The following is a 288358-nucleotide window of genomic DNA, read 5'->3' on the forward strand; positions in this document are numbered from 1 at the left end:
GTAGTAAACCTAGCATGAAACTGCACCATTTTAGCTGTGAGAGCAATAAACCCAAGCTGAGGTAGCTGTGGGGTAAGTTGATCCATTTGGCCAGGGGTAAGTTGAGCCACCTATCCTATACACTTAATGAATGTATTTTGGCTGTATATGTCCAAATGATTAAATCAAGATTCTGTATGTTTGTGATTACAGTAAGTATGTTCCTATAAACAGGAAAAGTTGTTTATAGTGTGCCAAACTTTACTTTCAAAGAAAAATATCTGGGATTCTTCCCAAGATGCCACGTAATTGCAAAACTCCCCAAATCTCAGTGAGTTGGTGGCTCAGCAGGAAGTCCCTGCAGTTTGTGTTCACCTGTAACCTGGACAGATGAAATATTAAGTAAAGGGGGAGGTAGGAGATGGATGGAAGGAAAGAAGGGGGGGTTGATCAATTTACCCCACTCCACCACTTTTTTCGAACATGCTATATTTTAAAAACAGTTATATTTACACTCATTCTGTTAATTTGTAGGGATGCAAAACATCCTGAAATATATGCAGATGTGTTAGTTGGCAACAAAACTATAATTGTCTTGATGTAGTGATCCTGAATACAAAAAGTGGCTCAACTTACCCCACTCTCCCCTACTCACAACAAGGGTCAGTGATGGGAGGAGGGAGGGAGAGAGAGAAAGAGGGGGAGTGTGTTTGTTGTTGGGTGTTGTGACGGCTGCAGATAGGCAGGATGAAGTGTTGGTGTGTTGGCTGTTTATGTCGCTGTGTGTTATTCTCATGCTCACAGGCCTCATGTCTCCTGACCTACTTCTTCTCCGAGACACTTGGACACACACACAGTTCAAGCTCTTCTCTCTCTCGCTCTCACATGGGGTGTGTGTGTGTGTGTTGTGTGTGTGTGTGTGTTGATTCAGGCTGGCACCGGTGGCTGTGGACGACCATATCGTCCTTTTGCTTTTGCTTTTTTTTGTTTTGTTTTGTTTCCTGTTGTTCACACTCCATTAGCACTGACAGGTTCCTGAGCATGAGACAGGAAGTAGACAGTAAAGGATAAGGATAAACAGTAAGTGGCTGAGTGTGAGGGAGGCACGAAGAGTGAGAGGTAAACTGAGAAAGGAGGGAGGGAGGGGGAGTGGGGTGGGGGGGTGAACCAGTGCTCATCAACTGGCCTCATTTTAAGTCCTCTATACAAATACTGAACCAGGAACAACAGAGAAATGCCTCTTATATGGTAATAAATTAGTAACAATAATGAAATTATATGAGAAATAAAACTTAAAGAGTCACAGGTGGTGTTTTCCACTTTGCAGTTTTTCCTTTTTAACACTATAAAATAAAAGTAGAATAGAAATAATTCAATTTTCTGATGATATTTTATTTGAGTAATAATTTAAATGAGCTCGTAACACAGTATTTATTACATTGCAATTATGGTAAGTGACTAGCCTAGAAATCTAGACGCACCCTAGCGGCAGCAAATATATTTGCTCCGTATAGGTGGGTCTAGAAACGAGCCATAGGAACTTTTTGAGTCTCGAACACCGATCGTGTTCACCAATCACAGCGCTCTATCTGTTTAGAGAGTCGTTGGGCGGGCTTAACGCCATGACGACATATATTTGAATTGGCTTGTCAGGCTAACGTCATCCTGCTCTTTGCTCTGATTGGTCGTAGCGCTACCCTATTGCGTGCAGAGGCAGTTTGAAAGACAGCCTTCATCCCGCCCCCTGGATTCAGCCGAGGTCTACCGGTCGTTGCCAGACTATACATTTTAATGATATAGTCTGGCTTGTCAGGCTAGTAAGTGACATGTTTGAGCCTCAAAACTATACGAATTCATAAAAACAATAACTAAATATTCTTCCTAAGTCTTGTTTAAAGGGATAGTTCAACATTTTTAGCAAATTGGCCTATTGCCATAATCCCTATAGTTTTAGGAGTAGGTTCGTTACCTTTAATTGTCAGTGCAAGCTATTTTTAGAACAGCGGAGCAGAGCCGTGAGCTGCTCAGAGCTACGCTATGGAGGATCATGGGATTTCTCGGTTTCCCTCATCAAACTCATCAAATACACAATCCAACAACGCTCTGGTGGACAAGTTGTGACCTGCACATTCACCACATTATGAGATAATAACAGAACGTTACCAGACAGAGTTGTTTTAGGGGCAAATTCATGCAAAACCGCTGATGCGCGTTGCCTTCAGGGACACTTTTTCAGTAAACAGTCTCTGTATTTACATCGAAAACAACTCTCCTCTGTAGCGTAGCTCTGAGCAGCTCGCGGCTCTGCTCCGCCGTTCTAAAAACGGCTTGCACTGACAATTAAAGGTAACGAACCTACTGCTATGATTATAGGGATTATGGCAATGGGCCAATTTGCCAAAATGTTGAACTATCCCTTGAAGTTTATTTCAGAGCCACACAGGCTGCAGGAAGTCCTAAATGTACAGTACTGTCTGTACACGAGCAACGACGACAGTGTGTGTGTGTGTGTGTGTGTGTGTGTGTGTGTCTCATGTATATTTTATACTTTGATTATACAGTAAGAAAACATGTGAGACAGACGAGATCCATGCAAATTATTCATGCACAAGTACTTAATTTGACAGAAGATAATTGCTGCTCCTGTGTTGAGTTGTGTGCCCCCCCCCCCCCCAGTCCCCCCACCACACCCCCAGCCCCCCCTCCATGTGTGATATTTCGCTCTCAAAGGATGTCGAGACAGTGACCCCCTTTGACTTGTTGCTCCCGTCGCTGCATTATCTCCCCTCTGTCACTTTGCGTTCTTTTCTTTCTTTCTTTTTTTCTGTATGTCTCTTTCCACCGCCGTCCGTCCCTCCTCCCCCCTCCTCCTCCCCCCTCCTCAGCTGGAAGTGGCTGCCCTGGGTTGCAGGCCTCGCAGCAGGCTCCCATGACTGGAAGCTTTAATGCTGCTGCTATTTCAGGCCCTCTGATGTCATGTGAAGGAGGGGCCGGCAAATCATCCCCGGAGCAGTGAGTCAGAGCCAGAGAGAGAGGGAGAGAGGGAGAGAGGGAGGGAGAGAGGAGGGGAGGGGAGGAAGGGGGGAGGCACACAGCATCCAAACAACAGTGGCAGTGCCACACTGTGCTACACCTGGGAGATGGCGAGAGAGAAAACACATAGTAACAACCAACCAGTGGCTTCATATAACCGGTGTAACTGGGTTCATGTGGCCACAGCAACACGAGACCACGGAGCTGCAGAAACTGAAGTAACGGTTTAGATATTATAGTTTACTATAATAACTATAAGTATTGACTCAAATCTGTCAATGCAGTTTTCAAAAGTATTTTTCATGTAAAGTTTTTAGTGATTTTTTTCTACTTTATGTTATTTATAGATTTATTTATTATATAATCTAAAAAAAATTCTTTGAAATATTGTAAGATTTGATTCTATATTTATTATATTTTCCACCTTTTCCACCAAATATACTCAGTAATTTCTGGCATTTTATACAATTTTCTGATATTTGACTTTTTTTTATTATTATTTTTTTTTTTATATCTTCAATATTTTGGGTATATTTACTATGTTTACAATCATTTTTATATTCAGTAGCATATTTATAAGGTTTTTTTTTTTTTAAATTGAAGCATTTCCACCAATTTAATAGTTTTTCTTTGGATGTTTCCATTTTCTTTCATCAGCTTCAAATAGCTTTTGGTAAATTTTGAATTGTTATTCTTTCAGTGCATTTATAAATATATATATATTTTTTTGGACAATTTAGATGTACTTTTGTGACATGTCTCTTTAAGATGTATCATTTAATATATATCATATAGTATATGTACATGCCCACAATCAAAGCTAACTCAAATATCAAGGCTGGTGCTGTTTAAACCTTTGCACATGCTGCATCACATGTAAAGATGAACAGTTTTGCAGGAAGTCATTCTTCATTTCCAGGTATTTCTGTCCGACAAAACAAATGTCTTTGGTCTTTTGCATCAGCCTCCAAAATGAGATCTGGTGTTATTGTCGGTGGCAGAAAAAAAAAAAACAGACACAGGAACTGAAAGAGATGTTGTTTTGCTCCTGTCTCCCCGAGTGATGTCATCCCCCATTCAGACTCTGCCCACACAAAGTCGTGGAAAGTGCTCAGCATCCACTGTCGCCATGGTTACAGCACTGCATCTCCACGACTCCCCCCTCCCAACCCCCCTTATTTGAAAACCACCAGGCTGCCGTGCGGGGGCAGCCATTGGCCGGCCGTGTCGGACTGGCAGAGGCTCGGCCCAACGAGCGGGGAGGAGAGTGATGTCATGGATGGCAGAGATGTGCATCCGAAGGCGGGTGTACGGTCTGGTGGAGAGCTTCGGCTGACGCACCAACTTAACAAGGGAGGCTGTCACATTAGCAGTTATCTGTTTGAAGGGAACAGGTGAGGGCGCACGTCAGGGTCTGAGACGTGGCACAGCTGTCTGCAGCCGCCCGCCACCACCGGTCCACATTATTACTGCTAATATCACAGTTTAACCAGAGGTCTTTTATGGGTGGGGTCAGGGCCGGCCCTAGGATTTTGGTGGCCCTAAACAAGATTTTTGTTTGTGGCCCACTCTAAGCGTAAACACCAAATCACTGGTTAAAACTGTATACAGACATGTTTATGCCCTCTGAGGTTTGAGGCCATTTTCTCGACTTTTACATATTTTATTGAATTGATCTTTTTAAGATACTTAAAAATGTAGATGTAACAATACTCAAGTGTTTTATGTCTAAATATTAGAACCTCCGCTGTAAGCACACTGAGGCCAATTTGTCCTAGAACACTGTAGAAAGAAATAATTTAGGCCAAATGCTGGAAATTTGAGGTCTGCTTTTTGAAAAAAATTCAAATCCCTTGTGAAAACACACCTTCAGTCATGAGAATGAACTGTTTTGGTGCTTGAAATAGGATATGAATACAGTAATTGATAAGTGTAGAAAACAAGTCTAAAATGAAACTTTGTAAGATTGCTTTTTGAGCACAAATGTTGTCATTCTGCCGTTCTATTTTCACCAAATGTCTCAAATGTGAGATAAAAGAAGCTGAATATTGACTTCAAATTACATATAAAGCTCATAGCTGCACGTGCAGACCTCAGGATGTTTAAATGACTTGATGAACCCCGGTACCTTTCTGATCATGTGGCCCCCCACCTAACGGCTGTGGCCCTAAACAACCGCATAAAGTGTTTATGCCAGGGGCTGGCCCTGGGTGGGGTTTGGAAAATATCACAAATAGACTATAAGGACCTAAAAAAAATGTCACATGTGCATAGATTTGATATCAGAATCCAAAATACATTGTAAAACCATTGATACTGCACATGATTTGGTGCAAAAATGAAATATATACACATAAACTTAAACTGCGCCAATCAACACTTGGATTTAAAAGGTATGGACCATGACTCAGCAGTTTCTCTCAGCTCTGCAAAGTTGTATTAAAGTGTATTGTTTTGCGTGTTTAACCCACACAACTTTAATACAACTCATATTAATCCACTGTCTGTACGTATAATGCTGGCTAAGGATTTTCTGAATTGTGTCAACTTAGCTCGGTTCTCAAAAAGCTTTGTTAAAACAAATTTATGGGCCTTAATTTTCTAATACATATTCCCCTCAAAGTTTGTTATCATGGATTTAGTGCTCCTGCATCCGCCCCAAAAAATTTGCATAATCCTAAAAAATATATTACTGTAAGCTTTTAAAACACACCAAATCCAACCTGTCAAATACTTTGGCCATGCAGTGCAACTTAAGGTGCAATTAAATGCAATAAAAATACTACATAATGGCAATAATGAATCTGTTTGTGCTCCTCTTTCTCTGTTCATTGTAAAAAAATCTGACCTATTTGAATCACTGAAAAAAAAAATGTCTGTCTGGATGATGAGTAAGATGTCTGACCATTTTTCCTCTGATGTGGTATGACAATAGAGAGACAATCAAATGACATCCACTGGTGAAGTATATATATGCACAGCAGCAGAGCCAGACATCACTAGGTCTAAGTGGGGAAATTTCCATTTGTCGCTTTCTTTTTTCTAATCTTTTATCCCTCTCCTTTTTTTTTTTTTGGATTTCCATTTACAACTGCAGCAGCCCAATTTTCTCACAGTAATCATGATCCTTTCGTTTGATCTCCTTGCATCTGATGTGTTGGAAAAGGTCTGGTAAATTATGTCAGAAACGTCCACTGCCATTTAGATAATTCTCTGCAGCCTCCGTCACAAAGAAAAGCCAGTAAAATATCATAGTTGGATAAAAAACAGCATTGTTAATTTCAAACCCCTTTTATGTCGTCCCTTGAAAGCCAGCAAATTGCCTGGATCGTCTCTTTTTTTAACATAGCTACAAAGCCAGCAGCTGCCTTTGTTGCTTAGCGACACAGACGAAGCATCAGGACCGATTCTGCTTTCGAGTAAAAGAAATGTTAAAATTTCCCCCCCAAAAAATGGCGCGCTGGAACAAACAGGAGTGCATTTAAAGTTCATTTTCAGAGTAGACGATCGAGGCACCAGTGAGGCCACTTACAATTCAGTCCCATCTCTGCAACAGAGTTTTTTTTTTCCACCAGTGAAATGTGAAGTTGCAAAAAAGAGACTTGGATCAAAGACAAGAAGACAGACTGAAAAATGTCAAAATGGTTTATAAATTTCTGGGATACAATAGAGACAAATAGGCCTTTTTACATCGGTACTTGCTGGTTTGTCACATATTTTATATGACACATAGCCTGTAACACATTTAGAGGTTATAGATCAAAATATATAATATTGTCAGGAACCTGCTACGTAGCGGTGCAACATTATCTATTATCTACAATGGCAGTTAGATTGATTTTCTACATAGAAATGATGCGATATTAAAGCAGAAGTAAGCAGAATGTTTGTGTTAATATAAGTCTTAAATAGTAAACAGCAATCACTTATACAGAGTGTTTGGTCTCAAACACGGGTCTGTCAGTCACTCTGCTCTGCTGTAAGCCGAGGAGAAAACTTTCCTTGTATCCTACAACCTTTATCCAATGAGGAGAGAAAACGGCATAAAGGGGCAGTCCTCTCTGTGTGTGCAGCCAAGGGATGGTGACGTAGGGATGAGGGCGGGGGCTGCTAACTCCATCGGCTGACAGGAAGTTAGCCAAAACGACCGGATCGCTTACTTCTGCTTTAACTTAACACGTAGTTGGGCCCATTTTTGGACCCTCCACAGTTTCATTTGTCATTTTGTCTGTGATCATGCTATAACCTTGGTAGTAGGCTATACAGAGAGGTCACTCTTCACCTTAAAATGCACCATGGGACCTGTTCTCCTGCTTGGGTCCATTGACTCCCATTGAAAAATGCACATTTTTACCTACTAATACTGAAAGTTATAGCGGTTACTTAAATATAACCAAGCCAACTTCACTGGTAGCTAAGACTATCTCGCTAATGCTGTCAGTTATCTTAGCATAGCCAACTTTAATTGAATTGGGAGAATACAACTCAGAAACTGTTTGTTTTTTTTCCTATAGGAGTTGTTACTAACAGCAATGGTTAATAATGGTACTTTCTAAAATTATACATCTGAACTAACTGACAAAGTGTTAGCATGCTAGTAACGTCAGTTTGTGCAATGGTATTTCTGTATGAGCTGATTTTCTGTTCACACCAAGATGGGCTCAGATGTAAAAACGATTGAAAGTCATGTTGAAGGTGGATCAGCAAATAATCAAACAAAACAAAAGTGCCTTTGCTAAAAAAAAAACTAAAAAAAAACAATAGGGCAACACAATTCAGCTTCATACAACTGTTGGTTTTGGAAATTGTGTCGCCGCTTGTTTTTCTACTTTTACCCCTCAACTGTAAAGCTTTATCACAAATATAACCTCATATCAGCAGAATTCAGGTGTTGTGCCATAATCAGATCATGATATGATAGCCTACTGCAGTTGAAAGCGTTTAACTGAACTGCAAACGACTCAGGAGGACCGCTTTTTTTCCACAAGCACATAATCCACAAAAGTGTCTGTATATAGGAGCTTTTCTGATAGGGGGGGGAGAGTTGAGTTTCTGTGGCTCACTTCAGCAACTCTCTCTGGACTGTGTAACATCATGAATGTTTTAGATTAAAAAGCTACAGCTCAGATGTAGCAAAAATAAACCCTTTGCCCTTGGTGCGGTGCAGAGAGAGGAAGGGAGTGTGGAGAGTCACGGATTACCTCCTTTTCCAGGATGGGTGATTCATTTCCTTGTCTTCAAAAGTAACAAGTGATCTCTATTACTTTCGGAACAATTTCAGGGAAATGGTTGCTGCATATAAAATGGAGGAGGGCTGAAATGAAAGCAGACAGACAGCTGATGGTTGTAATTTTAAAGAGGGTGAGATATAAAAAGGCCCTGAACACTTGTGTTGACAGCAGGTCCCCCAGGGGCCGGTGGTAAGACTGAAGGTTGGAGGTTTTGTTTGGCCTCCGGAGGGAACATCTCTATAAAAACCAGGCAGTTTTAGCCAAACTCACAGCTGAGAGAAATGATGTTATTCCCCCGTTTTAACATAATATGTTGACAGTACGGATGAATACGGTGTCTAATCGAAGGCTGTAGACTACTACTGCAAGCAAATGCATCTATCAACAGTCTTTTTATATATCCGCAGATGTAAAAACAGACTTAAAGTAGAGACAACATAATGTATTTATGTCAGGTAAAAACAGATCAATCTTCACTCTTGTGTGTTAGATGGGAAAAACAGACAAATATACCAAATTATGTGCAGTTTCTGACAAGTTTTGTTATAAAATATGAAGTAAAACTGGAAACATAACCCTTAATTTTGCTGTAACTGTGTGTTGCTAAACTGCACTGCTTCTAACTGTGTACATAAATACTGTACTTTTTGCTTTTTAACTCATTCTTGCTTGGGATAGACATGAAAGTGACAAAAATATATATACAAATATATGCAACATCTAATTTTAGGATTGCAATCCTTTCTAATTAATAAAACTAAATACTTTCACCCTAGATAGTAAAGGTTAAAGATAATGTCATATCTACATGTTTTAATCCCTCTGCAGGGGATTCTCCTGAGCCAAAACCAACTGTACAAGTAATTTAGCCTGTTTTCTTTTAATGCTTAAGTGGCAGAAGATAAAAAAAAAGAAGGATTGGGACTCTAAAGCCTCAATTCACCATTGGTGGTGGGATTATTTAAAACATAGTAAACAAAGTCCTGCATCAACACCGGCGGTGAAGCATTAGATACATAAAAGTGAGGTAATGGTTACACTCTGGATTTCTACAACTCTGGGGGAAGAAGATGCTGAGCTCGTACGACGCTGCTGACCGCTGAGTAACTCCACACAGCAAAACACCCACTCTCTTCTTCCCCTACAGGATCTCTGCTCATGTCTATTCTCAATGGCCGACTTCAAAGCGAGGACTGAAAAAAAGAAATATATATATATATAAATATATAAAAAAAGCAGTGAGAACTGGAGTTGGGAGATGATGATGATGGTGATGATGATGTGCACTGATTCACATTAGGATTTTATGCACGTGGAGATTTCTGCTCATTTTTTATTACAGCACTGAAGCAGTGGGGTGATGACTTTATTAGGAGTGTGTCCTCTACTTGGCCTTTTAAAAAAAAAAAAAAAAAAAAAAATATATATATATATATAAGAGATAAAACCGGATCCAAACAGGACCAATGATGATGAGCCTCACATAAAACAACTGTGTACATGATTGCAAACAACTGCTTTCACTGTAAACATCTGTCAGATTCTTCTATCAGAGCCATCAATAGCAAATACTAATAGTCATTTTACTCTGTCGCAAGGAAACAAAATCTGTCCGGCTTCACCTCTAAAAAGCTTGCACATAAACTTGTTCTATCTAGTTTGGTTAATACAAACTCTCCCAACAGTTCATCACATAAATGGCTGCTCCTAAGTTTATCCCTCCCACAAATATAAACCACATCTTTATGGGTCTTCGAGTGAGAGGGGGGAATGGAAAAACAAACTTTTAAAAACAGCATCGGGATACCACAACAAACACACTTATCTTTGGTAATGCACAAAAAAAAAAAAAAGAAAGAAAAGAAAGAAGCTGGCACTTGAAGTTTTAATCCTTCTGGAAAACAGCCAGTCAAGCAGAAGTGCTGTGTGTCTCTGTGTTTAGGGACGAAAAATAAATTAAACTTAAAACTTACAACCAAGAAGCTGCAAAGAGAAGTGGACAAGGGCAAAAAAGCTGCTGCAACAACCAGCGTCATTTATATTTTAAACAAATGACCAGTTGTGCTAATTAAGTCTTAAATCATTTAATGCCTAAATTAGTAATAACTTTTCTGACATTTGATTTTGGTTTTTATAGATTCGGCTCATTAAATTTAGGCATTAAAACATTAATGCTGCATATATCCGTGTTACTTTTCTTCATAACCATCGTTAGCTACAGCATTGAGATTAATTTGGTTAAATAGGAAAAAGTTTAATTTTCCTGTCGAGTCAAATAAACTGTTTCGATACGATCACAAATCAACTGTCAGGGGTGTTGACTTGTTCAGGCCTGATAATTAAAGTGAAGTTTGTGCTTGTTCTCACAGGATTTTTCCATTAAATTGTAAATAGAAACATTTCACTATGAATATTCAGGTGGACAAAGAAAAATCATGTTTCCCTGCTGAACAGCGCACCTCAGGCACAAACCTCAGGCACAAACTGGACAATGAAACTAATTAATGTTTCAAATTAATGAGAAAATTTCTAATAGCCAACACAAAAAATCCATCCAAGACAATCCCATCTGACCTCAGACACCGGAGATTAAAATCAGAATAGAGTCGAGCTACTGATTTGCCAATAAACCAATTAACCAATTAACCTAGCGTTTGTGCTGTTGCACTGTGGGAGGAGGCAGAAGAGAAGACACACAGAAAGGTTGAAGGTTTTAAACCTTAGAGCCACTGTACCACTGTGCCACCATAATAATAAATCATAACTAAACTAACTAAAAATATTGCACATGGTAAAATAACACTTTTGCTTTTGAGATATAAACTCTTGTTTCCAAAACCAAGAAGGAGAAAGTTTTCCAGGTAGCGCCTGTTAAAGGGACAACGAGGAGTTTCTATTCGGTTATAAAAAAGTCTCACGTTAAAGGGATAGTTCACCCTAGAATGATATTTCGCTCATTATCTACTCACCCTCATGTTGACTAAGGGCTGGAAGAATTTCCAGAGTCCACCGTCCCTTCTCTGAGTTACAGGGGGTCTTGGCGTAGCAGTGCATTTCAATGCAACGGTTGCAAAGGGACACCAGAGCTCTTCGTAAAAAAACACACACAAAAAAACATCCAAATACCTCCATGATGCTCGTATGTAATGTCCGTCTTGTGCTGAAGCCCCAAATTGCGTAATTGTCCCGAAAAAAATTAAATAAGTCTATATTTTAAGCTTGTTTGTAGCGGAAGCTTCTCGAAGCTCCTCTTCCTGGTCCGTCCAAATCTCGCGTGATTCGCAGTAACCGCACTGACGCCGGCGCAAATCACGCGAGATTTGGACGGACCAGGAAGAGGAGCTTCGAGAAGCTTCCGCTACAAACAAGCTTAAAATATAGACTTATTTAATTTTTTTCGGGACAATTACGCAATTTGGGGCTTCAGCACAAGACGGACATTACATACGAGCATCATGGAGGTATTTGGATGTTTTTTTGTGTGTGTTTTTTTACGAAGAGCTCCGGTGTCCCTTTGCAACCGTTGCATTGAAATGCACTGCTACGCCGAGACCCCCTGTAACTCAGAGAAGGGACGGTGGACTCTGGAAATTCTTCCAGCCCTTAGTCAACATGAGGGTGAGTAGATAATGAGCGAAATATCATTCTAGGGTGAACTATCCCTTTAATGTGGATGAATCTCCGCTACCCACACTTGTTAATGGGCCCATTTTCGATAAATATATCGTTCTGTCTCTATCGTTATTTTGTTATTATTAGTGGTGGCGGAGATGCTGGTCGAGCCGACCAGCGTTTTTTACTTTCGGTTTCGCAACGAGTCATGAGAATAACGCAGCTGAATCGCTGTTTATGGTCGGAACTACGACGGTATGTGAACCTCTTTGAACCTCTGACTTTAATTCTTGATGAATGAAAACATGAGTCCGTCTTGCTCCGGTCAAAAGAATTTTACGGTGCGCGTGGAGGCTCATAAATGTAGTGTGAAAACGCTTTTCCAAAACTCCTCGTTGTCCCTTTAAAACTGTCACCACTGTGTAATGTGAGGAAGGACGGAGGCACTGGTGTTGCATTCAGGTGCAGTCAGGCAGACGGCCGTCGGCAAACCAACCGGATGTCATTTTACTCGACGAGAGAAGGACGGTAAAACGTGATTCAGGTAAACAATACCATCACCATGACAACATATTGTCACGCCTGTATTGTTTTGCCTCGTGCTGGCGGACCACTTGTTTAGACGCTTGTTTATCCTGTTACATGCAGCGTCTTTTGTCTGTCTGACGTCTGCCCGATTTCACGTGAATGCAACATCAAGAATACGTTCCGATATGCAACCGCACCGCTAGATGGGGGGAATTCCTACACATTATACCTTTAAAATACAGTATTGTGCACATGTTACATCAGAGTTTGGCCCTACTACAAAACAGTTTGTAAGCATCACAAACACAGGATAGATGAGGACAGATGTGCTTGTCTTGAACGCTCGAGTAGGCCTACATTATGTGAGAAACTTACAGTCTAAAGTCACTGTTTACTTGTGACTCCCCTCGTTTCAAATCACCCACCACACACAAAACCACACACCTCAATTATTCATTGACGGAGCAACTTCAGTGTCTGAGTCCATCTCCAGCTGCTGCACTGACATCAGCAGCTCCCTGCACCATGTCTGGTTTTAGCGCTGCGGGTGTGAAGAGGGTAATAACGTAACGCTGTAGGTCGGGAGCTTCAGTTTTGCAGGGCAACCGTCCGTTTTTTCCACTTTCACGGCTTCCACCGCTCCGAGCCGCTTTGGAGGACACTCAGGAGTGTATTCAGAGCACAGCAACTAAATAATGAGGCTGAAGTGGAGAGAAGCATTAAGAGCCGTAACCAAGCATCCAATAAATTATGGGTTATGTGACACGAGGGTGCGATCACCACAGCCATCCTCTCACCAACCGGAGCCACCAGGTTCTCAAAGAGGAAGCTCCCACACAGATTCATGCAATTAAAAAGCCTCGTTTGCAAAAAAAAAACATAAGCTGCAGATTTGTTGATTCAACTTTCAGATGAACAATTTTAGATTTTCTGTTCCGAGTACCAGCTGTTTTTATGTATTTTATTTTAAAGGGGAGTGATGTTTTTTAAAGAGACCCCGAGGAGTTTAGTTTTGGTTATAACAGAGTCTCATATTAATGTGGATGAATCTACGTTACCCACTTGTTAATGGGTCCATTTTCGTTTTGTCTTTATAGTTATTTTGATATTATTATTTAGTGGTTGACTCGCCCAGCATTTCCTACTTTTGGTTTCCTGGACGCTGCTCGGCAGGTCATGGGAATATCGCCGCCGAATCGCCGTTTACGACGGTATCTGATCGTCTTCGAATCTCAGACTTTCGTTCTTGATTAATGAAAACATTCTTGGCAAATGTTTTCGCTTTCGTCCGTCTTGCACCGGTCCAAGGATTTCACCGTGCGTGCGGAGGCTCATGGGAAATGTAGTGTGAAAACACTCCGAAACTCCTCGTTGTCCCTTTAAAAAACATTAAAATTCTCTTGAGAAAATAGCCAGAAATGTTTAATAATTGATCCTTAATTAAAAAGTAAAAAAAAAAGTCTAATGTGGCCTTAAATGAAAAAATCAGAGAAGATAAATAATTAATTAATACAATTCTGAAAAAGTGAAGTCAGAATTAATAAAAGAAAAAAACTTAATTCAAAGATTTAAAAAAGTTTAATGTGAAAAAATCCACTCGGAGAAAAAAGTCAGAATTAAAAAAAGAAAAGAAAAGAAAAGCAAATCGTACCCAGAAACCTAAAATCCAATGAGTTCATGTTTTTCTACTTTCTTTTCCTACATTATTACAAAAAAAAAAAAAAAAAAAAAAAAAAATGTAGCAGACTAAATTTTTTATTCTTGCAGCGACAGGACCAACAGCTTGGACGTGAGTGTTTTTATTTATAGTGACGTGATGCTGGTTCAACACAGACCTGACTATAAATGTAACAATCAATGCAACAATCACAGCCACAGTGAGAAACAACAACAATGGCACAATTTCCCTCATTGAAAGTGGAAAATTGAAAGCACTTTCAGATGATTTTGTCTCACTTTTTTTTCCTCCCCCTTTTCTTTCTTTTTCTTTTTCTTTTCTTTTTTTTTAAAGCTCAGTGACGCTGAATGAAAGATAAGAAAACAAACATCCATCAATGAACTCTTTGTACTGCTGAAACAATCCGACTGCTCAGGGGAAAAAAAAGAAAAAAGAACAATACAGGTTTACATGAGGTGAGGAGAAATCAGAGTGTGTCCTGACGCGAACACCACGCTGGACGATGTGAAGCGACCAATCCTGAGATTAATTTTTCATCCACCTCGACTTGGATAAAATCTATAAGTGGAGCTTCTTGTGAAGTGACGAGCACATCCATTAAAACACCCGGGAGTCGAGCCAGAAGCCGAGGTGCCTCCAGTCCAGGCTGCATGTTCTCATTATTTACCAGAAAATAAAACCTTTTTTTTTTTTTACATCCTAAAGCCTCTCCTCTCTCCTCAGTCAGACTGGTGTTTTTAATCATCTTCACAAATTCTGAAAAACATCGATTAAAAGCGGCCAAAGACCAAAGATATCAATCAGATGGTTTTAGCCCCAAATATTGATCAGACTCTGTCTTGGATGATGGAGATAAGATGAATTACTTCTTATACACTGAGTAGTGTTTTCTCTTAATAATAATAATAATAAGCGCTGAGGTCTTTTACACTGCTGCTTCTTCGCAAACAAAACTTTGCCAATGCACAAAATTGATTATCACACTGTGGAAGAGGAAATGAAATGATATGATCGCAGCGTCTTTGAAGGGGGGAAAAAAAAGTAGCTTTAATTCAAAGTCTCACCAACACTGAAACTACTCAGAGATGATAAACAATATACAGTATATATATATATATATAAAAAAAGGAATAAATCAAAAAAGTGTGAATGAAATTAAAAATGTTTTGCCAGTGAAAGTTCACCGCCGCTACCAGGAGCTGAAGTCTCCGAAGCCGGTCTTGGCTTTGGACTTCTTAGCGGTTGCTGCTCCGCTGGTGGACGGTCCGCTTTCATCTTCAGGCACCGGGCGTTTTCTGAAAGAGGAGAAGGAGGAGAAGGAGGAAGAGGAGGACGGGGAAATATCAACACACTGAGGACTTTGCACAATCAATCCACCATTTCCTTGCAGAGAGGTGTGGGTGACTTGTAGATTGTGAGTTTTCTCTGATCTCCTCTTGTTTTTTTTTCGGAATTACGCCCGCACAACTCTTTTCTCTTGTTTTATGTCTTTGTGTGTGTGTGTGTGTGTGTGTGTATACACAGTAGAGTATCTCAGCCTCTCAGTTTTTCCTTTTCTATTCAACAGAAAACAAAACGCCTCCTTCAAAACAACGTGAATGAATGTACATGAGGTTATTACTTCAGCTGGAGCCTTGCACCCACCTGACTGGATGGAAGCATGACTCCCTTTATAAACCCCTTCTTCAGAAACACGACTGACGACTTTTGTCATTAAATTCAATTAAATTCATACAAAACCGCTGATGCGCGTTGCCTTCAAGGACAGTTTTTCAGCAAGCAGTCTCTGCATTTACCTCTAAAACAACTCTGTCTGGTAACGTTGTGTTATTATCTCATAGCGTGGTGAATGTGCAGGTCACAACTTGTCCACCAGAGCATTTTGGAGTTGTTGGATTGTGTATTTGATGAGTTTGATGAGGGAAACCAAGAAATCACACGAGCCTCCGTAGCGTAGCTCTGAGCAGCTCACGGCTCTGCTCCGCCGTTCTAAAAATAGCTTGCACCGACAATTAGTAATTAGTAAGTAACGAACCTACTGCTAAAACTATAGGGATTATGGCAATGGGCCAATTTGCCAAAATCTTGAACTATCCCTTTAACAGTAAACAGATCAGTGTGCTTTTTGGGGGAAATAGAAACAACGAGCTAAAAGAAACTGGAAAAAATGGAAAAAATAAGCTTGAATCAAGAGTTCAGTGATATTATTATTGTATATTCATCACTGTACAGAGCTCATCTACTTGTACGCAAAACAGACTTTTATCATTTTAACCTAATGATCTGCTTTCAGAAAACTTGTGCGCATTTCACTCTGAGCCGCTGATTGACTTTTAACGACTGTCATTTCAATTTCTCCTTTCAAAATGCTACAGATTCACACATCACGTAAAGTAAATTATTGTTTTTATTTCACTTTTACTGAACTGTTTTCTGCCTCAAAGTTTGACGTGATGGAGCAGCGGAAAAAACGAAACGCAGAAATGAATTCCACCACAAAACCATAAACCACCTTAAAAGCCAAATACGGCTGAATTTTAGTAGTGCAAAAGGAGTCTAATGGTTTAATCTCTTTATGTTTGATATCTGATTGGCCCGACCGTGTTGACTGCACATTATCACCCAGACATAAAGCTGAAACTAAAGAGAAATATTTTGTAATATTAGAAAATCCAAGGCAATGTACATAAACTGAGTTAGAAATATGCTCTGGATAATAAACCTGAATCCTCCCCGCGGGGGGAAAAGGAGGGTAATCTTCTCTGTAATTGGCATTTTTGCACATGATGTCTCTGCTCATTTTTTGTGCTGCTGTGTAATAATGTTTTATCACCCATTCATTACTGTATTGTTTCTTCTCAGGTCGCTGTGTGAAAACATTTAATGCGGTTTGTGTGGAGGCCAGCAAAACTTTCTTTTCTTTCTTTTTTTTTTTTTTTTAAATCCACATTCTGCAAACAAAGCAGAAACAATGTTCTTCAACTTCGGGGTTTTGTGCACATGCAGCTTTTATTTATATATACGTCACAGCGAAGCCCCTGGATGAGTCACTACTACTTTAAAAAGCAGAGGAGAGAGAGAGAAAGAGAGTGCTGTTTGTTGAATGGCAAATGAGGATGTGTGTGTGTGTGTGTGTGTGTGTGTGTTCTTACGCTGGTGCAGGATTGATGTATTTCCCCACGCCCTTTTTGAAGGTCTTGGGCGCCTGATCCTCCTTGGCTTTCTTCAGGGAGACGCTGGCCTGCTGCCGCTCCTCCTCCTGCTTCTGCAGCTCCTTCTCTCGCTCGGCCACAATCTGAAAAAACAAACAAACACACAATTGTCTTTTCTGGAGTGACATTTTCATCGTTTCAATTCATCTCCTCATCGGACACTGGTCAAAATCTTTATTCTGACACTACTGAATTCATTTGATTAAATGAATCAGTCGGCCAGCCAACAGATAATAAATCTGATTAGGCTAAATTCATTGATTTTCCACACAGAAACAATAAATCAGCCTCAGCTGTATCATATATTTGATGATTTGCTGTCTATTTGGAGACACTGAGGTGTCCCATGCAGACATACATGTACAGTAAATAAAAACCATCACACTGTTTGTTGTCTTTGATTTACAGAGGAACTATACAAGTCTGGTTACTTTTCCGCTGTTTTGCTAACCCTCCTCCCGTCATGTGCATTTGTTTACAACAAAGCCGTCGAGAAATCAATCAATAGATAACGTTATATATCATATATGATGTTACACATGTATATTTGTGTAGTCTTATCTGTCATAAACAAGAGATTACGGGTTACGGGGCGCGTTTGAGACGAGAGCTGGGACACCGGGTCGGAGGCTCTGATCTTAACAAGGTTGGTTTTCAGCCAAGAGACGCTAGGTGGAAGACAAGAGAGCCTCCATTCTCCCTGGAACTAGTTACAAGTCATTGATTTAACCATCACAATTACTCCAATGCTGTTTAATTAAGGAAAAAATGTAGCATAGTTAAAGCAGAAGTAAGCAATATATTTGTGTTAATATAAGTCTTAAATAGTTATATCTTCCGACAGCAATCACTTACATAGAGTGTTTGGACTGAAACACGGGTCTGTCAGTCACTCTGCTCTGCTCTGAGCCGAGGAGAAAACTTTTCTCGTATCCTACAGTTTTTATCCAATGAGGAGAGAGAACGGCATGCAGGGCTATGTGTGCAGCCAAGGAACGCCGTGAATGTGGTGACGTAGGGACGAGGACTGTTATGGTGCGTTCAAGGCAGCCCGTAACTCGTGTTTTTCCGACCTGTGAAGTCGTACCAGTTCAATCTGGTACGAGTTCACGGGTCAGAAGTTACGAGTGGCCGTTATAGTGACTTTCACAGGTAAAACAGGTCGGAAAAACACGAGTGGGTTGCCTGGAACGCTACAAAATCGTAAGTTGTAATTTACGGTTTCAAAAGCCTGCCTGGAACGCAGCATTAGCCAAAACGACGGATCGCTTACTTCTGCTTTAAGATAAAAATCCTGCATAGCTCCTCTTTAAAACCGACCAAGTTGTAGGAAGTCTGATCACCACGCTGATCTTGTTCAGTTACAGTGTCGAACAACCGACCAGAGGTTGATTTTGTAACTTTTGACACATTCGGCCACAAAATGTCCTGTCTGTCCTTATTCTAAACATTTGACTTAAACTGTCTTATAATTCCTGTGTGAATTCAAAGCTCGAGATGAATCATGAACAGTTCATCCTTGAGTCCAGGTTTGTTTTTCTCTCAGCAACAGAGACAAAACTGGACGTCATCATCATCGGCAGCAGCAGCGTGGAGGCAAAAAAACAACTCTTTTTTTTTATTATAAACCTATTATTGGAAACAGACAGACACAAACCTGAGCGTCAGCCTCTTCGTATGGGTCCACGAACACACTGGTGCTGAGGATCTTTATCTCCGACTGTGAAACAGAATCAAAGAGAAAACAATCATGATAGAAACTACGGTAAATGATGTGTAAATGATTTAAAATATCAATCAAACTGTATCCAATACAATTTTCTGCTCACGGTTGGAAATATGGAAACAAGACTTGGGTGTGAGTGAAAAATCTTTAAACTACATTTGTTGTTTTGTTGTAATTCAGGATAATGAAATGATCAAACAGACTGAGCTGAGCCCATCATTGTTTTTTTTTTTCCTTCTCTCTCACACAGCCCTGCGTCATTTCTAAATCTGAGCTCCTGATCTTTAAAATGATCCACATAAAGGTCAAAATACTGTCAGGGCTCAACGGCTCTGCCTCGTCCCCTACGTCGCCTTTAATGTTTGTGATGCAGGAACTTAAACTTTCTCCACTGTCGCTCTGTGCAACTTCCTGAATTTCAGATTAAAGATCATGAAAGTTAAATTTGTGGTGGATTATTATTTCTCACTTTTGATTTAATCCCAAATCTTTCCCAGACATGAAAATATCCAAATCATATGCCATTAGCAACCCTTTGAAATAATCAATCATTATTCTTTTTTTTAATTTTCATGGAAAAATAGGAGAAAAAGTGTGTTTTATAGTCGGCCACAATTGTGACCGGTGGGATAATATGTATACTAATTTTACATATACATCATAGCTATCAAATTGCTTATATTCCAGCCCAATTTTAACTGGGCTGTACTACAGAACTTTTTTGTTTTACTGTTACCAGTGCCAGATGCTTGTGTGCTTTATCACATGTTAGTGTGGCTATTTTGCATATCAAAAACATGTAGAACAACTAAAAGCAAAAACAAAGAGACGCCTATCAACATTACCATTGTCACTTTTGTGCAACATTTATGAAATGCATACTCTAACTTTGTTGTTGGATTTACATTTTAGTGCTATATTGCTTTACCATTGTAATGTAAATTTTAAGTGCAATAGTGACTTAGTTCGCTAAACCTAGGGGTCGTCTCAGAATAGAGGTAACCTGCATAACCTCAGTCTTACTTTTGTTCAGGTTCAAATGTAATTTCAAAAGACATAAAAACCAACATAACTACAAAATGCACATTTTAACAAATTTGATGCAAGCTTTTAAAACACTTTTTAAAGAAAATTCATGAATTGCTCATCTTGCCAGCCCTTATTTGTCACTGACTCATGTATGTATGAGACTTCCTTCGTACAACGTCTCTGTAGAAGAGGTGGCTGCTTAAATTAAATCCTGTTTCAGCCAACTGAGGCCTTAAAACGCCCATGAATCCTACCTTTGGTTTGTCTGATTTGGGATCACTCTCCACGTTCTCCATGGCTGTGAGAGCTTCAAATCCACCAACAACCCTGCAAAAACAAAAACAAAAAATAGATAAGTAAAAAATCCTTTAATTAAACCTTTGATAAATTGTCATTTATAAACTATATATCTACACGAGAGCAAAAGAAACATTCCCCATCCGGGTCCCTGGTCGCTTTGATCAACATTTTTACCAAATCCAGAGTCAAATCTCATTAATTATTTTTAATTACTTGCAAGAAAGTAAACACAAATTTCATTAACATTAAGATAAATTAAAATCCAACTGTTTTCCGCTGTGTGATGAGATTAGACACCATTAACCACAGGTGACCGGTGAATAGAGGCAGTAATTCTGATATATGTATTTGTAAATGGAAATCATGATTGGCAACCAATCAATCAGGAAATCTCAACAATAAATTATGGGGTAATTATGAGGTCTGCTGTTAAACTGGTAAACAATGAGCTGAAAGTTGCTATAAAGTTGTTCTTCTCACATCGTACACTGTTAATTAATATAAAATGATAGCACACGGTCACTTTCAGCATTTTTGAGACACAGAGTTGCAACTGAGCTGATTAAAAATCAAATGAACAACTTGAAGTTAACAAGGTTTTCATTGCTTTCCACTGGGGGATCAGAACGAACTCCCCCTATAATGTTTTACTTCTCATATAACGAGCACATCATTTCACAGCTGAGGGACTTTGCAGTTCAGAGAACATGAGTTTTACAGCGTTTGTTTGTTATCAGCACTTTCTGGCCTGGTGGTGTAAACAACAGAGCAGAGAAAACACGGAGTCAGTCAGAGGCCGAGAGGAAACCTGTTAGCAACTCCCCTGCTGCTGCACAGAGGTTTCAGAAGTCGCTCTCACTTTTGCTCTTCAAACTGTAAACTCTTTGTCCAGCTGCTCCTGTGGGGGCCCCTTGTTTCCACGTGGAGAGTTCAAAGCCCCACACACACCCACACAACAACCACACACACCCACACTCAGAGGGAGCTGCTCCACTGTCGCCATCTTGGCTGCTCCTGACTCCGCCCCCGACTCCCAGATCATCCAAAAATGAGTAACAGAGGAGGGGCATGTGATCAAAGCGTTTATTTCTGCTGTTAAAGAGGAACTATGCAGGATTTTTACCTTAACTATGCTACATTTTAACCTCAATCAAACAACTTCACGGTAATTGTGATGGTTAAATAAATGACTTGTAACTTGTTACGAGAGAGATCGGAGACTCTCTGCCTTCCACCTATAGCGTCTCTTGGCTGAAAACCAACTTTGCAAGATCCCAGCTTTGCAAGTGTCCAGCTCTCGTCTCTGTGGCACCGCGACACAAACGCACCCCGCGCCCCGTAATCTTTTGTTTATGGCAGATAAGACTACACACAAATACACACATCATAACATCGTATATGTTATCTGATATATTTCATGCTGACTGTAGAATGGCACGATATCATTGATGAGGACAAGGGAATCAAAGGATCAGGAATTTTTCTAGGTGAGCAGATATTTGATCCTAGAAATGAGGCAGTTTGCATGAGATAACAACTCTTAAGAATATTTGATACTGTTTAAACATGAACAGGACACCACAATGGTTGCAAACTGAAATTAAAAACTGAAATTTGTTGTATCCTGTATCCCATCTGTCTGTTGTTTCCATCGTAAATTATGTAATAAAGTCATAGAGTGGCCTCCATCAATTCAAAATTGCAATTTAAGTTATCAAAAGGTAACACCTTAAGTGGTAAGAAAGAAAGCAGTTTTATCCTGTTATATGTCATTCTAAATGAACATATTTAGATTTTAGACTATTGGCCAGACAAAATACGTCATATTAAGATGTTAATTTTGGCTCTGGGGACAACTTCTTTTTTATATTTAGTGAAATTGTCTTTACTAAATCTTTTATGGGTTGTTCCATTGATCAATATAGGCAATGAAGCAGCTGACAGACTATTTAAAATGTCAAACTGCATGCAACATCAACAAAAAAAACACGCCTGTCTTACATTTAGAAAAGGCCTCCACAGATGAGGTTAAGTGGACTGAAAGCATTAAAAAAAGGTTGGAGCAGAAGCTTTTTAAGTGTGATGACCACATGAAGAATCAGTCAATTGAAAGCAGCCTGAATATTTTTAGACCATGGGCCGGTTTTTATCTTTAGAAGAAGAAGACGACGACGACGACCAGTTAAGATCGGGCATGAGAGACGGAGACAGAGAGAGAGAGAGAGAGAGAGAGAGAGACATCAGTTTAGATGCAGCATCTACTAAATTTTTCACTGCTCTCGGCGAGGACTGAGACTGGAAGTCACAACACTGGTTTGTCTGAAGCTGCACACGAACCACATTCATATAAAAGAATAATACGAGAAGAAAGTGAAAGGGCGAGACGAAGACGAAGAAGTGAAGAAGTCGATTGTGTCTGTCTGTCAGGACTGTGACTAGCTGGGTTTCCATCCAAGTCGTATCGAATTTAAAAGCGGATTTTGTGAAAATGCGCAAAAAGCAAAGCGAATTTATGCCCGTTTCCATTCGTTAGTGTTTTGCGATTAGGAGGAGTGCGCCGTGAGATTACGTCATAAGAGAGCGTGAATGTATCCAACAGTTGACACTCAGCTGACACTCAACATCATGGACAATTTACGTACTTTCCGGACTATAGACGCACCTGTATAAGCCGCACCAGCTACATTTAAAAGAAAATACATATATAGGCCGCACTTGAATATAAGCTGCAGGTTTTCATGTTGTAACATGAGATATTTACACAGAAAGACAGTAGGGAACTGTGACAGTCTGCTCGCTTTTCCGCTGTTTTGGTTACGCTCCTCTCCTCCATGTGCATCTGTTTACATACGAAGCCGGTGAAAAATCAATAAGTTACATAACGATGTTACGGCGTGTGTTTGTGTAGTCTTAACCGTCATAAACAAAAGATTATGGGTTACGGAGCGCGTTTGTGTTGCGGTGCAGAGAGGAGAGCTGGGAGACCGGGGCGTCGTTCTCCATTTGTTTGAACGTCGCTGGGTGAAGTCCAGCAGCACTTCACCCACAAACTCTGCCTCAATTCGCATAATCTGTTTCCATCACAAAAAGTCGCATTTCCTTTAATCGATACGCTGACAAATCCACCCCCTCCAAGCGTATAAACTTTTATGCGCATTTACTGCCTTTATTCGAATTTCTGGCGTTTCCATTCAAGTATTTATTCGCAATTTTTGAAAATGCAAATAAAAAAAGGTGGATGGAAACGCAACTACTGTCACCTTTTCAAAGCCACAGTCTGCCTCGGCCGCTAAATTACACAGCGAAGTCAATTTTAACAGAACAAATGAGCGGAGGTTTACCTTCCAAATACTGTGTGCTTTCTGTCGAGGTAGGTGCACGACCGGAACGTGATGAAGCTGAGGGAGAACAAACAGAAAAACACTGTGAGTGCATTAAAGAAAGAAAAAAAAAAGAAAAGTAAATGAATGTGTGAAAAGTATTAGAACAAGACGTTTAGAAAAGGAAACCTTGGTCTTCATTGTTCTGTTTGCATTATTATATTACTTTTCTGAACCACAGAGAACAACCTTCACAAACCATGATAAACGCATTCACGGATTATTCTCACACAATCCAACAAGCTAAAGGTGCAGCATTCCTGATTTTTCAATTATTTCTAAAGAAAACATTCATATACCTCTGTCTTAAAAGATGATATAAACATGTATGGGAATTAATCTACAGCATTTCTAAATTGTATGCTGTATGTTTCAGCTGCTGTTACTTGTAAATTTCCCCACTGAGGGATGAATAAATTCTTATCTTAAAACACATGTATTACAAAATGTACTAAACCATTGCAAACCCACATTCACGGGTGTTATTTACTATAATAACACCTGTGAATGTGGGTTTGCAATGGTTTACCTATAACACGATGAAGAAGGGTTTTTCCCTGAAGCATTAGTGTCAAAATAAAATACTTGAATTTGGAGTGGGGTCCTGTACTGTCGGATTTATTAATTGTATATAAATCAAAAATATGCCATAATGCTTTTATACAATAACCCTGTTTGTGCATTCAAGACTTGACTTTCTCTCCTGACGGCATTAAATGTTTTTTTTTTTCTTTCTTTCACCTCTGGGACCTCGGCAAAGAAATCGAAAAAAGAAAAAGGGAAAGAGGAAAAACAAAAACAAAACATAATCCTCTGCTGACCGACTGTCTGGAACGGAACGATGGTTCAAAGTTCAGGAAAGAAAAGTAAAACAAATAAAAAATAAAATAAATATAACAACAACTTCTTACAACTGAGACTTGTTGGTGTTTGGGCCGGAGTTGGCCATGCTGAGGATCCCACGGCCGGTGTGAGACAGGTTGGGCCGAAACTCATCCTTGAAAGGTTTTCCCCAAAACGACTCCCCTCCTGTGGTCGGAGAAGGTGAGGGAGGGAGAGAGGGAAAACAGGAGGAGAGAGAGAGAGAAAGTGATTTAATTTCATTACTGTTGCGGTTAATTGAGGTGCCAGTCGTTTCAGTATCAAGGTTTCTCAATCTCATTCCTATTTTTGGTCAGAAAGTGCTTCGTTCCTTCCTCTAATCAGCTGTGAAACTGTGAGTGTGGCACAAACATTGTCGTATTTTTTGCTAAGATTTGCAGCTGAAGACGTGGAGAGCTTGTTTAAACCGTAGACGTGGAGGTGTGGTGCTTCGTAGCTGTGAGATCGCCGGCGGAGACAGTCTTGGTCTGGAAGATTTTCACTTTGCGTCACCACCAGTGGTGCCCACTGCTGCTCCTGTCGCCAAGGCAACCTTGACAACAAGTACGTTTTTTTTTTTTTTTTCCCTACACTTGAGGTTTTTAAGCACCCTTGGTTTTAATCATAATGTCCCAATTCAGGCATCAGATCCTTCAGAGGATGAAGTTTGCAGTGCGTCAGCGACATCAGCCGTTAGTGTCACACTGTAAGAACGAGGCTCCTGTCGCCATGCAACCTCAACAACGTGCTACTTTTTTTCAAAAAACACTTGAGTTTCAAGGCCTGTGGAACTGAGCTGAAACAAATTTACTTAACATTTGTCTCTTTGCCAGTGCAGTTTGTTTTTACTATCACAATGCAATGAATCAGAATGCAGTTCCTCTAATGTCCACTAGAGTGAGTCAATCTTTCGTATTAAGACGTCCAAGTACAAAAAAATAAACAGGTTTACGACTAATTTCACAGGTAGTGAATTCCCTCATTCAACTCGTTTGTTTAAATTATATTATGGCTTAAAGTTTTACCTAATCGAGGACGCTCTTTGCCCATTTTTGTTGTAGCTACGAGTTCGGCAAAGTCATTAACCAACAATATGGCAACATCAGTACGGTCCGTTTCAGAAAACTTATCGGTGACGTCACAGAGATAACGTTACGTTCAGGTTTAGTCTCAAAGTTTACCAGTAGTCTCTGGCTTCATCTCTTATCACAAAGTCAAAGAAAGTCACATTATTTAAAGAGGAACTATGCAAGTCCGGTTGTTTTTCTGCTGTTTTGCTAAACCCTCATCTCGGCCATGTGCATTTGTTTACAACAAGGCTGGTGAGAAATCAATCAATAACATTATATACCATATACAATGTTACGACATGTATATTTGTGTAGTTTAATCTGTCATAAACAAGAGATTACAGGTTACGGGGCGCGTTTGTTTTGCGGTGAGCAGAGACGAGAGCTGGGACACCGGGTCGGGGTCGGCGGCCCTTATTGCGCCTCTTGTCTTGAGGCAAGAGACGCAATAAGTGACACGCACATGGAAGGAAGAGAGTCTTCATTCGCCCTCGTAACAAGTTAAACCATTTATTAAACCATCACAATTACTCCAAAGCTGTTTAATTAAGGTAAAAATGTAGCACAGTTAAGCTGCAAATCCTGCATAGTTCCTTTTTAACGAGCCTTTAGATTGGGACCGTCCAATCGCATCTCTGTGATGCAATCGGTTTTTCAACCGAAGCCTCTGACGGAAGATGAGAAACCTGGATTTGACTCAGCTAATGTCAGTGAGTCACTGGAGGATGGGCTTTTCTCTCCGTCAGTGGGTTCTCACTTGAAGGGGAACAAATGACTCATGACTCCGGCCACATTTCAGGATGATGTATGGCTCAGTTTGATAGACTTGGCACCTTTTTATTATAAACTTATTTTAAAAAATTATGGCTTTTAGTTCTTTCTTCCTTCTTTTTTAAAATTTTTTTTTATTACTTATTCTCCCTCTCAGGCCAAGGACTGTGAAACAACTGTGAATTCAAGTTAAACCATTTCTCTGTCTTACATAAACAGATCTGACACATTATCGAGATGAAACTGAATGACTACCTTCATTAAAGAGGCTCTGCCTGTGAAGTTTTCCCACCACTTTTGGCACTGAAGATGAATGAGTCTTGATGAGCGGGTGGTATAATCTCGTTAGCGCGAAGACAAGGACGCTCTTGTGCTTGCGTAGCTACGTGGGAGATACAGTATAGACTATAGACTTCTCTACTGACTTCATACCTCTTATATAAAACCGTTTCCTCTTGCAAAGTATGTAACAGTTTGTCAAAGTGCAAATCTATACACAACAACACAACACCACTCTGTCTGTCAAGTGGTTGAAATGCATTAAGAAACCACAAATGGTGTAATAAACTGATGAATTTTACTCCCTAGAATTAAACAGGAAGATGTCTTGAGCTTGAGTTAACCTCATTTCAGTCTTCTATCCCCCCAAAAACCCAGAGACAATCCTGCAACACTTTATGAGCCCCTCCACACGGATACGGGTTTCAGTGAATCCGCTTAAGTTCTTTATCGTTTCAGTGTTTTATCCAGACATGAGCATTGTTTTGGGAGGCTGAAAACTGTATTTTTTGGGAAAAAGTGGGTAAATCTCAAAATGCCGCCCCAGCGTTTTCGTGTAGACACCCAAAACAGATCCTTTCTGGAATGATAATGTAACTAACTAACTAACTAACTTTCTAACCTTGTAACCTGAGCCACACCGCTAGACTAAAACAACGGTCACCTACTGTCGTGTTCCCCGCTGTAGACACTGCGGCTGAAACGCGCCTATTAAATAATCATCATCAATCGTCACATTTGCACTGACACGACTCCCAGTCAACATTTAATTGACTTATAATGTCAATAATGAGTTAAAATACAGCTTTTGTCTTTGGTGCGTATGTGTGCCAGCGTTACAGCATTTTGAGTTACTTTAAATGGATCTGTGTGTAAGCAAATGTTTCATGTCTTTTCAAAACGAACAAAAAAACAAAGATGGTTTTGAGGGAAGCTCCGGGGCAGTTCATGCTGCTATACCACTGATAAACAGGTAACACGTCAAGAAGCTGAGGGAAAATGAGCCTTCTGGCTGCTACAAACCGTGACTGGCTCAAATATTTAAAAAAGCTTTACACTGTACAGACGTCTGAGAAAACAAATGTGGTCGACAAGTTTGTTAGGGCTCGAGGAAACAAACTGTTCAATCCCTGAAGGTAAACAAAAACTGTTTCTTCACATGAACACCGAACAGGATAAATGAGAAAAATGTAATGTCAACATTTAAACGTCTTCAACGAGACTGGATTTATGTTGCTGAGCTACAACAGGGAAATCATTATGACACCACTCCACTCCTTCTAGGCAGCAGTTCAGTGTTAATCTGTCATTTAATTGCACCATCTGGGATTTTGGACACTTGCAGGGGGGGTTAAAATTGATAAGACTGAGTTGATAAAGTGTTTAATTTTCAGCTTTTTTCATTGTGGAATATCATAATCCTCTTAGTCCGTACTGTAGTCCTAATGTATTTAGTTTGTATGTATGAAAACAAGCAGCTCTACCACCAGCGCCGTTTATGAGAGACGGGCATGATGATGTGTTTTCATAAGAAGCATAAGACTTGTTTGCCCTTGAACATGGACCCATGTTGCGAGCCTTCAGCTGTGAGTCATTATTTAGACCCGACTTCATCATTAAGAATCATCATGATGAGTATACAGGAATATGCGCCGCGGGGGATTATTGGCTCTCGACGTGGGGGGGAGAGGATCTGTCGCCCCGAGGTGTGTTGCACTGTCCTGCGCTCTGCCAGCTGGTGCACATGCATAAAGCTGTCTGTGTGTACAGATATACTACTGTTACTGTTACTGTATACATACACATTAGTGGTGCAAGGATTAGCTCCAGTGCCATCTGCATTGCAACCATGCATATGCATAAAATGACCAATCCACCAACCACGATTTATGACACCCTCACTTACGATCGTACACTCGTACTACAGGAAACGATATGGTGACATATAAAAACTGGAGTGGGCTGATTTCACATAAACAAACATTTATTTAAAGCAAAAAAAAAGAAAAAGAAAAATGGCAGCAGGTGTTTCCACACTATCCTGAACAAAGGTTGACATTTCCATTCAATATACAACTCTGAATGTCACCGCTACTTCCTGAACACAAACCATCTAAAATCTTTCGACAGTGTTTGACAAAAATTGAAAAACTTGATTTTAGAATTTAGACAATGTGATACATATTTTTTCTTGTATCATATATTATTATTTCATATACCATATAGGTGATGTATTCTACGTGTGTGTGTTTACGCTTGAGTGTACACACGCGTGTTATGAGCCAATCAGCTCCTCCGAGGCTTTCTGCAGCCGTCGGTGACATTTTTGCATAATTTATCAACTTGCTGACATTTTACCTCAGAGAGACAGGATCATAAAAAAGAAAAAAGAGGGAAAAGAGAACGAGGCAGAGGAGGGAGATGATGGAGGAGGAAGAGGGAGGAATTAACTCTCACCAAACAGTTATCGAATAAGTCAAACAGCTGCTGCTGATCTGTATCTAAATGGTACGACTACAAACTTAAACTTAACAGGATGGAAAGGAAAGATGGATGAAAACTTACTCCTCTGACTGACGGTGCACAGCTGTGAGGCTTCTCCACTAATCAACGCAACGGCCAGGTTAATTTTAAAATCCACAACAACAAGAGCATGTGTTTTTTCATTTCTTATCTAGAGAGTGTGTCTGGGATTTCATTAACAAGTCTATGTTTAAAACATTTTTTTATTCCCTTTCTGCTTTTTGGGAGGATTTTTAGCTGAAATGAGGCTCCTCTCTTTTCATGAACGTGGGAGAATTGTTAACGCTACAGTGAGCCGTCGGCGGGAAGTGTCTCCAACCAATTTGTGATGTAAGACGTGAGGGAGGTTCGCTTAAAATGATTCTTGTTGGATTTTCTTTCGAAGTCAAAATTGAGCTTCAGTCATTTATTTTCTACCCATGCATACATACACGATCACCTGTTTGTTAGCTCTCGTCTCTGCACACCGCGACACAAACGCGCTCGGTAACCCGTAATCTTTTGTTTGTGACTAACACACACGTCGTAACATTGTATGTGATTGATTTTTCGTCGGCTTCGTTGTAAACAAATGCACATGGCCGAGAGGAGTGCAAGCGGAAAAGCGACCAGACTTCCCTTTAAAGAGGAACTACGGAAGTCCGGTCGCTTCTCCGCTGTTTTGCTAACCCTCATCTCGGCCATGTGCATTTGTTTATAACGAAGCCGGACGAGAAATCAATCTATAGAGCGGTACATAACGTTACATATCATACACAATGTTACGATGTGTATATTTCTGTAGTCTTATCTGTCTTACAAAGTTGTTTTTCAGCCAAGAGACGCAATAAGTGACACACATGTGGAAGGCGGAGAGCCTCCACTCTCCCTGTAACAAGTTAAAGCAGAAGTAAGCGATCCGGTCGTTTTGGCTAATGCTGCGTTCCAGGCAGGCTTTTGAAACCGTAAATTACAGCTTCAAGTCACAACTTACGACTTTGTAGCGTTCCAGGCAACCCACTCATGTTTTTCCGACCTGTTTTACCTGTGAAAGTCACTATAACGGCCACTCGTAACTTCCGACCCGTGAACTCGTACCAGATCGAACTGGTACGACTTCACAGGTCGGAAAAACACGAGTTACGAGTTTCCTTGAACGCACCATAACAGTCCTCGTCCCTACGTCACCACATTCACGGCGTCCCTTGGCTGCACACACAGCCCTTTATGCCGTTCTCTCTCCTCATTGGATAAAAATTGTAGGATACGAGAAAAGTTTTCTCCTCGGCTCAGAGCAGAGCAGAGGGACTGACAGACCCGTGTTTCAGACCAAACACTCTATGTAAGTGATTGCTGTCGGAAGATATAACTATTTAAGACTTATATTAACACAAATATATCACTTACTTCTGCTTTAAGCCATTTATTAAACCCTTACAATTACTCCAAAGGCTGTTTAATGAAGGTAAAAATGTAGCATAGTTAAGCTACAACTCCTGCATAGTTCCTATTTAACATTCATGGTATACAAACTGCAAGCCAAAACCCACACAGCAGTGTTAGGCTTTGGGGCTGCACAAACCATGTTTAAAAGCCAGCTGAAGGTCTGTTTGTGATTTGAGTGTGTGTGTGTGTGTGTGTGTGTGTGGTGTTCAGGTCCAGGTGATGAGGAGGATTTTTTTTTTTTTTTTTTTACCCACAGGCCAGGAATTCTGCACCTTCATAAATCTGTCATGGTGGATGCATTTTGTGTGTAGTGTTCAGAGACGCCCACGGACACAAAGCACACTTTGTGCTGCGAAAACTCTCACAGCGGCACAGACGGCACGGAGGCAGGAAATTAAATGTATGAGGCCTCGCATTCAATTACACTTAGCTGCCTTTTAAAAACAAGGATATTACACCATACAGTGGCTGATTGGTTACCCCCAACCTCCCCTCCTCCCCCGAGGCCGTACCCCACACCCAGCCTCCCTCCTTCCATATAACCCGTCAGACTTCTGTGTGTGTGTGTGTGTGTGTAAGTGTCTTCTGTTTCAAAGTATATTTAGTAACACTCTTGACTCGCATCTCGAGTTTCAGGCAGTATTTACGCAAAGCTTCCAAAAAGGAGCTATTAATAATTTAACCAGAGATGTGTTATGTAATTCAAAAAGTGGTTTAAGTGCAGTCCTCGTCTTACCTGTGCCGGTGCCAGTGGGGTCCCCTCCTTGAATCTGGAAACAAACAACAGAAGGTTAGGTTAGGTTTCTGGGACATTGGCAGCTTACAATATAATAAAACAGTTGTTCCTTTCTTTGACTTGTAACGTTTCTGCAAAGTGGTCAAACATTTCCCTCTTGTCAAACAGCCAACATGGGGTCATGTTCCCTCTAATCAACGTCAGAGCTCTGCAGGACCCCGGCCTCTATTGTTCACAGTTACTGCTCAACTTTCCTATTATTGTTGCTATAGAAGTTTTACGGCTGTAGGGTTTTTTGATGAGTCTGGTTCCTGTTCTGTTTGTACGGAGCCTTCCTGCTCACATCAGAGGCAGCCAGGCAGGTGATTATTTTTGAAAATATTTTCCATTGTTTGTTTTTAAGTTGTTTGGGCTCCATTGTAGTTGTTATTCTAGTTGAAGCTCCATTTTTTAAAACTCTTTTCCTGTGTTTTTATTTTAAAGGTCCAGTGTGTAAAATAGGGGGGGAAACTGTGACATCTAGCGTTCAGATTCTAGGTTGCAGCGCTCATTTGCTCGCTCGCTTGCACTCACTCCTCCCGTCGGCAAAGTGACGGTGGCCTCAGAGGACAAAAAAAAAACGTATTTACCACGACTGGGACGACTGGGAGTATTTCAGGAACATGGAGCGATGAGGTGAAGATCTAAACCATTTTACGATAAGATGGCGACACTCTCTAAAGTAAGACCCTTGTTATACTGTATGTTTATATAAAAGAATAATTATAAGGCTACGAAACCCAAACAAATTTCATTTTATAGCGATTATACACTTATACAAATATATTCAAGGGTAGTATATTCAGATATTGCCAATAAACCTTGCAAATTATTACACACTGAACCTTTAAGTGTTGAGCCATAAGAAGGTGGATTCATGGTTTTAAGAACCAAATGACATCTCGGTGTAGTTTCACATCTTCTCTCTCAGCTTCTCTCCGGAGCTCAAGTAACAACAGGTTGGTGTCAGCCAATCGGAAGAGAGAAGGAAGGAGGCTCTGAGTCTCTGTCTTCTGATTGGCTGTCTATTTAATGAGTGATCCAATAAATAAAAAAACGGAGTAAAAACACTCAGAGAAACCATATCCTGCAAGTGTTGGATGGTGGGCGGGGCTTTGGGTGACTGCTTTGTTGTGACATCACAAAGTGACAAGAAGTCCTGACGGCTGGTTTTAAGGCTCAGTTTCTGAATACAGGCTGTGTGCATTTCTCTGTGGACTGAGACTTTGATACTTTCACAGTGTTAATAAAGAACCTAGAGCTGCAATACATATTAATCAACAGATAAATGAATATGGGACCTTTAAGTTTACTTTTAAAACTGTGTAAAACAGATAGCCAAAAGTATATATTTCAAAGTCTTCTAAAGCAAACTGTAGCTGGTAAAACTGGGTATGAGGATCTAAAAAAAGTAACTGCAAAAGGTCAAAAATATGTAAACATAAAATTAAACCACCAGCCCTTCAAACTATATTCATAATGAGGACAGTTGACCTTTGCAACGTCCTGATAAACTGCATTAAAGGGGAAAGCGAAGGCCACATTTATTGTCCCCATTAACACTCTGCTTTTAAAGTGTTTGTTGTTATGAAAATATTCACTTCAAGGCCGCCCCTCGTCTCCTTCAGAGCCGCGGAGGATAAGTCGAAGGCCTAAGAGGCGCAGTAATTATGGATAAACAATTCACAGCTTGCTGCTGCGTATGAAAACCAGGGGACAGAATGAAAATAGGTACGAGTCCTCTTGAGACCAGATGTCCACTCAGAGCCACTTTAATTACGGGGAGCGGAAGCTGTGAAATCCACAGACGAGCTTCTGATCAGAGACCCGCGGTTTCAAAATGCTCAGTCTGGGTTGAGAAGCTTCGGCTAGAAAGAGAGAGAGAGAGAGTTTGGGCAAAGACCTCTTCAGAATAATGTTTTCCTTTCCTCTGTGCGTCCCTCGGTTCATGTCACATGGGAATTATGTTATGTTGCCATTGGACGCAATGACGTGCCCCATTTGTTCCTCTGCTGCCATTTGCACCGGTTTGAAAGTGCATGATGTTGGTGATCCCTGCCTTCCTGCTGCGTCGGCAAAATGGCAGCCATTGAAGGTGAGAAGTGTCGTTTTTGAAGGCAGCATCTGGGTTCGTACAGACTCTGCATGACGCCATACTTGCAGCCAAAATAGCGAATCAAATTAAGACGTAATGTACGGGGTTTTCCAAAATGATTTGTCTGCCATTGATTAAATTCCTTTATGTGATCAGACAGTGAAGTGTGGCGACAAAGAGACTGACGAGGGACTGACGACTCAGCTGTCATATGTTTCCCCGTCTGTGTAGCAATAAAACACTCACATGCACTAATTCAATAATGTTTTGGTTTAAAGCTCTTCAGACAGTAGTTATGTTTTCATCAAACTATTTTAAAGCACATTGTGAATTAGCTCTTCAAAAAACCTGAGTGAAAACGCCAAAAATGCGCATCACACTTTTTTTGCGCAAGGAAGGAGGACGTGGAAAATTAGCTGTTTCAATACAGATAAATGTGCTTTAGTGCTATGAAAATGGATAAGCGAACAGGTTACGCATGCATACAAGGACATGGACAACAGAAACGGCTGTTACTATAACTCTTCCAAGACCACAAATCTGGAATATTATTTCTTCAAAAACTCTCCATTATCTTCTCTCTTTTGCCACCAGCTTCCCCGTTTGTTTACCTTTTTATCGTCACACTTATGACGTTATTGCACGTGCTGTAATTTTATCCTGTGGATTGACAGCTGACTTGAGAATTAGTGCATAACTGTATTGGATGGAAACGCGTACAAATGTGAACGTTTACTTTTGCCGCATAAAAATTCGCTCAGGATTTGCGATAGATATCGGATGGAAATATGACTAGTGAGTGACTTCAGCTACAAATGAGAATGTAGCTGGAGTATAAACCCACCTAAATGTAGTTTATCCTGCTTTTTAGTATGAAATGTATTCACTCAGATGTTGATGAAAAAAAAAACCTCAGTCAGGAGAATCTGAGTCAGTTTTGATCTGAAAATGTTAGGAGTTATATTCTGCTGTCTTGACAACAACATGCATGTTTGTTGTGAGCATTCAACCTGTGACATTTCCAGTAATGGTGGTGTCTCTTTTAAGACGGTCCGACCGATTCGCAGAATTACAAAGATTAGATGTTTTTTTTTTACTCTGCGAGGAGCCTTAAAACACTTTTATTACTTCTTTCATATTGCAGCTCTCGGTTTTACTGTTTAACCCAATGTCACCTGTCTAAACTGGGAGCTCACACAACATTTTGTCAAAGTATTGCGCTCACCATGAAGTTCCTGATGGACCTGTGGAAGACGGTGCCGTCGTAGTATCCTTTCTTACACAGGCGGGTGAAATTCTCTCCGGCTTTGGGAACCTGGGAGGAAAGAAAAGAACAGGAAGACGAGACGAGTTTATAAAAGAGACAGACAACCACTTTAAAAACGTGGAGATTATCTTTCTCTCGGTAATTAGTGTAATCGTCCACCAACAGTTCCTCTGTTGGGCTCTCAACAGCCAATTATATCAGCTCATTATTTAAAATCAGTGGTGCCTTCTATTAATTAATAAACAGCACTGAAACCACAACTTTAATACACACCGATCAGGCTTAACACTATGACTAGGGATGGGAATCAACAGAGGCTCTGTGATACAATATTATCACTATACCTGTGCATCGATAAGATATTCAAAATGTTGCAAAAGGCTTTTTTCCAATTGCAAATGATGTCTCCAAATGAAAACTTTGTTGACATCTGTTTTTTCTTATATTATAAAATAAACTTCATGCAAAATATTGTGATACTATCCTATATCTATTTTTTGCCCTCACCCCTAATTACAACCACCTTTTGCTGCACCTGTGTATTCTGACACCTTTCTATCATGAACTTCTTCAGCAGTTTGAGCAACAGTAGCTGGTCTGGTCATTTTTCCTGCTTCTAACACGTCAACGCTGAGGACAACATGTTGACCAGCTGCCTAATCTTTCCCACCAACACCAACAGGTGCCGTGATGAAGTGTTATTCAGTGTTATTCATTTCACCTGTCAGTGCTCATAAAGTTCGGCCTGATCGGTGTACGGGGCGCTGCTGGAATCACTGCTTAATAATTATAATAAATAATAATTATGCATTGGATTTATAGAGCGCATTTCATAAATACCCAAAGCGCTTTACACAAACCGTTATTCATTCATACACGTTCAAACCGGCGGTGGAGGTAATCTATGTCTGCAGCCACAGCTTCCCTGGGGCAGACTGACAGAAAGGTGGCTGCCGTTGGGCGCCAGACTCCGACCACATACCAAACATATTTCATATGCATTCACCCGAGGAAAGGTGAGTGCGGTGTCTTGCCCAAGGACACTACGACGACAGAAACTGGCATGGAGCCGGATTTGAACCGCCAACCCTCTGGTTATTGGCCGACCCGCTCTCGCCACCATCGTTTAATCTTGTGCCATCAATGGCCTGATTGGACTGGAGGAGACCTTTAGATAAACCCAATAAATCATCTTTACCACACTGAAACGTGTTGCTGCTGCTTTATATTTATATACAGGCCTCAACAAATGGACACTTTCATTCTTTGTGCTAATAATAATAATAATAATATGCCTTACAACTACCAACACTGAGTACATACTTTTATTCTATTCTTGTAAATAACTATATTCCTGAAATATTTTGGTACATAACTATATGTTTGCCTTACATATTCTTCTACCTTTTTTACCTTGTATGTTACAAGTGCTACTGTAACAACCAAATTTCCCATGTGTGGGATTAATAAACAGTCTTATGTCTTAAAGGGATAGTTCAACATTTTGGCAAATTGGCCCATTGCCATCATTATCTCATAGCGTGGTGAATGTGCAGGTCACAACTTGTCCACCAGAACGTTTTGGAGTTGTTGGATTGCGTATTTCATGAGTTTGATGAGGGAAACCAAGAAATCCCATGAGCTTCCGTAGCGTAGCTCTGAGCAGCTCACGGCTCTGCTCCGCTGTTCTAAAAAACAGCTTGCACCAACAATTAAAGGTAACGAACCTACTGCTATGACTATAGGGATTATGGCAATGGGCCAGTTTGCCAAAATGTTGAACTATCCCTTTAATATATCACATTGCTTTCTGTTCAGTTCTTATTCTGAGCTCTTGAGACTTGTAACACACTCACACCTGTAGCACCTGGCACATTATTCATAATAAAAAAACAAAAAACAAAACTCCCCAATCATTGTTGAATAAAATCCTCAATCAGATCTCTCCTCGGCGGCGGCGGGCCCCTCGGCGCCGAGGAGAGATGGAGGCACCTTGATAAATTTACCATGATTGTTTTTTTTTTTTCCACCGCTGCTTTCAAACACACCACAGAGAGATAAATTGCTGGGTAAACAAGGCCACTTGATGGCTGGAGGTGTTAATATCACACACATCTCTTCACGCCCGATTAAACCTGCGGGTTTATTCCTCTCTCGTAATTTACAGTAGACGACAAAAAATTAAAAACAGCTGCACGCGCCCGGTGATGAAGAGCCTCGTTAAAGGACATCAATTATAACCCGCCAGCTACAGTAAACGCTCATTTGTAGTTCACCTTCACTAATTCTTGACCTTGCCATTTGACTTCCATCTTATTTGCATACGGTTGCCGACCTGCAGATACAGCAGGTCGGTCACGTTTTGAAAACTTCCAGGCGGACGTGACTGATGGTTGCACGAGGAGGAGGATTTGCATTCGACTGTACACAAAAGATGAGAGTCACGCAACTCTGTGTGACCTGTTGGGAAAGTGTTTGTTATGCACATAAGTCTGAGATGAAGTGGAGTTCAGCTGCAGCCTGAGGCGCTCTCATGTATCTCTATAGCTGCGAGCCAGGCTCAGCTCGAGTGCTGCAGAAAAAAACAAAAAACACACAGACATCTGGGTTTTTCCTGGCTCATAAAAACCATTAGGCATCTTGTAAATCATTATAAAAAACCAACTCAAGGCAGATAATTTTGACTAACGCTCTGAAATGACACGTTTTTTTAAAATTATTATTATTATAATAATCCCTCTCTCTGTAGCCGGAGGCGGAGCTTCGACGCTGACACTGGTCTGGTCCACTGTTATTAACATCAACAGCCGTGAGGAACGCTCCCGTGTGTGTTTGTTTTGGAGGATGTTATGAGTGTCTACACTTGTGTGAGAAACTCCACTTTTTCCCCCCTTTGGCAACAATGGCCGGTGGTTTCCAAGAATCAACAGATGCTTTCGTGAAACAAAAAACAAAAAACTCAACTATTTCTATTCATGGGCCGTTCGCAGTGCGACGGGTTCTTCTCAGCTCCACTGGGCTCGTTTTTTCCTTACGTCTTCGTTTTAGTGTCAGGGTTCAACGCTCTGACTCTTCTCCATCCATTATACTTCCCAGATTTGTAGAATATGATGATTAATGTTAATTAATTAATTGTTAAATAAATGTTAGTAAAATATAAGTGGGATTTATAAGGGGATTTATTAGTCATCACAAAATGTTAGCTAATAAAGTTCTATCTACTTGATTATATAACTCATATGAAGGTATATTCTGGTCAGAAAATGATGTTATTTTTAAAAGTTATTGCTACAGTGAGATAGATTTGTACCACTAAATCTTATAATGTCCATGACATGAATTCCTTCATGTAAAATGGGACAATGCTGGGTCATGTGACCAAAGACATTGGTCAAGATAAGGTCATGAATTAGTGAAGATGAACTACATTCAGGTTTGCCTCCAGAATACCGCCTATCACCACATCTATGAAGTCAAAATGTCTACAATGAATTTGAAGCCTATATGTTGCTTTAATTTACATCTTTAATATGTTGACATACACATAACAATAATTGTTTGATATATTTATATGTTTTTCTCGCAAATTTTAAACAGATGTTTCTCTTCATGCTCTGGAAAAGTGGTTTCATACATTTGAACTGACCGGCTTTGTGATTAACATGTACTTATATGGCAATATTAGGCATATATACTTGACAATTCACATCTATATTGGTGATACAAGCCAGTATATTAAATATGTTCCACTTTCCAAGAGGTTTTTATATATAATTATTTCATGTTTTATTTATTAGTGCATGTATCTCATGTTAATTTGCATATGGAGGCTTTGAATTTAAACATCTGATCTGATGTCTGACAACAAACTATAACTACAGATAGCTAGTACCTGCCTGAATGAAATGCACAACAGGTCGAGACGCAGCAGATGCAGTCGAGTCTTTTCTTGTTGCATTTTTTTTTTGCCACATCACACTTTGATCTTAATCCTTTTGAGACTTTCACGTCAGAGATCTTTATCTGAAACACTGAGCCTTCCTCTTACTGCTGCTGCTGCCGCCCTGTAATGACTGTTAATTTAGCGTGTCTGCATGCAAGCTTTTGTGTGTGTGTGCCTGTGTGTTTCTATGTTTGTCTGTGTTTGTGTGTGTTTGAGCCTGGGAATGTTTAAAATGCAATCCAATTTAGGAACATGCCTAGGTGCCTAAAAATGTCGGTAATCAGTGATGTCAGTGTGGAAACAATGTTTGCTGATGCAAAAAGAAAGAAAAAAAGTCCCAGTTCACATTACTTGCTGCTTACAGGCTCCTCTGTTTTACAAGGTTTTCCCAGCACAGACCAGGGACTTAAACTAAAAATAATTCCACTGATGTGAAAACATAAAAATGTATTTTTAACGGAAACATTTTTAATGTGCCTCCTCTTATAATTACTGTTGCACCCATTTAATGTTTCATTCTTCTCACCTAAATCCACCATTAGAGCATCTGAACAATAACATTTCTATTCTCATTTATCCGTTGCTTTAATTTCTAACTAAACACAAAGCCAAAGAGGTAATTAAAATATTTGGATTTGCCTGTTTCTAAATATAAATCTTAGTCATAACACCGTCATACAGTTTTTACTTTTTTTTTTTTATCCCACTGAGGTGAAGCCCGTTTACTCTGCGCTCTCGACTATAATAAAGCCGGACCTTCCTCCACATTATGTGTGACTAAGGTACAGGCTGTGTCATCTGATCTCCAACATCTGCCCCCTCACATCTCCTCTGCCAAGTCGGGGACAACGAGGGCAGAGAGGCGGGCGGGCGGGCGGGCGGCCTGAGACATCCACAGCCGGGGTGACGAGCAAATGGGCACTTTATATGATGGGAGGAGGAAGAGGAGGAGGAGGAGGAGGAGGAGGAGGAGGAGGAGGAGGAGGAGGAGGAGGAGGGAGGCTCTGGGTTTGTGTGACTGAGAGTGTATGTGACAGTGAAGCGGCGCTCATTAATTCATAAACAGCAGGCCACGAATAGAGCTGCAATCCTGTGTGAAAACCACTGGGGAGGAAGGTGGGGAGGAGGAGGAGGAGGAGGAGGAGGAGGAGGAGGAGGAGGATGTGGGGCACAGAGGGCAGGTTGTCTAACCGCTGCCACTTCCCCTCCTTATTATTCTGATTCGACGGCTCGCGGGCCAATGAAAGCCAAGCACACCGAGCGCCCGGTTACCAGGGCAGAAATGCGTTCCTGGAACTCACGCTGTGTCTCTGGAGCGCCACGTCTAACCTTAAAAACACAACGAAGGCACACACACACACACTCACAAGCACACACACACACACAAGCACATACACAAGAAACACACTTTTTTTGTTGTTTTTTGGAGATGTAAACTTGGCAACGCGAGGGACAGACTCTGCAGATCTTTTTTGTGTTGTTTTGTTTTGGAAGATTCAACCACCTGCTCGGGCGAAGCCTCCAAACATGACGACCGACGTTATCTAACGGAGAAGCTCGGACCAGCAAATTATTCACTCAGCCAAGTCTGAATCACAGCCTCTGGCCTCATTTATAGTTTCTATATTTGTATTAGAGTTACTAATCTCTTGGTGTTTACTTTTTGTGTTTTGTTTTGTTTTTTCGATAATCAGCTCCTCTGTGCTTTCTTCTTCTTCTTACATTTTCCCTGTGTTTTATTCCAACAGAGGATGAATCTGTCATGTTAAACCATATATACTAGAGTGACCAAACATCCTTTTTTACCCGGACATGTCCACTTTTTACATCCTGTCCGTGGCGTCCGGGTAGGTTTTATAAATTCATGAAAATGTCCGGTTTTCAATGTTTTTCATGGGACCATTAAACCTACTTGACTGGCATTTTGCACAGAATACTCTTGGTATTTTGTTGCGTCTCTGACGTAATTCCCGAGAGGCTGCCTCAGTGCCTCTGTATGTGCGGCTCTGCGACGCGCTCATACAGAGGGAGAAGACGTCGGAGCAGCGTTGCCTCTGCTCACAAAATGCCGAAGCGCAAGTGTAGCTTTACCAGTCTGGAAGGTTTTTAGCCATCTATGGTTTTTAATCTGAAATGATATCAAATTCAGCCAAAAGTGCAGCCTGGGGTTGATTTACACTTACTATTCAAAGTGATACAGGCCTAGTACTAAATGTCATATTGGCCTAAAAGTAACAAAATAAACCAATAGACAATGCATTTGCTGTTTCTTTTTGGTTTTAAACAAACTGCAACACCAATGTGAAACAACAACTTTAAAGTACAACCACAACAATTAAGGGTTTTTGTAAATACACAGGATTTCTCAAGGGATCGACAGAAATTACACTGAAAGTTTACTGCTCTTGGGGGCCATGGCGCCCTTGGGCTGGCTCTGTGTCTGTGATCTAGCCTACCTGTTACCCCCCCGGTTGACTGTCCTCTTTTTTGGAAATGAAAATATGGTCACCCTCATATACAGGACTGTCTCTGAAAATTAGAATATTGTGATAAAGTCCTTTATTTTCTGTAATGCAACTAAAAACATGAAAATGTCATACATTCTGGATTCATTACACATCAACTGAAATATTGCAAGCCTTTTATTATTTTAATATTGCTGACTATGGCATACAGCTTAAGAAAACTCAAAAATCCTATCTAAAAAAATTAGAATATTTCCTCAGACCAAGTAAAAAAAAAAGATTTATAACAGCAAAACAAAATCAAACATTTGAAAATGTCAATTAATGCACTCAGTACTTGGTTGGGAATCCTTTTGCACGGATTACTGCATCAATGCGGCGTGGCATGGAGGCCATCAGCCTGTGACATTGCTGAGGTGTTATGGATGCCCAGGATGCTTCAATAGCGGCCTTTAGCTCATTTGCATTATTGGGTCTGGTGTCTTTCAGCTTCTTCTTCACAATACCCCACATATTCTCTATAGGGTTCAGGTCAGGGGAGTTGGCAGGCCAATCGAGGACAGTAATGCCATGGTCAGTACACCCCAATGGTTTGGGGAGCCATGTCAGCTGCTGGTGTTGGTCCGCTGTGTTTCATCAAGTCCAGAGTCAATGCAGCTGTGTACCACGAGATTTTAGAGCACTACATGCTTCCATCTGTTGAAAAGCTCTATGGAGATGATGATTTCATTTTCCAGCATGATCTGGCACCTGCCCACAGTGCCAAAACCACCAGTAACTGGTGTACTGACCATGGCATTACTGTCCTCGATTGGCCTGCCAACTCCCCTGACCTGAACCCTATAGAGAATATGTGGGGTATTGTGAAGAAGAAGCTGAAAGACACCAGACCCAATAATGCAAATGAGCTAAAGGCCGCTATTGAAGCATCCTGGGCATCCATAACACCTCAGCAATGTCACAGGCTGATGGCCTCCATGCCACGCCGCATTGATGCAGTAATCCGTACAAAAGGATTCCCAACCAAGTACTGAGTGCATTAATTGACATTTTCAAATGTTTGATTTTGTTTTGCTGTTATAAATCTTTTTTTTTACTTGGTCTGAGGAAATATTCTAATTTTTTTAGATAGGATTTTTGAGTTTTCTTAAGCTGTATGCCATAATCAGCAATATTAAAATAATAAAAGGCTTGCAATATTTCAGTTGATGTGTAATGAATCCAGAATGTATGACATTTTCATGTTTTTAGTTGCATTACAGAAAATAAAGGACTTTATCACAATATTCTAATTTTCTGAGACAGTCCTGTATACACTCAATATGTGATATGCACATCAACTGTATGGTGACCGTAATGTGTGTAACTGAAGCTCACATTATCATATCAACAGTCACAAACTATTTTATTTTTGTTGCAATTCAGGGATGTGTGGAGATATGTTTCCGATTTCACATGGAGAAGTTTCGGTGTTGGGTATTTTGTGTATGAATGTATGATGTGTATCTGTCAACACAAGAAACCAATAAAGAGTAAAATACAAAAAAAAAAAAAACCCAAAACTAAACAAAACAAAAACCGTCTTGACATAGCCTCTCTTTTGACTGACTTTTGATTTTCCTGAGTGACGCGCAGCCTCCTACCATCGTCTGGTTTATTCGTCACCGGTAAATGAAGAAATTAAATTAGCTCAAGAGAAGGTCAAATTCAAGATAAAGCGCTCCGGTGGAAAAAAAACGAAATAAAAAAACTGGTCTCTTATAACTACAATCGTGTCGCATTCAGCTGAGGGAAGTTACATCACAGCTTGCTTTTAGGTTTGTGTACTTTTAAAGGAATAGTTCACTCAAAATTGAAATTTCACTCATTATCTACTCACCCTCATGTCGACTACTAAGGGCTGGGAGAAGTTTCAGAGTCCTCCGTGGCTTCTCTGAGTTACCGGGGGTCTCGGCGTAGCAGTGCATGTCCATATAACGGTTACAAATGGATACCAACTGTCTTCGTAACAAAAAGACACACCAAAAAACATCCAAATACCTCCATGCTGCTCGTATGTAATGTCCGTCTTGTATTGAAGCCCCGAAATGCGAAATTGTTCCGAAAAAAATTAAATAAGTCTATATTTCAAGCTTGTTTGCAGCGGAAGCTACTCGAAGCTTCTCGAAGCTCCTCTTTCCTGGTCCGTCCAAATCTCGCGAGATTTGCGCCAGCGTCAGTGCGATTACTGACGCCGGCGCAAATCGCGCATGGAGGTATTTGGATGTTTTTTGGTGTGTCTTTTTGTTACGAAGACAGTTGGTATCCATTTGCAACCGTCATATGGACGTGCACTGCTACGCCGAGACCCCCTGTAACTCAGAGAAGCCACGGAGGACTCTGAAACTTCTCCCAGCCCTTAGTCAACATGAGGGGGAGGAGATCATGAGTGCAATTTGAATTTTGGGTGAACTATTCTTTTAAACATTATTGTGACCATATTTGACCACCAGGCTAATGGGTTTATATTGTGTGTGTGTGTGTGTGTGTGTGTGTGTGTGTGTGTGTGTGTGTGTGTGTTACCTTATCACAGTGCAACTCCAGATTTATGTCGCCTTTGTTCGTGTGCAGACGGACGTAGCCTTTCTTCTTCACGTACTGGTAACGCACGGTGTCGTCTGCGATGGCGTCTGTAACGAAGAGAAAACACTAACTCAGTTACTGGGAAGTGGTTTGGTAGATGAGAAACTGTGACTGAGGAAAAAAGAAAGAAAAGAAAACAGACAGACAGACAGACAGACGGAAAGGATGGGGGGAGAGGGGGGGTTTGTTATTTTGAGAAAAACAATCTTAAGATTTTATTGAGTGTTTATGAGTCTCAGCTTGACGCTGCAGCAGGTGAGAAGTGTGACCTTTAAAAACCCTCAGAGCTTCTTCAGCTCATCAGATTTATACAAGAGCTGTAAAACTGCTTTTATAATATCACTGAGAGAGGGAGAGGGAGAGGGAGAGGGAGAGAAAACAACAGGTTGAAAGAAAGAAAAGGACAGAAATGTACAAGAAACATACATACATACAGCGGGGAAAATAAGTATTGAACGCGTCAACATTTTTCTCAGAAAATATATTTCTAATAGAGCTATTGACATGAAATTTTCACCAGATGTTGGCATCAACCCAAGTAATGCATACATACAAAGAAATCCGAACATTAATGTCCATAAATTAAGTTATGTCTAATAAAGTGAAATGACACAGGGAATAAGTATTGAACACATGAAGAAAAGGAGGGGCAAAAAGGTATGGAAAGCCAAGAAAACAGCTGGAGTTTGTCAGTATTTAGAATGTAATCCTGTCTCCTATCAGTGCAAAGTAATATCTGCTGGTTTAGTCCTGATTGATGCCTTTTAAAAAGGTTTCTCACCACCAAGGTGTCAGACAATAAGAATTGCATGGTGGGCAATGGCAAAGAGCTGTCTAAGAGCTGTCTAAAGACCTACACAACCTTACTATTGCAAAACAGGAGTCAAAACAATAATCAGAAGGGTTCCCTAACAGTCCAGGACACTGGTGGAGAGCTTCAGACAGACCTGGGATCAGCAGGTACAGTTGTTTCAGAGAAAACAATAAGTAATGCACTCAACTGCCATGGCTTGCATGGTGTGTGTGCATGGAGGCCATGATGGTTGAGTGCATTACTTATTGTTTTCTCTGAAACAACTGTACCTGCTGATCCCAGGTCTGTCTGAAGCTCTCCACCAGTGTCCTGGACTGTTAGGGAACCCTTCTGATTATTGTTTTGACTCTTCTGTTTGAAATCTTTGGCTGCGTAGGTCTTTAGACAGCTCTTAGACAGCCCTTTGCCATTGCCCACCATGCAATTCTTATTGTCTGACACCTTGGTGGTGAGAAACCTTTTTAAAAGGCATCAATCAGGACTAAACCAGCAGATATTACTTTGTACTGATAGGAGACAGGATTACATTCTAAATACTGACAAACTCCAGCTGTTTTCTTGGCTTTCCATACCTTTTTGCCCCTCATTTTCTTCATGTGTTCAATACTTATTCCCTGTGTCATTTCACTTTATTACACATAACTTAATTTATGGACATTAATGTTCGGATTTCTTTGTATGTATGCATTACTTGGGTTGATGCCAACATCTGGTGAAAATTTCATGTCAATAGCTCTATTAGAAATATATTTTCTGAGAAAAATGTTGACGCGTTCAATACTTATTTTCCCCGCTGTACAAGAAAGTAAGAGAGAAAGAGATAGAAAGACAGGACAGAGAAGTGATAGATAGAAAGAAAGAAGGAAAGAAAGAACAGAGAGATAGATGGATTGATAGATATAAGATAAAAAAAGTGATAAGACAGGCAGACAGAAAAGCATAGATGAAAGAAAGAAGAAAACAAAGAAAGAAAAGGTCAGATTAAAAAAACAGATGACAGATGGATAAAAGATACGGACAGATACAAGAAAGATATATGATAAGAAAGAAAGAAAGAAAGAAAGAAAGAAAGAAAGAAAGAAAGAAAGAAAGAAAGAAAGAAAGAAAGAAAGAAGGAAAGAAAGAAGAGAGATAGATAGACAGACAGACAGAAAAACATAGACAAAAGAAAGAAGAAAACAACAGGTTGAAAGAAAGAAAAGGTCAGATTAAAAGAAACAGATAACAGATGGATAAAAGATACGGACAGATACAAGAAAGATAGATGATAGAAAGAAAGAAAGAAAGAAAGAAAGAAAGAAAGAAAGAAAGAAAGAAAGAAAGAAAGAAAGAAAGAAAGAAAGGAAGGAAGAAAGAAAGAAAGAAAGAAAGAAAGAAGAGAGATAGATAGACAGAAAGACAGAAAAACATAGACAAAAGAAAGAAGAAAACAACAGGTTGAAAGAAAGAAAAGGTCAGATTAAAAGAAAATGACAGATGGATAAAAGATACAGACAGACACAAGAAAGAAAGAAAAGACAGGACAGATACGTAGATGATAGAAAGAAAGTAGATAGATAGATAGATAGATAGATAGAATAGTCACTGAGAGAGAGGGAGAGAGAGAGAGAGAGAGAGAGAGAGAGAGAGAGAGAGAGAAGAAAACAACAGGTTGAAAGAAAGAAAAGGACAGAAATGTACAAGAAACATACATACGTACAAGAAAGTAGGAGAGAAAGAGATAGAAAGACAGGACAGAGAGGTGATAGATAGAAAAAAAGAAGGAAAGAAAGAACCGAGAGATAGATGGATTGATAGATATAAGATATAAAAAGTGATAAGACAGGCAGACAGAAAAGCATAGATGAAAGAAAGAAGAAAACAAACAAAGAAAAGGTCAGATTAAAAAAACAGATGACAGATGGATAAAAGATACGGACAGATACAAGAAAGATATATGATAGAAAGAAAGAAAGAAAGAAAGAAAGAAAGAAAGAAAGAAAGAAGAGATAGATAGACAGACAGAAAAGCATAGATGAAAGAAAGAAGAAAACAACAGGTTGAAAGAAAGAAAAGGTCAGATTAAAAGAAAATGACAGATGGATAAAAGCTACGGACAGATACAAGAAAGAAAAGACAGGACAGATACGTAGATGATAGAAAGAAAGAAAGAAAGAAGAGAGAGTAGATCGATAGATAGATAGATCGATAGATCGATAGATAGATCGATAGATCGATAGATAGATCGATAGATAGATAGATAGATAGATAGATAGATAGATAGATAGATAGATAGATAGATAGATAGATAGATAGATAGATAGATAGATAGATAGATAGATAGATAGATAGATAGATAGATAGGTCCAACTGAGCAGATCAACTCAACTGAACTCGACTCTGTAAACGTCCCCGGATAAATAAAGATTAAAGAAAACAAAGAAGTGGGAGGTGGACGTGTTTCTCTTTCCGCTGGGAATCGACAGATGTTGTTTTATTTGTTTTTTTATTGACTGTGAGGTTGAGTGTGAGACGTTCACTCGCCTGCTTCGTGTGTCGTTGCCGGGGTCATCGCCGTGGACGTGAAGGAGGCGGAGACTCGGCCTGTGGAGTAGTGAGCCTGATGACAGAGAGAGAGAGAGAGGGAGAGAGAAGACACAGGAACAGGAAGTTATAGACAACTGAACCTGATTGACAACCTGCGACTGATAGATGGCACAAACCGATACTGGAGATTATTGATCTTTAAAGGGATAGTTCAACATTTTGGCAAATTGGTCCATTGCCATAATCCCTATATAGTCATAGCAGTAGGTTCGTTACCTTTATTTGTCAGTGCAAGCTATTTTTTAGAAAGGCGGAGCAGAGCCGTGAGCTGCTCAGAGCTACGCTACGGAGGCTCATGGGATTTCTTGGTTTCCCTCATCAAACACATCAAATACACAATCCAACAACTCCAGAACGCTCTGGTGGACAAGTTGTGACCTGCACATTCACCACGCTATGAGATAATAACAGAACGTTACCAGACAGAGTTGTTTTAGAGGTAATGCAGAGACTGCTTGATGAAAAACTGTCCCAGACTTCAACTTCACCTTTATTGTCCCCTAGGGGAAATTCATGTTGCAGAAAGGTAAAAAAAAAAACACAGAACATAGCTGTTCCATACAATCGAAAATAAATAAGTAAGTAAATAAATAAATAGATAAGTAAGTGGGGTGTATCATGACTGTTAAGAATTTGAATTAAGTTGGGTAATGGCTTGTGTTATGAATGAGTTTTTCAGTCTATTTGATTTGGCTTTTGGCAATCTAAATCTCCTGCCAGAGGGAAGGAGCTCAAACTCGGCATGGAGAGGATGGTCAGGGCGGGAACGCGCATCTGTTATTATCTCATAGCGTGGTGAATATGCAGGTCACAACTTGTCCACCAGAGAGTTTTGGAGTTGTTGGATTGTGTATTTGATGAGTTAGATGAGGGAAACCAAGAAATCCCATGAGCCACCGTAGCTAAAAATAGCTTGCACCGACAAAAAAAGGAAACGAACCTACTGCTATGACTTTAGGGATTATGGCAATGGGCCAATTTGCCAAAATGTTGAACTATCCCTTTAAATGCACTGGTAGAAAAAACAACCAATATTAAATTGAACAGAGTGATGAGTGATGATGAGAAATTGATTTTTTTTAAAAACGTAATATTACCATTTTTTTTCATCATTTACTTTATTTCTCTCTTTCTCTTCACTTTATTGATTGTTTTTTGGTGCAGATAAATAAAATGTATGATTATCATAATCATTAATATTGTGTGTCACTTCTCTGTAATGTGACCGAAACTGGCACTGTAATTCATGCGGCCACTGTTTGTTTTTTTTTATTTATGAGTGTTGAAAAGGCAAATTAAGATATTTTTGGAAACAAAACACAGATCTTTTGTTGTGTGAATGTGTGTGTTTTTTTTTAACACGTCTTTAATTGCTCCTTTGACAGTTGATGTGAGTGTTTACTGTGTTTGTTAAATCCTTCAAACACATTTAACAGATCGTTCTGAAGTGGTTTTATGTTGCTATTAATTTTATCAGTGTTGTTTCACAGTCCCACAAAACAAACTAAAGGGGTCCACACTTAACCCTTACTATTCTCCAGAGCTTTTGAACCTCATTTTATGAGCTTCATCAGTGGGTGGAGTTGTGTTATCACCATGAGGTCCCTGAACTAAGCACAAACTAAGCTGTTGTATATGGTGATACATCTACAGTATGTCCATCTTTCATAGCGTTCAATGACCTAACGCTCCGTGGTGCTCAGTGGTCGAATGGTGGTTAGAGACCACGTGTCCCATGTCGGCATATGCCTGAAGCGCTGATCGCCCGTTCGACTCTCGACCGAGGCGATCTTTTTCGATGTTATTCTCCTATGTCTCTCTCAAAACGCAAAAAACACCTTAATAATTTAAAAATCTAATGCTCTTTCAAGTAGAATAAAGAGTCTGTGTTAGCACCAGGTTGAGTCGTTTGATCTATCAGTTGAAGAAAGGAACTTTAATTATATATATATTTTTTTTTTAAAGGGTCAAATGTTGATTTCAACTTCTTAAATATGAGACAATCAAAGGACACACACATCCTACAAACAACTGAAACTAGGTGCAAGCTGGACCACAGTGAGGAGAGAATCAAAAATAGAAAAATAGAGTCTGCACACTAGAATATGCTCCCGAATATTGAATGAATATCAAAGCATGTGAAGGTTTGGGCCTCTAGTGTGCAGACTCTATTTTTCTATTCTAGCTTCTTATAAAATATGAACATTTGCAGATTTTTTTATGACTGGTTTTGAACATGTGACAGGTGAGTTTGTTGGAGATAATAAAAAATAATAATCATTTCCTGCTCTAATTTGTGTATTTTTGTCCGTAAAAAAGGAGACGATGGGCTGAACCTGCCCTTTTGTTTTTTTTCCCTTTTACACTCCAGTCGCAGAACAATCGTCTTCACTTCGCTTCATCCACTCTGCTCTCCTCGTTTTGAACCGGGTGGTACATCAAGTGCAAACAGGCTTAATTAAAGCCTCTGCAGCTCCTGTATGATTAAGAGCACAGCCCCCCTCCCTCCCCTCTACCTCACCTCACCTCCCACCTCACCGCTCCGCTCCGCACCTCAGCTTAGAGAGATTTCCACCATCTCATAATTAAGGTACATTAGAGACGCTTTGAGGCTGTTTAAGCTTAAATTACAGCGGCGCCGTACACCACAAACAGAGCGGCGGAGCTGGAGGAGGAGGAGGTTGGTTGGTTGGTTAGTCAGTTAAAATCAAGAGAACAACAACTACTGAGTGAAGATGAAAAGCGGAGAAAATGAAAGTGGATTTCATGAAAGCTCGACGGCCCTGGTTCGGCTTTCTTCTGCTCTAGTTCTCGTGAAGACGCATGAAAGCACAGACTTTACCTTGTGTGCTCCGTCTGACCTATATTACCCCCCCTCCACCCCTCCACCCCCCCAAACCCCTGTTCGTTCAGACGCTGTCAGAGCGTCACCTCAACTGTGAACTCGAGATAGATGGAGAGATGGAGACTGAGGAGGAGGAGAAGAAGCTCTGGCGTTTAAATGAATAAATAAAATAAAATGAAATAAAATAAAGTATCGAGACCTGAGGTGACACCGACGTTTAGAGTGAGTCAGGCTTCATCCCCATCGCAGGTCGTTTGAGGACGAGCAGCTCAACTCCAACCTTCTCCACCAGGATGCAACATCCTACAGCAAATACACTGTCCGTCCCAAAAAAAAGCCTAATTACTACATGGAGGATAATGTTTCAGCTGGCAACAAGTTATTTAACCCTAACTGATGCAGTCAGGAGCTTCTCATTTCTTAAACAATGACATAAACAAACATCTGTTTCAGAAATTATTGGCATCAAGTAAATAAAACATCTAAGGAGATAGATTACTGAGATGAGACGACTAAAATAGGGTTAAGAACTGTCCAACGCATTATTACAAACTGGAAGGTTAGGGGCGTTGTTTAGCTCAGTTGGTAAAGAGGGCGCCCCTGTATCGATTCCCGGTCCAGTGTGTAATATTTGTCAAGGTTTATTGGCAAAATCTGAATATACTACCAATGAATAAAGTGTATTATCGCTATAAAATAAAATCTGTTTGGTTTTCATAGCCTTATAATTCTTCTTTTATATTATACATATAGCAAGGGTCTTGCTTAGAGAGTGTCGCCATCTTGCGCTGCCATGTTTCTACGGATTGGAAAATCCAGCCAACCAGAGAGCACGTTTCAAGAGTTTCACCATCAATAAACAATAGAATTATAGAATAGAATAGTAATTAATAATTATAGAATTATAATTAACAGATAAATAATATAATCGGAATGCTGGATGTCACTGTTTTCCCCTCACTTAACACACTGGACCTTTAAAGGCAAAAAAGCCCCCCAAAATATATAAAATAAAAAACTGGGAGGATAGTGGGGAACCATCATCTTCAAGGAAGAAATGTGGTCAGGAAAAGAAATCCTGAATGATCGAGATCGACGACCACCTAATAAACATTTGGTGACATCAAATCGTAAAAAAAAACCAAGATTGTTGTGACATTGCAGAAGCTTATCGAAACGATGCCACAGTGAATGCGTGCTGTAATCAAAGCTAAAGGCGGTCCAACGAAATATTAGAGTGTGTGACGTTTTTGTTGTTTTGTACTCCGATAATTACACAAGCATCATTCATGGAAACCACCGACTCTAACATCTGCACTGGTCGTTCAAATCCCTGCACACAACAACAACAACAATCACACCTGTAAACCTCTGCTACACCTTAGATCTCTTGCTCTGCTTCTTCCTGGTGAAAAACACAAACACAGAGCTGGTTTCTGTGCTTCGAGTAACGTCGACCACCTTAATCCTCTTAACAGAAACCATCAGACTGTGCAACACGTTTATGTAATTTGGCAGACTTTTGTGGCAGCAATGGAAGCAGAGAGCGTGTTTCCATAATATCTGTGTTGCCGCCCGCTGCCAGACGCTGTGAAGGACTGATCTTTACCCAGAGATGTGACGTAGGTCTGGTGGTTTGGGATGGATTTTTCAACACACACACACACACTAAAAAAAAACACTCCTTTAACTAGACCAGGGGTGTCATACTCATTTTAGTTCAGGAGCCACATGCAGCGCAATTTGATCTCAAGTGGGCCGGAGCAGTAAAATATCAGCATAATAACCTATAAATAACGAGAACTCTAAATGTTTCCCTTTGTTTTAGTGCAAAGAAGAACAAGTACGTTAATAAGATGTTCACAGTTAATGAAGCAAGCTTTCTCTATGACACAGGAGAGCTAACTCCTCAGGCCTGGACTCTGCTGTCCATTTACATCTCAAGGAGAAAGCCCACTCCTTTGAGGACAGCAATGTCCAAATCCTTGACAGAGAGGACAGATGGTTTGAAAGAGGAGTTAAAGAAGCCATCTATGTAAAAGTAGAGAAACCATCCCTCAACAGGGGAGGTGGCCTCAGACACACCACCTATCTCCAATTTACAATGCTGCCCTTTCATCCCTTCCCAGAAGATTCAACAATCTAGCCTCAAAGAACAACCACTGTTCACAAGTGGCAAGTGACTCCAACGACTGTCGTTATAACAACATAAGGCACTAACAAAGTCGAAACCAACTTTCCATCAAAGACAGTCATTTAAACGACAGTCACTCCAACGACTGTCGTTGGCACTTGGAGCACAAAAGGGAACCAGTGACATCATCACCCTTGTGAACGCCCACACAAGAGGTTAAATAGTCAGTACGTTTACATGACACTTGAAAAAAAACGAATTATTGCCTTAATCCGACTATAACTGGACAACTGAAGTGCATGTAAACACCTTAGTCCGACTGAAATCGGAGTTGAGAACTCCGATTAGGACACCCAGATAATGCGATTGGAATTCGATTTTCTCCGTCATGTATACACCTTAATCAGAGTATAACTGGACAATGCATGTGCGCATGTTCCACAACAGTAGAGACGGCACCAAGTGGAGCAGAGAAGCCGCCCGAACCCGGCAAAGTAAAGAAAAAAACCCAACATCAGCGCAGATTCAATGCATTTCACACAGCGCAACCAGCAAGAGTGTTTTATTAAAAAAAAGAGAGAGAGAGGGAGAGAGAGAGAGGAAAAAGGAAGCCCGTATCCTATTCTCAGCGCGCATCCAGCCCAGACTGACGCGTCTGGTCGGGAACTGCAGTTGAGAATGTATTATTAAGCTTACTAAGTTGTTTATATTCAGTTTTTTACGAGGTGACAGAAAAGTCAACAGGACAGGCGGCGTATTAAACGATGGGTGACGCCGCATGAGGGGGCGGACCCTGTCAGTTATTCGTTTTTTTCAGTTGCATGTATATTGAGACAAGGACAGAAGTCCAACTTGACGCCAAAATCGAATTTTGAGCATAGCTCGATTAAGCTCTGCATGTAAACGTACTGACTGAGTCTCCACACCAGATAGTTGGACCAGTCCCAGCCTGGTCAGATGCTACATGAACTGATGAAGCCTCTTGGATGAGAGGTGAAACGTCTTCCTAGACAAATAACTAAGTCCAGTTGCTTTCGATTTAACCTCCTTTGAAACACAGTTAATGAACTATCCCTCTACAAAACATTATAAACAACCTGAAGTTTCTTGAGAAATCGATGTGCGGTTTCAACAATATTGTACCTCTTCTGTCTTCTATGTTATTTTCAACCCTCTGGCGGGCCGGTTTTGGCCCACGAGCCGCATGTTTGACACCCCTAATCTAGACAAAACAACAAAACTCAATGGAGTAGGAAATGTTTAGAAGCATCAATGACAAACTACAAACAGCCTTTGATACACACAAAAACACAAACACTACAGAACCAACACATCTGTCTACTTTCAGGCCGTATGATACGAGTCACTCACATCCAGGACCAACTTTGTGCCGTCATCCATCAGCTTCATTAATATTTCAGAAAGCTTGAGGCTCGATTATTCATTCATTACCACTTATCTGTGGGCTGATTTATTAACTTTAAGCACATTTAAAGCAGATATCAGCTTCACGGCCGTTTCGGCTAATGCTGCGTTCAAGGCAGGCTTTTGAAACCGTAAGTTACAGCTTCAAGTCACAACTACGACTTGGTAGCGTTCCAGGTAACCCGTAGCTCGTGTTTTTACCATCCTGTTGTCTGTGAAAGTTCCCTATAACGGCCACTCGTAACTTCCGACCCGTGAACTCGTACCAGATCGAACTGGTATGACTTCACAGGAAGGAAAAACACAAAGTACGAGTTTCTTTGAACGCACCATGAGTTAGCAGCCCCCGCCCTTGTCAGGCATCAATTGGTCCTCGTGCTACGTCACCACATTCACGCGCATCCCTTGGCTGCACACACAGCCCTTCATGCCGTTCTCTCTCCTCATTGGATAACACTTGTATCCCACAAGGAAAATTTTCTCCTCGGGTTACAGCAGAGCAGAGTGACGGAGAGACTCGTGTTTAGGCTGAAATACTTCATGTAAGTGATTGCTGACGGAAAATAGGACTATTTAGGACTTATATTAACAAAAACATTCCACTGATATCTGCTTTAACTGTGCTGCTTTCAACTGGTTTAAGCTCTACATGTATGTTATTGGTCGGCCTGTGTATGCAGCACTGATATGGAAAACGATTGGGGCCGTGTGTTAAAATCTTTTTCTTTTTTGCAGTTTATAATTAAAACTACAACTGAACAATTAGATGATGTTTGATATGATATGTTTTTTTTGCATATTGTCCATCCCAATTAAAACCAACAACAACAAAAATCACATGAAGCCTTAATCCACTGTCAAGTAATGGCAAGTAACGGATGAATAAAGTTATTTTGAACTGAATTACACACACGTACATCGTACAACATGAACCTGCTGCTTCTTCAACGAGACCGTTGAACCGTTTCCATCCCTCAGACTCTCTCATGTTTTGGCCTTTGACTCAATCTCATGAACTGGATTTTTTTTTCTTTTTAAATATTTGTTTTTAAATATTAAAAATATGATCTGCACTCCTCTGTAAACACCCTTTGTTGTGTTTCTGAATGTTGTTGAATGTTTTTTTTTGTCTCATTTCCAGCAGCACTGTGAATCTATTAGTGTGCGTTCGGCTCCCTCCTGTGTCCAAAGTAAGAACTGCACTTCTTCAAAACGCTGCAGCAGCAGAACTGACTCAATCACGTTTTAATTAGTTGATTATGATGTAAAATGAATCTTGTTTAAATTCTCAAAGTGGATTTCTCTCATTTAACAGCCAAGATCTCTCTCACTTTTAAAAAACAAGTAAGTAGATATTGAGTATTAAAAAAAAGGAACAATTTCTGAAATCTAAATGTATCTTTGATACTAAGAAAATCCAAAAAGTGCTATACATCTCCTTTTTAAAAAAAAAAATAATGTAAGTAGATCAAGAGATTCATCTTCATGAGAAACTAGAAAAACGACCATGTGACGTGGCTGAAAGCTCCAGTAAACGCCAGTGCAGCTCTATCATTTTCGGGTTTTTTTTCTAACTAAACATTTTAGTTGAAAATGTCCTATTTGAGTTGCCCTGTTCTCGGACGTACTACTTTATTTGACCTTTTGTCGTCCCTTTAATGGGAAGTGGTGATTGCAATCTAACGAAGAATAATGAGAGTTCATGATGAAGTCTATTAGTATTACTGGCACACGCCATCACGTTCTGATCTTCTGCATGAAAATGGTGAATTACTGTGAATTCGTAGCGTTTCAGCGTTATCGTAACAATCTGAACATCTCAGCTCTCATCACTGTGAGCACATGTTTCACATTTTAACTAAAGCTATAATCAGCCTCCTCCTCATCCTCTCTCTCTCTCTCTCTCTCTACTGCTCCACCATTAGAGCATCGTGGTGTTTTTTCCTTACGGCGTTCAGCTTGTCCGTCTTCTTGGCCTCTGGCTCCTTCATGGTGGAGGCCAGGAGCTGATCCCCCTTGTAGTCTTTGTAGAGCTCTGCCAGAGTCTCCCTGGTCTCCATGTTGGTGCTCTTCAGGTGGTACGCCGGGTCCAGCTTGGCCTTTTCCTCTTCTGAACCATGACAGAGGGAAAAGAGAATGAGGAATACAATATAATACAATACAATGAATCTTTATCATGCACCATCATGGTGGAAAATTGCCTTTGGCTCACCATAAAGGATACAAATTTGATCAGAAACACAGTTAACGGAACAGTTCAACATTTTGGCAAATTGGCCTTTTGCCATAATCCCTATAGTCATAGCAGTAGGTTCGTTACCTTTAATTGTCGGTGCAAGCTATTTTTTAGAACGGTGGAGCAGAGCCGTGAGCTGCTCAGAGCTACGCTACGGAGGCTCATGGGATTTCTTGGTTTCCCTCATTAAACTCATCAAATACACAAACCGAGAGTTGTTTTTGAGGTAAATTCAGAGACTGCTTGCTGAAAAACTGCCCCTGAAGGCAACGCGCGTCAGTGGTTTTGCATGAATTTCCCTCTAAAACCACTCTGACTGGTAACGTTCTGTTATTATCTCATAGCGTGGTGAATGTGCAGGTCACAACTTGTCCACCAGAGCGTTTTGGAGTTGTTGGATTGTGTATTTGATGAGCTTGATGAGGGAAACCAAGAAGTCCCATGAGCCTCCGTAGCGTAGCTCTGAGCAGCTCACGGCTCTGCTCCGCTGTTCAAAAAATAGCTTGCACCGAGAAATAAAGGTAACGAACCTACTGCTACGACTATAGGGATTATGGCAATGGGCCAGTTTGCCAAAATGTTGAGCTATCCCTTTAAACAAATAAAATAAATAAACATTGGAAGGAAAAAAAAAGGAAAGAAAGAAAACCGTTAAAGCAAATTACTGTGATGAATTTTCACCCTGATTAAAACAGAACAAAAAGAAAAGACAGCCGATGCCTCACCTGGATCCAGCACCTTCAGGTTGTTTTTTACATGGAAGAAGTTGGAAACATTGAATTTATCCAGGTTTGTGGGGTCCTATAAACACAAAACAGAACAAGTTACACCAGAATGAATAGATACTACTGTCATTTCTCCATAAATAATAATGCACTTTTAAACTTCAGCAAACCAAACACAAAGCAACAACCCACCTGGAGTGTGATGAGGTCCTTTCTGGTGAAGGGCTCATCAGTCAGCAGATCTTTAAAACTCTTGGTCTTAATGTTGAGTTGCTCAACAGCCTGCGAGTGGAAACAGGAATATTTATTTAAGCAAACAAAAACTTGATTTTCATTTTTATCCTTTTCTAATTGATACCCATAAGCTGTAAAAACATTGATTTCTGCTCATTTTCTTAAGCTGGGACGATTTTATATAAAAACACAAGAGACTCTACTTTGTTGAATGTATCTGTAAGAGCCAGATAACAGCCTGTAATTGTTGTTTTGCTGTACACAGCTAATTCAAAGTGATGTAAGGCAGCGAGCTGGTGTGTCCATGTGGGCCGAGTATCTGCACTGTATCACACACTGCAGCCAGAACCGATAACATCTCATCCTCTCCGCTTTCTCTCTCTGTGTAATTTTAGACGCTGGCTCATGATCCAAAAACTATTTGTGTGTGAGGAAGGATCAATGTGGGAGTTCACCTCACCTCGTAAGAATACACATTCCCGGTGACCTTGTTGGCAACGATGTGAGAGTTATTTGTGAAGACGTTGTACAGGACGGGGCAGTGATACTTTCCTGGAACAAAAAAAGACAGAAAAAAAAAGAAAATTCAGAAACAAGCAAAGCAGCAGAGTCACTGTCTGAAACCTTATCTCCCCCAAAAGTCAAGAAGTATCTTGTATAATGTGTAACGCTGCTAAATTATCATCTCTCCCACGTCATCCTCCTCCACTTTGCTTTAATTTGCCCTTAATCTGCCACCACCACCATCGTCCTACCCCCTCCCCATTAAGCCTTAACAAGCTGCTCTCACACTGTGCTGCAGTAACAGGAGTGCGGGCGGCTTTGACCTTTTTATCCATAACTACTTGATTGTTGATTGTGGCGACTGGGAAATCATCTCAGATGACATCATGTAGAACTTTTTGCGATTAAATGACATCCAAACACGTATTTTTTTTTTACCATCGTTGTTCTTGGCGATGTTGAGTTTGATCAGAGACTTTGCCTCCAGTTTCTGTGGGAAAAATAAAAAAAACAGAGGTTTACATTTCAATGATGAAGTGAAATGAATCAAGTGTGTTTGCTATTTAAACAACATTGGTGGTGGACGGGAAAACTGAAAACACACCTTTTTTTTGTCCTACTACCTATAATACTCTGTCCCCCAAACCGTTTTATCCTCCCTATCTATTCTTTTTCTATATTTGATTCTGGCCTCCCTTCTCATGAACCAGTCTGTCATCCACTACTCCCATTCAGCTGGCCTACTCTCCCTACTTTTCCTTTCCATCAGAAGCTGCCTTCAACAGCTCTTGCTAACCATTTCCATGTTTTTGCATATTCTGCGTTATTAACTGTTTCCTTGTCCGTATACAACATCTATTGCACGGTTGTCTTGGTCACGGTCCTGGGTGAAGGATCGTTTCTCCAAATTTCTTCCCTGTTAAAAGGGTTTTCCTGGGAGGTTTTCCTCAGTCAACGACTTGACGTGAGGGTCTAAGGGCAGAGGATGTTGTTATGATGTTGTAGGGCTGTCACTTTTTTTATTCAATATTCGAATATTCGTTCTAACTTGGGGTGAAAAGTTCATATTTGAGCGGTAATTACCTGCTTGGAGTAGCGATAAAGGGTTGGGGTTAGAGATATCTAATTTACACTGTCATATAAAACGTTTGATGAGCTGCTGACATTATATTTTCAGCCCAATAGAATAATCAGTTCATCACCAATTTACATGCCAGTAAATAGATGACCTAGTACCTCTCCTGAGGCGGGATTAGTGCCAAACTTCTTAATCCATGGAACAATGCTCCTAAAACAGAAGGAAGAAACAAAGAGATTTTAAAGGTCAAACCAGGCAGAAACCATCAGAGTCGTCCTCGTGGTTTAAGATGAGCAGATTCCTCTATTTTCCTTCATGGTAAATGCACAAATACACAATGACAACCGACAGTCAAAAGGCCACTTATAGCCAGGCAGACCTCCTTGATTTAAAAAAAAATCTACTTACAGAAGGTCAAAGACGACTCCCTCCTCAGTGCAGACAGGATACTCAAACGGCTGAAGGGACAAGCTGGAACGTTTCAGAGAAAATAACCATGTCAAAATGAGACAAATCAATGTAGATAATCTACAATTACTCTACATTTGTTTTTTCCACATCTACACAATCAGCGATATCATTGTTGTGTGTCCTACATGAATGTGGGACAGCAAAGCCAGAGTGTGTGATAGTAAATCTGCGCAAACCAGCTGTGCATCTCCCCGAGGATACATAAAAACAAATCTCTTTGTACCTGCAGTGGTCGAATGAAAGTCGTCTGAAGTTTGCCTGAGGGATTTCTGAAAAAAAGAAAGAAAATGTTACCAGTGAACTCATCTTAAAAGTAAACATCTGGTTGTAGCTGGATGGAGTTAACACTGGGTTGGTGGATAAAAGACGAGTAAACACCCCACTGCATGGGGATGGAAGCAGGATTGTTTGGATAATTCATGATGTGCACATGTCCTGCAGTCAGTCAAGGAAGTGCAACTAAAAACAAAGATTTCTGAGGAAAAGACGGGAGGGAGGAAGGAAGAAAGGAAGCTGAAGTGTGTGATATTAGAAATTAAACATTACTCTAGGTGCAAGACAAGCTACAACAAGAAGAGTCCCAATAGAAAGAGCAAATGGCAAGTTCTGATATTAGAGAAGATAAGTCAAACTTTATTGATCCCAGGCTGAGGAAGTACTGTGTTACAGCAGCAATATATGCCATATATTTATAACAATATATAACAAAATATACAGTATTTACTTCGTGTAACCCCCCCCCCCCCCCCCCCCCCCCCAAAAAAAAATGTACGTCACAATTTCTGTTTAGTAAATCTTCCCTTTTTTTTTAGTTATATCATTTTAGCACAGCTACGACGTGTGTTTTAAAACCCAATTGATCGATTTAACTGAACGATGGAGAACTATAACAACAGACTCACCTGTTCGTTTCCCTCCATAGAAGTTTGTGTATTCTGTACATGTGATGTACCTGTCAGGCGGATAAAAAAAAAACACAAACACGCATAAATTAGATAAAATAACTAAGCTATGTTGGTTTAAGTTAATTTTTTTTAAAAGTAAGAGCTCGCTACTTCACAGATTAGCATTAGCTTGCTATGCTAACAACAACAATCGCGTTTCGGAGCCGCTGTAAACTGTTCGGGATTATTTTAACACTCACATTTTGTCTTTTTGATGCTGTCGCTTCCCCATTTTGAGTTTTTGTGAAGGTCTGACAGATTATGCCTGGAAAACGAAAAGATTTTCACCAACAGAAGAAACGAGAAACACACACACACACGGTTCACCTCTCCACTTCCTGTTTACGTTCTTATTCGTCGTCCGCGTCAACGGAAGTTACGTTCTACGTGCGGCGCGCGGCTGCCACCTGCTGGCAGAATGATAGAAACGCATTTATCGCCACAGCGGTCCTATGTACAGGTATCCAGAAACATTAAAGCTAGAATGATTGATTTAATGATCAGTTGATTGACAGAATATTGATTGTAAACACATTTAAAGACTGCTTTGTCATTTTAGTAATCTTTATTCACATGTAGCATCTTCTTAAACATGAATGTTTGCCACAGTTCTCAGTTTACTAGAGACCATATTGTTCACATTTCATTTCCAGCCAAAATCCCCAAAACTATGGAACTGCCCCATTCACCATCCGAGGCTCCTTCCCTTTGAATATTATAAATATTCTGGAGCTCTCATCATTTTTACAGCTTACATCTTCTCTCAAACATCGTAATATGACCGCTGGAAATTCTTAAAACAAATTCCAGGCTTGTCTGATCCTGTCCGATCTTTGATGGTTTTGTCTTTGGTCATGTGTAGGCCGATTGGTTTGCTTTTTAATGCCCAAACCTGGCCTTTTCTCTTTCATCCACTTCTACACTGCATTTAGTTTATTTAGGAAAGCACAAGCTAACCGGACAAACTTGACAAAAACAAAACATTGCAGAATAAATTAATCTACAATAGGTTTTATTTTATCTTGGCATTTGATTTATTTAGGGTATTCTTACAATTATGGCTAATCATTTACTTCTTCTAACAAGAGAAGCGAGCAAACAAAAAAACTGGTAGAGGCATGACGCCTGTCCAGGTGGTTAGTATTGTGTAGTAACGGTAGCAGAAGGTAGGTACATTCAGTTTGCCTGTTGCACACACGTCCTCTGAAGCAAGGACAAATTATTTTACAGGTTCTACTGACCCTCTTTCCCCCCCAAAAAATAAACAAAGGATATGAAAATAAAAAGGTGTAGAGGGTGGATCCATCACAAGAAAGATTTCAACTTTAATCGAATCTCATTCTGGATAAAGGATGCTGTGGAGTGATGGTGTTTGTATAGAAAAGTATCGTAACAGCGCAGCAACAGCGACACTGCCTGCATACCTGAGTTACAACTTGCTTTCATTTCACACACACCACTCGTAGCACTTCAGCAGCTTATGAAGGGAACACACCAGGTCCGAAGAACAGAGTCGCACTTTACACAGAAGAACTTCACGTTGCACAATGAACAACTCAACAACAGGTGAAAGTTCTCATCCTTGGCACTTTATCTGTCAGGCAGAACCAAACTTTGACATTGAAGAAACAAAGGCCGAGTTATCAGCCCGACACTTAGCTGTTACTGACAAACATACATTTTTTTTTCAACGATGACAAAAAAACAAAAAAGTCGAACAGGAAGGAAGTACAGCACATATTCACAAAAAAACAACAGGGTTGAAGAGCCAGACGTTCGCCAGTCCAGTAAGTGAATCGTAGCTGATTTGCATGAAAAGTGCAGTAATATGTAGAATTTTTCTTACAGAGCAAAAAAAAAAAAAAAAAAAAAAAAACCCCAAAAGGTTCACAATGTTGTTCCCTTCAAGAACAACTGAAGTCCATATAAATGGTAAACTTGTGGCCGGCTTTCACTCGGTACCGTCCTGTAAATAAAATGAGTGTTTTCTCCAGTTTTAATAAAACAGTCTATGAGTGTTCGGGTGGAAAAACACAAATAAATCACCGCAAATCCATCATGGACACGGTGTCATTGGTGATAGTGACGTGTCCCGCGTGCTGAGGAGGGAGACACAGATTGGACATGTTAGAGTCTGTCCAATCCAATCCAATCCAATACATTCACAGAGGAAATAAAACACTGGATAATGCATGCAAATGTTTCACGTTACATTCTAGTTTTATCCAGAGTCAACATGGCTTTGACCATCAAAGGTCATCCTTGAGTCCAAGTGGACATTTGTGCAAAATTTGAAGCTATTCTCTTGAGTATGGCACAAAGGAGAGTTCATGTTCACAAGAAACAAAGCTTTGTTTTGTGAGGTCTTTGTGCCTTTTATCAATTTTGGCAAATTAGCCCATTGCCATAGTCATAGCAGTAGGTTCATTACCCTTAATTGTCGGTGCAAGCTATTTTTAGAACGGCAGAGCAGAGCCTTGAGCTGCTCAGAGCTACACTACGGAGGCTAATGGGATTTCTTGGTTTCCCTCATCAAACTCATCAAATACACAATCCAACAACTCCAAAACGCTCTGGTGGACAAGTTGCGACCTGCACATTCACCACGCTATGAGATAATAACAGAACGCTATGAGAGGGAGTTGTTTTAGAGATAAGTACAGAGACTGCTTGATGAAAAACTGTCCCTGAAGGCAACGTGCATCAGCGGTTTTGCATGAATTTACATCTAAAACAACTCTGTCTGGTAACGTTCTGTTATTATCTCATATCGTGGTGAATGTGCAGGTCACAACTTGTCCACCAGAGCGTTTTGGAGTTGTTGAATTGTGTATTTGATTCTGAGTCTGATGAGGGAAACCAAGAAATCGCATGAGCCTCCGTAGCGTAGCTCTGAGCAGCTCGCGGCTCTGCTCCACCGTTCTAAAAACAGCTTGCACCGACAATTAAAGGTAACGAACCTACTGCTATGACTATAGGGATTATGGCAATGGGCCAGTTTGCCAAAATGTTGAACTATCCCTTTAAGACAAACATACAGTACATAAAGTATATTTCAGTAGCACACAGAGGAGCATGCTGGCTCACAATAGACAGGTACTCACTGTAAATAGAGGAGGGTCTTTGCTGTGAGGGTGAAAGCCTTTCTGTTTACATGTGGAGATCTCGTCTGTTCCTCGGTCCGTCAACCTGAAGTAGCCGATTCTGGGACAAACACAGTAACACGACGTCACACCTCAGCACACACAAACATGAATACGGTATTACACTAACAAATATTTGTTAGGCAAAACACCGTGATGTAAACTGATTCCAGTCATGAGGAGGAAACGAGAAATTGTATAAATGTTCGTAATGACCGGCGGACACCAACAGGTTTGTGACTCACTCATTGAACTTAGGTGAGCAGACGATAGCAATGGCCTCCGGCAGCATGATCTGATAGGAGCAGTGCGTGTGGAGGTCGACGCTGGACAGGAAGGCCGTCTGTGTGGGGTGAGTCTGGAAAGAAAAAAGCCAAATGTTCAGTAAGTTTCAATTTACCGTATGAAAAATAATTTAAAAAAGGGTCAAAAGTTTATCACGACTCAGCATGACACCTCAGTGTTTGTCAAATTTCTGTCTGTAGTACGATTTACTGACACTGTGCACTGGTGTTAGGCCAAAAATATGTGTACAAATGAAACTAAGCACTTGTAATAATCAAAAGTGTAAAATTTAAATAAAAATCTGTAACGAAACACACCTTATGGTCACCAGGGCTTGGCAGAGCTAATACCGGATGACTGTTTGCATATTCACCATTATGGAATTTTATTATAACAATAGTAAAAAAAAAAGCACAATTTGTGAAATTCAATTTTGAAGTAGCTGCTCTGGAATCAACATACAGTATCTATATATACATCTAATAGACTGTATCTCCTCCCATTTCATTTTAGAGGAGTTTTTTAAAAGAATCTGAAGGAATTTTTACTCTCCACAGGAACCTAATTATCCATCCCTACTCACTCTCTAACTATATTTTCTTTGTCTTTCTTCTGCTTTCACACATATTTTTTGCTGTTAGCTGCTTCAAGTACCCTAACTCCTGTTGTTATTGATTTCTTGTCTTTTACTTTGTTGTGTTGTTGTCTGCTTGTCTTTTGTTTTGTATTATAGAGCTTTGTACAAGTTCGTCAGGACTTTGTTCCCTCGCTTTTTTTTGTGCTAAACAAATAAACCTAAACCAAACCAATATCTATAACTATTCTAAATCTAAATAGTTATTCATATTTATACACATGAATAATATATTAATATTAAGGTCTTAATGATGATTTAAATCAGATTGCTGAGCCCTGTGTGGTCACAGACACACAGATTCATATTTAAAACAGAACCTATCATGTTCCTCAATCACATTATACTTTAAAATGTTCCTCTAGTCAAATCTCACTGGAGCAGCAGCAGCAGACAGAACATCTTCACTTGTCAGCTCAGTAAAACCACGTGTTAATTACATTTACGGGATTCTGTCTGGTTTACGCTCAGAGGTGGAGCAGGATTTTCTCGTTCCTGTGCGGCACAGCGGTGCAGTCGCCGCTCGTAGCGTTTACTCACATGTATCCAGCCCAGGGTGATGAGATCAAACTGGTCCTGTATGAGGAAGAGCTCCTCCTCGTTCTCCGTGTCACAGTAGTCTGGGCCGCCACTCTGCTTTGGTACGATGACGTGGGTCACGGTGAACGCGTTTCTGGTCTGGAACAAACACAACACAAAAAATAAAAAATAAAAATAAAATAAAAAAGGGCCGCTGCTGTTACGCTGTTGCTTTAAATTATGCAGAAAGAGCCACCATCTGCCAAGAAAGCTACCCAAGGACTCTAGGAGCTAAATTAACGGAGCACTGACTGGTTCCTGCCGTGGGTGGAAAAAAAGAAAAGCCAAGTCATGCTCCTTAAAAAAAAAAAAGTGAAAAGAGCTTTAAGTTAAGCCTAGCAGCACAAATGAGCCTGGTACATTTCAAACAAAAGCAACAGCAGATCTGGGACAGGGAGAGAAGAGTCAGGTTGTCAGAGAGGTCAGCTGATGTCTCCACATCTACTGATCCACATTCCTTAGATATTCATAGCCTCATAAATATGAATCACTGACAACACCCTAAAGCAGCAAGTCGCATTTCCAGAGCTTCTTTCGTTAACCGTCAGCTGATCGAAAGCAGTAACACAAATTTGTAGTTTGACTAATAATTTACGTGGTTAACCTCATTTTTGTGATTCTACTAACAGATCTACTCAGAGAGAGATGAGAGAGAGAGGGAGGAGGGGGTTTACAGTGCTGATGGTTCAACAGAGACTCTCAGTCTTACCAGTTTGCCACACAGGATGCCACAAGTCTCCACGGCTCGGCTTGTGTTGGCCTCGGCCAACCGCAGGAAGCTCCGGCACAGCTCAGCGGGAACAAACAACTGCCGAAGGGCGTCCACCATCGTATCTGCGCAAACCATGAAGAGGGATGGACAGAAGCTGAGTGGAAAAGTTTGATTCTTGTGATTTTGCCCCGAAACACGGCATGGTGCAAAAAAAAAAAATGAAGTAGGTCAGGGGGGGAAAGAAATCAGCTCAGAGGAATAAACACTTTAAAGCAGGAGCGGGGGCAGTATTTAAATCCTCTGAGGGCCGGCCCCCCTCGTCATGTCACAGACAGATTAACTTACTGTTGTTCTGCTGTGAAGGAAACAATTAAATCCAATAATTTTTTATTAATAATAAAAGAGAAAAAGAGAAAGAATAAAACAAACAAAATAAACCCAAATCAGGGAAGGAAAGAAAAAGAATGATTAAATGATACCCCTCCAGTCCTCCCTGCTCAAGGTCTTGGCCCCTGGGGGCAAACTGGGGGTCTAAAACAATATTACTTCCTATCTTTACTTACGAGACTATTTTACTTTTTCTTGTCACTCATCTGTCTCTTTCCCCTCTTTCGCCTCATCCTCTCATTCTCTCTGCACTCTCTCTGTAATCTCACAAGTCATTCACACATGTGCATGCACACACATACACGCCCACGCACATTCACACTCTCACAAGAAAAAACCTTAACCTACCTTTTATTCTTTATTTTTGTATTCTATTTTTATTCATTTCTTCATTATATATTTTCTATTATCATTATTATTATCATATATATATCTTTTTGTCTTGTTTTGTTCTTGTCTCCTCTCTGTTTGCCTATTTGAAGTCTTGTTTGTATGATGCTGTTATTTGTTAGTCACCCACATTGCACCCCTGTAAGTATTTGTTTGTATGTCTTTACACTATATGGCACAATTAAAGGTGCCATATGTAAAAATGTGGCCAAAAACGGTTACTGCAGTCAAATTCAAAACACAGCGATCTCGTTTTTTCTCCCAGTCGTAGCGGCAGCTCAGTGGACCAGACCGGAGGCTGAAATGCCACTGACGCCGCCGTGACTGGGAGAGAGGGCTACGTGGCGCAACATGCCAACACGTAAATTCAAAACATAAACATTTGCAGTCTGCAAAAAAGATTTTGAATGCGAATACTCTGGCTGTACTATTGTTGTTGGTGAGTTCATCATGTTATATGAACATTATTCCTGAGTCTCTGTGACATATTAGGAGGATTTTACGGCCAGTTGCTTTAGATTTCTTACATATTGTAACTTTAAATAAAAAAAAAAACGTACTGTTGTTCCCCGGGCTGACCAGAGTGCCGGGCTTGAGCGAGCGGTCGAAGCTGGGCGGGCCGGAGGCAGGTGTGCCGATGGTGGTGGGTGGGTTGTTGTACTGGTGGTTGGTGGACGGGTCGCCCGGGCTGAGTGGGTGGGTGGGGGAGACCAGCGGGGGGCCCTGGATGCCGGGGAGGAGGGGCGTGTCGGGGGAAGGCGCGGTGGGCGTGGCGAACTCGAGGAGCACGCGCTGGCGCTCCTTCTCCAGCTCCTGGCGGCGGATCATCTCCTCGAAGGCACTGAACTGCTCCTGCTCCCGCTGCCGCCGCTGCATCTCCGCCACGCGCTCCCGCTCGGCGTCCAGCGCTCGCTGCCTGGACTGCTCCTGCGCCGTGGCTGCGTCCTCGGCTTTCTGGAGGCACAAACACATCGCACACGCAAGTCTGAGTCCGAGTCATGAGTAAGATATTTTCACTAGGTGGGAAGATTTGTGTGGTATTCCTAGAGTTTTTTTTTTTTTATAGTTTTTTCTTTAAAGTTGAAACATACCAACTTTACCAACAGACTTCAGTTTGCATGAGGTAAACGCTACTTTCCAGGTATTTTGTGTTATTATTGAGACTGACGTGGATGTTGAATGATTTGTATTAATTTCAGGCACCTCCACGTGACATGCATGCACATATAATAAGACACATGAGCTCTGTTAAAATGTTGCCCGTGCTCACATTTGACTACCAAGCTCAGTATCAGCTCCTTGTTTATCTTAGGTCATGGACCATCACACGTTTCGGCTTTTTACAAGATAATAAAACCTTTCATGATGAAAAAGAATCTCAATAACCCACTGTCTAGGTAGAAGCCGGAAGAAAAAAAACATGGATACCTGAAGGAAGTTTGGCATATTGTGGCTCATAGCTGAATACGAAAAATAAATGCAGCAGTAAATTATGTTTATTTTGGAGGAGAGGAGACGCCGCAGATGAGTGCACACATATAATGTTATAGCCTTGATAACAGTTAAACATTATTTCCGTCACATACGAGGACCGCAATTTCACACCATACAACAATCACAGCTCATCGCAGCTTAATATAAACGTATTTCATATAGGCTACTGCAATAATACACAAAAATATGCATTTCAAACCTCAACAAATAACTTAAAATGTCTTAATTCTAACCGTTTAAGACGAGGGCTGCCATGTTTTGATGTTGTCGTGACGTCAAGTCGGAAAGTCGGAGCTCTGATAGGATACCCGAGTTTCCGACCTGTAATTTCCGAGTTCGATGCCGTTCAATTCATTTTTTTTACAACTCGGAGCTCGTTTTTTTCCGACTACCGAGTTGTCTTGAACGCAGCATGAGTCCCGGCTGGTGGTCTCTCTCTGTTTTTCTCATCTATTGTTCTTCTGATCAGGAAAGACATTCGGCGATAAACTGTGTGACATGAGATTGGCTTCAGGTCGCTGTCGACAACAGCAGTTCTGTTGTGCAATAATTCATGTGAGCTGTGAGTTGAGATGAATACGTTTCATTCACTGTAATAAACAATGTGACTATTCAAGGTCAGTGTTATTGTTTTGCCTCCATTTAGCCTGATAATGAATGACTGGGCCCTGTTATTACCACCATGGTATGCAGGTCCTGTGGCGCTGGTTAATGTTTCACTTACACTATAGACAACACACTGTGAAATCAATGTACAATGACGCTGGGCTGTACATGTGTACTACATATACAGTAGTTATTAGGTGGGTTTACACGGACACTTTTTACTCTTTCTGATTGAATTCATTCCAAAAGAGTCTTTCAGGTTAACTGTTTACATGTGATATGATGTAATCCAGGGGTCTCAACATGAACACATTTCGGGACCTCTGACTTGTATCATCAGAACAGACATGTACTGTGATTTTCAGCCTCCTTTCATATTTAATAGAGGAGGGAGGGACAATACCTGACAGTAATATTTTCAGCTATCAGGATGATAGAGGCTAAAAACATACTATTTTCAAGAGGACTGGAAAACACTTTTTGTTTTACGAATGTAAAGAATGAAAGAATAAATGTTACAAAACATGCGTAGCTCTCGGTCATTTTCATTTTGTAAAAGTAGCTCTCAGAGGGTTGGAGACCCCTGATCTGATACCGATCAGGTGTTCACATGTGCCAATGCAATTATTCAGAACGGAGGTTTTACAGCCGTCTGACACATGCGCGCTTAAACGGGCCATAAAATTATATAGAAATGACTTGGGTCATTTTTTCTCTTTTTTGAGCCAATGCTAGTGAGCTGCATCGAGTCTGGGCTTCAACTCTCGCTGGTCAAAGATGGAGATCTGTGGTCTGATCAGCACACTAGTTGTCATTGTTTTGACACTTTCATTCAAGCATTTTCAAGTAAAGGAACGTCACTACGTATTCATGCCCAGTTTCACCGTTTACATGATATTATTTTACTTTTGATCGGTTTGGGAAAAAGTTTTCCACCCCTATGAAACCAAATTGACTTATTTATTCTGATTGAGCTGTTTATTTGGAGCATTTTCATTCGGTTTGGACGTGTAAACCAATTGTAGCTAAAAATATTTGTCTCCATGTAAACCCAGCTATTGTTTCCTTGTTCAAGAAAGTGACCTTTGGTGGAGCTGTGAGAAATTTTACCTTTTTGACAAGATACTGTGCATGTTCCTGCTCGAATCTCCTCAGAAGAGCTTTTTTCAGAACCTCAGCTTGAGGAAACGCAACGTCCTTTAGTTTCTGAGGGGAAAATAGAAAAATGGAGATAAATGTTGAGCTTGAACATGTTTGTTAAAAACAAATTCAAACCTGGACCAGTGTTCAAACTAACATACCTTTAGTGTGTCTTTCTTCTCGGGGATGTTAGCGGTCTTGTAATCCCGGTGCTTGGGAAGCTTTTCTATAAAGAGTCTTTGTGAAAAGAGAATTTCTTGTTATTTACAGATGAATGTTTCTACACTTTCCTTGAGCATCTTTACTGTTGTGAACATTTCATCTGAACTTGACACGACTAATTTAATGTGTGCAGTCTGAGGGACAAAGTCACACTAACTACGTAAATACACTTACGTGATGTATTTATTGTACAGGACGAAGGCGTGCTCGATGTTGCCCTCATCCGTGTAGACGTTAGCCATGCGGATCATCTCCATGCCCGAGCGGAAGTAGCGGCGCGGAGGCACGTCCTCGTTCACCTCCACCGTGCTTCCCTTCTTGGTCAACGCACGCACTCGCTCCTCCGGCTGCAGACTGACGTCATTGTGATCAGCCATTGTTACAGCTCCACCTGCAACACTGGGGACGAGACAGGCCACATATTTGCATATTTACCACTGCTGTCGGTGCTGTGTGGACAAACCAGAAGAAAACTATGAACACGCACACTATATCATTTCGGCACGTTGGTTTGTTCCTTACTTAAAACAAGTAGACTGATCTTTACAACCTCATTTTGAAGACAATTTAAAATGTGCTGCTTTAACTGTGATACTTTTGGATTCAATTCAAAAGTGAAGCTGTATCTTAAACCCTCAGCCAAAACAGTTTCTTTAATTTGTTTATTCTTGCGTGATTTGGGTAAACTGGCCCTTTGAGCTCCAGTACCAGTCAGTAAACTTACTAGTTGTTTTAGAGTCAACTTCAAACATATTGGTTCCTTTGCAATACTGTCTCAAACTCACATTGTGGCTCCATAAGGACTGAATATGAGCAGATACTCCAACAAAAATTCAATTAAATAGCCACAGAAAGTCTCAAAAATACGACAAACTCTAAGGTGGCAGGTAAGACAGAGCAGGAATTCAGTTTATTTTCTGCAAAAAAAAATGTATTAGGCTACTTTTATTATTATTACATTTCTAGAAATATAAAAAATCATATAAATACAGTTTTGAATATACTTCAAACTTATTACGGGTGTTTGAGCATAACTTGATATCCCGTATAAACTAGAACAAGAAGTCAGTGCCTTTCTCCTCCCGCTCTGTATCGAGGCCACGGCTCAGTCTGAGTCTCGCTGGCTGCTCAGTATATTTAGAAGAGGAGCAATGACTCTGCTGGGAGGCTCCGTGACTTTGGGGTTTTCTTCTCTGTATTGATCAAATGAAGTCAAATAAAACGCCTCATCAGCATGCTGACTTGACTAACAGTCAGATGGCTCGCATTGATTCAACCATGACGGCTTCTTGGCACATCCCATATGAAACACAGAGTGTTGAGAGAGTCACAAGCACAGACAGAGGAGTGGCACTGATAAAAGAAACAGGAGAGGTGAATAACACACTTGACGCTAAGATGCTATTTTTAAACTTCACTTGAATCTTTTAAGAAAAGTTCTAATTTAATGTGTTGAACCATTAGTCAAGCCTACAAAATAACCACAGACTGGACTGTGTTATGCTGTTACAACATGAACATGGTAACAGAAGAGTAGATTAAGTTCTACATGTCATACCAAACATGAGAGTATGTTTATAAAATATGATGCATGATGACTATAGACTCAAATACCTGAAGAAAACCTTATTATTGTGGTTAAGAACGGCCAGAACTCAACCAAAACGCTGCATAAACATAAATATATCAATAACAATCCAGTTTATACTTATGTAACACTCAAAAAGAAAAGAATATGTGCAGTCTGTTTCATTTTTAATTTGTGCTTTTGCTTTATAGCATCCAAAGCGTACACAACAGTAAACATTATTTCCACATGTAATATAATCTATATTCTATCAAAGCTCAATTGAAACACACTGTATAGTTTACACACTCCTCCGCTTTTCATCATACAGTATGTAGCCTACACTTGATCCCAAAACCTTTTTTTTTTTTTTTTAATATTGCCTCAAAACCTTCTCCAATACAGATGACATGAGACCAAACATCTGGATTTCTGGACCAGATGAACCCAGAGAGGCTGTAATTTCACATTAGTGGAACCAGCATTTAACTTAGTGAGTGTAGGTACAGTGATGATGTGGTATGAATGGGAATTAAAAGTTTTGTTGTGATTTAACTCAATTAAGTAGGAAAGGGATATTTACAAATTTGAGGATGTATGTCTTTTTTTTTTTTTGATTTGACACGTCTGAATAGAGTTGTTTTAGAGCTAAACCTGGTTTGGTTGGGAAATCACAGCAGCCAAACTGAAAACTATTATGTGTGTTTCTATAGCTACATCTCTTATCCATATTGAGTTGACAGATAAAGGTGAAATACAATACGTGGTGTCAGAAATGCCTTAAAAACCAACCAAACCTTTTCTAAGATATTGACTCTGAAACCTTCTCCAATGCTGGTAAACATGAGACCAGGTCAAAGATCTGGATTTGTTTAATCAGGACCAGATAAACCCAGAGAGTCTGTAGTTTCAGATTAGTAGAACTATTAATTAACTTATTGGTGAGTCTATGTAGTGACAAATAGAAAGTAAGGGGGAAAAAAAGGATTTTTACAAATTTGAGGCTGTGTTTTCTTGTCTGGATTTGACAAGTCTGAGAACCTGATCTGGACTGGTCTGGTTGGGAAATCACAGCAGCCAAACTGAAAGCTATTGTTTGTTTATCAGTAGCTACATTTCCTATCCATATTTAGATGAGAGATAAAAGGTGAAACACTATACACGGTGTCAGAAATGCCTTAAAAACCAACCACACCTCTTCTAAGATACTGCCCCAGAAACCTTCACCAATGCTGATGAACATGAGACCAGGTCAAACATCTGGACCAGATAAACCCAGAGAGGCTGTAGTCTGTAGGTAATAGTGATGTGGTCTGAATAGGAATTATAAGTTTTTATGTGATTGAAAAAAGGTTGTTGGTTTTTTTTTTTCTTTTACAAATTTGAGGCTGTTTTTTCTTGCCCAGATTTGACAAGTCTGACAACCTACTCTGGACTGGTCTGGTTGGGAAATCACAGCAGCCAAACTGAAAGCTATTGTTTGTTTATCGATAGCTAAATTTCTTATCCATATTAAGCTGAGAGATAAAAGGTGAAAACAACGATACGTGGTGTCAGAAATGACTTGAAAACCAACCAGCCTTCGGGCTAACTGTCACTCCAGTGGTAATAATAACACATAACTTAACAACACACATACGACCTGTCAAACTGTGGCCCCTTTTACAGCTCAAACATTTACTGACACTGCGTTAATTTCACCTCATATAAATAACCTCCGTGTTCACTGATGTACTCTGTGTAAAAGTATAAAGATAAATGTGTACTTGCGGCTCCATGGTGATCTCCTAAACGCCTCACTGTTTACTGTGTGTACATCGTGGAGCTAGCAGCGCTAACTCGGCTAACTTAGCATGTAGCTAATGCTAACAGTTTGAAACGGTTAAAGTAAAAGCTGATTGATCGGAAGAGGAAGTTTATGGTCTCCATCCTTACCCGATCGAGCCGTGAACCCCCCGGGGACCACCAGGGGTCTACATACAGACCAGACCAGACCAAAAAAACCAGATCAAAAACACAAGTCCCAGGGCTGCTGGACCCGGACCGGACTGGACCGTCTCAGCGTCCAACGGACTGATCTCTCTCTGGTCTCTCTCTACACTTCCGCAGTCACAACAACTTCCGCCCTGATGACGAGTCACGCCCGCCTACGTTCCTTATCGATGAAGTTTTACGGCCATTATTAAAAACCAAACACACACACACACATATTAAATTAGATTAAATTCCATCTTTGTTTTTGTTGTTTTCTTTTTCATTTTTTTTGTGTGTGTGGAGGGTGGGTGTCTTTTTCATAAACTGGCGAGACTTTTATCATAGCTATAGATCCAGAGAAACAGAGTTGCGATGATATCATAGATCATCTGTAAGTCAGGTATGATGATGACGGAGAGAAATAGCAAATCATGACGTGATTTCCAGGAATAAAAATCACTATGCTTCGATTACATTGTAATCGTGTGGCTCGTTGGTCTAGGGGTATGATTCTCGCTTTGGGTGCGAGAGGTCCCGGGTTCAAATCCCGGACGAGCCCATTATTTATTCTCTGACATCTGACAATAATAACATAAGAGAACGAGCAATAGAGAAAAGAAGTATTAGTGTCACATCATAGGCTACTATCTGTTATCAGTAAAAGGGCTACTTTCTATCTAATGATCTATTCTAGGGCTCTTGAAATTGCTATTCCAGGCCTGCAAAAGAAACACTACCAGTAGGCTATAGAATGGGAATGGTATGCTATCTATCTTTATTGTGACAAATCTTACTAACTTCACATTATTCAGAAATTAAATTTAGTGTTATAAAATGTTGATTATTGTTCTTGTAAATGTGGTGAATTGCAAATATTGGGTCCCATGACATGGGAATACAACCTGACCTCAAAACTAATAGGCCTAGGCCTACATGTTGTTTGTAACTGTCAAATACAATTTTTCGATATTCAGTTAATCATCCTTCCTCATATTTACTAAAGCAACAAAGGTTTTGATTTGAAAATTAATAAATAAATAACTTAAACAATTCCATTGATCATTTTTGGTGCAGTTTCTCAGCACCACCTAGTGGAAAAAATACTAATGACAATTTCATTTCAGTCACTTCTCCACCCAGTGAAACTGAAAACGGTTGAGCAGAGCCAATCAGAGCAGAGACGGGACTTCACACTACAGATTTAGATCTTTACTGAACAACACAGACTCTGTGGATTGTAATTTCCATGTGGACATCGGCAAGATTATTTGTATAGCCCCCCCCCCCCCCTTTTTTTTAAAGCAGTTTAGCACAATGAGCTTTACACAGCATCATAACCATAATGTCACGTGTGTCACCATGTGCTTTTGCGTACCTGACAGTGGCTAAAAATAAAAAAAACGAGGACAGTGCTGCTGAGCCGTCAGAGGAGTGTTCTGCGGTTCCTCTCTCTGGTGTTTGGCTGCAGTTTGTATGAAAATAGTTCAAAAACTGTCACCCTTGGTGCCCTTCTGTTAAAGAATGAAAAACCCACAGTATCCTCATTGAAGCCCATGGGGTGGCCCAACATAGATACATACATGAAGGCACGGACACACATACACACACACAAACAGAGCGGCCAGACCCTAACCTTTTATACAGTCTATGGGCCAGACACACATCCACATGCACTCACAGATACTCTGTTGACATCACCCACTGTAGAGAGTGCCATGTCCCCATGAGGCACTAATGAAACTGAAAACAGTTGAGCAGAGTCCAGAGGCATCACATTACAGGTTTGGACGATGACTGAACGATGACTGAACTTTCCAACAAAAATGAAGATGGCTAAAGTCATACCAATATATAAAGCCGGAGACAAGCATGTACTCTCTAACTATAGACCTGTTTCACTGCTGTCTCAGTTTTCGAAAATATTAGAAAAAATTTTTCATACAAGACTAGATGCATTTATAACAAAACACAAAGTGTTGTATGAACAACAATATGGCTTTAGAACAAACAGGACAACTTCACTGGCACTGATAGAATTTGTAGAAAAAATCACGGAGGCAATAGAAAATAAAAACTATGCAGTAGGGGTATTCCTGGACTTGAAAAAAGCATTTGATACCGTGGACCATGAGTTATTAATAAAAAAACTACAAAGATACGGTGTCAGAGGGATAGCACTATCTTGGCTATCCAGCTATCTAACAAACAGGTATCAGTATGTTGAAGTACATAACTCTAAATCACAAATGTTGAGGGTTACCTGTGGAGTACCCCAGGGCTCAGTGTTGGGACCATTGCTGTTCATACTATACATTAACAATATATGTGAAGTATCAAAAATCCTGAAAACTATTCTATTTGCAGACGATACGAATTTGCTGTGCTGTGGAGACAACTTAGAACAACTCTTGGATACAGTGGAAAAGGAATTGAGTGGGATGAAAACTTGGTTTGATGAAAACAAATTAACATTGAATTTAAGTAAAACGAAATTTATAATCTTTGGGAACCGAACCATCAACACAGAGAAGAAAATTATGATACATGATGTAGAAATCGAAAGAGTATCCGAAATTAAATTCTTAGGTGTACTAATAGATAACAAACTAAGTTGGAAACCACACATTAATTATATCAAAGCCAAAGTATCCAAATCAATTGCAATACTAAACAAAGCCAAAGATCTATTAAATCAAGCCTCCTTATATACATTGTACTGTTCCTTTATTCTTCCATACATCACCTACTGTGTGGAAGTGTGGGGGAACACTTATAAAACCAATATAGAACCAATCTTTTTGCTCCAAAAAAGAGCAATAAGAATTGTTAATAAAACCCCCTTTAGGGAATCTACAAATCCACTTTTCATCAAACTTAAAACCTTAAAATTCCACGATCTGGTTGATCTTAAAACTATCCAAATCATGTATAAAGTAATAAAACAACAACTACCTAGCAGTATCCAAGGGTTGTTCCAGTTGAGGGAAAGTATGCATAACCTGAGAGGAAAATGTATATTTAAAAAACCACCAGTAAGGACCAACATGAAACGCCACTGTGTCACAACAAAAGGAGTTAATTTGTGGAATAACTGCAGCAACGACCTGAAAATGTGTAACAACTTAAATGAACTAAAGAGACTATTTAGAAACAAAACCCTGAGTTCCTATGCGGTGGACTAACGTTTTGTTTTATTTTATTGTTTTTCAATTTTAGGGACGGGACTAATTATCCTGAATACATATATTACTATGATTGTTTTATGCATGTATATGTGTTTATGTATGTGTGCGTATGTATATGTATGTGTATATATATGTGTGTATGTGTATGTGTGCATGTGAGTGTGTATATGTATGTATATGTATATGTATATGTACAACTTATTATTGTCATTATTATTTTTGATTAACAGTATATAAATAGAGGGGGTAGGACCAGAAAAGTTTTTTAACTTCTTCTTACCCCTTTTGAACATGGCAGGCAATTTTCTTTTAGAGATGATGATTGCCAATATACACTTATCTGATTTTATTTTTTATTTTTGTTATTTGGTTTGTTTTTGTTTTTATTAGCCTATGACATGTTCAATAAAGAATCGAAATGAAATGAAAACACAGACTCAGTGGATTGTACAGAGAGAGTCGAAGGGAATAAACTTTGGTGAGTCTTGTTGCTTTGAAGAAATCTGAAAATCTGAAAAAATGGCTGAGAAAATCGCTCTTGTTGAAAGTTACCTGATTTGCCACGTGTGTTCAGAGACTTTCAGAGATCCTGTGTCTCTGAGCTGCGGCCACAGCTTCTGTTCAAGCTGCCTGCAGCAATTCTGGAGACAAGCTAAAAACAAAAACTGTCCCATTTGTAAAAGGAAATCTTCAAAAGAGGATCCAGGGGTGAATTTTACACTGAAGGATCTGGCTGATTCCTTTGCTGGGAGACAGAAAACTGGATCAGAGACTGAAGAAGCAGTCAGTGACCTGAAGCAGCAGCTGAAATCTGATCTAGAGTCTCTGCAGGACAAGAAGACCAAATGCGAGGAAGTGGAAAAAACCTACAATGAAATGATTGAACACTCCAAGAAGCAGCTGTCGTCCACAGAGAGGCAGATCAGAGCAGAGTTCAACAAGCTCCACCAGCTCCTGAGAGAGGAAGAGGAGTCCAGACTGGCAGCTCTGAGGGAGGAAGAGGAGCAGAAGGGGAAGACTATGAGCAGAGAGATGAAGATGATTGAGGAGCAGATCTCCTCTCTGTCAGACAGTATCTGTGCTGTTGAAGAAGAGCTGCAGAAACACAAGGTGGCGTTCCTCAGCAGTTATAAAGCCACTCAGACCAGAGCCAGAGCCCAGTGCTCACTGTCAGATCCACAGCTGCTCTCAGGAGCTCTGATAGATGAGGCCAAACACCTGGGCAACCTGTCCTTCAGAGTCTGGGAGAAGATCAAGGAGAAGGTCCACTTCACTCCTGTCATCCTGGACCCAAACACTGCAGATCCCTACCTCTACTTGTCTGATGATCTGACCAGTGTGAGATGTGGAGACACAAAGCAGCAGCTTCCTGACAATCCAGAGAGAAACACTAATTATACCCACATATTGGGCTCTGAGAGCTTCAGCTCAGGGAAACACAGCTGGGAGGTGGAGGTGGGAGATCATCCTGGCTGGGATGTGGGTTTGGCTAAAGAGTCAGTTGACAGGAAGGGAAAGATATTTGTTTCACCAGAATATGGAATCTGGTGCATGACGCATCGCAGTGGAGAATACACCAATGGCGTTGGTAAGACTGTGACAGTGAAGAAGAGTCTCCAGAGGATCAGAGTCCAGCTGGACTATGACGGGGGGAAGGTGTCCTTTTACGACCTTGAAGACATGACTCACATCTGCACTTACAGAGACACTTTCACTGAGAAACTCTTCCCTTATTTCAGTGTTGGACCGTCTGGTGATGCTGAAACCTCTGATATCAAAATATCAAAATGTGTCCCTCTGAGATCAGTCTGTGACGTTCAGGGACGTTAATCATGATGGTTTGAGGTTTATTAAACTCTAAACTCATCATCACACTTTACAGCCAACCTGCTTCTACACCTGCTCACCTGTCGTTTTGTCTTTAAAACACATTTTATTTGATGTTGAGGGTCACTGAAATATTTATCTCACTGATTTTGGGCTCTGAATCATCCAGAACTGTGTTAATGTACAAAACTGAAACAACTCAACAACCGAATGAGATCAGGTGATGATTTTGTTTTTATTTACCAACAGTGTAATATTCACTGTAATGACTCTATCATATAGCTACTTTTTTTTCTTTAACTTCTATCATCATCTGTTTAAGTTTGTAAGGTTTATCTTTCACCATTATTGATTATTGGGTCACATACTGATTTTATTCTGTCTATACTAGAAATTAATAATGTGAAGTGTTTTTTATATTCATTTCTTGGTGTCATGGAAACTTAGTGCCTTATTGTCCCCAAACCGGTGTTTCTACATGAAAATCATTCATTTCTAGTTTTGCTTTATTTTGCCTGAGTGCAGTTGTAAATACATATAAACTATATAAAACAATTATGTAACAAATGTTTACACAACTTGGATCAATCAGTGATTAAAACTTAAATTTTCTCTCAGTTTAAGTCTCCTCTGTCTTAGTAGCTACAGCTGTTAACTACATTTCTTCTTTCCCTGTTGTTTTAAAGCAGAAGTAAGCGATCCGATCGTTTTGGCTAATTTCTTGTCAGCCGATGGAGTTAGCAGTCCCCGCCCTCGTCATGGATCTATTGGTCCTCGTCCCTACGTCACCACATTCACGCGCGTCCCTTGGCTGCACACACAGCCCTTCATGCCGTTCTCTCTCCTCATTGGATAAAGGTTCTAGGATACAAGGAAAGTTTTCTCCTCGGCTCAGAGCAGAGCAGAGTGACTGAGAGACCCCTGTTTTGGACCAAACTCTTTATATAAGTGATTGCTGTTGGAAGATATAACTATTTAAGAGTGTTTTCACACATGTTTAGTGCGCACCAAATTTTAAAATGATACATTGTTTAATTTTTCAGTTAGTGCGGTTGCTTTCACACCTGCTTTTTGTCACTCGGGACCAAACTTGGAGAGCGTCATGTCTCCATGACTACCGGTTGAAATCTGGACGCGCTGATTGATAAAACTTTCATGATGGAGACTCCAGTAGGGCCGGTTGTTAGTAGCTCTGGTCATTTATTTCTATATTGTTTGTATGTATCTAAACTCTGTTTGGTACTTCCGGCTGGTTTCCGGTTGCGTTCACCCAGCTCAGTCCCGTTAGTTCCCAGTTAAACGTTAAACACGGCCGGACATCTGCTGCTCGGTAATCAGCTGCTCCGCGGACCCGAGGGACGGACCCGCCGACCTGTCCGGTGTCTGAGTGGACTCAGCGGACACGCACCGACCGGCTGCCCCGCTGCTGCTGCTTCGTTTGTGGTCAGAGATGCGTAGGACCGGAGCACCGGGCGGTCTCCCCACTGCGTTAACCCGTTGTCAACGACTACGGGAGCCCTTTTACCTCAAACTTGTTGAGTTCGCCTGGCAGTTGGGTCGCACCAGAGTGCGGTTGTTTTCACACATCAACTAGTGCGCACCAGAGTTCGGCTGAAGCCGAACCGAGACCACCTCCTGAGGCCGCACTAGTTTTGGTGCGCATTAAAAGTGAGATGTGCTTTCACACTGACCCAAACGGGACCAAATGTAGTGCGCACTAACACTGCAGGTGTGAAAACACCCTTGTATTAACACAAACATTCCGCTTACTTCTGCTTTAAGACTCAGCTGTTAACTCAGTCAGTTGGATGCACATGAAAATAGCAGTTGTGCAGATGCTGATAATGATATCTGAAGATCACTGGATACCACAAGCTGTCTGCCAGGGCTCATAATCCAGTGATAATGCCATTGTTATTATAATACTGACTGGTCTTAAAGGAGTAAAAATTTAATTTTTTTTTTAATATACCTGCTTGAACAGTTTTAATTGTCATTTGACTGTATTACATGTTACCTCAGCTGTCTTACTTATGTAGCCCGGGAATTAGAAGCACACAGGACACACTTACTGGGGTTCTTGTAGCCTTCTTATTTATTTCACATCAGTTGCAAAAAGGGTTATTTGACTGAATTTCTAAACTCAAAGTCATTCGTTCTCATCTGAGACTTTAGAGAGAACCGAAACCAAAAGCATAAAAAGAAACAAAATAGCACAGGGGACCAAATAGAATAGGGGACAAAATACGGCAGTGGGCTATGAAGGTCTACAGAAACAACAAAATACACACGTCATTAAAATCATGACACGGTCATATCAACTCGAAAATGTGCATTCAAAATATTACCACAGTCACTTACACGCCACGCAGCGTGGAACACGGGAGCTGGAGCTTCCTGAAGCTAGTCGTTAGCCCCGGTCGACAGCTGGCATGCTACCCTCTGAAATAAATCACCAATATCTCTAAATGAGACTATACTACTGTCACATTCTGTTACGGCGTCTCTTACAATGTGTGCGTATTTTACCTACCAATTGAACAGAACAACAGTCTCCTCTGTTCGCCGAGACATTTCAGGCACTTGTGGCTCACATTCAGCAGAAAAGACAACAATAACCCACAATGCACCTGGCGGCTAAACCAAAATGCGTCCAACTGAACCCAAAGCAGCTCAATGCTGCCACATTGTGACCACTTATTTAACTCATTTACATTTTGTTTACATTTACATTTGAAATATGACATTTAAAAGAAAGAACAAAAGAAAACAAAAACACATTATAGTACATTGGAATACATTCACCCAAGTGGGAAATTACACTTATTATCAATTTACCACCTGGCTACACTTATTATAAGGATAAAGTGAGACACACATAAACTGCCCCACCTATATGATTGAATAATTAATGGGAGTTGTGTACGAGCATAAATAGGCTAAAACCAGTGGCGGCTGGTGACTGAAAAAACTGCGGAGGACGGGAGGAACACCAGTCCATGGCGTCTTGTTATTTGATACTTGTTGACTACTTATCCCTACTGACTAATATTCAATGTAAATGGGCTTTATGCACAGCTCCACTACTTCCTGAAATAAGACAGCTCTTTACTGTAATTCCTGTTTTTTTTTTATTGGACCAATTGATTAATCCAGGTGTGCCTGACCATTGTTGTGAGGTCAAACCTGGATTAATCAGTTGGTCCAATAATGTAAAACAGGAAATAAAGGAGCTGGCTTATTTCAGGAAGTAGTGGAGCTGTGCATAAAGCAATAGTTTACAAGATTTCTTAAGAACAACCTAATTTTATTAAATCTTGCTGTTTTCAGATTAACCATACAGGCCTAATGAAAAAGTCAGAGCATTTATCAAGGATGTGGGATGTAACAAAAAAGCAGGCCAGTGTTAAAGGGATAGTTCAACATTTTTCAAAACACTCTGGTGGGCAAGTTGTGACCTGCACATTCACCACGCTATGAGATAATAACAGAACGTTACAAAACTGAGCTGTTTTCGAGAGACTGCTTCCTGACAAACTGTCCCTGAAGACAACGCGCATCAGCGGTTTTGCATGAATTTACCTCTAAAACAACTCTGTCTCGTAACGTTGTGTTATTATCTCATAGCGTGGTGAATGTGCAGGTCACAACTTGTCCACCAGAGCGTTTTGGAGTTGTTGGATTGTTTATTTGATGAGTTTGATGAGGGAAACCAAGAAATCCCATTAGCCTCCATATAGCTCTGAGCAGCTCCCTGCTCTTCTCCGCCGTTCTAAAAATAGCTTGCACCGACAATTAAAGGTAACAAACCTACTGCTATGACTAGGGATTATGGCAATGGGCCAATTTGCCAAAATGTTGAACTATCCCTTTAACACCTGTAAATGTCACAATGGGAATTGTGGGAACACCCTCTGATTTAAAAATCAAACAAACATAAAACCATGAAATCTGGATTTATTACTGTAATAACAAAGCAAAGTGGCCCACTCAATTTACATTGTCATGACCTGAAGGGTCACAACAAAAATGGAGACAGACAACACCATGTAAATGTTCAAATCAGTACTTTATTAAACCAAATTGAACCAAATTAAGCCTTTATGGAGTGTGGAGGATCAGTGGAATCAGTAATGTAAGGTGTGCATGAGTGAAGAGTACATGTGTGCAGGTGTTGATTGTGTGAAGAGAAGAGGTCTGGTCATGTCACAATAATGATAGCTAGTGTGTTGGTGTGCAAGCTTGTGAGTGTGTATGTGTGTGGGTGTTAGTGTATGTGTGTTGGTATGTCTCTATGTCACTGTGTGTATTTGCCGGGGGGGCATTTCGGGGCTTCAATACAAGACGGACATTATATACGAGCAGCATGGAGGTATTTGGATGTTTTCTGGTGTGTCTTTTTGTTACGAAGACAGTTGGTATCCATTTGCAACCGTTATATGGACATGCACTGCTACGCCGAGACCCCCTGTAACTCAGAGAAGCCACGGAGGACTCTGAAACTTCTCCTAGCCCTTAGTCGACATGAGGGTGAGTAGATAATGAGTGAAATTTGAATTTTGGGTGAACTATCCCTTTAAAACAAACCTCATGGGATGTGTCCATAACTGAATTAATGTTAATAAATATATACAGTAATAGATATAAGAAAAGACACAAGTATTTTGTGTAAATAGAAGCTTTTATTTCTGATACTCTCAGTTTATTTTACTTGTAATACATCTGTGCTTTTAAACAGGAAATATGTCAACAGCTCTTCTACCGCTGCTGTATCCTACTGTATAGCTCACTATTTATTCATAGGCTAACATTGAATGAATCCATACAGGTGTGATACCAAGAGGAATAGGTGTTGTTGTCACATGGGTAAGTTGTCTCAACCAGAGGGGGCAACTAAAAAGTGGACTACGGCCCAATTCCAATCCGACCCCTCACGGACTCACTGACTTAGAGGCGCGTTCACGGGAAGTCCGTGAGTGTGTTAGGGCTGTTCCGTTGTCAGATCATCAAGTCAGTGAGTCAGTGAATGAGCCCTTACTGCCCCCTTACCGTAAGTCAGCACCGATGCTGACTTTGGTAGGGGAATTACCCACAGTTCATAGCGTTGTGAAGTCAAACCATAACACATGGGATGCCGTCGGAACGCAAGTGTTAAAAAAAAAAAGAAATTAACACAAGTAGTCAGAGAGAGCTCCGCCGCTCTCTTTATTGTTAATGGACAGGAGCCAAAAAAAAAGGAATAAATAAAAAGAAAAGAAGAAGTTTACTGTCAGTGTTAACGTGCAGTTTGTGATTATTGATGATGATTTGATCAGATCTGATCCAGGAACATTTTGTTTTGAGTCCGCCTCCCTCGCACACCTTGTGCGTATTGAAAGTACAGTAAATTTATCGGTCCAAGGGCGGAGTTAAAAACATTTTGTTGTCAAGGTAACGTGTCGTGAGAGTGGGTAAGTGCTGTTCCATTCATGTTTACAGCATCTGGACCCTCACAGACTCTCACACTCTGTCACTTAGAGCTGACGTCACTTTAGTCAGTGAGGGTTCAGGGCTTGAGTCTTTAGGGAACGGATTGGAATTGGGGGTACTAGTTTTCTTCCTTTACATGTCAGGGGTCATATCCTGTCTGAGAAGACAATAACGCATTGTAAGCTGTGATGAGCACCTAGTTATCAGCTTCATATATTTTAAAATAAGCTTCTTTCAGATAAAAATCCTAACAGTGATGCATGTGGACTTCATACCTCAGCTATTGTTCTAGGCTATTTTAAGATAACTTTAAGCTAGAGCTTAACATCACATCCTGGTTCACACAAACCTCACTATCAGAGCTTCATACTCAAGCGGTCACAAAGAGAGCTCAGACCATCACAGAAGACCCTACCCTTCATTCATCCCCACAGCCATACATTCCCTACAAAAACTGAACAATTCAAGAGCACCACTTTCTAGTGACTTTATAGTGACTTTCACCGGTAAAACAGGTCGGAGAAACGTTGCGGGTTGCCTGGAACGCTACAAAGTCATAAGTTGTGACTTGAAGCTGTAATTTACGGTTTCAAAAGCCTGCCTGGAACGCAGCATTAGCCAAAACGACCGGATCGCTTACTTCTGCTTTAATATTTAGAGGAACACCAAAGATGATTTCCTGTGATAAACAGTTTTTCTAATCTAAGAGAACAAGAAGGAGGAGCCAGTGCAACCAAACTATAAGTATTAAACAAATCTGATGTCTGTTAAAGTGTCAAAGTGGACGGAGTAGAGGAGAGAAACTGAAGTCTGAGGGAGGTAAGTGTTAATACAACGTTGTTGTTGTTATTATTATTATTATTATAGTTCTTCACAGACACTGAGAGAAAAGGAGGAAACAACAGGAAGTGATGAGTAGGGAGGCACTTCACTTCATGTACAAATACACAGACTGTATAAACTAACGTGGCCTAAGGCTGACATGATTATTGATTTTTAACCTGTCTGTCGATGGACTGAGAGAGAGAGGCCGGGCAAAGCTAAACATAGACACTGTGGTGTATACCACAATGCAATATAACTGATACTGATAAACACATGAAAAGGCCTATGATTACAAAATTAGCCTAAATCTTGCATGTTTTTTTTCATGATTGTAAATGTATTTTGTTTGTTTAAAAATTAATTTATTAATTTCGATTTATTCCATTCATGGTTTACATACTTGTACGTTACGTTACATGATGTAGTACACATGGTGTAGTAATCACCATAAATGAAAAGGAACAGGATGAAGAAAAACGTATAGTACCTGCCCCTTTCTATAGTTATAATTGGCTTAATATCAACACCAATACAGTATTATACACTATACTATCACTGAATTACTAAGCCTGGCTGTTTGCTTGGTCTGGAGCAGGCTAGCTGCAGAGAATACAGTAAATCACCATTAGTCCAGTCATTTTACGAAAAAAAAAAAGGTTGAACAAATTGCAACAGAAGCAAACTCAACTCAATATGTCCTGAGTGAGGGGAAAAAAGCCCTGAAGAATCCCATTAGGGGAAAGTTTTGAAAAAGACCAAAATATAGCCCATTCTTATTTTTCTCACGTGAATAGGTTAAAATTTCTAACCTTAAGATATCTCCTTGAAAATTACTGAGTTGATTACTTACATTAAGACAAACAAAAATGTATTGCAATTTTTTTTGAAAATCTTTGTAAACGGAACAAACATTGCATAATCTAATTACGTATGGCTATTTGTGTGCAAAGGGTCAATAGGTGAACCTGGCTACCAGTACAATTGAAGGTTGGAGCGTGGGCGGGCGGGTGCGAGTGCGACACCTACTGGCTGGAAGGAATTCAACTTGTAGCTTACACCTTTAAAAAAAAAAGAAAATAATTCTCTATCAAGCTGCATTTCCTGCAGCTTTTTCTTTTTACACTGAGTCTTTGCATCTGCCAGGACTGCTTCTTCGGATGTCTGACAGATTGTCCAAATAATAATATGTAACCCTTGAGGTCGGCTCCCTCTGGCCTGGATCAGAGTAGGCCCTCGGTCTACCTAATAAGTCTCTGCGTTGTGTATTTTTATTCCTTGGCTGCGGTGGAAGACGGAGGGAATAACCAGGCAGGGAGAAAGGATCTGGGTTGCTCGGTCTTTATCACAGGGCTTCACCTTAGCACAAAACATCAGGTTGTCACATTTACAAAACAAGAACATATCCCACAACAATAAAACCTCCAGCATAATCCCTTCCAGTAACCAGTATAACCAGCAGGTAACAGGTGTGTGCCAGGGTGATTGAAAGAGTATGTGTGGTTGTAACTGAGCGAGTGAGTGAGACTCTGTGTGTGTGTGTGTGTGTGTGTGTATGCAAAGAACCAACACATTTCTCCAGCATAATAAACTTAACAAACCCCCCAGAAGTCTCTTGCACCCATAACAGAATCCCCACATTAATATGACTCCTAACATTCATATTTGTCAAACCAATCACCTGTATAGTGACAAACAATAACTTATTTTTCCATCTCTAGTGGAGAGATGTAGCTCTAGCTGCTTACCTTAGCACAAAACATCAGGTTGTGACCTAAAATGGCCACAACCAACAAAGAAGAAGGCCACTGACAGTACTAGAGCAAAACAACAAGGGGGCGCCTCCTGGAGGCTCCTTGGATAAGTTCACCTCCTTACACCCACCCCCTCTTTCAGTGATGGCGTCCCAGCCATTTCATACAACCCCCCCAAACACCCCAATGACAACCAGACACAACGTGTTCCTGATATGAGGTGTGAAGTGCAACATATGTGCAATGTGTCATGTTCAGTCTTTACCAGCCCCCATCTTCTTTTCTCTGGCCTCCTGCCACAGTCTGCGTCCTATTTCTATCTTTTGCTGATCCGAGACCGGTTTCACCAGTACTGAATGGTATGACAACTTCTTGGGAGGGCGTCTAACTCTGGGCGGGTTTCTCCTGCCTTGCACATGTGGCAAGGTGAAGAGGGCCCGGGCGGGGATTGAACCCACACCTCCCGGGTAAGAGTCACGCGCACTTGCCAGTCACCCAAAGGGACATCCCCTTGGCCAAGTAGCCAGGGCACATGATCAATTGGAGGCATAGTGACAGGAACCTCAACTGTCACATCTCTCCCCCTCTTTTCACAAGCACGTCCTCGTGCTTCCGCGCAGGCTGCCACACATTAGGAATCCATGGACCCACCCCTAGTGCTACATGGATCCTGCCAACAACGCCAGAATGTGGCAAGGTGAAGAGGGCCCGGGCGGGGATTGAACCCACACCTCCCGGGCAAGAGTCACGCGCGCTTGCCAGTCACCCAAAGGGACATCCCCTTGGCCAAGTAGCCAGGGCACATGATCAATTGGAGGCATAGTGACAGGAACCTCAACTGTCACACACAGGCTCTTTGGGAGCCACCTTCCGGCTTCCGGTCCCCCTTGGCTCAGTTCCAATCCCTGAAGTCTGTCCCAGACACTCGTCCTCCCCCTCGTCCTCCAGTTCGCTTTGATTCCCTCCCGTATACCTCTCCTTCGGCTGAGTTTCACTTGCAGTGTTCCCATGGTCCACCAACCGAACATCTTCCATAGCTTCTGTATCACTGCAATCAGCGCCGGCCTCAGTGTCGGGCTCCCTTATCATACACACCTCCTGCTGTGGCTCCAGGGGGAGGAACATGCACTGGGTGAGCAGATTTTGGTGGACCACTCTCTCCCTGTCTCCCTCTTCAGTCCGGACCACGTACACAGGTATGTCAGGCTGTTTCTTTATGACAATGTAGGGCTGGCGTTCCCACCTATCTCCAAGCTTCTGTCTGCCTTCCACATGACAGATCTTAACAAGCACCCTGTCCCCAGGCTTGAAGTCTCGAGTCTTCGCCTTGCGGTCATATTGTTTCTTCTGCTGCTCTTTTGCGTGCCTGGACATCTGGTTGGCCTTTTCATAAGCATTACTCAGGCATTGCTGAAGGGCTTGACCGTATTCACTGTACTCACATGGTTCTACACTCTCTGGCAGCCCTAAGACAAGGTCAATGGGCAGCCTAGGATGTCTACCATACATTAAAAAGTATGGTGTGTATCCCGTTGAGTCATGGCGCGTACAGTTATAGGCATGCGTCATGGCGTCCACATGTTCGTGCCAGCAGGACTTCTCTTGTGGATCCAGTGTACCCAACATATCCATCAGGGTCCTATTAAATCTCTCGGTGGTTCCATTCCCCTGAGGATGATATGGGCTTGTGTGGGACTTTGTGATTCCAGTGATCTTGCACAACTCCTTCACTACAGCGCTCTCAAAGTTGCGACCTTGATCCGCGTGAAGCTTGGCTGGAAACCCAAAACGGCAGAGGAAGTTCCTCCACAACACCTTCGCCACTGTACGAGCCTTCTGATCCCTGGTCGGGTAAGCTTGTGCAAAACGAGAGAAGTGATCGGTTACAACCAACACATTCTCAATCCCGCCTCTGGACCTCTCCAATGTCAGAAAATCTATACAGACCAGTTCCATTGGTGCGCTTGTGTGGATACTGACCAGGGGGGCTCTAAGACCTGCTGTGGGAGTCTTCCGGAGACAGCACCTCTCACAATGTTCACACCATGCTTTGATATCATGGAACATCCTGGGCCAGTAGAAGCGCTCCCTCATCAGTGTGAATGTGCGGTCTAGGCCTAGATGTCCTGAATCATCATGGAGGGCTGTCTTGGCGAAGCTACGTAGCTTCTCGGGCAGCACCAGCTGTTCAACTGACCCTCTTTGTCCATCTTTAATTTTGCGGTAGAGGATACCGTCCTTGACCACCAACCTCTTCCATTCCTTCAGGAGAACATGCACCTGTGCCCCGCCCTTCACACCGTCTCCTCTCTTTGGTTTGGTGTTAAGGGACCGATGGTGCAAAACCGGTCCAACCACAGGGTCATCTCTTTGGTCAATCGTAACCTGCTGCTTTGTCATTGCAGGCAGCAAGTCTGTTCCGATGCCATCATATGACTCAGGTTGCGGATCAGGATTGCATGGTTGTGGAGGACAATCTGTCTCAACCCCTGCCGTGTTTTCCTCTGCCTCATCCAACCTTGGAGACCTCCTCCTGGGCTTTACTCGCTGTGGGCAAGTCTGAAGGGCTTGTGCGACTTCCTGACTGGATAGTCTGGACAGAGCGTCGGCGTTGGCATTGCATTTCCCTTGACGGTATTGGATGTCAAAGTCAAGCATTGACAGGTGGGACACCCAGCGCTGACCCGTTGCATCCAGTTTTGCCGTCGTCATCACATATTTCAGTGGATTGTTATCCGTCATGACAGAGAATTTGTGCCCATACAGGTGATCATAAAACTTCTCCGTTGCCGCCCACTTGAGAGCTAAAAACTCCATCTTGTGCGCAGGATAACGTGTTTCCGATGGATGCAACCCTCTGCTGGCATACGCGATAACACGCTCCTTCCCATCTTGGATTTGAGCAAGAACTGCCCCAAGTCCTTCACCGGATGCATCGGTCTGCAACAAGAAGGGTAGATTGTAGTCTGGATAGGCCAGGACTGGGGCTGTGGTAAGTTTCTGCTTCAAACCTTGGAATGCAGCCTCGCATTCTTCCGTCCAAAGAAAGTGGGGTGGTGGGACCCAGGGTGCCTTGACCCCCCGTTTCTTCTTTCTCGGGTCGCCTGAGGTGAGACGATATAGAGGCGCAACAAGCTTGGCATAGCCCCCCACAAACCGCCGGTAGTATCCTGTGAAGCCCAGGAACTGCTGTACTTCTTTGCGGTTAGTGGGGTGTTTCCAGTCCATCACAGTGCTTATCTTCTCCGGGTCAGTCCTGATACCCTCAGCCGACACCAGGTGCCCGAGGTACTGAACTTCTTCCTTCATCAAATGGCACTTGGAGGGCTTCAGCTTCAGCCCGTGTTCACGTAGCCGATTGAACACCACTTGAAGCCTCTCCAGGTGTTCCTCAAAGGTCTTCGAGAAGACGATGATGTCGTCAAGGTAGATGAGGAGGTTGATGTAGTTTAAGTCACCAAAACAGCAGGTCATCAATCTCTGAAAGGTTGATGGGGCGTTTTGCAGCCCAAACGGCATCCTGTTAGCCTCATATAGCCCCATGGGCGTGCTGAAAGCTGTTTTGGGCTTATCCTGCTCTGCTACTTCTACCTGCCAGTACCCAGAGGTGAGGTTGAGGGTAGAAAAGTACTTGGACTGCCCCAATGCTTCCAGTGCATCCTCTATCCTTGGCAACGGAAAGGCATCCCTCGTGCTGCACGCGTTCAGCTTCCTATAGTCCACGCATATTCTCAGAGACCCATCCTTCTTCCTTACCACCACCATCTGGGAAGCATAAGGGCTCTTGCTTGGGCGAATTACACCCGCCTCTTCCATCTCTGTGAGAGTCTTCTTGACCCCCTCCCACTGGGCGGGTGGTATTTTGCGGTAGGGGAGTCGGAATGGCTTTGGATCTACCAGGGGTATTTCATGCTGGACGGTAGTTGTGTGTCCGTAGTCCAAGGAATGCTTGGAGAAGACATCACTGTTCTTCTCCACCAGCTCTTTGAGCCTAGAATGCTGCCCTTCATCATCCATGGCTGCTCCACTCAAATCCACACAACATGCTATGGGGACTTTGCTACCACCCACCCCTTGTTCATGCATTTTACACACACCAGGCACCTCCATCTCAGTGTTGTGACTCCTTTCCTGGTCTCCCTTCCCAGTTTGCAGTACCTCCTGAACCAAAAAAGCATCTGCCAGGTGAGTGTTGGATCTAATAACAACAGTTTGTTCAGACAAGTTCATCACTCGGACAGGAACATACTGCTTTGTTACATTAGCCAGGACCCTGCCAACCACTAGGCCCACTGGAAGCTTCAGAGAGGGCTTGGCTTCAACCAGGGCAGTATATGCCTTTTTCTTAGGTCCCTTCATTACCTTGCACATCACTACAGTCTCTCTGCCCGCAGGGACCAATCTTTTCTCTCCATAATACAGAACAGGGCTTACTCTGCCTTCTGGACCACCAGGTGCCGTCTTGTCCATCTCAAGTAGTGCAGCATGCCATTCTGGATGACTATCTTTGATGCGTTGGAGGAACTGGAGACCGTAAGTGTCCTGAAGGTGTTGTCTGGAGGCTCGTATTACATTTGTCCCCACCAGTAAAGGCACCATGGACCTGTACTCTGTTTCCGGAACAACAAAGGCTGGTACACTGGCGTATTCCTTGCCCAGAACCTTCAGTCTGACGAGTAGCACACCCTGGTGAGGGACATCCTGACCGCCCGCCCCTTCGACTGGAATATTGGAAGGCTGAAGCTTCTGCTGGCACAATTCAGGGTGCTTATGCCAAAACTCATAGGTAATGCTGGTTATTTGTGAGCCAGAGTCAATTAAAGCCCTACACATTTTCCCATTGACCTCAACATCCCCTTCATTCCTGGGGCCCACGAGGGGTGTTCCTTCTGCTCCTTGCTCTTCCGCTTGGGGACCTAATTTCCTGCCCATGGTTGCCCCCTCTACCATAGGCCTCAAGCATTTAAAGAATGTCCGGTCTGTGCTGCACTCGCCTCCTGAGAAACAGCACAGGGTTGCTGGGGGTTGGTGTTCGCTTGGTTGGGCAGTACAGTTCTGCATACTCTGGCCACATGTCCGGCCCGCCCACATCGATAGCACACGAACGTGGCAGGTTCACTGTCACTCCTTGCTACAGACGGCAGCTGGATTGATGCAGAGGTATGTAGGGAAGCTAATGTTGATTCCATCTGTGCAAGCCTTTTGACCTGTTCCTCTTGATTCAGAGCTAGCTTCTGTACCAGTGTGGTCAATACAGACAGCTCAGAGGAGGGCTTCGCTGCATCAGTCGTCTCCCTTGCTGTCCCTTGCTGTTCCCTGTTAGCTACATGAACCTGGGTGAATGGTTTCTTTAATCTCTGTTGAGGCTGAAACCTCTTCACTTCCCTTGCTAGGTTTCTTAGTTCCTCTTGAAGTTCACAAAAACTCATGAGCCTAGGTTTCAAGGGAGCAATCCTAAGGTACACTCCTTCATCATTTAACCCCCTCAGGAACTGACGCGTAAGTTTGGCATCACGGTCTGGGAATGGTTGGCCTCCAAGCTGGGACTCCTCCACCGAACGGAGGGTGGCCTCTAGCGCGATAGCGTAGGAACAAGCTGTTTCATCGGGCCGCTGGCTCCTCTCATAAAAGTCAGCCAGGGGATCCAGTGACCTTTGCAAGTCTCCATATTCAGCTCTCAGTTCATCAAATGCTCTCTCCGGTTGCTGTTCCTGGAGAGGGAGATTTAGAACCAGCCTCCTGGCCTCACCACTCAGATGGCGCACGATCGTTGCAAAGCAGAGATGTGCAGGCAGCCCTCCAGCATCCAGAAGATACTGCATATCACGTATCCAGTCTTCAATGAGGATTCTACAATCAGGGCCTCCACTGAAGATTTGCACATTCCTCACTTGATGCGTCTGTGTGAACCCGACAGGTGCAGGCTGACTAGGGCTGTATCTTGCATGTCCTATGGTGGGAAACACAGCGGGGGGCACATTCTGGTAAGTGGGCATAGATGTCGACATTGCTGGAACTGGGCCTGGCAACAGGGGATTTTGTGACTTAAACATGGCTGCTTGGGAGGCGTACCAGTCAGTGGGCAAGACAGTATTATCCATCACAATCGTAGGCATCTGCGTGGTGGATTGAAATTGTGGCTCTGACGTCTGCAAATTTCCGTGGGGGTGTGTCAGAACGGGTGGGTAGGGACTGTTTGCTTGAAGTGCATACATATTGTGAGCTTGAGGGACATACACACTGTCAGGGGGTAGGTGTGGGTGGGATAGTGGGGCATGCCTGACATCCCGTCCCAGGGGGCGACTACTTGGGACTGGCAAGCTGGCAGCAGCACCATGCACTATGGCTGTGGGGTCTGGCATTATGATTGAGGCAGTGTCATAAATGCCGGTTACAGGGGTATATGTGGAGACTGGTGGGGTTGGCACAGAGGTAGGAGGTTCCTGCTGAATCACTTGGGCGGGCCCTGTTGGTGTGAGGAACTCTGAAGCATGCATTACATCAGGGAGGTGATGAGTCAGGCGTGGTGGAACGTACCTGGCGGTCTGTGCTAGTGGTATGGGTGTTGGGGCATGAATAATGGCTGTACGATCTGGTGTTACAGTAGTGGGGGCTTGGATATGAGGTGGGTGATGTTGCTCCATCGCCGTTGGAGCCTTAATCAAACCTGCGACATCATATGTGCTATATATTGGGCTGAGTATGGGGGGTCCCGGGGTTGGGGGAGACTGAACACTGGATGCGGGGGCGCGTCCAGCAGGGGGAAACACTGTAGGGCCAAAACTGGGGGTGGTAGATGCAGGTTGCATGGTGGCTTGGCTTGGTGGTTCATAGGGCGGTGCAGTATTTATCTGGTGGGGCTGCCCCTGTGTCGTCTTGGGCCTGACAACCCGTTGGGGGTCCATGTGATGTTTGATATCAACTACACAATGAGGTGACCACCCACCTGAGGCTTGGACATTACGAGCTTGGTCCATGGTGCCAGCACTTTGATTTAAAGTCTGTCTCACAGCGGAGTTCATTTCAGTTGGTGCTCGACGAGGGGTATCTTCCTGAGGACTTTGCATTGTCAGAATTCAAAAGTGCTGTGTCCAGATAGCTTAGGTGCATGTAACTGGGGGAATAATGTGTGCATGTATGATGGTGAAGTTGGGGGGTGAATGTTTGATGGTGATAAATGCAGCAAATATGGACAGTGATGTACAGTGATATAGATTTTTTTTTTTTTTTTTTTCACTTATCAATAATAATTAGCTGAGTCCCCATATGTTAGTAAACAACATCAAAGCAATTTCAACGAAACAAAATTCAAAGGATATGTTTACAGACACAGTAATGTTTTCTTTCTTTCCTTTGTGGCATCCGCAGATCCGGGTCACGGCACCAGTTGTAACCCTTGAGGTCGGCTCCCTCTGGCCTGGATCAGAGTAGGCCCTCGGTCTACCTAATAAGTCTCTGCGTTGTGTATTTTTATTCCTTGGCTGTGGTGGAAGACGGAGGGAATAACCAGGCAGGGAGACAGGATCTGGGTTGCTCGGTCTTTATCACAGGGCTTCACCTTAGCACAAAACATCAGGTTGTCACATTTACAAAACAAGAACATATCCCACAACAATAAAACCTCCAGCATAATCCCTTCCAGTAACCAGTATAACCAGCAGGTAACAGGTGTGTGCCAGGGTGATTGAAAGAGTATGTGTGGTTGTAACTGAGCGAGTGAGTGAGACTCTGTGTGTGTGTGTGTGTGTGTGTGTGTGTATGCAAAGAACCAACACATTTCTCCAGCATAATAAACTTAACAAACCCCCCAGAAGTCTCTTGCACCCATAACAGAATCCCCACATTAATATGACTCCTAACATTCATATTTGTCAAACCAATCACCTGTATAGTGACAAACAATAACTTATTTTTCCATCTCTAGTGGAGAGATGTAGCTCTAGCTGCTTACCTTAGCACAAAACATCAGGTTGTGACCTAAAATGGCCACAACCAACGAAGAAGAAGGCCACTGACAGTACTAGAGCAAAACAACAAGGGGGCGCCTCCTGGAGGCTCCTTGGATAAGTTCACCTCCTTACAAATATACAAATAATTTATACACCTTGTATATTGAAGCACTTACCAGACAAAATGTTCTTATATTTAATCTTCAGCTGTTGCAAAATGAAGTAAAATAACCACCTTAATGTGGATTTTCTACTATTTCTTTCAACTTTTCTGAAAGAATATTCTTCATAATAATAATGTTAAGGAAGGAAAATAGCCCCAAATCTCAAAAATGATCAGTGCATGAAAAAACTGCGTTTTTGTCTGTAGTGTCTCGCCTTACATAAACTGGTCTACATTTATTTTAGGCCACAAGCTTGTTTCTCAGCATAATGCTGAGAAACAAGCATGAAAACATAACAAAGCACTGACAAATAAGACTGAACTCATCACACAAGCCAGCTTAATCCTGGACAACGCTGTACCACTGGTCCTGCTGCATACCTGACACGGTGCAGTACACCTGGCCAACGTAGAGCTTTGCCTTTCGGGTTAACTCCTTCACCACGACGGACCGATACAATGACTGCATTACTGCGGCCGCTGCACCGATCCGGCTGTCAATCTTGTGTTCCATCCTTTCCTCACTCGTGAACAAGACCCCAAGATACTTAAACTCCTCCACCTGAGGCAGGAACTCTCCCCCGACCTGGAGGGGGCAAGCCCCCCTTTTTCCGGTCGAGAATCATGGCCTCGGACTTGGAGGTGCTGATACCCCATAGTCCCGGAGCATCTCCCACAGAATGCTTTCTCCAAGTCCAGCACATGTGGACTGGTTGGGCAAACTCCCACAAACCCTCGAGCACCCTGTGGAGGGTATAGAGCTGGTCCAGTGTTCCACGACCAGGACGAAAACCGCATTGTTCCTCCTGAATCCGAGGTTCGACTATCGGTCCAGTACCCTGGAATAGACTTTCCCGGGGAGGCTGAGGAGTGTGATCCCCCAATAGTTGGAACACACCCCTCGGTCCCCCTTTTTGAAGAGAGGGACCACCACCCTGGTCTGCCAGTCCAGAGGCACTGTCCCCAACTGCCACGCGATGTTGCAGAGGCATCAGCCAAGACAGTCCCACAACATCCAGAGACTCAGGGCGCTTTCACACCTAATAGTCCGGACCAAGGTCCGGACTTAATTTTTTTTTTTGTTACATTGTTTCCATATAGTCCAGTAAAGTTCGCTTTCACACTGCTATTATGACAGCGGACTAAAGGATCTACCGACGTCATGACGGATGAGCGTGCGTCTGACGTTAGCGCATAGAAAGTGCTCTGAAAAAAATAAAATAGAAATATGTGTAAAAAGAAAAAGAAAAATATAGCCTACTGCTGCAAAGCACGCTGTGGTTTGTAATCGCGGTGCAGAAGAGTGAGTTTAGAGCTGATGAAAGGAGAGAGAAAAAGAGGATTGTGCCGCGACGAAATGCTCATCTCATTGATCAGATTGGCAGCGATCAGCGATCAGCTGTTTTGTGTAGTGGAGGGGAACACACACACACACTATGCGCACACACGCGCGATCCTCCTGTCAGATGCGGCTGCATCTCTCCAGGTCACTTGTGTGTGTGTGTGAGAGAAATAAAAGCTCTGACTTGCTGGGGCAGATGTTGTTTGGTGTCACCCTCTGATCCGTCTTTTTCAGACTTTTTTCGGCGGAAAAAAAATATATTCGGGTCAATTTGAAATAAAAAAAAAAAGGCTTGCATGTTTCGTTTGGGGATTTATATTATAAACACTCTACTGTTTAATTCCGTGTAAACGTTTACAAGTGTAGCCTACACTGACACACCCATCCCTCTGTCCAAATCTGGAAATAATATGATCTCTTCCTCTCCCCAAGTGTTGCCGCCTGTTGCCGCGGCTCCTCTTTCCTTTTTTTCTGTTTATTTACTTTTTTCGGCACGAGCGCATCTGACGTTATTTCCTGTATTTGGTCTGATAGTTCGAACCTTCCAAAAAAATGCTTTCACACTACGCAGCAGCGGACCTTGGTCCAGGATAGTCCGGACCGAGACCACCTCCTGAGGCTGGACCAAAGACTCGGTCTTTAGTCCGGACCGTGGTCCGAGGGAGCTTTCACACCTGTCAATTTGATCCGAACTATCTGGAAAGTCCGAAAGTCCGGACCAAACGAGGTAGGTGTGAAAGCCCCTTTAAGGTACTGGAGGTACTTGAGGCGGATCTCATCCACCCCCGGTGCCTTGCCACATAGGAGCTTCACCAGGTGGTGGTCAGTTGACAGCTCAGCCCCTCTCTTCACCCGAGTGTCCAAGACATACGGCAGGAGGTCAGATGACACGACTACAAAGTCGATCATCGACCTCCGGGCTAGGGTGTCCTGGTGCCACGTGCACTGATGGACACCCTTATGCCTGAACATGGTGTTTGTTATCGACAAAACTGTGACTGGCACAGAAGTCCAACAACAAAACACCACTCGGGTTCAGATCGGGGAGGCCGTTCCTCCCACGTGCCCACGTGAGCGTTTAAGTCCCCCAGTAGAACAATGGAGTCCCCAGTTGGAGCACTTTCCAGCACCCCTCCAGGGGACTCCAGGAAGGCCGGGTATTCTGCCCTGCCGTTCGGCCTGTAGGCTGAAACAATGGTGAGAGACCTATCCCTGACCCGAAGGCGCAGTGAGGCAACCCTCTCATTCACCAGGGAAAACTCCTGGGGAGCTATGAGCAAGCCCACACCAGCTCGCTGCCTCTCACCACGGGCAACTCCAAAGTGGAAGAGAGTCCAGCCTCTCTCAAGGAGTTGGGTTATGGAGCCCAAACTGTGCGTGGAGGTGAGCCCGACCAACAAAAATATCTTTCAAGTACAAAACACAATTCTACAACTACAGAACTGTCACGTGACTTTTGGCAGTAATATTATGCCTTGATGATCCACACACAAATGCACTCAGATCCACACACAAATCATGGATGTATTAGACCTGGATATGGAAATCTCAGCCGATTTTTTTCCCAGTGGCCTGCACTCATGGTATTGCAAATCATGGTATGCCCAAAAAGCATTTTTCCCATAGACCGCAATAGTAAAAGAGAAGCTCAAACTTTGGAATGCCCTGCCTCTTTCTTTTAGTCTAAGATGTTCAGAATCTGTGGACTCTTTTAGGAAACAACTGAAAACGTTTTTATTTAAGCAAGCTTTTAGTTAATGTGTTAAATTGTTTTATTCATTGTATTTTATTCTTTAGGTTTTTACTGCTGTATTTTATTTTATTGTGAAGCACTTTGTGATTGTTATCTGTCAAAAGTGCTATATAAATAAACCTTACTTCCTTACTTCCTTCAGGGTTATTTAAAATGTCCAAATTCCATACTTTTTCCAGACCCTATAATTTCCACACTTCTCGGGAAAAAAATTCAAATAATTTGTGATATTTGAGTAAATAGATGTGCATAATATAAAAAAGCATGTAATTAACCTTTTGTTTTCATTATTCTGAATGTGTATGCCAACATGTAACCAAATAATTTACAGGAGATTGTAGCTAACAGAATAATTAACCCAAATAACTTAAGATAAGACCAAAACCAGATAAGTATTAAGATAAATATATTTACAGACAATAGTTTCCATTTTCCATACTTTTCCAAACCTGGAAATGTATCAAATCAAATTTCATACTTTTCCATATACTTTCCATACTTGCGTAGGAACCCTAGGAGCCAGACAGACATGACAAACTATTTGGATAGTGAGAATTTTACAATTTGAGTTTTACATTATTTCACAAGAACAAGTTGTGGGTTACAACTTTCTTTTGTTTGATTTTTTACTTGTAGTTCCAGATTAACTGGTCACAGTAGGTTGCAGCAGCCAGAGAAGAAACGAAGACAGATTCCTGATCAGGATGGTCCAGGCTTGTAAAACAAGGGAGGCAAACTTTAGCCTTCCAAAGTACGGAGTCATCTTCCTGTTACTGGCTGTGTTCGTTTTAATCTATGTGCTACGTGACATCATTTTACAGGAGGGGAGGACCTGCCCTTTTGAAAAAAGCCAATCTGAGGTGAAGTAAATTTATATAATTTGTGTTATTAACAATTAAATTTCAGGTTTGTATGTTTACACAAATAGGTTTAGTTTTAAATGTATTTGTAATATTTAGCCATTTAGATTCAACAAAGTTAAACTTGGTATGAATTACTTTATTTTTTATATGTTCTATGAATGAGCAATGAGACAAACAGCGCACAGTCATATTCACACACTGCAGTCACCAAATATCTTCCTTGCAAGTTTGACAATCAGCAGAGTTTGGGATCTGCTTGTCACTGTCCCATGCACCTGTCTGAAAATAAATGTGTTCAGTATATTTTTCTTTGAATAATTATTTTAAAAATGAAGTTTTTATACAAGTAGTTTGTGTAGTGGCATGGTGGTGTGACGGTTAGCACATGAGCTTCCCAACCAGGAAGTTCAGGGTTTAAATCAAATGATTTAATCTTGCCTGAGATACATAAATTCATTATTCAAAGAGTTGCCTCAACTTTTTAAAGTAGATCAGTGTAACTGACCCTATTTGAAATGTTCACTGTTAGTTTTCACATGCACACAATTTAATGTCTAACAACCATAAAAAACTTCAACACCACAAGTGACCAACAGTAATTTCGTTCTGTGTGGCAGGAAACATCTTCCTCACTGGCTCATTTGTTTCCAATACTTTCTCTCCGTCTCACTTTCAGCATGAAGTCAACTCCACCATGATCCTCCCAAAAGTTTTAACTGAACCTTACATGCATCACGGCTTCTGCACCTTCAAGCCACTGACCACGCAGGACGCTCAGGAAGAGGACCTCATACTGGACTCCATTGCGTGGCCTGAAACCGCAGCTCTGGTTTCTTTGGAGCAGACCAGCGATCCTGCTCACAGCACCTTCACACTCCTCCCAAAGAAGGGAGGAGGACAGTGGCGTGTAGGAGATCAGCTGGAGGTTTTGATTAAAATGTACGACTACCGAGGCCAACCCAAGCAATCTGGGGGGGACTTCTTAGTCAGCCGTCTACATAACCGGGAGCTTGGTGCAGGTGTGGCTGGGCAAATGGAGGATCACCTCAATGGCTCCTATTCTGCTGTGTTCTCTTTGCTCTGGGAGGGGAGCGCTGAGGTTGAGGTAAAACACTCAAGTTCAGTATTGTTGTAAGTCTTTATTCAAATTGAACCCCACACCCTCTCGAGGCCTGTGCTTGTTTTCTCAGTGAAAGCTCTGTTTCTCTATCCCATCAGGTGACACTGGTTCACCCTGGTGAGGCTGTGACCGTCCTGCAAAGACTGACAAGGGAACAGCCAGACAGGGTTTACTTTCAAAGCACCTTCCGCTCAGGCTCGTTGTCAGAGAGTACCACCTGTAACGTCTGTCTGCATCCGACCCAGCAGCCGCTGTGCAACTACACTGACCTCCAAACAAGTGAACCGTATTTCTGCTACAAGCCAAAGAAGCTGAGCTGTGACACCAGGGTCACACACTCTATGGGAGGGTTCAGAAGAAATCTCACGGCTAAGGAGGAGCAGCTTTTTCAAAGGTGAGGGAGCAGAGAGACACGTACGACTGGTTTTTTGAATGATTTTATCTTAACATAAATTTGTATATATTTGTTATTCAAAATTGTGTTTCTTTTTCTTTATCTTTATTCTATTGGTCGTATTTTTCTATTTGTATTGTGTATTGTGTGTTATTTGCTTGCTGCTGTAACACAGTCATTTCCCAGCCGGGGATCAAGAAAGTGTATCTTCATTTTAGTCCTAATCTTAATTTGGAATACATACATATACAGTAGAGTATTACCTATAGCTAGTAGATGTGCATATTTAAAGGGGAATTGCTGTTTCTTACAATCTGGACCTTATTTCTAGCATAAAATACGATCATTTACTCACCCAGATAACTTTGGTGTCATTTCAGGTCGTTCCGACGAAATTAGCTCCAGCCGAGAGCCGTGTATATCCGTATAATGCGAGTCTCTAGGGCACCGGAATGCAGCCTCTAAATAACACATTATCTACTGCGAAACTCGTCCATTTCACCAATTTTTTGTTATGATACACTAGTGCTATTCCCCTCTGAGTCCGGGGTTAGCTGTTATCAACATCAGGGGTCTGTAGGCCCGGCTCATTCTGATAATAATCATTCTGCTTCGGCATTCAGGTCCATTTTTAGTGCAACTAGCCAGAGCTTTAGTAAGTCCAGGCTGCGGAGAGGAAGCTTGTGGAAGCTGAACTTCGTCCAGCTGCTCATTTTGTTCTGACAAGTTGGAAACATGCAGAACCGAACCGTAGCATTAGCGGTAGCTGTGCCGCGTTCAGAGATGATATCATCCACGTCAGAGGTCAGTAGGTCAACCTACAGACCCTGGATGTTGATAACAGCTAACCCCGGACTCAGAGGGGACTAGCACTAGCATATCATAACAAAATATTGGTGAAATGGATGAGTTTTCTCGATCTAATTTCGTCGGAATGACTTGTAATGACACCAAAATTATCTGGGTGAGTAAATTATCGTATTTTATGCTAGAAATAAGGTCCAGATTGTAAAAAATGCCGATTCCCCTTTAAAATTGATTTACAGTTTTTGAAGCAGCACAAATCAAGCAGTCTGCTGTAACCCATCTTATTATGTTCACTCCATTTTCCATCAGTAAAGTCAACATGAAACGCTCTATTAAGGCTTCAGGACCTGCCAGTGTCACTGTGTTGCCAAAAACAACAGGTAAAGCAGGATTTTTACAATAATGATCACTGTTGTTCTACTTTAAATATACAACAGGTTGTTAGAGGTAAATTGGGCAGGAAGCTGTGCAAACAGAACCAATGTTGAGGAGATAGGTTTAATTCAGATTTTGAAAAAAACCTGAGTGATGGACTTCATAATTTGTAATGAGTTGAAGTGGACAAAAGTTTCAGCAGTATTGGGGTAACATTTTGGCAACATTTTGGTGAAAGTGAAAGTTTGGTGAAAGTGGTTTGGTAGAAATTTTGAAAGTTTTTAAATTTAAATGCTTATTGTGCCCCCCATGTCCTTGGAGTTGAGTACATTTGGCATGGGGTCGAACATTTCTGTGTTTTTTTCACTGATTATGCATGGGAAGTAGGAGAAAGAAAGAAAGAAAGAAGAACATTGAGGAAAACAATAGGGTCCTGGCAGCTGATGCTGTTTGGCCCCTAATATTGTAATGATAGTAGGATCAAAAAATGCAGATAATGAGAAACGATACATATTGGACATTGAGACAGAGGGAGAGATGGGCATGGGGAGGTTTAGAGACTGTTGGCTGATACAGTCTCTAAACCTCCAGTCTCTAAATATGTTGTCACTGAAAATGTTTTCAGTGACAACACATTGACCTGAGCCCAAAATTGAAAAAAGAAGACTTACTATCGTCTGTATCCTTTACACTTCCTCTCATGTTCAGCAGAAGTGAACAAGAGTGATGTGAAGTCTGGACACGCCGGTTATTACTACAAAGGAAGTTGGAGAGCACTGAGGGGAGCCCAGGTTCAACAATTCAACACCTCCACCATCGGTGGCTGTCTGAGAGGCATTCAGGTCCACCTTTATGGAGACTCCACCATCAGACAGTGGTTTGAACACCTCACTACAGCACTACCAGGTACCCAACCTGCAGGTATTTCTTCTGTTTGATGTTATTCTCGCTGTGGATTAATATGTTCCTTATTGAATGCTTCCAGATCTCATTCAGTTCGACCTGCACAGTGCGAAGCAAGCTGGACCTTTCATGGCTTTACATAATGCACGCAACACCTTGGTGACGTACCGCTGCCATGGTCCTCCTCTCCGCTCTTCTGAGATTCCCACCAGCCAGTTCCGTTACATCGCCAATGAACTAGACGGTTTAACTGGAGGCAGAAGCACCGTTGTAATTTTTGGTATCTGGGCTCACTTCGGCACTTACCCCATTGAGGTATACATCCGCAGGCTGCAGAGCATCCGCAGGGCGGTGGTGCGGCTGCTGGACAGAGCTCCAGACACAGTGGTCATCATCCGCACCGCAAACCCTAAAGCGCTGACGCTTGATGGTACACTGACCAACAGTGACTGGTACTCTCTGCAGGGTGATAAAGTGCTCAGAACCATTTTCAAAGGACTGAACGTTCATCTGGTGGATGCCTGGGAGATGGTCCTGGCCCACCACCTGCCACACAACCTCCACCCAGAGCCTCCCATCATTAAAAACATGATTGATGTCGCTTTGTCCTACATATGCCCTTAATAGGGCAGTTAGATGTATGTGTGTGTGTGTGTGTGTGTTTGTTGGGAGAGGAGAGAAGATTCATAGACACATCTAGTTTTTCTGAATCATCTAATTTAAGGAGGAACTATGCAAGACTTTTACTATGTTTCATTTTTACCTTAATTAAACAGCTTTGGAGTAATTGTGATGGTTAAATAAATGACTTGTAACTTGTTATAGGGAGAATGGAGGCTCTCTGCCTTCCTAGCGTCTCTTGGCTGAAAACCAACCTTGTAAGATCAGAGCCTCCGACCTTGTGTCCCAGCTCTCGTCTGAGGAGTTTTTAAAAAAGCTATAAAAAGATCATTTTCTGATTTATTCTGTTTCTATTCTAGTAATATGCATTATTCATTGTTGTTTTATGCCATGTTCCAAGTTCAAGTTCAAGTGAGCTTTATTATCAATTTGTAAGTTAGTGAACTTTATTGTCAATCACACTATGTAACTGTGAATTACACAGGGGATCGAAATTACGTTTCCCCAAACTCCAAATGTGCAAATTAACATTCAACATACATTTACATTTTATTATACGGTATATATTATTATATTTTAACATTAAAAATGAACACAGATTGGGGCGGTGCGTGGCGCAGTGGTTAAAGCGGCTGTCCCATGTAGAGGCTACAGTCCTCAACGCAGGCATCCCCGGTTTGAGTCCCGCGTCGGGCAGACCCTTCCTGCATGTCATTCCCCCTCTCTCTGCCTCCCCCTTTCCTGTCAATCTCACTGTGCTATCGAATACCATCGGCACAGGCCAACACTAACTTGAATGTAAACTGGAGGACTTGGACTCTGTGGTGGTCGAGGCGTGGTTGTAGCTGCGGGCTCCAGGCGCAGCAGAGCGTCGACGGAGATGCCCACTCCAGCACAAGAAGAAGCAGAGCACCAGCGTGATGTTGGTCCTCCTGACCGCTCGTCGCTTCTGCCTCTGGCCCCCCAGCTGGCCCCGGGTCAGCCTGGTGACGATGACGGAAGAGACGAAACAAGTGAGGGAGTAAGGGGGTGTGGGAGAAGAGAAGAGAAGAGAAGAGAAGAGAAGAGAAGAGAAGAGAAGAGAAGAGAAGAGAAGAGAAGAGAAGAGAGGAAAGGAGAAGAGAGGAGAGAAGCGAAACACAACAGAAGAGGACAACAGTGAGATCCAATCCAATCCAATCCAATTTTATTTATATAGCAGGATTTAAACAAACACAATAAGGTTTCCAAAGTGCTGCACAGCAAGATAAATACAGTAGGCTAAGTAACACAACAGAAGCACAATAAAACAATGGACACAATAAGATAAAATAAAATATGATAAAACAGAATTAAAATCAATGAGATAAAAGACAAAACACAGTAAAATCAAGATAAAAACAAATAAATAAAATCATAAAAAAAAAGAAGTCAACTGCCTACTGAGATGTGTTGTAGTAACGGTTGGACACTCACCTACATACACCAGTCTGTGTGCCAGCAGTTGCCTCAGCCGACCAGTGTTGGTTTCTGTGGCTCTGACCACGGCCAGGTAGCGGTCCAGGCTGATGAAGGCCAGGATGAGCACGCTGCCATAGGCTACAGGTTGACCGTGTAGGTAACATGCACCCAGATGCAGGAGGCCGCCCCCCAAGCGCCAGTCCAACAGGGCCGAGTCCATGGCCCAGAACGGCAGCAACATAACAAAGAGGAGGTCTTCGGCAGTCTTCTATAGCAGCAAAGAGCTATCAAATCAATCAATAAATAAATAATCAAGTGTTTGCACAAATAAAGTGCAATGTGCCAGTGTCAAATAAATACATCAACATATTAAAAACATAAATTACATCACGTTAGGAGCTAAGCAAGAGATCCACAGCCCTTGGATAAAAACTGTTCTTTAACCTCTGGGTTTTAGCCCGAAAGGTTCTCAGCCTTCCTGATGGGAGCCTGCTGGACAGGCCGTGTCCAGGGTGTGAGGGGTCCATCAGGAATTTGGAGACCCTCTTGTGGAGACGGCTCTGGTAGATGTCACTGAGGGAGGGAAGAGTGGAACCCACAGTCCACTGCGCTGTTTGTAATAACTTTCTGCAGGCTTTTCCTCTCAGCAGAAGTGCAGCTACTGTGCCAGATCGTGCAGCCGTATAGGAAAGAATGCTTTCCACAGTGCTGCGATAGAAGTTGATCATTACTTCCTGTGAGAGGCGGTTCTTTTTCAGCCTCCTAAGAAGAAAGTAAAGGCGCTTCTGGGCCTTTTTGATTAGGCTGGTGGTGTTGTGGCTCCAGGACAGATCATCTGAGATGTGGAGCCCCAGAAACTTGAAATGTGGGACCCTCTCCACCGGTTGTCCTTCTATTACCAGGTGGAGGCGGTACCGGTCTGTGAGGCTGCACTTTGACCTGGACACAAACACAAGAGCATTAAAAACTAGGGCTGCGTTCCAAAAGCGGGTTGAGTCGCCCTCGTTCACTTGCCCTCAGCACTTGCCCTCGGGGGAATCCCCGCCGCCATCATAAGGGCTGTTCCATTTCTCTAAACAGCTGAAGTGAACTTGGTGAGATCGACCCTTGAGGGCTGAGTGATCAAGTCAACATCGATGGTCACTCCAGAGCTGTATATCACCCACAATGCATTGCAGTGGTGCACGAAAAATACGTCCATGCGGTGGCGATAATGAACCTCAAGCGCCAGTTGTGTGTTTACCACCAAAGAAGAAAATAAATGAAAGGGGTCAGTAAATATTCAATTCAATAAACTAGTTTAGCAGTGACATGTCAGAACAAACAATTTACAAGTGGTAGGCTAGTAGAGATATATAATAGGCAAACTTATTTGTCACAAAAAAAAACATGTCTAAAGAGCCTTTTTAATCTGACATTTCATATTCACATAGTTGCTGTGCCTGTGTTGATGTAGTTTAATAAGGCATTTTAATCAGGATTGGTCTGATGATGAAGCAGAGCTCATCATCAGTGACAGACAGAGAGAAAGAGTAGTATTGATAGAGTATTGAATTAAAAAAAACGCCCCCCCCCCCCCCCCCCCCCCTCCTTAAGAGGCAGTCACACCTACGACATGTGGTCGACCAGTTATTGTCCCAGCTGTTAGTGAACGTGTTTGTATGTATAACTCTTGGCAAACGATAGTTCCGATCTACTTTTCTAGTTTGGTACTTCCGGCTGGTTTCCGGTTGCGTTCACCCAGCTCGGTCCCGTTAGTTCCCGGTTAAACGTTAAACACGGGCGGACCTCTGCTGCTCGGTAATCAGCTGCTCCGCGGGCCCAAGGGACGAACCCGCCGACCTGTCCGGTGTCTGAGCGGACTCAGCGGACACGCACCGACTGGCTGCCCCGCTGCTGCTGCTTCGTTTGTGGGGACAGAGCTCCGCAGTCCGCAGCACCGGAGCATTGGGCGGTCTCCCCACTGCATTAACCCGTTGTCAACGACTACGGGAGCCCTTTTAGCTCAAACTTGTTGAGTTTGCCTGGCAGTTGGGTCGCACCAGAGTGCGGTTGCTTTCACACATCAACTAGTGCACCAGAGTTCGGCTGGAGCCGAACCGAGACCACCTCCTGAGGCCGCACTAGTTTTGGTGCGCATTAGAGTGCGATGTGCTTTCACACTGACCCAAATGGGACCAAATTTAGTGCGATCTAAATTTTGTGCGCACTAACACTGCAGGTGTGAAAACACCCTTATATTAACACAAACATTCTGTTTACTTCTGCTTTAAGACTCAGCTGTTAAAGGGATAGTTCACCCTAGAATGATATTTCGCTCATTATCTACTCACCCTCATGTTGACTAAGGGCTGGAAGAATTATCAGAGTCCACCGTCCCTTCTCTGAGTTACAGGGGGTCTCGGCGTAGCAGAGCATTTCAATGCAACGATTGCAAAGGGACACCAGAGCTCTTCGTAAAAAAACACACACAAAAAAACATCCAAATACCTCCATGATGCTCGTATGTAATGTCCGTCTTGTGCTGAAGCCCCAAATTGCGTAATTGTCCCGAAAAAAATTAAATAAGTCTATATTTTAAGCTTGTTTGTAGCGGAAGCTTCTCGAAGCTCCTCTTCCTGGTCCGTCCAAATATCGCGTGATTTGCGCCGGCGTCAGTGCGGTTACTGCGAATCACGCGAGATTTGGACGGACCAGGAAGAGGAGCTTCGAGAAGCTTCCGCTACAAACAAGCTTAAAATATAGACTTATTTAATTTTTTTCGGGACAATTACGCAATTTGGGGCTTCAGCACAAGACGGACATTACATACGAGCATCATGGAGGTATTTGGATGTTTTTTTGTGTGTGTTTTTTTACGAAGAGCTCTGGTGTCCCTTTGCAACCGTTGCATTGAAATGCACTGCTACGCCGAGACCCCCTGTAACTCAGAGAAGGGACGGTGGACTCTAATAATTCTTCCAGCCCTTAGTCAACATGAGGGTGAGTAGATAATGAGCGAAATATCATTCTAGGGTGAACTATCCCTTTAACTCAGTTGGATGCACATGAAAATAGCAGTTGTGCAGATGCTGATAATGATATCTGAAGATCACTGGATACGACAAGCTGTCTGCCAGGGCTCATAATCCAGTGATAATGGTATTGTTATTATAATACTGACTGGTCTTAAAGGGATAGTTCAACATTTTGGCAAATTGGCCCATTGCCATAATCGCTATAGTCATAGCAATAGGTTCATTACCTTTAATTGTAGGTGTAAGCTATTTTCAGTACGGCGGAGCGCAGCAGCTGGCTGCTCAGAGCTACGCTATGGAGGCTAATGGAATTTCTTGGTTTCCCTCATTAAACTCATCAAATTCAACATCCCAAAACTCCACAGCGCTTTTGTAGACAAGTTGTTACCTGCACAACCACCACGCTATGAGATAATGACGGAACGATACGAAACGGAGCCGTTTTCGAGGTAAATACAGGGTAAATACGGAGACTGCTTGCTGAAAAACTGTCCCTGAACGCAACGCGCATCAGCGGTTTTGTATGAATTTACCTCGAAAACGGCTCCGTTTCGTATCGTTCCGTCATTATCTCATAGCGTGGTGGTTGTGCAGCTCACAACTTGTCTACAAAAGCGCTGTGGAGTTTTGGGATTTTGTATTTGATGAGTTTGATGAGGGAAACCAAGAAATTCCCTTAGCCTCCAAGGCGTAGCTCTGAGCAGCCTGCTGCTGCGCTCCGCTGTACTAAAAACAGCTTACACCTACAATTAAAGGTAACGAACCTACTGCTATGACTATAGCAATTATGGCAATGGGCCAATTTGCCAAAATGTTGAACTATCCCTTTAAAGGAGTAAAAATTGAATACAGGTATTTTAATATACCTGCTTGAACAGTTTTAATTGTCATTTGACTGTATTACATGTTACCTCAGCTGTCTTACTTATTATAAGGATAAAGTGAGACACACATAAACTGCCCCACCTATATGATTGAATATGCACCGGCTATATGATTGAATAATTAATGAGAGTTGTGTACGAGCATACATAGGCTAAAACCAGTGGCGGCTGGTGACTGAAAAAACTGCGGAGGACGGGAGGAACACCAGTCCATGGCGTCTTGTTATTTGATACTTGTTGACTACTCATCCCTACTGACTAATATTCAATGTAAACGGGCTTTATGCACAGCTCCACTACTTCCTGAAATAAGACAGCTCTTTAATTCCTGTTTTTTTTTTATTTGACCAATTGATTAATCCAGGTGTACCTGACCATTGTTGTGAGGTCAGACCTGGATTAATCAGTTGGTCCAATAATGTAAAACAGGAAATAAAGGAGCTGGCTTATTTCAGGAAGTAGTGGAGCTGTGCATAAAGCAATATCTTACAAGATTTCTTAAGAACAACCTAATTTTATTAAATCTTTCTGTTTCAGATTAACCATACAGGCCTAATGAAAAAGACAGAGCATTTATCAAGGATGTGGGATGTAACAAAAAAGCAGGCCAGTGTTAAAGGGATAGTTCAAAATTTTTGGCAAATTGCCCCATTGCCATAATCCCTATAGTCATAGCAGTAGGTCCGTTACCTTTAATTGTCGGTGCAAGCTATTTTTAGAACGGCGGAGCAGAGCCGTGAGCTGCTCAGAGCTACGCTACGGAAGCTCATGGGATTTCTTGGTTTTCCTCATCAAACTCATCAAATACACAATCCAACAACTCCAAAACGCTCTGGTGGACAAGTTGTGACCTGCACATTCACCACGCTATGAGATAATAACAGAACGTTACAAAACTGAGCTGTTTTCGAGAGACTGCTTGCTGACAAACTGTCCCTGAAGAAAACGCGCATCAGCGGTTTTGCATGAATTTACCTCTAAAACAACTCTGTTTGGTAACGTTCAGTTATTATCTCATAGTGTGGTGAATGTGCCGGTCACAACTTGTCCACCAGAGCTTTTTGGAGTTGTTGGATTGTGTATTTGATGAGCTTGATGAGGGAAACCAAGAAATCCCATTAGCCTCCATAGCATAGCTCTGAGCAGCTCGCGGCTCTGCTCCGCCGTTCTAAAAATAGCTTGCACCGACAATTAAAGGTAACGAACCTGCTGCTATGACAGGGATTATGGCAATGGGCCAATTTGCCAAAATGTTGAACTATCCCTTTAACGCCTGTAAATGTCACAATGGGAATGGTGGGAACACCCTCTGATTTAAAAAAAGAAAAAACATAAAACCATGAAAATCTGGATTTATTAATAACAAAGCAAAGTGGCCCACTCAATTTACATTGTCATGACCTGAAGGGTCACAACAAAAATGGAGACAGACAACACCATGTAAATGTTCAAATCAGTACTTTATTAAACCAAATTGAACCAAATTAAGCCATCAAAGAAACATATTTACAATATGGAGTGTGGAGGATCAGTGGAATCAGTAGTGTAAGGTGTGCATGAGTGAAGAGTACATGTGTGCAGGTGTTGATTGTGTGAAGAGAACAGGTCTGGCCATGTCGGTTCCAGGGTGCCATTCCGAAGGGCCGCCACTCCGAACGTTTACTTTAATTTGACGGAATGCCGACCCTTAATTATTTATGGGAAAAGGGTGCCATTACGAACCTGAAAGAAAGGGTGCCATTCCGAACCTGAAAAAATCTTGAATGGCTTACGGCACGGAGTAAACAAGCCTAATTGCGGTGGTAGCGACTCCCGGGGGAGATACATATTAACTGCGATTTTATTGGCCTCTACCTAACCTTTTTACTAAACTTAACCAACTCCTTTCTACATTGCCTAAACCTAACCAAAGCACAGAGCAAGGACATTTATTTTCAGCAGGAGTGCCGCGGCTGCATCAGACCATGGATGTAATGCATCAGACTCGCACCTGGGTGAAACTTTGGAGGGGGAGGGGGAGGGGGAGGGGCCGGTCAGGCGCTGTCCCCGCGGCGCGTTGTGTCAAGCCGGGCAGGAAGTCAAACCACGAGAGAATCCGGTCAATTTTCAAAATAAAACACATTCGGAACGGCGGCCCCTCGGGAAGTTCGAAATGACGGACCTTCGGGAATTTTCGGACTGGCAGACCGTCGGAATGGCGGTCCTTCGGAATGGCGGTCGCCCCCCGGCCAGGTCTCTATAACGTCCCAGTAATGATAGCTAGTGTGTTGGTGTGCAAGCTTGTGAGTGTGAGTGTGTATGTGTGTGGGTGTTGGTGTATGTGTGTTGATATATGTCTCTATGTCACTGTGTGTATTCATGGGGGTGGGGAATTTCCCCACACACTAAACTTAAAGTGACAGAATCACAGGATTAAAACAAACCTCATGGGATGTGTCCATAACTGAATTAATGTTAAAGGGATAGTTCACTCAAAATTGAAATTTCACTCATTATCTACTCACCCTCATGTCGACTAAGGGCTGGGAGAAGTTTCAGAGTTATCCGTGGCTTCTCTGAGTTACAGCGGGGCTCCGTGCAGCACTGCATGTCCATATGACGGTTGCAAATGGATACCACTTTTCTTCGTAACAAAAAGACACACCAAAAAACATCCAAATACCTCCATAGTGCTCGTCTGTAATGTCCGTCTTGTATTGAAAAAATTAAATAAGTCTATATTTCAAGCTTGTTTGCAGCGGAAGCTCCTCTTCCTGGTCCGTCCAAATCTTGCGCGATTTGCGCCGGTGTCAGTAATCGCACTGACGCCGGTGCAAATCTCACGAGGTATTTGGATGTTTTTTGGTGTGTCTTTTGTTACGAAGAAAAGTGGTATCCATTTGCAACCGTTATATGGACATGCACTGCTACGCCGAGACCCCTGTAACTCAGAGAAGCCACGGAGGACTCTGAAACTTCGGTAACACTTTACTTGAAGGTATCGTCATAAGAGTGACATGACACTGTCATAAGAGTGACATGACACAGTCATGAACGTGTCATAAACATTATGTCAATGTCATAACATTGTCATTAAGTGTCATTCGGTTAACCCTAAACCTAACCCTACAAAAACCGAATGACACTTAATGACAACGTTATGACATTGACATAATGTTTATGACACGTTCATGACTGTGTCATGTCACTCTTATGACGATACCTTCAAGTTAAGTGTTACCGAAACGTCTCCCAGCCCTTAGTCGACATGAGGATGAGTAGATAATGAGTGCAATTTGAATTTTTTTGAAATTCTTTTAATAAATATGATAATATATACAGTAATAAATATAAGAAAAGACAGAAGTATTTTGTGTAAATAGAAGCTTTTATTTCTGATACTCTCAGTTTATTTTACTTGTAATACCTTTGTGCTTTTAAACAGGAAATATGTCAACAGCTCTTCTACCGCTGCTGTATCCTATAGCTCAATATTTATTCATAGGCTCACATTGAATGAATCCATGCAGGTGTGATACCAAGAGGAATAGGTGTTGTTGTCACATGGGTAAGTTGTCTCAACCAGAGGGGGCAACTAAAAAGTGGGCTACTAGTTTTCTTCCTTTACATGTCAGGGGTCATATCCTGTCTGAGAAGACAATAACGCATTGTAAGCTGAGATGAGCACCTAGTTAACAGCTTCATATATTTTAAAATAAGCTTCTTTCAGATAAAAATCCTAACAGTGATGTGGACTTGTTAGAGTTCTTGTCATACCTCAGCTATTGTTCTAGGCTATTTTAAGATAACTTTAAGCTAGAGCTTAACATCACATCCTGGTTCACACACACACCTCAGTAAAAAATAAATCTAAGCTCTCCCGGATCACTAAACAAGCAAGTAAAATAACAGGAAAAACTCAAACCTCACTATCAGAGCTTCATACTCAAGCAGTCACAAAGAGAGCTCAGACCATCACAGAAGACCCTACCCTTCATTCATCCCCACAGCCATACACATTCCCAACAAAAAGTGAACAACTCAAGAGCACCACACCACTGATCACCGTGTCTGTACTTTAAGCACTTTAATCAACATGCAGTATGCTTGTGTTTTCCCCTCCTTTTAGTATCAATGCCTGATTTTGTTTTATTTTGTTTAATTTCTTTCATCATGTCTGAAGAGTGTCTGTCTTCTTTTAAAGCAGAAGTAAGCGATATTTTTGTGTTAATATAAGTCTTAAATAGTTATACCTTTCGACAGCAATCACTTACATGGAGTGTTTGGACCGAAACACGGGTCTCTCAGTCCCTCTGCTCTGCTCTGAGTTATCTCCAGTTTTGTAGCCACACTTGTCTTCCATTTAACTTTTTCTGATTTTTTTGTCCCATTAGAAATACATTGGAACGGTCTTCAAACTCTGAAACTACTGGTCCTACTTTGAACCTCATTTGCTTCCACATACTTTCACCTACAGACTTCATTCAAATTCCAAGCTGTAGACAAACTTCTAATGTATTCATCCTGTGTGTACAACTTTTTCATAGCTTGTACCGTTTTTGAGATAAATCCTTTAAAAGCACATGAGGATTTCTGACAAATTTCACACTTTTCAATGAGTGTGTATGGGGTTGGGTCAGAGTGGGTGACGTCATCATAGAGTGCAGCAGATCCAAAAAAGCGACTGGAACTTTTCTTCTGAAACTGCCAGCAAAGCTACAAATGACACTCTACACTCATGATTTTGGAAACAGTTTGTAGCCACGCTTGTCTTCTTTCTCACAATGCCGTCAAAAATGCACAGAGACTCAGAGAATAATTTAAAATATTTTTTAAATGCAGCCTGGGTGCTCTGTCTCTGCCATTCAGCCCAATGCAATTTTTTTCACAGCAGAGTAGCAGGAGCTCAACTTTTTAATTCGCTGGAATGAGCATTATACTTTGTTTGATTTCATCAAAAAATAGCCACAAGTCACAAAAAAGTCCTCTACTTACTTGTTGTGGCTCATTTCAACTCTTTTCTTTTTTTTTTAAAGCATCATTGAAAAATCTCACATTCATCAAAGTCTCAACCTCTCTTCTCCACAACTCCACTGTAGTGTAAAAAAAGTGTGCTCTGCTCTGAGCCGAGGAGAAAACTTTTCTTGTATCCTACATTTTTTATCCAATGAGGAGAGAGAACGGCATGAAGGGCTGTGTGTGCAGCCAAGGGATGCGCGTGAATGTGGTGACGTAGGGACGAGGACCAATAGATCCATGACGAGGGCGGGGGCTGCTAACTCCGTCGGCTGACAAGAAGTTATGGTGCGTTCAGGGCAACCCGTAACTCGTGTTTTTCCGACCTGTGAAGTCATACCAGTTCGATCTGGTACGAGTTCACGGGTCGGAAGTTACGAGTGGCCGTTATAGTGACTTTCACAGGTAAAACAGGTCGGAGAAACGTGAGTTGCGGGTTGCCTGGAACGCTACAAAGTCGTAAGTCATGACTTGAAGCTGTAATTTACGGTTTCAAAAGCCTGCCTGGAACGCAGCATTAGCCAAAACGACCGGATCGCTTACTTCTGCTTTAATATTTGGAGGCACACCAAAGATGATTTCCTGTGATAAACAGTTTTTCTAATCTTATCTAATCTAAGAGAACAAGAAGGAGGAGCCAGTGAAACCAAACTATAAGTATTAAACAAATCTGATGTCTGTTAAAGTGTCAAAGTGGACGGAGTAGAGGAGAGAAACTGAAGTCTGAGGGAGGTAAGTGTTAATACAACGTTGTTGTTATTATTATTATTATAGTTCTTCACAGACACTGAGAGAAAAGGAGGAAACAACAGGAAGTGATGAGTAGGGAGGCACTTCACTTCATGTACAAATACACAGACTGTATAAACTAACGTGGCCTAAGGCTGACATGATTATTGATTTTTAACCTGTCTGTCGATGGACTGAGAGAGAGGCCGGGCAAAGCTAAACATAGACGCTGTGGTGTATACCACAATGCAATAACTGATACTGATAAACACATGAAAAGGCGTATGATTACAAAATTAGCCTAAATCTTGCATGTTTTTTTTCATGATTGTAAATGTATTTTGTTTGTTTAAAAATTAATTAATTAATTAATTTCGATTTATTCCATTCATGGTTTACATACTTGTACGTTACGTTACATGATGTAGTACACATGGTGTAGAATAATCACCATAAATGAAAAGGAGCAGGATGAAGAAAAACTCCTAGTACCTGCCCCTTTCTATTGTTATAATTGGCTTAATATCAACACCAATACAGTATTATACACTATTTCAAAAAAAATTAAAGATGATGAAGCATATGATTATAACAAGTAAACAAACAAGCAAAAATAGCAGTGGACACCGCTCGTCTTTTTTTCCCCCTTCTTTTTCTCTTTCTCCTTCTTTTTTGTAGGTGCTTATTTTTTTCTTTTTTAAACATTTTTCTTAAACTGAGATATACTTTTACAACTTTTCAGTTCCTTGCTTTGTGAATGCCATAGTTTTATACCTGCAACAGATACACATTTGTTTTGAGCTTAGCCTTGCAAATGTATGTTTAAAATCAAGCTTCAATCTGTTATCCTCTTCCTCCAGCTTGAACAAGTTCTTTAATTGTTCTGGTAATTATCTATTCTTTGCTTTATACATTAAGGTCTGAAGATCTATTAGATCAGCCACTTTCAATAAACCTGCAGAAATAAAAATAAAAATCTATTTGAGGGTTCTCTGTTGCCTCCCTTGTGAATAACTTGTACTGCTCTTTTCTGCAGAAGAAAGAGAGTGATGTTACTTGCATAGGTATTGCCCCACACTTCCACGCAATAAAAAATGATGACAATACGTACATAAGAATATGGAATAACTGTACAAAACATGTTGATTTGTGATCAGAATGACTCTTGACTTCACTGAATTACTAAGCCTGGCTGTTTGCTTGGTCTGGAGCAGGCTAGCTGCAGAGAATACAGTAAATCACCATTAGTCCAGTCATTTTATGAAAAAAAAAGGTTGAACAAATTGCAACAGAAGCAAACTCAACTCAACATGTCCTGAGTGAGGGGAAAAAAGCCCTGAAGAATCCCATTAGGGGAAAGTTTTGAAAAAGACCAAAATATAGCCCTTTCTTATTTTTCTCACGTGAATAGGTTAAAATGTCTAACCTTAAGATATCTCCTTGAAAATTACTGAGTTGATTACTTACATTAAGACAAACAAAAATGTATTGCAATTTTTTTTGAAAATCTTTGTAAACGGAACAAACATTGCATAATCTAATTACGTATGGCTATTTGTGTGCAAAGGGTCAATAGGTGAACCTGGCTACAAGTACAATTGAAGGTTGGAGCGTGAGCGGGCGGGTGCGAGTGCGACACCTACTGGCTGGAAGGAATTCAACTTGTAGCTTACACCTTTAAAAAAAAAAGAAAATAATTCTCTATCAAGCTGCATATCCTGCAGCTTTTTCTTTTTACACTGAGTCTTTGCATCTGCCAGGACTGCTTCTTCGGATGTCTGACAGATTGTCCAAATAATAATATACAAATAATTTATACACCTTGTATATTGAAGCACTTACCAGACAAAATGTTCTTATATTTAATCTTCAGCTGTTGCAAAATGAAGTAAAATAACCACCTTAATGTGGATTTTCTACTATTTCTTTCAACTTTTCTGAAAGAATATTCTTCATAATAATAATGTTAAGGAAGGAAAATAGCCCAAAATCTCAAAAATGATCAGTGCATGAAAAAACTGTGTTTTTGTCTGTAGTGTCTCGCCTTACATAAACTGGTCTAGATTTATTTTAGGCCACAAGCTTGTTTCTCAGCATAATGCTGAGAAACAAGCATGAAAACATAACAAAGCACTGACAAATAAGACTGAACTCATCACACAAGCCAGCTTAATCCTGGACAACGCTGTACCACTGGTCCTGCTGCATACCTGACACGGTGCAGTACACCTGGCCAACGTAGAGCTTTGCCTTTCAGGTTAACTCCTTCACCACGACGGACCGATACAATGACTGCATTACTGCGGCCGCTGCACCGATCCAGCTGTCAATCTTGTGTTCCATCCTTTCCTCACTCGTGAACAGGACCCCAAGATACTTAAACTCCTCCACCTGAGGCAGGAACTCTCCCCCGACCTGGAGGGGGCAAGCCCCCCTTTTTCCGGTCGAGAATCATGGCCTCGGACTTGGAGGTGCTGATTCTCATCCCAGCCGCTTCACACTCGGCTGCAAACCAGTGCATGCTGGAGGTCCTGGTGCCTAGAAATTCTGTCCATGAAAATAATGAACAGAACCGGTGACAAAGGGCAGCCCTGCTGGAGGCCGACTTACTGCCGGCAATGCGAACCAAGCTCCTGCTCCGGTCGTACAGGGACTGTGCAGCCCTCAGCAGAGGGCCTCCGACCCCATAGTCCCGGAGCATCTCCCACAGAATGCTTTCTCCGAGTCCAGCACATGTGGACTGGTTGGGCAAACTCCCACAAACCCTCGAGCACCCTGTGGAGGGTATAGAGCTGGTCCAGTGTTCCACGACCAGGATGAAAACCGCATTGTCCAGTACCCTGGAATAGACATTCCTGGGGAGGCTGAGGAGTGTGATCCCCCAATAGTTGGAACACACCCCTCGGTCCCCCTTTTTGAAGAGAGGGACCACCACCCTGGTCTGCCAGTCCAGAGGCACTGTCCCCAACTGCCACGCGATGTTGCAGAGGCATCAGCCACGACAGCCCCACAACATCCAGAGACTTAAGGTACTGGAGGTACTTGAGGCGGATCTCATCCACCCCCGGTGCCTTGCCACATAGGAGCTTCACCAGGTGGTGGTCAGTTGACAGCTCAGCCCCTCTCTTCACCCGAGTGTCCAAGACATACGGCCGGAGATCAGATGACACGACTACAAAGTCGATCATCGACCTCCGGCCTAGGGTGTCCTGGTGCCACGTGCACTGATGGACACTCTTATGCCTGAACATGGTGTTCGTTATCGACAAAACTGTGACTAGCACAGAAGTCCAACAACAAAACACCACTCGGGTTCAGATCGGGGAAGCCGTTCCTCCCACGTGCCCACGTGAGCGTTTAAGTCCCCCAGTAGAACAATGGAGTCCCCAGTTGGAGCACTTTCCAGCACCCCTCCAAGGGACTCCAGGAAGGCCGGGTATTCTGCCCTGCCGTTGGAATGCCCTGCCTCTTTCTTTTAGTCTAAGATGTTCAGAATCTGTGGACTCTTTTAGGAAACAACTGAAAACTTTTTTATTTAAGCAAGCTTTTAGTTAATGTGTTAAATTGTTTTATTCATTGTATTTTATTTTTTAGGTTTTTACTGCTGTATTTTATTTTATTGTGAAGCACTTTGTGATTGTTATCTGTCAAAAGTGCTATATAAATAAACCTTACTTCCTTACTTCAGGGTTATTTAAAATGTCCAAATTCCATACTTTTTCCAGACCCTATAATTTCCAGACTTCTCGGGAAAAAAATTCAAATAATTTGTGATATTTGAGTAAATAGATGTGCATAATATAAAAAAGCATGTAATCAACCTTTTGTTTTCATTATTCTGAATGTGTATGCCAATATGTAACCAAATAATTTCCAGGAGATTGTAGCTAACAGAATAATTAACCCAAATAACTTAAGATAAGACCAAAACCAGATAAGTATTAAGATAAATATATTTCCAGACAATAGTTTCCATTTTCCATACTTTTCCAAACCTGGAAATGTATAAAATCAAATTTCATACTTTTCCATATACTTTCCATACTTGCGTAGGAACCCTAGGAGCCAGACAGACATGACAAACTATTTGGATAGTGAGAATTTTACAATTTGAGTTTTACATTATTTCACAAGAACAAGTTGTGGGTTACAACTTTCTTTTGTTTGATCTTTTACTTGTAGTTCCAGATTAACTGGTCACAGTAGGTTGCAGCAGCCAGAGAAGAAACGAAGACAGATTCCTGATCAGGATGGTCCAGGCTTGTAAAACGAGGGAGGCAAACTTTAGCCTTCCAAAGTACGGAGTCATCTTCCTGTCACTGGCTGTGTTCGTTTTAATCTATGTGCTACATCACATCATCTTAGAGGAGGGGAGGACCTGCCCTTTTGAAAAAAGCCAATCTGAGGTGAAGTAAATTTATATAATTTGGGTTATTAACAATTAAATTTCAGGTTTGTATGTTTACACAAATAGGTTTAGTTTTAAATGTATTTGTAATATTTAGCCATTTAGATTCAACAAAGTTAAACTTGGTATGAATGACTTTATTTTTTATATGTTCTATGAATGAGCAATGACACAAACAGCACACAGTCATATTCACACACTGCAGTCACCAAATATCTTCCTTGCAAGTTTGACAATGTGCAGAGTTTGGGATCTGCTTGTCACTGTCCCATGCACCTGTCTGAAAATAAATGTGTTCAGTATTTTTTGTCTTTGAATAATTCTTTTAAAAATGAAGTTTTTATATAAGTAGTTTGTGTAGTGGCATGGTGGTGTGACGGTTAGCACATGAGCTTCCCAACCACGAAGTTCAGGGTTTAAATCAAATGATTTAATCTTGCCTGAGATACATAAATTCATTATTCAAAGAGTTGCCTCAACTTTTTTAAAGTAGATCAGTGTAGATGACCCTATTTGAAATGTTCACTGTTAGTTTTCACATGCACACAATTTAATGTCTTACAACCATAAAAAACTTCAACACCACAAGTGACCAACAGTAATTTCGTTCTGTGTGGCAGGAAACATCTTCCACACTGGCTCATTTGTTTCCAATACTTTCTCTCCGTCTCACTTTCAGCATGAAGTCAACTCCACCATGATCCTCCCAAAAGTTTTAACCGACCCTTACATGCATCACGGCTTCTGCACCTTCAAGCCACTGACCCCGAAGGACGCTCAGGAAGAGGACGTCATACTGGACTACATTGCGTGGCCTGAAACCGCAGCTCTGGTTTCTTTGGAGCAGACCAGCGATCCTGCTCACAGCACTTTCACACTCCTCCCAAAGAAGGGAGGAGGACAGTGGCGTGTAGGAGATCAGCTGGAGGTTATGATTAAAATGTACGACTTCCGAGGCCAACCCAAGCAATCTGGGGGGGACTTCTTAGTCAGCCGTCTACATAACCAGGAGCTTGGTGCAGGTGTGGCTGGGCAAATGGAGGATCACCTCAATGGCTCCTATTCTGCTGTGTTCTCTTTGCTCTGGGAGGGGAGCGCTGAGGTTGAGGTGATGCAAAAAACTCAAGTTCAGTATTGTTGTAAGTCTTTATTCAAATTGAACCCCACGCCGTCTCGAGGCCTGTGCTTGTTTTCTCAGTGAAAGCTCTGTTTCTCTACCCCATCAGGTGACACTGGTTCACTCTAGTGAGGCTGTGACCGTCCTGCAAAGACTGACGAGGGAACAGCCAGACAGGATTTACTTTCAAAGCACCTTCCGCTCAGGCTCGGTGTCTGAGAGGACCACCTGTAACATCTGTCTGCATCCGACCCAGCAGCCGCTGTGCAACTACACTGACCTCCAAACAGGTGACCCGTGGTTCTGCTACAAGCCAAAGAAGCTGAGCTGTGACACCAGGGTCACACACTCTAAGGGAGGGTTCAGAAGAAATCTCACTGCTAAGGAGGAGCAGCTTTTTCAAAGGTGAGGGAATAGAGAGACACGTAGGACCGGCCTTTTGAATGACTTTACATCTGTACAACATGTATACATTTTTATATATTTGTTATTAAAAATTGTGTTTCTTTTTCTTTATTCTAACTATTGGTCGTATTTTTCTATTTGTATTGTGTATTGTGTGTTATTTGCTTGCTGCTGTAACACAGTCATTTCCCAGCCTGGGATCAAGAAAGTGTATCTTCATTTTAGTCTTAATGTGAATTTGGAATACATACATATACAGTAGAGTATTACCTATAGCTAGTAGATGTGCATATTTAAAATAGATTTACAGTTTTTGAAGCAGCAGTCTGCTGTAACCCATATTATTATGTTCACTCTGTTTTCCATCAGTAAAGTCAACATGAAACGCTCTATTAAGGCTTCAGGACCTGCCAGTGTCACTGTGTTGCCAAAAACAACAGGTAAAGCAGGATTTTGACAATCATGATCAATGTTGTTCTACTTTAAATATACGACAGGTTGTTAGAGGTAAATCAGGCAGGAAGCTTTGTGCAAACAGAACCGATGTTTGATTGTATGTGTGGGTGGTGGTGGGTATATGCTGCTCAATCAGTGTTTTTATTCACCATTTCCATATTTTTTTTGTATACTTGTGTGTGTTTCTTGTGGCTGTGGGAAAGCGAAGCAAAATTTCCTGCACAACAGACAATACATTTACCGGTAATCTTAATTTTCTCATGCTGGCTTCAATGCAACTTACAGTGAAAAACAGATCAGAAGGCTGAAAGTAAAAAGTTGCACCAGCTATTGGAAGTTGAATCGAAAGCCCACATTTTTGTAAAAAAAAAAAAAAGAAGTTTACATGCACGGTTACGCAGAGAGGAAAGGGCACAATTAGTGATGCAAAGTGAAAATCAGATCATTTTGTCATTGCACAAAAAGCAGTACAGTGGAATTTAAAAAATGCTTCCATGAAAACATCAATGCACAGTACATATAATTCTCTCATTAAAACCTAGTCAACAATAATAATAATGTAATGATAGAAGGATCAATAAATGCAGATAATGACCAATACATATTTGACATTGAGACAGAGGGAGAGAGATGGGCATAGGGAGGTTTAGAGATTGTTGGCTGATTTTGGCTCGGATAAAGATTTGTTTTCAGTGACAACACATTGACCTGAGCCCAAATTTAAAAAAGAGAACTTACTGACGTCTATCCTTCACACTTCCCCTCATGTCCAGCAGAAGTGAACATCAGTGATGTGAAGTCTGGACACGCCGGTTATTACTACAAAGGAAGTTGGAGAGCACTGAGGGGAGCCCAGGTTCAACAATTCAACACCGCCACCATCGGTGGCTGTCTGAAAGGCATGCAGGTCCACCTTTATGGAGACTCCACCATCAGACAGTGGTTTGAACACCTCACCAAAGCAGTACCAGGTACCTGATCTGGAGGTATTTCTTCTGTTTGATGTTATTCTCGCTGTGGAATTAATTCTTCGTTTCTTGTTGAATGCTTCCAGATCTCATTGAGTTCGACCTGCACAGTCTGAAGCAAGCTGGACCTTTCATGGCTTTACATAATGCTCGCAACACCTTGGTGACGTACCGCTGCCATGGTCCTCCTATTCGCTTTGGTAATGTTCCCACCAGCCAGCTCCGTTACATCGCCAATGAATTAGACAGTTTAACTGGAGACAGAAGCACTGTTGTAGCTATTGGCATCTGGTCTCACTTCAGCACTTACCCCATTGAGGTACACATCCGCAGGCTGCAGAGCATCCGCAGGGCCGTGGTGCGGCTGCTGGACAGAGCTCCAGACACAGTGGTCATCATCCGCACCGCAAACCCTAAAGCGCTGACGCTTTATGAGACACTGACCAACAGCGACTGGTACTCTCTGCAGGGTGATAAAGTGCTCAGAGCCATTTTCAAAGGACTCAACGTTCATCTGGTGGATGCCTGGGAGATGGTCCTGGCCCACCACCTGCCACACAACCTCCACCCACAGCCTCCCATCATTAAAAACATGATTGATGTCGTTTTGTCCTACATATGTCCTTAATATGGCGGCTAGATGTGTGTGTGTTTGTTGGGAGAGGAGAGAAGATTCATAGACACATGCTGAATTTACATATTTCCACCAGGTGCTGCTTTTTTCAAACACACACACTCTTTTTCTGAGCCAGCACAAAATAAAGGGTTTGGGTTGGCTTTAACAAATAACCACTGCTGAATCATCTCATTTAAAGAGGAACTATGCAAGATTTTTTTTCCCTTAACTATGCTTCATTTTTAATTAAACAGCTTTGGAGTAATTGTGATGGTTAAATAAATGACTTGTAACTTGTCATAGGGAGAATGGAGGCTCTCTGCCTTCCACCTAGCGTCTCTTGGCTGAAAACCAACCTTGTAAGATCAGAGCCTCCGACCCGGTGTCCCAGCTTTCGTCTCTGCGGCACCGCCACACAAACACGCCCTGTAACCTGTAATCTCTTGTTTATTACAGGTTGCACCTCACTACATGATTGTATATAAATCCAGAAGTGTATCTGTTCATGTCAGCTTTATTTTAGGCCTACTGCATAATGAGCAGACATTTTATTGAATTAATATTCTATCAGTTAAAAAACTAACATTTTATAAAAAGGTATTTGCCTTTAATGGAAGTCAAAAGTCTTTATTTGAACATTGCAAAATACATATTATATCCTAAGTAATATTATGGAGTTACTATTATTGCTGCTTTTTATTGGTGTAGTTGAAAGTTGAAAATATTATATATTTTTTTTTACAGTGTTGGACAGTGTAATGAACAAAACCCCAAATCTCATCATGACATTTCTGAATGTGATTATATGTAATAAAAACATGTTTTTAAATGGGACAGAAGAGTTTAGACAATGAAAGTGTTCTAAATAATAAAATGACATTGAAAATGGGAATATTCTTTATATTATAAGATGACAGTGTTGACATGACAGAGATCATATATGTTTGATGAACAATCTTATACTTCATATCATAGGCCTATACTCACAAATTAAATTTAGTGTAATAAAATGTAGATCATACTTTAAAACGTAGTGAATTACATGGCATACAACTTGACGCTAAGGTTTAAGTAAATGTTTTTAGTTACTGTCAACTGATCATATTAAAGTTTTAATATTCAGTTAATCATCCTTAGTTCCTAATATTTACTGACTAACAATTAATTTGATCATTTTTAGTGCAGTTTCTCAGCACCACCTAGTGGACAAATAAACTAATAACAGTTTCGTTTCAACCATTTCTCCACCCATAACAGAGTAAATGAAACTGAAAACAGTTGAGCAGAGACGAGACGTCACATTACAGGTTTGAATCTTTACCGAACAACACAGACTCAGTGGATTGTACAGAGAAAGTCGAAGGGACTGAACCTCGGTGAGTCTTGTTGTTGATTTAAAGAAATCTGGAAATCAGAGGATATGGCTGAGAAAGCTGCTCTCTTTGAAAGTTTCCTGAGTTGTCACGTGTGTTCAGAGACTTTCAGAGATCCTGTGTCTCTGAGCTGCAACCACAGCTTCTGTTCAAGCTGCTTGCAACAATTCTGGGAACAAGCTAAAAACAAAAACTGTCCCATTTGTAAAAGGAAAGCTTCAAAGGATTATCCATCCATAAACTATTCGCTCAAAGAACTGGCTGACTCCTTTGTTGGGAAGCAGAACAGTGGTCAGGGGCGCAACTACCTACTTTCTGGGGGGTATGCAGACATATCACAGGCGCCCCCCCCCGTGGGCGAACAATCTCTTGGCGCCCCACCAACAAACAAACACAAGAATATATTATATTATTTGTGTTATTTTATTATATAGCCTACAATCAGTGTTGGGAGGATTACTTGTAAAATGTATTCCCCTACAGATTACTGATTACAAAATCTGTTATCGGTAATATTTGGATGACTCAAAGTAATGTATTCTGAATAGGCTACTTATTGGATTACTTCTTACTTCAAAATCGCCTGCCTGGGCGCCATGGCCGGTTCTAGGCAGGCATAGGGGCAGTCAGAAATGTGAAGGGGGCATCATGTGAACACATCATGCTCCAGCACTTTTTTTTCTCCGTGCTTATAGTAACAGTGTTTTCTTCATTGAATTGGGTTGTTGGCTATGTGTCCAACCTACATATCCTACATATACTGTACCTGAAGATGCATTGCAAACCCAGAGGGGGTGAAAAAGGTGAGTAGCTAAACCCCTGTAGGGGGGACTGGGGGCATCCCCCCCCCAGAAAATTTTTGTGATTTTAATATGTGAGTGAAGCATTCTGGTGTACTCTGAGATGGGGGGGGGGGGGGGGTTCTACTATGGTCAAGATTTACAAAACGGAAAGCTAGTCTTACGAATACTAAAGAAAAAAAAACAGAACATTTTAGAACAGGACATTGTCCCTTTTTCGGCGGATTTTTGTGCTACTGCAGATAATTTTGTCAACTTGTAATGTACACATTTTTTGAGTAGGCCTATATAAAAATGTGCTTTCTCAACTTCTAAAATTTGGATTTGAGTGGGCAAAACATTTATTTGAGGGGGCGCTGCCCCCTCTTGCCCCTGCGTAGAGCCGGCCCTGCTAGGCGCTTTTAACACTGAATTTAATCTTACACATGATCTTATAGGCTACAGTGGCTCCTTTAAATTAAATAATATTTAAATGATTTTTTAAATAGCCAATCAGGCTTAGGTTATATTAAAGCTGGGCAGCTTTCTCTGCTCACAGTCCAGACTACAGCCTCTGAACCTCTAATACAAGAATACCCTCAAAAAAATACACAATTTAAAATAGGTTTTGTTTGTGAGTGTAGGGCAGCAACATGATATTTTGAAAATAAAGCAATGACAGGAGCCACTGTTAAACCTGTAGGCTAACTCTAAAAACCTACCTAAACTCACTTCTCTGCTGAAGTCGGTGTGGTTTTGGAAACAGCGTGACGTTGCGGTTAAACTACGCTCATTATAAACATCACGACAGTCCAGGATCCGTTTAACAACGTGATCCTGTCGCAGTTTATTCATGTTGTTGACCAGAGACCGGACATTGAAGAGGAAGAAGAGGAATATTGCTGGGCATCCCATAGCAACATTACCAAAATGGAGCCAACTTCAGCGGAGACGGGCGAGGAGTTTAGCGCTCCGCTCTGGGCCGGCGGAGCATCCGACGTGAGACTCTGATACAACCTCAGCAGTCGCAAGTTGATCCCACGCCTCCCCCCCAACCCCTTGCCTCTTCTGACACACACACACAACATGACTCTCAGCAGCAAGGTGACATCTGGGCGCCCACTCCACTAACTTGACGTGGAAATGAGCGGTAGAGAAAACTGGCGAGTTTTTTTTTTTTTTTTGGAGAGCGCTCCTGCACCCTCACGAACATTGCGCCCTGGGCCCATATTGCCCATAGCTAAAACCGGCCATGAGAGGACGGGGGGGGGGGTGAGGGAGGGGAGGGGCGCCTAACTAGTGGCATGCCTCTCTGTTATTGATCATATCATTTACACATGCACAAACAGCTGTTAAATACAGAAAATGCCGACTCAAAATCATTTTTCCCCCATCGCTTTGGCGCCCCCTCTAGCGCGGCGCCCCTATGCGCCGCATATAGTGCATACCCACTTTTTGCGCCACTGACAGTGGTTCACCTGAGGAAGAAAAACAGAAGGAAGAGGAAGAGGAGGAGGAAAAAGATAAGGAGGAGGAAGAGGAGGAAGAAGACAAGGAAAAAGAGAAGGAGGAGGTGGTTTGTGATGAACATCCAGACGTCCCTTATTGGTTCTGTGAGGACGAGCAGAAAGCTGTGTGTCCTGTCTGTGAGTTTCCTCTCCACCATGGACATAAAGTTGTTCCTATAGAAGAAGCAGTCAGTGACCTGAAGCAGCAGCTGAAATCTGAATTAGAGTCTCTGCAGGACAAGAAGAACAAATGCGAGAAAGTGGAAAAAACCTACAATGAAATGATTGAACACTCCAAGAAGCAGCTGTCGTCCACAGAGAGGAGGATCAGAGCAGAGTTCAACAAGCTCCACCAGCTCCTGAAAGAGGAAGAGGAGTCCAGACTGGCAGCTCTGAGGGAGGAAGAGGAGCAGAAGGGGAAGACTATGAGCAGAGAGATGAAGATGATTGAGGAGCAGATCTCCTCTCTGTCAGACAGTATCTGTGCTGTTGAAGAAGAGCTGCAGAAACACAAGGTGGCGTTCCTCAGCAGTTATAAAGCCACTCAGACCAGAGCCAGAGCCCAGTGCTCACTGTCAGATCCACAGCTGCTCTCAGGAGCTCTGATAGATGAGGCCAAACACCTGGGCAACCTGTCCTTCAGAGTCTGGGAGAAGATCAAGGAGAAGGTCCACTTCACTCCTGTCATCCTGGACCCAAACACTGCAGACCCCCGTCTCTATCTGTCTGATGATCTGACCAGTGTGAGAAATGGAGACACAAAGCAGCAGCTTCCTGACAATCCAGAGAGATTCACTTACTATGCAGATGTCCTAGGCTCTGAGGGCTTCAGCTCAGGGAAACACAGCTGGGAGGTGAAGGTGGGAGATCATCCTGGCTGGATTGTGGGTTTGGCTAAAGAGTCAGTTGACAGGAAGGGAAAGATATTTGCTTCACCAGTAGATGGAAACTGGTGTATATTGTTTGGTGATGGAGAATACACCAATGTTGCTGGTAAGACGGTGACAGTGAAGAAGAGTCTCCAGAGGATCAGAGTCCAGCTGGACTATGACAGGGGGGAGGTGTCCTTCTACGACCCTGAAGACATGACTCACATCTGCACTCACAGAGACACTTTCACTGAGAAACTCTTCCCATATTTTAATATAGGAAAAGCTGGTGATGCTGAAACCTCTGATATCAAAATCTGTCCCTCAGAGATCAGTCTGTGATGTTCAGGGACGTTAGCATTTCTGTCATGATGGTTTGAGGTTTATTAAACTCTAAACTCATCATGACACTTCACAGCCAACCTGCTTCTACACCTGCTCACCTGTCATTTTGTCTTTAAAACACATTTGATTTTATGTTGAGGGTCACTGAAATATTTAGCTCGCTGATTTTGGGCTCTGAATCATCCAGAACTGTGTTAATGTACAAAACTGAAACAACTCAACAATGATTTTGTTTTTATTTACCAACAGTGTAACATTCATTGTAATGACTCTATCATGTAGCTACTTTGTATTTTTTCTTTAACTTCTATCATCATCTGTTTTAGTTTGTAAGGTTTATGTTTCACTATTATTGATTATTGGGTCACATAAACTAATTTTATTCTGTCTTTACTGCTAGAAATTAATTATGTGAAAAGTTTTTTTATATTCATTTGTTGGTGTCATGGAAACTTAGTGCCTTATTGTCCTAAAACTGGTGTTTCTACATGAAAGTCATTTAGTTCTAGTTTTGCTTTACTTTACCTGAGTGCAGTTGTAAATACATATAAACTAAAACAATTATGTAACAAATGTTTACACAACTTGGATCAATCAGTGATTAAAACTTAAATTTTCTGTCAGTTCAAGTCTCCTCTGTCTTAGTAGCTACAGCTGTTAACTACATTTCTTCTTTCCCTGTTGTTTTAAAGCAGATCCGGTCGTTTTGGCTAACTTCTTGTCAGCCGATGGAGTTAGCAGCCCCCGTCCTCGTCCCTACATTCGTCACCACATTCATGCACATCCCTTGGCTGCACACACAGAGAGGACCGCCCCTTTATGCCGTTCTCTCTCCTCATTGGATAAAGGTTGTAGGATACAAGGAAAGTTTTCTCCTCGGCTTACAGCAGAACAGAGTGACTGACAGACCCGTGTTTCTGACCAAATTCTTTATATAAGTGATTGCTGTCGGAAGATATAACTATTTAAGACTTAGGGTGTTTTCACACATTTTTAGTGCGCACCCTAGTGCGCACCAAATTTTAAAATGATACATTGTTTCATTTTTCAGTTAGTGCGGTTGCTTTTCACACTTGGAGAGCGTCATGTCTCCATGACTACCGGTTGAAATCTGGAAGCGCTGATTGATAAAACTTTCATGATGGAGACTCAAGTAGGGCCGGTTGTTAGTAGCTCTGGTCATTCATTTCTATATTGTTTGTATGTATAACTCTTGGTAAACGATAGTTCCGATCTACTTTTCTAGTGTGGTACTTCTCGGTAATCAGCTGCTCCGCGGACCCAAGGGACGGAGCCGCTGACCTGTCCGGTGTCTGAGCGGACTCAGCGGACACGCAGCGACCGGCTGCCCCGCTGCTGCTGCTTCGTTTGTGGGGACAGAGATGCGTAGGACCGGAGCACCGGGCGGTCTCCCCGCTGCATTAACCCGTTGTCAACGACTACGGTAGCCCTTTTAGCTCAAACTTGTTGAGTTTGCCTGGCAGTTGGGTCGCACCAGAGTGCGGTTGCTTTCACACATCAACTAGTGCGCACCAGAGTCCGAGACCACCTCCTCAGGCCGCACTAGTTTTGGTGCGCATTAGAGTGCGATGTGCTTTCACACTGACCCAAACGGGACCAAATTTAGTGCGATCTAAATTTTGTGCGCACTAACACTGCAGGTGTGAAAACACCCTTATATTAACACAAACATTCCGTTTACTTCTGCTTTAAGACTCAGCTGTTAACTCAGTTGGATGCACATGAAAATAGCAGTTGTGCAGATGCTGATAATGATATCTGAAGATCACTGGATACGACAAGCTGTCTGCCAGGGCTCATAATCCAGTGATAATGGTATTGTTATTATAATACTGACTGGTTTTAAAGGAGTAAAAATTGAATACAGGTATTTTAATATACCTGCTTGAACAGTTTTAATTGTCATTTGACTGTATTACATGTTACCTCAGCTGTCTTACTTATTATAAGGATAAAGTGAGACACACATAAACTGCCCCACCTATATGATTGAATATGCACCGGCTATATGATTGAATAATTAATGAGAGTTGTGCACGAGCATACATAGGCTAAAACCAGTGGCGGCTGGTGACTGAAAAAACTGCGGAGGACGGGAGGAACACCAGTCCATGGCGTCTTGTTATTTGATACTTGTTGACTACTTATCCCTACTGACTAATATTCAATGTAAACGGGCTTTATGCACAGCTCCACTACTTCCTGAAATAAGACAGCTCTTTAATTCCTGTTTTTTTTTTATTTGACCAATTGATTAATCCAGGTGTACCTGACCATTGTTGTGAGGTCAGACCTGGATTAATCAGTTGGTCCAATAATGTAAAACAGGAAATAAAGGAGCTGGCTTATTTCAGGAAGTAGTGGAGCTGTGCATAAAGCAATATCTTACAAGATTTCTTAAGAACAACCTAATTTTATTAAATCTTTCTGTTTCAGATTAACCATACAGGCCTAATGAAAAAGACAGAGCATTTATCAAGGATGTGGGATGTAACAAAAAGCAGGCCAGTGTTAAAGGGATAGTTCAAAATTTTTGGCAAATTGCCCCATTGCCATAATCCCTATAGTCATAGCAGTAGGTTCGTTACCTTTAATTGTCGGTGCAAGCTATTTTTAGAACGGCGGAGCAGAGCCGTGAGCTGCTCAGAGCTACGCTACGGAAGCTCATGGGATTTCTTGGTTTTCCTCATCAAACTCATCAAATACACAATCCAACAACTCCAAAACGCTCTGGTGGACAAGTTGTGACCTGCACATTCACCACGCTATGAGATAATAACAGAACGTTACAAAACTGAGCTGTTTTCGAGAGACTGCTCTGTCAAACTCTGTTTGGTAACGTTCAGTTATTATCTCATAGTGTGGTGAATGTGCCGGTCACAACTTGTCCACCAGAGCTTTTTGGAGTTGTTGGATTGTGTATTTGATGAGCTTGATGAGGGAAACCAAGAAATCCCATTAGCCTCCATAGCATAGCTCTGAGCAGCTCGCGGCTCTGCTCCGCCGTTCTAAAAATAGCTTGCACCGACAATTAAAGGTAACGAACCTGCTGCTATGACAGGGATTATGGCAATGGGCCAATTTGCCAAAATGTTGAACTATCCCTTTAACGCCTGTAAATGTCACAATGGGAATGGTGGGAACACCCTCTGATTTAAAAAAAGAAAAAACATAAAACCATGAAAATCTGGATTTATTAATAACAAAGCAAAGTGGCCCACTCAATTTACATTGTCATGACCTGAAGGGTCACAACAAAAATGGAGACAGACAACACCATGTAAATGTTCAAATCAGTACTTTATTAAACCAAATTGAACCAAATTAAGCCATCAAAGAAACATATTTACAATATGGAGTGTGGAGGATCAGTGGAATCAGTAGTGTAAGGTGTGCATGAGTGAAGAGTACATGTGTGCAGGTGTTGATTGTGTGAAGAGAACAGGTCTGGCCATGTCGGTTCCAGGGTGCCATTCCGAAGGGCCGCCACTCCGAACGTTTACTTTAATTTGTCGGAATGCCGACCCTTAATTATTTATGGGAAAAGGGTGCCATTACGAACCTGAAAGAAAGGGTGCCATTCCGAACCTGAAAAAATCTTGAATGGCTTACGGCACGGAGTAAACAAGCCTAATTGCGGTGGTAGCGACTCCCGGGGGAGATACATATTAACTGCAATTTTATTGGCCTCTACCTAACCTTTTTACTAAACTTAACCAACTCCTTTCTACATTGCCTAAACCTAACCAAAGCACAGAGCAAGGACATTTATTTTCAGCAGGAGTGCCGCGGCTGCATCAGACCATGGATGTAATGCATCAGACTCGCACCTGGGTGAAACTTTGGAGGGGGAGGGGGAGGGGGAGGGGCCGGTCGGGCGCTGTCCCCGCGTGTGTGTGGGTGTTGGTGTATGTGTGTTGATATATGTCTCTATGTCACTGTGTGTATTCATGGGGGTGGGGAATTTCCCCACACACTAAACTTAAAGTGACAGAATCACAGGATTAAAACAAACCTCATGGGATGTGTCCATAACTGAATTAATGTTAAAGGGATAGTTCACTCAAAATTGAAATTTCACTCATTATCTACTCACCCTCATGTCGACTAAGGGCTGGGAGAAGTTTCAGAGTTATCCGTGGCTTCTCTGAGTTACAGCGGGGCTCCGTGCAGCACTGCATGTCCATATGACGGTTGCAAATGGATACCACTTTTCTTCGTAACAAAAAGACACACCAAAAAACATCCAAATACCTCCATAGTGCTCGTCTGTAATGTCCGTCTTGTATTGAAAAAATTAAATAAGTCTATATTTCAAGCTTGTTTGCAGCGGAAGCTCCTCTTCCTGGTCCGTCCAAATCTTGCGCGATTTGCGCCGGTGTCAGTAATCGCACTGACGCCGGTGCAAATCTCACGAGGTATTTGGATGTTTTTTGGTGTGTCTTTTGTTACGAAGAAAAGTGGTATCCATTTGCAACCGTTATATGGACATGCACTGCTACGCCGAGACCCCTGTAACTCAGAGAAGCCACGGAGGACTCTGAAACTTCGGTAACACTTTACTTGAAGGTATCGTCATAAGAGTGACATGACACTGTCATAAGAGTGACATGACACAGTCATGAACGTGTCATAAACATTATGTCAATGTCATAACATTGTCATTAAGTGTCATTCGGTTAACCCTAAACCTAACCCTACAAAAACCGAATGACACTTAATGACAACGTTATGACATTGACATAATGTTTATGACACGTTCATGACTGTGTCATGTCACTCTTATGACGATACCTTCAAGTTAAGTGTTACCGAAACGTCTCCCAGCCCTTAGTCGACATGAGGATGAGTAGATAATGAGTGCAATTTGAATTTTTTTGAAATTCTTTTAATAAATATGATAATATATACAGTAATAAATATAAGAAAAGACAGAAGTATTTTGTGTAAATAGAAGCTTTTATTTCTGATACTCTCAGTTTATTTTACTTGTAATACCTTTGTGCTTTTAAACAGGAAATATGTCAACAGCTCTTCTACCGCTGCTGTATCCTATAGCTCAATATTTATTCATAGGCTCACATTGAATGAATCCATGCAGGTGTGATACCAAGAGGAATAGGTGTTGTTGTCACATGGGTAAGTTGTCTCAACCAGAGGGGGCAACTAAAAAGTGGGCTACTAGTTTTCTTCCTTTACATGTCAGGGGTCATATCCTGTCTGAGAAGACAATAACGCATTGTAAGCTGTGATGAGCACCTAGTTAACAGCTTCATATATTTTAAAATAAGCTTCTTTCAGATAAAAATCCTAACAGTGATGCATGTGGACTTCATACCTCAGCTATTGTTCTAGGCTATTTTAAGATAACTTTAAGCTAGAGCTTAACATCACATCCTGGTTCACACACACACACACCTCAGTAAAAAATAAATCTAAGCTCTCCCTGATCACTAAACAAGCAAGTAAAATAACAGGAAACACTCAAACCTCACTATCAGAGCTTCATACTCAAGCGGTCACAAAGAGAGCTCAGACCATCACAGAAGACCCTACCCTTCATTCATCCCCACAGCCATACACATTCCCAACAAAAACTGAACAATTCAAGAGCACCACACCACTGATCACCGTGTCTGTACTTTAAGCACTTTAATCAACATGCAGTATGCTTGTGTTTTCCCCTCCTTTTAGTATCAATGCCTGATTTTGTTTTATTTTGTTTAATTTCTTTCATCATGTATGAAGAGTGTCTGTCTTCTTTTAAAGCAGACGTATGTGATATTTTTGTGTTAATATAAGTCTTAAATAGTTATATCTTCCGACAGCAATCACTTACATAAAGTGTTTGGTCTGAAACACGGGTCTCTCAGTCACTCTGCTCTGCTCTGAGCCGAGGAGAAAACTTTTCTTGTATCCTACAATTTTTATCCAGTGAGGAGAGAGAACGGCATGAAGGGCTGTGTGTGCAGCCAAGGGATGCGCGTGAATGTGGTGACGTAGGGACGAGGACCAATAGATCCATGACGAGGGCGCTGGCTGCTAACTCCGTCGGCTGACAAGAAGTTATGGTGCATTCAAGGCAACCTGTAACTCGTGTTTTTCCGACCTGTGAAGTCGTACCAGTTCGATCTGGTACGAGTTCACGGGTCGGAAGTTACGAGTGGCCGTTATAGTGACTTTCACAGGTAAAACAGGTCGGAAAAACACGAGTGGGTTGCCTGGAACGCTACAAAGTCGTAAGTCGTGACTTGAAGCTGTAATTTACGGTTTCAAAAGCCTACCTGGAACGCAGCATTAGCCAAAACGACCGGATCGCTTACTTCTGCTTTAATATTTAGAGGCACACCAAAGATGATTTCCTGTGATAAACAGTTTTTCTAATCTTATCTAATCTAAGAGAACAAGAAGGAGGAGCCAGTGAAACAAAACTATAAGTATTAAACAAATCTGATGTCTGTTAAAGTGTCAAAGTGGACGGAGTAGAGGAGAGAAACTGAAGTCTGAGGGAGGTAAGTGTTAATCAACGTTGTTGTTATTATTATTATTATTATAGTTCTTCACAGACACTGAGAGAAAAGGAGGAAACAACAGGAAGTGATGAGTAGGGAGGCACTTCACTTCATGTACAAATACATAGACTGTATAAACTAACGTGGCCTAAGGCTGACATGATTATTGATTTTTAACCTGTCTGTCGATGGACTGAGAGAGAGAGGCCGGGCAAAGCTAAACATAGACGCTGTGGTGTATACCACAATGCAATATAACTGATACTGATAAACACATGAAAAGGCCTATGATTTCAAAATTAGCCTAAATGTTGCATGTTTTTTTTCATGATTGTAAATGTATTTTGTTTGGTTAAAAATTCATTAATTCATTCATTTCGATTTATTCCATTCATGGTTTACATACTTGTACATTACGTTACATGATGTAGTACACATGGTGTAGTAATCACCATAAATAAAAAGGAGCAGGATGAAGAAAAACTTATAGTACCTGCCCCTTTCTATAGTTATAATTGGCTTAATATCAACACCAATACAGTATTATACACTATTTCAAAAAATTAAAGATGATGTAGCATATGATTATAACAAGTAAACAAACAAGCAAAAATAGCAGTGGACACCCCCCGTCTTTTTTCCCCCCTTCTTTTTCTCTTTCTCCTTCTTCTTTTTTGTAGGCGCTTCTTTTTTTCTTTTTTAAACATTTTTCTTAAACTGAGATATACTTTTACAACTTTTCAGTTCCTTGCTTTGTAAATACCATAGTTTTATACCTGCAACAAAAATACACATTTGTTTTGAGCTTAGCCTTGCAAATGTATGTTTAAAATCAAGCTTCAATCTGTTATCCTCTTCCTCCAGCTTGAACAAGTTTTTTAAATGTTCTGGTAATGATCTATTCTTTGCTTTATACATTAAGGTCTGAAGATCTATTAGATCAGCCACTTTCAATAAACCTGCAGAAATAAAAATAAAAATCTATTTGAGGGTTCTCTGTTGCCTCCCTTGTGAATAACTTGTACTGTTCTTTTCTGCAGAAGAAAGAGAGGAGTGATGTTACTCGCATAGGTATTGCCCCACACTTCCACGCAATAAAAAATGATGACAATACGTACATAAGAATATGGAATAACTGTACAAAACATGTTGATTTGTGATCAGAATGACTCTTGACTTCACTGAATTACTAAGCCTGGCTGTTTGCTTGGTCTGGAGCAGGCTAGCTGCAGAGAATACAGTAAATCACCATTAGTCCAGTCATTTTATGAAAAAAAAAGGTTGAACAAATTGCAACAGAAGCAAACTCAACTCAACATGTCCTGAGTGAGGGGAAAAAAGCCCTGAAGAATCCCATTAGGGGAAAGTTTTGAAAAAGACCAAAATATAGCCCTTTCTTATTTTTCTCACGTGAATAGGTTAAAATTTCTAACCTTAAGATATCTCCTTGAAAATTACTGAGTTGATTACTTACATTAAGACAAACAAAAATGTATTGCAATTTTTTTTGAAAATCTTTGTAAACGGAACAAACATTGCATAATCTAATTACGTATGGCTATTTGTGTGCAAAGGGTCAATAGGTGAACCTGGCTACCAGTACAATTGAAGGTTGCGAGTGCAACACCTACTGGCTGGAAGGAATTCAACTTGTAGCTTACACCTTTAAAAAAAAAGAAGAAAATAATTCTCTATCAAGCTGCATATCCTGCAGCTTTTTCTTTTTACACTGAGTCTTTGCATCTGCCAGGACTGCTTCTTCGGATGTCTGACAGATTGTCCAAATAATAATATACAAATAATTTATACACCTTGTATATTGAAGCACTTACCAGACAAAATGTTCTTATATTTAATCTTCAGCTGTTGCAAAATGAAGTAAAATAACCACCTTAATGTGGATTTTCTACTATTTCTTTCAACTTTTCTGAAAGAATATTCTTCATAATAATAATGTTAAGGAAGGAAAATAGCCCAAAATCTCAAAAATGATCAGTGCATGAAAAAACTGTGTTTTTGTCTGTAGTGTCTCGCCTTACATAAACTGGTCTAGATTTATTTTAGGCCACAAGCTTGTTTCTCAGCATAATGCTGAGAAACAAGCATGAAAACATAACAAAGCACTGACAAATAAGACTGAACTCATCACACAAGCCAGCTTAATCCTGGACAACGCTGTACCACTGGTCCTGCTGCATACCTGACACGGTGCAGTACACCTGGCCAACGTAGAGCTTTGCCTTTCAGGTTAACTCCTTCACCACGACGGACCGATACAATGACTGCATTACTGCGGCCGCTGCACCGATCCGGCTGTCAGTCTTGTGTTCCATCCTTTCCTCACTCGTGAACAAGACCCCAAGATACTTAAACTCCTCCACCTGAGGCAGGAACTCTCCCCCGACCTGGAGGGGGCAAGCCCCCCCTTTTCCGGTCGAGAACCATGGCCTCGGACTTGGAGGTGCTGATTCTCATCCCAGCCGCTTCACACTCGGCTGCAAACCAGTGCATGCTGGAGGTCCTGGTGCCTAGAAATTCTGTCCATGAAAATAATGAACAGAACCGGTGACAAAGGGCAGCCCTGCTGGAGGCCGACTTACTGCCGGCAATGCGAACCAAGCTCCTGCTCCGGTCTTACAGGGACTGTGCAGCCCTCAGCAGAGGGCCTCCGACCCCATAGTCCCGGAGCATCTCCCACAGAATGCTTTCTCCGAGTCCAGCACATGTGGACTGGTTGGGCAAACTCCCACAAACCCTCGAGCACCCTGTGGAGGGTATAGAGCTGGTCCAGTGTTCCACGACCAGGATGAAAACCGCATTGTCCAGTACCCTGGAATAGACATTCCCGGGGAGGCTGAGGAGTGTGATCCCCCAATAGTTGGAACACACCCCTCGGTCCCCCTTTTTGAAGAGAGGGACCACCACCCTGGTCTGCCAGTCCAGAGGCACTGTCCCCAACTGCCACGCGATGTTGCAGAGGCATCAGCCACGACAGCCCCACAACATCCAGAGACTTAAGGTACTGGAGGTACTTGAGGCGGATCTCATCCACCCCCGGTGCCTTGCCACATAGGAGCTTCACCAGGTGGTGGTCAGTTGACAGCTCAGCCCCTCTCTTCACCCGAGTGTCCAAGACATACAGCCGGAGATCAGATGACACGACTACAAAGTCGATCATCGACCTCCGGGCTAGGGTGTCCTGGTGCCACGTGCACTGATGGACACCCTTATGCCTGAACATGGTGTTCGTTATCGACAAAACTGTGACTAGCACAGAAGTCCAACAACAAAACACCACTCGGGTTCAGATCGGGGAAGCCGTTCCTCCCACGTGCCCACGTGAGCGTTTAAGTCCCCCAGTAGAACAATGGAGTCCCCAGTTGGAGCACTTTCCAGCACCCCTCCAAGGGACTCCAGGAAGGCCGGGTATTCTGCCCTGCCGTTGGAATGCCCTGCCTCTTTCTTTTAGTCTAAGATGTTCAGAATCTGTGGACTCTTTTAGGAAACAACTGAAAACTTTTTTATTTAAGCAAGCTTTTAGTTAAAGCAGATATCAGCTTCACGGCCGTTTCGGCTAATGCTGTGTTCAAGGCAGGCTTTTGAAACCGTAAGTTACAGCTTCAAGTCACAACTACGACTTGGTAGCGTTCCAGGTAACCCGTAGCTCGTGTTTTTACCATCCTGTTGTCTGTGAAAGTTCCCTATAATGGCCACTCGTAACTTCCGACCCGTGAACTCGTACCAGATCGAACTGGTATGACTTCACAGGAAGGAAAAACACAAAGTACGAGTTTCTTTGAACACACCATGAGTTAGCAGCCCCCGCCCTTGTCAGGCATCAATTGGTCCTCGTGCTACGTCACCACATTCACGCGCATCCCTTGGCTGCACACACAGCCCTTCATGCCGTTCTCTCTCCTCATTGGATAACACTTGTATCCCACAAGGAAAATTTTCTCCTCGGGTTACAGCAGAGCAGAGTGACGGAGAGACTCGTGTTTAGGCTGAAATACTTCATGTAAGTGATTGCTGACGGAAAATAGGACTATTTAGGACTTATATTAACAAAAACATTCCACTGATATCTGCTTTAATGTGTTAAATTGTTTTATTCATTGTATTTTATTTTTTAGGTTTTTACTGCTGTATTTTATTTTATTGTGAAGCACTTTGTGATTGTTATCTGTCAAAAGTGCTATATAAATAAACCTTACTTCCTTACTTCAGGATTATTTAAAATGTCCAAATTCCATACTTTTTCCAGACCCTATAATTTCCAGACTTCTCGGGAAAAAAATTCAAATAATTTGTGATATTTGAGTAAATAGATGTGCATAATATAAAAAAGCATGTAATCAACCTTTTGTTTTCATTATTCTGAATGTGTATGCCAATATGTAACCAAATCATTTCCAGGAGATTGTAGCTAACAGAATAATTAACCCAAATAACTTAAGATAAGACCAAAACCAGATAAGTATTAAGATAAATATATTTCCAGACAATAGTTTCCATTTTCCATACTTTTCCAAACCTGGAAATGTATAAAATAAAATTTCATACTTTTCCATATACTTTCCATACTTGCGTAGGAACCCTAGGAGCCAGACAGACATGACAAACTATTTGGATAGTGAGAATTTTACAATTTGAGTTTTACATTATTTCACAAGAACAAGTTGTGGGTTACAACTTTCTTTTGTTTGATATTTTACTTGTAGTTCCAGATTAACTGGTCACAGTAGGTTGCAGCAGCCAGAGAAGAAACGAAGACAGATTCCTGATCAGGATGGTCCAGGCTTGTAAAACGAGGGAGGCAAACTTTAGCCTTCCAAAGTACGGAGTCATCTTCCTGTTACTGGCTGTGTTCGTTTTAATCTATGTGCTACATCACATCATCTTAGAGGAGGGGAGGACCTGCCCTTTTGAAAAAAGCCAATCTGAGGTGAAGTAAATTTATATAATTTGGGTTATTAACAATTAAATTTCAGGTTTGTATGTTTACACAAATAGGTTTAGTTTTAAATGTATTTGTAATATTTAGCCATTTAGATTCAACAAAGTTAAACTTGGTATGAATGACTTTATTTTTTATATGTTCTATGAATGAGCAATGACACAAACAGCACACAGTCATATTCACACACTGCAGTCACCAAATATCTTCCTTGCAAGTTTGACAATGTGCAGAGTTTGGGATCTGCTTGTCACTGTCCCATGCACCTGTCTGAAAATAAATGTGTTCAGTATTTTTTTCTTTGAATAATTCTTTTAAAAATGAAGTTTTTATATAAGTAGTTTGTGTAGTGGCATGGTGGTGTGACGGTTAGCACATGAGCTTCTCAACCAGGAAGTTCAGGGTTTAAATCAAAAGATTTAATCTTGCCTGAGATACATAAATTAATTATTCAAAGAGTTGCCTCAACTTTTTTAAAGTAGATCAGTGTAGCTGACCCTATTTGAAATGTTCACTGTTAGTTTTCACATGCACACAATTTAATGTCTTACAAACATAAAAAACTTCAACACCACAAGTGACCAACAGTAATTTCGTTCTGTGTGGCAGGAAACATCTTCTTCACTGGCTCATTTGTTTCCAATACTTTCTCTCCGTCTCACTTTCAGCATGAAGTCAACTCCACCATGATCCTCCCAAAAGTTTTAACCGACCCTTACATGCATCACGGCTTCTGCACCTTCAAGCCACTGACCACGCAGGACGCTCAGGAAGAGGACCTCATACTGGACTCCATTGCGTGGCCTGAAACCGCAGCTCTGGTTTCTTTGGAGCAGACCAGCGATCCTGCTCACAGCACCTTCACACTTCTCCCAAAGAAGGGAGGAGGACAGTGGCGTGTAGGAGATCAGCTGGAGGTTTTGATTAAAATGTACGACTACCGAGGCCAACCCAAGCAATCTGGGGGGGACTTCTTAGTCAGCCGTCTACATAACCTGGAGCTTGGTGCAGGTGTGGCTGGGCAAATGGAGGATCACCTCAATGGCTCCTACTCTGCTGTGTTCTCTTTGCTCTGGGAGGGGAGCGCTGAGGTTGAGGTGATGCAAAAAACTCAAGTTCAATATTGTTGTAAGTCTTTATTCAAATTGAACCCCACACCCTCTCGAGGCCTGTGCTTGTTTTCTCAGTGAAAGCTCTGTTTCTCTATCCCATCAGGTGACACTGGTTCACCCTGGTGAGGCTGTGACCGTCCTGCAAAGACTGACGAGGGAACAGCCAGACAGGGTTTACTTTCAAAGCACCTTCCGCTCAGGCTCGGTGTCTGAGACGACCACCTGTAACATCTGTCTGCATCCGACCCAGCAGCCGCTGTGCAACTACACTGACCTCCAAACAGGTGACCCGTGGTTCTGTTACAAGCCAAATAACCTGAGCTGTGACACCAGGGTCATACACTCTAATGGAGGGTGGAGCAGAAATCTCAAGGCTAAGGAGGACCAGCTTTTTCAAAGGTGAGGGAGTGGAGAGACACGTAGGACCGGCTTTTTGAATGACTTTACATCTTAACAGTATGTATTTGTAAAATTGTGTTTTTTTTTCTTTATTCTAACTATTGGTCGCATTATTCTATTTGTATTGTGTTTTGTGTGTTATTTGTTTGCTGCTGTAACACAGTCATTCACACAGTCAAATGTGTAAAACAGCACAAAAAGTAAGGAAATTTGTGTTTGGTAGATTATTTCTTTGTTGTGACAATGGTTCTTTGAAATAAATCTTATAGCATTGGAAAGCCTGTTTATTACCCTTTTGAATGGTGTCACACTTTAAGGAACACGCATTTGTGGGGTGAGCAGCAGAGCTAAGTATCTGGGTTGCGCCCATTTATTTCCAAGAAGCTTTGTTACAACAAAGAAATAATCTACCAAACACAAATTTCCTTACGTTTTGTGCAAAGTGTAGTATTACCTATAGCTAGTAGATGTTCATATTTTAAATTATTTTACAGTTTTTGAAGCAGCACAAATTAAGCAGTCTGCTGTAACCCATCTTATTATGTTCACTCTGTTTTCCATCAGTAAAGTCAACATGAAAGTCTCTATCCATGCTTCAGGACCTGCCAATGTCATTGTGTTGCCAAAAACAACAGGTAAAGCAGGATTTTTACAATAATGATCACTGTGGTTCTACTTGAAATATGCAACAGGTTGTTAGAGGTAAATTAGGCTTCCTGGCTAATTTACCTCTTTGTGCAAACAGAACCAATGTTTGCTTTTATGTGTGTGTATATATACATATTGGACATTAACTGTTTTTTGTGTTTGTTTTTATTCTGTTTTATGCTTCTCTTTAAAAAAAAAAAGTTTTGTCTTTATGTAAAGCACATTGAGTTGCCTTGGTATGAAATGCGCTGTATAAATATAGATGCCTTGCCTTGCCTTGCCTTGCCTTGCCTAAAACAACTTGTCCACCAGAGCATTTTGGAGTTGTTGGATTGTGTATTTGATCAGGGAAACCAAGAAATCCCATTAGCCTCCGTAGCATAGCTCTGAGCAGCTTGTGGCTGCGCGCCGCCGTTCTAAAAATAGCTCACACCGACAAATAAAGGTAACAAACCTACTGCTATGGCAATGGGCCAATTTGCCAAATTGTTGAACTATCCCTTTAATCTTAATTTTCTCATGCAGGCTTCAATGCAACTTCCTGTGAAAAACAGATCAGAAGGCTGAAAGTAAAAAGTTGCACCAGCTGTTGGAAGTTGTATCAAAAGCCCACATTTTTGTAAAAAACAAAACAAAAAAAGGTTTACATGCACGGTTATGCAATGAGAGTAAAGGGCACAACTGGTAATGAAAAGTGAAAATCAGAATACATTGACCGGTACATTACACATTGACCTGAGCCCAAATTTAAAAAAGAAGACTTAATGACGTCTCTATCCTTCACACTTCCCCTCATGTCCAGTAGAAGTGAACATCAGTGATGTGAAGTCTGGACACACTGGCTATTACTACAAAGGAAGTTGGAGAGCACTGAGGGGAGCCCAGGTTCAACAGTTCAACAACTCCACCATCGGTGACTGTCTGAGAGGCATGCAGGTCCACCTTTATGGAGACTCCACCGTCAGACAGTGGTTTGAACACCTCATTGAAGCAGTACCAGGTACCCGACCTGCAGGTATTTCGTCTGTTTTGATGTTAGTCTCACTGTGGATTAATATGTTCCTTATTGAATGCTTCCAGATCTCATTGACTTCGACCTGCACAATGTGAAGCGAGTAGGACCTTTCATGGCTTTACATAATGCTCGCAACATCTTGGTGACGTACCGCTGCCATGGTCCTCCTATTCGCTTTGGTAGTGTTCCCACCAGCCAGCTTCATTACATCGCCAATGAATTAGATGGTTTAACTGGAGGCAGAAGCACTGTTGTAGCGATTGGTATCTGGGCTCACTTCGTCACTTACCCCATTGAGGTATACATCCGCAGGCTGCAGAGCATCCGCAGGGCGGTGGTGCGGCTGCTGGACAGAGCTCCAGACACAGTGGTCATCATCCGCACCACAAACCTTAAAACGCTGAGGCCTTATGAGGTACTGATCAACAGCGACTGGTACTCTCTGCAGCAAGATAAAGTGCTCAGAACCATTTTCAAAGGACTGAACGTTCATCTGGTGGATGCCTGGGAGATGGTCCTGGCCCACAACCTGCCACACAACCTCCACCCACAGCCTCCCATCATTAAAAACATGATTGATGTCGTTTTGTCCCACACATGCCCTTAATAGGGCAGTTAGATGTATGTGTGTGTGTGTGTGTGTGTGTGTGTGTGTGTGTGTGTGTTTGTTGGGAGAGGAGAGAAGATTCATAGACACATCTAGTTTTTCTAATCTTTTTCTGAGCCAGCACAAAATAAAGGGTTTGCGTCAGCTTTACCAAATAACCACTGCTGAATCATCTAATTTAAGGAGGAACTATGCAAGACTTTTACTATGCTTCATTTTTACCTTAATTAAACAGCTTGGAGTAATTGTGATGGTTAAATAAATGACTTGTGACTTGTTATAGGGAGAATGGAGGCTCTCTGCCTTCCTAGCGTCTCTTGGCTGAAAACCAACCTTGTAAGATCAGAGCCTCCGACCTCGTGTCCCAGCTCTCGTCTGAGGAGTTTAAAAAAAAAGCTATAAAAAGCTAATTTTCTGATTTATTCTGTTTCTATTCTAGTAATATGCATTATTCACTGTTGTTTTATTAAACCATGTTCCAAGTTAAAGTTCAAGTGAGCTTTATTATCAATTTGTAAGTTAGTGAACTTTATTGTCAATCACACTATGTAACTGTGAATTACACAGGGGATCAAAATTACGTTTCCCCAAACTCCAAATGTGCAAATTACTGTAACATTCAACATACATTTACATTTTATTATATATTATATTTTAACATTACAAATGAACACAGATATCAACAATATTAAAAATAAGCACAGATGTGAAGACAGACAGACAATCGTCTATGATATTGTGATGAAATAATAAAGTGCAATGTGAAAAGTGCAGAAGCAGCAAAGACGTGTATGTTATACTGTTCACGGGTGTTGCAAACAAAAACAAACAAAACAGCAACACATCCAATCCAACAGGTCAGACCGTGTTACCGTAATGACAGAGAATGGAGCACACACACACACACACACACACACACACACACACACACACACACACACACACACACACACACACACACACACACACACACACACACACACACACACACACAACCATCGGCACAGGCCAACACTAACTTGAATGTAAACTGGAGGACTTGGACTCTGTGGTGGTCGAGGCCCCGGTTCGTCTTCGTGGTTGCAGCACCTCCAGGCGCAGCAGAGCGTCCACGGAGATGCCCACTCCGTACGGCAGCCAGCACAAGAAGAAGCAGAGCACCAGTGGTCCTCCTGACCGCTCGTCGCTTCTGCCTCTGGCCCCCCAGTGGGCCCCGGGTCAGCCTGGTGACGATGACGCAGTACGTAACACACCAGCAGGACCAGGCCTGGGATCACCAGACCCACCAGGACCAGCTGGAGGTGGAATACCGCGACCCAGAGAGGAGCGTTCTCCGCTGGGTAGAACCGCTGACACAGGGTGACCCCCTCCCCTCCCTCCTGGGTCCTGGCAAATACAAAGTCCGGCACTGCCAGCAGGCCGGCAGGACAGCCACGCACCTGAGGGAGGAAGAGACAAAACAAGTGAGGGAGTGTGGGAAAAGAGAAGAGAAGAGAAGAGAAGAGAAGAGAAGAGAAGAGAAGAGAAGAGAAGAGAAGAGAAGAGAGCAGAGAAGCGAAACACAACAGAAGAGGACAACAGTGAGATCCAATCCAATCCAATCCAATTTTATTTATATAGCACGATTTAAACAAACACAAAGGTTTCCAAAGTGCTGCACAGCAAGATAAAATACAGTAAGTAACACAACAGAAGCACAATAAAACAATGGACACAATAAGATAAAATAAAATATGATAAAACAGAATTAAAATCAATGAGATAAAATAAATAAAAGACAAAACACAGTAAAATCAAGATAAAAACAAATAAATGAAATCATTAAAATAAAATAAAAGAAGTCAACTGCCTACTGAGATGTGTTGTAGTAACGGTTGGACACTCACCTACATACACCAGTCTGTGTGCCAGCAGCTGCCTCAGCGGACCAGTGTTGGTTTCTGTGGCTCTGACCATGGCCAGGTAGCGGTCCAGGCTGATGAAGGCCAGGATGAGCACGCTGCCGTACAGGTTGACCGTGTAGGTAACATGCACCCCGATGCAGGAGGCCGCCCCCCAAGCGCCAGTCCAACAGGGCCGAGTCCACGGCCCAGAACGGCAGCGACATAACAAAGAGGAGGTCTTCGGCAGTCTCCTATAGCAGCAAAGAGCTAAAAATCAATTAATAAATAATCAAGTGTTTGCACAAATAAAGTGCAATGTGCCAGTGTCAAATAAATACATCAACATATTAAAAACATAAATTACATCACGTTAGGAGCTAAGCAAGAGATCCACAGCCCTTGGATAAAACCTGTTCTTTAACCACTGGGTTTTAGCCCGAAAGGTTCTCAGCCTTCCTGATGGGAGCCTGCTGGACAGGCCGTGTCCAGGGTGTGAGGGGTCCATCAGGATTTTGGAGGCCCTCTTGTGGAGACGGCTCTGGTAGATGTCACTGAGGGAGGGAAGAGTGGAACCCACAGTCCACTGCGCTGTTTGTAATAACTTTCTGCAGGCTTTTCCTCTCAGCAGAAGCGCAGCTACTGTGCCAGATCGTGCAGCCGTATAGGAAAGAATGCTTTCCACAGTGCTGCGATAGAAGTTGATCATTACTTCCTGTGAGAGGCGGTTCTTTTTCAGCCTCCTAAGAAGAAAGTAAAGGCGCTTCTGGGCCTTTTTGATTAGGCTGGTGGTGTTGTGGCTCCAGGACAGATCATCTGAGATGTGGAGCCCCAGAAACTTGAAATGTGGGACCCTCTCCACCGGTTGTCCTTCTATTAACAGGTGGAGGCGGTACCGGTCTGTGAGGCTGCACTTTGACCTGGACACAAACACAAGAGCATTAAAAACTAGGGCTGGGCCGATATGCTTTTGTGCCAATTCGATTCTCTAACAATTTTTGGGTCCCGATTCGATTTAAATTGCGATTCTGATTAAACAAGCATTGCGATTCGATTTTACAAAGTATTGCGATTTTATATTTCAATTATTGTGATTTTCTTTCCTTAAACAAGAGCAGGTTGAACCAAACACTTGACAATACATCATAAGTCATATTTTACACATCACATCAGTTTGTCTGTTGTGTTCGTTTGTTCACGTAGATATCTGTGAACAAACGAACACAACAGGCCGGTATGACTTTGTCGAGTGTAATGGCACAGAATACATGATTGTACAATAAAGATTGGTCGTCCCAAAAAAAAAAAAAAAAATCATTTATTTATTATTATTATTTTTTTAATCGAAAAAAAAATCGCCAGAAAAAAATTGCTATTAATATAAAAATCGGTCTGAGCCGACCCACCACCACCACCACCACCGGCCCTGTCCACCCGTCCACTCACCTGCGCTGGCAGCCCAGCACGATGACCACCAGGCCGTTTCCAGTGATGCCCATATAGGATGAAGATGAGAGCGTAGACCACGGGCAAGAAGACCCGCTGGAGCTCAGTGGTCCTCACATGCTCCACCTCACAGGGCTCCTGCAGTTCAAGTCCTTGTACACGTAGATGTGCTGGAGACGAATTATGAATGATGAGTAAGGAGGGGGTGGGTGGCGGGAACAGCAAACCAATTTACATCCTAATCATACAACATGTGAGCCCCCATGCTCCACCACTGAGCTTACATCAAGGAACGCCATGATGGAGACGCTTCCTCTCCTCTGTCAGCTGACTGACTTGGAGGCGTCCGTCCGTCCAGAGGGGCTTTATGACTGCGCCCATGCTCCTCCCCTAAACACTCCAACACATCTGTCACCGGTGTCAGGTGCTGATAGTGGTTCTATCATAGGATACTCCGTTGTGTGTGCGTTTTGCTTGAATTGTTTTACCCTCTGCTTTGTGATAATCAAGACCTACTGGTTATAGAAATGTGCGTAGATGAGAATCAAACAATATGCAAAGTGTAACAAGTGTGTGTGTGTGTGTTTGCGTTTGTGTGGGTTAATAGCATCTGTGAACTCCATGCTCTGACAAATCAGCATAAGCAGCATTAGGGTTGGAGCTCTCAGCAGACTGTGAACAAACTTGTTCTGACTGCATCACTGTCTTATTTGATTCGGGCAAAGTTGTGCATGAGATCATCAGCTGCTCCTCTGCTGCGTGACGCCATCCGATTATGAATTAACTGATCTACTACTACTCATGATTATAATTGAATTGTAAATGATGCACAATAAATCTTTCATTTCATTTAGTTATTTAAGGTCTCTCCGTCCGTTGTCCTTTACAACGTGGTGCCCACCAGAATAAAATTACCAAATATTACGAGTAGAAAACTAGCCACCTCGAGCACCATGAAGGTATCGCCTACTTGTTGCCGTCTGTTAGTGGGTTTTGCTTGTTTGTTTTAATTTTTGAGCCTGGCCATTACAAAGTACTACTATGGCAAGCCATTTTAACATTTAAAAGCCAGACTGGATATGTGTTGTAGATATCTGTAATTCAGTTTTGCCTAGTCAAAAAGAACATTTAAGATATCTGCAACTACATTCTTCCTATCCACAATTGTCATTTCAGATCCACAACTACGTTCTTCCTAGGACAAATGACGTCACTTTAGCCATTCATGTGTAAGGGGTTTGTCATTACAGATATCTACAATTCAGTTGCAGATATCCGCAATGTGAATTACGGATATCTGTAACTGAATTACGACTAGTACTAATTCCAGTTTGAGATATCTACAATTTGATTCTGACTAGTCATAATTCCAGTTCAAGATATCTTTAATTCACCTCAATTAAAGATATCTACATGTCCCTTTTCGGATATCTTAAATTAAGTTTTGACTAGGCGAAATGACATTGTTGATATCTGTAACTGGAATTATGACTAGTCAAAATGACGTTGTAGATATCTCAAACTGGAATTCGTACTAGTCGTAATTCAGTTACAGATATCCGTAACTGAATTGTAGATATCTGTAATGACAAACCCCATACACATGAATGGCAAAAGTGACGTAATTTGTCCTAGGAAGAACGTAGTTGTGGATATCTGAAATTACAATTGTGGATAGGAAGAATGTAGTTGCGGATATCTGAAATGTTCTTTTTGACAAGGCAAAACTGAATTACAGATATCTTGAATAAAAAAATCCAACTACTCAAAATGTAATTACGACTAGTCAGAAAGACGTTGTTGATATCTACAATGTTAATTCCGGATAGTCAAACTTAGCTTTTAAATGTTAAAATGGCTTGCCATAGTACTACTACATAAATCTTCAGTGTAGGAATGCCAAAAGAATAGCAGTAAATGAGGGACACGTTCATACAAAAAATTGTAACAGACTGACATGTTGTTGACATCGGGTTCATGTGATGTGATGTGTTGTGATGCTATGGCTAGAACCGTTCATGAAGATGACATACAGTTAGAGGCTGGCACACCTGTGTCACAACCTGGCTCATAAGCTGTGACAAAAGAGCCACGGACTGCCAAAGTGTCAATAAATGAAATGATTTATTGACACAAAAGTTAAAATTTGAACATAGAAAGGATGTGTGGATAAACGATTACACATACTGGTATGTTGTGTTAAACAAAACAAGATGCTGATAACCAGGATAATGAACATGTGAACAAGTTTGTCTTTTGATGATGATTTTTTTTTTTTTTTTTAGATATTAACCTAGATGGTAAGAATGGACATGATAAAAAGAAAGTGGAAGAAACAAAATGTATAACTAAACAATGTACAAACAAGTTTTGGTGAGGTGTCATCAAAACAACTCAATGAAAAAGTATCAGTTCAGTGAATGTTACACTGGGGCCGAATAAAAACTAAATTCTGCTGATCAGTTTAATGAGATATTAATGAACTGTGATTTAAAGACAAAATGACAGGTGAGCAGGTGTAGAAGCAGGTTGGCAGTAAAGTGTCATGATGAGTTTAGAGTTTAATAAACCTCAAACCATCATGATAGAAAAACTAACGTCCCTGAACGTCACAGACTGATCTCAGAGGGACACATTTTGATATCAGAGGTTTTAGCATCACAAGATCTTCCAACACTGAAATAAGGGAAGAGTTTCTCAGTGAAAGTGTCTCTGTGAGTGCAGATGTGTGAGTCATGTCTTCAGGGTGGTAGAAGGACACCTCCCCCCTGTCATAGTCCAGCTGGACTCTGATCCTCTGGAGACTCTTCTTCACTGTCACAGTCTTATCACCATTGGTGTATTTTCCATCACGATGACATAAACACCAGATCCCATGTTTTGGTGAAGCTCCTCGTTCTCTGCTTTATTTTACATGATTGAGCGCAGCTGACAATACATATAAAACAATCATGTAACCAATGTTTACATGATATATTGTTGAATTTGGATCAATTAATGATTAAAACTTCATTTTTCTCTCTAAAGTCAAGTCTCCTCTGTTTTACTGCAGCTGTTAACAAAATGTATTTGTTCCCTGTCGATGTTTTTATACTCAGCTGTTGGATTCACATCAAAATATAAATAATTCAACAGTCATGCAGATGCTGATAATAATATCTGAAGTTCAATGGATACAACAAGCTCTCCGTCAGAGTTCATAATTCAGTGATGCTGGTATATAAAAGTACGTATTTGTCTTAAATGTGTATAAAAATTGAATATTTTAATATACCTGCTTGAACAGTATTTTAACTACTTGTCATCTGACTGTATTACATGTTACCTCAACTATCTTACTTATTGTAAGAATAAAGTGAGACAAACTGATGCACTGAACCACAATAAACTGCCCCACCTCACTCTACATGATTGTATAGATAAATCAATAAGTGTATCTGTTCATGTCAGATTTATATACTGTGTGTTATGCATAATGAGCAGACATATTATTGAATTAATATTCTATCAGTTAAAAAAAAACTACATTAAAAAAAGTATTTAAGTCAGTCTTTAGTGGAAGTCAAAAGTCTTTATTTGAACATTGCAAAATATGACATTATATCCTAAGTAATATTATAGAGTTACTATTATTGCTGCTTTTTATTGGCGTAATTTGAAAGTTGAAAATATGATATATTCTTTACAGTGTTGGACAGTGTAATGAACAAAACCCCAAATCTCATCATGACATTTCTGAATGTGATTATATGTAATAAAAACATGTTTTTAAATGGGACAGAATAATTTAGACAATTAAAGTGTTAGAAATAATCAAATGACATTGAAAATGGGAATATTCTTTATATTATAACATGACAGTGTTGACATGACAGAGATCATATATGTTTGATGAACAATATTATACTTCATATCATACTCACAATGAATTTAGTGTAATAAATGTAGATTATTCTTTAAAATGTAGTGAATTACATGGCATACAACTTGACGCTGAGGTTTAAGTAAATGTTGTTAGTTACTGTCAACTGATCATATTAAAGTTTTAATATTCAGTTAATCATCCTTAGTTCCTAATATTTACTGACTAACAATTAATTTGATAATTTTTAGTGCAGTTTCTCAGCACCACCTAGTGGACAAATAAACTAATAACAGTTTCGTTTCAACCATTTCTCCACCCACAACAGAGTAAATGAAACTGAAAACAGCTGAGCAGAGTCGATCAGAGCAGAGCAGAGACGAGACGTCACATTACAGGTTTGGATCTTTACCGAACAACACAGACTCAGTGGATTGTACAGAGAAAGTCTAAGGGACTGAATTTTGGTGAGTCTTGTTATTGATTTAAAGAAATCTGGAAATCAGAGGAAATGGCTGAGAAAGTTGCTCTCTTGGAAAGTTTCCTGAGTTGCCACGTGTGTTCAGAGACTTTCAGAGATCCTGTGTCTCTGAGCTGCGGCCACAGCTTCTGTTCAAGCTGCCTGCAACAATTCTGGGAACAAGCTAAGAACAAAAACTGTCCCATTTGTAAAGAGAAATCTTCAAAGGATTATCCATCCATAAACTATTCGCTCAAAGAACTGGCCGACTCCTTTGTTGGGAAGCAGAACAGTGGTTCACCTGAGGAAGAAAAACAGAAGGAGGAGGAAGAGGAGGAGGAAAAAGAGAAGGAGGAGGTGGTGTGTGATGAACATCCAGACGTCCCTTATTGGTTCTGTGAGGACGAGCAGAAAGCTGTGTGTCCTGTCTGTGAGTTTCCTCTTCACCATGGACATAAAGTTGTTCCTATAGAAGAAGCAGTCAGTGACCTGAAGCAGCAGCTGAAATCTGACTTAGAGTCTCTGCAGGACAAGAAGAACAAATGCGACAAAGTGGAAAAAACCTACAATGAAATGATTCAACACTCCAAGAAGCAGCTGTTGTCCACAGAGAGGCGGATCAGAGCAGAGTTCAACAAGCTCCACCAGCTCCTGAAAGAGGAAGAGGAGTCCAGACTGGCAGCTCTGAGGGAGGAAGAGGAGCAGAAGGGGAAGACTATGAGCAGAGAGATGAAGATGATTGAGGAGCAGATCTCCTCTCTGTCAGACAGTATCTGTGCTGTTGAAGAAGAGCTGCAGAAACACAAGGTGGCGTTCCTCAGCAGTTATAAAGCCACTCAGACCAGAGCCAGAGCCCAGTGCTCACTGTCAGATCCACAGCTGCTCTCAGGAGCTCTGATAGATGAGGCCAAACACCTGGGCAACCTGTCCTTCAGAGTCTGGGAGAAGATCAAGGAGAAGGTCCACTTCACTCCTGTCATCCTGGACCCAAACACTGCACATCCCTGGCTCCATCTGTCTGATGATCTGACCAGTGTGAGAAATGGAGACACAAAGAAGCAGCTTCCTGACAATCCAGAGAGAAACACTAAGTATACCCAAATTCTGGGCTCTGAGGGCTTCAGCTCAGGGAAACACAGCTGGGAGGTGGTGGTGGGAGATCATCCTGGCTGGAATGTGGGTTTCGTTAAAGAGTCCGTTGACAGGAAGGGAGAGGTATTCGCTACACCAGAACATGGAATCTGGTGTTTATTGTTTGGTGATGGAAAATACCTTGATGTTGTTGGTGAGACTGTGACGGTGAAGAAGAGTCTCCAGAGGATCAGAGTCCAGCTGGACTATGACGGAGGGGAGGTGTCCTTCTACAACCCTGAAGACATGACTCACATCTGCACACACAGAGACACTTTCACTGAGAAACTCCTCCCTTATTTCAGTGTTGGGGAAGCTGGTGATGCTAAAACCTCTGATATCAAAGTGTGTCCCTCTGAGATCAGTCTGTGATGTTCAGTTTAGTTTTTATATCATGATGGTTTGAGGTTTATTAAACTCTAAACTCATCATGACACTTTACAGCCAACCTGCTTCTACACCTGCTCACCTGTTATTTTGTCTTTAAAACACATTTGATTTGATGTTGAGGGTCACTGAAATATTTATCTCACTGATTTTGGACTCTGAATCATCCAGAACTGTGTTAATGTACAAAACTGAAACAACTCAACAACCGAATGAGATCAGGTGATGATCAGATGATTTTGTTTTTATTTACCAACAGTGTAATATTCACTGTAATTACTCTATCATGTAGCTACTTTGTGTTTTTTCTTTAACTTCTATCATCATCTGTTTTAGTTTGTAAGGTTTATGTTTCACTGTTATTGATTATTTGGTCTCATACTGATTTTTTTCTAGAAATTAATAATGTGAAGTGTTTTTTATATTCATTTGTTGTTGCCATGGAAACTTAGTGCCTTATTGTCCCCAAACTGGTGTTTCTACATGAAAATAATTTATTTCTAGTTTTGCTTTATTTTACATGATGGAGTGCAGTTGACAATACACATAAAACAATCATGTAACAAATGTTTACACAATATAGCCTATTGTTGAATTTGGATCAATGAATGATTAAAACTTCATTTTTCTCTAAAGTCAAGTCTCCTCTGTTTTACTGCAGCTGTTAACTAGATTTCTTAGAATAAAGTGACAAACTGATGCACTGAACCACAATAAACTGCCCCACCTCATTCTACATGGTTGTATAAATCCAAAAGTGTATCTGTTCATGTCAGCTTTATTTAGGCCTACTGTGTTATGCATAATGAGCAGACATATTATTGAATTAATATTCTATCAGTTAAAAAAACTAACATTTCTAAAAGGTATTTAAGTCAGCCTTTAATGGAAGTCAAAATTCTTTATTTGAACATTGCAAAATATGACATATTACATCCTAAGTAATATTATAGAGTTACTATTATTGCTGCTTTTTATTGGTGTAGTTGAAAGTTGAAAATATGATATATTCTTTACAGTGTTGGACAGTGTAATGAACAAAACCTCAAATCCCATCATGACATTTCTGAATGTGATTGTAATAAAAACATGTTTTTAAATGGGACAGAAGAGTTTAGATAATGAAAGTGTTAGAAATAATAAAATGACATTGCATGGGAATATTCTTATATTATAACATGACAGTGTTGACATGACAGAGATCATATATGTTTGATGAACAATCTTATACTTCATATCATAGGCCTACTCACAAATTAAATTTTGTGTAATAAAATGTAGATTATTCTTTAAAACGTAGTGAATTACATGGCATACAACTTGACGCTAAGGTTTAAGTAAATGTTTTTAGTTACTGTCAACTGATCACATTAAAGTTTTAATATTCAGTTAATCATCCTTAGTTCCTAATATTTACTAACTAACACTCAATTTGATCATTTTTAGTGCAGTTTCTCAGCACCACCTAGTGGACAAATAAACTAATAACAGTTTCGTTTCAACCATTTCTCCACCCATAACAGAGTAAATGAAACTGAAAACAGTTGAGCAGAGACGAGACGTCACATTACAGGTTTGAATCTGAACTGAACAACACAGACTCAGTGGATTGTACAGAGAAAGTCGAAGGGACTGAACTTTGGTGAGTCTTGTTATTGATTTAAAGAAATCTGGAAATCAAAGGAAATGGCTGAGAAAACTGCTCTCTTTGAAAGTTTCCTGAGTTGCCACGTGTGTTCAGAGACTTTCAGAGATCCTGTGTCTCTGAGCTGCAACCACAGCTTCTGTTCAAGCTGCCTGCAACAATTCTGGGAACAAGCTAAGAACAAAAACTGTCCCATTTGTAAAAGGAAAGCTTCAAAGGATTATCCATCCATAAACTATTCGCTCAAAGAACTGGCTGACTCCTTTGTTGGGAAGCAGAACAGTGGTTCACCTGAGGAAGAAAAACAGAAGGAGGAGGAAGAGGAGGAGGAAGAAGAGAAGGAGGAGGTGGTGTGTGATGAACATCCAGACGTCCCTTATTGGTTCTGTGAGGACGAGCAGAAAGCTGTGTGTCCTGTCTGTGAGTTTCCTCTCCACCATGGACATAAAGTTGTTCCTATAGAAGAAGCAGTCAGTGACCTGAAGCAGCAGCTGGAATCTGATCTAGAGTCTCTGCAGGACAAGAAGAACAAATGCGAGGAAGTGGAAAAAACCTACAATGAAATGATTGAACACTCCAAGAAGCAGCTGTTGTCCACAGAGAGGCGGATCAGAGCAGAGTTCAACAAGCTCCACCAGCTCCTGAGAGAGGAAGAGGAGTCCAGACTGGCAGCTCTGAGGGAGGAAGAGGAGCAGAAGGGGAAGACTATGAGCAGAGAGATGAAGATGATTGAGGAGCAGATCTCCTCTCTGTCAGACAGTATCTGTGCTGTTGAAGAAGAGCTGCAGAAACACAAGGTGGCGTTCCTCAGCAGTTATAAAGCCACTCAGACCAGAGCCAGAGCCCAGTGCTCACTGTCAGATCCACAGCTGCTCTCAGGAGCTCTGATAGATGAGGCCAAACACCTGGGCAACCTGTCCTTCAGAGTCTGGGAGAAGATCAAGGAGAAGGTCCACTTCACTCCTGTCATCCTGGACCCAAACACTGCAGACCCCCGTCTCTATTTGTCTGATGATCTGACCAGTGTGACATATGTAGACACAAGGCAGCAGCTTCCTGACAATCCAGAGAGAAACACTAAGTATACCAATGTCCTGGGCTCTGAGGGCTTCAGCTCAGGGAAACACAGCTGGGAGGTGGAGGTGGGAGATCATCCTGGCTGGAATGTGGGTTTGGCTAAAGAGTCAGTTGACAGGAAGGGAGAGTGTCCACCTTCACCAAAACATGGAATCTGGTGTTTAAGGCACCGTGATGGAGAATACAACAATGGTGTTGGTAAGACTGTGACAGTGAAGAAGAGTCTCCAGAGGATCAGAGTCCAGCTGGACTATGACAGGGGGGAGGTGTCCTTCTACGACCCTGAAGACATGACTCACATCTGCACTCACAGAGACACTTTCACTGAGAAACTCTTCCCATATTTTGGTATTGGAGAAGCTGGTGATGCTAAAACCACTGATATCAAAATCTGTCCCTCTGAGATCAGTCTGTGATGTTCAGTTTAGTTTTTCTATCATGATGGTTTGAGGTTTATTAAACTCTTAAATTTAACTCATCATGACACTTTACAGTCAACCTGCTTCTACACCTGCTCACCTGTAATTTTGTCTTTAAATCACATTTGATTTGATGTTGAGGGTCACTGAAATATTTATCTCACTGATTTTGGGCTCTGAATCATCCAGGACTGTGTCAATGTACAAAACCGAAACAACTCAACAACCGAATGAGATCAGGTGATGATCAGATGATTTTGTTTTTATTTACCAACAGTGTAACATTCACCGTAATTACTCTATCATGTAGCTACTTTGTATATTTTTAACTTCTATCATCATCTGTTCTAGTTTGTAAGGTTTATGTGTCACTATTATTGATTATTGGGTCACATACTGATTTTATTCTAGAAATGAATAATGTGAAGTGTTTTTTATATTAATTTGTTGTTGCCATGGAAACTTAGTGGCTTATTGTCCTCACACTGGTGTTTATCCTACATGAAAATAATTTAGTTCTAGATTTGCTTTATTTTACAAGATTGAATGCAATTGACAATACACATAAAACAAGCATGTAACCAATGTTTTCATGATGTATTGTTGAATTTGGATCAATCAATGATTAAAACTTAATTTTTCTCTAAAGTTAAGTCTCCTCTGTTTTACTGCAGCTGTTAACTAAATTTCTTTGTTCCCTGTCGATGTTTTAAAACTCATCTGTTAACTCAGTTGGATTCACATCAAAATATAAATAATTCAACAGTCGTGGAGATGCTGATAATAATATCTGAAGATCAATAGTTACAACAAGCTCTCTGTCAGGGCTCATAATTCAGTGATACTGGTATATAAAAATATATATTTGTCTTAAATGTGTATAAAAATTGAATATTTTAATATACCTGCTTGAACAGTTTTTAAACTACTTGTCATGTGATTGTATTACATGTTACCTCAGCTATCTTACTTATTGTAAGAATAAAGTGAGACAAACCGATGCATTGAACCACAATAAACTGCCCCACCTCACTCTACATGGTTGTATATAAATCCAAAAGTGTATCTGTTCATGTCAGCTTTATTTAGGCCTACTGTGTTATGCATAATGAGCAAACATTTTATTGAATTAATATTCTATCAGTTAAAAAACGACATTAAAAAAATATATATATTTAAGTCAGCCTTTAATGGAAGTCAATATTATATCCTAAGTAATATATAGAGTTACTATTATTGCTGCTTTTTACTGGTGTAGTTGAAAGTTGGAAATATATATATATATATATATATATATATATATATATATATATATTTTTTTTTTTTTTTTTTTTTTACAGTGTTGAACAGTGTAATGAACAAAACCCCAAATCTCATCATGACATTTCTGAATGTGACTATATGTAATAAAAACATGTTTTTAAATGGGACAGAAGAGTTTAGATAATAAAAGTGTATTACAGTTTTTCTCAGTCGCTTTGGTGCTTTTCTCACATCACTCTTAACATTTGCACAACAGTTAGTGCATTTCTCAGAACAATAATTTCAAACTGCAAAACCTAGTGGATAACCTGCAAAAGTGTGTCACTTGCTCAAAATGGATTGTCCATCCCTCAAAAGCAAGTACTCATGTCAATGAAACTGTCAGTGTCGTCAAAATGAGAAGTCCTGACACCATCGTTTACGAACAAGATAGTCAAATGGCTTTGTCATGTTTTCATTAGGACACTTTATTCTCTAAGTGTTTTCCAATGCACAAAGTGATGATACTACCTGAAAATGCTCAAGACAGCACTATACACTACTTGTACAGCCATGTGAAAACTACAGTAAAGTTACACATTACTGTATTTAGTGGAGATACTGAATATGTATGTTTCACATTTCTACTGCATATGCTCTTTGCAATTCTGATTTGTTCACAGCATTGTGCAAAGGAAAAATACACTACAGTTATCTACAACAAACATAAGAAACACTCTTTGGGTACAACTTTACGTAAACAATGTTGCAGTACATATAGTAACTGAACTGAACTGAGTACTGTAAATCATTCCTGCACATCCAGACGTTCCAGTCACATTTTCATCTACATCACTCTGTCAATTGTAGCGATTGAAACAGATTCAATATTCCCAAAGATACAGTAATGTCATCCTTACATTGTATCTCTTTCAACCTTATGCCATTGTTTGTAATCACCATTGCACAAATGTCTTGTTCTTGTAGCAGAGTAAAAAGGGCTCAGTCTCTTCCACCTCTGTGAGGTTGTCTTGTAATCCTATGTGATGCAGAGTAAAATTACAGTAATGTACAGTACATGTACTGCATCAACCATTATTACTGTAGTGTACAATACTGTAAAAGTGCTTCCTACTTGTAAAATGCTGTAGTAGCCTACAGTACCGTACTGTAAAGATGGGAAATCTTTACTGTGGTTGCTGTAATACATTGCAATACAGTAAATCTGTTCTCTAGTGAAGCTGTAAGTCTAATTGTAAATGTAAAAAATTCTTGTCCCACTGTATCTTACAGTAATGCCTGACACCATGACAGCAGTGCAGATTGTTTAGTGCTGAATTACTGTCCAATACCATACATACCTGTTGTTCCTTACTGTAAATGTTTGAATAATTGAATTCACAGTGCTTCTCCCAACATTTAAAATTAGTTTGACAGATTTTGAAAACTAGTTCAACAATTTTGTATGTAATGACTCAAGCAATGAAATGAGGACTATTAGTTTTATAGGGAAAGACTATTCAGCATTCAAAAGTATAGTTCATTTTGACTGACATGACATAAACAAATGATAATGTTGTAAAACAGCAGAGAATTGTATGAGAGCAACTGATACATGTCCAAAAGCATTTGCAATTTGTTCAGAGGAAGGAGAAACTGCTACTATGATGTGGACAAATGACTACATGTTGTGGAGGTTGAACTAATAGTCATGAGAACTTTCATTCTGATCTGAGAATAGCACCAAAGCGATTGAGAAAAACTGTAAAATGACACTGAAAATGGGAATTGTCCCGCAGATGGCGCCATTCTACCTGTATCAAGTCATTTCTCTTCTTCTTCTAATAAAAATAGCGCCTTTCAAAATACCCAAGGTGCTTTCCATGAGCATGAGCGGGGTTTTGGAGGTGGGGTTAAAGAAACAGGGAAGGGAGAGAGAGGAGGAAACACTAAACAGACAAAGGAAAGGTGGTTGACTGGGGCAGGGGGGGAGGAGGTGCCGTTAAAAGTGGCAAACTAAACTGAGATCGGTTGGATAGATAGGAGTGACACCATGTAAGGGCTGTAGCCTACCGGTGATGCCAAACTACGCATTGGAGGAGGACTGTGTGGGAAACAGTGTCAAACGCTGCAGAGAGGTCAAGGAGAATGAGGATAGTGATTTTGCCCTAGTCTGCAGCGATGAGAAGGTTTTGGTTATTTTGATGATGTTGATTCTCTCTGTCACAATGATCATCAACATTATTTATATGAAGCTGGAAATAAAGTCAGAGTTTATCTCATTAAAAACAAACAAACCCAAAGGTTAAAGAACAGTTTTTATCCAAGGGCTGTGGATCTCTTGCTCAACTCCTAACCCCGCCCCTCCCTCAAACCCCAACCAGCATATGCACACACGCACACAAACACGTGCTGTGGTTGACATTGTTTTGTTTTTTTTCTTATGTTTTTAATATGTTGATGTATTTATCTGACACTGACACTTTGCACTTTATATTTTTTCATTTCATTTCATTTCACCTTCATTTATCCAGGGAAGGTCAATTGAGAGCGAGCTCTCTTTTTCAATGACGCCCTGATTACAAAAACACACAGTTACGGTATACAATATACAAATACATCAAGATCATAATTCAAAATTACATACAGGCTGTAGAACATTTGATAGCAAGTTTTAAAAACTATTTAAATAAATAAGATGGTCCAGTTTCAGACAGCTTTGTAGGTTATTCCACTTTTGGGGGCATAGAACTGAAAGGCACTCTTCCCTAATTCTGTCCTGATACTGGGGACTTGTAAAACCAAGGTGTCCTGTGAACGAGTGCGCAAGTTACAAATTCTAAGTGAGATTAAGCTGGTAAGATAAACAGGTAAAATTTCAAGCAAAGCTTTGTAAATACAAACCATGCAATGTTGTTCCCTCCTTACACTTAAGGATGGCCATCCAACCTTATTATAAAGAACACAGTGATGAGTTTGGAACACATCTCCAGCAATAAAACGAAGGGCAGAGTGATAAAGTGCATCAAGGGGTTTCATTGTAGAGAGAGCGGCATGCATGTAAATGACATCACTGTAATCAAGTGCAGATAAGAAAATGGCCTGAACATTTTCTTATCAAACACTTAATTATGTATTGACACTTAGCTGCTCTTTGCTGCTATAGGAGACTGCCGAACGAAATTTCGTTGTTTATGTTTTTATGCAATGACAACAATAAACTTAACTTAACTTGTTTCGCATCTCTTAGTTATGTTGTTAGGCTTCCTTGTCCATGAAAAGGTTGGTTTTGCACTTATGATTTCAGTTTTCACTCTCATTATTGTTCTTATCGTTATAACTGGGTCAAAATTGACCCTAACACCACAAATGTCATAATTTTAACCAGAACATTTTAGCAATTTGTGAAAAAAAAAGTTTTGTTTTATTTTGTTTAAATAGAGGTTCCTGACAAAGTCAAAAAGCTTTGATGCTATAAACAAATTTATGTGGTAGCCTACTTGCATTTAGACTATACAAACACCTGAGTGACGTGGCCTAAGGCATTATTGATTTTTAACCTTTCTGTCAATGGACTGAGAGAGAGAGAGAGCTGGATGAAGAAAAATGTATATTACCTGCCCCTTTCTATAGTTATAATTGGCTTAAAGGTGAATTCTGGTCATTTTTGACCCCTAAATCGTTGTCCTGAATGGTCACCCAGTGTTGGAGGGAGCAAAAAAACATGACTAAAATTGATGCAGGCAAACCAGAGTTACACCTTGGCTAGACGGTGCCAGGAATAGTGACAACGCTAACCTATGGGGGCAATTTTTTCAACCAAAACAAACATTAAAAAAAACAATCAAATAAATATGGTACATGACTCGAATCCTTATGACACACCACTGAACTCATATAGTGTACAGTAACAGGATAAACTTTGTGTTTTTGCATGTAATCACTCACCTCAGATAGCTGAACTCTGAAACATCCTGCAAAGACATTACTATCCGATTGTTGTGATGATTTCTTTACAAAAATAAACGGTCGGAGATATTTTGGACATTACCACTGCACTGCTCGACCATTTATTTTTGTAAAGAAATCATCACAACAAGGAAAAAGTGTTTGTTTCTGTGGCGGGGAGAGCAGGCGCTCTGCAATCGGATAGTAATGTCTTTCCAGGACGTTTCAGAGTTCGGCGGTCTGAGGTGAGTGACTGCATGCAAAAACACAAAGTTTTTACTGTTTATATCGGTTTATACTGTAGCCTACACTATATGAGTTCAGTGGTGTCTCGTAAGGATTCAAGTCATGTACCATAGATATTTGATTGTTTTTTGAGTGTTTGTTGTGGTTGAAAAAATTGCCCCCATACTTTAGCGCCGTCTAGCCATGGTGTAACTCTGGTTTGCCTGCATCAATTTTAGTCGGGTTTTTTGCTCCCTCCAACACTGGGTGACCATCAGGACGACGATTTAGGGGTCAGAAATGACCTGAATTCTCCTTTAATATAAACATCAATATTACACTATTTCAAAAAATTGAAGATGACGAAACATATGATTATAACAAGTAGTGGAGTAGATAACAGAAAAATCATGCAAATTATGATACAAGTATGGAATTTGGTTTGGTTGTTCTCTATGGCCTATTGATAGCTTTCATGTGACGTCACGGCCCGTATGGAACGCCCCCCTGGCGGTCAAAACAATCCACTTCCCCGCTGTCCGCGGATTAGGACAAGGCAGAAAAACACACACTGCTCCCTGCTGCTTCAAAAATACCGGTGTTATGGCCCAACTGGTGTCTGATTTAACTGGTTACCGAACCGAACAACAGCTGTGCTGCACTTCCGTCCGCAGATTTGTCACAAATTCACAAATAAAGCCGCAGTTCACATGTTACTGCAGCCAATATGCTTCTGTGAGTGAACCTGTTCCTCCAATCTACAGACAGTCAGCGCCACACTACTCTCACTAGTCTGCACAACACTGCACAGTATGACAAAGCCTGTCATGTTAAAGTTACGAACTAATGGAAAACACTCTGAAAATACGCTAAACATACCGGTCATCGTCCTCGCCGCGCCACGGTCGGTCCCGACCCTCGTTACCGTGTCGCTGCCGCCGCGGGCGGTGCTGTTGCCGTGTCCGGTGGCGGCGGTCCCGCCGGGTTACCATCGCCGCCGCCGCCGCCGGTCCTGCTGCTATCGGACCGCCGTCATCGTTGCCGTCGGTAGCGGTGCGTAGCAAAGCTCCGGGGGGAGGGGGGGCAGCTGGTCACCGTGCAGCCCAGCTGAGGGCTCTGGTTTGTGGGTGAGAGGAGCAGGGAGCCTGGGCTCAGTGGGCTGGAGCTCAGCTGTGGAGCTCAGCGGAGCTGCGGTACCAGGACGGTGTTCCCACACAGGAAAGTTACAGGTACATTTCTACCACTTCAATGAGTTCAGAAACATTATTTTAAGATAAAAAAAACAAACTACAAAATGGGGCTTTTAATCAGAAACCAGTTGAGCCATAACACCGGAGGTATTGGTTGCAAGCGGTGGAGGATGATGACTCTCCACCAGGTAGGCTAATACATCGCCCAACTGGAGCTTCGGCAGGGGACTGGTCATTTTAAACAGCTCGTATACAGCAGCTGGTGTTGAATATGGGTCACAAGTGCCCACAACTTCAAAGTTGTTTTTATATCTTTCTTTCTCGGCCGCTGACAGATGATTTAAGTCATTACTCGGTTGTTTGTCCATAGAAAGTCCATTGCGGGGCCACTTTGGAATGTTGCTTTTTGACCGCCAGGTCCCTGGGACGTGACGTCAGTGAAAGCTATCAATTGATGAAATCTGTCCGATTGGACATGTGAAAATCCAAGATGGCGGCCATTTTTCAAGATGGTGGCCAAATTAGCCCCCCGAAGTTCTTTTTTTTCATAGCAATGTGTGTAGTTGACTAATGTGAATGACATTAGTGATACATTGTATTGTATTTGTATATAGACACATAGATGGCATTATTAATGGAAAAGGAGAAAAAAAGATTAAAGCAGAAGTAAGTGGAATGTTTGTGTTAATATAAGTCTTAAATAGTTAGTATATCTTCCGACAGCAATCACTTACATAGAGTGTTTGGTCTGAAACACGGGTCTGTCAGTCACTCTGCTCTGCTGTAAGCCGAGGAGAAAACTTTCCTTGTATCCTACAACCTTTATCCAATGAGGAGAGAGAACGGCATAAAGGGGCGGTCTTCTCTGTGTGTGCAGCCAAGGGATGCGCGTGAATGTGGTGACGTAGGGACGAGGGCGGGGGCTGCTAACTCCATCGGCTGACAAGAAGTTAGCCAAAACGACCGGATCGCTTACTTCTGCTTTAATGTATAACTGTACTGGAAAAGTAACGAAAAAGGACCCCAATAGGCTAATAGGCTGTGTAACTTCACACTAAACACAAAAGTCCCTCAAGCTGCTACTGGTCACATAAGCAGCTGCAGAATGCTGGGCAAGGAAGCCCTGATTTGAAGCTATTGAACAATGTTTGATTAATTAAACATAAACTGGTCTTTCCTGTATAGGATAGGCCTGTTTCTCAGAATAGCCTACCTATTTACTATCATGACAACAAAGCACTGACAAATAAGACTGATGTGAACATTCATATCGAACTCTGTAACACACTCATGACATGCTCTCCCTGTGCGATGGCCTGGGTAGTGGACAGCTACAGGACAGCTTTCAGGTTGAAGTTTATAATAATTAAATGCACCGATGTGACTGTTCTAGGTCTCTGCTGTACGTCTTGACCACATGTCAGCTGTTCAGCTGTAGTAGAGGAAAACTCGGCTCGTGCTCCAGTCATTTAAAAAAACAAAAAAATCTCTGCAGGCTAAACGACCGGGCTAAAATGTATGCGGAAGGACGCTGTACCACTGGTCCTGCTGCATACCTGACGCAGTGCGGCACACCTGTCGCTCAGCAACATACATGACGCTCTAATTTTTTAAACTGGAATAGTTCCAAGGCCAACATAGTGCTACATTCAGCCATAAATCACGTAACAGTGTGGCGTTGTTGCCTTCTCTTTTCACCGACAGCCCCATCCCCCTTTGTTTGCATGACAAATAACACTAGAGCATAATCGCAGCCGGTGTGTAAAAAATCACATTTGATCATATTGCATTATAATTGCAAATGCAATTAATCATTGAGCCCTTTGTGCAGGTGACACTTCATTCATCTTTTGTTTTAATGTTTACAGTTCTTTTTTTCTCACGTCGTGCCCCCCCCCTTAAAAACTCTGGCGCCCCCCAAGATGAGGCGCACCCCACAGTTTGAAAAACACTGTTGGGCGCTATACCTGTATAAAATCACAAAATCCAACTCAACAGACCTGAAAATATAGGAATTGACACCAAGATCAATAAAATAAAATAAAAACTACACACATTAATATAAAAATAGTGATTTATGAGGCTAATTTGGCAGCCATCTTGAAAAATGGCCGCCATCTTGGATTTTCAAATGTCCAATCAGACAAATTTGATCAGAAGCCTCTTGAGAACAAATACACCAAATTTAATGCTTGTATCATAATTTGCACAATTCCACTCAAATTTTGCTTTTATCTGCTCCACTAAAGTAAACAAACAAGCAAAATAGCAGTGGACACAGCTCGTCTATCTTTTCCCCCCTTCTATTTCTCTTTCTCCTTCTTTTTTGTAGGCGCTTATTTATTTTTATTTTATTTTTTAACATTTTCTTAAACTGAGATATACTTTTACAACTTCTCAGTTCCTTGCTTTGTGAATGCCATAGTTTTACACCTGCAAATGGTAAATGGTCTGTATTTACAGTATAGCGCTTTACTATACCTGAACGATACCCAAAGTGCTTTACAGTACATTGCATTCACCCATTCACACACACATTCACACACTGATGGCGGAAGCTGCCATGCAAGGCCCATCAGGAGCAAGGTGAGTAAGGTGTCTTGCCCAAGGACACTACAGTAGTAACCAGGATAGAGCGGGATTCAAACCACCAACCCTCTGATCATTGGATGACCCGCTCTACCACCTGAGCCACTGCCGCCCCTGCAACAGAATAGATCCATGACGAGGGCGGGGGCTGCTAACTAACAAAGTTACGCTTACTTCTGCTTTAATCACTTATTATTTAGTTTTTTTTTGTGGTTTAGTTTTCGGGAATACACCTTTAGTTTGTTTATGATATTTATTTTGGTACTTAACCCAACTGCAATCCATTAGTCACTGTTTCTTTGTCACTGTAGTGTCATTACATATCCAGGTTCAACATTTTTTTTAAATTTTAGATTAACAATAAACATTACATTTATAACAAAAGACTTATAAGTTTATGTTGCTTTTCAAGACAAGACATATATTGACTATTTTGACTGAATAACATTTAGATAAACAACAACAATAACAATCATAATAATTAAAAGCAATTTTCTCCATTATTTTACTCAGAGCAGGCAGCAAACGTATTGGTCTGCTATTTGAGGCACAGAAAGATACAATAGGATTATTAGGTAATGGAATGATTTTTGCAGTTTTCCATGCCTGAGGAAAAATACCTTTCTTGATGCTTAAATTAAACACATGACAAATTGGTACGGAGATTAGGTTAGGTACCAGTCTGAGCAATTTCATGTCAATATTATCTACTCCGGCTGGTTTATCTTTACATCCAAGTAATAGTTTTTCTACCTGTTTGACCGTGACTGTTGTAAAGTCAAACTCACACTTTTTGCCTTCCATGATTTGATTTCTTATAATACAGTGGGATTGTACATTATCAACTAGGCTCATTTCATTCCTAAGTTTATTTACTTTATTTATAAAATGATTATTGAGATGATTGGTGGATTGGATGATTGAAATTTGAAGAAACAAGACATATTGGCAATTTAACAGTTTATTCATTTAACAAACAGGAGCCTCAGTAGCGTGTGGAAGAACCATACACAGCCACAACAGCCTGGCATCTCCTCCTCATGCTGGTCACTAGCCTGGTCACACACTGCTGTGGGATGGCATCCCATTCTTCAACCAGCATTTGTCGCAAGTCAACCAACGTGGTTGTGTTGGTCACTCTGGCACGAACAGCACGCTCAAGCTGATCCCACAAGTGTTCAGTGGAGTTGAGGTCAGGACTGCAGCTGGCAGGATGCTCACTCCCAAATTTTGGAGGTAGTCTCTGATAAACCTTGCTCTGTGGGGGCGAGTGTTGTCATCTTGGAGGATTAAAGCAGAAGTAAGTGATATATTTGTGTTAATATAAGTCTTAAATAGTTATATCTTCCGACAGCAATCACTTACATAGAGTGTTTGGACCGAAACACGGGTCTGTCAGTCCCTCTGCTCTGCTCTGAGCCGAGGAGAAAACTTTTCTCGTATCCTACAGTTTTTATCCAATGAGGAGAGAGAACGGCATGCAGGGCTGTGTGTGCAGCCAAGGGACGCCGTGAATGTGGTGACGTAGGGACGAGGACTGTTATGGTGCGTTCAAGGCAACTCGTAACTCGTGTTTTTCTGACCTGTGAAGTCGTACCAGTTCGATCTGGTACGAGTTCACCGGTCGGAAGTTACAAGTGGCCGTTATAGTGACTTTCACCGGTAAAACAGGTCGGAAAAACATGAGTGGGTTGCCTGGAACGCTACAAAGTCGTAAGTTGTGACTTGAAGCTGTCATTTACGGTTTCAAAAGCCGGCCTGGAACACAGCATTAGCCAAAACGACCGGACCACTTACTTCTGCTTTAAGTTCAGTCCTAGACTGGAGATATGGGATTGCCACTGGTTGCAGAATTTCATCTCAATATCTCTCTGCGTTGAGATTACCTCCAATGATGACAAGCCTTGTTTTTCCAGTGAGGGCGATGCCATCCCGCAGCAGTGTGTGACCAGGCTGGTGACCAGCATGAGGAGGAGGTGCCAGGCTGTTGTGGCTGTGTATGGTTCTTCCAATCCACACGCTACTGAGGCTCCTGTTTGTAAAAGGAATATCCAATCCACCAAATACTAAACAAGAGTCAATGGCAGAAGAAGATGTTTGACTTGGCAGAAAAAATTTAGCACATTTTTCATGGGCGCAACCCAGATACTTCTCACCCCACAAATGCATGTTCCTTACAAGTGTGGCACCATTTAAAAGGGTAATAAACAGAAGCTTTGTTACAACAAAGAAATAATCTACCAAACACAAATTTCCTTACGTTTTGTGCAAAGTGTAGTATTACCTATAGCTAGTAGATGTGCATATTTTAAATTATTTTACAGTTTTTGAAGCAGCACAAATTAAGCAGTCTGCTGTAACCCATCTTATTATGTTCACTCTGTTTTCCATCAGTAAAGTCAACATGAAAGTCTCTATCCATGCTTCAAGACCTGCCAATGTCATTGTGTTGCCAAAAACAACAGGTAAAGCAGGATTTTTACAATAATGATCACTGTGGTTCTACTTGAAATATGCAACAGGTTGTTAGAGGTAAATTAGGCAGGAAGCTTTGTGCAAACAGAACCAATGTTTGCTTTTATATGTGTATATATACATATTGGACTTTAACTGTTTTTTGTGTTTGTTTTTATTCTGTTTTATGCTTCTCTTTAAAAAAAAAAAAAAGTTTTGTCTTCATGTAAAGCACATTGAGTTGCCTTGGTATGAAATGCGCTGTATAAATATAGATGCCTTGCCTTGCCTTGCCTAAAACAACTTGTCCACCAGAGCATTTTGGAGTTGTTGGATTGTGTATTTGATGAAGGAAACCAAGAAATCCCATTAGCCTCCGTAGCATAGCTCTGAGCAGCTTGCGGCTGCGCGCCGCCGTTCTAAAAATAGCTCACACCGACAAATAAAGGTAACAAACCTACTGCTATGGCAATGGGCCAATTTGCCAAATTGTTGAACTATCCCTTTAATCTTAATTTTCTCATGCAGGCTTCAATGCAACTTCCTGTGAAAAACAGATCAGAAGGCTGAAAGTAAAAAGTTGCACCAGCTGTTGGAAGTTGTATCAAAAGCCCACATTTTTGTAAAAAAAAAAAAAAAAAGGTTTACATGCACGGTTATGCAATGAGAGTAAAGGGCACTGAAAAGTAATGAAAAGTGAAAATCAGAATACATTGACCGGTACATTACACATTGACCTGAGCCCAAATTTAAAAAAGAAGACTTAATGACGTCTCTATCCTTCACACTTCCCCTCATGTCCAGCAGAAGTGAACATCAGTGATGTGAAGTCTGGACACACTGGCTATTACTACAAAGGAAGTTGGAGAGCACTGAGGGGAGCCCAGGTTCAACAGTTCAACAACTCCACCATCGGTGACTGCCTGAGAGGCATGCAGGTCTACCTTTATGGAGACTCCACCATCAGACAGTGGTTTGAACACCTCATTAAAGCAGTACCAGGTACCTGATCTGCAGGTATTTCTTCTGTTTGATGTTAGTCTCACTGTGGATTAATACGTTTCTTGTTGAATGCTTCCAGATCTCATTGACTTTGACCTGCACAATGTGAAGCGAGTTGGACCTTTCATGGCTTTACATAATGCTCGCAACATCTTGGTGACGTACCGCTGCCATGGTCCTCCTATTCGCTTTGGTAATGTTCCCACCAGCCAGCTCCATTACATCGCCAATGAATTAGACGGTTTAACTGGAGGCAGAAGCACCGTTGTAGCGATTGGTATCTGGGCTCACTTCGTCACTTACCCCATTGAGGTATACATCCGCAGGCTGCAGAGCATCCGCAGGGCTGTGGTGCGGCTGCTGGACAGAGCTCCAGACACAGTGGTCATCATCCGCACCGCAAACCCTAAAGCGCTGAGGCTTTATGAGGTACTGATCAACAGCGACTGGTACTCTCTGCAGCAAAATAAGGTGCTCAGAGCCATTTTCAAAGGACTGAACGTTCATCTGGTGGATGCCTGGGAGATGGTCCTGGCCCACAACCTGCCACACAACCTCCACCCACAGCCTCCCATCATTAAAAACATGGTTGATGTCGTTTTGTCCCACACATGCCCTTAAAGGGATAGTTCACCCTAGAATGATTTTTTTTTTTTTTAATATATTACCGACTCGCTTCCTTGTTTACCCCGGCGAAGGACTAGAAGCAGTCCGTAATAGCCTGCCTTGCACCGGGACAACACTTTTTCGTGCAATTTTGGCCTCTTAAAACATATTTTAGCCATGGCTGAAGATTTTGATGTCGAGGACGAGCTGCATTTCTTTGGAAGGAAGCGAGTCTCAGTCGGTCTCAGTATCAGTGCGAACCTTGCGCATGCGCGCTGGCAGCGGAAAAGCCGGACAACAGACACTAGGAGCTAATGCTACAAACATGCTTGGAATGTGGACTTATTTAATTTTTTTCGGGACAATTACGCAATTTGGGGCTTCAGCACAAGACGGACATTACATACGAGCATCATGGAGGTATTTGGATGTTTTTTTGTGTGTGTGTTTTTTACGAAGAGCTCTGGTGTCCCTTTGCAACCGTTGCATTGAAATTCACTGCTACGCCAAGACCCCCTGTAACTCAGAGAAGGGTGGACTCTGAAAATTCTTCCAGCCCTTAGTCAACATGAGGGTGAGTAGATAATGAGCGAAATATCATTCTAGGGTGAACTATCCCTTTAATAGGGCAGTTAGATGTGTGTGTGTGTGTGTGTGTGTGTGTGTGTTGGGAGAGGAGAGAAGATTCATAGACACATGCTGAATTTACATATTTCCACCAGGTGCTGCTTTTTTCAAACACACACAGATAAGACTGGACTATCTAATTTTTCTAATCTTTTTCTGAGCCAGCACAAAATAAAGGGTTTGGGTCGGCTTTAACAAATAACCACTGCTGAATCATCTCATTTAAAGAGGAACTATGCAAGATTTCTTTTACCTTAACTATGCTTCATTTTTAATTAAACAGCTTTTGAATAATTATGATGGTTAAATAAATGACTTGTAACTTGTTATAGGGAGAATGGAGGCTCTCTATCTTCCACCTAGCGTCTCTTGGCTGAAAACCAACCTTGTAAGATCAGAGCCTCCGACCTTGTGTCCCAGCTCTCGTCTAAACACGCCCTGTAACCTGTAATCTCTTGTTTATGACAGATAAGGGGTAGACAACATAAGTACCACTTTTTATTGTTTTATTTTCTTTTTTCAATGAATGAAATAAACTAAACTAAACATAAGACTACACAAATATACACATCATGACATAATGTTATCCACCGCTGCATGGATTGCTTTCTCTGGTAATGTGGAACTGCAGACGGACAGACAGGGTCTAAAACTAATTTCCCCACAGGGATAATAAAAGTATATTGAATTTAATGTAATTGAAATGAATCCATAAGTGTACCTTTTAATGTCAACTTTGTATACTGTGTGTTATGCGCAATGATTGGACATATGATTGAATTAATACTGAAACACGCTGAACATGTTTCTTGTTACAGTGCAGAAAAGTAAAAACCTTGTCAAACTGGATCAGTGTCAGTCAAGCTGTTAAAATGTTCACACTTTAACATTTCACCTCATTGTTTGTCACATTGAAAATCATCTGTGTATCTCAAATAAAAATTACACAATGTGTCATTGGTTGTGTCTTGAAAACAACTGGTAACCAAAGAAATAATGTTGTGAAAGAAATAAAGTGTTAAATTACAGTTGACATGTTCATACATCCACCTGCTGTGGACAAAACATGACAGTGTTCACAGGTGATAATCATTGACTCAGGTGAATGAAAATGAAGGTAAGTCTGACATTGTCGATCAGAGCTGAGACACCATTACAGGCAGTGGTGTAGTGGGGATTTTTTTACTGGGTGGACACCATCGAAATACCAAATCTGTGACGTCATTGAAATAAATATGTGACATCATTGAAATACCATCCACTGCCACACTAAGTTTAGTGTCACTGAACGTGTAATGTTTAATTGTTATCTAGCCTAATGCCACTGTCACAATCATTCACTCCAAAGTGTTGAAAGTCCAAGCCAGAGTGTTATAATCTCTAGGCAAACAACTTTTAGACCAGACCTAGTAGGCCTGCCTAATCATAACACACTATGCATGAAACTGACACAGAATTGAAAGGAATCCGCATCCAGTGGAAATTGCCCGTTACTTTGCTATACCTCTGCCTGGCCATGTGCTTTTGTTTACAACAAAGCCATCAAAAAATCAATAGATGGAGTGGTGGATATACGATGTTAGGAAGTGTATATTTGTGTAGTCATAAGCAAAAGAATGCAGATTACTGAGTGCGTTTGTGTTGCTGTGCGGCAGAAGGAGGAAGGCAGAGAGCCTCAGTTCTCACTAGTAACAAGTTACAAGTCATGTAGTTAACAATCACAATTACTCCAGAGCTTTTTAATTAAGGTGAAAATGTAGCATAGCCACGGGAAAATCCAGCTTAGTTCCTCTCCAAAAAAAGAAAAGACTTGGGGGACTGGAATAGATTCATCCGCATTAATGTGAGACTTTTTTATAACCAAATACAAACTTCTCGTTGTCCCTTTAAATCCACAAGTATAACATTAATGAACGCGCATCGCCAAAACCTGAATGGTCATTGGCCTATTCTGATTGCTGTGGGGCATGATGGGAGGCCCCAGAGCATCATGGGGGGGTGACTCTACTGCGCATCAGCACATGCTCTATGGGCCCCATAACGTGGTAGTAAACCCGGAAGTCTGGGTATGTGCCAGGCGAGCAACTCCATTTGAAATAAACGGGCGCCATTTTCGATCCAGTATCAAGATAATATAATACATCCACAGACAACTAACCCTAACCCTAACCCTAACCCTAACCCTAACCCTAACCCTTCCATCTGCCAATTTACTCCTGTGCATTTGAACACAGCGTGCATGCACACATAACACCTAACAGTAGCTCTAGGCCACAAATTGTGTTTGTAGTTGTAGAATTGTGTTTTGTACTTGAAAGATATTTTTGTTTGTACTTGAAGGATATGTTTTTTTTATTTAAAGAAATATGTTATTTGTTTCTGAAGCATGGTGTATTTGTTTGATAGGTAAGTTTCTTATTTGCAAACCACACTAAGTTTATTTGTGAATAGCTGGGCGTGACCTGTGTTTGTGGTGTTTTTGAAGGATTGCCTGAGGGAGCAGTGTCAAAATGTTTTCAAATATTTACCCTATCCTGCTAAAGGTTCACAGCAGAGTCACCTGGAGAAAGTGTAAAGAGAGGTTGCTGTCAGTGGCTGTGCTTGATTTCTATGTGACTTTTTTTAAATTATTATTTTATTTTGGTCCTATAGTGCCTAGGAGCCAGACAGACACGACAAACTATTTGGATAGTGAGGATTTTACAATTTCGGTTTTACATTATTTTGCAAGAACAAGTTTTGTGTTACAACTTTCTTTTGTTTGATTTTTTAATTCCAGTTCCAGATTAACTGGTCACAGTGGGCTGCAGTAGCCAGAGAAGAAATGAAGACAGATTCCTGATCAGGATGGTCCAAGCTTGTAAAACAAGGGAGGCAAACTTTTGCCTTCCAAAGTACGGAGTCATCTTCCTGTTACTGGCTGCGTTCATTTTAATCTATGTGCTACATGACATCTATTTAGAGGAGAGGAGGACCTGCCCTTTTGAAAAAAGCCAATCTGAGGTGAAGTAAATTTAACATAATTTGAATTTGTGTTATTAACAATTAAATTTCAAGTTTCTATGACAAATAGGTTTAGTTTTTTGTTATTTTTTCCCCCCAACAAGAATAATAAAGTAATGATAGCTCGACTGTATTTTTTGCAGTCAGTGTGGATGCAAAACTTCAACACCACAAGTGACCAACAGTAATTTCGTTCTGTGTGGCAGGAAACATCTTCCTCACTGGCTCATTTGTTTCCAATACTTTCTCTCCGTCTCACTTTCAGCATGAAGTCAACTCCACCATGATCCTCCCAAAAGTTTTAACTGAACCTTACATGCATCACGGCTTCTGCACCTTCAAGCCACTGACCACGCAGGACGCTCAGGAAGAGGACCTCATACTGGACTCCATTGCGTGGCCTGAAACCGCAGCTCTGGTTTCTTTGGAGCAGACCAGCGATCCTGCTCACAGCACCTTCACACTCCTCCCAAAGAAGGGAGGAGGACAGTGGCGTGTAGGAGATCAGCTGGAGGTTTTGATTAAAATGTACGACTTCCGAGGCCAACCCAAGCAATCTGGGGGGGACTTCTTAGTCAGCCGTCTACATAACCGGGAGCTTGGTGCAGGTGTGGCTGGGCAAATGGAGGATCACCTCAATGGCTCCTACTCTGCTGTGTTCTCTTTGCTCTGGGAGGGGAGCGCTGAGGTTGAGGTGATGCAAAAAAACTCAAGTTCAGTATTGTTGTAAGTAGGGATGTAACGATACACTCAACTCACGATTCGATACGATTTTTTGTTCACGATTACGATTTTCTCACGATTCTTTTTAAATCAAAATGAGGTATAGACAAATTAAGACCTAATAAAATGATCTTTTATTCATAAGAGAAATTGCAACTGAAATAGTCACCTTTCATTACAGATACACTGCACATCACCATTTATCACCAATTCACGTCGGCTATCACTGCCACTGCGGTCAGTTGGAGCAGCAGTCCACTGCAATCAGAGCCTCGCACCGCTGCATGCCGCTGACCAACCATCAGCCTCAGCTCAGTCACTAACTCACCTCATCTACCGTGTTTATTGGTGATAAACAGGCATACTGCCTGTAATTAAAACCTGACCGGACCCAACACTACCAGACTCATAAGCAACGAGCGACCGCAAGGGGGGTACTGAGGGACGAGAGAAAAGAGAGTGAATGGGCTCTTTGCACAGCTCCACTACTTCCTGAACTTAATGTTGCTCCTTTATTTCCTGTCTTAGATTATTGGACAACCTGATTAATCCAGGTGTGTCTGACCATTGTGACTATACTCAGACACACCTGGATTAATCAGTTTGTCCAATAATGTAAGACAGGAAACAAAGGAGCAGCATTAAGTTCAGGAAGTAGTGGAGCTGTGCATAGAGCCCATTAGTATGTGTGCGTGGTGGGTGTCGTCGTCTGGTGTCGAACAAGTGAATCAACCAGTGACTTTTGAGATAATGTAACCTACTTCTCACCAGAGACTTTGTTCTCACGCAATGCGTTTTTTTTTATTTCAACCGATGCAAGTCGTCACGCATTTGTACTGATTTTTATTCGTGTCACGATGCATCGTTACATCCCTAGTTGTAAGTCTTTATTCAAATTGAACCCCACGCCCTCTCGAGGCCTGTGCTGGTTTTCTCAGTGAAAGCTCTGTTTCTCTATCCCATCAGGTGACACTGGTTCACCCTAGTGAGGCTGTGACCGTCCTGCAAAGACTGACGAGGGAACAGCCAGACAGGATTTACTTTCAAAGCACCTTCCGCTCAGGCTCGTTGTCAGAGAAGACCACCTGTAACGTCTGTCTGCATCCGACCCAGCAGCCGCTGTGCAACTACACTGACCTCCAAACAGGTGAACCGTGGTTCTGCTACAAGCCAAAGAAGCTGAGCTGTGACACCAGGGTCATACACTCTAAGGGAGGGTTCAGAAGAAATCTCAAGGCTAAGGAGGAGCAGCTTTTTCAAAGGTGAGGGAGTAGAGAGACACGTAGGACCGGCCTTTTGAATGACTTTACATCTGTACAACATGTATAAATTTTTATATATTTGTTATTAAAAATTGTGTTTCTTTTTCTTTATTCTAACTATTGGTCGTATTTTTCTATTTGTATTGTGTATTGTGTGTTATTTGCTTGCTGCTGTAACACAGTCATTTCCCAGCCTGGGATCAACAAAGTGTATCTTCATTTTCATGAATTTGGAATACATACATATACAGTAGAGTATTACCTATAGCTAGTAGATGTGCATATTTAAAATAGATTTACAGTTTTTGAAGCAGCAGTCTGCTGTAACCCATATTATTATGTTCACTCTGTTTTCCATCAGTAAAGTCAACATGAAACGCTCTATTAAGGCTTCAGGACCTGCCAGTGTCACTGTGTTGCCAAAAACAACAGGTAAAGCAGGATTTTGACAATAATGATCAATGTTGTTCTACTTTAAATATACGACAGGTTGTTAGAGGTAAATCAGGCAGGAAGCTTTGTGCAAACAGAACCGATGTTTGATTGTATGTGTGGGTGGTGGTGGGTATATGCTGCTCAATCAGTGTTTTTATTCACCATTTCCATATTTTTTTTGTATACTTGTGTGTGTTTCTTGTGGCTGTGGGAAAGCGAAGCAAAATTGCCTGCACAACAGACAATACATTTACCGGTAATCTTAATTTTCTCATGCTGGCTTCAATGCAACTTACAGTGAAAAACAGATCAGAAGGCTGAAAGTAAAAAGTTGCACCAGCTATTGGAAGTTGAATCGAAAGCCCACATTTTTGTAAAAAAAAAAAAAGAAGTTTACATGCACGGTTACGCAGAGAGGAAAGGGCACAATTAGTGATGCAAAGTGAAAATCAGATCATTTTGTCATTGCACAAAAAGCAGTACAGTGGAATTTAAAAAATGCTTCCATAAAAACATCAATGCACAGTACATATAATTCTCTCATTAAAACCTAGTCAACAATAATAATAATGTAATGATAGAAGGATCAATAAATGCAGATAATGACCAATACATATTTGACATTGAGACAGAGGGAGAGAGATGGGCATAGGGAGGTTTAGAGATTGTTGGCTGATTTTGGTTCGGATAAAGATTTGTTTTCAGTGACAACACATTGACCTGAGCCCAAATTTAAAAAAGAAGACTTACTGACGTCTGTATCCTTCACACTTCCCCTCATGTCCAGTAGAAGTGAACAGTGATGTGAAGTCTGGACACGCCGGCCATTACTACAAAGGAAGTTGGAGAGCACTGAGGGGAGCCCAGGTTCAACAGTTCAACACCTCCACCATCGGTGACTGTCTGAGAGGCATTCAGGTCCACCTTTATGGAGACTCCACCATCAGACAGTGGTTTGAACACCTCATTAAAGCAGTACCAGGTACCCGATCTGGAGGTATTTCTTCTGTTTGATGTTATTCTCGCTGTGGAATTAATTCTTCGTTTCTTGTTGAATGCTTCCAGATCTCATTGAGTTCAACCTGCACAGTCTGAAGCAAGCTGGACCTTTCATGGCTTTACATAATGCTCGCAACATCTTGGTGACGTACCGCTGCCATGGTCCTCCTATTCGCTTTGGTAATGTTCCCACCAGCCAGCTCCATTACATCGCCAATGAATTAGACAGTTTAACTGGAGGCAGAAGCACTGTTGTAGTTATTGGCATCTGGTCTCACTTCAGCACTTACCCCATTGAGGTATACATCCGCAGGCTGCAGAGCATCCGCAGGGCTGTGGTGCGGCTGCTGGACAGAGCTCCAGACACAGTGGTCATCATCCGCACCGCAAACCCTAAAGCGCTGACGCTTTATGAGACACTGACCAACAGCGACTGGTACTCTCTGCAGGGTGATAAAGTGCTCAGAGCCATTTTCAAAGGACTCAACGTTCATCTGGTGGATGCCTGGGAGATGGTCCTGGCCCACCACCTGCCACACAACCTCCACCCACAGCCTCCCATCATTAAAAACATGATTGATGTCGTTTTGTCCTACATATGTCCTTAATATGGCGGCTAGATGTGTGTGTGTTTGTTGGGAGAGGAGAGAAGATTCATAGACACATGCTGAATTTACATATTTCCACCAGGTGCTGCTTTTTTCAAACACACACACTCTTTTTCTGAGCCAGCACAAAATAAAGGGTTTGGGTTGGCTTTAACAAATAACCACTGCTGAATCATCTCATTTAAAGAGGAACTATGCAAGATTTTTTTTCCTTAACTATGCTTCATTTTTAATTAAACAGCTTTGGAGTAATTGTGATGGTTAAATAAATGACTTGTAACTTGTCATAGGGAGAATGGAGGCTCTCTGCCTTCCACCTAGCGTCTCTTGGCTGAAAACCAACCTTGTAAGATCAGAGCCTCCGACCCGGTGTCCCAGCTCTCGTCTCTGCGGCACCGCCACACAAACACGCCCTGTAACCTGTAATCTCTTGTTTATTACAGGTTGCACCTCACTACATGATTGTATATAAATCCAGAAGTGTATCTGTTCATGTCAGCTTTATTTTAGGCCTACTGCATAATGAGCAGACATTTTATTGAATTAATATTCTATCAGTTAAAAAACTAACATTTTATAAAAAGGTATTTGCCTTTAATGGAAGTCAAAAGTCTTTATTTGAACATTGCAAAATACATATTATATCCTAAGTAATATTATGGAGTTACTATTATTGCTGCTTTTTATTGGTGTAGTTGAAAGTTGAAAATATTATATATTTTTTTTACAGTGTTGGACCGTGTAATGAACAAAACCCCAAATCTCATCATGACATTTCTGAATGTGATTATATGTAATAAAAACATGTTTTTAAATGGGACAGAAGAGTTTAGACAATGAAAGTGTTCTAAATAATAAAATGACATTGAAAATGGGAATATTCTTTATATTATAAGATGACAGTGTTGACATGACAGAGATCATATATGTTTGATGAACAATCTTATACTTCATATCATAGGCCTACTCACAAATTAAATTTAGTGTAATAAAATGTAGATCATACTTTAAAACGTAGTGAATTACATGGCATACAACTTGACGCTAAGGTTTAAGTAAATGTTTTTAGTTACTGTCAACTGATCATATTAAAGTTTTAATATTCAGTTAATCATCCTTAGTTCCTAATATTTACTGACTAACAATTAATTTGATCATTTTTAGTGCAGTTTCTCAGCACCACCTAGTGGACAAATAAACTAATAACAGTTTCGTTTCAACCATTTCTCCACCCATAACAGAGTAAATGAAACTGAAAACAGCTGAGCAGAGACGAGACGTCACATTACAGGTTTGGATCTTTACCGAACAACACAGACTCAGAGGACTGTACAGAGAAAGTCAAAGGGACTGAACTTTGGTGAGTCTTGTTATTGATTTAAAGAAATCTGGAAATCAGAGGATATGGCTGAGAAAGCTGCTCTCTTGGAAAGTTTCCTGAGTTGCCACGTGTGTTCAGAGACTTTCAGAGATCCTGTGTCTCTGAGCTGCAGCCACAGCTTCTGTTCAAGCTGCCTGCAACAATTCTGGGAACAAGCTAAAAACAAAAACTGTCCCATTTGTAAAAGGAAATCTTCAAAGGATTATCCATCCATAAACTATTCGCTCAAAGAACTGGCTGACTCCTTTGTTGGGAAGCAGAACAGTGGTTCACCTGAGGAAGAAAAACAGAAGGAGGAGGAAGAGGACAAGGAAAAAGAGAAGGAAGAGGAAGAGGAGGAAAAAGAGAAGGAGGAGGTGGTGTGTGATGAACATCCAGACGTCCCTTATTGGTTCTGTGAGGACGAGCAGAAAGCTGTGTGTCCTGTCTGTGAGTTTTCTCTCCACCAGAGTCACAAGGTGGTTCCTGTAGAAGAAGCAGTCAGTGACCTGAAGCAGCAGCTGAAATCTGACTTAGAGTCTCTGCAGGACAAGAAGAACAAATGCGAGGAAGTGGAAAAAACCTACAATGAAATGGTTCAACACTCCAAGAAGCAGCTGTCGTCCACAGAGAGGAGGATCAGAGCAGAGTTCAACAAGCTCCACCAGCTCCTGAAAGAGGAAGAGGAGTCCAGACTGGCAGCTCTGAGGGAGGAAGAGGAGCAGAAGGGGAAGACTATGAGCAGAGAGATGAAGATGATTGAGGAGCAGATCTCCTCTCTGTCAGACAGTATCTGTGCTGTTGAAGAAGAGCTGCAGAAACACAAGGTGGCGTTCCTCAGCAGTTATAAAGCCACTCAGACCAGAGCCAGAGCCCAGTGCTCACTGTCAGATCCACAGCTGCTCTCAGGAGCTCTGACAGATGAGGCCAAACACCTGGGCAACCTGTCCTTCAGAGTCTGGGAGAAGATCAAGGAGAAGGTCCACTTCACTCCTGTCATCCTGGACCCAAACACTGCACATCCCCGACTCTATCTGTCTGATGATCTGACCAGTGTGAGATGTGGAGACACAAAGCAGCAGCTTCCTGACAATCCAGAGAGAAATGTTAAGTATGTCAGTGTTCTGGGCTCTGAGGGCTTCAGCTCAGGGAAACACAGCTGGGAGGTGGAGGTGGGAGATCATCCTGTCTGGAATGTGGGTTTGGCTAAAGAGTCAGTTGACAGGAAGGGAGAACGAAAAGCTTCACCAAAGCATGGCGTATGGTGTTTGAAGCATCGCAGTGGGAAATACACCAATGGTGGTAAGACTGTGACAGTGAAGAAGAGTCTCCAGAGGATCAGAGTCCAGCTGGACTATGACGGGGGGGAGGTGTCCTTCTACAACGCTGAAGACATGACTCACATCTGCACACACAGAGACACTTTCACTGAGAAACTCTTCCCATATTTTGGTATTGGACCGTCTGATGATGCTAAAACCTCTGATATCACTTTGTGTCACACTGAGATCAGTCTGTGATGTTCATGTTTTTCCAACTCTAAACTCATCATGACACTTAACAGTCAGCCTGCTTCTACGTACACCTCACTTGTCATTTTGTATTTAAAACAGATTTGGTTGAGGGTCACTGTAATAAGTAGCTGACTGATATTGGGCTCTGAATAATCATCCAGAAATGTGTAGCCTACCTGAAAACACAAACATCTCAACAACTGAATGAGCTCAGGTGATGAACCTTTATACAGGAACAAATCTGATTATTGTTTTAAATAATAACTGATCAGAGGGATTTTGTTTGTATTCACCAGTGTAACATTCAGTGTAATGACTGTATAATAGACTTTAATTGTGTTTTTCTTTAAAGGGACAACGAGGAGTTTCTATTTGGTTATAAAAAAGTCTCACGTTAATGTGGATGAATCTCCGCTACCCACGCTTGTTAATGGGCCCATTTTCGATAAATATATCGTTTTGTCTCTATCGTTATTTTGTTATTATTAGTGGTGGCGGAGATGCTGGTCGAGCCAACCAGCGTTTTTTACTTTCGGTTTCGCAACGAGTCGGAACTACGGTGGTATGTGAACCTCTTTGAACCTCTGACTTTAATTCTTGATGAATGAAAACATGAGTCCGTCTTGCGCCGGTCAAAAGAATTTTACGGTGCGCGCGGAGGCTCATAAATGTAGTGTGAAAACGCTTCGCTTTTCCAAAACTCCTCGTTGTCCCTTTAAGTTCTATTTTTGTAAGGTTTATCTTTCACCATTATTGATTATTGGGACTGATTTTATTCTGTCTATACTAGAAATTAATAATGTGAAGTGTTTTTATATTTATTTCTTCCTTGAATTAGGATCAATCAATGATTAAAACTAGGGTGTCTGCAGAGTCTGCAGCGATGAGAAGGTTTTGGTTATTTTGATTATGTTGATTCTCTCTGTCACAATGATCATCAACATTATTTATATGAAGCTGGAAATAAAGTCAGAGTGTATCTCATTAAAAACAAACAAACCCCCAAAGGTTAAAGAACAGTTTTTACCCAAGGGCTGCAACTCCTAACGCCCTCCTCCCTCAAACCCCAACCAGCATATGCACACACGCACATAAACACGTGCTGTGGTTGACATTGTTTTGTTTTTTTTCTTATGTAACTTATGTTTTTAATATGTTGATGTATTTATCTGACACTGACACTTTGCACTTTATATTTTTTCATTTCATTTCATTTCACCTTTATTCATTCAGGGAAGGTCAATTGAGAGCGAGCTCTCTTTTTCAATGACGCCCTGATTACAAAAACACACAGTTATACAATATACAAATACATCAAGATCATAATTCAAAATTACATACAGGCTGTAGAACATTTGATAGCAAGTTTTAAAAACTATTTAAAGAAATAAGATGGTCCAGTTTCAGACAGCTTTGTAGGTTATTCCACTTTTGGGGGGCATAGAACTGAAAGGCACTCTTCCCTAATTCTGTCCTGATACTGGGGACTTGTAAAACCAAGGTGTCCTGTGAACGAGTGCAAGCAATGTTGTTCCCTCCTTACATTTAAGGATGGCCATCCAACCTTATTATAAAGAACACAGTGATGAGTTTGGAACACATCTCCAGTAATAAAACGAAGAGCGGAGTGATAAAGTGCATCAAGGGGTTTCAATGTAGAGGGAGCGGCATGCATGTAAATGACATCACCGTAATCAAGTGCAGATAAGAAAATGGCCTGAACATTTTCTTATCAAACACTTAATTATGTATTGACACTTAGCTGCTCTTTGCTGCTATAGGAGACTGCCGAACGAAATTTCGTTGTACTATTTTGCATCTCTTAGTTATGTTGTTAGGCTTCCTTGTCCATGAAAAGGTTGGTTTTGCACTTATGATTTCAGTTTTCACTCTCATTGTTGTTCTTATCGTTATAATTGGGTCAAAATTGACCCTAACACCACAAATGTCATAATTTTAACCAGAACATTTTAGCAATTTGTGAAAAAAAAAGTTTTGTTTTATCTTGTTTAAATAGAGGTTCCTGACAAAGTCAAAAAGCTTTGATGCTATAAACAAATTTATGTGGTACTTTTATGCATTTAGACTATACAAACACCTGAGTGACGTGGCCTAAGGCTGACATGATTATTGATTTTTAACTTTTCTGTCAATGGACTGAGAGAGAGAGAGAGCTGGATGAAGAAAAACGTATAGTACCTGCCCCTTTCTATAGTTATAATTGGCTTAAAGGTGAATTCTGGTCATTTTTGACCCCTAAATCGTTGTCCTGATGGTCACCCAGTGTTGGAGGGAGCAAAAAAACATGACTAAAATTGATGCAGGCAAACCAGAGTTACACCATGGCTAGACGGTGCTAGGGATAGTGACAACGCTAACCTATGGGGGCAATTTTTTCAACCACAACAAACATTCAAAAAACAATCAAATAAATATGGTACATGACTCGAATCCTTATGACACACCACTGAACTCATATAGTGTACAGTAACAGGATAAACTTTGTGTTTTTGCATGTAATCACTCACCTCAGATAAGCTTAACTCTGAACCATCCTGAAAAGACATTACTATCCGATTGTTGTGATGATTTCTTTACAAAAATAAACGGTCGGAGATATTTTGGACATTACTACTGCACTGCTCGACCATTTATTTTTGTAAAGAAATCATCACAACAAGGAAAAAGTGTTTGTTTCTGTGGCGGGGAGAAGGCGCTCTGCAATCGGATAGTAATGTCTTTCCAGGACGTTTCAGAGTTCGGCGGTCTGAGGTGAGTGACTGCATGCAAAAACACAAAGTTTTTACTGTTTATATCGGTTTATACTGTAGCCTACACTATATGAGTTCAGTGGTGTCTCGTAAGGATTCAAGTCATGTACCATAGATATTTGATTGTTTTTTGAGTGTTCGTTGTGGTTGAAAAAATTGCCCCCATACTTTAGCGCCGTCTAGCCATGGTGTAACTTCGGTTTGCCTGCATCAATTTTAGTCGAGTTTTTTGCTCCCTCCAACACTGGGTGACCATCAGGACAACGATTTAGGGGTCAGAAATGACCTGAATTCTCCTTTAATATCAACATCAATATTACACTATTTCAAAAAATTGAAGATGACGAAACATATGATTATAACAAGTAGTGGAGTAGACAGAAAAATCATGCAAATTATGATACAAGTATGGAATTTGGTTTGGTTGTTCTCTATGGCCTATTGATGAAATCTGTCCGATTGGACATGTGAAAATCCAAGATGGCGGCCATTTTTCAAGATGGTGGCCAAATTAGCCCCCCGAAGTTCTTTTTTTTCATAGCAATGTGTGTAGTTGACTAATGTGAATGACATTAGTGATACATTGTATTGTATTTGTATATAGACACATAGATGGCATTATTAATGGAAAAGGAGAAAAAAAGATTAAAGCAGAAGTAAGTGGAATGTTTGTGTTAATATAAGTCTTAAATAGTTAGTATATCTTCCGACAGCAATCACTTACATAGAGTGTTTGGTCTGAAACACGGGTCTGTCAGTCACTCTGCTCTGCTGTAAGCCGAGGAGAAAACTTTCCTTGTATCCTACAACCTTTATCCAATGAGGAGAGAGAACGGCATAAAGGGGCAGTCCTCTCTGTGTGTGCAGCCAAGGGATGCGCGTGAATGTGGTGACGTAGGGACGAGGGCAGGGACTGCTAACTCCATCGGCTGACAAGAAGTTAGCCAAAACGACTGGATCGCTTACTTCTGCTTTAATGTATAACTGTACTGGAAAAGTAACGAAAAGGACCCCAATAGGCTAATAGGCTGTGTAACTTCACACTAAACACAAAAGTCCCTCAAGCTGCTACTGGTCACATATGCAGCTGCAGAATGCTGGGCAAGGAAGCCCTGATTTGAAGCTATTGAACAATGTTTGATTAATTAAACATAAACTGGTCTTTCCTGTATAGGATAGGCCTGTTTCTCAGAATAGCCTACCTATTGACTATCATGACAACAAAGCACTGACAAATAAGACTGATGTGAACATTCATATCGAACTCTGTAACACACTATAATAATTAAATGCACCGATGTGACTGTTCTAGGTCTCTGCTGTACGTCTTGACCACATGTCAGCTGTTCAGCTGTAGTAGAGGAAAACTCAGCTCGTGCTCCAGTCATTTAAAAAAACAAAAAAATCTCTGCAGGCTAAACGACCGGGCTAAAATGTATGCGGAAGGACGCTGTACCACTGGTCCTGCTGCATACCTGACGCGGTGCGGCACACCTGTCGCTCAGCAGCATACCTGACTGACGCTCTTATTTTTTAAAATTGGGATAGTTCCACATGAGCCAAAGTAGTGCTACATTACATACAGGGGAGAGCCTGGTCGATTGATACACGGGACGATTGATACACGGCGATTTCCTCGAAAACCACACAAGCTTGAGCCGTCAGATTTTGTCACTATGTTCAGCACTCAACACCGACCAATCCTGGGAAAGCTTGTGAAATTACGTCACGCCATTCAAAAGTTATTAGCGCGAACCGGTTTTTGACTACGGAAAGTAAAATGTTAGGTGCGGTAGTTTTTTTGTGATCAAAAGTTGTATTGTGTGTTTCATGCAATAATAATATGACCTAACAACAGATGAATTCGTACATAAACAGGTCCTAAATTATGAAATGTCATAGTTTTGAAGTTTAGAGGCAAAACAGGTTGAAGTGTCAGTAGTCGCTGCAGGGGCGATTGATACAGCTGTTTCAAATGTCCCTCACGCCACCGTGCGTAGTGATTGTGGTCACACCGCGCGATCAATATCTGTATATAAATCACCAAATTAATAGCCTAACTGTTTTGCAATGAACAACAACCGATTTGAATGAACAACATGTATTTTTAATAAACACCACATATTTTTAATGTTTGTGTTTATGACGTGAATCAACAGATATTCAGCAAAGTGAGGGGAAAATGCCGAGGGTAAAATGACAATATGTTCAACTGTGTCTCCATAAACATGACTTAGGACAGGGAAATAAGTAAATGAAATGAAAATGCAGTTGTCCAACAACTCGTACAAAAGAAGAAAGGCGAGTTTAATCGAAATGCGGATCTTGACAATTACGCACGGGACAAAAATATTTATTTGACCTATTTATATTGTGAGAAATTATGTGACATTTTGGCAATAACTAGTACACTAGTATGTTGTCCGATATGCTGCATAAAAACGAGAGTAATGTCAGTAGTTTCTGTTTAAAACATGCTGTTTCAACCGTCCCTCCTCTGTGTCTCAAACGACCCGCATAGGTGGGGCGTTTGAGACAAATGTCAACTTACGTTCAAAGTTATAAAACAGCGCGATCATCCAACATATGTGTTAAATTACACTTGTAACTAAGAGAATACACATGTGAGTTGTTGATCACATGATAAAAATGTTTGTGTACATAACGTCATCTTTGAAAAAGACGTTTAAATGAAAAGTGTATCAATCGACCCGGCTCTCACCTACATGACGCTCTAATTTTTTAAACTGGAATAGTTCCACGGCCAACATAGTGCTACATTCAGCCATAAAGCACGTAACAGTGTGGCGTTGTTGCCTTCTCTTAACCCTAAAATTTTTTTAACATTTAGGCTAATTTTGTCATAGGCCTTTTCATGTGTTTATCAGAATCAGTTACATTGCATTGCGGTATACACTACAGCGTCTATGTTTAGTTTTGCCCGGCCTCTCTCTCTCTCTCTCTCTCTCTCTCTCTCTCTCTCTCTCTCTCTCTCTCTCTCTCTCTCTCAGTCCATTGACAGAAAGGTTAAAAATCAATAATCAGTTATACCTCGGTGTGAGGCGGACCAGCCGAGCGAGTCTGGACCTTTTCATTGGCAGAGCCGGTGGTGTTAGCGATAGCTTTAACAGTGGCGGGGATGCTTTGCTAAGTTCAGGAAAGTGGACTAGGTTGAAGTGACAGCATAGGTGAGTGCGTTCACCCGTGTGTCGGTTTTCTTTTGTCTGGCTTAGCGGTGTTTGTTAGCGGGGCTGGCGTAGCTCATTGGTAGCCGTATATTTTTCTGGTGTGGTTGTCTTTCCGCTCTGACCCGTTGTAATGTCGACGGATATGGTTGATGGCGTGTTGGCAGGCGTGGACCTGACCCGAGAACAGTTCAGAAAGCTAAAGAAAGAGCAGCTGATAGCGTTAGCCGAGGAGGAAGATGTTTTGTTGGAAGAAGGCATGAAAAAGCCGCAAATTGCAGCTCTGTTGATAGCGGAGTTGGGGCTGGAGGAGGTCTGGAGAGAGCAGAGGGACAGGGAACAGAGAGAGAGAGAGAGAGGGAACAGAGGGAGAGAGAGAGGGAAATGGCTTAGAAGAGGGAGCTACGAGAATCCCAGGAGAGGGAAAAGGAAAGGGCCCATAGAGAGAAGATAGCCAGGTTAGAGGTGGAGAAAACCACAGTTGGAGGTCGGCAACCTGAACTGAGGTTTGATTTAAAGGTCCCATATTATGCAAAATGCACTTTAGAGCGGTTTTCTATCAATAATATGCATCCCCGGCCTGTCTACAATTCCCCCTGGTATAAAAAAAGTTCATCCTCTCCCTTTTTTGCTTTCTCTGTCTTTAGAAAATGTGTGCTTAAACAGGCCAGTTGAAGATACGCCACCCCCTAGGTTGGTGGCACCGCCCCAGGTGAAGGTTTGCCACGCCTGAAGAAATTTTCTAAACCGTGCCATTTTTTTCCCCGCGTGTTAACATAGCTCTGGTTAGAACAATGGCGAATGTACGACCTGGAAGAAGCGGTTGTTCTGTTGTTGGCTGCATACACGAGCGCCAAAGTCATCAGATATCACCACATTTCAATCAATAAATGTTTTAAAATGAACAAACTATGCAAGTCTGGTCGCTTTTCCGCTGTCGCCGCCCCCCCGCTTTATTTACGTAAATGTGGTGATTTCATAGCCCAGCTCCTCCTCACTTATCATTCAAACAAACTAATGCCACTGCCACAGTTGTTAAATTTCATCAATGAGACCAGCATTAATCTCCTAAAAAGAATTTAACCAGCCAGCGGTAAACCTCTAAAAGCATGCGGATACGTTACTTGGCTCGTTTTCTCCTCCGGGAGGAGAACAGATGTCCGTGCCGGCAGATCAGCTCAGTAGAGCGGCTGCTGCCGCTGTGACAGCCGCTGCCACGGTCCTCGGTCGGGGCTTCCACAGACTCTGCACTTCTCCCAGGACAGACATCGGAGCAAACTGACCACAGACTCTGGATTAAACTTTCTCGCATGAAAAAATATTAAAACTGTGACGTGTTAACAGTGCTAAAGCCAGAATTAAAACAGGTCTTTAGCAGCTTCTATGGCTGTTCGTTTGCCGCGAAACGGCGACAGCCGATGCTAACTTCTGTTAGCCCGTCTATGAGGTTTCACATTATACGTTAGCATTAAGCTAAGCGGACTTTATGCTTAGTTGTGATACTGGCTGTGTGTGTTTTGAACGTTGTTTCAAGCCTAGTTTGGGACTATTGGGAGCTACATGAACCACGAGACCACACTGGCGGCGACGTCAAGAGCTGTTGCCACTCTGTTAATCGCTCTGGCCATAGTGATACATCCACCCATAAACATTAGCCCATGCTACCGTTAGCCACATCCTGTCCCTGAGGCAGAATCTTTCCTACTATGGCCACGCCAAGACCCGCCTTATTAGGCCTCTGATTGGCTGAGAGGGGCAAGGCAAGGCTGTGACAGACGGAGCTCATTAACATTTAAAGGTGCAGGCACAGAAACAGCTTGTTCTCAGCAGAGCTCATTTGAGCGACTTTTAGACAGCTGACATTCAGGACCACGGATCAGTTTGGGGCAATACATTTCGAATACAGTTTAGTTGGACGTCTGACAGATGAGTGAAATTGATTAAAAAGAGTATAATATGGGACCTTTAAATCAAGCTCGCCCATTCATGCCTGTGTTTGAAGAAAGTGCTGTTGATGTTTTCTTTGAAATGTTTGAGAAAGTGGCTGCGGAGTGCCAGTGGCCAGAGGAAAAGTGGCCATGGTTAGTACAGAGTGTTCTGACAGGGAAAGCCCAAAGAGCTGTGGCCGCTCTGGACGTTCGAGTGGGGTTGGAATATGATGCACTCAGGAAAGCTGTTTTGGAGGCCTATGGAAGTGTTCCAGAGACTTATAGGAGGCAGTTCAGAGAACTCAGGTTTTCGACCGATGGGTTAAGGCATGTAAAGCTTTCGGCTTTCTGCAACTTCGAGATCTGCTCCTCCTGGAGCAATTTAAGCTAAGTGTTCCTAAGGAGGTTGAAGTTTATTTGAATGTGCATGATGTGTCAACGCCCCGGCGTGCAGCCGAGCTAGCAGATGGCTACGAGGTGGCTCATGGGGGTGCCCCAGCCATGGTCAGTAGGAGGAAGGGATTTTAGGACAGAAGAGAGGAGCGACCTCTGAGACAGAGTGAGGTAGGAAAGTGGCGTTCCTCTGTGACTGAAAGGAGTAGTTTCCCACGTTCGGCTCCGCTGAGAGGGCCAGCTCAGGTCCCCAACCGGCAACAGAGCTCTTTTGGCGAGCTACGTTGTTTTTGGTGTCACGAGGTGGGTCACAAGAAAACTCAGTGTCCTCGTTTGGCTAACAGGTATGGTGCAGCTAAGACTGTAGGTGTTGTGTCTGTGGAGCAGAGGCCTGAGGAGGAGTTACAAGGTTATGAGGGATTCATTTCAGAGGGTTCCCTGTCTGAGTCAAGTAGGGGATTCTCTGTGCCCATTACTATCCTGAGAGACACCGGGGCTAAGCAAACACTAATCAGAAAGGGGGTTGTTGACCTGCCCAACTCTAGCTTCACAGGAGAGTTCACTGCGGTGCTAGGAGTAGGAGGTGGTTATGAGTGGCTACCGATACATTGCCTCTACCTACGGTCTGGGTTGGTGAGTGGATTTGTGCTGGTGGCGGAGGCACCAGACCTCCCATTTAAGACCATAGACTTTGTGATGGGTATTGATGTGGCCGGAGTTAAGGTTTCGCCTGAAGTGTCTGAATGTCCTGTTGATCCTCCTGAGACTAGGGAGTTAGAATCAGAGTTCCCTGAGGTTTTCACCGCCTGTGTGGTTACTTGTGCGCAGGCTAACGAGAGAGTGGAGGAAACTTATGTGCCGCCAGAGCTTGCGGACCCTATGTTGAGTGACCTGTCTGACTCCCCGCTTAGCCAGTGGCATGACAGTTCACCGTCGTCAGTTACAGCTGTTAAGGAGGACAGAGTGAACAATGTTAGGGGAAATCAGGGGCAGCAAGGAGTGGATCCCAGAGAAATGCTCTGACGAGGCGGCCCCGCAGAGAAGTCAAGAGAAGTTGGCGATGAGAAGGATCCCCCTCCACCTTCAAGATTGATTTATCGTTTTAGTTATTGTCTCGTCTAAACACAAATGAACTGACAAAGCCACGACCGCGTGACGACGGACGGAGGTCGATACACGCAGGACGCCGGAGCTGGTGGCCGGCCCGGTGCCACTGAAGCAGCACGCCGATTTGCAGGGAAAGCCTCGCTGACCAAGCTACAGGTGATGAACGTGAAGCAGCCGGTGAGTCAAACATTGAGCAATATGGCAGCGAATCCCACCAGACTCCAGGTTTTCAGCAATATAAATATGTGCACCTGTGTCATCCCTGAAGCCTGTTAGAGCCTTAACTGTAAAACATTAATTACCAGGGTGACGTAGGTCGCGACATGGCTAACAAAGACAAACATCTGGACAAGCTGTCAGAAAGCATGGACAACAGGTTTAGTAATGGCGGGTCAGGAATCCTGAGCAATACGAATTCCAACAATGGCCTAATGAAAATAATGCAGGTAAGCATCTTTAATAAAAAACAATGCTGAATAAATCTTAAAAACTGACTTACATGTGATGTGTATTTTTGGGGGAAATATGGTTCCTGGAATAGTCTGTAGACAATCATAATCATTCAACTGTTTCGCTGGTGTTAAAAATGCAGACTAAAAATCGAGGAAAATCAGCAATATCGTAAAATCACAATTTAAATCGAATCGGCATCCAAAAAATCGTAGAAGAATCGAATCGGGAGAAAAGCATATCATCCCAGCCCTACTTCTATCTGAAGACCGGCTGTCACGCTGCAGATTGCTGAGTTGAGATCATCACAATTTGAACAATAGGTGAAGATGGACTCTCTGACGGTGGTGTCAGAGAGGAGAATGCTTCACAAGGTGAAAGCCATCCTGAACAATGTGTCCAACCCGCTCCATGACGTGCTGGTCAGACACAAGAGTTCTTTCAGCACCAGACTGATCGCACAACAATGCACCACAGAGCGACACAGAAAATCATTCCTGTCTGTGGCCATCAAACTGTACAACTCCTCACTCTGAGTGTCAGACACTCTCAGTCAGTGGCCTAGCCCTTAAACTAACTCTCAACTCCAATTGAGCCCCATGTTAAAATAGCTAAATTTACATCTTAAAAAAACATATTTACAGCCTGGTACATTTTATTTTTTTGGTCTCTACCGATAGTTTCCACCTCCGTGAACACTGTGGGGGGGGGGGGGGGGGATTTTTTTGTAGCTACCACAACCGTTTTAGTATTGTTTATGCTTCAAATTCATGCATAAATTACGTTGAGTGACAGGTTCACAGAGAGTTTACCAGCCGTTAATTGGTTGCTCCGAGTTCAGTGGGCGGGTTCTCAGCCTCTACCACCACCTCTCCAAATATGGCAAGTAGACGCCACCTAAAATCCAAGATGGCGCAGTTCAAACCCCCGTAGTAGCGGCACAAAACAGACTTCCCCAAACCAATGGATGACGGTGCTAGGCCTACGTCCATTCTTTTTACAGTCTATGTTGTTTTCCAATACTTTCGAACATGCATGGGTGGGACTCCTGGTCCTCTGTAGCCTCTCATATTTCTCATATTTCGATTGGCCCCTCTCTGGGCCAATCGTCACCTCTCTTCTGTGTCTGCAGCTGAGCAAGCACTGTGGGCCGAGCAGATGCATGTCTCTCTCCCCGGGCCGGGAGAGTTATAATAGTTACCAAGGAAAGGTGAGGCGTGGCCAAAAAAAAAAAAAAAGTTAAATAAATAAATAAAATAAATAACACCGTCCATCGGCCCGTTAGTGACTGGCCCACTGGGAAAAGTCCCTGTACTCCTACTGAGTTTGTGAATCGTTGGGCGTGACCTAAAACATGTTTTGTGTATTGTTTTGGCACGATTGGCAGAGGAGATAAAATGTAGAGGCTGTTGCCAGAGGCTGTTGCCAGCGGCTGCGGTTGATTTCTAATGTGACTTCTTTTCATTTTTTAGTCCTACAGTGACTACGAGCCTGACAGGCACGACAAATTATTTGGATAGTGAGGATTTTACAATTTGAGTTTTACATTATTTCGCAAGAACAAGTTGTGGGTTACAACTTTTTTTGTTTGATTTTTTAATTCCAGTTCCAGATTAACTGGCCACAGTGGGTTGCAGCAGCCAGAGAAGAAATTAAGACAATTTCCTGATCAGGATGGTCCAAGCTTGTAAAACGAGGGAGGCAAACTTTTGCCTTCCAAAGTACGGAGTCTTCTTCCTGTTAATAGCTGCCTTCGTTTTAATCAATGTGCTACATGACATCTACTTAGAGGAAAGGAGGACCTGCCCTTTTGAAAAAAGCCAATCTAAGGTAAAGTAAATTTAACATAATTTGAATTTGTGTTATTAACAATTCAATTTCAAATTTGTATGTTACACAAATAGGTTTAGTTTGGAATGAATTTGTGTTTTTTTGTGTGTGATTTTTTTCCCCAACAAGAATAATAAAGTAATGCAAGGCAATCTATTTGACCCTTCGCCAACCCCTCCCACAAACGGCTATTGTCCAATCCTACGTTAGCAATCGTAACTATAGGCCTGGCAAGCTTTCGGCCGTGAGTCATTAGATGTTCAGATACGAGCAGACTTTTTTTTCGACTTGAGCAAGTGTAAATATGGGATAACCATATGTTCACCTCCGAAATGACAGCTGTACTTTTACGGCTTTTACCTGGGCTTTTAGGCGAGGGATCCTCCAGGCAGGGACATAGACTGTAAAAAGAATGGACGTAGCACCTATGACGTCACCCATTGGTTTGGGGGAGTCTGTTTTGTGCTGCTACTACGGGGGTTTGAACCACGCCATGTTGGATTTTACTTGCCATATTTGGAGAGGTGCAGCCGTTAGCTGGCCGAGAACCCGCCCACTGGCCTTGAAGCAGCGGTCTCCGGACCTGTCACTCAACGTTTCCGCGCCCTAATTGGCCAGAATTTTAAACCTAATAATAGTAAAAGGGTAGAGTTTAAAAAAAATTCACCCCCCTCAGAGTGTGTGTGGGGGTAGAAACTATCGGTTGAGACCAAAAAACGTAATGGTACCAGGCTTTGATCATGTTTATTGAGGATGTAAAGTCGGCTATTTTAACATGGGGGTCTATGGAGAGTTGCTCCCTTCTGGTACCAGCCCCCAGCGACAGCAGAGGGGATTGCAGTTTTTTGAACGCGGAAGTGAGCGTCACTTCTCAGACCGGGGCAGGGACTGCTTTCACTGATACAGTGGTGGGAGAAAAAAAACAGCAGCGAAAGCTGTATGTGGTTCACAATCGCCTAAAAACTTGCAGTTTGACAACGTTTCATGACCAGTGAGATGACCTAAGTCTTCGTGGGTTGATAGACGGTAAAATTACCAGCCCTTACTGCTGCTCTTTACATTGTCCAGTCGTGTCGTTGAACAGATGTTTTATTCGGTAGCACTACATAATACGGCCCGCGACTTACAGCGTACCTACCGCTCTCTTGCCGCGTAGGTTGCCGCTTATTTCACACAAGTACTAAGTAACTGCAGCTCCCCCGTTTCCCCCGTGCATTTACAGTGTAACTAGGCTGCGTCTTAGCGCGTAATTTACATCCTGCTTCACACCAACTTCCACAGAAGTACAGGGTAACTCTCGCTGTTTTACAGTTTAACTAGGCTGCGTCTTGGCACGTAACTCCTGTCATACTTTACACCAAATTACACAGTAACTCTCGCTCACTCCGCCACTAATTACCCCGCATTTTACAGTATAACTAGGTTGTGTCTTAGAGCGTAACTCCCGTACAATTACGTCCTACTTTGCCCGGACTTACAGTGTAACTCCTGCCAGGTACATTAGAAATTAAATAGTCTACTGTACAATATGAGCACAGTTGCAATCCATGTTTTCCAAAAGTGTCAGCAGCGACATTTCACCTCTATTTCAGAGATTTATTATTCATTATTTAATTGTATGGTTTGGAATAGGTGAGAAATGGGTATAGAGTGTGGACATTTTCCAATACAGTAACAGGCTGGCTGGTAGTAAACTTACCTCTCTAAAATGCACATCTATGAAAGTCTAGTTCCGTCATCCAAGGGCAAAACACAAACTATACAGTAATACATCCACAATAATGAGTCATTCGGAGAGTTAGAAAATGTTTTTATTATTTATTAACCAGAAAACACATGACACATCCACATCCATGATCATTCATAAACTTTAAGTACAGTAAGTAGTACTGTAAGTGAGCACTGTTACCCCTCCTTAGTCTGCACCTACACTGTACTTGTCTTAGAATTACCCAGTAACTAGAGGGTAAAGGGCTGTATTATAAAGTAATGGCTGTTACTCCCTCCTTAGGCTGCACCTACACAGTAGATGTCATGCACCTACACTGTACTTGTCTTAGAGTTACCCAGTAACTAGAGGGTAAAGGGCTGTATTATAAAGTAACGGCTGTTACTCCCTCCTTAGGCTGCACCTACACAGTAGATGTCATGCACCTACACTGTACTTGTCTTAGGCCCCGTCCAGACGAAGCCGTTTTTTTCGAATCCGGATAAATACTTTATCGGATTGGCCTCGCGTCCACACGGATACGGCGTTTTCAGGGGGTGAAAACGGTATTTTTTGAAAACGGGTCCCAGAGTGGGAAAATTTGAAAACGCCGCCCCAGCGTATCCGTCTGGACGGCCAATACGGGTTTTTTCAGAAACGATGATGTCATGCCCCCCGCCGCTCTACCTGTAACCTGAGACACACACACACACACACACACACACACACACCGCTGCAGCTGCTGCACACTGACAGTCTATGCACGTAACAACAACAACGGCCGACTAACGTCGCATCGCTCAGACGCTGCGGCTGAATCGCTCCTGTTTAATCATCACTGATCATCATATTTACTCTGACACGACTCCCTGTCAACATTTAATCCCATGTCTGAGTTTGAATACAGCGGGGAACTTCTTCTTCTATTGAATTACAGCGGGGACTTCCCGTCTTCTTCAGCTGTCTTAAGTGTTTATGTGTGGCAGGCAGCGCTGCAGCGACACACACACTCCACACACACGCCTGCAGTATGTAGGTACTACAGCGTTTTGGGTCGTTTTCACTGGATCAGTGTGGACGCAGATATTTCTGAAAACGATGCCGTGTTTACGGAGATTTTTTTCAAAACGATTAAGAAAAAGATCGGATTCGGTGAAGCCGCGTTTTCGTGTGGATGGGGCCTTAGAGTTACCCAGTAAGTAGAGGGTAACGGGCTGTATTATAAAGTAATGGCTGTTACTCCCTCCTTAGTCTGCACCTACACAGTAGCTGTCATGCACCACCTGTTATTCCCTCTTTAGAGTGCAAATACACTGTAATTGTCCTGCAACTACAATGTAGTTGTCCTGGAGTTACCCAGTAACTACAAGGTAGCGGGCTGTATTATAAAGTATTCTTTGTTATTCCCTCCTTAGTGTGCAAATACACTGTAATTGTCTGGGAGTTACCCAGTACCTTCTACTACAGCTGTAACTACTGTCTAAGTAGAACCAGTAAGTTAGAACACAGTTTGTTTCACGAGATAACATCATCTGAAAGTACAGTAATACAAAGACAAAACTAACTGAAGTGTCCCTGACATCATAAAATAACAGATTTGTACTGGCTTTTGTTATTTACATTAAAGTTCAGTTTTGTTCCTTCTGTTATAAACTGTTTCATTTAGTTTTGATCCATCTGTCTGGTCCTTCTAGGTCTAAAATAGTCAGTCAAGTCAGTTTCATTTGACAAAATGTACTTTCTAAGTTAGAAGAGTCAAGTTGAAAAGATCGTTGTGATACTACTATCACACCGGAGTGTGACACTCAGTAATGGAGAATGGATGGGCTCCTCCATAAAAGGTGATCTTGATCTTGATCCAGCTCCTTGGGTCAAGGCAGAGATCAGGGTCATGGGTGGCGTGCCATCTCCCTCGTCAGGTACCATTTTCATGGCATCTCAAAAACCTCACCTGTGTAGAAACATAATTATATATTGTATCATCAACTTCATCACATAAATGCATCACTGTAAAACAAAGTGAGAAAATTAATAACTTTGAACGGTACAGTTTTTCTCATCATGGAATACTTAATCCCGGTTTTACCTTTCACATCATAAATCATTAGCCTTGATTTTTAAGCATATTAATCAATTACAAATTATACATATTTTTTTCTTTAACTATTGAGTAGCCTAAATATTTTAACCATTTAAAACCAACCAACCAACCAACCAAGAGGTTGATAACACGGTGAAACTGCCGTCGCACAGGTCCTCGGCAGAGCGATAGATATAACAGAGTGGCGACAGTTTCACCGCTTTATAATACAGCCCGTTCAACCTCTTGGTGAGTTAAGTAGCTATGCTAACGCAGCTAGCAATGTTAGCTTGTGCTAAAGATAATAGTGTGTGTTTTCCCCTGCACCACGCTAACCGGGAACTGTATTTGTGTTAGTACTGTACACATTAGCTCCATTAGCTAACGTTACTGTTGGTCATGAATGTTATGATGAATACAGTCAAGAGTAACTTTAACAGTTAATGTACTGGTGCAGCCTACAGTTGTGAAACAGTATGGTAATAGCATTGATTTTGTAAAATTGAAGATTTTTAAATGGTTAAAATATTTACTCAATAGTTAAAGAAAAAAATATGTATAATTTGTAATTGATTAATATGCTTAAAAATCACAAGTTATGGTTTAAAAGGCTAATGATTTATGATGTGAAAGGTAAAACCGGGATTAAGTATTCCATGATGAGAAAAACTGTACCGTTCAAAGTTATTAATTTTCTCACTTTGTTTTACAGTGATGCATTTATGTGATGAAGTTGATGATACAATATATAATTATGTTTCTACACAGGTGAGGTTTTTGAGATGCCATGAAAATGGTACCTGACGAGGGAGATGGCACGCCACCCATGACCTTGATCTCTGCCTTGACCCAAGGAGCTGGATCAAGATCAAGATCACCTTTTATGGAGGAGCCCATCCATTCTCCATTACTGAGTGTCACACTCCGGTGTGATAGTAGTATCACAACGATCTTTTCAACTTGACTCTTCTAACTTAGAAAGTACATTTTGTCAAATGAAACTGACTTGACTAACTATTTTAGACCTAGAAGGACCAGACAGATGGATCAAAACTAAATGAAACAGTTTATAACAGAAGGAACAAAACTGAACTTTAATGTAAATAACAAAAGCCAGTAGAAATCTGTTATTTTATGATGTCAGGGACACTTCAGTTAGTTTTGTCTTTGTATTACTGTACTTTCAGATGATGTTATCTCGTGAAACAAACTGTGTTCTAACCTACTGGTTCTACTTAGACAGTAGTTACAGCTGTAGTAGAAGGTAGGAGGGAATAACAGGGAATACTTTATAATACAGCCCGCTACCTTGTAGTTACTGGGTAACTCCAGGACAACTACATTGTAGTTGCACGACAATTACAGTGTATTTGCACTCTAAGGAGGGAATAACAAAGAATACTTTATAATACAGCCCGTTACCCTCTAGTTACTGGGTAGCTCTAAGACAAGTACAGTGTAGGTGCGTGACATCTACTGTGTAGGTGCAGCCTAAGGAGGGAGTAACAGCCGTTACTTTATAATACAGCCCTTTACCCTCTAGTTACTGGGTAACTCTAAGACAAGTACAGTGTAGGTGCATGACATCTACTGTGTAGGTGCAGCCTAAGGAGGGAGTAACAGCCGTTACTTTATAATACAGCCCTTTACCCTCTAGTTACTGGGTAACTCTAAGACAAGTACAGTGTAGGTGCAGACTAAGGAGGGGTAACAGTGCTCACTTACAGTACTACTTACTGTACTTAAAGTTTATGAATGATCATGGATGTGGATGTGTCATGTGTTTTCTGGTTAATAAATAATAAAAACATTTTCTAACTCTCCGAATGACTCATTATTGTGGATGTATTACTGTATAGTTTGTGTTTTGCCCTTGGATGACAGAACTAGACTTTCATAGATGTGCATTTTAGAGAGGTAAGTTTACTACCAGCCAGCCTGTTACTGTATTGGAAAATGTCCACACTCTATACCCATTTCTCAAATGTCGCTGCTGACACTTTTGGAAAACATGGATTGCAACTGTGCTCATATTGTACAGTAGACTATTTAATTTCTAATGTACCTGGCAGGAGTTACACTCTAAGTCCGGGCAAAGTAGGACGTAATTGTACGGGAGTTACGCTCTAAGACACAACCTAGTTATACTGTAAAATGCGGGGTAATTAGTGGCGGAGTGAGCGAGAGTTACTGTGTAATTTGGTGTAAAGTATGACAGGAGTTACGTGCCAAGACGCAGCCTAGTTAAACTGTAAAACAGCGAGAGTTACCCTGTACTACTGTGGAAGTTGGTGTGAAGCAGGATGTAAATTACGCGCTAAGACGCAGCCTAGTTACACTGTAAATGCACGGGGGAAACAGGGGGGAAAGTGAGCTGCAGTTACTCAGTACTTGTGTGAAATAAGCAGCAACCTACGCGGCAAGAGAGCGGTAGGTACGCTGTAAGTCGCGGACCGTATTATGTAGTGCTACCTTTTCTTTTGTTTGATTTTTTAATTCCAGTTCCAGATTAACTGGTCACAGTAGGTTGCAGCAGCCAGAGAATAAATGAAGACAGATTCCTGATCAGGATGGTCCAGGCTTGTAAAAGAAGGAAGTCAAATTATGGAGTCATCTTCCTGTTACTGGCTGCGTTCCTTTTAATCTATGTGCTACATGACATCATCTTAGAGGAGAGGACCTGCCCTTTTGAAAAAAGCTATTCTGAGGTGAAGTAAATTTAACATAATTTGTGTTATTAAAGGGATAGTTCAACATTTTGGCAAATTGGCCCATTGCCATAATCGCTATAGTCATAGCAGTAGGTTCATTACCTTTAATTGTAGATGTAAGCTATTTTCAGTACGGCGGAGCGCAGCAGCTGGCTGCTCAGAGCTACGCTATGGAGGCTAATGGGATTTCTTGGTTTCCCTCATTAAACTCATCAAATTCAACATCCCAAAACTCCACAGCGCTTTTGTAAACAAGTTGTGACCTGCACAACCACCACGCTATGAGATAATGACGGAACGATACGAAACGGAGCCGTTTTCGAGGTAAATACAGGGTAAATACGGAGACTGCTTGCTGAAAAACTGTCCCTGAACGCAACGCGCATCAGCGGTTTTGTATGAATTTACCTCGAAAACGGCTCCGTTTCGTATCGTTCCGTCATTATCTCATAGCGTGGTGGTTGTGCAGCTCACAACTTGTCTACAAAAGCGCTGTGGAGTTTTGGGATTTTGTATTTGATGAGTTTGATGAGGGAAACCAAGAAATTCCATTAGCCTCCATAGCGTAGCTCTGAGCAGCCAGCTGCTGCGCTCCGCCGTACTAAAAATAGCTTACACCTACAATTAAAGGTAACGAACCTACTGCTATGACTATAGCAATTATGGCAATGGGCCAATTTGCCAAAATGTTGAACTATCCCTTTAACAATTAAGTTTCAGGTTTGTGTGTGCGTGCGCTGTACCTTACCAGAAGAGTCAGGGGAGAAAAGTCCCTGCAGGCTTAGTGTAGTTAAGTCAGTGTGAATGCAAAACTTCAACACCAACACCACAAGTGACCAACAGTAATTTTGTTCCGTGTGGCAGGAAACATCTTCTTCACTGGCTCATTTGTTTCCAATACTTTCTCTCCGTCTCACTTTCAGCATGAAGTCAACTCCACCATGATCCTCCCAAAAGTTTTAACCGACCCTTACATGCATCACGGCTTCTGCACCTTCAAGCCACTGACCACGAAGGACGCTCAGGAAGAGGACCTCATACTGGACTCCATTGCGTGGCCTGAAACCGCAGCTCTGGTTTCTTTGGAGCAGACCAGCGATCCTGCTCACAGCACCTTCACACTCCTCCCAAAGAAGGGAGGAGGACAGTGGCGTGTAGGAGATCAGCTGGAGGTTATGATTAAAATGTACGACTACCGAGGCCAACCCAAGCAATCTGGGGGGGACTTCTTAGTCAGCCGTCTACATAACCAGGAGCTTGGTGCAGGTGTGGCTGGGCAAATGGAGGATCACCTCAATGGCTCCTATTCTGCTGTGTTCTCTTTGCTCTGGGAGGGGAGCGCTGAGGTTGAGGTGACGCAAAAAAAACTCAAGTTCAGTAATGTTGTAAGTAGGGATGTAACGATACACTCAACTCACGATTCAGTACGATTCACGATTTTTTGTTCACGATTACGATTTTCTCACGATTCTTTTTAAATCAAAATGAGCTACAGACAAATTATGACCTAATAAAATGATCTTTTATTCATAAGAGAAATTGCAACTGAAATAGTCACTTTTCATTACAGATACACTGCACATCACCATTTATCACCAATTCACGTCGGCTATCACTGCCACTGCGGTCAGTTGGAGCAGCTGTCCACTGCAATCAGAGCCTCGCACCGCTGCATGCCGCTGACCAACCATCAGCCTCAGCTCAGTCACTAACTCACCTCATCTACCGTGTTTATTGGTGATAAACAGGCATACTGCCTGTAATTAAAACCTGACCGGACCCAACACTGCCAGACTCATAAGCAACGAGCGACCGCAAGGGGGGTACTGAGGGACGAGAGAAAAGAGAGTGAATGGGCTCTTTGCACAGCTCCACTACTTCCTGAACTTAATGCTGCTCCTTTATTTCCTGTCTTAGATTATTGGACAACCTGATTAATCCAGGTGTACCGTGTGTCTGACCATTGTGACTATACTCAGACACACCTGAATTAATCAGTTTGTCCAATAATGTAAGACAGGAAACAAAGGAGCAGCATCGTTGTCTGGTGTCGAACAAGTGAATCAACCAGTGACTTTTGAGATAATGTAACCTACTTCTCACCAGAGACTTTGTTCTTACACAATGCGTTTTTTTTATTTATTTCAACCGATGCAAGTCGTCACGCATTTGTACTGATTTTTATTCGTGTCACGATGCATTGTTACATCCCTAGTTGTAAGTCTTTATTCAAATTGAACCCCACGCCCTCTCAATGCCTGTGATGGTTTTCTCAGTGAAAGCTCTGTTTCTCTATCCCATCAGGTGACACTGGTTCACTCTAGTGAGGCTGTGACCGTCCTGCAAAGACTGACCAGGGAACAGCCAGACAGGGTTTACTTTCAAAGCACCTTCCGCTCAGGCTCGGTGTCTGAGACGACCACCTGTAACGTCTGTCTGCCTCCGACCCAGCAGCCGCTGTGCAACTACACTGACGTCAAAACAAGTGAACCGTGGTTCTGCTACAAGCCAAAGAAGCTGAGCTGTGACACCAGGGTCACACACTCTATGGGAGGGTTCAAAAGAAATCTCACTGCTAAGGAGGAGCAGCTTTTTCAAAGGTGAGGGAGCAGAGAGACACGTGCGACCGGCTTTTTGAATGACTTTACACCTTATCATGTATACGTTTGTATATATTTGTTATTCAAAATTGTGTTTCTTTTTCTTTATTTTAACTATTGGTCGTATTATTCTATTTGTATTGTGTATTGTGTGTTATATGTTTGCTGCTGTAAGACAGTCATTTCCCAGCCTGGGATCAAGAAAGTGTATCTTCATTTTAGTCTTAATCTTAATTTGGAATACATACATATACAGTAGAGTATTACCTATAGCTAGTAGCTAGTAGATGTGCATATTTAAAATGGATGTACCTTGTGCAGCACTTTGGGCAACTAAGGTTGTTTTTAAATGTGCTATATAAATACATTTTGAGTTGAGTTGAGCACAAATCAAGCAGTCTGCTGTAACCCATCTTATTATGTTCATTTTGTTTTCCATCAGTCAAGTCAACATGAAAGTCTCTATTAATGCTTCAGGACCTGCCAGTGTCACTGCGCTGCCAAAAACAACAGGTAAAGCAGGATTTTTACAACAATGATCACTGTTGTTCTACTTTAAATATGCAACAGGTTGTTGTTAGAGGTAAATCAGTCAGGAAGCTTTATGCATACAGTACCCATGTTTCTTTATATGTGTGGGCAAAGGTGAGTATATGCTGCTACATCAGTGTTTGTATTCACTGATTCCATATTTTTTGCATACTTGTGTGTGTTTCTTGTGGCTAAAGGAAAGCAAAGGAAAATTACCTGCACAACAGACAATAATAATAATTGTCATTGCACAAAAATAAGTACAGTGGAATTTAGAAGTGGAAGTGGAAGTGCATCCATGAAAACACCAATGCACAGTACATAAAATCCATACACTCATAAAAAAACCTAGTCAATAATAATAATAGGGCTGAATTGCCTTTCAGTTTAGCTCCTTCTTCACCACGACGGACCGATACAACGGCCGCATTACTGCGGCCGCTGCCCCGATCCGCCTGTCAATCTCACACTCCATCCTTCCCTCACTTGTGAACAAGACCCCAGGATACTTAAACTCCTCCACCTGAGGCAGGAACTCTCCCCCGACCTGGAGGGTGCAAGCCACCTTTTTCCGGTGGAGAACCATGGCCTCGGACTTAGAGGTGCTGATTCTCATCCCAGCTGCTTCACACTCAGCTGCAAACCTCCCCAGTGCATGCTGAAGGTCCTGGCTCGAGGGAGCCAACAAGACCACATCATCTGCAAAAAGCAGAGATGAAATCAAGTGGCTCCCGAACCGTACCCCCTCCGGCCCTTGGCTGCGCCTAGAAATTCTGTCCATAAAAATAATTAACAGAACCGGTGACAAAGGGCAGCCCTGCCGGAGTCCAACACGCACCGGGAACAGGTCTGACTTACTGTCGGCAATGCGAACCAAGCTCCTGCTCCGGTCATACAGGGACCGTACAGCCCTCAGCAGAGGGCCTCCGACCCTATACTCTCGGAGCACCTCCCACAGGATGCCACGTGGGACACGGTCGAAAGCCTTCTCCAAGTCCACAAAACACATGTGGACTGGTTGGGCAAACTCCCATGCACCCTCGAGCACCCTGCGATTGATCCACCGCGAAACTCGTTCATTTCACCAATATTTTGTTATGATAAACTAGTAGTACTAGTCCCCTCTAAATCCGAGATTAGCTGTTATCAACATCCGTGGTCTGCAGATTGACCTTCTAACCTCTGACCTGGATAATGTTCTGACAAGTCGGAAACACGCAGAAACCAACCGTAGCATTTGCGGTAGCAACAAGCCGCGCCGCACCGCGGTCAGAGATGACATCATCCACGTCAGAGGTTAGTAGGTCAACCTACAGACCACAGATGTTGATAACATGCCACCACGAGCTCGGAGGGGAATAGCACTAGCATATCATAACAAAATACTGGTGAAATGAACGAGTTTCGCGGCGGATAATGTGTGTAACGGGTATGGAGTGAACCCATATCCCTGCGCCTGACAGAACGGGTTCCAGCATCCTGAACAGGCGGGGGCAAGATGTGGGTCCCAGGACGAGCTGACGCATTGGCAGGCTGATCCGGGTGTTGCCGATGAAAGTTGGTCATGAGGGTGGAGTCTACAATATGGCGAGCAGGAACCCAGGACCTTTCCTCTGGACCGTAACCCTCCCAGTCCACAAGGTACTGGAGACCTCTACCGTGCCGACGAGAGCGTATCAGGCGCCGCACTGCATACACTGGACCACCATCAACGATACGTGGAGGGGGAGGTGGTGGTGCCGGAGGGACCAAGGGACTGTTGTGGACTGGATTAACCCTGGATACATGGAAGGTTGGGTGAACTCTCATGGAATGCGGGAGCTTCAACCGGACCGCCACTGGATTGATGACCTTCTGGATCGTGAAAGGCCCGATGAACTTTGGTGCCATCTTCCTGGACTCTACCCGAAGAGGTAAGTCTCGGGTGGAGAGCCACACTTGCTGTCCCGCTTGGTAGGTAGGTGCAGGTGTACGACGGCGATTGGCAGTAGCAGTATAGCGACCCACGGAACGAAGGAGGGTGGAGCGAGCTTGGAGCCATGTTCTGCGGCAGCGGCGGATGAAGACTTGGACAGACGGGCAGGAAATCTCCTTCTCCTGGGCTGGGAACAGTGGTGGTTGATAGCCGTAAGCACACTGAAATGGAGAGAGGCCGGTGGCAGAGCAGACAAGGGAGTTGTGCGCATATTCAACCCACAGTAGTTGTGACGACCAGGATGAGGGGTTCTGGGAGGCCATGCACCGTAGGGCTGTTTCCAGTTCCTGGTTCATACGCTCGGTCTGTCCATTGCTCTGTGGGTGGAATCCAGAAGACAGACTGGCGGTGGCACCCAGCAGACTGCAGAACTCCCTCCAAAACACAGACGAAAACTGGGGACCACGGTCTGACACCACATCAACAGGAAGGCAGTGCAGGCGGAATGCATGGAGCAGGACCAACTGAGCAGTCTCTTTAGCTGTGGGGAGCTTGGGCAGAGGCACAAAGTGGACCATCTTGCTGAAGCGGTCCACGATGGTCAGGATGACAGTGTGGCCGTCAGAGGTGGGAAGACCAGTAACAAAGTCCAAGGATATGTGGGACCATGGGCGATGAGGAATAGGAAGAGGTTGAAGCAGCCCAGCAGGAGGCCGGCGGGAGGATTTGTGTTGATTGCAGGTTGGACAGGCTTTGACGAATTCCTGGATGTCCTCCTGCAAGGTGGGCCACCAGAAACGTTGGAGAACAGCATGCCGTGTCCGTAGAACACCAGGGTGGCAGGAGAGCTTGGAGGAGTGGGCCCATAGTAGCACATCTGACCTCAAGGCTGGAGGAACGAAAAGGCAGTTAGACGGGCAGGAGCTGGGACCTGGCTGTCCTTCTGTGGCCGCTCTCACCCTCTCCTCTATGTCCCAGGTCAATGAGGCAACAAGGCAAGACATAGGGAGGATGGACTCAGGTTTTTCAGCAGAATCCTCTGTCCTCTGGAACTGGCGGGAAAGGGCATCGGGCTTAACGTTGCGGGATCCTGGACGGTAAGAGAGGGTGAAGTTGAAGCGGGTAAAAAACAGGGACCAGCGGGCCTGACGAGAGTTGAGTCTCTTAGCGGAGCGTATATACTCCAAATTCTTGTGATCTGTCCATACAAGAAAAGGCTCCTTGGTGCCCTCCAACCAATGGCGCCACTCTTCTAGTGCCATCTTAACTGCCAGCAGTTCCCTGTTGCCAATGTCATAATTTCTCTCAGCAGGGGTCAGGCGGCGAGAGAAGAAAGCACAGGGATGGAGCTTATGGTCAGTACCAGAGCGCTGAGACAGGACAGCCCCCACCCCAACATCTGAGGCGTCCACCTCGACCACAAACTGACGTTCAGAGTCAGGCATCAGGAGGATGGGTGATGAGGTGAACCGATCCTTGAGGGTCTTGAAGGCTGCTGCAGCTGGAGGTGACCACTGGAAGGGCACTTTGGAGGAGGTCAGGGCGGTGAGAGGGGCTGCCACAGAGCTGTAGTTGCGGATAAAGCGACGGTAAAAGTTTGCAAACCCCAGGAAGCGCTGAAGCTGTTTGCGGTTTTCAGGGACAGGCCAGGAAGTGACAGCAGAGACTTTGGCTGGGTCCATCTGGATGTTGCCTTGGGCCACAATGTTTCCCAGAAAAGACACTGAAGAGACATGGAATTCACATTTTTCTGCTTTCACAAAAAGGGAATTCTCCAGGAGGCGCTGAAGGACGGACTGGACATGATGGATGTGCTGCTCCTTGGACCGGGAGAAGATGAGGATGTCATCGAGATAAACAAAAACATATCGATTGAGCAGGTCTCTGAGCACATCGTTTATCATTGCTTGGAAGACGGCAGGGGCGTTGGTCAGGCCGAACGGCATTACGAGATACTCGTAGTGTCCAGTTGGGGTGTTGAATGCCGTCTTCCACTCATCTCCCTCTCTGATGCGGACGAGGTGGTAGGCGTTGCGCAGGTCTAGTTTGGAGAAGATGGTGGCCCCCTGGAGCAGTTCGAAGTCAGTGGAGATGAGTGGCAGTGGGTAACGGTTCTTTATGGTGATATCATTCAGTCCTCTGTAGTCGATGCAGGGTCTCAAAGTCTTGTCCTTCTTCTCGACGAAGAAAAACCCCGCTCCAGCAGGAGATGAAGAAGGACGAATGATGCCAGCGGCCAGGGAGTCATTGATGTAAGTCTCCATGACTTTTCTCTCAGGCTCAGAGAGAGAGCACAGGCGCCCCTTGGGAGGTGAGGTACCAGGCAGGAGATCTATGGCACAGTCGTAGCCGTGGGGGCAGTGACATGGCTCTGGCTTTACTGAAGACCTGGCGGAAATCATGGTACTCAGGTGGCACCCCGGAGAGGTCAGGTGAAGAGCTGGAGCAGGAGCTGGAGGAGTGAAGTGGAGCTGAGGCATGCTGCAGGCACCTCTGATGACAGGAGGAGCTCCACTCCAGGATGGCCCCAGTGACCCAGTCAATGTGAGGGTTGTGAAGACGAAGCCTTGGATACCCCAGGATGACAGGCAGGCAGGAAGAGCTTAGGATGTGGAACTGGACTGTCTTGTGATGATTACCAGAAAGCAGCAGGTGAACAGGAGAAGTCTGATGTGTGACAGTGCCCAAGATGTGTCCATCTAAGGCTCTAGCAGGAACGGGATGAGGCAAAGGAACCCGCTTGAGCCCCAGTTGAAGGACCACCTCCTCATCAATGATACAGACATCAGCCCCAGAGTCAATGAAGATAGCCAAGGTGTGGGGGCCATCTGGCAGGAGAAGACGGCCTTGGAACAGAGGTCTCTGGCTTTGGGGAGGTGACAGGGCAGTTGAGCTCACCAGGGTCTCCCCAACTACTGGTGAGCTCTGGCTTTTGCTGGACAGCTGGAGATGTAGTGTCCCGCTACCCCACAATAGGGACCCCCTCGAAAACGAGATGCTGCATCTCAAGGGGCTATCCTAAATAAACTTAAACTTAATAGAGGCAGAGATTAGACTTGCGGCGGCACTCTCTCTCTTCCTGGGAGAGGGAGGTGCGACCCAACTGCATGGGTTCAGGATCCTCAGCCTGCTGATGCGGTGGGGGGCAGTTGGCTGCTGTAGCACCCCCACGGGAGCGAGGTGGAAGAGAGCGTTGGGCCCCCCCTTGACGCTTCTCTCGTCGACGGGCCTGGAAACGTAGGTCAATGCGGATGGCCATATCAATCACCCCGTCCAAGGTGATGGGGGTGTCGTGTGAGACCAGTTCATCCTTAACTCATTGAGTGCCGCGCTCCTTTCCAAAGTTTTAGTCAAGTGTACCGGCAATTTAGACCATTTTTGACTTTTTATGTAGAGCCATAGTGTATTCTATATTATTGCCACCAACACATACTGTAGCTCAATTGAAAGGTTTAACTTTATGCTTCAAATGACCACAAACCGTTTGTTTCTACGTGCCTCTGTTCCTGAGAAAAGTCAAGCTAAACATGGCTGGGTTTCACCAAAATCCCTCCTTTTTTTCTAGAAAAGGAGATAGAGCGTCTTTTATGAAAGGTGCTCTGTTTGTGTCTGTCGCTCTTCTGACACTCGCATTTATGGATCAAAGGGCTCGTATAAGATAAATATACACAACAATTGTTGTTCTATTCACAAAACCACCATCGGGGGCGGGGGGGCGCCACTAAACAACAATAACACAGACGCGCCGTGCCGTGTCACAGCCTCTCGCCGTGGAACGTGAGGGTCAGTCGGCAACAGCGGCTCGGGAAGACCGGTCCCACCGGTGGTCGCGGTCCGTCTGTGGTACGGGTCGGTGACGGCGGTCTGCTTTGACCCAGAGACCATCAGATTTTACCGCGGGAGGACTTTGGGGAGGACACGGTGTTGCTCCAGATGAAGACCGGGCGGGACAGTCGGCTGAGAGCTTCCTGTTTCTGCTCCGAGCTGCTGCAGCCTCGCGGGTGAGAGCAGAGCAGCTGCGCTGCATCTGCGCTGCATCTGCATGCAGAACTCCGTTTGCAGAAGCCGAGTTATGACAAAAACTTCCACATCATGAGCTGTCATGAGACTTTGATCGTCATCCATTTCAGTTCTCCTCGTCGTAGAGTCCCCAAATTTACATATAATGTGTATTAAAGTGTCTATTTTCATAATTAAAAAAAAAAGCAAAAAACGAAAAATTTCGTTTTTGGCACTCAACGCATGGGAACGAAAAACGAGAAATTACGTGGTTGGCACTCAATGAGTTAATATAGTCAGCCAAACCGTGGAGGAAGGCCTCACAGAGGGCGGAACTGTTCCAACTGCTTCGGCTGGCTCTGGTGCGGAAGTCAATTGAATAGTCTGCCACCGTTCGCTCGCCTTGCTTCAGTCCCATCAGTCCCCTTGTTGACTCGGAACCACAATTCTCGAACCCAAAAACCTTGCGAAGCTCGGCAGCAAACAGATCAAAGGAAGCACAGGCTGGAGACCGTCTCTCCCACTCAGCTGTTCCCCAATGTCGAGCTCTGCCTGTCAGGTGGTTGATGACAAATGCTACCTTTGGCTGAGCAGCAGAGCAGGGGAGGAGCAGAGCAGACTGTGACAATGTGTTATTTAGAGGCTGCACTGCGTGCCCGTTGTTCTCGCATTATACAGATATATACAGCTCTCGGCTGGATCTAATTTCGTCGGAACGACTTGTAATGACACCAAAGTTATCTGGGTGAGTAAATGATTGTACTTTATGCTAGAAATAAGGTCCAGATTGTAAAAAACAGTAATTATCTTTTAAGCCCCCAACAACATAGCTCCTAGGATCATTCGGGTGCTCAAACCCCTCCACCATGATAAGTTGGCAGTTCAAGGAACAATGCAGTAATAATGTTCTATATTCATATTGCACTTTATGTTAACACTCAGTGATAAAAAAAAGACAAGCTTTTGTTGTTTAAACTCATTTATGTGTCTATTCATTGATTCAGTCATACCAAAATCCATTTAAATTGAAAAATGTTACTAATCGTGTCAAATATTGATATGCGATTAATTGAGATTAATTAATTACAGAGGCAATTTTAATCGAGTCCCACCACTAAATAATAATAATGTAATGATAGGAGGATAAATAAATGCAGATAATGGCCGATACATACATATTGGACAGGCAGAGGGAGAGAGATGGGCATAGGGAGGTTAAGAGACTGTTGGCTGGTTCTAATAAAGATTTGTTTTTTAACACATTGACCTGAGCCCAAAATTAAAAAAAGAAAACTTACTGACGTCTATCCTTCACACTTCCCCTCATGTCCAGTAGAAGTGAACAGTGATGTGAAGTCTGGACACACCGGCTATTACTACAAAGGAAGTTGGAGAGCACTGAGGGGAGCCCAGGTTCAACAGTTCAACAACTCCACCATCGGTGACTGTCTGAGAGGCATGCAGGTCCACCTTTATGGAGACTCCACTGTCAGACAGTGGTTTGAACACCTCATTGAAGCAGTACCAGGTACCTGATCTGCGGGTATTTCTTCTGTTTGATGTTAGTCTCACTGTGGACTAATACGTTTCTTGTTGAATGCTTCCAGATCTCATTCAGTTCGACCTGCACAGTCTGAAGCAAGCTGGACCTGTCATGGCTTTACATAATGCTCGCAACATCTTGGTGACGTACCGCTGCCATGGTCCTCCTATTCGCTTTGGTAATGTTCCCACCAGCCAGCTCCGTTACATCGCCAATGAACTAGACAGTTTAACTGGAGACAGAAGCACTGTTGTAGTTATTGGCATCTGGTCTCACTTAAGCACTTACCCCATTGAGGTACACATCCGCAGGCTGCAGAGCATCCGCAGGGCTGTGGTGCGGCTGCTGGACAGAGCTCCAGACACAGTGGTCATCATCCGCACCGCAAACCCTAAAGCACTGACGCTTGATGTTACACTGACCAACAGCGACTGGTACTCTCTGCAGGGTGATAAAGTGCTCAGAACCATTTTCAAAGGACTGAACGTTCATCTGGTGGATGCCTGGGAGATGGTCCTGGCCCACCACCTGCCACACAACCTCCACCCAGAGCCTCCCATCATTAAAAACATGATTGATGTCGTTTTGTCCCACACATGCCCTTAATAGGGCAGTTAGATGTATGTGTGTGTGTGTGTGTGTGTGTGTGTGTGTTTGTTGGGAAAGGAGAGAAGATTCATAGACACATCTAGTTTTTCTAATCTTCTTCTGAGCCAGCACAAAATAAAGGGTTTGCGTCAGCTTTACCAAATAACGACTGCTGAATCATCTCATTTAAGGAGGAACTATGCAAGACTTTTACTATGCTTCATTTTTACCTTAATTAATTGTGATGGTTAAATAAATGACTTGTAACTTGTTATAGGGAGAATGGAGGCTCTCTGCCTTCCTAGCGTCTCTTGGCTGAAAACCAACCTTGTAAGATCAGAGCCTCCGACCCCGTGTCCCAGCTCTCGTCTGAGGAGTTTAAAAAAAAGCTATAAAAAGCTAATTTTCTGATTTATTCTGTTTCTATTCTAGTAATATGCATTATTCACTGTTGTTTTATTAAGCCATGTTCCAAGTTCAAGTTCAAGTGAGCTTTATTATATAGTTAGTGAACTTTATTGTCAATCACACTATGTAACTGTGAATTACACAGGGGATCGAAATTACGTTTCCCGAAACTCCAAATGTACAAATTAACATTCAACATACATTTACATTTTATTATATATATTATTATATTTTAACATTAAAAATGAACACAGATTGGGGCGGTGCGTGGCGCAGTGGTTAAAGCGGCCGTCCCATGTAGAGGCTACAGTCCTCAACGCAGGCGTCCCCGGTTTGAGTCCCGCGTCGGGCAGACCCTTCCTGCATGTCATTCCCCCTCTCTCTGCCTCCCCCTTTCCTGTCAATCTCACTGTGCTATCGAATAAAGGCAAAAAAGCCAAAAAAATATACTTTAAAAAAATGAACACAGATATCAACGATATTAAAAATAAGCTGAGATGTGAAGACAGACAGACAATGGTCTATGATATTGTGATGAAATAATAAAGTGCAATGTGAAAAGTGCAGAAGCAGCAAAGACGTGTATGTTATACTGTATGTATGTTCACGGGTGTTGCAAGTAACATAAACTAACTAAAACAAACAAAACAGCGACACATCCAATCCAACAGGTCAGACCGTATTACGTAATGACAGAGAATGGAGCACACGCGCACACACACACACACACACACACACACACACACACACACACACACACACACACACACACACACACACACACACACACACACACACACACACACAACCATTGGCACAGGCCAACACTAACTTGAATGTAAACTGGAGGACTTGGACTCTGTGGTGGTCGAGGCGTGGTTGTAGCTGCGGGCTCCAGGCGCAGCAGAGCGTCGACGGAGATGCCCACTCCAGCACAAGAAGAAGCAGAGCACCAGCGTGAAGGTGGTCCTCCTGACCGCTCGTCGCTTCTGCCTCTGGCCCCCCAGTGGGCCCCGGGTCAGCCTGGTGACGATGACGGAAGAGACAAAACAAGTGAGGGAGTAAGGGGGTGTGGGAGAAGAGAAGAGAAGAGAAGAGAAGAGAAGAGAAGAGAAGAGAAGAGAGGAAAGGAGAAGAGAGGAGAGAAGCGAAACACAACAGAAGAGGACAACAGTGAGATCCAATCCAATCCAATCCAATTTTATTTATATAGCAGGATTTAAACAAACACAATAAGGTTTCCAAAGTGCTGCACAGCAAGATAAAATACAGTAGGCTAAGTAACACAACAGAAGCACAATAAAACAATGGACACAATAAGATAAAATAAAATATGATAAAACAGAATTAAAATCAATGAGATAAAAGAGATAAAAGACAAAACACAGTAAAATCAAGATAAAAACAAATAAATAAAATCATAAAAAAAAAAAAAGAAGTCAACTGCCTACTGAGATGTGTTGTAGTAACGGTTGGACACTCACCTACATAACCAGTCTGTGTGCCAGCAGTTGCCTCAGCCGACCAGTGTTGGTTTCTGTGGCTCTGACCACGGCCAGGTAGCGGTCCAGGCTGATGAAGGCCAGGATGAGCACGCTGCCGTACAGGTTGACCGTGTAGGTAATATGCACCCAGATGCAGGAGGCCGCCCCCCAAGCGCCAGTCCAACAGGGCCGAGTCCGCGGCCCAGAACGGCAGCGGCATAACAAAGAGGAGGTCTTCGGCAGTCTCCTATAGCAGCAAAGAGCTAAAAATCAATCAATAAATAAATAATCAAGTGTTTGCACAAATAAAGTGCAATGTGCCAGTGTCAAATAAATACATCAACATATTAAAAACATAAATTACATCACGTTAGGAGCTAAGCAAGAGATCCACAGCCCTTGGATAAAAACTGTTCTTTAACCTCTGGGTTTTAGCCCGAAAGGTTCTCAGCCTTCCTGATGGGAGCCTGCTGAACAGGCCGTGTCCAGGGTGTGAGGGGTCCATCAGGATTTTGGAGACCCTCTTGTGGAGACGGCTCTGGTAGATGTCACTGAGGGAGGGAAGAGTGGAACCCACAATCCACTGCGCTGTTTGTAATAACTTTCTGCAGGCTTTTCCTCTCAGCAGAAGTGCAGCTACTGTGCCAGATCGTGCAGCCGTATAGGAAAGAATGCTTTCCACAGTGCTGCGATAGAAGTTGATCATTACTTCCTGTGAGAGGCGGTTCTTTTTCAGCCTCCTAAGAAGAAAGTAAAGGCGCTTCTGGGCCTTTTTGATTAGGCTGGTGGTGTTGTGGCTCCAGGACAGATCATCTGAGATGTGGAGCCCCAGAAAGTTGAAATGTGGGACCCTCTCCACCGGTTGTCCTTCTATTAACAGGTGGACAGGTGACCTGGACACAAACACAAGAGCATTAAAAACCCACGCAAGGCCTAAAGGTCTGAGCCCACCCACCACCACCACCACCGGCCCTGTCCACCTGTCCACTCACCTGCGCTGGCAGCCCAGCACGATGACCACCAGGCCGTTTCCAGTGATGCCCATAGGATGAAGATGAGAGCGTAGACCACGGGCAAGAAGACCCGCTGGAGCTCAGTGGTCCTCACATGCTCCACCTCACAGGGCTCCTGCAGATCCACCCCGAGCTCACCGGAGCCTTGAACCCGTGTCGTTCAAGTCCTCGAGTACGTAGATGTGCTGGAGACGAATTATGAATGATGAGTAAGGAGGGGGTGGGGGCGGGAACAGGAAACCAATTTACATCCTAATCATACAACATGTGAGCCCCCATGCTCCACCAGACTGAGCTTACCTGAAAGTACGCCATGATGGAGACGCTTCCTCTCCTCTGTCAGCCGACTGACTTGGAGGCATCCGTCCGTCCAGAGGGGCTTTATAACTGCGCCCATGCTCCTCCTCTAAACACTCCAACACATCTGTCACCGGTGTCAGGTGCTGATAGTGGTTCTATCACAGGATACTCCGTTGTGTGTGCGTGTTCCTTGAATTGTTTTACCCTCTGCTTTGTGATAATCAAGACCTACTGGTTATAGAAATGTGCGTCGATGAGAATCAAACAATATGCAAAGTGTAACAAGTGTGTGTGTGTGTGTGTTTGCGTTTGTGTTTGTGTGGGTTAATAGCATCTGTGAACTCCATGCTCTGACAAATCAGGATAAGCAGCATTAGGGTTGGAGCTCTCAGCAGACTGTGAACAAACTTGTTCTGACTGCATCACTGTCTTATTTGATTCGGGCAAAGTTGTGCATGAGATCATCAGCTGCTCCTCTGCTGCGTGACGCCATCCGATTATGAATTAACTGATTATAATTGAATTGTAAATGATGCACAATAAATCTCTCATTTCATTTAGTTATTTGAGGTCTGTAACGCCGCATTATGTAATAATGCCGCATTATGTAATAATGTAATAAATCTTCACGTCATTATGTAATAACGCCGCATTTTGTAATAATCTGCCGCATTTTGTAATAAAAATCTTGAACGCAATATGTAATAAACTTTGCCGCATTTTGTAATAAGTTGTTACATTTTGCATCACTTATTACATATTACGGGTGTTGCACTTTTTATGAAGAAAATGTAATAATTTGGTGCATTATGTAATAAACCACCAAAATGGATGTCTTAATTAGAAAAAAACAAACATTAGGACCATCAGAACAACACTGACTTTAAGCATACCAGCATACCAGCATGAATCATGAATTAATTTCTAAAACCAGTAGGACGGTCAAATCTAAATCAAATATAAGTGTATTAATTATAATAGGCTACCGCTTTCAGGGCAGGGCATCAAACAAATCGCTGCAGAGCGCGAGCCTGGCACAGAGGTGCGCGCTCTGGCGCATCTGGCACAGTCGGTTAAGGGCGCCGAAAGGAAACTGCCTCCGCTCCGCGGCTATTTCGCGTCCGACGTCTATGTTAAGCGCACGTTTTTATTGATATTGTAGCGTCCGACCCAATGTAACTATACAACAACATAACACAAACTTTATCAGACAGCTCTCACTTCTTCCTCTGCTCCACCTCACTCACTCACTCACACGCACACAGGACCCTCACACTCACCTTTCAGTTGTGCAGTATTATTAATAATGATAATGAGTCCCATTGTTACCAAATGTTGAAAAACTGCAATAAAATAATAATTTCCTCCAACTATTATGAGAACAGTCATATGTCTGCCTTTGAACAGGGCCAACATTGATTTGTTTACTTATAGTTTGCTGGAGCTTTTTTCTTTCTTTCATTTTATATGGCCATGTACTACTCCCATACAGTTTTTTGTGACATGTTGACTAAAAGGCATGGTCACGTGACTCTCTGTGTAAAAACATGACATCATAATACACACATGGCTAGAGGAGAGTTAAAAGACCATCATACTTTTTACTGGACCTCAATCGACCAAGGGAAAGTGGTATAATCTGATATTTTAGATCGGAGTTTTGAAAAAAGCGTCAAATCCTCCAGCCCTCTCCCTCACGTATTTTACCCGGGCGGCGATGCACCATTCTCGGGGAGCACTCTGGGAGGGTCCCCTCTCTGGTTCTCCGGGCCTGGAGCTTTTGGGACTGGTTCTCGTTTTACAGCTGCTGCTTGCAGATGATGATAATATTTCAATAATTTAAATGGATCAGCTGGGCAAATTTTGATGAAATGTTAAATCTGGTGAAAATCAGAGGCAAAATCACTTCCAGCATCATCAGCCCGATGAAATCCCACAGCTCGACCCCCCCCCCCCCCCCAGCTCGCCCCCCCAGCTCGCCCCAGCTGCGGCTCCGGGGGCGGTGATCCCAGCCGCCCCTGCCGCTGCTGGAGCAGAACTGGACCCGGCCTGGAGCTCCAGTCGGACCGTGGTCCATGTCATCCCTCCACAGACGAACATGACTCGGGCGTATTATTGTCGGTGGGCGGGGGGTCGAGCGGTTACCATCCGCTGTCGGAGGAGACCGCTCTGCTCAGCGGAGCGGAGGAGCAGCGTGACACGGGAGACTCTGGTGACAAGATGTCACCAGAGTCTGTTTTTTTTCTAATTAAGACATCCATTTTGGTGGTTTATTACATAATGCACCAAATTATTACATTTTCTTCATAAAAAAGTGCAACACCCGCAATATGTAATAAGTGATGCAAAATGTAACAACTTATTACAAAATGCGGCAAAGTTTATTACATATTGCGTTCAAGATTTTTATTACAAAATGCGGCAGATTATTACAAAATGCGGCGTTATTACATAATGACGTGAAGATGTATTACATTATTACATAATGCCCATTGTCCTTTACAACGTGGTGCCCACCAGAATAAAATTACTAAATATTACGAGTAGAAAACTAGCCACCTCGAGCACCATGAAGGTATCGCCTACTTGTTGCCGTCTGTTAGTGGGTTTTGCTTGTTTGTTTTTATTTTTGAGCCTGGCCATTACACAGTATACTACTACACAAATCTTCAGTGTAGGAATGCCAAAAGAATAGCAGTAAATGAGGGACACGTTCATACAAAATATTGTAACAGACTGACATGTTGTTGACATTGGGTTCATGTGATGTGATGTGTTGTGATGTTATAGCTAGAACCGTTCATGAAGATGACATAGCCTACAGTTAGAGGCTGGCACACCTGTGTCACAACCTGGCTCATAAACTGTGACAAAAGAGCCACGGACTGCCAAAGTGTCAATAAATGAAATGATTTATTGACAGAAAAGTTAAAATTTGAACATAGACAAGGATGTGTGGATAAACGATTACACATACTGGTATGTTGTGTGAAACAAAACAAGATGGTGATAACCAGGATAATGAACATGTGAATAAGTTTGTCTTTTGATGATGATGATGTGATACACTCTAAGCATTTTTTTTTTTTTTTAGATATTAACCTGGATGGTAAGAATGGACATGATAAAAAAAAGTGGAAGAAACAAAATTTATAACTAAACAATGTACAAACAAGTTTTGGTGAGGTGTCATCAAAACAACTCAATAAAAAAATATCAGTTCAGTGAATGTTACACTGGGGCCAAATAAAAACTAAATTCTGCTGATCAGTTTAATGAGATATTAATTAACTGTGATTTAAATACAAAATGACAGGTGAGCAGGTGTAGAAGCAGGTTGGCTGTGAAGTGTCATGATGAGTTTAGAGTTTAATAAACCTCAAACCATCATGATAGAAAAACTAACGTCCCTGAACATCACAGACTGATCTCAGAGGGACACATTTTGATATCAGATGTTTCAGCATCACCAGACGGTCCAATACTGAAATATGGGAAGAGTTTCTCAGTGAAAGTGTCTCTGTGAGTGTAGATGTGAGTCATGTCTTCAGGGTCGTAGAAGGACACCTCCCCCCTGTCATAGTCCAGCTGGACTCTGATCCTCTGGAGACTCTTGTTCACTGTCAAAGGCTTACCAACACCATTGGTGTATTTTCCACTGCGATGCTTCAAACACCAGATTCCATGTTTTGGTGAAGGTGGACACTCTCCCTTCCTGTCAACTGAATCTTTAGCCAAACCCACAGTCCAGCCAGGATGATCTCCCACCTCCACCTCCCAGCTGTGTTTCCCTGAGATGAAGCCCTCAGAGCCCAGAACATCTGGATACTCAGTGATTCTCTCGGGATTGTCAGGAAGCTGCTGCTTTGTGTCTCCATTTCTCACACTGGTCAGATCATCAGACAGATGGAGACAGGGATTTGCAGTGTTTGGGTCCAGGATGACAGGAGTGAAGTGGACCTTCTCCTTCATCTTCTCCTTGATCTTCTCCCAGACTCTGAAGGACAGGTTGCCCAGGTGTTTGGCCTCATCTATCAGAGCTCCTGAGAGCAGCTGTGGATCTGACAGTGAGCACTGGGCTCTGGCTCTGGTCTGAGTGGCTTTATAACTGCTGAGGAACGCCACCTTGTGTTTCTGCAGCTCTTCTTCAACAGCACAGATACTGTCTGACAGAGAGGAGATCTGCTCCTCAATCATCTTCATCTCTCTGCTCATTGTCTTCCCCTTCTGCTCCTCTTCCTCCCTCAGAGCTGCCAGTCTGGACTCCTCTTCCTCTCTCAGGAGCTGGTGGAGCTTGTTGAACTCTGCTCTGATCTGCCTCTCTGTGGACGACAGCTGCTTCTTGGAGTGTTGAAACATTTCATTGTATGTCTTCTCCACTTGTTTGTATTTTTCCCTCTTGTCCTTCAGAGACTTTAAGTCAGATTTCAGCTGCTGCTTCAGGTCACTGACTGCTTCTTCTACAGGAACCACCTTGTGACTCTGGTCATGAGAAACCTCACAGACAGGACACACAGCTCGATCTTCATCCTTACAGAACAATTTAGGCTCCTCTTCATGTTTACTACAGACCACCATTTGTTTCTCATGTTGCTTTTCAGTCTCTGATGATCCAGATTTCTGTCTCCCAGCAAAGGAATCAGCCACAGTCTTCAGTCCAAAATTCACTATTAGAATATCCTTTGAGGATTTCCTTTTACAAATGGGACAGTTTTTGTTTTTAGCTTGTTGCCAGAATTGCTGCAGGCAGCTTGAACAGAAGCTGTGGTTGCAGCTCAGAGACACAGGATCTCTGAAAGTCTCTGAACACACGTGGCAACTCAGGTAACTTTCAAAGACAGAAGCTTTCTCAGCCATCTTAGCAAAACTCACCAAGTTACTGACTCCTCAACTTTCCTCTTACAGTCCTCTAAACGTGAGTTTTCGAGTAGAGATCTCACACCCTGTAATGGCGTCTCAGCTCCGATCAACAATATCAGATTTACTTTCAGTTTCCTTCACCTGTGTCACTGAATGTTACCTGTTCACACTGTTATGTTGTGTTGTCACCAGCAGGTGGAGCTGTGGACACTGTTACTTGATTCACAACTTCATTTCCTCGTTTATCACTTATTTTAGACTCAACCAGTGACACCTCATGTCAAGCACTAAAAAAAAATATCTAAATATCACAGTTTAATCAAATATTGATCGAACAGGTTATATTTAATGTTGTTACCACATTAAAGTAATTCACTTGAGAAAATAATGGTGACATGTCCGTTTTCTTATTTTTTAAGCTTTAAGAATGAATTGTTTTTCCCAAGAAGATGATTTTAACTATTTTATAAAGCATTTTATATATGCTATAGATGCATTTGTAAGTAAATGTTCCTTATAATCACATCAATTTGGCATTTTCCAGCAGGGACAATGCAGCCATGTCACCACAGGGAGGAGCTGTTCACTTTCAAACCACAGTACCCGACGGATAAAGAGGATGTGGAGATGATGTGATCAACATGTGCAGGTCAATCTGTTCCTCTCCAGATTTGTCATATATAGTTACAGATATGGATTATATTGCAGTTCAAATGGGTTAAAGATGGTGTTACTGTGACGTAGCAGACAATGTTGTGCTGTCTTATTTCTGCAGGAGTGGACGGGGGGAGTTTGAATGTGACATGCCTCGTCTCTCTCTGTTTCACAAAACAACTACTGTCCATTGTGAAGCTTGCTGTAAATCTTGTGTATGAGCTCATCCGATAGACTCCAAGTGAGAAACAGCTATGTTTGGATTTTACCAGTTTCTCTTCAAGGTGAGAAAAAAGTAACTATTTTAATAGGACTGCTGTTTAAGGCTTAGCTATGTGATGAACATTGTAACACCTGAAACACAAATACATTTAAGGAGTCAATAGTTTAGTAGTACAGTAGCTATGGGGAAAACTAGACTCAATTAAAAGAGTGGTGAACCAAAAAACAATACTTAAATCAAGAAATACACCATAAACACACTTATTCTAACAACTACTGTCCATTGTGAAGCTTGTTGTAAATCTTGTGTATGAGCTCATCAGATAGACTCCAAGTGAGAAACAGCTATGTTTGGATTTTACCAGTTTCTCTTCAAGGTGAAAAAATAATACCAGCAACTATTTTAATGACAGGACTGTTTAAGGCTTAGCTATGTGATGAACACTGTAACACCTGACCCAAAACACAAATACAAATGAGTCAATAGTTTAATATTGTACTTGAAGAAGTACAGTATGGGGAAAACTAAACTCAAATAAAAGAGTGGGCGTACAAAAAAAACCAATACCTCAATCAATAAATACACCATAAATATCTCCAAAGATTTTATTTTTTTTAAATTACACTGAAGAAAACATTAAATTACATTATATGATTTAAAAAAGGCACTGAAAATGCATTTCTCCCAAAAATCTACAGCTGCACATCCACAAACGTCTATGTGGATGTTTGTGTGGATGTATACGTATGTGGATGAGACGGTTTAAAGCTTTGACGTCATCAGTGACGTCTGAGTCTGGGAATGTGTGGTTTTTTACTGCGTCATAGTAAAATGTTTTCACACTGCAGTGAAGACCCTCAGGCCCCGAGCTGCACCCAACAAGGTCTAATGAAAGACTCACAACAATAAACACACACACACGGTGTTTTGGCTCGATGATAACTTCCTCCTGTTACAGACATTTTTCAACCTCCCATTTCTCCTCCAAATTGTGAATGAGCGATTCTGAGTGATTTAAAATGGGTGCACGTGTTGATTGGTTTAATTCCATGATTGTAAATAACAGTATTTCTCCTGTGACTTCTTCTTTCTGATTAATTTGAGAAATTATTTTTTTTATTCTAAAATTTTATTTTATTTTTAATTATACACATGCACACAAAATCACATGTAGTGTATATGTACTGTACATGCAACCTCCAGACCGTAAGCAATCATACCAAAAACATAGCAGAACAAAAACAAGCAAACAAAAAATATCCCGAAGGAAACACCACCAACAAAGTAATATGAGCAATTTTTATTACGTGGGTTTGCTCTGATGTGTTTTGTGATTATTCATTGTTTTCGTTTTTCTTTAATTCTTTTATATAATGTGAAGTTAGTGTTTCTTATGCAAATTTGAACTAAATACATTATAGGGGGGGGGGACGCTTCCTCTCCTCTGTCAGCCGACTGACTTGGAGGCGTCCGTCCGTCCAGAGGGGCTTTATAACTGCGCCCATGCTCCTCCCCTAAACACTCCAACACATCTGTCACCGGTGTCAGGTGCTGATAGTGGTTCTATCACAGGATATACTCCGTTGTGTGTGCGTTTTGCTTGAATTGTTTTACCCTCTGCTTTGTGATAATCAAGACCTACTGGTTATAGAAATGTGCGTCGATGAGAATCAAACAATATGCAAAGTGTAACAAGTGTGTTTGTGTTTGTGTGGGTTAATAGCATCTGTGAACTCCATGCTCTGACAAATCAGCATAAGCAGTATTAGGGTTGGAGCTCTCAGCAGACTGTGAACAAACTTGTTCTGACTGCATCACTGTCTTATTTGATTTGGGCAAAGTTGTGCATGAGATCATCAGCTGCTCCTCTGCTGCGTGACGCCGTCCGATTCTGAATTAACTGATTATAATTGAATTGTAAATGATGCACAATAAATCTCTCATTTCATTTAGTTATTTAAGGTCTCTCCGTCCGTTGTCCTTTACAATGTGGTGCCCACCAGAATAAAATTACCAAATATTACGAGTAGAAAACTAGCCACCTCGAGCACCATGAAGGTATCACCTACTTGTTGCCATCTGTTAGTGGGTTTTGCTTGTTTGTTTTTATTTTTGAGCCTGGCCATTACACAGTATACTACTACATAAATCTTCAGTGTAGGAATGCCAAAAGAATAGCAGTAAATGAGGGACACGTTCATACAAAAAATTGTAACAGACTGACGTGTTGTTGACATCGGGTTCATGTGATGTGATGTGTTGTGATGTTAAAGCTAGAACCGTTCATGAAGATAACATACAGTTAGAGGCTGGCACACCTGTGTCACAACATGGCTCATAAGCTGTGACAAAAGAGCCACGGACTGCCCAAGTGTCAATAAATGAAATGATTTATTGACACAAAAGTTAAAATTTGAACAGAGACAAGGATGTGTGGATAAATGAATACACATACTGGTATGTTGTGTGAAACAAAACAAGATGCTGATAACCAGGATAATGAACATGTGAACAAGTTTGTCTTTTGATGATGATGATGATGTGATACACTCTCAGCATTTTGTTTTCTTTTTTTTCTTAGATATTAACCTAGATGGTAAGAATGGACATGATAATAAAAAAAAGTGGAAGAAACAAAATTTATAACTAAACAATGTACAAACAAGTTTTGGTGAGGTGTCATCAAAACAACTCTATGAAAAAGTATCAGTTCAGTGACTGTTACACTGTGGTTGAATAAAAACTAAATTCTGCTGATCAGTTTAATGAGATATTAATTTACTGTGATTTAAAGACAAAATGACAGGTGAGGAGGTGTAGAAGCAGGTTGGCTGTGAAGTGTGATGAGTTTAGAGTTTAATAAACCTCAAACCATCATGATAGAAAAACTAACGTCCCTGAACATCACAGACTGATCTCAGTGGGACAGATTTTGATATTTTGATATCAGAGGTTTTAGCATCACCAGATCTTCCAATACTGAAATATGGGAAGAGTTTCTCAGTGAAAGTGTCTCTGTGAGTGTAGATGTGAGTCATGTCTTCAGGGTCGTAGAAGGACACCTCCCCCCCGTCATAGTCCAGCTGGACTCTGATCCTCTGGAGACTCTTCTTCACTGTCACAGTCTTACCAACACCATCAAGGTATTTTCCATCACGGTGCCATAAACACCAGACTCCATGTTTTGGTGAAGGTGAACACTCTCCCTTCCTGTCAACTGACTCTTTAGCCAAACCCACATTCCAGGCAGGATGATCTCCCACCTCCACCTCCCAGCTGTGTTTCCCTGAACTGAAGCCCTCAGACCCCAGAACATCTGCAAAGTAAGTGCATCTCTCTGGATTGTTAGGAAGCTGCCATGTGTTTCCATGTCTCACACTGGTCAGATCATCAGACAGATAGAGCCAGGAAGCTGCAGTGTTTGGGTCCAGGATGACCGGAGTGAAGTGGACCTTCTCCTTGATCTTCTCCCAGACTCTGAAGGACAGGTTGCCCAGGTGTTTGGCCTCATCTATCAGAGCTCCTGAGAGCAGCTGTGGATCTGACAGTGAGCACTGGGCTCTGGCTCTGGTCTGAGTGGCTTTATAACTGCTGAGGAACGCCACCTTGTGTTTCTGCAGCTCTTCTTCAACAGCACAGATACTGTCTGACAGAGAGGAGATCTGCTCCTCAATCATCTTCATCTCTCTGCTCATAGTCTTCCCCTTCTGCTCCTCTTCCTCCCTCAGAGCTGCCAGTCTGGACTCCTCTTCCTCTTTCAGGAGCTGGTGGAGCTTGTTGAACTCTGCTCTGATCTGCCTCTCTGTGGACGACAGCTGCTTCTTGGAGTGTTGAATCATGTCATTGTGTGTTTTCTCCACTTTTTTATATTTTTCCCTCTTGTCCTTCAGAGACTTTAAGTCAGATTTCAGCTGCTGCTTCAGGTCACTGACTGCTTCTTCAACAGGAACCACCTTGTGACTCTGGTGGTGAGGAAAATCACAGACGGTGCACACAGCTCGATCTTCATCCTTACAGAACAATCTAGGCTCCTCTTCATGTTTACTACAAACCACCATTTGTTTCTCATGTTGCTTTTCTGTCTCTGATGATCCAGATTTCTGTCTCCCAGCAAAGGAATCAGCCACAGTCTTCAGTCCAAAATTCACTATTAGATGATCCTTTGAAGATTTCCTTTTACAAATGGGACAGTTTTTGTTTTTAGCTTGTTTCCAGAATTGTTGCAGGCAGCTTGAACAGAAACTGTGGTTGCAGCTCAGAGACACAGGATCTCTGAAAGTCTCTGAACACACGTGGCAACTCAGGAAACTTTCAAAGACAGAAGCTTTCTCAGCCATTTCAGCAAAACTCACCGAGTTACTGAGTCCTCAACTTTCCTCTTACAGTCCTCTAAACGTGTGTTTTCCAGTAGAGATCTCACTCCCTGTAATGGCGTCTCAGCTCCGATCAACAATATCAGATTTACTTTCAGTTTCTTTCACCTGTGTCATTGAAGGTCACCTGTACACACTGTCATGTTGTGTTGTCACCAGCAGGTGGAGCTGTGGACACTTTTACTTGAGTCACAACTTCATTTCCTTTGTAAAGACTTATTTTCAAGACTCAACCAGTGGCACCTCATGCCAAGCACTAAAAAAACTGAGTACTAAATATCACAATTTAATCAAATGTTGACAAAATGGGTTATATTTAATGTTGTTACCATGTTAAAGTAATTCACTTGAGAAAATAATGGTGACATGTCCATTTTCTTACTTATTTTTCATGCTTTAAGAATGAATTGTTTTTCCCAAGAAGATCTTTTTAACTATTTTATGAAGCATTTTATATATGCTATACAGTAGATGCATTTGTAAGTAAATGTTCCTTACATTCACATCAATTTGGCATTTTCCAGCAGGGACAATGCAGCCATGTCACCACAGGGAGGAGCTGTTCACTTTCAAACCACAGTACTGGACGGATAAAGAGGATGTGGAGATGATGTGATCAACATTGCAGGTCAATCTGTTCCTCTCCAGATTTGTCACATATAGTTACAGATATGGATTATATTGCAGTTCAAATGGGTTAAAGATGGTGTTACGGTGACGTAGCAGACAATGTTGTGCTGTCTTATTTCTGCAGGAGTGGACGGGGGGAGGTTGAATGTGACATGCCTCGTCTCTCTCTGTTTCACAAAACAACTACTGTCCATGTGAAGCTTGTTGTAAATCTTGTGTATGAGCTCATCCGATAGACCCCAAGTGAGAAACAGCTATGTTTGGATTTTACCAGTTTCTCTTCAAGGTGAGAAAAAAGTAACTATTTTAATAGGACTGCTGTTTAAGGCTTAGCTATGTGATGAACAGTGTAACACCTGAAACACAAATACATTTAAGGAGACAATAGTTTAGTAGTACAGTATGGGGAAAACTAGACTCAATTAAAAGAGTGGTGTACCAAAAAACAATACTTAAATCAAGAAATACACCATAAACACACTAATTCTAACAACTACTGTCCATTGTGAAGCTTGTTGTAAATCTTGTGTATGAGCTCATCAGATAGACTCCAAGTGAGAAACAGCTATGTTTGGATTTTACCAGTTTCTCTTCAAGGTGAAAAAATAATACCAGCAACAATTTTAATGACAGGACTGTTTAAGGCTTAGCTATGTGATGAACACTGTAACACCTAAAACACAAATACAAATGAGTCAGTAGTTTAATATTGTACTTGAGGAAGTACAGTATGGGGAAAACTAAACTCAAATAAAAGAGTGGGCGTACAAAAAAAACCAATACCTCAATCAATAAATACACCATAAATATCTCCAAAGATTTTATTTTTTTAAATCACACTGAAGAAAACATTAAATTACATTATATGATTTAAAAAAGGCACTGAAAATGCATTTCTCCAGAAAATCTACACCTACACATCCATGTGTATGTATACGTATGTGGATGAGACGGTTTAAAGCTTTGACGTCATCAGTGACGTCTGAGTCTGGGAATGTGTGGTTTTTTACTGCGTCATAGTAAAATGTTTTCACACTGCAGTGAAGACCCTCAGGCACCGAGCTGCACCCAACAAGGTCTAATGAAAGACTCACAACAATAAACACACACACACGGTGTTTTGGCTCGATGATAACTTCCTCCTGTTACAGACATTTTTCAACCTCCCATTTCTCCTCCAAATTGTGAATGAGCGATTCTGAGTGATTTAAAATGGGTGCACGTGTTGATCTGTTTAATTCCATGATTGTAAATAACAGTATTTCTCCTGTGACTTCTTCTTTCTGATTAATTTGAGAAATTCTTTTTTTTATTCTAAAATTTTATTTTATTTTTAATTATACACATGCACACAAAATCACATGTAGTGTATATGTACTGTACATGCAACCTCCAGACCGTAAGCAATCATACCAAAAACATAGCAGAACAAAAACAAGCAAACAAAAAAATATCCCGAAGGAAACACCGCCAACAAAGTAATATGAGCAATTTTTATTACGTGTGTTTGCTCTGATGTGTTTTGAGATTATTCATTGTTTTCGTTTTTCTTTAATTCTTGTATATAATGTGAAGTTAGTGTTTCTTATGCAAATTTAACTACTAAACTGAACTAAATATGTTATAGACTACTCCTCTTCCTAACAAATATCACAGAAACTTCTCACATTGACAAAACACTTTATTAATCTTTAAAAAAAAACTGAACATGATGACAACTGAAAGACTAAATGGAGCTGATGGTTTACTGTCTCTGTGTTTCTGTGATATATGACCTGGTTTTATTTCACAAAGACCCAGAACGTATGGTTACATTGTAACCTTGGTTCTCTGAGTGAAGAGACTATCTCTCCACTCAGTTACATATTCCATATGTACGGGATATGACCCCCGCTGCCTGTCAGGGCACGTGGATATTTCTTTAAGACACACCGGCTTGCCCGGCCACGCCCTATTGCGTAGCTATAAAGCGCCTGCGCTGGCGTGTAATCACTGATAGTTTGATCGAAACGTGTCTCCGAGCGGCCTAAGGACTGGAGAGATAGTCTCTTCACTCAGAGAACCAAGGTTACAATGTAACCATACGTTCTCTATCGTCTTGAGACTATCTCTCCACTCAGTTACATATTCCATATGTACGGGATAGATCTTTAAGACACCCCGTGAGGAGACGGTGCAACCACAATCCCACACCACAACGTGCAACACACGAACTATGTACAAATATACAATATATACAATTCACAGGAGAAGGCCCCGCAAGGCGCTAGGGCCAAACCTGAGAGGGAAAGGGCTGCCATGGAAGCCCGCAAGACGCAGGGCTAACCCAAGGACCGACAATGGCCCCGCAAGACGCAGGGGCCAGCCTGGCCACAGAGCAGCCGCACACTCAGCCCGCAAGACGCAAGGCTGAGGGGAGACACGTAAATTACCGCCGGGCCACGCCCAGTACCCGCTCCCCGAAGGAGGGGCTGGTGGCCACATTCAAGCGGTAAAATTTAGTGAAAGTGGACTGGGACGACCATGTGGCGGCAGAGCATATGGAGGCCAGAGAGGCCCCCCGCCACAGGGCCCATGAGGCGGCTACACCCCGAGTGGAGTGAGCCCGGACCCCTGGTGGAGCAGGCACCCCCGACTGCACATAGGCCTGCTGAATAGCGTCCACAACCCAGTGAGACAGCCTAGCCTTCGACAGAGGCCTGCCTAGACGCCCTCTGTCATAACAGATGAACAGCTGGTCAGACCTCCGGACAGCCCGTGTCCGCCGCATGTATTCGGTCAGGGCCCTGACCGGGCACAGGGCAGACAGGCCCCGCTCTGGCTCCTCGCCAGAGACTGGAGAGGAGAGAGACCGGAGTTCGATGGACTGGGACAGGTGGAACTCGGTGAGGACCTTCGGCAGGAAGGCCGGGTTGGGGCGGAGAACCACAACCGAACCGTCCTGGGAGAACCGGCAACAGTCACTATGCACTGACAAGGCCTGGAGCTCACTCACCCTCCTGGCCGAGGTGACGGCGAGCAGGAAGGCGGTCTTCACAGAAAGCCACTTCAGATCAGTCTCCCCGAGGGGTTCAAAGGGGGGACGTTGAAGGGCCCCAAGGACAATGTCCAAGTCCCAAGGAGGAACCGCAGGACCGGTGGAGCGCACAGTAAGTCTCTGGGCCCCCCGGAGAAACCGGGAAATGAGGCTGCAGTCCTCCGCACTCAGGGCAAATTCACGGATACGCACTGCTTTGATTGCTGCCACCAATCCTCGCAGTGTTACCGCAGCCTTCCGTGCCTCCAGCTGGGACTGCAGGAACTGCAGTATCTCCTGCGCTGGGGCCAAGTGGGGGTCTACCTGGCGGGACCCACACCACGTGGCAAACATCTGCCACCGGTAGGCATAGGCAGCCCTCGTGGACGGAGCCCGGGCATGCTGGATGGTTGCCACCACAGGTTCCGGCAACCCTAAGGCCAGGAGCCTGTCCCTCTCAGGGGCCAGGCCACCAGCCTGAGCCCTGCCGGGAAGGGGTGGAACAGGGCTCCGTTCGCCTGGGAGAGCAGGTCCCGCCGGTGCGGAAGCTCCCATGGCGCCCCGTCCAGCAGAGGTGGAATCGCCGAAAACCATGCCATGTGGGGCCACAGGGGGGCCACAAGTATAACCCGCACACGCTCCACCAGAACTCGTCGGAGAAGAGGCTGGAGAAGAGTGAAGGGAGGGAAGGCATAGAGCAGAACTCGGGGCCACGGATGAGCCAGAGCATCCCAACCCATCGGGGGGCTGTCGTTCCCCAGGGAGAAAAAGAGTGGGCAATGCGCCGACTCCCTGGAAGCGAACAAGTCGACCTCTGCCCTGCCGAAGAGACGCCACAGCTCGGAGACCACCTCCGGATGGAGTCTCCACTCTCCCGGTCGGGGACCCCCCCTCGACATGATGTCTGCCGCGGAGTTCAGCACTCCCGGCACATGCACGGCCCTGAGCGAGAGGAAGAGCGGGTGAGCCCACTGCCACAAAATGGTTGCCAGTTTGCACAGGGCGGGGGAGCCCAGCCCCCCCTGCCTGTTGATATAAGCGGCCGTCACTGTGCTGTCGGTCCGGACAATGACATGGTGACCTCTCAGCCTCGACGAGAAATGGCGCAGAGCGAGGAGAACCGCTCTTAGCTCCAGGATATTTATGTGTTGACCCAGCCACCGGCCAGTCCAAACACCGTTGACCCCGCAGCCCTCGTGAACGGCGCCCCACCCTGACGTGGACGCGTCTGTGTACACCAGCTGGCGATAGATCACTGGACCCAGAGCCCGGCCCCTCATGATGTTCTCGGGGACCCTCCACCACTGGAGGGCTCCGTGAAGCCTCCGAGAGACCAACACTTTGGTCTTGTGAGACCTCTGAGGGCACAGCCCCAAACACAGCAGACACCTCTGCACCGGCCGCATGTGTAAGAGGGCGAGAGGGACCACCTGCACCATGGCTGCCATTAGGCCCATGAGGCGCAGACAGAGGCCCCAGTCGACCTGAGCGCGCAGCTGGAACAGGGCAAGGCAGGTCCTGAAAGCCTGCTGCCTCTCCGGAGTCAGAGCAGCTGTGCTGCTCGTTGAGTCCAGGACCATGCCCAGAAAGGTCGTCACCTGGGACGGCTCGAGCCTGCTCTTTTTGTAATTCAGGCGCAGACCTAAGCCCTGAACATGGTCCAGCAGCAGGGACACATGGTGGCGGCACTGCTCCTGGGAGGCCGCGCAAATCAGCCAGTCGTCGATGTAGTTCAGGATCCTGATACCTCTCCGCCTAGATAGATAGATAGATAGATAGATAGTACTTTATTGATCCCTTTGGAGGTTACCCTCAGGGAAATTGAAGTTCCAGCAGCAGCACAGCACCGATCATACATTAAAAAGGCACAGATAGATATAGAATATAAAAGTAAATATAAAAAATATAAAATATAAAGTGCAGTCAGGGCTAGAACAACAGTAATGAATACATATATATAAATACATCAATCTTAATCTAAATCACTTTAAAATTTTCCTAAATGTTTTCCCCACCACCCCTCCCCCTTCCCCCCAGTGCAGAGTTATAGAGCTTGATTGCTCGGGGGACAAAAGAGTCCTTTAGTCTGTTTGTCTTGGTTCTGGGGAGAAGCAGCCTTCCACTGAACCGGCTTCTCTGTGAGCTGATGACAGTGTGCAGAGGGTGGCTGGCATCATCCATGATAGCCAGCAGTTTGTTCAGAGTTCTCCTCTCAGCAACTGTCACCAGGGAGTCCAGTTTGCTGCCGACCACAGAGCCAGCCCGCCTGATCAGCTTTTCCAGCCTGTTGGAATTCCTCTTTGATGCCCCCCCCCCCCAGCACACCACAGCATAAAAGAGAACACTGGCAACCACAGTCTGATAAAACATGCCCAGGAGTTTCCTGCAGATGTTGAAAGAACGCAGCCTTCTCAGAAAGTACAGCTTGCTCTGGCCTCAGGGGGGAGAGAACAGCATCCATGCAACGAGTAAAAGTTCGCGGTGCCAGAGAAATACCGAACGGCAGCACCTGAAACTCGTACACCACTCCTGCGAAGCCGAACCGCAGGAACCGCCAGTGACCTCTCCAGATGGGTATCTGGAAATACGCATCTTTGAGATCTATGGTGGCAAACCAGTCTCCTGCAGTGATTGCCTGCCTCACCCTGGGGACTGTCAGCATCCGACATCGCAGGGGACGGAGATACTGGTTGAGCCCCCTGAGGTCCAGAATTGGACGGAGCCCCCCGTCTCTTTTTGGGGTCAGGAAGTAGCGGGAGAAAAACCCGGCCTGGCAATCTCCAGGGGCCACCTCCCTTATTGCTCCCTTCTCCAGCAGAGTAGACAGCTCCGCCTGCAGAACTGTTCTCTGGTGAGGATCGGCCACTGTTGTAAAGGTAGGTACCCGTGTTACTGGTGGCCGGCGCAAAAACTGAATACGGTATCCCTGGATCATGGTAGAGACCACCCATGGGTCGGCCTCCAGGGCCAACCAGGCCGCCTTGCGAGAGGCAGACGGGGAAAGCTGGTTGGCCAGGGCCTGATAACCGTCAGGAGGGCTGAGGGCGCTTTGAGGACCCCCTAGCCGGTGGTCCTCTCCCCCTGGTCTGACGGCGGTGTCTACGCTGCCGGGAGGCGTCCAACTGGAGTCTGAGGTCCCCACGACCCCATGTCGGGGCCTCAGGATTCGGTGCCTGATGAGACCGAGACGGGCCAGACCTTCTTGGGCCTGTAGCGCGCCTGGCAAGGCCCACCGAAACCTCCTTAGCGCAGCGGCGGCTCTCCTGTGCCTGCTGCAACAAAGCAGTGGCATGGGGCCCGAACATAGCGGGAGGTTCCACCGGCACCTTAAGCAGACAGTCTCTATCCCCTTGCTGCAGCTGGGATTGAGAGAGCCACAAGTGGCGCCTAACCACCCAGAATGACGCTAAAGCACTGCCCGCCGCCTCAGCCTGCTCCTTCATCACGGAGGAGAGGCATGAGGAGGCCGTCTGTAGCTCCTCCCCCACACTGGTGTCATCCTGAACCTGCCGAGACAGGTCCCGGAGGTAAAGGGACAAAATAGCCCCAGTGTTAGCCAACCGGGTCTGCACCGCCATAGCCTTGTGCAGCTTAGCGAGCAAGCTATCCATGACCCTGCAGTTCTTGCTGGAGCAGGTGGCGTTGCCAAGGATGGAGCTGGAGGGGGAAACCAGTGGGGTGAGGGTTCGGTCCACAGGGGGAAGCGTCCCACAAGCAACCTGGTCCCTGTCGTGCATGTTAGAAAACCTGCGACATGCTGCAGACCACTTGTGGGTAGAGGCTGGAGAATGGAACTGCTGACACAGCAGTTCCTTAAAATCAGGTAGGAGGGGCACCTGGGTTGATGCAGGGCGCACCTCCGCCTCATCCTCAAACCTAGAGGCCGTGATAGGATTTACAGGGAGGGAAACACCCAGGGCTCTGGAGGCCCTGTTCATTACCGCCTCAAAGCGGTAGGCTAGCTCCCCCCTTGTGGCTTCGCCCGCTGTTTGTTGTGCACAAGAGAGGTCGTTATCGTCGGAGGAGGCAACTGTTTCTATGTCCACGTCCTCCTCCTCCGCCTCTTCTTCCCTGTCCAACCCTGAAGACGGGGGCAGGAAAGAACTGAGTGGAGGCCGGATGACCATGGGTTGAAGGGGAAGCAATGGAGTCTGCCAGACACCTGAAGACTCCCCCGTTCCCTCCGAGGCTGAAGCCGTTCTGCCAGTTTTCTGCCGGGGTCCCTCAGAAACCTGAGGGCCCGGCCGTTTCGAGGCAAAAAACCGACAACGAGCCTCCCTCGTACGTGCAGGCAAAATAAAGCAGTCCATGCATGACTGAGGCTTTTCCCTTGAGACCAGAGCATGCTCATGTCCTAAACACAGCACGCAATTATCATGCCCATCCTCTAGGGGCATTGCCACCCCACAACCCACACAACAATGACCCTCCTGGCGTGCCATATTACCAGGGACCGGAAACCGGAAGTACCACACTTCCTGTTTACAGGTAGCCTGTAGCACCACAGCTAACTGGGATTTATTTTTGCTCTGTGAGTGTACTCTGCGTGCCGGCCGCTGCTTGGGAGCCGTACGCTTATGATGGGGGATGGTGAGAGTGTTTGAACTTTTGGAGAGAGGGGAGACAGACGTTCGCCGCCGGGCGCGTCAGCCCGCGAGCCGCGAGCAATACGCCGGTGAGGAACGCTGCCGAGGCCGGGAGCCGAAGAGCTCCGGCTCAGCCACACAGACGATGTTCGCCGTGAATCCACCCGGCGCGTCAGCCCGCGAGCCGCGAGCAATACGCCGATGGGAGACACTGCCGACCCAGTCAGTACTCAACCACCATGCGCGTCAGCTCCCGAACCGCGAGCAATACGCTGGGGAGAGAGCACAGTGCCGGACGCAGTCCGTGTGTATCCACCGAGCGCGTTAGCTCACGAGCCGCGAGCGATACGCCGGGAGAACACAGCCACCGCCGCTGGGAGCCAGAGGACCTCCGGCCAGACCAGACAGGCTATGGTGTTTGTTTTTTTTTGTTGTTGTTGAAAAGGACAGACAGAAAGAGCTTCGGATACAGCAATCCAGGGAGGCTGCCAGTGACAGACGCCCCGACTCACACAAGTAAGCGGATTCACACTATATCTTTGCTTCTCTTTCAGTAGTAACTTCTCGGATTGTGACACGCACCCTGACACACAACGTGGAGATCAAACAATCAGTGATTACACGCCAGCGCAGGCGCTTTATAGCTACGCAATAGGGCGTGGCCGGGCAAGCCGGTGTGTCTTAAAGAAATATCCACGTGCCCTGACAGGCAGCGGGGGTCATATCCCGTACATATGGAATATGTAACTGAGTGGAGAGATAGTCTCAAGACGATAGAGAACGGGCTTTTATTCACAACAATGTAGGATTTTGTTCAGACTCTTATTGATCATCTTGTTCTTCACTGTTCTCATGTTGTTAAGTTTTTTTATTTTATGTTCCAACATCACTTCAAATGACAAAAATAGGCCAAGAGGCAACTTTAAATCTCTTGTTTTTTAAACTGTATATTATTTACTGTATAGTTGCATTGTTTATTCTGTGTAATAACTAAAAGAAAGAAAGAAAAAACTCTGCAGTTTATACCGCCCCCGCTGTGTTCCCCCTCAGACATGGAAACACAAGGCTCGCACAAACAAAACACTGTCACCTGATATGTGGGATTTGTAGTTTCTGCCCCTTCGGTGTTGTTTCTTTGTTCCCCTCTCCATGTTTGTCTCCCGAGTATCACTCAAAGTTTCTGTTTGAGCCAAAATCTCTACAAAATGACAGGGACGCTGATCTTTAAACACTCTGTTTTATTGACACTGTACAGCTGCTTTGGTTGATTTATTTATTTATTTCTAATCATAACTCTAGTATACAATTCTCCCATTACAATGCTTACAGCTAAACTATTGTGCAAATAGGCCTACAGGAGACACTGTTGCAAATCAAGACATTGTCTCGAAAGTATTTGTTTACAGTGAAGACAAAATTTCAAATAATTAATTACATTTATTGTAACCAGCAAAAAAAAAGAAAAAAAAGATTGTCAGCATTGAAAAGCATAGTACACTTGACATTTTGTGGAAATACTATGACACCACTCTCATGCATGTGTGCACTAAATATGAAGCTGCAGTTGGTTAGCATTAGCTTAGCATAAGAAACAGTTTTTGCCTGAATTAAATTAAGCTGATATAACCATTTAATGCTTTTAACAGAGTTATTGTTGTTGTTTTTTAAATCACTGGACTGAGTCAGACTGACTTTCCCTTGTTTTCAGTCTTTATGCTAACACAAACATGAGAGTGGTTTTATCTTTATCTAATTCTTGGCAAGAATGCTAAAAAAAAGTGTTTAAATCTGCTGGAGGACTGTGAGGTGCAGCTGAAAGCCCTGGAAAAAGCTAGTAAGTGGACTTTGCATTTCATCAAAAAGGCCTACCAGCACAGTCTATAGATATTACATTTCTCTCTATTATAAATCTGCTATTATCTCATGATTATGGATTTCTTCCCCCATATGCACAGAAAGGATGAACATATTTTGACACAAGTTTCATTTCATCTTTGGATCAGATTTGGCATTAAAACTTTGAGACAAAATCAAGATGTGACATGAGAGACTTGTGGAAGAACTCAATCCACACTCATCAGGCACTTTGACATCGCTGCTCCATCTCCGGTTTATTTTTTACGTTCTTCAATCTGCTCCACCTCGCTGGACTCGTCCACCACTTTACCATTGATCATGGTCTGGGTGACGACTTTGACAATCTTCCTGGTCCTGACCTCAGGCTCTTCTGCAACACAGTAGATAGTTCAACCATAATTAGTAAACAGTTCACGTAAAAGATTTTACACATTCCTGTTGTGTTTTACATCCAGTACAAAATCAACTTACTTTTAGGAGGTGGAGGTGTTTCTTTCACCCTGAAGGAAAACAGAAGATGACAATTTAATGCAAAGTGCAAAGCAGAAATTGTATTCTTTTAACAGCTGATCATGATAGGCTACATGTATTTACTGTGCTGCTGTCTGCTGAGTGTGTGAGTTTTTAGAGGGTTTTTTTTTTTTTTTTTTAAACAGTTACTGGATGAATCAACAAACAGCTGAAAGTCAATATGAAGATGCAAAGCTGCAAATTTGGTTGATACTTCTCTGTATGTTCATATAAAACAACAATTTCACATTTGGCAGATTTCTGCCTCTTTAAAGTAGCACTATCGCAAAATCCAACACTTTTTTCGGCCACGACATGGGGCTGGTGGTGCAGCGTATCAGATATAAACATCCTCGTCCTCTTTACATAGCGTGCTGTTCAGTAGATGGAGCTAAGTGCCGGGCCGGCTTGTCTCATAACAAAAAGGAATTTGCTCTACAGGCACTACACCATTGGCTATATTTTGTGTACAGATAGTTATGGCTCCCCTGGACCTACAGTTTATTGTATATTTCAGTTTTTGTTTATTGCTATTACTGTTGTATTTGCGATAGTGCTACTTTAAAGCAGAAGTAAGCGATCCGGTGGTTTTGGCTAACTTCCTGTCAGCCGATGGAGTTAGCAGTCCCCGTCCTCGTCCCTACGTCACCACATTCACGCGCATCCCTTGGCTGCACACACAGAGAGGACTGCCCCTTTATGCCGTTCTCTCTCCTCATTGGATAAAGGTTGTAGGATACAAGGAAAGTTTTCTCCTCGGCTTACAGCAGAGCAGAGTGACTGACAGACCCGTGTTTCGGACCAAACACTCTATGTAAGTGATTGCCGTCGGAAGATAGAACTATTTAAGACTTATATTAACACAAATATTCCGCTTACTTCTGCTTTAAAGAAGAAAAAAAACATACAAATACTTTTCTTTCTTTTTTTTAATGTGTGCAGTGGTTTCCTTGCCCACACTTACATTTCCTCTCCTTCCAGCAGCCTCCTGTAGGTGGCGATCTCCATCTCCAGGTTCTGTTTGATGCGCAGCAGCTGCTCATAGTCGGTCTTGTTGCGCTGCATGTCCAGGCGCAGTTGGGACAGCTCGTCCTCCAGCTGGGTCAGCGAGGCCTGAAGACGGTCCATCTCCACAGAGTACTTGTGCCCCGTCTCTCCCAGGTTTCCCTCCAACACACCGACCTGTTGAGTATAACAGCAGAAAACAAGTTATCCTACACAGGTTTATACACCAGAGCAGGGCCGGCCCCTGGCATAAACACGCTATGCGGTTGTTTAGGGCCACAGCCGTTAGGTGGGGGGCCACATGATCAGAAAGGTACCGAGGTTCATTCAAGTCATCCTGAGGTCTGCACGTGCACGCTATGAGCTTTATATGAAATTTGAAGTCAATATTCAGCTTCTTTTACCTCACATTTGAGACATTTGGTGAAAATAGAATGGCAGAATGACAACATTTGTGCTCAAAAAGCAATCTTACAAAATGTCATTTTAGACTTGTTTTCTACACTTATCTATTACTGTGTTCATATCCTATTTCAAGCACCAAAACAGTTCATTCTCATGACTGAAGGTGTGTTTTCACAAGGGATTTGAATTTTTTTCAAAAAGCAGACCTCAAATTTCCAGCATTTGGCCTAAATTAATCCTTTATACAGTGTTCTAGGACAAATTGGCCTCAGTGTGCTTACAGCGGAGGTTCTAATATTTAGACATAAAACACTTGAGTATTGTTACATCTGCAAGTATCTTAAATTAAAAAGATCAATTTAAGAAAATAGCCTATGTAAAAGTCGAGAAAATGGCCTCAAACCTTAGAGGGCATAAGTGATAATGCCAGTGATTTGGTGTTTGCGCTTAGAGTGGGCCACAAACAAAAATCTTGTTTAGGGCCACCAAAATCCTAGGGCCGGCCCTGCAGCAGAGTTCACTGTGATGTCCCTCACATTTGCATCTTGTGTGTGTGTGTGTGTGTGTGTGACTTCTGTTTGTTTAGAGGTAAACTTCCCTTTGACTCAGCCTGTTCACACAGACCTTGGTGTGCTCGGTCCACAGAAGTGTCTCCGCTGTCGGACAATCGCCCTTTGATGTTATGTTTTTCTATCAGCCAATATTTCTTTGTATGTTTAGATGTTGAGCTCATCTGTTTACGACCCCGCACCGCTCAGCCAGAGACACTAGAGACTGTCAGCACCACAATATCTCCTGCATTCAATACCGTGTGCTCTCTATCAGGCTGAGCAAACATACATGAGCTATATTTGCCTCCAGTTGGAGACCTTTACGCTGTTTGATCTGCGTTGGCTTGTAGCAGACACACATACACACACACACACACACACATAGAAAACGTTCGGGCCTGTCTATGTCTATGCTTTGTCACAATGATTGATCATTGGAGCAGAATGAAATTGCTGTGTGCACTGCACCGCTATACTCGCCCCTTTGTTGACGAAGAGAAAGCAGCTGTTATCTATAGCGACGCCCAACATCTGTGTATGATGTGAGATGATGTGATGACAGGTTTAAGCTCTGAAAATATGGAAATATATTTATCTCCACAGTGCGAAATGATTTGCTTTCTAAAATAGAGTGAGGACAGAGTGAGTACAAACATCTATCTGGAGTTCAGGAGTTGATCTATATGTTTTTTTGGTGAGTCAAAGACAGTTTTTGACTCTGGTGGACAATGATTTTATATTCTAGTACACTACACTGATTCAGCACTGAACACAGGCTCAATATGTACAGTTAAGAATAAATATTAAACATAGATAAATGTAAGTTCAATTAGTTGCCATGTATTTTGAACCAGGTGCCTAAAATTACCCACAATGCAACTCAGCTACCGCCTTTTCAGTTGGAGCTTTGGGTGTGTGGCCTATGAAGTTGTCTCATTGCTGAAGGCCTAACACAATAAACTGTCTTCACACGGCTTCATCTACAGCCGCAAAACGCTTTACACAAGTTGTTAAACAGTTAAAATCGACCGAACCCAATAAACTGGGAGAAAGTGGCCGAGAGAATGAGAAACTAACAGTTTGCAAAATAACAGAGGAATAGAAATGAAACAGACAATAAGGCTGGAAATCCTCCTCTGGTCTCTTTGAATAGGAAGTATCACACTTTAAAGTCTAACATGTACAACATTGGTTAGTGCTGTTTGTGCTCGTACCTGTTTGCGCAGATTATCAAGCTCGACCTCCAGAGCCTGCAGGAAGCGCCGTCTCTCACTGAGTTCACTTTGGGCGCAACGCAAAGCCTCGTTGCTTTCTTTGACCTCCGACTGCACTGCTTCCAACTGTGGACACACACACACACCAAGATTAAACATAATAATAATAATAATAATAATAATAATAATAATGATAATAATAATAATAATAATAATAATAATAATAATAATAATAATAATAATAATAATAATAATAATAATAATAATTTTATTTATATAGCACTTTTCAAGCAAATGCACAAAGTGCTTCACAGATAAAACATCACAGAAAAAAAAAGAACAAAAACAGAAGAAAAACCCATGCAAATCCCCCTCCCTCTGAGGTCACATGACCCACAATCAATCAAAAATAGCCCATAGTCAACAGCAGTGAGTGCACCCACCAAAACAGTAAAAGCACAAATTCACAAAGGTACAATACAAATGATTTTATAAATAAGTAGAAATGCTCTTGCAGTACAGATAAAATGTTAGAGTAATTAAACAAGAACAGGAAATAGTTAAGAGTATGCCAACCTATAAAAGTGGGTTTTAAGACGTTGTTTAAAAACTGCAGTGGAGTCAGCTGATCTAACACTAAAAGGAAGGCTGTTCCAAAGCCGGGGAACCAGAGCTGAAAACGCGCGGTCACCCTTTGTTTTCATACATAATGTAGTGTACAGAAGTACCAAAAAAAGACACACAAAAAGAGTATTTATATCAATAATATAAGAACTGATTGATTGATTGATTGATTGATGCACCTTCCTGAGGTACCAGGTCTCGGCATCCTCCTTGTTCTTGCGAGCGATGCCCTCGTACTGGACCCGGAGCTCGGCCATTGTGGCGCCCAGATCAGGGCCTTGAGCCGCATCCACCTCCACGTTCACCTGCTCGTTGGCCAGGCGCAACTTGAGTGAGCTCTTCTCCTGCAAATAAATAAATAAAAATTTAATGAGGGCACAGGGAGAACAAACATCGTTACATCTTCCAACCAACGCCCCGCTGCTGTGGTTTTTCCCCTGACCGCAAAAACCTGCTAAGTGATGATGACAGAGCAGTTTTTGATGGCGTCTGACGTCTCTGTTTGAGCTTGTGTCAGTCTAAACAGAATCAGAAACGCTTCACGCATCCACCGTGGGAAATGTTTAGAAAAGTCACTCCTTCGAGCCGGATTTGAACCAGCGACCTAAGGATTCCTGGGATTTCCCACTACAGTCCTCCGCTCTACCAACTGAGCTATCGAAGGTGATGTGCACACAGCTGGAACAGGGAACTATACATCTACTATGGAGTGCAGGGTTTTATATTTAGTCTATTTTTTTGTATAAAGGTGTCTATTAGTATGAAACTATCAAAACCAAAACAGGATACAGTTAAGTTAACAATAATATAAAAAGGAAAAATAACAAAACTGCATGTTTTCTTTCTTTCATTCTTCATTTAAGACAGATGTTGGAGATTATTTCAGACCCTTTCTTCAACCCCTCTCCTGTCAGGCTTTCAATCTGACTAACGGCTAATGTGTCTGCATGTGGCCTATTTTTACTTTTCATAAAATCCATGAATATCAAAACAGGACAATGGTTCCCTCTGGTGGTGACCTTGAACTTGTGAAAAAAGCTCTCCAGCTCTCTTTTCAGTCAAAGTCTGCAGGGAGGGAGAGCAGCAGCCTGGGAGTTTTCATGCCACATCCTGGACACCACACCTGACTGTCTAAACAGACACGGGTCTCTGTGGCTGGATGAGCTCAAACACTCTGTGTTGTCTATGTGGGTGTTATCTCTCTATCTGGAAGCACCGTGGCTACAAAGACTCTGGGTGTGTCTGTACACTTAACATTATCATGTTGCAGAAACTGAATATTGCTTCCTTTCCGAGTGAGCAAACACAACGTGGCTCAGAGCCGGTTCATGTCGACCTGGTTCAGTTAGTATGTTGCCGATATAAAAACAACACAATGACTTGGAGAGTGTGTGTGACGACTCGACTCTGTGGTTTCTGGTTTATAATGATTATTGACCTTCGTGCAGCTCAGAGAGGCCGCCGTGCTTCCTCCATAAAGACCTATAGACTACACGTGTGCTTATCTTGATGAGTAAACACTCATTGATCATGTCTGACGTGACCTTCACCTCGGTGGTGCATCTCACCTCGTCGTGATTCTTCTTGAGGAAGTAGAGCTCCTCCTTCAGGCTGTCCAGGTCTCCTCGGAGAGTAGCGATGATCTGGTCGTGGTCAGACTTCGCTCTCTTCAGAGCCTGACAGTCCCGCTCCACCGACTGACACAAGGTGGCCTCAGCCTCCCATCTGCGGGAAGATTAACACAGCGGACAATTCAAATAGGAGGAAAGACGATCACTTGTATTTACCTTAGATATCGTCTTTCCTTCTATTTAGTTTATTCGTATTAAACGAATAAACTAAATAGGAGGAAAGACTATCACTTGTATCTACCTTAGATATTCTTAACCTTAGCTGCCCTAAATGGAGATCTAACATAGTACAGCATTATAAACATAAATACGTATTTGGTTTGACAGCAAAACAGTCCTACAAAGCTCACGCTGAACATTTAACTCAAAATTTAAATTACAATTGGATTATGTTTCAGAGACAGAGACATTGTACCCATACAATCCATTGTACACTGGTTTATGGGGCATCAGCAACCTGGCAACTTGTGTCTTTATCTTTAAGGACTTGGATATTCAACATCCTTTGTTATGTTCAGATCTGATATTCATGAGATCAAATCACAGGAGAGAGAAACTTAAAACTGGGGGGAACTGGTTTCCAGTACTTAGCACCTCATAATAGACTGAGCTGCAACACAGGATGATATCATAGACACTGAGTCCGCTGACAGACTGTGAAGCTTCACTCGAGAGAACAAGTTTAGGCTATTCATTCACTGTTGAACTTGTAAACTGTGGTTTGGCACAATTATCATGGCTGCCTTCATAAGTAAATTAATTTCCAGCTCCTTCAATGAGTCGATGTAGGTTGTGAGAAAGACGTGAGAACGTGAGAATGATTCATTTGTGAAACAATAATAATGTTATTTGTCATTCCTCTTCTGTTTTCATTGCCTGTCAGACATGGCGTGTCACAGATATATGTCACTTCCTGCTGCTCCTTTCGGGATTACAATTAAACAGTATGTGCAGTGGACTGTCGATCCAGATGTCCAGATGTGTGCGTGAAGAAACAAGACTGGATGCACACAAGTGAAAAATACCATGAAAACGAATGCAAAGATCTGCATGTAAGGTCCATGTGATACCATAAATCTCTGTCAATTGACGTATTACTCCTTCACCTCGGGCCACAGAACATACCATCAACACATTGTGAAAAGCAGCAGCAGTGGGTGTATCGTGAATCTACCGTCTTTCCTCCAGCCTCGCCCTGCCAACTGTGGACACTTCAGAAACGGACGACGTCCCTCTGACCTGCACGATGATCTATCACATCCTGCGCTGACTGACGACGCGGCTGTTTGTTCTCCTGTAAGGTGCCTGAGCACCGTGGGAATGGGGCTCTTATTTCGCAGCCTGACAGAAAGGTCATTTATTCACATTGCTTCGCAGTCTGGCGCTCCCATGTGAACACTCACACAGGCAAGTAAAAGAAAGGAACCTCTGTGTGACACTCACTTGACCCTGAAGTCGTCGGCTGCCAGCTTGGCATTATCAATCTCCAGCATGATCCGGGCGTTCTCCAGCGTCTTCTTCCTCACCTGACAGGGGGGAACATGGAAAGTTCGTTAATCTCTCTGCCATGGACAACTAGAAATGATGTGCTTTTCTATAATATTAATGTGGCTGTTTAATAACTGCAACTTGCTGGCAGAAAATAATACACCATGCACCACCTGTACACCACCTGGTGTCTCGCACTCTCTCTGTGTTTCCACAGATCTCTCCAGAGCTCAATGCCTCTGCACCAGCTGCCACCTGCACAGGGCCGTTGCTAGGAATTCTGGGCCCCCTTAAAGAATACTAAAGTGGGCCCCTGACTTTTCCACTTTTTTTCTTAGACTAGGTATCTATTATAATTTTTTATTTAGCCTACTTTGTTTTGATGCTAATGCAGCATTACTATGAGTATTAGTCAGGGTCTTATGCAGAATAAAATCAGTCATACAAAGATTAGACTACTGGGGGTTTTTGTGGGCGCTACTCGGCGTTGGGCCCCTAGAATTATCATCACCTTTCTCCCCAATACAACGGCCCTGCACCTGCATCACATCCTTACTCCTGAGGTTTCTCCAATTTTTCCCTGCTTAGGGTTTTTTTGGGGGAGTTTTTCCTCAGTCGATGTGAGGGTCTTAGGGCAGAGGATGTCGTAATGATGCTGTGTAAAGCCCTTTGAGACAAACAGTTTGTAAAAATGGACTGAATTGCCTTGCTTTGCCTTGCCACTGTGAGCACGTTATTTGACCTGGCTGTAGATCCTGAATCTGCATAACAGGTTGCTGAATGAGTTGCCCTTTCGTCACTGCCTCTAAAAAGCTACTACTACTAAGTTTTTCTTCATCTCGTGGTTATCTCAGTGGCTCATTTTGCTGTTTTGAAGCGAGCGCTTTGAAAACCAAGTGAGAAAGTCATATTAAACAAGCCCAAACGTCTTTTTTTTTTAATGTAGGCCTACTGCTTCAAGGTTATGTGTGCACACTCTAACCTAATATCTGGTGCAGAGAGGAAAAGCCAAACAATATTTGTAACTCAAAATGACACATTGATTCAGTATCTGCTGGACACACTGACCTCCTGCCCGATAGCATGCGCCTGGGCCATCATCCCCTCGATGTCGTGTCCTTTGGGAGCCTTCTCCAGCATCAGCTGCTTGATCTTCAGCTCCAGCTCGGCGTTGGACCTCTCCAACGAGCGCACCTTGTCCAGGTAGCTGGCCAGCCGGTCGTTCAGGCCCTGCATGGCCTCCTTGTCGCTGCCGCCGACGCCGAGGCCGTTGAAGGAGAGGTTGGAGCCCAGCATGTTGAGGCCGTTGCCCAGCGAGACGGAGCGGGACAGAGACAGGTTGCCAATGCCGACAGTGGACAGAGTTGAGACAGTTGGCTTGGAGCGGATGCTGCGTCCGCTGTCCCTCACTGAAATGCTGGAGAAGGAGGGCTGGCGGACGGAGTAGCCGCGCACAGAGAGTGTGGAGGCCATGGTGTCCACTGCAGGAGAATAAGATTAATGTTACATTTACCAGTGCTCTGATGAAGCTACGTGTGTGCTCCTTTAACATGCACAGAGAAGAGAATAAGTACAATTTTTGAGTCAGTGAAAAAGAAAAAAGAATCATTAAGGATGAACATTCAACTTCAGTAACTTATTAAACCTGGACATCCCCCTAAGAAAATGCTTAGAAAACAGTATTGTTTTGTGTTTTTTGTAGTTGTTTTGCATCTTTGTGGTTGCCTGTGTAGCTCTGGGTCTCTCTGTAGTTTACAGATTTGCATTTTTAGTCTTTAGTGTCCCTTGTTGTAAGCATTTAAATTTTCTCTGTAGTTATTTTGAATCTATTTGTTGGTAATTTTGGAGACTATTTCTGTGTCAGAACAGCCATGAGCTCTAAATCTGCCTCCTCAAACTTCATAGCTCAGACATTCTCTGACATTTAGTTGAGTTATTTGAAGAATAGGAGCAGCTAGAAATCAGAAAACAGCACTTACATGGAGCTCTGTTCTTCAGTCGGGTTTCTCTGCTGCTGCTCGATCAGGTCTCGACCCTGATGATGTTGAGTGACCAATGTTACTGGAGCTGATTTCTCAGGTGAGTTTTGCTGCAGAGGGACAACTCTCTTTGTTGGGGTGGAGCTGCAGTTGGTACGTCCAATCCCAGTGAAGCAGTAAAGAGGAGGATGCAACTTGACACCTTGTGGAGCAGTGGGGGGAAAAAAAGAAAAGCTTTGGTACACATAAACTATCAAGATTTAAAAACAGTCAAGATGTTAAACACAGTTCATTGTCTGCAGCATCAAAGGTTTGCAATTGATTTAATATTCTAAGACATAAACAGTGAATTGTTTGAAGGTGTGTTTTATATTGGGATACAATTGGGATTTAAATTTAGATTAATTTCATGGACAGTCGGTAAAGATTTAATTTCACAATTACAGCAATTGGATCAAGTGTCTCAACTTACAGTTGCTGTTTGCTGCACTAGCACTAGCAAATGTTTTAAATGGCATAAAATATACTTATAGTACCAAAGTAATAGAAAAAGATCTTGTTACTGTATGCAGAACGGCCAATTATGGTATACTGATGCAACAGCACTTTAATGTTTCAGCTATAAAGGGGGGCTAGTTTAAACAACTTTATTGAATATACCTCCTCCTTATAATTAAGTACATAATTTATTTAGTCAATTTATAGTGCTGCTGAACATCCCTGATGCATCAACATGCAAGCAATATAGACATGTTGTCCTGGTGGACCTAATTTAAACTATACACTCTTGTTTTTATGTTTTACATGCTTTGTACTCATCTGAAAAGAAACTATAAATGCCGAGGTGGTTTGGTGTAACTATAAGTGCAATAAAATGCAAATACTAAAGGAAGTCCCACAATGCTGCCATAAATACTAATAATTAAGGTGTATGTATGCTTAATTACAGTCCTGCACTGTTTACAACACACAAACTGACTTTTCCAGCTATATTAGTCCTCCTCCTCCATAGACATCTTCTACTTCCTCTGATCTTCATCTGACCTGACTGGTGGTGAAACCGTGAGCACAAACCGGTGTGGCTAGTAAGTCGGCTGGAAACAGGGACCCTGCTGTCTCCACAGTGATACCATTGAATGAGGGCACAATGCATTCAGAGGCGATGTGAGAAGCAGACTTTACCTGAGGACGGCCCGGCGGGGCGGGGCGGGGCGGGGAGAAACGGGAGGAAGCAATGAAACAATGGAGGGACAGACTGAAAAGAAAGTGAAGACCCCTGAGAAATACAGGAAGAAATACTTAGGGCGTAGGTCTGGTTGAACTGGAAACTTGGCTTATATTCACGTGGACACACAGAAACGCACACCTTTTTTACTACTGTATCTCTAAGCCCCCCTCCTGCTGTTATGCTACACTATGTAATCCCCTGTTACTGTATTGTAAAATTCCTCTGGCTGGTGAGCATTATTCTCTCTGTAGGATCAGATCACACAGCAACACTGACCTGGTTTAGTGCCTAAGCCTACATGTCTCTCTCCACACATCCCTTCCCTGCAAACAATTGCACCAGCACCTGAAAAAAGCAACAGAAAGAAAGAAACTAAAAAAAAAAAAAAGCTCCAAGTTGTTCAGCTCATACACAAATAAAACAGATGTGATTGTAATCTAAATATAGACATTATCACCCACCAGGCTTCTGAAGGAGGCAGACACAATGACTGTGTAAATCTAGCTAGGAGCACTTCAAGATTGCACAGGTGTTGGTATTATTTTGAACTGAATGTATATCACAGAAACATCATCAAACATGGAAGATGTAACATTTTGAAAATAGTATCTATATAAACAATTGCAAATGCTGTGTGAAAATGCTTCCTCGTTTCTGTATTTGTGGTGGGTTGTTGTTACAATCAGATGCAAGCAGCTGTAGGCAGGTCATGGATTTTCACAATCAGCCTCAGCAGCAAGAAGCATGAATACACCGCCACCTAGTGGACCAAAAAACACACCACATTATGTGTTAAACAGCAGCAGCAGTGAGTAAAATAATACTTTTTTTTCTTCTTTTTAGCTCAACTTAATACACTGTTTCTTTTGTTGGAGGTGTTGATTAAACTGCATGGTCAGGTTGAATTGTGATGCACTTTCCTAGTCGATGTGTAGGCCTATGTGTTATTTGACCTGCCCTCACTGATGTGTATGTGGACAAAACAAGAGAATCGCCCACAGCACAATGAAAAAGCCATTCAAACAGCACTACAAACTGTTTCCGTGTGAAATCCTCCAGAATGACTGTAAAGTTGAATAACCACCTCTTCAGCATTATATATTGCAGGGCTGTCAGTAGGATGCATTGACTTTAGCTGGGTGTAGCCTACCTGCATGTTAGCACTCAATAGAAAGCTGATGTTGCTACATCCATGCTAGCTCCAGTAACTCTGTATAATCTGTCACTCTGCTTTTCTTCATCAGTCACTGTGAAGAAAAATTAAGTGTGTTCCTAATGTACTGGAAAGTAAAGACTGACCATTAAGACCACTGCTAACTTCAGTAACCTGACAATCCATCACTGTGTCCTAGTAACAACATGAGAAACAGCCAGTAAGTTAATTGCCCCATTTCCCACATTACATGATTGTGTGTCCTGAACTACAAGGTTTTACAAATGTCTGAGGGCAGAAGTCAAAATAATAATAATATAATGCAGATTGATATAATAGAATGACTCCCCCTTTATTTCTTATTGATTGAATATGGGATGTGTTGCCATGTCACTTTTAGATATGGCACCTACACTTTAATAGAGATGCTTAAGGTTTGTTTGAATCCTTATGGATTATCTAACAAACCAGTTAATCCTGTTTATTATTTACATTGTGCAGTGTTGATTTGCTTTCACATTGATCCATATTTTTGCCTTTTTTCCTCTTCTTCATTTGCCCTTTTCATATTTAATAATATTAGTTTTTCGTTTGCTCCTTTTTTTTTAACAGATTCATATGATGTAATCTTTGTCCTGAAGAGTGGCCCAACTCTCCATCATACCGATTATTGTCTATAAGTATGTAAATCTGTATTATTTGATAAAAAAAATGAAGATAAAAATGAAACAAAGGCTAAATAACATTGAACATCAAAGGTTTTCTCTCCCGTTTTGACAATCTGAGAGCATATATTTAGTGTCTAAACTGTGTGAAATCTGTGTGTAGCGCCACCATCAGTCCCAAGACATGCAGCACACAGACAGTCATTTCTTCCTCCAACATGCCTCGGGAGAGTAATTTACATCCAACTCCAGCTTCTTATAAATCAAACTGAAGTGCTGTGATATTTCAAAAGCTGCTGTCGTCCCCCCCAAAATAAACATATTCTGGGAACCTGCTGTGGAGTCCCGTGTTTATTTTTGCATAGTGCACAGTTGGCCGTCAGCCTGGGTGAAGTGAATCATATGTTTCAGCTATTTCCTTTGCTTTTCATCAGCCCTCCTCCTCCTCCTCTAGTGTGCTACTGTAACAGTCATGGTTTACACATGCAAAACTTTTCTTTGTTTATTTCTCAGTGTGCCCATAGTACACTGTGTACTACAGACTCTTAGCGCTGTCAAATAAATTCATTTTTTTGCTTTGTTTTGTCTTTGTTTGGAAACTTGATACTGAATACAGTTGAGTAGACCTTTTATAGCTGGGGTTAAATGGAAGGCCTGTGCAATATCCACATTTAAACAAAACACCCTCAGCCACAAAGTAAATCCACTAGTTTGCCCTGAAAAAAAAGGACAGTTTTCACCTAAAAATGTCCACTCATGTGTTGAACCCGCCCACTTTTGTTTGTTGACGTGGGCAAATGGCCTGTTCAGAAGCCTCAAGTAGTCCACTCCTCCACTACAACAAACTTAGTCACCCGCCTCGGGCCAAAGAGACGCTCAAATTACTGGTTTTCTCGTGTGTCACCACCAAACAGCTGAAGGATGACATGAAATTTAGATATGATGCTTAAAGTGCTTCCAGAAATAAGCTGGCTGTTGCTGGAGGGAACAGTCACCCTGCATTTTTGAAGCACATCTGTTTGGTTTAGAACGAGCCTGAAAAGCAGAGAATCGAAGAAGTCTCAGTTAAAGCTTAAAGGGATAGTTCAACATTTTGTCATATTCGCCTTATCACCATACTGTAGGGGTAGGTTGAGGTTCATTACCTTTAATTATCGGTGCATGTGGTTTTGACGCCGAGATGCGAGCTGCTCAGTGAACACAATGGAGGTGAACGGTACAGGTCCCGTAGCCGGAACTACATTTCAAACGCGGCTGCTGGGCGGATGGATTTCAAAAGCGCAAGTAGTTCCGAGTATTTGCTTCATGTGTCGTAATGTTATTTCATAGCGTGGTGAATGTGCAGGTCACAACTTGTCCACCAGAGCGTTGTGGAGTTGTTGGATTGTGTATTTGATGAGTTTGATGAAGGACAGAGGACCTGTACCATTCACCTCCATTGTGTTAGCTGAGCAGCTCATGTCTCTGCCCCACTGATCTCAAAACAACATGCATGTATAATTAAAGGTATTGAGCCAACTCTATGACTATAGAGATTATGGCGATAGGCGAATTTGAAAAAATGTCAAACTATCCCTTTAATAAAAGGTAAAGTGAACAAGTTACGATCTGTAACTGTCTTGAAATGACCGTTAAAAGACGTCAATGTGCTAAATTGCTCTGTTGCCATCTTGAAATGACCTCAGCCAAATGGATAATGGATTTAAAAATAGTCAATAATGATCAATTCTCTTCAAAATGTAGAATTACAACATGTCCCAATACAATATTGTTCTAAATTTGGGCACAATACACCAACTGAACAAGGTGTAGAAATGTGTTATTTTGACAGTTAGCTTAGCACTTGCAGAAAAATGATATTTAACTGCATAGCTGACACAAATCAAGAATGTCTGGTCTTATACCTCTACATTTGGTGGTCAGAGTAGGATCTCATTAGATATTTTTATAGCATTTTTTTTTTTAAATTCAAAACCCATTTTTTAAAGAGCTGAGCTGAAAACATTATTATACTCATCAGCCATTCAGTTACTTTGCATGGCATCATCAGTTCAGTCAAATAATACCCTCAACTGAAGCAGGGGAAGAAAAAAATAACACACAAAAAGAAAAAAAAAAAACCCAGAAGACACTGCCAGGCTATGGCAACATCTGAAATAAACTTGAGGAAGAGGAGGCGGAGGAGGAGGAGGAGGGTACTGATGAAGACGGCCCTCGTTGCAATCTTGCACAGAGGTTTTGTTGACTGTTGTGCAGGGGAGAGCTCATCAGCATGAAGGAGAGAAATGTGAATACGCAGAGACGAGGGGCACTGCAGTGTATCTGCTCATTAGGCGGGCGATGCTGTAATTCAGCGAGCGAGCAGCTCTGCAATCAGGGGCCTATTCATTAGCATGGGGGGCCCGCTTTCATCTGCAACCACTTGAAGCTGCCAATCACCAAGGCGGACGCATGACAGGATGACAAAACGGGGTGGCTTAAACGCTCGGGGATGCTTGTGCATGGAGAGAGACATGCCTAAATGCTGCCTCGTATCTGAGAGGGACTTTAATGGGAAAAAGAAATGTGCGTTTTTACAGTGTAGTGCTGGCAGGTGGCCCAAACTGTGTCAGCCTGCCTGATAATCATCTCTCTGCTCAGCATGAAGACGGCTTTTGTTCTAAGATTTCACAAGGAGCAGCATCATTTTCCTGAACAGGTTTCCTCCTGGATTGAATTGATTGAAAGTGATTGATTATAGAATAAAGTTTGATTTAAGAGTTAAGTTTAGGAAAGAACAGAACAAGAGCGCTCCACCAAGTCCTCTTCTACCTCCTCTGATGCCCTACATCTAGTAATCTCCACTACCACCACACACTTTTTTTCTTTAAACACACAGATATACAGATATACACTCCCACACAAACACACACCACACACACATACCAGCACTTAAAAATGAGACACACCTGGTCCAGTCACCATGTGGGCATCTTTAATTAAATCTCTTTGCGGTATAAAGGGAGCCATTGTGTGTATGTTTTTATCTGCTGTAGTTGTGCTGTCTGTTTCTGACATTCCTGCTCCTCCACAAGCAACAAGAGAAACGCTGCTGTCACCTGAAACTGAATTAATGCAGATGCATCCCCACCTGAATAAGATATCTGGGTTACACCTAATTCCATTGGTGAAAAAAAAAATTGTTCAACAACTAAATAAATATTTGATTAAATGCATTAACTCTTGTAATGATTACGTTTTAACATGTGTGGAAACAGATTCAAAGCCACTCATGCTCATTTGATAAGAAGGAAGCTACTGTAGCAGCTAGTTAGCTTAGCATTAAGACTGGGATTATAGGACAAAGCAGTTTGATCCTCTGGCTGCGGATGACAAAATCAGTTTATGACTACCTAAAGATCTGACTATTCATTGTATGGATGTTTGACATGAACTTCTTTCTGTATTTAATTAAACTATGTTCTATATTAATAACTATAAACCATGTATTCTTCTAATGTCTAGGACCCAGACCCAGTTGTCTTGACTGAAATGGTGTCACAAACATATGTAAACGACTATTTAATTTCTAGTATCATACCTTTGCCTTAATGCAGTTCTTAAGGAATATAATTTTAAGGTAGTGTCAACTCACCAATCTTTAAGTGACTCATATGGCAGCAAATAATTAGTATGATACTGACAATAATTCCTAAAACACTCCAAACATTGCCCATGAACAAAACCATAGTATAGGCAGTTAACATGGGACCTGCCTTGATCAGTTTCAGTGTTGTTAATGTCAAATCATTGCAGGATAATAAGGTAGTTAAATAAATGACATGTGTAGCCTACACAATGTTGTACTATAACCATGCAACCTCTTCATGAAGTGTTTCTATATTCCTACTGAATGAAAAGGACAGAAATTAAAGAAACTGTTAGCCTTATTAGCACATCTTATGCTACCAAACACGTAGTGCACAAGCAATAACAATAGTTTGATTTCTAATCAAACAAAACTGTAAAAGAGGATGTGAGAAACAAGGCCTGAAACTCAAAGTGAAAACATTGGACTGGCAGGAAGACTGCAGGTGGTCCGAGTAAAAGATAAAAGAAGTAATGAAGGTTAAGGTGAGGAGAAAATCTCTGATAAAAACACCAGAGAGCAATGACAAGGACATTTCTAAATGGCTGAATATGTATAAAAATACGTAAAATACGTATCAAAATGTTTGTATATAGGTAAGAATGCTGATATCTAATTTACTGTTTTCAGCCTCAGCCTCAGAAATCACAGTTCCCTGAGGATCAGTGGTGTAAATGTGAACAGGGTTACGTGCAGGGTTGTAGCAGTGAATAGTAATTTAACTTCGGTGCTAAAAAAAAAGGGGGAAAAAAAGCCAAATTGATCCAGTTTGTAAAATCTAACGATATCCTTTAACTCAAAGTATCCCATTCAATCATCATCCCATCACCGCAGCAGCTTAAGTGCTGTCAGTCAATGTTAACAACTGCAGGTAATCTGTTTTAAAAGGCCTCACAAAAGGTAACAAAGTGCCCGATCAATAGCTGCGCTTTGAGTGAAAACCCCTCCGATCGTTTTCACAGTAGGCACTGATCACATTTCCTGTTAAGTAACAGCATGCAAACTGAACTGGAGATGAAGTGTAGGTTTGTGACAGGACATCGCTCTCGATAGCAGGTTAGTGCAGCTACTTGGCCTCTGACAGTCGACCTTTACATTTTAGCGGCTACGCGTTGTAAAAATAGTCTCCTGACGAAATGTGGGACACACACGCACACTGCTGGTGCCCCTCCCCTTGCTTTTCCAGCTTGATTAAATCAACCTCATTAATTATTCAAACACTAAAAAATTCTTGTAACGGATCTGATACGTTTTATTAAACTGTAGCAGTATTTACAATGTACAATCACTGAATTGTTCCATTTCAAGACACATTTAAAAGTGCTTTTTAAAAGTGAAGTTTTGTTCTGAATAAATAAGAGTTTCCATTTTCTGACAACAATACAACAACAAACAACAGTAAAGCTGCAAATGTGCTCACAAAATAATTAGAATAAAACACAAAATATTAAGACAAATGCTGAGGTTTTACTGTAATACTGCTACAACTTTCATTTTTTCTTTTTTCTTTTTTTTTTTTGAAAGCTCATATTGCAGCGATAATTAAAATACCTTGTATGAGTCGGGTAAACCACAGGAGAAAAAAAAAAGGAAAATAAATCCTGACCTGATGCAATGTTTTGTGTCCAGTCACAAAAAGGGAATAAAAAAAAAAAAAAAAAAAGTGGTCTTCTTTTCTGCATCACAAAAAAAAAAAAAAAAAAACCTTCTGTGTTGGCGTGGAGGCGGGACACTTCACCCCATCGCCAGATTCTGACGTCTTTAAAAGACAAGTTTAGTTTGTAGTCTCACAACGAAGAATCCAACTGATTGAAAACAGATTGTTGAAGTCCTGCCGCCCAAGGATCCGACTCCCAAACGGAGCAGATTACTGACAGTATGTCCCAGTGGATTTTTTTCTTTTCTTCTTGTTCTTGTTTATCCCAATATCGTCGGAGGCGGCGGTGGTGTAAAAGTGGACGCAGTAGGTCGGTCGGTCAGCGGCTGATGGGAAGCTGTGGTAAAGACATGGACGAATGGGTCAAGTGACCCGGAGCAGCGAGGACGGAGAAGGGATGAGCTGCAGGAAGAAGAGAAGAAGTTTTAGGAAAACAGTGACGGAGCGTTACTGTGATTTAGTTAAAGAAAGAAGTTACTGATGATGAGACGTGAAGACTTTCGAATGAACTGCAGATTCAAACACGGGCCTTCAGCACTTCTCTCCAAGTGTATAGCCATTTTTTATTCATATCATCCTGAACTACAAATGAAATATTTGCCAAAATCTTCTAATCGGAGCTCCTCTCTCTCGCTTTTGTGGGAGTAAAAGGAAAACTGTAACACTTTGTAATAAAACCCTCAATTTACACCGTGTGACTCGAGCAGCGATAAAAATGCTAACTGCTTCCTAAAGTGAAGGCAGCGAGAGTGGCAGGAAATAAAATGATGGGGAACAGGGGAGTTACGGCTGGGCATTTTAGAGAAAAGAAGAAATAAATTATTTGACGTTTGAAGAGAGAGAGAGAGAGAAAAAAAACAAATGTTGTTATCGACAGTGATGTTGTGCAGACTCTAAAAACTGCTATGAGCAAAAAGGCAAGAAAGTGTTTGTTGTTTCTGGACCGGAGTCAATCCAAAGAACATGAGCTGGCTGCATAAACAGCCTATGCAGTCTTTAACCTGTTAAGTTCCCTATTAGTATGTAGCCATAAAGTCGCCCTGTTACTCCAAGATTGAAGCTTCCTATGTCAAAACTATAAAACTGCAGTAGTACCTCACCTCACATTTACTCAAGCACTGCACTTCATTACAATTTGGAGTTACTTGTTCCTTGTTCTGATCCACATTCATACTCTTAACGCATAACAAGAGTAAATCCTTATGCATTTCACCACATTTTATGGCATGATATGAAATATGGTTTTAACTACTCTACAGTATATATACTGCTGGGCATTTTAAAGTTCAGCAGTATCATATTTAACTGAGTGACCATGTGTTTTTAATGTGAACTCCTACTCTCTATCATAACCAGGCACAATAGCTGTCAGATAAATGTGTGTAAACAACTTAAACATACAATATTTATTTATGAAATGTAGTTGAATAGACATGTAAGGTAGCGTGACTAAAGTCTGTATAGTATTTTATATATATAAGCATTAGTTAAGCATTAAATACTGACACAAGAATACTCATTAGTATGTAGTTTATAAACACAGTTAAAACATTTTTACTCATCATTGATAAGCACTGACTGTATTTATAAACTACATACTAATGAGTATTCATGGGTTATAAATGAAGAATTCAGTATTTATTAATGCTTAACTAATGCTTAATAGTGTGTGCTTAAATCTAATCTAATAACATGTGCAGTATAGTAAATATATAGTACAATGTTTCCATGTGTAAATTAAGAGGAATAAACATATAAGGAAGGATTAAATAAACCACCTCAGATGTCGACTTAATTGCAATACATGAGTTAATTAACCTCCATCACTGCATATTAAATAAAAGTTTTAACTCCCTATTCAAATACCAATTAATTATGGTATTAAAATGTCATTAAAGAAGTATAATCCTACGCCCTGTGATCAGTGTGTGTCTTTTGGCACTCACTGTCCAGGTATCCCTGCAGAGCGAGTAGATGTGGTCGGTCTGGGCTGCTGAAGGGCGAGTAGTGGATATCGTCCGGCAGCGACGGAGGCATCCTGGACATCGGAGCGCTCTGAGAGAAGCTGCTCTGAGGCGGCAGCTTTTTGTGTCGTGCTCGGCAGTTCTGAAACCAAACCTGGAAAAAAAAATATTACAGGTTATGTGAGCGACCGTGCAGCAGGAAGGGGCGGGCGTACTCTGTAACGACACAACAACACACTGTAACAAGTCCTTATTTGAGAAACCGACCGGCCCATTAAACTCAAACTACAACTACAAGTTTATTTACTGACAGATAATTGATTGGCAAAAAAATTACTAATTGATGAATCTCCCCATTAAAAAAATCACAGGTATATTCATATTTTCTGGTTTATGAAAGATAAAAACCATCAGACCCACTTTTGATGAATAATAACAACCTGTTGGCTTCAGTTCAAATTGATAAAACAAAACTTGAACTGAAAATAAACTATTAACAAATGAAATCTTTAAAGTTGAGTCTCTCGTCAGTGTTTGAATTTGCAATCAAATACAATTAGTTGGCTTTGCATGATTGGTAAGATTTCACCCATCATATTAAACGGTGTTAATGTGTAAAAACTATAATGAAACTAATCTTACGCTAAAGTATGTCACCGTTGCTTGTTTCCCTGAAAGAGTTAAAAAAAAATGTTTATGATACTTTTATTTTGAAATGCTAGATAGTTTTCCACGTTCACCAGGTCAATGTCAGAGGGATGAGTAGGTCACAGCTCTTCATTTTAAAAGATTATAAACAAGAAAACTGGTTTTTAAGGTCTTTTCCAACTAATCATTATGAGTTTTGGGGTAAATTCAGTTTATTTGGGTGGTAATTGTCTAAAAACTGCTGCTATCAGTCTCGACCTTCAATAAAACACTGGATACTGTACACACAAGAACTGTTTTTGTCTTTGTCTGACTGCTTATCACAAACTGCATGTGTGATTTTCCATTTTTTCAAATTGTTTCACTTGAATTGTTTCCAAAAGCCTGAAAAGGTAAAACAACTCACAGGTCCAAACTATATCTCTGCGGATCTGAAATGTGATTTTTTTCATCTTTCCTCTCACGTTAATTATGTCTCAACCTCTTTTTCTATGAGCTATGCTATAATCCAATATAAACTTGTGCCATAGTGTTATATATTCTGTTCTATCAGCACCTACCTGTATGACTCGTCTGCTCAGTCCCGTCATTTCTGCCAGTTTCTGCAGAGTCTGAGCGTCTGGGTTGTTGTCCTGAGCGAACTGAGACTGCATCACCTGCGAGGACACACAGGTGTGAACAACAGGTGGTGGAAAGTTTCTACATCTAGTCTACTCTATGTCCCTTCATTCGACAGCTTTAGACTTTACATGTTTATTTTTACACAACATATGAAGAACTTTAAAATATGATGCTTTATTGATTAGTAAATTACCACAACATTAATCAGTTTAGTCTTTCTGGCAGCTGATTAATCATTTAAAGGGATAGTTCAACATTTTGCAACATTTTCCAACATTGCCATAATCCCCCATAATAGTCATAGTAGTAGGTTCGTTACCTTCAATTGTCGGTGCAAGCTATTTTTAGAACGGCGGAGCAGAACTGCGAGCTGCTCAGAGCTACGCTACGGAGGCTAATGGGATTTCTTGGTTTCCCTCATCAAACTCATCAAATACACAATCCAACAACTCCAAAACGCTCTGGTGGACAAGTTGGGACCTGCACATTCACCACGCTATGAGATAATAACAGAACGTTACCAGACAGAGTTGTTTTAGAGGTAAATTCATGCAAAACCGCTGATGCGCGTTGCCTTCAGGGACAGTTTTTCAGCAAGCAGTCTCTGTATTTGCCTCGAAAACGGCTCAGTTTCGTAACGTTCTGTTATTATCTCATAGCGTGGTGAATGTGCAGGTCACAACTTGTCCACCAGAGCGTTTTGGAGTTGTTGGATTGTGTATTTGATGAGTTTGATGAGGGAAACCAAGAAATCCCATGAGCCTCCGTAGCGTAGCTCTGAGTAGCTCACGGCTCTGCTCCGCCGTTCTAAAAATAGCTTGCACCGACAATTAAAGGTAACGAACCTACTGCTATGACTATAGGGATTATGGCAATGGGCCAATTTGCCAAAAATGTTGAACTATCCCTTTAAGATGTTTCTCTGCAGATAGTGCCTTGAGAATTTCATGGTTTCAGCTTTTCAAATGTGATTATTTCCTCTGGTTAAATGAGTAATTCTGCTGTTGGAGCAGTGGAAGGTGTGACGCAGCTCTGAGTAATGATGGAAATCTTGTGAGTTTTCGAGAGGCTTCGGATGTTGAAAGCAGAAGGATTTTTAATGACGCTCGGTTTGATGCATCCAGGAGAAAAAAAAACAAAAAACGATGAACCAGCTCAGCAGTGAAGCCAGTCTGAAATGTGAAGCTGTCGTCTGCACGGACTTGTTTAAACCCTGAATCCTCACATGGCACAAGCTCGTGCATGAGTCGAGATCATTGGAAACCAAAATCTAAACACAAGCTCCCGTCTTGCCTAAACTCGTGTAACCTCTGTCCAACCAACAGAGACACAAACTGACCATGACACACACACACACACACACAGACACACACACAGACACACACTGTTTGTCATGGCTCTCCACCTTATCAGTGCTTTCACAGCTCCTAGAAACAGACAGGGAACTGTTGCCTCAGAGTAAATGACATGTTTCCTGAATCAGAGAGCACACACTGAGAGAGAAGAAAACTCCTGGACTCTTGTTTTTTTTTTAAACTTGTGTTTTACAAAACAAACAATAAATCAATGGGCAGGTTAATCCACTGTGTGAATAATCACAAACTGCAGCCATTAAAAATGAGCTTCGCCTGAACCAGCAAGAGTTACAACCTGCTTTACTGTAAAATGAATGCATGAGTTGCTGTCGTGCTATATCATGTACAACTTCACACACTCACACACAAACACACACTGGAGCAGGATCTACCTGCAGCTGCTCAGCGGTGAACGATGTTCGCGCTCGCTTGGCTGGTTTTGGTTGGCAGTCCTGATCAGAGGGCAGCGCTCCTTCCAGAGTCAGTCCTGTGCCTGAAGACACAAACAAACAAACAAACAAACAAACACGCACACACAAAAACAAGTCAGTTGTTACGCTGTGAGGTTGCACAACAGGACAGTTGTTAGCAATCTCTTCAAGATCTGAGCCATGAAAGTAAAAGAATCGTCCGGACAAGGTACAAAAACATAAAACTGCACACTTTATACAACACTGCAAAAACTCTAATGTCTTACTGGGAATATTTGTCTTATTTCTAGTCAAAATTTAATTTCTAGTCAAAACAAATCTCATTATACTTAAAATATAAGACTCATCACATAAAAAATAACTTGTTTTTAGATCATTTTTACTTCTTTCAAGCATATTTCCACTTGAAATTAGTAGAAAAATCTGATAGTGGAGCTATCTGGAGTTTTTCTTCCTTATTACAAGCACATAAACCTGCTTTCACTGGCAGATTTTTCTACTTATTTCAAGTGAAAATATGCTTGAAAAGAGTGAAAACGATCTAAAAAACAAGTTAATTTTTAGGTGATGAGTCTTATTTTAAGTGGAAAGAGTTTAGTTTTGACTAGAAATTAGACATTTTGACAAGAAAAATGAGTTTTTGCAGTGTACAATTACCTACATGTTCCTCACAGCAGAGAGTAGCCTACATCCCTCCAATTAATATCAGAGTGATAATACAGGAAATAACAATTAATTCTCTCTAATGATCAATATCAGGGTCCATATTGAACATGATGGACCTCTGTGTGAAACATCCCTTCATGAATCTTATTTATACCTCTCTCCTCCTGACTTATTCTCCTCTCACTGTGACTGTTTATGTTACAGCTCCACAAAAATGTCTCTCTCTCTCTCTCTTCTCCAGGTTCAGTTCCCTCGAACCTCGTTCAGATCTTTATCTGACACTCAAGATGTGAACAGAGACTGAACATCGGTGTATCATGTTGAGAACAGGGGCCGGAGATCGAGGGTCTTCACCGTTCCGAACGTCATCTATTTGGTCAAAACCAAAGGAAGCCGGTTTTGCATTTCCGGTGGAATTGTAGCCTACGTTCACGTTTCCATGGTTTTCAGTCGTTGTCATAGTTGCGGTAAACGCATGGATCTATTACAGTAACGCTGGCTTTTAACACGGATGTCAATTTGTGTGATAGTATCCATTGTTAAAAGCTGCTGTGATGATCCGCGCGTTTTACAGATTTTCATTGAAAAAAAAAAAAAAAAAATCCATGCATTTCCCGCGACTACCGAAACCATGGAAACGTAAACATAAAATTCCACCGGAAGAGCAAAACCGGTGTAGGTCCCAGATGTGTCCGGGCTGCCAGATGTGTCCGGGGGCCACGACTGGCGATGACGTGGCACATCGTGATTGGTTGTGAGGATTTATAAAAGTTGTAGGTAGACGAAAGTGAGCTATTTATATTTTCTAATGATAACATTAAATAAACATTTACACAACTAACAGTGACGAAAATGATTAAAATAGGCTACTGCAATTAGCGGGGCGTTCACGAACGTTTGTTTGACGTTGCCTAGGAGATCTGTGCCAAATCTCGCGAGAGTGTGTTGTTGAGCCAGAGACAGGTCTGGAACAAAGTTCATTTTCTCCTGAATTGTCCGTCTGAAAATTGCCATTTTCGTGTCAAACTGTTCAGAAGAGATGTGGTTTGTGACAGATGATGAGTCCAATATTTACTACAGTAGCCTATGGGGCGAAGTGACTAACTTCGCCAACATCCGCGGTAGCATCCAAGTAATTGCATTACGCAACCACGACCAATCACGATGTGCCACGTCATCGCCAGTCGCGGCCCCGGACACATCTGGCAAGCCCGGACGCAATATTTTTTTTCCCAGCATGGCCACGCCAAGACCCGCCTTACTCCGCCTCTGATTGGCTGACCTCTGCAAGGCTAGCCTACCAGCATCTTACCCTAACCTTAACCACTCCCTTCTTCATGCCTAAACCCAACCGGCAGAGTAGAGGGCACCATGCTGGGAAAAAAAATATTGCAGCCTGGACACATTTGGTATAGTCTACTTGCCAACAATGAGTACCCGGAAATGTTGAGTACCCCAAAGTTTTATGTTAGAAATATATAGTATGGGTCCCCAGTATTCAGAAACTGCCGGATGCTAACTTATATATATTGGGCAATTAGCATAATCGACATAATTAGCACAAATTAGCATAATTGCCTATATGGGCAATATTTCAACAAAATTGACTTGGCTGATCTGGGCAATATTGGAGTGGTTTTAGGGGTTATTGATGATGCTGAATCCATTTCTGACATTTTCAAAATTCAAAATGGCTGTCTAAACCGGAAGTGACCTTTTGAAATCCATCAAAATCGGCCCACTGGCAGTTAAAATCTGGTCACTTCCGGTTTAGACAGCCATTTTGAATTTTGAAAATGTCAGAAATGGATTCAGCATCATCAATAACCCCTAAAACCACTCCAATATTGCCCAGATCAGCCAAGTCAATTTTGTTGAAATTTTGCCCACATAGGCAATTATGCTAATTTATGCTAATTATGTATGTTATGCTAATTGCCCAATATATATAAGTTAGCATCCGGCAGTTTCTGAATACTGGGGACCCATACTATCTATTTCTAACATAAAACTTTGGGGTACTCAACATTTCTGGGTTCACAATGGGGCCCTATGGGCTGGCAAGTAGACTAGTAGGCTACCTACACTGGTTTACGTTTTTGACGTTTGGAAAAAGGTGGATAAAAGTTGTCTGAATATTTTTTTTGTTCCAGGCCCCAAAAACAAGCCTGGATCTCCACCTGGGTGATCTAGTCAATCAATTAATTAATTAATTAATTAATTAATCAACTAGGCTAATCATTCCAGCTGAAGAGCTCTGTTTGTTTTTCAGGCTGCCTGTGGGGAAACTGACCTGCGCGCTTGGGGGTCAACATGGGCCCCAGCAACACATTATCACCCCGAGGCCCACTCCCACCCCTCAGTTAATCAGCCCCCTCTTCTGCCTCTTGTTGTATATTTTGGCTGCCTGCGGGTCATCCCATTCCCAGACCGTCATCATCATCATCAGAGGTTGATATATATCCGTATGTACCGTTCTCGGCGGCCCGGCGGAGGTTCTCCAGCATGATGTCGTAGTGGCTGCGGCAGAGCACGCGGCCCTCCACCAGGCCGAACTCCTCGCCGGTGGACAGCTGCCTCTTGCAGGAGAAACAGGCGAAGCAGGCCAGGTGGTAGACGCTGCCCCGGGCCCGGCGCACCCAGTCGCTGGCGTACACCTGCCGGCCGCACTGAGCGCACTTAGTGCCGAACCTACTGTGAAGGAGAAGAGAAAGAAAGGAGGGGGAGGGGTAAAGGTCGGCTGCTCAGGAACAATACACTTCATTCGCTTAAACACAACTACAGTAACAGCCAATAAGGACGTCCAGTCCACGATCCATCAGTTGTGAACACGTTATTCTGTCGTATTCAATGTTTAAAGCAGAAGTAAGCGGAATGTTTGTGTTAATATAAGTCTTAAATAGTTATATCTTCCGACGGCAATCACTTATCTAGAGTGTTTGGTCCGAAACACGGGTCTGTCAGTCACTCTGCTCTGCTGTAAGCCGAGGAGAAAACTTTCCTTGTATCCTACAACCTTTTATCCAATGAGGAGAGAGAATGGCATAAAGGGGCGGTCCTCTCTGTGTGTGCAGCCAAGGGATGCGCGTGAATGTGGTGACGTAGGGACGAGGGCGGGGACTGCTAACTCCATCGGCTGACAAGAAGTTAGCCAAAAACACCGGATCGCTTACTTCTGCTTTAATTATCCTGTAAATAAAGATCAACCTTCACATTTCTGCTTTAATCTGTAAAAACACTGTTTTTTTTATTATCTCTGTTCCTGCAAATATTGACTTTCTATTTATCCTCCTACCAAAAATAATTTGTCTTGGACACACACTAGTGTTGTATCTAAACCAACACACATGTTTTTCTGCTGTGGGCCATCCCATCATGTATAGAGCACGACTCCCACTCCTCTCTAAAACCCATTGTGGGATCAGTGTTGCTGCCTCTTTTAATGCAAAGTTCACATAATATCACACTGCACAGCTGTTGGACCATAACTATGTTAATATAAGTTTTAAAATATCTTTGGAGCTTGACATTCATCCAGTCACCCTTTGCCAAAATATTGTGATTCTCAGTAGTTTCACATTAAATCTGAAATCTAAATCTTAATTTTGGTTTTATTTCCTTTTAATGCTAATTTTGTCTTTTCCCCACATTTGATATATCACAGTAGTTCGTATTCAGAGAGCCACGCTGTTAGATTTAATTTAAATACAACAAACTCACATACACAGGAAAAAGAATTGAATCGGAGCAGCAGAAAAAGCTTTGATGGTCTCCCTCAGTATTTTGCATTGTTTGCTGTGGTAGTTTGTGTTTCAGCTGCAGTGTTATTGTTGCAGAGAGATTTGCACAGCGTCTCTTTATCTCTGTGTCAAGTGTTTACATGGTCTAAATCACTGTAGTTTCCAACCTGAGGGTTCGACATCCCTGAATCTGAGAGGGCATGAAGTTGATTAAAGGGAGAAGAAAAATGAACAACCTCTCAAAATATTTGATTTTTATTTTGAAATGCTGCATAATTTATCTAGAGTCCAGAAAAATCATTTAATCAGGTAATTTTGGAAGGAAAACCAGGTGACAGGTAGACAATGCTGTATTTTAAGGGGTGGAGAACCCCCTTTTTAATTTTAACTAAAGGTAAAACACACAAAACCACAGCATCTGTAAGTTCTGCTTGTGCCACTGTCTCATTACTGTGTTATCTCTTAGATAATAAGAGATAATGTTACGTGCATTTTTACTAACAAGGGCTTGGTTCTTTACTGACTTATCATTCATTGATGTTTCCAGCATCTGTTATTTAAATGCACAATATAATCTACAACAATAGAGTTTGATGGCAGGGCCCAGACACTGTATTAGCTAATAATGCAAAAATGAATTCTCAGTGAAGTCAAATAAATCGTGTTGTACTTTAGGTCCAAAGTTGATTTTGGGGAGAAAATCGACTATTAGCTGTAAAAACACCCAGAAACATTACAATCCAAATTATTCCTTATGATTTATCACTTGAACAAAAATAATCTTAAAGTCATCAGTCATTTCATTTTTCTCCATTTATGTTGAGGTTATAAAGTTAAAATAAGTGTCATTTTGATTATTTTCCTGTTTTACAGCGAGTTGCTGATTTATCTGTCTGCATGGCTTTTTTTTTTTTTTAATAGAAAACAACCCAAACCGAAAAAACCCAAAACAAACAAACGCAACAGCTCACAGCGGATCGTTCACAAGAGTTTTAAAGATTCAATTGGAAACTTAGAGATAAGATAAAATCCGGAGAAACAGGAATTTATTGAATGGTTCCGGTTCAGATCTTTAATTTGTCTGTTGTTGTTTTTTTCTCTCTCTCTCGCTAAAACACGTCATCTCGACAAATTAACTGAGAATTAATAAACCATGTAGTTTGCCTGCACGGACTATTAAATGCTATTTATTTTTTTTCAAAATAAAACGACCTCTAAATGACCGGAAAAGGGATCGAAATGAAATAAACTTTCAAAATAAATGAAATAGGCTAAATGAATAAATTTGAATCGACTAATTAATTTTTTTTGGACTCATTTGAACTGAACCTCGCTTCGCTATATAATAGTAGATAGTTAGACCAATTATTAATTTAGAAAAAACAGCCTAAACACGTGCATTTAAACACTTTAACATGCGGAAATCTGATATTGATTAAAATGAATATTAATAATAACAATACTGATTTGTATAATAAAACCAGGCTTTGTTCAGCGTCACAAAATAAACAGGAAACAGCTCGAGGCTTCACCACGGGATGAAAATCTGTGGCAGAGAGAGAAAAAAAAAAAAAAACCCAACAACAAAAAACAACAGATTGATTTACCTGAAATAATCCAGTTTGCAGTAGATCTCCTTGTTTTTCACGTAGCAGCTGCTGTGTTGGCGCAGAGACGCTCTGCACACGGAGCACTCCAGACAGCCCAAGTGCCAGTTCAGGTTGTTGACCTGCCGAGATCAGACAATACGACAATCAAACACACACTCAGACACACACACACACACACACACACACACACACACACACACACACACACTGACTGATGCACGACTGAAGACCATGCAGAGACAATCAAGATATCAAGATGCTCATCAGACTGAATGACACGAGTCTCATGGGAATTAAAGAGAATTAAAGTAAAGAAAATATCTAATAGCCTATTTGTTTAAGAAAGAAAGAAAGAAAGAAAGAAAGAAAGAAAGAAAGAATATTTATTGCTACTGGTTTTCTGTTTTCTTGGTGTACAATTAAAAAAAAGAGGGAGAATTAAATTAAATCTACAAAGACGCAGTTGGATCTTCAACTTCCTCCTGAAGCTTTATGGATACTAGGTTTTATTCTTTCACAGACACTTAATAAAATAATAATAACAACATATATAAATATACATTTATACATACAGTATATGGATGTTATTCTTCTCACCTTCAGCAGGTACCGGTCGTGGATCTCCATGCCGCAGCTCGCACACTGGTTCTTGGCGGCCGCAGGAGAGCAGAGGCAGGCGGCCTCCGACGGACTGGACTCCCCGGTCTCCTTCTTCACCTCCGACTTAGACTGCGTCAGAAAAGACCAGGTTTTACACAGGACACTGACTGGACACGGTTCATTGCCTCGATTAAAAAAAAAATCAATTGTAAGAGAATGATTGGGATTGAAACAAAAAAAAATAAAAAAAAATATTTCATAGGACGTGCAGGGATGTGGAGGAAACACGCGGATCCAGCGGAGCCACTGGAAACAAAACAACTGATCCGATTTATTTTTTCTCCAGCTACTGTATATTTATCAGCGCTATACACATCATGGAGGACATTATTCAAAATGTCAGTCAAAAGTGTCCATTAAAAATCTGTAATTCATTATGTGAACTCAAATCCACAGATTGAAAGTGGATAGATAGACAGACAGATGAGGACTGGTGCCCGCGGGTGCCACGCTCCTCTCCTTGATCCAACCTGCAGCCTCTGCCGGAGGTTTAACACCAAAAAAAAAAAGTTGAGGAAAGAGAGCAAGAAAGGAGAAATCGACGAGACCTCTACACAGACCGAAAGACAAAGAAATCAAAAGGTTGCAAACCCAAACTCGCCCAGATGTTTGTGACTCACCATTTTTCGGGTCTTGAACGCTGCCTATTTGGAGAGAAGATGGAGCTTGCTCTGCGCATTACGCATCTCTGCCCCAACCCACACTATATCCGGTCCAAAACAACGAATAACAGTTTCTCCTGCATTTAAACCCTGGCAACAAAAGAAATTTTGATGCAATTAGAAGGAGGAAGAAAAAAAAAACTATATGTGATCGATCATTCCTCTTGTGCGCAATGGGAGGCTGTATTCCCATGCAATCAAAACGCAGTGAAAAGAAAGGATGGCACTATATCTGCAATTAGCGCTGGATTGAAATGCTTCGCTTGATAAGAGGCGACACGAGTGTCAATTTCACCTGTCAATCAAGAAAAGGCAACCGAGCCACCAAGCCAAGAGAGGGGGGGAGAAAAAAAGCGGCGCATCCTAATTTCAATAGCTGTATAATCGAAAATCGAAAAATCTCCAAAGTGAAGAGGCTCAACTGGAGATCAGTCTATTCATAACAGACAATGTGCAGAAACTGCAGCTGATCTTGAGGAATAAAGGAGCTTGATTGTCTTTTTCTCATGATGGACCCATTTAAGTACTCGAGGCTCCCCTGGGTGATTACAGCTGCATTCATAAACTGCCAAAAAATCTGCGTTTGGGTGGCAATCCGGACTGCGTGTTGTCCTTCATTTTGTCGAAATGAGCCGGAATGTAAGATATGTTAATTGCCAGCTAGGGTATAAATATTGGGAGGCAGTGAAACAAGACGAGAGGGCCCCTATGGGAATAAGAAAAACATATAGTAGTAGGCTACTCCGTCGTCATCATCCTCATCATCATACACGGAGAGAAGAGCAGCAGCGAAAACATCGTCCGGTGAAAGTTTGTGCGGGACATCAGAGGGAGAATATCCAAATAATTCCGGTGGACATGGTTGTTTGTGCAGGCTTTCCTCCCAGAAACACTCTTCTTCCTCTTCTTCTTCTTTCTTCTTGTCCTCCTCCTTCTCTTTTTCTCTTTCGCTCTCTACAAAATAATCCAACTTGATTAAACTTTGGAGGAACTGGGAATCAAACCAGTTGCACCAGCAGCAGCAGCAGCAGCACCACCCTCCTCCCTGTGGTTTTTTCTTCTCCTCCGCCTCGACGCTAAGAAGTTTACACCCAGTTCAGTTTCTCCCTCTCTCACACACACATGCACACACACATACAGGATGTGATGCTGCTGCCCACTGGACCGTGCAGCGGCAGCAGCAGCAGCACTGGTACCGGCTTCACCTCTGCTTGTTCTGCTGCCTCATCACCAGAAAAAAACACACAAACATAAACATCATAAAAGTCTGAAAACAACTGAAACACTGAACTCTGAAAACTTCTCCTGAAGCTCTGAGGGTCGATGGAGGCCAGAGTCCATCATCTGTTCAAGTGGGACCACTTCACTGCTGATTGTAGAGCTATGGAGGCTTTAAGATGCTATTTAAAGCTAATTATCTAATTTTAAAGAACATTTATTGTGTGCAGTTTGGATGATTTTGAACTCACAACCGGACAATTATCATCATAGTCTGTCTTCAAACTACACTCACAATATATAAGGATTTACTTATTAGTCCCAGAACATAACCTGTATTTTTATAAAGAATAATATGAAAAGTTTATATGGCTTATATGTATATGGAGAGAAAATACTGTAAAATACACAACTGAGATGTTATTCATTTATATCTTTTATAGTTTATTTCTATGAAGGCAGCACATAATTAAATCTAATTGAACCACCAGAGTTAATAATAGCTCGTTTGCATGTGTTGTCTCTGGGCAGGTTTAGACAAAGAAAAACACAACAGCAAGCTCATCGTGTAAAACAACAGAATCTGAAAGGACTTTACACTTCTTGAGCCATCAAAAAAATACCTATTAGCTATAAATATGAACATAACACCACATAAAAGTGCAGAGAGATCAAAACAATACACGCAAAGTAATCAGTGGTGAACACAACTGACCAGTATCATGATTTCGGTAACACTTTATTTGACGCCTATCTCTATAATGCATTACAACCATACTTTTAATGAGTTATATTGCAGTTATAGCACTGTATAACTATAGTTATAAACACTCATAAATGATCATAATTCTTTATAACAATAATCCTAACACACTATAAAGCATTTTATCATGACATAAGGTCAGGTTTATAAGACGTTGTAATTGTTAGTAACTCGCCAACAATGCCCACATCGAAAATGCATTATAAATATAGTTATAATGTGTTATAATTGGCTTATAAACGTGTATACCTATCATTATAAACACTCACAAATTATCATAAGGCTTTATAACAATAAGCATAACACATCATAGAGCATTATAACGTTATTATACAGTAATACTTGACCTTGTGAGCCATTACAAAATGCTCTATGATGTGTTATGCTTATTATTATAAAGCCTTATGATAATGTATGAGTGTTTATAATGACAGTTTACATGTTTATAAGCCAATTATAACTATATTTATAATGCATTATCGATGTGGTCATTGTCAGAGAGTTACTAACAGTTATAAGGTATTATAATACCTGACCTTATAAGTCATGATAAAATGCTTTATAGTGTGTTATGATTATTGTTATAAAGCATTATGATCATTTTATGAGTGTTTATAACTATAGCTATAACTGCATTACAACTCATAAGTATGGTTATAATGTGTTATAGAGATAGGCGTCAAATAAAGTGTTATGATTTCTTGTGCACGTTAATAGATAAATAATAACAGGGCAAAAACTGGCAAAGATTTAATCAAAGTAGATTTTACTGAAATGTATTTAAATCAAACTTTATAAGAAATATTCTGATTTAATGCTGGTTGAGAAAATAAAACGGACTAAATCAGTGAACGTGTCTCCAGCTTCATTTCCCATTAACGACACAGTGACACGTGGATAAAAACCAAGCTCATCCTGTTTATAAGGAACTGGGTTATTCAGTTGATTGACAGTAAAAATCAACCAATTGCTTGAGTGCTGAGCCGTGACGTCAACGTTCAGCAGCGTTCAGTTTAATGTGTTTATTGTGAATGCAAATGTATTTGTGTTGTGTCCGGTGTCCCCCTCTTCTTTGATAGATCTCAGATCTCAGGGAACAAAGAACCTTGTATCGTCTCGGTCGGTGCCTTAAACTTCCTTTAAAAAAAAAAAGAAAAAAAGTTTATTATCCTTGACTGATGAGTCCTGTGTGTTTGTTGTCATGTTAGTGTCCTGCGTCTAAGAAATCTCAGCCAACAAGGAAACAAACACACAGATACACACACACACACACACACACACACACACACACACACAAAAACACATCTCCAAACATCTTTTTCAGCCCGTGGTTTTGATTCACAGGAAATTGAATAGAACAGGAACAGGTCGTATTGGGGCCAAACTGGCAACCGATCAGAGACAATTATTGAACAGTGATTGAATGTCAGCAGCTTTTCCTCTGATGTAAATGAATCAAACTCACGGAGTGAAGACGTCTCCCTCAGGGTCAAAGAACAGCTCGCTGAATCGGATTTGCACGACTTCAGTGTCCTGAACCTTTGCGAAACAACCAGAAACAACTGTTTTACATGTGAGACAGTTATTATTACACAATGGTACCAATTACTAAATCTGGGCCATGAATCTGACATTTCAACATCAAGGTTTGACATAGAAACATTAAGTTTATTTTAAACACCCTTTAAATCATCCAAAATGACTTATATATAAAAAATAAAGAAAAGTTCCTTAGCCTTTAAACTTTTGTTTTCCATACTCACCGCTGTGTGCCTCTTGTGGGAGCGCTTGTTTTGATTAATAAAAGTTTTTATTGTTTGGCTGCGGTCACTTTATGTTTTTATCACTTGTTTTATGTCTCCGTGCGGTTACGTTTAGTATGTTTCTGTTTAGTTTTCCTCTTACACTGAAGCCACCAAAGCAAACTCCTATTAACTGCGTTGAAATGGCAATAAAGTCCTAAATCTTTTCAGCGAAGCAAAAGGGCGAATCTTGGATAGCAATAACTTGAAAGTTCATGAAGAGGAAAAACTTAGATTACAGTCTATTCCATGTTTTATTGGTTATGATGATTTAAAAGCCAAACTGCTCAGTAACTGATGAGCTCCTCTGTTTGGACGACAGAGACGTCTCAATCCTCTTTACTGCAGTTATTGTGGGTTTTTTTTGTGCTGCAGTCCACACACCTACCACCACAATCGCCCACTCACATACACACACAGAGAGGGAATAAAACGACTTAAAGTGAAGGTTTCCATGAAATCAATGACACTTTATTACTTATTGATCCCATAAAAAGCATTCGTAACAGCAGAATTACATTGTCTCGGCCTCTCTGCTTTGTCAGTGTAATGCACTTCAGCGGCTCTGTGCATTAACTGTAATTACCAGATGGAGCAGGGGTCGACTGGAAGTGGGAGCTGGTCAAGACGCAGCAGGACTTTAAGGAGGGAAGAGCGTCATTTCACCTCCATTATCCAGACTCTTTAAGTGATGATTAGCAAGAGTGAAGGTTTTCGACCACTTTGACTGGTTTCTGACCAGTTTGTCACTGGTTTAGTTCTATACTGACACCCACAAGGCCAGCGTTTCAGACAGAGTGAGTTTCCTAAGATGTAATCCAATGTGTTTTGGACCTTTGTTTGATTTAAAAATGACAAGTAGCAAATGCATTTTCATTTCTATAGATGGTTGTACACTGTCCCTAAACCCCTTAAAGGGATAGTTCACCCAAAATTCCGCGCCTTCTTGGAGTTACGGGGGGGTCCATGCAGCTGTATTTGTCCTTATAATGGTTGTGAATGGATACCACTTTTTTTTAGTCCAAAAAGACACACCAAAAAACATGCAAATACCTCCATACTGCTTGTCTGCAATGTCCCTCTTGTATTGAAGCCCCAAAATGAGAAATTGTTTCGAAAAAAATTAAATAAGTCTATATTTTAAAGGGACAACGAGGAGTTTCTATTCGGTTATAAAAAAGTCTCACGTTAATGTGGATGAATCTCCGCTACCCACACTTGTTAATGGGCCCATTTTCGATAAATATATCGTTCTGTCTCTATCGTTATTTTGTTATTATTAGTGGTGGCGGAAATGCTGGTCGAGCCGACCAGCGTTTCCTTAATGAGAATAACGCAGCTGAATCGCCATTTATGGTCGGAACTACGACAGTAACTGAACCTCTTTGAACCTCTGACTTGAATTATTGATGAATGAAAACACGAGTCCGTCTTGCGCCGGTCAAAGAATTTTACGGTGCGCGCGGAGGCTCATAAATGTAGTGTGAAAACGCTTCGCTTTTCCAAAACTCCTCGTTGTCCCTTTAAGCTTGTTTGTAGCGGAAGCTCCCAGTGTCTCAGTTCACTGCTCTTCCTGTGTCGACCGGCGGAACAATTTCTCATGTCGGGGCTTCAATACCAGAGGGACATTACAGATGAGCAGTATGGAGGTATTTGGATGTTTTTTGGTGTGTCTTTTTGAATGAAGAAAAGTGAGCACCATTCACAACCATTATATGGACAAATACTGCTGCGCGGATCCCCCCCCGTAACTCCGAGAAGGCACGGAGGACTCTTCTCCCAGCCCTTAGTCGACATGAGGGTGAGTAGATAATGAGTGAAATTTGAATTTTGGGTGAACTATCCCTTTAATTTTACAGTTTCTTAGGACATAAATGAATAAATAGAACTTACTGCACAGTTTAGTATCTGGATATTAATGATCAAATCTGGTGTATGCACCCCCTAACTCTACTTTTTCCAAATCAGCTTGACAGAAACATCTCTAGAGCCAAATGTCCACATAGTTGCATGTTTGTGGAAATTGCTGCAACCACCGTCATCAGAGGACATTTACTAATTCATCACTAGCTGTCCCATTACTCTCCATTGACTATTACCATTGGAATAATGGCGGAGTAATCTGATGAAGACTGTGTGATACCATCAAAAGCTCCAGAGCAAGTGAGAAAGTGGACTCTGATTGGAGTGAATGGCATTTCCGAGGTCAAGACCGAAAGTTCATTTATTTATTTATTTAATCAATGAATAAAAAATAAAAAACTGAAGACATTTTTATCCTTTGCACAACATGGATGAACACATGTGTGATGTCTCATTTCCTGTGCCCAGAGGTGAGGTGGGACTAGAGGTGGTGCAGACCTCCTCCTGCTAATGAGAAGGGGACAGATAGTTGGGTAATTAACATCAGAGCCTCTTTATTAAGCGATCGTTAAAACCTCTTTTTGGAGAGTTGACAACACGACAAGAAAATGAAAGGACCTCCGGAGATAAAGAGATAAGAAGTGAAAGAGATGAAATGACCACAAAAAGATGCAAAATGCTGAACCCTAACAACCGTCACGTACTGTAGTCATTTTAGAGGAGATCTTTTATACGTCTACGTATTGTCACGCGTTTGTAAACCTTCCCCCCCTTGTCTGTACGTCAGCCTTACTGAATTTCCTCTCTGTAGATTTGGCAGCGTGCAAAAAAGCCCGTTGACAATGGTGTAATAATATCTGAGGATGGGTCACCTCTTGCATCCTGCCCAGCTCCGTGGATGTGTGAAAGTCACAGTATGGCCGCGGCACGTGTTTGTATGTGAGCTCTTTATCCGGTGCGAGGCCCCGCCCTCCTTCCTTTACGCACCAGCTGTCTACGAGCCGCGCTAACAATAAGCGGCCAGCGCGCTGCCACAATAAAAAAACAAAACTGTGCAGCACATGCAAAAGCTATTAGACCCCATCCAATGAGCCCCAGTGGACACTCTGATGGCTGGTATGTCGACAATGCATGACGTACGTTGTGGAGGTGCAGAGGGGTTCACATGAGGGCAGGATCTTATTTACAGTGCTGAATGTTGGAAAACAACCGGCATTAAGGTGGAGTGCTTTTGTCACCACTGAATAACAATGCCTGTGTAACACAAAGGCCTCCACTCACCAAGGTCAGGGGTTAAAGCCAGGCCTATGAACCTCCTGCTGTTAATGCGGTGTAGTAAGTTATTTTCAATGACCATCCTCTGCTTATGTTTCTCTGTCACCTTCCCATTAGCAGCTATAGCAATCAGCAAGATCAATGTATTGATGTCACACGTATGATGATAGATCTTCTTGGTACGATTATTATCACTGAAATAATCACGGTATTACAATGATCTTACTCTCACAATTTCACAACACTATGAATGTGTGAAATCAAATATATAGTCAAAATATTATTATATTACTAATTGATTATATACACTTTTTTTTTCTCCGACATATTTCCTCCTTTGGCTGCTACTTTGTTGCAGCATGTTTTACAGGTTGTCATATAGGCACGACTCCGTTCTGCAACTCGCACTGAACGAAAACAAAGTTAAACAACCAGTAACATGTGGTTGTTGTGCAAGTTTGTTTTTGTTCCCTGTGAGTTGTGCTGATCTTCCTATAGCCTACGTTACATGTGTGTTTATCTTTTTTGGAAAGTGTCGGTATTGAGGAATCTTCATGATTAATTAACCGTGGTGTTTAATACCGCAGTGAATCCTGAAATCAACTAACCGTGACATCCCTAGAAATCTAATCAATAAAAAACTAGGTACCGTAATCTCATTCAAATGAGCCTGAATGCACTCAGTGTATTAGATGGATCTTATGGTTTTATGGCTCTTCTAATCAAGATATGTGCTGCATGGCTTTGGCCATCTGTCTTCTCAACCTCCACTGGATCCTTTTGTATGAGGAGTCTGACAGCCAAGAAGCTGCTGTGGTTGCAAATGTTAATTATACAATTGTCTATGGAAATCACACAGTAATTATCTTCTCATCTTGAAATATCAGACTCATTCTCTCATGATTAAAGACTCTGGAAACCTCCTTTTTTTTCCTCCTCAGCCGCCATTTTACTCCGAGTGATGTGGTATTTTCTGCCAAACGTTGACCCGTTTTGGTTATTTCACAGGAGAGGTTTTTTTTTTTCCTGTGGTCTTTCCACTGGTTTAAAGTGGGTGTGACTCACAAAGTTTATGTCACATATTTACTGTGCCCCAATTAGGATTTTGCAACCAGAACTGGATGGCATTGGTGTGGTTGTTTGTTTATGCTGCCTGGTCAGTGTCCATGAAATCCACTGAAACCACACCCACCTTGTTCTGATGATGTAGATTAGCTTCGTTTGGAGTGTTAATCTCTTAATAAAATAAAACCCAATCATGTTTTTCCAATTGGAACAAAATTTCCAGCGGCTATTGGACACAGCGATCTCGTTAACATGACATGATTAATGATTTTTCTTAAAACCATTGCTTATGTTGGAACAATACCTGATTCTTTTTGCATGTGTACCATATATTCACTACAGTAAAATCTAATGCATTACTCCAAATCAAACATCATTAGTCTTTCTGACATTGTCGATTTCACAGTAAGATACACACAGAGCTAGAAAAACCACAAAAGGCGCATTCGTCACCTAAATCCAAACTTTGTTTTACAGAGCTTCTCTCTGAACTGTAGCAACAGAGATGTGAACATTGAATGTGTTTTGAATTGATTCACTTGTCATCTGTTTGCAGTGCACACACACTGTTGCACTCATATATCAGTGCATACAATCTTATACAAGACATCTGTTGTGTTCGGCCTAAGTTCACTGAGCTGTATTATATTTCTTGCATTGCTTCTTCCCATATAACAATGTTTGTCTGTATGTTCAAGGTTGATTAAATCAATAAAGGTGTTTATGATGATGACATTATGAGGTTAAACATTAACAGCCCACATCTTCTCTGCAGTTTGGGCAAAGCGGAGACAAACTGTACGAATGTGCGTGATTCATTTCCCCCAGAGGTCGCATGTTACGGAGAGCCAGCACACAAAGCCACGTTACAAGTGATGACTGATGCTCTGCTTGGCATGTTGGCTGGAAGAAAATGTTTGGAGAAGGGTGGAGCGAGCCCCTAAACGTAACACCCGAGGCCTTATCTTGTTTCTGTAGAACCTCTGTGGTCCATGTGAACACAGTTAGATGTTTGAGATAAGATGGATCTGAGACCAGCCGATGTGAGAACAGGGCCTCAAAACATCCATTGTTGCAGCCAGGCAGCTGTTGATTTACCTGGCCTGTAAAGCTGTCTCTCAAACCGACTCCCAACTATCCAAAAGTAAACTTAAATTGATAAAAGCTATTGTTAAGAGCTATTATTGTGTTCATGTTTATTATTTATGAGCTTCCCAAGAGGGAGGAAGTGAGGCAATGCACGGGGGGTGCGAGGGCTATTTGGGTATGGTAGGCGATCAGTGCCAGGTGTTGCTGATCGGAAGCACACCGTTTTTTTTTTAAGTAAAGGTGGTACTGGTTTGTATTGGAAATTTTGTTTACACAGAACTTGGATTTTTGTTTAGTTTTAACAATAGAAAGTAGCAACAATAAATATTGGTTTTCTGTGTAAACTTTGTTTGGATGCTTACTTTATTTTACACAAGCATGCGTCATCAAACCACAATTGATCAGCCACCATGGTCGCTTGTTTTTTGGGGGGTTTAGAAAGAGAAGGGTCACTCACTATATTTATTAAGAGTTGAGATAGCGAAGAAAAACAGTCAAATAGTTAGCTAGAAGTAAACTATGTTAGCTAAAAGTGAAGAATAAATTGCTGAAATAGCTAAAAACCAATGAAGTTCAAGCTAGCTAAACAAATATAAACAGTCTCCTAATGACCAAATTAAATGATGACATTATTGAAAGCGATGAATAAACAACCAAATTTAAATGTATCACTAATGTATTAACAGATGATGATGACTTTACTTTATGGCTAAATGCCTGACATATCCAGTCTCAGTGTTAGCAGTAGCAGCACAGCACACATGCACATTTGACCAGGACCACAAAAAGCTGTGAACTCAATTGTACGAAAGAATTACTGATGCAAATAAGGATATAGTTGGAACATATGGTGCTGATGAAGAGGTACTCGAGCTCATCTGACAGGGCAGCGGGGGAAGGTCAGATGAAAACAAGTGTCCACCAAATATTTATTTAAATCCTTACGATGTGTGTGCATACAAATGTGAGATCTTACAGAGGGAGCAACTGCCGAGGAAGTGAAGTGAAGCACATGAATAATACAAGAAAATCTGAGTCAGTGAGTGTTTGCCTATGGGAGCTTGTTGGAGAATCAGTTTGATGTTTGAAGACTCACCATCCAGCACCGTCCAACATTCAACAGGCTGCATCTACTCCGAGATCAAACCCATCTAGATTACAGTCCTGCAGCCAAGCTTTCAACAAACAAAGGAAATGGCACATTACACCATCCCTCTCTCTCTGAAAACTTGCATCGGAGAGAAAAAAAAACTCTCCAGTTATTTAACAAATACAAGTTTATTTGAAGTACAGACAAAGAAAAATGAAGGGCTTTTTTCAGGGCTTGCACTCCATATGACAGCAATTTGGGGGTATTGTGTATTTTGGCCCAAGCGTGTGGTCTATGATAGATGACAGGAGAGAAAATCACGAGCCGCTGGCTTGAGCACAGACATGCAAATTGCTTTCAGCTGATTGCCGTATTCTGCTTGATATTTATCAAGTGGATTACAGTATGCCTCTTTATTTACAGCCAGGAAGCAGCTGATCAATTCCACTGGAGGAGGACGGAGGAAGAGAGAGCCGATGTGTTTTGCTCCACTGGGTGAAAGTACAAAACCCTTTCGACCGGCCAGTGAGCGCTGTAAAATTAAGTGTCTCCTTAAAATGCATCTTTGTTTTTACCACATCAAAAGAGACAACATCCAAACACTGATGTTTCAGGATTATCCCAAACCCAACATAGCGATACTGGTTCCTGCTGAAACTACTGAATCCATTTTCTGCAATGCTTCTTGTTCATAAGGAGAAAAAAACGTGTATTATTTGTTAGAGAGTAGCTTTTTAAAATTTTTTTAACCACAAACAGCAGCTTCTCTGAACCCTTCGTTTAGTCTATATTTCTCTGTATGGATTTATTTATCAGACGGAGAAGTAAACATTTACCCCACATGCAGGATTTCTGCAATAAACTAATACCAAATTTGTCTTTTTCAAACAAAAGAGAGAAAAACACATAGTTTACAAAAGCGGAAGAAAGAATGAAACAAACACAAACCAAGAGAACGGTCATAAAAATTCATCAAACACACTTTTTCAGCTCGACCCATTAACGTGTGGAAAGTTTCATTTGGCTGGAAGTGTCCTGGTGGTTTTCCGTCTAACTACACATCAAAGCTGCAGCGGGTAGTCGATTCATCCGTTATCCAAAAATAAACAAAAATAAAAGAAATCATTTCACTCATTCGATTCATTATTTCAGCCATTTTTTAAGCAAAAACGCCAAACATTCGCTGGTTTCGGTTCCTCAAATATGAAAATGTGACGCTATTGTTAGACACATCTGATAATAAACCAAATATCTGGGTTTTTGAAGTGTTGGGCCACATAAAACAAGCCATTTGAACAAATCCCCCTGGGCTGTGGGAAATGATAACAAGTATTTCCCCCTTTTTTCCTCATATTTCATAGACAAAAAAATAATCCGAAGATTAACCGACAATGAACATAGTCTGTATTATGCTCAATAAGCTTTGGATCTGGCGAATGCAACAGCCTTATTTGCTGCATATATGATTCATTCAGCGACCCGCCCTGCTTTTTTATTCCGTGTCTGCTTGTCATCTTTGTCTCATTTCTTTTTCTGGAGGCATCGAAGGGGTCACTGATTTATCACATGTATGAATTTCACTTTACTGACACGAGGGCTACTCCTCATCCTATAAAAACAGTCGTATAATGTTTTCTATGGCGCTAAAGGAGCTTTCTGTGTGAGGGGTTATCGCAGATTTTGACTTTCTGCATTAGGGGATAAAAAAAAAGGACATTTCAGCTTCTGCAGCTGGTTAGAAGAACCACAGGCATGAAGAAAAACCACATCATCATTATTGGACACCTTTATAAAGAAGCAGTCCCTCAGATCAACTTGTTATTGTGAAATTAAGGAATAGAAAAGTCTGTTCCAAAGTCTGTTAGTCTGTTTTTGATGACAGAGTTAAAAGTTGTTGGAGTTTCTCTTGCAGGCAAAAAGTTGGACAATCCATTGGGGAGATATTGAAACTCCACCAGCTTTAGGATCTCACATCTGACCTCCAACCTCCCAGAGGAGACTTTCTTTGAGTAGCGCATTATTTCTTATCCTAGTCTGAGAACAGTCCTGCGCAAGATCACTAAAATGTTAAATGACTCAAAACTGAAGTGTAGGGAATTTGAGTTTAAATAGCAAAAGGGTTAGACATGAGTGCAGCCTCAAGTGCACCTGCGGTTTCCAGTGAAGGCTACAGTAAATACCATACTGTAGCATGAGCACAGTTATAAATTAACCTGTTAAGACCACAGCTTCTTAGTGTTGGCCTGGGTCTGACTGAGGCAACATGGCTCCATGTGATAAATAAACCTGCCTGAACAAGTAAGAAACCAGACTGTGAGACTTCATAAAGAAGACAAAAGGTACAACAGCATCACTAAGCTCCTGAACATGAGCTATAAGAGGTATAGGAAGAACCATACTACCAACAACAGAAGGTCATCCTCGACACAACCTTGCCATGAAAAACAGGCAAGTGCTTCTGACTTTGACTGACATTACATGAAGTCACCATCTACTTTTTTTGTCTACTTAAAGAGGAACTAAACAGGATTTTTCCTGTGGCTATGCTACGTTTTTACCTTAATTAAAAACCTCTGGAGTAATTGTTAACTACATGACTTGTGACTTGTGACTTGTTACTTGTTACGAGTGAGAGCGGAGGCTCTCTGCCTTCCACCTGGTGTCTCACGGCTGAAAACCAACATCAGTGTAGTTACTCGGTCGCTGCCCCGGTGTCCCAGCTGTCGTCTCTCTATAACCCGCAATCCTTTGTTTGTGACAGTTAAAGGTACAATATGTAAGAAATCTAAAGCAACTGGCCGTAAAATCCTCCTAATATGTCACAGAGACTCAAGAATAATGTTCATATAACATGATGAACTCACCAACAACAATAGTACAGCCAGAGTATTTGCATTAAAAATCTTTTTTTGCAGATTGCAAATCATGTTTATGTTTTGATTTTACGTGTTGGCATTTTGCGCCACCTAGCCCTCTCTCCCAGTCACGGCGGCGTCAGTGGCATTTCAGCCTCCGGTCTGCTTCCACTGAGCTGCCGGCTGGGAGAAAAAACGAGATCGCTGTGTTTTGAATTTGACTGCAGTAACCGTTTTTGGCCACATTCTTACATATGGCACCTTTAAGACTACACAAATACACACTTTGTAACATCATAGTATATGTTATAGAACATTATCCACCACTCTATGTATTTATTTTTCGCCAGCTTCGTGTGAACAAATGCACATGGCCATGCAGAGAGTTAGCAAAACAGTGGCAAAGCGACCAGCCTTGCGTAGTTCCTCTTTAAGAAAGAAACAATTGCTCACAACAGGCACAAAACTTTAAGAACAAGCTTTCCCAAAGAGACCTAATGGATATTGGCAGCACATTCTTTAGTCAGATAAAAACTAAATAAATTTCCTTGGATCGGATGAAGTCCAGTGTGTTTGAAGTGGACCCAGCCAGGACTATCGCTGAACAGTGCCAACCATGAAACGATGGTGCTGCATGAGTACCAATGGCGTCACTATTTGTATGTCCAAGTCCTGAATGAGAAGATGACTCCCAGTCTGAAGAAACTTGGCAGGAGAGGGATTTTTTCTAACTTGACAATAATGAGAAGAAGGTAAAGCAACAAATCCAATCCAGAGGACGGAGCAACTGAAAGAAAATAATCTGTGAAGGAGAAGACGGAGCATCTCTCCACAGAGTTGTGTCAGACTGGCATCGTCGCTGCCAAGGAGGATCGAATCTGTCATCAAGAAAGAATAAATACAGACATATAAAATATTAAAAAAGATAATCGAGGGTGTACTGACTTTTGTTGTACAGTAGTTGGCTTTTAGCAGGAAGAGCTTCAGCCATTGTTGCATTTAAAAGACATTATCATGCATCCTTTGAGCAGCACTCACTCCCATCAGAGCAGATGGGAGTGAGTGACTATTAGAAAATTTCTTTCCACTTCTGGGACAGTCTGATGAAGTCTGATGGGTAAACAGCTGCTAATGTTTACGTTGGCTGTGCAGCAATAGCAAGATACAAGTAGCTCCTTTACAATTAACCTTTATTATAGTTTAATTGGTCAAACCTTTTATTTCTTGGCTTAATTCTTTTTAAACGGAAGAGGATTTATGATTAACTCACATTTTAATGATACGGCCCAGGGGTGTGTATACTCTCGGACAGTGTTTGAAATCTGTGTATCTGTGCCTCATTGACAATTTGTTACGAAACAAAAATAAGCAACACCAGAAAAAGAAGAATAAAGTTGGTTTAAAAAAAAAAAACATTTCCTGTTGCCTATAAACGTTTTCACAGCAATCTGTGTATAACAGCAAAAAGATGAGAGTAATACATACAAGATTCAGTTTCATGAGCAGAGCATATTGTTGTAGCTCTGTGTAATTTAATTTAGCCCCGGTCTCGTCTCTGATCGGGGTCCAGCGCTTCGCCTCGGCTCTCGATACGTTGGAGGACTCGGGTCAGTGTCAGAGATCAGCTACTTACCCAATCAGGTAACCAGCTCCAGAAGGAAAATTACTTCCTTCCGACCACTTGCGCTCACCTGCGTTGACCCAGAGCAATCAGAGGTGAACGGGGCTCCTAATCACAGAAAACCCTTTGGGTCAGCAGCAGCACCGCAGCCCACCCAGCTTCCACCTGGGTCCCCCCCCCCTTCGACAGGGCCAGCGCCGAGTTCAAGTGTTTAAACTGTCACATCAAATAGGCTCAACGTAGAGATTACTTGTGCAGGACGCATTGTGTGTTTAGTTTGATGCCGACTGCAATATCCTGCTGCCGTGTTGATCCTAGCAGCTCCCTGAGTGGAGAGCAGAGAGAGAGCCGAGCGGTGTCAAGGAAAAGGTGGCTGGGTGCCGGGCACGCACGCTCGCTCGCTCTCCGGTCGGTCAGCGAGGGGGGAAGTGTGGAAGGTGGGACAGGAAACAGAGTGGGGTGTTTTAGCTAAGAGCGCTGGAAAGGATCTATAACCTGGAGCACCAGCAACTAAGGACTCCCCCATGCAGTGTTTGTTTTGATAAGTATCCCCTCTGGCCATTCACCATATTGTACCAGAGCGTGTGATAAGGCAGAGTGTGTGCAAAGACACGAGTGGCACATTATGATATTAAAGGGACAACGAGGAGTTTCTATTTGGTTATAAAAAAGTCTCACGTTAATGTGGATGAATCTCCGCTACCCACACTTGTTAATGGGCCCATTTTCGATAAATATATTGTTTTGTCTCTATCGTTATTTTGTTATTATTAGTGGTGGCGGAGACGCTGGGCGAGCCGACCAGCGTTTCTTTACTTTCAGTTTCGTGGCGAGTCATGAGAATAACGCAGCCGAATCGCCGTTTATGGTGGGAACTACGACGGTATCTGATCGCCTTCCAACCTCTGACTTTAATTCTTGATGAATGAAAACATGAGTCTGTCTTGCGCCGGTCAAAGAATTTCATGGTGCGCGGAGGCTCATAAATGTAGTGTGAAAACGCTTTGCTTTTCCAAAACTCCTCGTTGTCCCTTTAAATCGCAATATTCAGTTAAAGCTCCTGGTCCATGTTGACAGATATTCAGCTATACGAATGCAACCGGTGTTTGTGTTTCATGCACCCTTAACATTTGAGGTTCTGGACCCAACACTCTCGAACCACTAAAAATGTGGTGTGTGTGTGTGTGTGTGTGTGTGTGTGTGTGTGTGTGTGTGTGTGTGTGTGTGTGTGTGTGTGTGTGTGTGTGTGTGTGTGTGTGTGTGTGTGTGTGTGTGTGTGTGTGTGTGTGCAGAGTGACGACATTACAGTGAGAGGACTCTGTGTTTTTCTACGGTGAACTGTGGCAGCTCCCTGACAGCTGATGAATGAGTCCAGGAGTTTGGCTCCTCCCATGGACCTGGGATCATTTGCAGCATGTACTTTAATGTCAAAGGGACTGTGAACTCCTAAACCCTGCTCTCAGTGCGACGTGTAGACAAGGTAACTGTAATCTACAGTACTGTATATGAGTGAGTCAAGCTCAGATTACATGAAAACATGTGGTGTATGTATGGTTGTAGTAGAAATGTTTAAAGTTTTTACTTTAGCAAAACAAGAAATGCAAAAATAATTTACCAAGTATATAATACATGGACTGTAGCCTATCTATTTATATGAGATTATGTTTTTATTACTGCAATGAGGATGTTGCTGTGACATGCTGTTCATTTATGTGTATTTTATTTTATTAAAATATATTTTCTTGGGGCTTTTTGCAGAGGGACTATAGCCTCTGTATATGGGGCGCCTGCTTAACCCAGTGAGCTATACGACGCACCCATTTATGTGTGTATTTTATGGCCAAAATATGTGATTGTACAGTCCAATAGCAACCTGCATGAAACCTTTTTTGTCATTGTCTGATGTGATATTTTGTTTGATGTTTGTTTGGTGTTATATTGTGTTATATTTTGTAATGTTTTTTGTTACGAGGAACAAGTGTCTTTGATGCAAGAAGAATTTCAGAAGAGATTCTGACAATTAAAAAAAGTACTCAACTCAACTAAACCATTAAAAAATGCATCACATTTTGGTGGATGGGCGGCTTTGAGCTACCTGCTGCAGCTGGCAGATTAGAGACATAAAAGTGAAAGCACAATGAGGTAAAAATGACACCAAAAAAAACAGTGGCAGTAGAGTCAGATGATCCCGGACAATACCAGACAATCAGTGTAACACCAGAGAGAGATATTACACTTTAATGTCAGACATTGATTGATTTAAAATCACCGACTAAGTCACACTGTAGCATTTAGCAGATGTACTTTATGGTTTTGCTCAAGGCTAGGATGTCTGTATTTTGTACAAGGTCAATATGGCATCAGGATGAGACGTGCAATGAATGATGAACTTTCTTTCTTTTTCCTTTATTTGTTCGAGAGCGACAGTGTACATTAATGAACATTTTAAAAAGATAAAATGTAAATGCACCCAATTATAATAATGTATGAGACCAGAGCTCCCTGCTGCTTTGGTTACATAAAAACACAATTCAATTTTCCTCACAGTTTTGGTTTTGGTCAGCCAACGGCCTTTTGTGATAATTATCTGTGTCACCTTTCACATTAGTCATTAGTCAATTTAATGTGTTGTTTGTGTAAAATACATAAATAAGTGCAGCTTTAAGTACAGTTAACACATGAATGGACGCTCCATTGTTGTCTACACTCACCTGGAAGTTTATTAAGAACACCTACTTTTAAAGGGATAGTTCACCCAAAATTCAAATTTCACTCATTATCTACTCACCCTCATGTCGACTAAGGGCTGGGAGAATTTCCTCCGTGCCTTCTCTGAGTTACAGCGGGTCTCCGTGCAGCACTGCATGTCCATATGACAGTTGTGAACGGAGCTCACTTTTCTTCGTCCAAAAAGACACACAGACAGACAGTGTTGCTCTGCCGGAATCCCGTGCGATTTGCGGAGCCGTGAACTGGGTGTCAATGCAAATCGCGCAAGATTTGGACGGACCAGGAAGAGCAGTGCTGGGAGCTTCCGCTACAAACAAGCTTAAAATATAGACTTATTTCATTTTTTTATGAACAATTTGTCATGTCGGGGCTGTAATACAAGAGGGACATTACAGACGAGCAGTATGGAGGTATTTGGATGTTTTTTGGTGTGTCTTTTTGGACGAAGAAAAGTGAGGCCCATTCGCAACCGTCATATAGACATGCAGTGCTGCACGGAGCCCCGCTGTAACTCAGAGAAGGCACGGAGGACTCTGAAACATCTCCCAGCCCTTAGTCGACATGAGGGTGAGTAGATAATGAGTGAAATTTGAATTTTGGGTGAACTATCCCTTTAACTAAAATAGGCTAACAGTCTTACAATGAATCTTCCTTCTGTGACAGTTTTTGTTTTTTACTGATACAACAACCAACATTATTTCTATCATATTAGTTTATAGTTTATCATATTCATAATCTTTCTGTGTTGATGTAAATAGGGTTGACAGAATAATAGAAACGCCACTCTTCAATAAAAACTGAACATTACCTGTATTAGTAGAACTAGACTACAACAGTTTTAATTATTTGTACCTAATACACCTGATAAACTGATTTACAGCCTGTATAGGTGGACCACCAGTTGAGGAGATCTGTCTTCTTCCACAAACCCGCTGCTGCTAACGGGTTGAACTGCCTGGTGGGCCGCTTGAGGAGGACCCACCACTGTGTGGCTCCGTCAGAAACCCCATCTGAGCTAACACATGATGCCCTCGCCTCGCCCGTACGCCCATCGCCTCCCCGTCATTTGGATTGGCCTAGCTGTTCCACAACTGGACAGGAAGTCTGCTAATCTGTAACCCGATCCCGGGGAAGGAAGAAGTCAGGAACCAGCCTTCAGTGCTTTCACCAATCGTATTCATCACCAGAGCCCGGGACCGAGGCTCATTTAGAGCGGGAGCACGGGCTTAACTAAACATCTTCTCCATAAAATAAATGCTTCCAGGTTACTCTCAGTCCAGGTTCCACTCAGGAGCGGGAGCATCTGATCTCAATTACCAGGAATGCTATATAGGAAGAAGCACTGAGCCTCGGTTTGCAGCCTGCACTGCACCAACCGCACCATGGCAACCGGCGGCATGTCTACGAGCCCGGCGCAGATAGGGAGTCCTTTTCAGGCACTTGAAATGATGATTTGATAATTAGTTCCTGATGTGTCCCATTCTTTTTCATATCAATCATGTCTCGGAAACAGATCGTAATTCAAATACAGTTTTACCGTTTGAAGCTGCAGAGGTTCGGTCTGTTGGGTAATGTATAGAGAACATCCAGTGAAGAGTGATGTATGGATGCCCACGGTGGTGAACCTTCAAGAATAAACAACCAGGAAAAAGCAAAGCAACCACTGAAAAAGAAAAAAAAAAAAAAAACCTGAAAGTAGAAGATGGTTCTTCTGAGCATGTTTAAAAAAATTCATTTAGAGTGAAACGTATCGGTAAGTGCAATACGTACGGCTTTTTGTCCTCGCACTTGAGACAGGCCTACAGTTCCCAGGAAGCTCGAGTGGGAGGAGTGAAAATTAGTGCTGCATTCAAGTGCTCCTCATTTACTCCTTCAAGCTTGACTTTGGTCCCAACACTGTGAATATTTAGGATGATAAAATATGAATATGCTTTTGAGATTTACAGTGTACATGGGTTAAAAAAAACTTGTGTTGTGCCATAGGGTGATTTGTCAATGTGGGAAGAAAAAAAAAAGATTTGTTCAGTGTTTCCTCATGATACTTAAAATGCCTTCCATATTTTTGCAATACTTCAGATTATAATTAGGTCTAAGGGCTGTATTATGGCTAAAAAATCTCTCTCTGAACTATTAGTCACCAGTTGCACCTGTGACTCTTAGCTTTCAAATTGTGTTGCACTTTTAGGGTCTCTTTTATTGTATTTACTATCATTGTCTTTTTTGCTGCCTTGCATTTGCTATGTATGTATGTATGTATGTATGTATGTATGTATGTATGTATGTATGTATGTATGTATGTATGTATGTATGTATGTATGATTGATTGTTTTGTAATGTTGCTCCTTCTGACCAGGACATCCTTGGAAAAGAGATTGTTGAATCTCAATGGATCCTTCCTGGATAAATAAAGGTTAAATAAAAATTTAGAAAAGTAAACTGCAATAAATTGCACGAGTGTCCAGGCCAATATAACAGAACATATATTAATTGTGCATCAAATAAAAAAAGTGACATTCAAAGGAATTTGCATTACTGTAATGCATAATAATTGCTGTTGTCAAAGCACAAGGTGGCTATTTTGAAGAAAATCTAAAATTAAACATTGTCTTCTATTTAAATAGAGTCAATTGGAGGGGAATTGATAAGATCATGAGACAGTAGGATCATCATCTCTTACTCTGTCCTGAAGCCTCAAATAAAGCTCCACACCCTGTAACATAAACAGAGCAAACTTTGGCAGACAGCACCATCTAGTCTGAGAGTGACAAGAAGCTGAGCTCATTTGGTTTTGGCATGTGAACCATGACACAAACTGTACCCTCCCCTGAAGATGAGATGACGGGTTATGGAAAGAAAGAAAGAAACCTTATCACTGCTGTTGTGGCCTCTGGTTGGCAAGATGAACTATAGCTGCTGACGTTCAATCGGAAAGGATGAAGTCAACGAAACGAGGAGGAGGAAATTAAGGATATGAGACAGAGAAATGAATGGGATTGGGAAACTAACCGGGATTACGGGGCCCTTGTTAAGAAATGACTTATGATGAAGTTAATTATTTTCTGACGCTGACCGGCTTTAACTTCAAAAACATGTTCAGTAACATGATATGAAACCTCAGAGAGAGGGAGAGAGAGAGAGGTCTGCAAAGTTGAAAAGAATTAGCTGAACATGTTTTGGTCAAGATTTAACTTATCTCCATGTGGACACTGCAGACAAGCTAGTCCTAAAATTGCTACAGTATGCAGGAAATTACTCAGGAGAGTTACTTCAACAGGCAAAAATCTCACAAAGGTTTGGCTCCGATAACGTCTCGGTGGGAAGATATCAAAGATCAGAACCTGGCAACTCAGCCGCACCATGTGTGTACTCTATCGTCTTTGGAAGAAACCACTTCAGCTTTAAAAAAAACCTGCACAGTTTTAATTTTTTTTTGATTTTTTATTCTTTCTCCCCTGTCATTATTCCAAATCACATTGATTACCCACCAGTGTCAGTGATTCTGGCTGTCTGTTGCTTGTTGTTTTCTTGTGATAGACTGCTGACCTCTACAGGGTGTTTCTCAGCTTCGTCACTGTCACGTGAACAGACAGGAATGAATTAAGACTGAGCAAGCTGCTGGAAACAAAAGAAGACCAGGGAGAGCCAAGTGTTACACCTACACTTTATGTATTTAAAAAGCCCCACTGTATCTTTACCTACCTACGTTGGTAGGTCTTTAACATCTGCAAAAGTATTATGTAAATCGCCAATCTATGTTTAAACTAATTTTGTATCTACGAGCTGATTAACTAAAAGTGAATTACAAGTTAGGTGCCTTTTTGAAGAGCGTCCTTCCTTTGTATTTTTGATTTTTCTGATTATCAGAGCTGGAAAACATGCAGCCTCCCAGAACACCAAGTGTCACTATGTACTTATGTAGATTATATCTTTCATGCAAGTTGTCAGTGCTAATGTTTTATGTTAATATTATTTCTTTACTTTGTTTAAATTATTTGTTAGGTCAAGGTGAGGTCATGCTATAAGCCTTTTGGGTTTCCGACCTCACCTGCATATTTTTTTTCGTATCTTCCTCCCTAAGAGAGATAAGTAAATGTATTTGTTTTATTTCATATGCGCAAATAAATAAAGTCTAAAAAAAAAAGTCTAGTTGTTAGCTGTAAGGTAAGTCTCCATGAGGCCCTATAAGCAAAATTTATTTCTGGGCCCTCTTTTACTGCGAGTAGCCTAATACTGATTATTGATCACTTACACACCGACTACAAAGCTAGGTATTTCATTTTCCATTATTATCAGTATTGTCAATCATCATCCTAGCCTGGCATGTTTTTACCCATCTATGGTTGGGATGCATGATAACTTTTTTTTTTTTTAAACCGATACTGATATCTTAACTGGTACCAAATTCAGCTAAAAGTGCAGCCTGGTGTTGAATTGCACTTAATACTGACAATGATCTAGTAGTGTTGTGCCCAAACGCATTCAATGAATAATCGTTCGTGAACTCGTTCATATTTTGGGGCGAACGTGAACTGACCCAGAGAATCCACACAACCTCCAGCAAGGTGATAATGACGACGCATCAAAATGCCAGATGTCCTCAACTGGAAACACAAGACAATAGTCCTGATGGTGGTATTACAGCACGCCTCTAAATGTCAAAACTTTGAAAATTCATAACAAATCAACCATATGTGTTACAGCTATAATTTTATATTTGACCTTCCACTCTCAGAAGTGTGTGTTTACTACTTTCACAATCATAAACCCAATGACATCGGTCTAAAAATGACTCGACCTGCCTGATAGATAAAGGGATCTCTATTTCCAACAGTAGGTGTCCCCATTGTGCCCACATCAAAAGGTACTAAAGACTTTCATAAAGTTGATGTTCCCACATTAGATGTGGTGGAGAAAGTATCCACAGTCTTTAGTTGGTTAAAGGTACTAATACCTAACCAAACTGAGAAATAGTAGAGTAAGTAAATATGCAATACCAGTACTGATTTTGTTAAGCACACTGGTTTTAATGTAATGCATTTAAAATTCTGTGAGTTTCTTTTTATAATTGAGGAATGAATGATATTTTAATTTGCCAGCAGGTGGTGATAAAGCACTAAAAACTTTTTTCTTTGAATACCACATAAAAACTATTAATCTTTATCATCTAAAGACAAAACATTTTTACTCCAACACACTGGGTGGCTTTAAACATTATATCTTGATATTTTAACAACCACGTCTGGTTAGGAATGATCCATCAAAATGACTTCTTCTCCATCTCCAGTGAGCTTTCTTCTAAGTCTGCTGAAGACTTAATAGAGGAAGTAGAGGAAACTGCACTACCGCCCATTCTGACAGCTGATGATATAAAGCCACAAAGCCCCCGTCACTTTGCATTGTTATGGAGAGTCTCACATGTCTCTAGTAACAGATTAATACTGTGAATTATTTTTCTATTTTATTTAGGTCTAACTTTTTCATTTGTTCATCCTTGGGCCCTAATCACACGTGGAAGTCATGAGAGGTGAGTTGAAATTAGTTTTGTACAAAAACTGCCCACTGAACATGATTGTTGATTGTCTTTTTTTTTTTTTTTTTTACTGTGGTTATGATATTCATGCGTTTTTTATTCTGCAAAAATAGAGATTAGCTTCTTCTCCATCTGGGTTTCTTTCAACCTGCTGCTGCTGAAGAGCTCAGTCTGCGCTGATGACTCGAGTGTTGGTGAGTAGATTTCTCTTTTTATTTTTTAATCACAGTTTCACATTGTGTAAAGAGTCTTTATAGCTTAGACTAATGAGAATTTATGAACCAGTTTTGTACTTATTTTCATATTCAGAGGGACTGTATCGTTGGCTATCAGCACAACTATGGCTATTTTTTAACATTGGCCACATTATGTGTTCTGAAGCGAACATCTGTTGATTATCTTTCTGGATTGTGGTGGGTGCGAATTCAATTGTAAACCATATGAATGAGGCTCGAATCAATCAAAAAACTACTTGGAGGATAGAAGAGAGCCTCTATGAGTAAATGAATGATGGAGTTGGCACAAGGCCATGGCAAAAGGAGTCGCCAAATATCATTCCTTACCTGCCGTCATATAGGTTATCATGCTCACTTTTACCAACTCTTCTTTCAAACACTCATTAAGATTTAAGATCTATGAGTAACAATTATTCAGAGCTTCTCTTTCAATAAAAGTAGCAACATAAAAATACAAACTCTCTCTACAAGTAAGAATAAGAAGCTAACTTGACTTCCATATCACTGAATAGGCTATACATTAAAATTAATTTACTGTCTAGTGGCAAGTCCTGCCACTATCGGATGTGACTGATAAACTGGATTACATTATTTCCATCAGAATTCAGGTTAACCTCCGGGTAATCTTGCATATGTAACTCTGCAGAAAGTTACTAAACATATTATTTCTGACTTGGACCGGATCCTAGTCTGTCTGTAGTCATGCATCTGCTTCCGGAGCTTTCCTGGAAGAGGGAGGCCTCTACTAACATGAACATGTCAGTATTATTTAAAACAACATGCATACATTCAAACACCCTCTCCTTTTAGAAACCTATATCTATATGTGCTGGTTGAGTGTGCATGCATTGCTTATCTATCTTCTCATTCATAGCTAATGAGGAAGAAGAAGGAGTAGTAGTGCCACATTATCACATTGAGCCTGTGTGTGCAAGTGTGAAGGGAGGACAGGAAGCAGTGTTTCTACTGCAGAGGACGTTAAAGATATGAGGTGGTGGTGGTTTGGATGGGTGGACGGCAGCAACAGCTTTTTGCTCAGTTATGTTTAGTTACAGTACAGTTCCTGTGAAGAAAATGCATTTCTGCATTGAAAACTGCAATCCAGTTTGTTGGCTGTTGGCCAATGGGCATCTCTAGTGGGTCTCGGCCACTCACATAACAGTGGTGATAATGACCTTTTGGCCACAGCTAGTTACAGCGGTTTATGATCCTTAGCTTACAAGGCTGGGATAGTTAGGAAATGCAACAGAATTATTAGAGCTAAATTATGATTAGCAGTTATTTCCATAGAGTAATGAAGAAATGCCAAACAAACAAATTAAAATAATACAAAATCATATCAATGTTAACAAGAGACATTATTTTGCTTTTTTTTCCTCTGATGCGTTATTTGATGTCATTTATTGTGTCTGTTTGCAGCAATTTTGTATCTTTATGTCACTGTTTGTGTCTCTTTGTGTTTGTTTTTCATTTGTAGTCACTTTACCTTTTTTGTGGTAGCTTTGAGGCTATATGGTGCCTCCATTTGAGTTCTTTTATTCATTCATTCAAAGTACTAAAGGTACATTTCTCCTCATCTGCAGTGAATCCATGTTGCTACTACCCTTGTCAGAACTCAGGAGTGTGTGTGAGATTCGGTATAGACGACTACAAATGTGACTGCACTCGCACTGGCTTCTATGGAGAAAACTGCACCGTTCGTAAGTGAAACTAAATTTGATCTTCAGCCTAAATCTATGCATTGATAGATGAGTCTGGGTTTTTTTGTTGTTGTTTTTTTAAGTCACAACCACCTCTAATGAACTATAAAACTAAAAACTTTACATAATCTTAGAGGGAGATGAACACATATACACAAAACAATACATCTAAGACCACAAACAAACACATCATCATATCCCCCAGCTCCTTGCACGCCCCCCCCACAATGTCCCTGAAATCACCTATACATATAAAATAAAAAGACAATAGTAATATAACATGATGCCCATTTGACCCCTTGCTACAGCAGTATTATTGCACATTCCTCTTTACATACAGCAGCACACTCGTTACTGCACATTCATTAGGGCTGGGACGATATGCTTTTCTCCCGATTCGATTCTTCTACGATTTTTTGGATGGCGATTCGATTTAAATTGCGATTCTACGATATTGCCGATTCTCTCGATTTTTAGTCGCATTTTTAACATTTATCTGCACACAAATACTGTAGGAGCCTATAAATTAACATACTCCATTATAAAGTGAACTTAAACCCTTTTCAAAGCCTGTACTCTCTGTATGTAAAAGAGGGTAACAAATACACATTGCACAATATTAAAAAAAATCAAAAAAAAATAAAATAATTCAAAAATATTTTTTTTTTCAAAAAAAAAATCGATTTTTGACAAAAAAAAATCAATTTAAAAATCGTCAAAAAAGATATCGCGATATCTATGTGAATCGATTTTTTCTCCCACCCCTAACATTCATACCACAACATGCTCATTGTCTCTCACCCCCCCCATGTCCCACCCCACCCTTTCCCACATACACACACACACAACTCATTTCCTATTATTAAGTAGCTTAATTGATAATGGAATAAATGAGAGTCAAATGGATGTTCGTAACAAATGGATGCTCGTAACATGTTACAATTTACAATTTACAACAAATTTAAAACTGTGGCTATTTTTTATTTGTGTGTGTAGCGGAGTTCTGGACCAGAGTTCGTCTGACGCTGAAGCCAAGCCCCCCGGTCGTTCACTACTTCCTCACCCACTTCCAGTGGTTCTGGTACCTGATCAACAACTCTTTCCTGCGAGACACCATCATGAGATTAATGCTGACAGGTAGGTGGTGGTGAGATTACAACAAGTAACAAGTCACTGAACCAGCAAAACCACAGACCACAGATGAATCAACAGGACTGGCCTATACACCTAATATTTTCTCACAATTTACTTTAGATCTTCTTAACATCTGTTTACAAGTCTTGGTCTTAGTCGTATTTGTCAGTATTAACAGGCATGTTAATAAGACCATGGTGGGTGATAGGAGTATTTTGTGAAATGCATAAGCGACTAAAAAAAGGAAGTCATAATTCTCGTTAGAAAATAATCATCAAAACCTGAACCTGAAGTATTTTTCTCTCAATAACCAGCCTGATCTGAGCATGTGCACAGCCAAACCTTTTCTGTAAAAGATGGTTTGAGCTCACAAGAGGAACTGATTTCAAAAAAGCATTGAGATTCCCTCTAACCGCGCTGGCTACAACCGATGATGTTAACATCTTACAACTGGCCACAAACATCTTTTATCTGTGACTATTTTCATTTATAGAGTAGGACACATTCGATGTGTAACTGAGCATGTAAAGCTGTGGCTAATTGGTATTTCTAGTAGATAATGGATGATAATGGAGATCTAAGTTCCCAAAACTACTCCAAAGTACCAACTTAAGAGAAAAAAAAGTTGACTTTGAATGTGAAGACACATACAACACGTTAAAGTGAGATGACTTCCTCATACAGCAAAGTGTAAAAGTACCTTTTCAAGAGGAACCCTCAAGTGATCACAGGATTGATTAGACAGAAAATAGGAAAGCTAAGCTGTCTTTCTGAATTGCAGTCATTTAAGATCTACTAATCAACTTAAGAGACCTCTCAGAGACACAAAGCGTTTTTTCATCAAAAGATATCAGGCGATAAGATAAAAGGTTCTGCACCAGCAAACATTGGAAGAAATTTGCGAATTTGAACCACTTTTACTCTCTCGTCCTCTCCCAAAGTCAGAAGTGACCTTATTCCAAGCCCTCCGACCTACAATACCAAATACGGATACCTCAACTGGGAGTCCTACTACAACATCTCCTACTACACCCGGCTCCTCCCTCCTGTGCCTGAAGGCTGCCCTCTGCCAATGGGAACTAAAGGTGGAACCACATATTGTACATTTTGTAGGCTGCTTTTCAAATAATGGCTGAGTGTCAAATAATAACGCCAATTTCTCCAAATCTAATTCATCACAAGAACAACACATCCTGTCATTGTAACTCCTGATTGTAACTCTGTCTTTACAGGTAAACCTGTGCTTCCTGATCCCAAAGACTTTGCTCAGCGTTTCTTTAAAAGAACCAAATTCAGGCCTGACCCCCAGGGAACCAATCTGATGTTTGCCTTCATGGCGCAGCACTTCACCCACCAGTTCTTCAAGACCAACCATGATGTTCCCGGTGGCTTCACCAAGGCCTTAGGACATGGGGTAAGAGATATACGGCTTCTAGCAACTAACTAACTGTATAAAACCTGTTGAGAATCAAACATGAAGCTTATCTCTTTCTTTCACTGTGGAGGAATTTGACCTTCAAACTTCTCTTCTCTTGCTCACTCAGGTAGATGCCAGTAACATTTATGGAGACAACCTTGCGAGGCAGCTTCAACTCCGGCTTCACAAAGATGGAAAGCTGAAATATCAGGTAGAAGAAAAAGAAGCTTGACATTTTAGCCTTGCTCTGTCTGTTAATGAAGTGTGCCTAAGCCTTAAATCATTATGTGTTTTAGTCCGTACATCAATATATTGGTTGGATCATTTACACTAACTTGACATGGAAGGGAAAAAGCAATTCTCCAAAGAGTCTGATTGTCTAACTTTAGAAGCCCATCAAAATAGACACAAACAAAGTCTGAATACACCTTCACCAATTGACAACACATTTGTTGCAGATACACACTGCACAACCAAATAAACAAGGTACTGAATGTACACACCATACAACCAAACTACATTGCAAATACACACCACACAAACACAATATAGAGCTTGCTAGGGATGAATATAACTCT

The 288358-nt window shown here is 41.9% G+C and overlaps 18 protein-coding genes and 1 pseudogene across 19 annotated transcripts in view; 12 read left to right on the forward strand and 7 right to left on the reverse strand.

Moving 5' to 3' along the window:
• Positions 1 to 15067: 15067 nt before the first annotated feature.
• ppil2 (peptidylprolyl isomerase (cyclophilin)-like 2) lies at positions 15068 to 60141 on the reverse strand. The gene is made up of 20 exons (XM_083979518.1): positions 60001 to 60141; positions 59759 to 59808; positions 59080 to 59125; positions 58794 to 58856; positions 58544 to 58595; positions 57746 to 57797; positions 57264 to 57355; positions 56762 to 56851; positions 56570 to 56645; positions 55558 to 55718; positions 47142 to 47217; positions 43745 to 43851; positions 34733 to 34822; positions 31374 to 31407; positions 24620 to 24737; positions 23670 to 23726; positions 20283 to 20355; positions 18931 to 18993; positions 17214 to 17356; positions 15068 to 15356 (listed from the first exon to the last, which is right to left on the reverse strand). The coding sequence occupies exons 1-20, from the start codon at positions 60030 to 60032 to the stop codon at positions 15251 to 15253; spliced, it is 1581 nt and encodes a 526-aa protein (XP_083835644.1). The 5' UTR covers positions 60033 to 60141; the 3' UTR covers positions 15068 to 15250.
• Positions 60142 to 60428: 287 nt separating this feature from the next.
• LOC310991671 (STAM-binding protein-like A) lies at positions 60429 to 73020 on the reverse strand. Its single transcript, XM_083979519.1, has 10 exons — positions 72895 to 73020; positions 69567 to 69791; positions 69332 to 69407; positions 69141 to 69236; positions 66491 to 66884; positions 65151 to 65275; positions 64403 to 64540; positions 63189 to 63301; positions 62905 to 63004; positions 60429 to 61899 (listed from the first exon to the last, which is right to left on the reverse strand). The coding sequence occupies exons 2-10, from the start codon at positions 69767 to 69769 to the stop codon at positions 61843 to 61845; spliced, it is 1302 nt and encodes a 433-aa protein (XP_083835645.1). The 5' UTR covers positions 69770 to 69791; positions 72895 to 73020; the 3' UTR covers positions 60429 to 61842.
• Positions 73021 to 74628: 1608 nt separating this feature from the next.
• On the forward strand, positions 74629 to 153764 carry LOC310991483 (zinc-binding protein A33-like; the record flags this gene model as incomplete). Its single annotated transcript, XM_083979200.1, has 2 exons — positions 74629 to 74714; positions 152200 to 153764. Exon 2 carries the CDS (start codon positions 152313 to 152315, stop codon positions 153762 to 153764), a length of 1452 nt encoding a protein of 483 aa, XP_083835326.1. The 5' UTR covers positions 74629 to 74714; positions 152200 to 152312.
• LOC310991917 (nuclear factor 7, brain-like) lies at positions 76553 to 77948 on the forward strand (the record flags this gene model as incomplete). Its single annotated transcript, XM_083979846.1, has 1 exon — positions 76553 to 77948. The coding sequence occupies exon 1, from the start codon at positions 76638 to 76640 to the stop codon at positions 77946 to 77948; it is 1311 nt and encodes a 436-aa protein (XP_083835972.1). The 5' UTR covers positions 76553 to 76637.
• LOC310991477 (NXPE family member 3-like) lies at positions 98044 to 121434 on the forward strand. Its single transcript, XM_083979194.1, has 7 exons — positions 98044 to 98057; positions 98737 to 99165; positions 99279 to 99574; positions 100691 to 100761; positions 101465 to 101662; positions 101742 to 102323; positions 121340 to 121434. The coding sequence occupies exons 2-6, from the start codon at positions 98755 to 98757 to the stop codon at positions 102281 to 102283; spliced, it is 1518 nt and encodes a 505-aa protein (XP_083835320.1). The 5' UTR covers positions 98044 to 98057; positions 98737 to 98754; the 3' UTR covers positions 102284 to 102323; positions 121340 to 121434.
• Positions 117705 to 121344, forward strand: LOC310991478 (NXPE family member 3-like). Its single transcript, XM_083979195.1, has 6 exons — positions 117705 to 117751; positions 118433 to 118861; positions 118980 to 119275; positions 119645 to 119715; positions 120505 to 120702; positions 120786 to 121344. Exons 2-6 carry the CDS (start codon positions 118451 to 118453, stop codon positions 121325 to 121327), a joined length of 1518 nt encoding a protein of 505 aa, XP_083835321.1. The 5' UTR covers positions 117705 to 117751; positions 118433 to 118450; the 3' UTR covers positions 121328 to 121344.
• Positions 122736 to 126363, forward strand: LOC310991485 (zinc-binding protein A33-like; the record flags this gene model as incomplete). Its single annotated transcript, XM_083979202.1, has 2 exons — positions 122736 to 122960; positions 124981 to 126363. The coding sequence occupies 2 exons, from the start codon at positions 122736 to 122738 to the stop codon at positions 126184 to 126186; spliced, it is 1431 nt and encodes a 476-aa protein (XP_083835328.1). The 3' UTR covers positions 126187 to 126363.
• LOC310991479 (NXPE family member 3-like) lies at positions 137570 to 168195 on the forward strand. The gene is made up of 7 exons (XM_083979196.1): positions 137570 to 137667; positions 138348 to 138776; positions 138895 to 139190; positions 139755 to 139825; positions 140641 to 140838; positions 140919 to 141492; positions 167698 to 168195. The coding sequence occupies exons 2-6, from the start codon at positions 138366 to 138368 to the stop codon at positions 141458 to 141460; spliced, it is 1518 nt and encodes a 505-aa protein (XP_083835322.1). The 5' UTR covers positions 137570 to 137667; positions 138348 to 138365; the 3' UTR covers positions 141461 to 141492; positions 167698 to 168195.
• On the reverse strand, positions 142475 to 210113 carry LOC310991918 (C-X-C chemokine receptor type 4-like; the record flags this gene model as incomplete). Its single annotated transcript, XM_083979847.1, is given in 11 exon segments — positions 142475 to 142625; positions 142627 to 142703; positions 142705 to 142887; positions 142889 to 142899; positions 143347 to 143518; positions 143520 to 143594; positions 144224 to 144260; positions 209778 to 209827; positions 209830 to 209944; positions 209946 to 209983; positions 210099 to 210113. Coding segments are annotated over 11 exon segments (924 nt in total).
• On the forward strand, positions 149074 to 154148 carry LOC310991484 (nuclear factor 7, brain-like). The gene is made up of 2 exons (XM_083979201.1): positions 149074 to 150622; positions 153772 to 154148. Exon 1 carries the CDS (start codon positions 149160 to 149162, stop codon positions 150609 to 150611), a length of 1452 nt encoding a protein of 483 aa, XP_083835327.1. The 5' UTR covers positions 149074 to 149159; the 3' UTR covers positions 150612 to 150622; positions 153772 to 154148.
• LOC310991839 (NXPE family member 3-like) lies at positions 165366 to 167038 on the forward strand (the record flags this gene model as incomplete). The annotated part of the gene is made up of 3 exons (XM_083979770.1): positions 165366 to 165426; positions 166220 to 166417; positions 166497 to 167038. The coding sequence occupies 3 exons, from the start codon at positions 165366 to 165368 to the stop codon at positions 167036 to 167038; spliced, it is 801 nt and encodes a 266-aa protein (XP_083835896.1).
• On the forward strand, positions 170908 to 174684 carry LOC310991480 (NXPE family member 3-like). The gene is made up of 5 exons (XM_083979197.1): positions 170908 to 171347; positions 172343 to 172638; positions 173000 to 173070; positions 173861 to 174055; positions 174139 to 174684. The coding sequence occupies exons 1-5, from the start codon at positions 170937 to 170939 to the stop codon at positions 174678 to 174680; spliced, it is 1515 nt and encodes a 504-aa protein (XP_083835323.1). The 5' UTR covers positions 170908 to 170936; the 3' UTR covers positions 174681 to 174684.
• Positions 175992 to 177560, forward strand: LOC310991482 (nuclear factor 7, brain-like; the record flags this gene model as incomplete). Its single annotated transcript, XM_083979199.1, has 1 exon — positions 175992 to 177560. Exon 1 carries the CDS (start codon positions 176085 to 176087, stop codon positions 177558 to 177560), a length of 1476 nt encoding a protein of 491 aa, XP_083835325.1. The 5' UTR covers positions 175992 to 176084.
• LOC310991840 (NXPE family member 3-like) lies at positions 196689 to 206911 on the forward strand (the record flags this gene model as incomplete). The annotated part of the gene is made up of 11 exons (XM_083979771.1): positions 196689 to 197069; positions 198022 to 198317; positions 198760 to 198830; positions 200482 to 200761; positions 201251 to 201546; positions 202199 to 202308; positions 202530 to 202643; positions 203042 to 203195; positions 203468 to 203578; positions 206096 to 206290; positions 206370 to 206911. The coding sequence occupies exons 1-11, from the start codon at positions 196692 to 196694 to the stop codon at positions 206909 to 206911; spliced, it is 2547 nt and encodes an 848-aa protein (XP_083835897.1). The 5' UTR covers positions 196689 to 196691.
• Positions 210114 to 213374: 3261 nt separating the features above from the next.
• On the reverse strand, positions 213375 to 214989 carry LOC310991956 (nuclear factor 7, brain-like). The gene has a single exon (XM_083979887.1). The coding sequence runs from the start codon at positions 214953 to 214955 to the stop codon at positions 213516 to 213518; it is 1440 nt and encodes a 479-aa protein (XP_083836013.1). The 5' UTR covers positions 214956 to 214989; the 3' UTR covers positions 213375 to 213515.
• A 3750-nt stretch (positions 214990 to 218739) lies between these two features.
• On the reverse strand, positions 218740 to 220242 carry LOC310991957 (nuclear factor 7, brain-like; annotated as a pseudogene). The gene has a single exon. The product of its transcript is annotated as a nuclear factor 7, brain-like (transcript).
• A 10309-nt stretch (positions 220243 to 230551) lies between these two features.
• krt1-c5 (keratin, type 1, gene c5) lies at positions 230552 to 239198 on the reverse strand (the record flags this gene model as incomplete). Its single annotated transcript, XM_083978854.1, has 8 exons — positions 230552 to 230667; positions 230769 to 230797; positions 231772 to 231989; positions 233983 to 234108; positions 234786 to 234950; positions 236175 to 236331; positions 237681 to 237763; positions 238794 to 239198. 8 exons carry the CDS (start codon positions 239196 to 239198, stop codon positions 230552 to 230554), a joined length of 1299 nt encoding a protein of 432 aa, XP_083834980.1.
• Positions 239199 to 248338: 9140 nt separating this feature from the next.
• lhx6b (LIM homeobox 6b) lies at positions 248339 to 260446 on the reverse strand. Its single transcript, XM_083978502.1, has 8 exons — positions 260351 to 260446; positions 259668 to 259799; positions 259068 to 259189; positions 256194 to 256414; positions 253016 to 253116; positions 251208 to 251303; positions 249982 to 250153; positions 248339 to 248437 (listed from the first exon to the last, which is right to left on the reverse strand). Exons 1-8 carry the CDS (start codon positions 260351 to 260353, stop codon positions 248355 to 248357), a joined length of 930 nt encoding a protein of 309 aa, XP_083834628.1. The 5' UTR covers positions 260354 to 260446; the 3' UTR covers positions 248339 to 248354.
• Positions 260447 to 283173: 22727 nt separating this feature from the next.
• Positions 283174 to 288358, forward strand: part of LOC310991690 (prostaglandin G/H synthase 1-like) — a 13853-nt gene continuing 8668 nt past the window's right edge. The window contains exons 1-7 of the mRNA XM_083979560.1: positions 283174 to 283287; positions 283407 to 283487; positions 285113 to 285229; positions 286226 to 286366; positions 287305 to 287448; positions 287596 to 287777; positions 287908 to 287991. Coding sequence (XP_083835686.1) covers positions 283281 to 283287; positions 283407 to 283487; positions 285113 to 285229; positions 286226 to 286366; positions 287305 to 287448; positions 287596 to 287777; positions 287908 to 287991 — 756 coding nt within the window. The 5' untranslated portion in view covers positions 283174 to 283280. The remainder of the gene's footprint in view (positions 283288 to 283406; positions 283488 to 285112; positions 285230 to 286225; positions 286367 to 287304; positions 287449 to 287595; positions 287778 to 287907; positions 287992 to 288358) is intronic.

This window comes from Trachurus trachurus, assembly GCF_905171665.1.
Source record: "Trachurus trachurus genome assembly, chromosome: 9".
NCBI classification, from domain to species: domain Eukaryota; kingdom Metazoa; phylum Chordata; class Actinopteri; order Carangiformes; family Carangidae; genus Trachurus; species Trachurus trachurus.

Bases quoted from the DNA above. Each gene is read 5' to 3' on its own strand.
- ppil2 (XM_083979518.1), bottom strand. From the start codon at position 60,032: ATGGGGAAGCGACAGCATCAAAAAGACAAAAT. The intron at 56,646-56,761 runs GTGGGTTGTTGC...TTGTGTTTATAG, and splicing joins AGGACCTCATCACACTCCAG to GACCCCACAAACCTGGATAA. The intron at 23,727-24,619 runs GTAAGAAGTTGT...GTTCTCCCTCAG, and splicing joins AACACCAACAAGTCTCAGTT to CTTCATCACGTTCCGGTCGT.
- LOC310991671 (XM_083979519.1), bottom strand. From the start codon at position 69,769: ATGGCTGATCACAATGACGTCAGTCTGCAGCCGGAGGAGCGAGTGCGT. The intron at 69,408-69,566 runs GTAAGTGTATTT...CTTTTCACAAAG, and splicing joins CTGTACAATAAATACATCAC to ACTCTTTATAGAAAAGCTTC. The intron at 63,302-64,402 runs GTGAGTAAACGC...TTTTCTTTCCAG, and splicing joins TCACCCTGGGCTGGATACAT to ACTCACCCCACACAGACGGC.
- LOC310991477 (XM_083979194.1), top strand. From the start codon at position 98,755: ATGATCCTCCCAAAAGTTTTAACTGAACCTTACATGCATCACGGCTTC. The intron at 100,762-101,464 runs GTAAAGCAGGAT...TCTCATGTTCAG, and splicing joins TGTGTTGCCAAAAACAACAG to CAGAAGTGAACAAGAGTGAT. The intron at 101,663-101,741 runs GTACCCAACCTG...GAATGCTTCCAG, and splicing joins CCTCACTACAGCACTACCAG to ATCTCATTCAGTTCGACCTG.
- LOC310991478 (XM_083979195.1), top strand. From the start codon at position 118,451: ATGATCCTCCCAAAAGTTTTAACCGACCCTTACATGCATCACGGCTTC. The intron at 119,276-119,644 runs GTGAGGGAATAG...GTTTTCCATCAG, and splicing joins GAGGAGCAGCTTTTTCAAAG to TAAAGTCAACATGAAACGCT. The intron at 120,703-120,785 runs GTACCTGATCTG...GAATGCTTCCAG, and splicing joins CCTCACCAAAGCAGTACCAG to ATCTCATTGAGTTCGACCTG.
- LOC310991479 (XM_083979196.1), top strand. From the start codon at position 138,366: ATGATCCTCCCAAAAGTTTTAACCGACCCTTACATGCATCACGGCTTC. The intron at 139,826-140,640 runs GTAAAGCAGGAT...CCTCATGTCCAG, and splicing joins TGTGTTGCCAAAAACAACAG to TAGAAGTGAACATCAGTGAT. The intron at 140,839-140,918 runs GTACCCGACCTG...GAATGCTTCCAG, and splicing joins CCTCATTGAAGCAGTACCAG to ATCTCATTGACTTCGACCTG.
- LOC310991484 (XM_083979201.1), top strand. From the start codon at position 149,160: ATGGCTGAGAAAGTTGCTCTCTTGGAAAGTTTCCTGAGTTGCCACGTG.
- LOC310991480 (XM_083979197.1), top strand. From the start codon at position 170,937: ATGATCCTCCCAAAAGTTTTAACTGAACCTTACATGCATCACGGCTTC. The intron at 171,348-172,342 runs GTGATGCAAAAA...CTATCCCATCAG, and splicing joins AGGGGAGCGCTGAGGTTGAG to GTGACACTGGTTCACCCTAG. The intron at 172,639-172,999 runs GTGAGGGAGTAG...GTTTTCCATCAG, and splicing joins GAGGAGCAGCTTTTTCAAAG to TAAAGTCAACATGAAACGCT.
- LOC310991956 (XM_083979887.1), bottom strand. From the start codon at position 214,955: ATGGCTGAGAAAGCTTCTGTCTTTGAAAGTTACCTGAGTTGCCACGTG.
- lhx6b (XM_083978502.1), bottom strand. The intron at 259,190-259,667 runs GTGAGAAGAATA...TGATCTCGGCAG, and splicing joins ACGACCGGTACCTGCTGAAG to GTCAACAACCTGAACTGGCA. The intron at 250,154-251,207 runs GTAGGTGCTGAT...TTTTTTTTCCAG, and splicing joins TGAGCAGACGAGTCATACAG to GTTTGGTTTCAGAACTGCCG.